Genomic DNA, 288,358 nt, shown 5'->3' with positions numbered 1-288,358 from the left:
GAGATGAATGGGAGAACCTTATGTCTCAATATCTCAGGGACTTTGGACAAAGGGAGTATGCAGATGCGGACCTGTCCGCTCTCTTCTTCCAATTGTCCAAAGCCCTTGAGAAAAAATCAGCCAATTTTTGGCATGTAAAATCTTTTCAGGACTATCTTAAAAATAAAACAAACCCCACAGGCCTTAGAATTCAACTGTTTCCACTATTAGAGGACTTAAGCCCGGAATTTAAGACCAACTGGGAACAAGCCCTGACTGATTGCTCAGCCACCCTTATGACACTACTAATCAACGAATACACTCGTCGATCTGCGATCCTAGACAAAGAAATTAACAGTCTATGTGACAAAATGAAAAAATACAAAACACATAAACTCTTTGATGAAAAGGAAAAACAACTTAAACAACATCTAGAAATTCACAATCGCAACATTTTGATAAAAAAACAAAACAAATTAAATAGAGACACTATGGCCTTTGAACAGAAAAAGGCATATAAGTGGAACACCAACAAAATATTGTACAATGGGCCACCTAAAAAACAATATCAGACGAATATATCTCACCCTTCATCCAAAAATACATCACATGTTCCAAAAAATTAAATTAAACAAAAAGTTAAGGAAGGAGTAAAACGAGCATTCCAAGATGAAACAGTAATTGGACAGACAATGAAAAAATCTAATATCCAACAAGAACGAACCCCCAACCTTTCACTATTCAAGCCACACACTTCCCATTCAGATAATATCACTCAACCACCACCAGATGTCACCTCTCCTCTCACTAACACACCTACACCCAATATATCCCAAATACCTCTCTCACTTGTATCCACTACTAATCTCCAAGATGCCACTTTTTTAGAACTGGTTCATCAGAGAGCCCCGACTTTTACACCAATGACACAATAAAAACCCCTACACCTCACCTTTCTATGGGCCCCACCACCAATCCGGCACAAATGGACTTGTCAGTCATTAATTTGTCTGACTATGAGCTATCCTCAGATGAAATCGAGGTTTTATCCAAAGGTCTCAGCTTTTGTCCAAATACCTCCCTTAAAAAATTTGACTTTATTAAAGATCTTCACCTTTTCGCTCGTAAGTTGAATTTCAAGGCCGCATATGACAAAACTAACATATCCAATGTACCCAAGACCAAAAAGGACTCCATTTTAGATACACTGATATCTTTACTGGAAGAGAACGACGATTTGATCGACAAAATTGATTTGCCATCACTCCTTGAGGGTGCAGACCCCAAGCAACCAAATCCGATTCATAAGACCGAATCTTTGAGGAAAAAATCCGACAAATTTCCCATTTCCACTAATGCCAACGTTTCCGCCTTTGTTAAGCTTGTAACAAAAGAGGTCGAAAAAATAAATATTCGGCCATCCAAAACATCAAACATCACGACTAGCCAAAGATTGGCCATCAATAAATTATCACAAAATCATTTAATCACAATTAAACAGGCTGACAAAGGCGGAAACGTTGTCATCATGAACAATTCACAATATACAGCCATGTGTTACAAAATTCTTAGAAATCAGAATTGGTATCGCAAAATTACATCAAACATAGTGATCAAGTATCAACAAGAATTTTATCAATTAATTGACACAGCATATTTGAATAACGTGATTCCGAAGCATACATGGGAATTTATACGTATACCATTCCCTGTCACTCCAACGTTTTATTCACTCCCTAAAATTCATAAAAATGCTACTGATCCACCCGGACGGCCAATTATATCAGGTCGGGGCTCCATCTCCGACAGTGCCAGTAAACTGGTAGATGCTTTCCTCAAACCCTTGGTAACGGCCTTACCCTCACACATCCGTGACACGATACACTTTTTGCAACAAATTGAGGACATACAAATCCCACAAGATAGTCTACTCGTCACCGTTGACGTCGAGGCCTTGTACAGCTCTATCCCCCATGAACGGGGGATGGCAGCTGTACAACACGCCATAACATCTAACTATACCCTCGACGCCTACGGAGAATTCATCCTGTCTATCTTACAATATATTTTACATCATAATGTATTCACCTTCAATGGCTCCCACTACCTCCAGATACAGGGCGTAGCGATGGGCACTTGTTGTGCCCCATCCTACGCCAACCTGTATCTGGGGGAGTGGGAGCAATCCTTTCTTACAAATGAGACTACCTCTATGTATACGGACCACATCAGTATGTGGTTACGATACATAGACGACATCTTTATGATTTGGCAGGGTTCATCTGAACTTCTTGATAATTGTATAGACAGGATGAATCGAAATGACTTTAACCTAACCTTTACCATGAATGCAAGCAAGGACTTGGTCACATTCTTGGATGTGGAAGTAACGAGGGGGGAGGATGGTGCTCTCCACAGTGACCTTTTTCGGAAGCCCACTGCGGGGAACACCATCCTCCATGCATCTAGTTTTCATCCTCGGTCTCTGGTACACTCCATACCATATGGGGAGTATCTGAGAGCCAGACGTAATTGCAAAGATCTAGAAGGCTTCCGCAAAGTAGCGGACGATCTTAGAACTAGACTCCTGGCCAGGGGGTACACAAAAACAATCCTGAAAAAAGCTTATAAAAAAGCAATTTCCAGTGAAAGGAGTAAACTATTGTCCCCCAAAGAGAAGAAAGAGGATGACCCAGTTTTAAGAATAATAACAACATATTCGGAACAACATTTAACAATTAAAAAAATAGTATCCAAATACTGGCATGTGCTTGCTTTGGACCCCATTGTGGGCAAATACGTCCCAGAACAACCCCATTTTACCTATCGTAAGGTACCAGCACTCAAAGACAAACTTGTTCAGAGCGAATTTAAAGATCAAGAAAAACATGACCAGTGCAAATATAAGGGCACTTATATTTGTGGCAGTTGCAGATACTGTGGTTTTATGCTGACATCTAAAAACCCCACCCTGCCGAATGGCCAGGTATTTAGGCCCAAACATTTCGCTAACTGCCGCACTCACGGAGTGGTATATTTACTGCTCTGTGAGTGCGGCTGTTTCTACGTCGGCAAGACCAAGTTAGATTTCTTTAAACGTGCCAACAGACACATAAAAAGTATTAAGACCTGTGACCCTGATCTCCCCCTCGGGCGACATGCGGCACTTGTTCATCCAGGGAAATGTCCCAAAATCAAATTTTTGATTTTGGACAGGATCCACCCTAGTTCCAGAGGAGGAGACTGGAACAAGGTCCTCCTGCAAATGGAACTACGGTGGATCTATCTCCTCAAAGCCACTGAACCCCCAGGATTAAACGAGATGGTATCCTTTAAACCTTTCTTAGAAGGTTTCAGTTCGGGAGGAATGGAGAAATAAGCCCTCCTTCCCCTCTGCCGACAAATTCCCATATTATTTCTAAATGTGAACCATCCTGTCATCCTAATTTGTCATCAATAGGGATCAGTATTGGCAATACCATTATTTTTTCAAATGCATTTTATGTTCAATGCTTGCATATAATTCCATTTCTGGTTTCTGTTCTCTCAACAGATGCTCCTGCGCTCATCCAGAACCTTTAAGGGTTGAAGTCAAAATGATAAGAAAAATCTTTGCATTTTTGTCTCTTTATTTATGCCTTTCGTTCTTCCCTTGCATTTTTACAAGGACAGTAAAAGATCGGCGATAATAGCCTCAATGGGGCTATAATATACAATTTTCCTTCAAAACATACTTCTTCGTTACAATGAGACAATTTTTTATTTAATGCCTGTCATTCTCTGTCCGCCTAGGACAGAAGAATGTGGTATTTGTCGCCAGTGAATCTCTATCAAGCAGACAACCCGGCACGGAAAGCGGCCGCCACCTAGTGGCGAGCCGCATTTTGCGTCTTCTGTCATGTTAAGGTCTCGCATCGCGAGACCTACAGACGGTGACGCATACCATACCCCGCCTGCGTTCCACGCCCCTCCGCACCAGGGACCCCATCAGGCAATCAGCACAGGGAGTAGTGAACCAAGCCAGTTAAGTATACACAGCTGTGAAGTCCAATTGACTCCACACATATACCCTCTTCTCAGCAGTGAATTCATTGTTCGCTTGCTGAGAACACTGTGAGGACCTGATCTAATCCAGTCTGTTTAAACACCGTGCAAAAGGTAACTTTTTTATTGATACCTCACCAAATCTTTTTATAGATGATGGGGGTAACTGTGCTTTATCTGGCCCTTATTTCGCTGATTAGGGGAAACTAACTTATAATTGTTTTTAAGGGATAATTATGGGTATTCACCAATCCCTTATTGGCTTTCTTTCCTCCCCACCTATATAGGAATGGGATTGTTAGCTTTCTATTCAAAAATACATGTTGTCACTCTGGCACTGAGATGGAACTCCTCATTCCATCTCCGAGCCTTTCCTATTGTCCCCTTTTCAAAAAATATGGCCAGCTTATATTATGGGACCAACATGCTTTTATGATCCTATATTTCTCCTCTGTAGCTGATCGGCCAATCATTGGGATCCAGTTGCTCTGACTTGATGTCTTCCTGGGATTATCCACATATATGGGCATAATCTTTCCCTACAACACAAGTCTATGAGGGCTTCATTTGTTGGATTTCATCAACCACACAATCAACCCGTGTTTTTGGCAGAGCGCAGAGAGCACCTGTTTTTAACATATACCGGCAGGTATATAGTTTTATCCATCACCGCACAGAATGTAAGTTGTGATTAATACTTCAAATCTTTTTATACAAACTTATGTACTGTATGAATATCTGTATCATTATTCGCATTTGATTGACTTTTGTTTGATCAATTACCTACAGACCACCATTCAGGGTCTCCTATTTTGTCCCCTTGAAGAAGGAGTAGTTGTATAACTCCGAAACTAGTCGGGTCTGGAGTCCTCACCCTGCAATTGGTGCCTTATTCAAGTGCATATGTGATGTATCTCTACTTATTTACTTGCCTTGTATTACTTTGTTAATTTTGTTATTTCAATAAAATATTAAACATTTTTGAATTAAACTTGTGTAGACATGAGTGCCTAAAAAATCCCACCAACAAGGGGAAAATCTTTCTTTTTTGAGACTATATTGGGATGTGGCACCACCCTTAGCACCCAACACAGGTCATCCCCCATTTTACTTTCATAATAGTGTATTTGGGTACTGCAGAAATTTTGCCTCTTTCACTGCGTTAACTCTGGTACACACAGTGACAAAAGATACTCGAAAAAAAGTATTATAACTGGTGTGATATACCAGTGGCCCCCCAAAACGTCAGATTGAAGCGGGGTGTTATATACCTTTTTCCACATATACTGCGCTTCTCTAGAGACTTTTGTCACAGGGTCATTTAAAAAATGACAGGCAGAGGAAGAGGCAGGCCCTTCCGCAGGGGTGGTAGGGGTAGGGCAGAAGCACCAGGCCGGAGCCAAAGTGGGAAGTTGCAGAAGGTGCGTTCGATTACGTCAAAGGACGCACCAGACTTGGTTGGGTGGCTCACTCAGCCTTACTCTTCTGCACCCTCCTCATCCTCTCTATCTGCACTCTCTTCACTCCCTGCTGTGTGCACCCCCAAAGACACCACCACCAACACCACCACCACCACCATATACCCTCCGCTTGAGTCACAGGAATTATTTTCGGATCCATCACAAGACATTTACCATGCGCAGCCATTCTTGGCATCGGATCAGGAAGAGGAGGTAGCAACAGCCGCCACTCAGCAGTCTGACGACAGTACCCAGATCAGCCGAAGGAGGTTGGTCCCCGCTGTTGCTGCCTACTCCGAGAACTCTAATTTTACTGGTGGGGAAAGTGACGTCGATGATGCAGAGGCAAAATTTCTGCAGTACCCAAATACATTATTATAAAAGTATATTGTTATATAACACCCCCGCTTCAATCTGTCGTTTTGGGGGGCCACTGGTCTATCACACCAGTTATAATACTTTTTTCTAATTGCGTTTGTCACTCTTTGTAGTTGTAGTATTGCTGCAGAACCGCTCACCAGTCACAATGCTGCACAATACAAATCCACTATAATATGCTTTCTATATATATCCAGCATTGCGACTTCCTCATCTTACTGCTCCTGCTCCTCAACGGCTTGATCAAAGACACAACGTAATGCACGCTCCAGAAAGAAGGCTTAAGGTACGATGTCACTGACCAGTTTGGTGATCAGTCACATCAAATGCCTGCAGAAGTATGCATGCGTCGCGCATGAGCAGCAACTGGCGCCATGAAAAAAAACCAAGCTCCCCAGAACCTGTCCTGCCGCAGAGTTCGTACAGGTAGTCGTTAACTGTACATTTCTGCTGGAGCAGCCTATCAAGCATATACAAGTTTGAGTTCCATCATGTCGGGCAGTCACAAATAGGACGTCTGACGGGCAGGTTGTGTCACCGCTGAATGTCAGCAAGGCGAGCCATAGCTGTGTAAGATCTTCTGAAATGGCCCGAGATTTTCCTGGCGTTCCGCAAGACATCCTAGACCCCACGGTATTTGACAACAAATCGCTGCACGACCAAGTGCAGGACGTGTGCCATGCATGGAACGTGTGTAATTTTTCCCTGTTTCAGTGCGCTCAGCAGATTGGCACCGTTGTCGCACACCACTTTACCAACTGTCAAATTGAGCGGTGTTAGAAACTAATCTGCCTGTGAACGCAAAGCTGAAAGGAGTGCAGGACCAGTGTGGCTCTTGGTTTCCAGGCACAAATGATGCAGCACAGCATAGCATAGCAACGTCTCACCTGGCATGCTGAATAGGTTCTGGGGATCTTGGGCGGTGCTGCGGAAGAGACGGTATCAGCAGAAAAGGAGGATTCAGCCGAGGAGGAGAGGGAGGATCGGCATGATGGAAGGTGGAGTGGAGGACAATTGTGAGGAGAGAGGAGAAGGAGAAGAGCCTGGACGGTGAGAGCCTGGAGTGTGGCTTTGTGGGTTCTGACGGCGTTGCTCCCACTGGGCTGGGTAATGGGAGTCCAGGGGCCTTCTTAGGCCCCTTTCACACAGGTGAACCTTTCAGATCTGCCTGTCTGTTTTTTTGGCGGATCTGAATGGTCCCTCCATGCATGTCTATAGGGCATCGGATGTCAGCGGAGACATGTCCGCTGACATCCGATCCAATCCGATCTGTCAAATCTGGACGGATGGAAACCCTATTTTCCATCCGTCCAGTGGATCGTCCCTTTGTGAGTGTTGGGCTTACCGCGACTTATGCGTTGACTGCAAAGGCTCCAGCATCAGGGAACGCATAGACTGACAGACTACATCGGGATAACAGCCGATGTGGACGCTCTGAGAAGTGATGAACCCCTGGACTACTGGGTGGGCAGGCTTGACCTCTGGCCAGAGCTTGTACAATTTGCAATGGAACTGTTGGCTTGCCCCTCGTCCAGTGTCCTGTCCGAAAGGACGTTCAGCGCAGCAGGGGGATCATGACCGATAAGCTCACTCGCCTAGCTCACGACAGTGTTGACTACCTCACATTTCTAAAAATGAATGAGGCATGGATCACGGAGGAATTCAACACATGTGACCAATAGACCATGTTTGATTCAAATTCCTCATGACAGGCCACAAATATCCGCCACCACCCATAACAATTCATGGTCCCTGTCTTAGGTAAATACAGCGGCATAAACGGCCTTTTATGTCCGTTGAATGCCTAATTGCTACAGTCTATCCCAGCTCCACACAGCAACCTCTCCCTACACTGACAAAAGACTTTTGTGGACCTATTAGCTAGCGACTTGTGTCACTGTACAGTCTGTCCCTGCTCCACACAGCAACCTCCAGCCACAGAATACAAAGTTCTTTGCTGTCAGGTGAACGCCTGTGGGCTAATTTTTGGGGCCTGTACTGGCCGACACTTACTTCTGTATCCTGTGTATGCCTAATGTACCTCCAGCCACAGAAAACCAAGTTCTTTGCTGTCAGGTGAATGCCTGTGGGCTAATTTTTGGGGCCTGTACTGGCCAACACTTACTTCTTTATCGTGTATGCCTAATGTACCTCCAGCCACAGAATACAAAGTGCTTTACTGTCAGGTGAACGCCTGTTGGCTAATTTTTGGTCCTGTACTTGCCAACACTTACTTCTGTATTCTGTGTATGCCTAATGTACCTCCAGCCACAGAAAACCAAGTTCTTTGCTGTCAGGTGGACGCCTGTGGGCTAATTTTTGGGGCCTGTACTGACCGACACTTACTTCTGTATCCTTTGTATGCCTAATGTACCTCCAGTCACAGAATACAAAGTTCTTTGCTGTCAGGTGAACGCCTGTGGGCTTATTTTTGGGGCCTGTACTGGCCGACACTTACTTCTGTATCCTGTGTATGCCTAATGTACCTCCAGCCACAGAATACAAAGTTCTTTGCTGTCAGGTGACGGTCTGTTGGCTTATTTTTGGGGCCTGTACTGGCCGACACTTACTTCTTTATCCTGTGAATGCCTAATTTTTCAGACTGGCATTGAAAATCAGTGGGTCTGTAAACATTCCACTAAGTTGTGGAAAGGGATGCGGACCCATTTTACAGACCTGTGAATGGACCCTATATGTATTTGACATGCATTTACTGGCTGCTGTCGGTTCTGGCTGATTTAGAAAAAAAATACAATTTTGGCTGAAAAAAAAAAAAAAGATTTTTATGACAAATTTTCCAATAGCAATACTCTTGGTATGTCAGTGTCCATGTTGTGGGACTATTTGTGCACAGCTAGTAAGTATTTTGTGGCTCCAAATATGACCTGGAGGTTTTTAATGTTCGCCTGCCATTAAAGTGAATGGGGACCGCCGCAAACTTGCGGTTCCCGAACATTTGAGAAAGTTTGCGGATGGCGTTCGCGAACCGCCCCATCCGATGTTCATGTATCACTACTCCTGAGTTATTGCAGTGTGTGGTAAACCGGAAGGTTGCAAGTATTTGTAAAGTGGTTGATACTGAACATATCTTAAGCAGAACTTGGATTTACAAACACCCCTTTCCCTGTGGATTACAAATTTTATTTATGTGAATGACTAGAGCTCTAGCTGCCGGCGAAGATTTGCAAGGCCTTGCTAGGAAAAGACTCAAGTAATTCATAAAACAAAGGGGGCCCCCTATAGGTGATAGAGTGCACTCTTTCAGTTTATTATATTGAAGGTTGAAAGGTATTCTATTGAGATACACATATATACACATATTCAGCCGAGTTAGTTAAATTTATCTGCTATATATATAGCCAATATAGATTTGAATGTCTGATTGTCACTCTCACAGTGTTCTTAAAAGAAGTTTCATAACATTTATATATGCATCCTTAATTAGATATTGTTATAACTATTCACAATCTATCATGTTGTTGAATTCGATTCTGAGTCTTGGGCCTCACATTTGTTTCTGGGTCCCAGAGATTCAAAATATCATTGTGCCTTTTTAATAACATTTTCAGTTGTGTTGAAAATATACTTGTCTATTCTCTTTACATCAGTAAAGTAATATATTAATATTCAAGTGTCTTTGGTGTTTTTGAGCTAATATGTCAGAACCAATAGTGTTAAGCGGGTTGGAGGTGCCTCAGGGTCAAGGGAGTGCGGAGGAAGGGAACATATTCAGCAGCCCCGTGGGGGTTGTGCTACATTTTGGGGCTCGTCCAGGATCCTCTGTGCCGCTCCAGCCCTGAGTGTACCTACCCACAAGCCAGTCATGGGGGGAGCCATGAACCTGACCCTCGCCCAAGCATGGGCCCATTCCCAAGGAGCCCACCTAGACTGAAGCATTGTTCTTAAAGTCACAGGGAGTGAATGCACTGAAGCAGAAATTAGACGGTGAGCGAGAGCTTGGGCTCCAGACCAGAGAGCTTACTTACTTGACGCACGAGCTGATTATATATTGGATGCTGTCCAAGTGCTTGTAGAATGGTGGGAAAGCATGCCTAAATGCTTTCAGGTGAATGACCTGGTACTGGATGAGAAGATTCCAGCTAAAGTGTTCTTCCCGCTAGAAAAAAAGAAGTGGTAGAAGGAAGATCTCCCTCACCTCCAGCTAGCCCCAGTCCTGTGAAGGACACTGATGGAACTGGAGTCCCCCTGCTTTCTTTTATGTGGACATGAGTAGGCTAGTGGATAGTTTAGTCCTAAATGGGTCCAACCGGGCTGGGCAGAGCTATCGGATACTTAGTTTCTTCACATAGTTACATAGTAGGTGAGGTTGAATAAAGACAATAGTCCATCCAGTTCAACCTGTGTAGGTGTGTGTGGCTGTAATCATCTCACATAGCCCTTAATGTCCTGATCCTTGAGATGTAAGTCTAAGAGTCTTTTGAAAGCCACCATACTTCCCGCAGAAACCACCTCTTGTGGTAGAGAATTCCACAATCTTGTAGCCCTAACAGTAAAGAACCCCGCTCGTTGCCTGAGGTTAAAACGCTTCTCCTCTAATCTCATTGTATGTCCTCGAGTCCTCATGCAATCCCTTCTAAGCTGAGATTCCCATTAAGATATTTATAAATTGCTATCATGTCCCCCCTCAGACATCTCTTCTCCAGGGAGAATAAATCGAGCAATTGCAGACGCTCTTCATAGTTAAGGTCCTCCAATCCCCTAATCAGTTTAGTTGCCCTTCTCTGGACTCTCTCCAGCTCCAACACATCCCTCCTGAGGACTGGCGACCAGAACTGGACAGAATACTCCAGATGCGGTCGGACCAGAGTTTTATAAAGTAGAAGGATTATAGTGGAATACATCCCTTTTTTTATGCATGCTAATATTCTGCTGGCTTTGGCAGCTGCCGCTTTACATTGCATGCTGTTGCCTAATCTATCATCAACCAAGACTCCCAGATCCTTCTCCATTTTTGATTCCCCCAAGGGTTCCCCTCCTAACGTGTATTGTGTTTTTATGTTTTTAGTCCCCAAGTGCAAAACCTTACTCTTCTCCACGTTAAACCTCATTTGCCATGTTGTTGCCCACTCTGTTATTTTGTCCAGGTCATCCTGTAGGATATCTGTTTCATGCTGTGCAGTTATTGCCCTGGCCAATTTTGTGTCATCTGCAAAAACTGATAACGAACTACTGATCCCGTCCTCAATGTTGTTTATGAATAAATTGAACAAGGTTGGTCCCAGGACTGAGCCCTGGGGCACCCCGCTTACTACCTCAGACCAGTCTGAGTATGCGCTGTTTATTACCACCCTTTGGACACGGCCTTTTAGACAGTTTCGTATCCAAGAGCAAACCCTGCTGTCGATACCAGCAGACCTTATTTTATAAATTAAGCGCTTGTGGGGAACTGTATCAAACGCCTTAGCGAAATCCAAGTACACCACATCCACTGGTCTGCCCCTATCTAGCTCACAGCTCACCTCCTCGTAGAATGTTAAGAGATTGGTTTGACAAGAACGCCCATTTGTAAACCCGTGCTGATTATCGCTGATGATGTTGTTGTCTTTAGCAAACCCTACGATATAGTCCCTTATCATCCCCTCCAGAAGTTTACATACTATCGATGTCAAACTGACAGGCCTATAATTTCCCGGGATATGCCTCTGGCCCTTTTTGAATATCGGAATCACGTTAGCCTTCCTCCAATCCCCTGGTACATCTCCTGTCCTAATACTGTCAGCAAAGATCAGGAACAGTGGTCTAGATATAACTTTACTGAGTTCCTTGAGTACTCTCGGATGTACGCCATCCAGGCCTGGTGATTTGTTTGTGTTAAGTTTATCCAGCCTTTCCCTGATTTCACCCTCTGTTAGCAATAGTGGCAAGTCCTGTGTATTACTACTAACCATACAGTCATGGTCAGTGTACCCCTCCTTTTCCTGTGTAAAGGCTGACGAGAAAAAAGCATTCAACACGGTTGCTTTTTCAGTGTCCTCTGTAACCATCCTCCCATCATTGTTAATTATGTGTGCAATATGCTCTGCCTTAGTTTTTTTGCTGTTGATATATTTAAAGAATTTCTTTGGGTTTTTTTTACTATCCTCCACTATTTGTCTCTCAAAGTTGATTTTAGCCATCTTGATTTCGTGTTTACTTTTCTTATTTGCCTCCTTGTATTGCTCGAAAGCCGATACTGTGCCCTCTGATTCATATTTCTTGAAGGCCAATTTTTTCCCCTAATAAGTTTTTTGACGCTACGGTTTAGCCAGCCAGGTTTGGCTTTGTCTCTTCTAAATTTATTTCCCATAGGAATGCACTGCAAGATGCATTTGCTTAATATGTTCCTAAAGCATTCCATTTATCCTCTGCTTTCAGTGATCCCAGGGTTTGGTCCTAGTTTACCCTTTCCATCAAGGCGTATAATTTTGGAAAGTTTGCCCTTCTGAAATTTAGGGTTCTTATGTTCCCCACTTGCCTTGTTATATTGTTATTTATACTAAATGTGATCATCCTGTGATCGCTAGAGCCCAGGTTGTCCTGGACTCCTACCTGCGAGATTATGTCTGGGTCATTAGTGATCAATAGATCCAGGACTGCGTTTTCTCTGGTAGGGGAATCAACCAACTGTGACATGTAATTATCCAGTAAGGTTTCCGTGAATAGACGGCCTTCTGTGAGTGTGTAATCCCCTCATCCCAGTCAATGTCGGGATAATTGAAGTCCCCCAATATGATGACTGATCCCAATTTTGCCACTTTACCCATTAGTGCTAAAAATTCCAGCTCTACCTCCTCCCCTTGGTTAGGTGGCCTATAGCAAACCCCCACAATTACTTTTCCCTTTTCTCCTTCCCTATGGAATTCTACCCACACCGATTCTAAATCCATGTAGGAGTGAAAGATTTCCGCGCTTATGGTTAAAGTATTATAGAACTGGCTGCAGCCTACCTCAAAATATAGCAAAGCTATATCCAATATATGAGAGTAAGTATGGAGGTAATTGGCGCTGCCAAAAATCGAATAATAAAAAATGGGTAAGGGATGCAAATATATCTAAATCAATCTGGGGCCAATAAATAGATCTGGTGCAATGTATATAAGGTTAAAGGTATCTAGTGGTCTTAAAAGCAATAATCTCTCTATAGGTGTGGTTCAAGGATAAATAAATAATTCAATAGTTACGTGATCATAAAAATGATGACTGTGTGTATATAATCAATAAAAATAGTGATAGATATACGTGGGTTTGTGATGACAAATACATATAAAAAATGTTCTAAATCCAAATGTTAAATTGCTCAGTGGGGAAGTGATCAAACAATTAAATACTAGATCCAAGTGGCTATAAATAATCATATAAAGTGCATATATCAAAGATAGTGATCATATAAAGCGCATTTACAGTGCTCCAAATAAATAAACCAGCTTGAAAGAATATATATAAATCGAATAGCCTCAGGCAAAAGTCTCATAAAATTCCAAAAAAATGTCAGCAGCAATAAATATATAAAAATATTATCACAATTGAGTCCATAAACCAGATGTGAATAAAATCCAGAGAGGGTGAGGAAAAAGTGGATCCCGGGTGATATGTAGAAATGGGGGTGCTCAATGAAGGAATAGGTGCTCCCCTCCTATTGATCCCGCACTCACCAGAGGGTAGTACCCCTACAGGGGTAACCAGCGTGATACGTATCTCCTATGGATCCCTCCAATAGTTAACCAGATATCCACTTAATCCAGGGTAGACCGTTCACACTCTCTCCACCATTAGAATTAATAGGCAGTAAATCCTCATTGGTATACAGATTCAATAGTGTAAGGGAACAGTATCCAGAAAATGCAAAGAAGAGAGAAGCTCCAATAGTGAAGTATTGCAAGTAACTTTCCACTTTATTGGTTAAAAAGATACATGGTACTCACATTTAGGATAAGGTAGCATGTTACCTTAAGTGCAGCAGAAATCTTTTTGTAACCTTGGCCAGATCTGTGCCTTGCCACAATTCTGTCTCTGAGCTCTTCAGGCAGTTCCTTTGACCTCATGATTCTCATTTGCTCTGACATGCATTGTGATCCGGAAGGTCTTATATAGACAGGTGTGTGGCTTTCCTAATCAAGTCCAATCAGTATAATCAAACACAGCTGGACTCAAATGAAGGCGTAGAACCATCTCAGGGATGATCAGAAGAAATGGAAAGCACCTGAGCTAAATATATGAGTGTCACAGCAAAGGGTCTGAATACTTAGGACCATGTGATATTTCAGTTTTTCTTTTTTAATAAATCTGCAACAATGTCAACAATTCTGTGTTTTTCTGTCAGTATGGGGTGCTATGTGTACATTCATGAGGAAGAAGAATGAACCTAAATGATTTTAGCAAATGGCTGCAATATAACAAAGAGTGAAAAATTTAAGGGGGTCTGAATACTTTCCGTACCCACTGTATATATATATATATATATATATATATATATATTGTGACAGGAAGTCAGGTAAATCTGTGGATGTTGTCACAGACAGGAGATACACTTCTGCTTGGGTTAGACAATTCACCAATTACTATAGGGTGTCGGCTTCAAAGGCAGCAGGAAGGTGTAAAGAAGTTGAAAACCATTCAGCTGTTCGGAATGAGGAAGTTAAGGCCTCTATAATTTGTCCAAAGGAAGTCTATTGATTGCTGCCTCCTGACGCTGTGTGAGCTGGGGAGAGGAGGACAGTCAGATGTGTGCCTCCCGATGCTGTGTGAGCATGGGAGAAGGATTGCTGCCTCCTGACGCTGTGTGAGTGTAACGCTCCTGCGTTTTATGTATGATGTGGATTTTCAGCTGCAGAAATATTCCACTTCAGTAGTCATGTAGAGAAACGCTGAGACACCATTCCCAACTCTCAATGACTCATCATGTGTGGATGATCTCAATTCAGCAAGTAAATACACACACTCAATAAGATGTTTCCTAGAGTGACTTATGTATATAGTAACACAGTGATGATAGGCTGAAGAGACAGGTTGGGTAGAGATGGTAGATGACAGACACTTGAAAGGAAATGTTCTTGAAAGTAAGATAGTAGCAGATGGGATGCAGATAGGTTTAGCAATCATGTATGGTAGTAGATGACAGAGTAGCAGGTGGACATACAAGAGAGATCAACCCAGTGCAAGAACAGGTGGTAGTAGGCTCAAGAGCTAGCAATCTTAGATAATGCAGATGTAGTAATAGTCCTTAGTATGCAGAGCTAGATAGTGTAAGCTTTAGTATAAAGGTTATAGAGGTTTCCCCTGTGGGGTACTTATCACTAATAGCAATGTAGCAGAGGAGAGGTTCGGCAAGAGCGGATGATCCGGTAGCGGGATACAGGGATCAGCGCAGCGTGGTTCCGACAGCGAGGTATGCTTGCAAGCATGTGAGCTTCAACACAGGTTAGCATCAAGGCACAAAGCAGTTTGAACGAACACATGTGAGTGAGAGCCGGCGATCTAAATAGCCATCCAGTCCGGCGCTCAGTGATGACAGCATCAGTCTTAACGGTGTATGCGCACCTTACCAAAAGAGAATGGTGGGGCGCATACACTTATGAAAGAGTAATTAGGGTACCCAAAGGTACCAGAACATTACAGTACCCCCCCCTTAAGGCCGGCTCCTGAAGGCCTCTGGAGCTGGTTTGTCTGGGTACTTCGCATGAAAATTGCAGATTAATCTAGGGGCATGTATGTCAGAGGTGTTTAGCCAGGTGTCGTCTTGGGGCCCATAGTTCTTCCATGGAACCAAGTACTGAAGTCTTCCTCTGTGGATACGAGAATCCAGAATCTCTTTTATCTCGTATTCTTCTCCACCTTCAACTTGTACAGGAGGAGGAGGTGGGATAGTAGGCCTTATTCCTTGGTCAGGAACATGGGGCTTCAGTAGCGACACATGGAAAATGGGATGTATTTTGAGGTCTATTGGCAATGTAAGCTGTACTGCAGCTTTTCCAATAAGTTTCTTGATTGGGAAAGGTCCCAAGAACAGAGGTCCAAGCTTTTTGCTAGGGATTTTCAGTCTTAAATTTTTTGTTGAGAACCAAACGAGGTCCCCGATAGCGTACTGAGGAGAAGGTCTTCTGCGAAGATCATAGTACTTCTTTTGTTGACTATGAGCGTGTGCAATGGTAGTATTAAGCAAACCCAGAGAGTCCTTTATTTGGGTAAGATAGTCTGAAGCTACTGGGTTATTTGAAGGAAGGATGCGTGGTGGAAGAATAGAGGGATGAAACCCATAGTTCAAGTAGAATGGACTCTGCTTGGTCGTACTGTGGGTTGCGTTGTTGTAGGCAAATTCTGCCAGAGGGAGAAGATCCACCCAATCATCCTGTTGGTAAGAAGTGTAACAACGTAAATATTGCTCGATGCATTGGTTGACTCTTTCAGTCTGTCCGTTGGTCTGCGGATGGTAAGGAGAAGTGAGCTTCCGCTCGATCCGTAGTATGTGACATAGTTCTTGCCAGAACTTGGAAATAAATTGTGATCCACGGTCAGACAGAAGAGTTTTTGGGATACCATGTAACTTAAAGACATGTTTCATCAGGAGTTCTGCCGTTTGTTTGGACGAAGGTAGTCTGCGAATAGCAATGAAATGTGCCATTTTTGTCAGATGGTCCACTGACACTAAGATGGTATTAAATCCTTTGGAAGGAGGCAATTCCACTATAAAGTCCAAGGACACAACTTCCCATGGAGTTTGGGGTATTGGTAGACTGCATAGTAGACCGGATGGTCTCGTAGTGTCAATTTTGGACCTGGCACAGACATTGCATGAAGAGACAAATTTTTGTATAGATGTTTTCATGTCAGGCCACCAGAATTGCCTGGTAATCAGATTAAGAGTCTTTGTCATACCCATATGTCCTGCCATAGGCACATCATGCGATAATTCCAAGATCTTGGTGCGTATGGTAGGTGGTATGTAAAGTTTGTCGTTGTAGTAGAGGAAGCCTTCTGCATCAGTATTTAGTTGTGGTGGGGGTGAATCCAAACTTATACCATGCAAAACCTCTTCCTTCAAGGAACGGACAACTCCAATAATGCGTTTGTGAGGTATTATAGGAACGGAAGGGATTTCGAAGTAGTTTTCTTCAGTTAGTCGTGATAGTGCATCCGCCTTTTTGTTCTTATCTGCAGGTGTGTAGGTCACTAGGAAGTTAAACCTTAAAAAGAATAGTGACCATCGTACCTGTCGGTGCGAGAGAGTTTTGTTAGTCTGAAGATATTGGAGATTTTTATGGTCCGTGTATATAAGTATTGGTAATTGGGTGCCTTCGAGTAGATGTCGCCAATTCTCCAGAGCCAATTTTATAGCAAGCAGTTCCTTTTCACCCACGGGGTAATTTATCTCGGGACTGCTTAGGGATTTAGAAAAAAAGGCGACTGGATGAAGTGGTGAAGTGTGAGTTGGTCGTTGGGAGAGTATTGCTCCTACTGCCATGTTTGACGCATCTACTTCCAGAATGTATTGGAGGGATGGGTCTGGATGGCGTAATATGGGAGCAGAAGTAAACCTTGTCTTTGACAGGTGAAAAGCTGTATTTGCTTCATCTGACCATTTGAATGGTTTTTTAATGCTAGTGAGCTGTGTGAGGGGTCTCACAATGGCAGAGAAGTTTCTAATGAACTTCCTGTAGAAATTCGAAAATCCAAGGAATCGCTGTAGCGCCTTTCGTGTGGTTGGTGTAGGCCAATCCTGAATGCAGGATATCTTACTCATGTCCATCTCGATTCCTGTTTTGGATATGATGTAGCCTAGAAAGAGTACCTCTTCTTTATGAAACAAGCATTTTTTCAGTTTCACATAAAGGTTGTGTGCAAGCAATCTCGATAATACTAGTCTTACATGTCTTATGTGTTCAGACAGGGATCGTGAATATATAAGTATATCGTCCAGATATACCACAACACAGACATCTAGTAAGTCTCTGAAAATATAGTTTATAAATCGTTGAAAAACTGCAGGGGCGTTGCATAGCCCGAATGGCATTACAAGATATTCGAACAATCCGTATCTGGTTCTGAATGCAGTCTTCCACTCGTGTCCATCACGGATTCGAATGAGATTGTATGCTCCTTTCAGGTCCAATTTTGAAAAATAGGTAGCTCCACGCACCTGCTCAATGAGCTCAGGGATAAGCGGTAGAGGATAGCGATCTTTTATTGTAATAGCATTCAATTGCCTATAGTCGATGATAGGCCTGAGACTTGAGTCCTTATTGCGGACAAAAAAGAGTCCTGCTGCTGTGGAAGAAGTGGAAGGTCTAATAAAACCTTTTTCCAAATTCTCATCCAAATAGTCTTTGAGATGGGAAAGTTCATCCTGTGAAAGAGGATAAACATGACCGAACGGCAATTTGCTATTTGGGAGTAGATCAATGCTACAATCATAGTCTCGATGGGGAGGTAGTGCTTGAGCATTTTTCTCAAGAAAAACCTCAGAGAGATCCTGATAACATAGTGGTGCAATCTCATCTGTCACCACAGACAGGATCTTCCCGAAAGACGGGAGGTTACACGTACCCTCGCAATAGCAAGAGAGGAAGGCCAGGGTCCGTTCCTTCCAATCTATGGTTGGTTGATGTGTGTGCAACCAGGGAAGTCCCAACACAATGGGAAAGTGGGGTGAAGGTATTAGATCGAAGGTAGTGGTCTCCATATGAGACCCGTTAGTAGTGACTAGGAGTGCCTGTGTCTGATCAGTGATCGGACCAGAGGATAAAGGAACACCGTTAATAAGACTTACTGAGACAGGTTTAAGTTTAGAAATAATAGGAACTTTATTTAAAGCAGCAAAACGTATGTCAATATAATTTCCACAAGATCCTGTGTCAATCATGGCCTTAGTAGTAATCCTGTTCTGGTCCCACTGTAATGTTAAGCAAACAGAAAGGTAAGGGTTAGTGATTGAAGTTGTCAATCCCCCTAGGAGGACATGTGAACACTCACCCTTCTTTTTGTAGACTAGGGGACAGACGTTTATCTTGTGATCCGGGGATGCACAGTACAAGCAGAGATTACCAGATCGTCTTTTGGCTCTTTCCATAGTTGATAGAGGTGGGCGTATGGTTCCTACCTCCATAGGAACGGGGTCAACGGCCGAAATCCGAGAAGAACTGGATAGTGGCATTCCCATTTTCTCAGCCTTTCTTTCTCGTAGTCTTCTATCTATGGTGATACTGAGTTGTATCAATGCATCCAGGGTTTTTGGCAGATCCGCTCGGGCGAGCTCGTCTTTAACGGCCTCTGATAGGCCAAGCCTAAATTGGGTTTTCAGAGATGCATCATTCCATTCTGAATCAAGGGTCCATCTCTTGAATTCTGCGACAAAGTCTTCTACAGGTCTCCTACCTTGTTTCAAGGATCTTAATTGAAGATCGGCAGTACTCTGCCTATTGGGATCATCATATAGGCTAGTGAGTTCTGCTAGGAACAAGGCATAGGAGTTGAGAAGCTGGTCGTTTTTCTCAAAAAGAGAGTCTGCCCAGGCCCAAGGATCGCCTGTTAGGTAAGAAATAATAGTACAAACCTTAATGTGATCAGTAAGGTAGGTACGGGTTTTAGCAAGAAAAGTAACTCACATGCGTTTTTAAATTCGCGAAATTTTTTGTGATCGCCTGTAAATACCAAAGGAGGATTTATTTTGGGTTCAGGGGACTGAGCAGAGGTAAGTTGTGTCAGTCTAATTACCTGCTGCGACAGAGCCTGATTGTCTTCTTTTAATTCAGCAAGTGCGTGTATTAACGCAGTTACTTGCTGTTTTAATTGTGTCATCTGAGTGGTTATTTCTGCTGAATCCATTTGTGGTTCGTTCAATCTGTAACGCTCCTGCGTTTTACGTATGATGTGGATTTTCAGCTGCAGAAATATTCCACTTCAGTAGTCATGTAGAGAAACGCTGAGACACCATTCCCAACTCTCAATGACTCATCATGTGTGGATGATCTCAATTCAGCAAGTAAATACACACACTCAATAAGATGTTTCCTAGAGTGACTTATGTATATAGTAACACAGTGATGATAGGCTGAAGAGACAGGTTGGGTAGAGATGGTAGATGAAAAACACTTGAAAGGAAATGTTCTTGAAAGTAAGATAGTAGCAGATGGGATGCAGATAGGTTTAGCAATCATGTATGGTAGTAGATGACAGAGTAGCAGGTGGACATACAAGAGAGCTCAACCCAGTGCAAGAACAGGTGGTAGTAGGCTCAAGAGCTAGCAATCTTAGATAATGCAGATGTAGTAATAGTCCTTAGTATGCAGAGCTAGATAGTGTAAGCTTTAGTATAAAGGTTATAGAGGTTTCCCCTGTGGGGTACTTATCACTAATAGCAATGTAGCAGAGGAGAGGTTCGGCAAGAGCGGATGATCCGGTAGCGGGATACAGGGATCAGCGCAGCGTGGTTCCGACAGCGAGGTATGCTTGCAAGCATGTGAGCTTCAAGACAGGTTAGCATCAAGGCACAAAGCAGTTTGAACGAACACATGTGAGTGAGAGCCGGCGATCTAAATAGCCATCCAGTCCGGCGCTCAGTGATGTCAGCATCAGTCTTAAAGGTGTATGCGCACCTTACCAAAAGAGAATGGTGGGGCGCATACACTTATGAAAGAGTAATTAGGGTACCCAAAGGTACCAGAACATTACAGTGAGTAGAGGAGGACAGTCAGAAGGAATGCCCCCTGAAGCTGTGTGAGCATGGGGAAGACCTCCTGGAGCGATGTGCGCTGAGGAGGGTAAAAAGGGTGAAGACTTGTCAAGGTGAGAAAATGAACTATTTCTATGTGAAGAGTGTGAAGAGAAAAACCAATGGATGTTTTCTATGTGAAAGGAAAGTCCAATGAACATGTGCTGTGTGAAGAGAAAAGGGACATTCTCTATGTGAAGAGATAATAAATGGACTATTGATAGTCTGCTGTATGATCAGCCAAGTCTGCCCAACAGTAGGTTGGGGACAGACTTCCGTAGGTAGGTTCCTGTGTGTGAGAAGGTAGCCGCCCACAGTGGCAAGGATTTATTTTGTGTTTTATTTTATTTTGGATGTTTTTGACGCTTGCAGTCTGGTGAAGAAAATTGCATGAATAAACCAAACTGTTGTTTGCAACCACTTCTCGGCTATCTCCCTGTGTAACTAACCCCCTCAAGGGGTCATCCACACCCGCCACCGAGCTAATCCCTCACAATATATATATTGTGGAGGTCATAGAGGTTGGGTCCTGGATGGGTGTTACATTTCACCAATATTTGGGCTGTGGTCCCTTTAAGGGAAGTATGGGATCACAGGAAGGCAAGGGTTAAGCCCTCTCCCAGAGAGACCAGCTCTTAAAAAGACAGAAAGTAGTGTCAGTGGGTGTGGGAGAGTAGGAGCTGGACATACACCTGGGAGACTGAGCTGCTAAAAACAAGTGTGTTTGTGTGCTGCATGGTGGCTGGAGACAGGTGGCTGCTTGGGACTGCATACCTGGGGTAAAATCCCCTGCCAAAAGCCGGTATCGTATTATAATTTACCATTTATGCTGGAGTTAAGTGGACTTTTAAGTTATACCTGTTTTCTGTTGTGGAAGAAAATAAACCACGTCTTGTTTAAGTTTACCTGGCTTGTGCACGTGATCCCTTGGAGCTATCATCCCAAATATCACAACTGGTGTTTCGGATGCGGGCAGTGCAGTTAAACCGAAAAAGCCGATTAAAAGTGACATTAAAGAGACAGTGTACCCATTTGCATGTCTTGGGTGAAGTCTTTGCATACAGCAGGAAAAGACATGGAGGAGGTTGTCAAGGCGCTAATGCAAGCCACTGTGTCCCAGCAGTAAGCCACTGTGTCCCAGCAGCAAGCCTCCATAGAAGCGAACCGTCGCCATGAGGAGGCTATAGCAGCTCAGCAGGAGACTACCCGCTTGCTGGTCACCCATCTTACAGCCCAGCAGGAGGCTACACAAATGCAGGTGGCGACCTTAAAGGAGGCAGTACAGCAGCTAGCTCAAGGACGAGAGCAAGTAGCTGTTGGCCCTGGCAACCAAATAGCCGTGAGAGCCAGCCATGTGTTACAGAAACTGACTCCAAATGATGATGTAGAAGCCTTTCTGTTTACCATTGAAAGTATAGCGGATGGCCTCGTGACCAATGGGCTGGCATCATCGCCCCCTTCCTTACCGGTGACCCACAAAAGGCTTACTTTGATCTGCCGACGGAACACTTTAAAGACTATGAGCAGCTGAAGGCTGAGATCCTGGCCCGCCTAGGGGTGACTACAGCCGTTAGGGCTCAAAGGGTGCACTGCTGGAGGTACCAACCTGACCGCCCACCGAGGTCTCAGATGCATGAACTGGAGCAGCTGGTCAAAAAATTGGTTCAGCCAGAAACGTTGTCTGGCCCACAAATGCTGGAGCGGGTGGTGATGGACAGGTACCTGCGGTCACTGCCGGATGACCTTCAACGCTGGGTAAGCCATGGAGACCCTGCAACAGTTGACCGGTTGGTGGAGTTAGTCGAAAGGTATACCGTGGTGGAGGATCTGCTCGGACCTGCCAAGCGACGGGAACCCACATCAAAGGCAGGACGGCCAGCTGCAGCATCCAGGAGGGAAGCCCCACCAGACCCGGGAACCTGCACCCCTGCCTCAGTTTCACCAGATCCACGGAGATCAGCCCCTGGCAACCCAATGGGAGACATACAATGTTGGCGTTGTCGATCCTGGGGCCATACCCGGACGCAGTGCCCGCTTCAGGAGGAGCCCATGGAATGTGGGGTGGGCAGGAGAGTCTCCTTCTATGCCCAACTAGCATGTACCACCCATCTCGATTTAACAGCAGGACAGTTTGAATGCGAGATTTGGGTGAACCACCTTCCTGCCAAGGCATTACTGGACTCCAGGAGTATGGTGACATTGGTCCACGCTAGAGTGATCGGGAGACTCGGCCCTGTGAGTAAGACTCTTCGTGTAGTATGTATCCATGGAGACACCAGGGAGTACTCCTTGGTACCTGTGACTGTTTCTTATGGCTACACCTCAGTGACACAGGAAGTAGGGGTGGTAAACAGCTTAATCCATGATATCATAGTGGGGCGGGATTGTCCACTATTCTTTGAACTATGGAACCAGGTGCAGAGTGGACTACCTGGACGGCCAAGAGAATTAGAGACAGTGGGGCCTGAAGGGCTAAAGTCTAAGAGGTCTGGTCCAGAACTGCCCACAACACACCCTGTTAGCTTTGAAACACCTAGGGGTGGTAGTGGTATACTAGAGAATGTTGATATGATTGATGACGTTCATGTTTCAGGTCTCAAGCCCGAGTTGACCCCTGAGGGGGGGGAAGACTCTCTGTTACAGGTCATGTTGGGGGAAGATGAGGAGGAACTCTCCCCACTGCAGATTCCCCTTGGGGAGGCTGACGGCGAGGTTTCCCCCAGACCAGTGCACCCAGACCTGGACATATCAAAGGGGGCATTTAGCTCCGCCCAGATACAGGATCCCTCTTTAGTCAATGCCCGAGAACAGATTTCAGTGGTGAATGGAGTCCCACAAATACCAGGGGCAGAACAAAAGTTTCCGCACTTTGCGTTCATTGGGGATTTGCTCTATTGAGTGACTGAAAGCCGAGGGGAAATTATTGAACAGTTGCTGGTTCCCCAGTCATATCGGCGAAGGCTCCTCGATTTAGCTCACAATGATGCATTAGGTGGACACTCGGGGGCGGAGAAAACAGAGGCCAGAATAACTGACTGGTTTTACTGGCCAGGCGTGAAGGCGGAGGTAAAGAGGTACTGTGCTTCCTGCCCCACGTGTCAGTTAACAGCCCCAGTGTCACACTATAGAAACCCCTTAGTTCCCTTGCCTATAATTGAGGTGCCGTTTGAGCGGATTGCTATGGACCTGGTGGGGCCTTTAGTAAAATCCGCGAGGGGACACCAATATATATTAGTAGTATTAGACTACGCAACCAGGTATCCAGAGGGAATCCCATTACGGAAAACAACCTCTAAGGCTATTGCCCGAGAGATGTTTCATATGTTTTCATGCACTGGGCTGCCCAAAGTGATCCTGACGGATCAGGGCACCCCGTTTGTGTCAAAAGTGATGACGGACCTCTGCAAACTTTTCCAGATCAAACAGTTGCGAACGTCCGTCTATCACCCGCAGACAGATGGCCTTGTTGAGAGGTTTAATAAGACCTTAAAATCCATGCTAAAAAGAGTGGTCCAGAGGGATGGCAAAGATTGGGACATGTTGCTCCCAGCCTTGTTATTTGCCATCCGGGAGGTTCCGCAGACCTCCACGGGTTTTTCGCCCTTTGAACTAATGTATGGGCGAAGACCCCGCGGATTGCTGGATATGGTGAAGGAAACGTGGGAAAGTGAGTCCTCACCACACAAAACTGTGGTGGAGCATATTTCCCAAATGAGAGAGAGGGTGGCAAAAGTAATGCCGTTGGTAAGGGAACACCTCCAAAAGGCACAGGATGCCCAGAGGAGGGTGTATAACCGGTCCGCCAGGATAAGACAGTTCCAGGTAGGAGACCGGGTAGCGGTGTTAATACCCACAGTAGAGAGCAAATTCTTGGCCAGGTGGCAGGGTCCATTTGAGGTGGTGGAAAAAGTTGGTGATGTGAATTACAGGGTACATCAACCTGGGAAGAGGAAACCCTACCAAATCTACCACGTGAATTTGCTAAAACCCTGGAGAGACCGAGATCAGGTATCCGCTGTGGTAGGGGTCACTGTAGAGGACCCTGCAGGAGTTGACCTAGTGCATGTTGCTGCCACTCTGACTAAGTCCCAAAGCCAACAAGTGAGAGAATTCCTGCAGAGAAATAAAGAGATGTTTTCAGGATTGCCAGGTTTAACCAACATAACTGAGCATGACATTGTTACAGAGCCCAATGTAAAAATCCGCTTAAAGCCCTATCACATCCCAGAAGCATATAGGAAAGCGGTGTCTGAAGAGGTAAAAAGAATGTTGGAACTTGACATCATTGAAGAATCGCAGAGTGAATGGTCAAGTCCTATCATTCCGGTACCAAAACCTAACAGCACTCTGCGATTTTGCAATGACTTCAGAAAACTGAAGTCTACTTCCAGTCTCCGATCCCCACTCGCATTCAGTCTCCTCAATGGATCCCCGGTCATCCATACCTTCTTCCACAGAACCATGTTTGAGATAGAAGGATGGGGAGTCCATTCGAACAGGGCAATTCTCACCCTCACTGCTGACGGGGGAGGAAGACACCTGGGCAACTTCTGTCTGGAGAGGCTGGGCAATACTTATAGGGGCGGACTCCGTGATGGCCCTGACCGACCGTGCTTCAGTCCCGGACCCTACTGTTTGAGGGGCCACGGATCCCCTCCCTAGGGGGCTCTGCGAACGAACCCCCCTCCCGCAGACTGGAAGCCCACCAACTGCAGGCAGGGCCTCCATCTGCATCATCAGCCTAAAGATGCCTCTCCCTTCTCCACAGAGGAACTTTGATTCGCTCCCCGTCAGTGAGGCCTGTCTTCCATATAACTGCAAGCTTCTTGGGACGGCCCTCGCTCATCTCTGCCCTGAGCAGCAAATCTCTGCATTGCCCACACTGAACCCACGCCTACACCCTCAGAATAAAAGCAGCACATTGAGGACATACCACTCCCAGGAACTCCCGACCTCCTCTGGTGCATAACGTGAGTCCACCGTCCGGCACCATCCGGATACCGGTATCCCAAACTAGCGGGGGATCGGGCGGGTAGATCTGCTCTCGGCTCTCTGCAGGGTCTTCAGCCACGATGGTAGCAATAGCGGGAACACTCTTCGCTCCTCTGGTGAATGACATATCTCCTTCTCCTACACGTGTCTCCCGCACGGCCGTGCCCGGAGGAGGGGGTATTAATAGAGTCCCCTGGATCACTCCGGATTGGCCAGAAGTTCCCGCTATCTTCACCCATTCTCCATGTTGGGCGGTGACTCCTCCCTTTGGGCAGATCTGTTTGTGGCGCGCTTTCCTGCGCGGCACTGTAACTCTTCCCCTGCCATGCTGCTGCGCTGCAAACACTTGGGAAGTAACTGCAAAGCGGAGTATGTCACTTGCTAGACATACATGTGCACCAGCCATAGAGAATAAATATCCCGCTATCAAATGCACGGTCAAAACTCTTCCACATAGCTTGCACCACCACCCGGCCCCCGGCACCTCTCTTCCCATGCCCCTGTCCTCCATTTTCACTGTCCACACTGGGACCTCCGGCGTCCACTTCTCTCTCCTTCCCTGGACCCTTGACGCCATCTGCACCGTCCACACTAGGACTCCTTGCTATCAGACAGTTACTGCATTCATGCATCCTGACATACTTGTCTCCAGCTTTCCACTTTCTGACAGCAGAGTACATCTCATAATCCATATGAAGAGTCCTGGTCACTTTACAGTCGTTTCTGGAGCATTTGCGTTGCCACAAGCATCCCTCTCTGTGGGCCTCTAGTCCCAATCCACTCTCCCTGCCTCCCGCAGTCACAGTCTCACACCTGGCCTGATGCTGTTGTAGCAGTTCCAGACACAAAAATTGATTTTTTGGACTTTTCCTTGTGCCGTTGCCAAGGGCAACCGGCCCAGTAGCTAATGGCAAAATCCCGGATGAGCCCCCAAATGTAGCAAGGTTTCCAGGCCTGTGGCCTGATGTGGGTCTGCCATTAGTACCGGAATCCTCTCCAGCCTATGTGAGCTGAGTCCCCAGGTGTGACAATTGAAACAGTGACAACTCTGGCATCTTTATTATAAATTAAGGGGATGGGAGAAGGGAATGAGTGGGATACTCCTCTCGGCTTGAACTAATTACAATTGGGACTTTGATCCTGGAAAAATGCCGTTGGCGCTTCCTTGACACTAGCCAGCGCCAGCCAAAGCTCACTGACTCTGAGAACACTCTCTACAATAGAGGAAGTGTTGAATCCTCGACCTATAGTACAGTAGATCCAAGACTGAGAACTGTAGAAATTCTGACACTGCTTCACTGTGTAAGTCGTTGAATACTTTTCCCCCGCCTGGCACAGCTTGAGGTAGTATTTTGTAGAACTCCAAATGGCTAACACTGTAACTGGCACACGCAATACAATTCAGGGCCCAGACTGCAGGTGCCCCCTTTGCTCCTTGAACTCTTCAGGGTCCACTGATTATGTACCCCCTTTACACTTCAGGGTCCACAACCTAGGAACTCCCTTTGCAGCTAGCTGACCTTGGATCCCCCGAACCTCTTCCGGAGTGGTCCCCTCTGACACTAGGCAGACCCCCAGGGGCAATCCTCAGTACTCACGACCTGTGTAGGCTTTCCTGGGACTGGACTCCTCTCTCTCTCTCTCCGCAGGCTCTCGGCACACCAGATCCCCCTCAGCTCAACTCAGCACTCTCTGGACACAGGCGACACCCCAAGACATCCACCTTCCTCAGACAGGAGGAGAGACAGCCGCACTCTCCCTACTGGGACTCTGCTCCCACCAAAGACACCATGCCACGCACTTCCCCCCAAACTTATACCCACTCCCAGAAACCCTTGCAGCGGAATCTGCCTTCTGGGGTAGTTACAAGCTGGGATGTGTCCCCTGATTGGGCTTCCCACACTGCCCTATGAGAATCCTCTCACAGGAGCCAGTGGGGATACTTCTCCCTTCAGCAGGCATATCTGGAAGCCCTGACACCCTGACTAGATAAATCACAGCCCTGCTGTTAGGCAGACAAGGCACACTATAGTTTTACCTAGTACCTATCCGTAGGGTGCTACACCACGTTGATCACTGGACAAGTGCACCTACGTGTAAGATCCTGGTACCTGCGGTACCCTTCCAGCCTATTATTTGTACATTACGTTCCACCATATAGATAGGTGGAACGCATCTAGTACCTGTCCCTTTAAATTCCATGACCTCATCAGTGAGTGCCGCTCTGAGCGGCTATTTCAACCGCCGGCATTCACTCACATGTGTTCGTGCAAACCGCTTGCTACAGCATTACCTAACGCTGCCGAATCCTCCAGCTATTCCCTAATACCTGGATTGACCGAAGACTTGCTACAACATCTTGTATCTCGCTACAAGATCATTACCTCACCGCCGGAACCCTCTCCTTACAAACCTACCAGTGATAAGTACCCCACAGGGGAATACCTTCCTAATCTACTTTCACTACTACTCTGCTTACTAAAGACTATTGCTACTCTAAGAACTATACTATTACATCTAACATCTGCACCGCTACTTAGATTGCAAGCTCTTGAGCCTATTACCATCTTGTCACTGCACTAGCCTAGCATCTCCTGTACACTTCATCTGCTCTTCACTACCACCTGTTACCTGTACATGATTGCTATCCTAAGTGCTTACTATCACCATCTGTTACCTCTTACCATTGCTATCACTATCCACGCCTGTCCCCTCAGTATCACCTCTATACTTTCACATATAAACATATCACTCCAGGAACATCTTTAATGAGTGTCTGTGTTTGTGTATGTGCTTGCTGAGACAGGCTGATGCACAATGATGAGTCTTGAGAGTTGGATATGGTAGTTCAACACATCTCTACATGACTACTGAGTGTAACTTCCTGCAGCTGCAAATCCACACCACACAAATAAACGCCGGAGTGTTACAGATTGCACGAACCAGAAAAATGGATTCAGCGGAAATAGCTACACATTTGATACAACTATCACAAAAGGTAGATTCATTAATTCTTTCACTTACTGAAGTGAAAAATGAAAACCAGACCTTGAGACAGCAGATAGCCCGTGTTTCACAGCTCACTGCTGCCCATCCCCGTGAGCCCAAAATAAACCCTCCACAAGTGTTTACGGGTGATCGGAAAAAATTCAGTGAGTTTAAAAACGCATGTCAATTGCTTTTTAATCTAAAACCTCGTACTTACACTACAGAACAATTAAAAGTCTGCACCACTATATCATATATGTCAGGTGATCCACGGGCTTGGGCAGACTCTCTTATTGAGAAAAATGACCCTCTTCTCAACTCCTGTCCTACGTTTTTAGCAGAGCTCTCTAGCCTATATGAAGACTCTAATAGGCAGAGTACTGCTGACAGCCAATTGAGGGCTTTAAAACAAGGAAGGAGACCTGTTGAAGATTTCGTAGCAGAGTTCAAGAGATGGACCCTTGATTCAGGGTGGAATGATGCATCTCTGCGAACCCGGTTCAGGCTTGGGTTATCTGAAGCCATAAAAGACGAGCTCGCCCGAGCGGATTTACCTGGCACCTTGGATGCCTTGATACAACTTAGTATCAAAATAGACAGACGATTGCGAGAGAGGAAGGCTGAGAAAATGGGAATCCCATTACCCAACCCTTCTCGGGAGTCGTCCTTCGATCCTACTCCTATGGAGGTAGGAACCATCCGCCCACCAATATCGTCTACTGAAAAGGCCAGGAGAAGAACAGAAAATCTCTGTATGTACTGCGCCTCCGCCGAACATTTGATAAGTGTTTGTCCCCTTGTCCACAAGAAAGAGGGTGAGTGTTCACAGGTCTTGCTGGGGGGATTAACGACTTCTTTTACTAATCCCTATCTCTTTATTCGTTTGATCCTACAGTGGGACCAAATTAGGATCACCACCAAGGCCATGATCGACACAGGATCTTGTGGGAACTACATTGACACTAGTTTTGTTGCTTTAAATAAAATACCTATTATTTCAAAACCCAAACCTGTCTCTGTTAGTTTGATTAACGGTATTCCGTTATCTTCTGGTCCAATTACCACTCAGACACAAGCACTCCTTGCTACTGCTAACGAGTCTCATGTTGAGACCACCACGTTTGATGTGTTACCCTCACCACATTTTCCCATTATTTTGGGACTTCCCTGGTTACATATACATCAACCAACTATTGATTGGAAGACACGGTCCCTAACCTTCCCTTCTCACTATTGCGAGACCACGTGTAACCTCCAATCTCAAAAGAAAATCCTGTCCATGGTGTCAGAGGAAATTACACCACCACCATGCTATCAGGATTTATCAGAAGTCTTCCTTGAGAAAAATGCTCAAGTGTTGCCTCCCCATAGGGACTACGATTGTTCTATTGACCTACTCCCTAATAGTAAGCTACCTTTCGGTCATGTTTATCCTCTTTCTCAGGATGAACTTTCTCATCTCAAGGAATACTTGGATGAGAACTTAGCGAAAGGGTTCATTAGACCCTCTACTTCCTCTACAGCTGCAGGACTTTTCTTTGTCCGCAATAAGGATTTAAGCTTGGCCTATTATTGACTATAGGCAATTAAATATTATTACGATAAAGGATCGCTATCCCTTACCTCTCATCCCGGAACTGATTGAACAAGTGCGTGGAGCCACTTACTTCTCAAAGTTAGACCTTAAAGGGGCTTACAATCTCATCCGCATCCGTAGTGGGGATGAGTGGAAGACAGCATTCAGAACTAGATACGGACTATTCGAATACCTAGTGATGCCGTTTGGGTTGTGTAATGCTCCCGCAGCATTTCAGCGGTTCATAAACGACATCTTCCGAGATCTACTCGATGTCTGTGTCGTAGTATATCTGGACGATATACTCATTTACTCTCAATCCTTGTCTGAACATAAAAGACATGTAAGACTTGTGTTGTCCAGATTGCTCGCACACAACTTGTACGTAAAACTGAAGAAATGCCTATTCCATAAGGAAGAGGTGTTATTCTTAGGATACATCATATCCAAGAACAGCATCAAGATGGATATGAGCAAGATATCCTGTATTCTGGATTGGCCTGTACCAACAACTCGTAAGGCCTTACAACGATTTCTTGGATTCTCAAACTTCTATAGGAAGTTCATCAAGAACTTCTCGTCTATTGTGAGACCACTCACACAACTTACAAGTGTTAAGCAAACATTTAAATGGTCTGAAGAAGCAAATAAAGCGTTCAGCTTGTTGAAATCAAGCTTCATTACCGCTCCCATACTACGCCATCCAGACCCATCCCTCCAATACATCCTGGAGGTAGATGCGTCAAAAATGGCTGTAGGAGCAGTTCTTTCCCAACGACCTACGAATACTTCACCACTTCATCCAGTTGCCTTCTTCTCTAAATCACTAAGTAACCCAGAGGTGAACTACCCAGTGGGTGAAAAAGAGTTACTTGCCATGAAGTTGGCACTGGAGAATTGGCGACATCTACTTGAGGGCACCCGGTTGCCAATACTCATATATACAGACCATAAAAACCTCCAATATCTCCAGACCAACAAGACCCTTTCCCACCGACAGGTACGTTGGTCGCTATTCTTCCTAAGATTCAATTTCTTAGTGACCTATACACCTGCAGACAAAAACAAGAAGGCAGATGCGTTATCACGGTTAACCGAAGATAACTATGCCGAAATTCCTTCATTACCTATAATACCCCATGACCGTATTATTGGTGTTGTTCGTCCCTTAAAGGAAGAGATTCTGCACAGTCTAAGACTGGATTCACCACCACCTCAACTAAGTACTGATGCAGAAGGCTTCCGCTACTTTAACGACAAACTCTACATACCTCCCGGTATGCGTACCAAAATCTTGGAGTTATCCCATGACGTACCTATGGCAGGACATATGGGTATGACTAAGACATTTAATTTTCTCACTAGGCAATTTTGGTGGCCTGGGATGAAGACGTCTGTACAAAAATTCATTTCTGTGCAAGGTCCAAAATTTACACTACAAAACCTTCTGGTTTACTTTGCAGTCTGCCAATACCCAAAGTTCCATGGGAAGTTGTTTCTTTAGACTTCATAGTGGAATTACCACCGTCCAAGGGATTCACTACCATCCTAGTGTCAGTGGACCATCTGACAAAAATGGCACATTTCATTCCCATTCGCAGACTACCTTCATCTAAGGAAACAGCGGAATTGCTAGTAAAATATGTGTTCAAACCAGGCCCGGACTGGGACAAAAAATATGCCAGGGCATTTTGGACTGAGCAGCCCGCGAGGGGGGCGTGATGGGGCGTGGCGTTCGTCGGGATGGTTGATGACAGGATTTAATGTTCCAGGATGTGTGGATTCGATTACGGTACCTTTTTTAGTTTAATCTGACAGACTGGGTCCAATTTAGATCAGAGCTGCCATATGATGCTGTTTTTTTTTGTCTTACTTTAAATCCTGTTTTGATGGTTGAGTCCTAAAAATAGTATGAAGCAGCACAAGATGAGGGTTACTCTAATCAAGGGGTAGACAACCTTTTGGGCACAGTGTGCCGAAAAATGTTTTAAAAAAAAATTGGGAGTGCCAGATACATAAAAAACAACTGTCAGCTTCATATAAAGTAACTGCTGTAAACCACTTGAATAATAGTAAGAAATCAAGTGAGCTTTGCACCTTCACAAATCAGATCACCCCAATTCCTGCACTATGACACCTCAGATCACCCCAATTCCTGCACCTTCACACCTCAGATCACCCCCCCCCCCCAATTCCTGCACCTTCCCACCTCAGATCACCCCCCAATTCCTGCACCTTCGCAAATCAGATCACCCCAATTCCTGCACCTTCCCACCTCAGATCATCCCAATTCCTGGACCTTCACACCTCAGATAACCCCCCAATTCCTGCACCTTCCCACCTCAGATCACCCCCCAATTCCTGCACCTTCCCACCTCAGATCACCCCCCAATTCCTGCACCTTCCCACCTCAGATCACCCCAATTCCTGCACCTTCCCACCTCAGATAACCCCCCAATTCCTGCACCTTCCCACCTCAGATAACCCCCCAATTCCTGCACCTTCCCACCTCAGATCAGCCCCCAATTCCTGCACCTTCCCACCTCAGATCACCCCCCAATTCCTGCACCTTCCCACCTCAGATAACCCCCCAATTCCTGCACCTTCCCACCTCAGATCAGCCCCCAATTCCTGCACCTTCCCACCTCAGATCACCCCCCAATTCCTGCACCTTCCCACCTCAGATCACCCCCCAATTCCTGCACCTTCCCACCTCAGATCACCCCAATTCCTGCACTATCACACCTCAGATCAGCCCAATTCTTGCACTATCACACCTCAGTTCAGCCCCAATTCCTGCACTATCACACCTCAGATCAGCCCAATTCTTGCACTATCACACCTCAGATCACCCCAATTCCTGCACTATCACACCTCAGATCAGCCCAATTCTTGCACTATCACACCTCAGTTCAGCCCCAATTCCTGCACCTTCACACCTCAGATCACCCCAATTCCTGCACTATCACACCTCAGATCACCCCAATTCCTGCACTATCACACCTCAGATCACCCCAATTCCTGCACTATCACACCTCAGATCACCTGGCAGGCTGGCACTGGCAGCAAATATTTTATTCAAATCAGACAATTACCAAAACCAATCTCAGACACATGACATGACCAATTCAAATCAGGATTTCTTCTGCAAATAGGCTGACCTGGCACTGGCAGGCATAGTACTATGCCTGGCTGCCAGTGCCAGGCCAGCCTATTTGCTAAAGAAATCCTGATTTGAATTAAATTGTTGCTGCCAGTGCCAGCCTATTTGCAGAAGAAATCCTGATTTCTTTGAATAAAATTGTTGCTGCCAGTGCCAGCCCAGCCTATCTGCAAAAGAAATCCCTAAGTAGAAGTCACTCCTCTCTCCAGTCCTCCACTTACCTTGGGTGTGCTGTGCTGTGAGGTGTGGCCGCAGAGTGTTCCCGCTGGACATAGTACAGGAGATGGTCAGAGACTGCAAACATGATACACGAGATGGTCAGAAACTACGGACCTGATACAAGAGATGGTCAGAAACTACAGACATGATACAGAAGATAGTCAGAGACTGAGGACATGATACAGGAGATGGTCAGAGACTGAGGACATGATACAGGAGATGGTCAGAGACTGAGGACATGATACAGGAGATGGTCAGAGACTGAGGACATGATACAGGAGATGGTCAGAGACTGAGGACATGATACAGGAGATGGTCAGAGACTGAGGACATGATACAGGAGATGGTCAGAGACTGAGGACATGATACAGAAGATGGTCAGAGACTGAGGACATGATACAGAAGATGGTCAGAGACTGAGGACATGATACAGGAGATGGTCAGAGACTGAGGACATGATACAGGAGATGGTCAGAGACTGCAGACATGATACAGGAGATGGTCAAGAGACTGCAGACATGATGCAGGAGATGGTCAAGAGACTGCAGACATGATGCAGGAGATGGTCAAGAGACTGCAGACATGATAGAAGGACACTAGGGGGGCCGGAGAGCACAGGGAAAGCAGATAGCACTGGAGGAGCTGAAGGGCAGGGGGGGGACTGGGGAGAATTAAGGGGGGGGGACTGGAGAGCATTGCAGGGGGGTTGGAAGGCACGGGGTGTGGATAGCACGGGGGGGGGCGGGCAGGGAAATCACTTAGGGGGAAGCCATGGAGCACAGGGGGGTGGAGAGAACTGAGGGAGCCAGAGAGCATAGGGGGAGATGAAAAGCAATGTGGGCTGGGGACTTGAAGAGCACGGGGGGGCTAAGGAGCACAGGGGGGAGGCTAAAGAGCACTGGGGGAGGCGGGGGTCAAGAGCACTGGGGGGTAAGATCACTGGGGGGGGTAAGATCACTGGGGGGGGGGTAAGATCACTGGGGGAGGGTGGCCAAGATCACTGGGGGGGGGGGGAGTAAAAGAAGTTGTATAGGAGGGGGATGGGACAGTCACAGCTGCATATAGAGAAATTGATATTTCCATATTTCTCCTGCAGCTGCAGAATACCTGCAGAGAGGAGAATCAGGCATCCATCCAGCAGCAGGAGGAATAGGTAAACATCAAAAATCCTCTATATGCAGGCTGCAGCCGTCCCATCCATCCCCCTTCTATTGAGCAGTCATACACACACGGCCGGTGTAATCTCAGTACACAGTGCACAGCAGCACTGTCTGCAGACAGGCACTTACCTTCTCTTCTCTCCCCGAGTCCCCGCGGCGCCCCCCCCCCGAGCAGCCCTCACTGAAGGAGCCCCCCCCGCGAGCAGCCCTCACTGAAGGAGCCCCCCCGCGAGCAGCCCGAGCAGCCCTCACTGAAGGAGCCCCCCCGCGAGCAGCCCGGAGTCGGACTTAACTGAAGGAGCTGCAGCTGCTTGAGAGCGATGCCGTGACCGTCCGATGCTGGCCGCGCCGGGCAGGACACCGGCGGCCGGCAGGAAGTACACTGGTGTTGACTTTTAGACTACTTGACTTCCGTCTCCGCGGCCAATCAGCCTTCTGCTCAGGGGGGTGTGACTCACACCCCCCTGAGCAGAAGGCTGATTGGCCGTGGAGCCGGTGTAGCTGGCAACGGCCGGCGGCCGCAGTGAGGGAACTTACTTCTACCGTGATCGTGATGACTCGCGGGGCCGCGGCCCACCGGGAAAGTGCCCGGTCTGCCCTATGGTCAGTCCGGCCCTGGTTCAAACTACATGGAATTCCAAAGACTCTTTTATCTGACCGGGGCTCGCAGTTCATCTCTAAGTTTTGGCAAGCTCTATGTCACATACTGCGCATTGAGCAAAAACTTACTTCCCCCTATCACCTGCAGACCAACGGACAAACTGAAAGAGTCAACCAGTGTATTGAACAATATTTGCGTTGCTACACCTCATACCTACAGGATGATTGGGTGGACCTCCTCCCTCTGGCAGAATTTGCTTATAACAATGCAACCCACAGTACTACTAAGCAAAGTCTGTTCTACCTGAACTATGGGTTCCATCCCACAATTCTTCCACCACGAATCCTACCATCAAGTAACCCAGTAGCCTCTGACTATCTCACCCAAATAAAAGACTCTTTGGGCTTACTTAACACCACCATCTCACATGCTCATAGCCAACAAAAGAGGTACTATGACCTCCGCAGAAGACCTTCACCTCAATATGCTATTGGGGATCTTGTTTGGCTATCTACGAGGAACTTGAGGTTGAAAATTCCTAGTAAAAAGCTTGGACCTCTATTCCTGGGACCTTTCCCAATTGAGAAGCTCATTGGGGAATCTGCAGTTCGACTCACTTTACCGGCAGATCTTAAAATACACCCCACGTTCCATGTATCTCTATTGAAGCCACATACACCCAACCAAGGGATTAGACCTACCATCGCGCCTCCACCTCCAATACAAGTTGAAGGTGGAGAAGAATTTGAGATTAAAGAAATTTGGGATTCTCGTATCCACAGAGGAAAGCTCCAATATTTCATAAGATGGAAAAATTATGGTCCCCAAGATGACATCTGGTTGGATGCTTCTGACGTCCACGCACCCAGGCTTATACGAAGGTTCCACTCCAAATACCCGGAGAGACCAGTGTTATAGGCCTTCCGGAGCCGGCCTTGGGGGGGGGGGGGGGTACTGTAAGATCCTGGTACCTGCGGTACCCTTCCAGCCTATTATTTGTACATTACGTTCCACCATATAGATAGGTGGAACGCATCTAGTACCTGTCCCTTTAAATTCCAGGACCTCATCAGTGAGTGCCGCTCTGAGCGGCTATTTCAACCGAAGGCATTCACTCACATGTGTTCGTGCAAACCGCTTGTTACAGCATTACCTAACGCTGCCGAATCCTCCAGCTATTCCCTAATACCTGGATTGACCGAAGACTTGCTACAACATCTTGTATCTCGCTACAAGATCATTACCTCACCGCCGGAACCCTCTCCTTACAAACCTACCAGTGATAAGTACCCCACAGGGGAATACCTTCCTAATCTACTTTCACTACTACTCTGCTTACTAAAGACTATTGCTACTCTAAGAACTATACTGTTACATCTAACATCTGCACCACTACTTAGATTGCAAGCTCTTGAGCCTATTACCATCTTGTCACTGCACTAGCCTAGCATCTCCTGTACACTTCATCTGCTCTTCACTACCACCTGTTACCTGTACATGATTGCTATCCTAAGTGCTTACTATCACCATCTGTTACCTCTTACCATTGCTATCACTATCCACGCCTGTCCCCTCAGTATCACCTCTATACTTTCACATATAAACATATCACTCCAGGAACATCTTTAATGAGTGCCTGTGTTTGTGTATGTGCTTGCTGAGGCAGGCTGATGCACAATGATGAGTCTTGAGAGTTGGATATGGTAGTTCAACACATCTCTACATGACTACTGAGTGTAACTTCCGCAGCTGCAAATCCACACCACACAAATAAACGCCGGAGCGTTACACTACGTCCATGGGCTCTTCTACAGAAGAAACGTGAAGAGGAATGGAGGGAACAAGCACAGGCTGTGGAGCGGGATGGGGATCCACTATGTGGGGATCATACTGTCTATTGAGGTCCCTCTCTGGTTGACGTTTAGAGAAGCAAGCGTCTACCCGGATACAAAGATTGGTAAAATCCTCCAGAGGCTTAGGGATCTCTCGATAGGTCAATTTGTCCTTAATGCATTCAGCAAGACCCCTGCGGAAGGAAGCCCCAAGAGGTCTCTGCCACCAACGTGCGGAATTTAATAGAATATGACGCAACTGTGCGTCTACCCCGATATAAGTCCAGGATCCAAGACTCCGCCACAGACTTCCTGCCAGGCGCATCAAAGATGCTTTCAAAAGTCTTAGAAAAGGCAGAGAAATCATAGGAGTATAGGAGAAAGTATAGGAGACTCTTTCTCCAGAAGAGGTGATACCCAGGTCCAAGCTTTGCCTTTAAGCAAGGAAATTATGAATGTCACCTTAGCCTGAGCAGAGGCAAAAACAGAGGGCTGGTTCCTAAAGTGCAACCGGCAATTTTTGAGAAAATCACTCCAGTCAGAAGGGTTACCATCGTACTTTTCAGGAAGAGGTATCCTAGGAGCCTGCGGCCCTGCAGCGTCCAACAGGGCAAACAATTCCCCAGCCACAGCCCCTTCAAAGGATAGGAGCAGCAGGACTGGGAACATGCGCAGTAGACATGGAGTACAACATAGTTGTGATGGCCACTTGTTTCTCCTCCAATGACTTTACCTAGTTAGCCTACACGCCTAGTAGTTGTCCCTGAAGAGAGACTGCCTGCACCAACTCGTTGAGGTCCATCCACACTCAATCCGAACAAACAAGATTGATAACTAAGTTTTCTATACAAAATTCACAGATACATACCACACTGGCATTTCCTTACAGAGGATGCCATTGTGGCCAAGGATGTGGGCAAAAAACTAACAGTCACTTTTAAAAAGGTGACATTTCTTAGAGATTGTTTAACAAGGAGCCATCTTCCAAAAAGCGTCACACTGTCATATACTAAGCCAAAAATACGAGGTACCTTTCCGTGTGGGAAATGTGAGTTCTGTGAATGGGAGAAATCAGATAGATATATAATTTTATCTAATGGCTCAACTTGGACCCCCCCCCCAGTACTGCAAAGACTGTGAACCAATAGGGGTGGCATACATCATGACATGTAAATGCAATGCAATGCATCCTATGTCGGAAAAACCCAGAGACCCTTCTGGAAACTAATACAGCATCATGTATATCTGATTAGGAAAGGCAAAATGGAGTCAGCTATTAGTAGACATGTAGGACTGTATAATAATTTCGATCTATCAGCAATTAGATTTTTTGCACTCTAACATGTTCCTGCATCCGACAGAGGGGGGGAACATTGACCCCCAACTCCTTAGATTAGAAACCAAATGGATAGTTACTTTACAAGCCACAAGGTCTGCAGGTTTGAATGAATGTGTTAGCTATAAACCATTCCTATAATAACACTGTTCACATTAGAATGAGAGGATTCTTGTTTTCAGTTACCTTTATAGAATCCTTGTGCCAGGATTTTGTCGCCTTGACATCCTTGGATTCAAAAAGAAGAAAAGGAAAGTAAAAAATAACTATTGTCTTGCTGTATCTGGTCTTTGTTTGTTGTTTTGTATTGATGTATTTAATTATTTGGATATACAAAAATAAGATGCGCTAGACCTGTGTTGTGTAAGCAGCACCTGGGGTTCCTTGAACCTTGGGAAAAATAATTAATAAAGAGTGTGTGCAGGTGCACTAATGTGATAGGTACAACATGAAAATGTTAGATGAAACAAACAAAAAATTGCAAATAAATCTAGAGCATTGAAAAATGCTCAGGAGGTGAATATAAAATAATCTATAGAGCAATAACATGTGGTTAGTGACAAAAACAAAGTGCTCAAAAAGTTCATAAGTGAATGAAATTAATATTCTAAAGAAAAGTTCAAGATGAATCCGGCTACAATTAAATAGCGACCAGTGGATCAACAAAGTTGACGAACTCAGGTGTAGCATGCAACCCCGTGGTGATCACACAGATGGATGGCTGCTTACCAGATTCTAACCAAATCAGTGCAGATATAAATTTCGGGATGGAATGAGCTGAGCTTCAATGCAGAGGCGTAACTAGAACCTTCAGGGCCCCGGTGCAAGAAACCATGAAGGGCCCCCCAGACCCCTGGCCGGGGCCCTTCCCTTTAAGTCTCGGGCTCTTCCTACTGATCCTGGGGCCCTTTACTCTTGTTGCCAAGCCCTTTATTAGGGTCCCACAGCGGGACCCTTTCAAAAGTTCTGCAGTGGACCCCCTTCCTGCCATCTTGGGGCCTCCCAACGGTGGTGGAATGCAAGGGCCCTGTCGCAAGTGTGACCTTTGCAATCCTGGAAGTTCACCCGCTGGTGTCAGTAGTTTTTATTTTTTGGTATTTTAATTGTATTATTTTTTATCATTTTATTTTATTTACAATGTCACTGACTAGGACTCTGTCCATTCAGAAAAGGAAGGAGCTGGTAAAATTTACCGACTCCTATTGTGACACATCCCCTGCAGCAGCAGGCAGGAGAGGGGAGGGAGCACAGTGGGGGGGGGCAGCACAGTAGGGGGGGGGAGACCAGGGGTGCACATAGGGGCCAAGAGACAGCAGAACTGTATAGGAGGAGTGGCGGGGGCAGCATACAGAAGAACCAATCTCCTTCATTTTACTCCTGCAGCTACAGGAGGAAAAAGGAGGACAGTGATTTCTCTACATGCTGCCCCCACAGCCCCTCCTATCCAGGTGTACAGGGGAGCCACACAGGCCCCCTTGAAGCATGGGGCCTGGTTGCAATTGCAACCCCTGTGGTTACGCCCCTGCATCTGCTGATAGAACAGAGCCTTGGGGGCACTCAGCTCATACTCAGTTTTTGTGTGTATTGCTAGAGAGTTTTTTTTTTGTTTTGTTTTGGCCAATCAACACTGTCCAGACAGAAGGTCAGGGAACCTGCAGCCTCATGGGACAGTCCGAGGAGAATGAAAATGCCTACAAGCTTTAACCAGACACATAAAAGTCACAAGACTGCTATATACTGCTAATGAGAAAATATATTTAGCTGTTTATTTTTACTAAAATATTTCCAATTTCATATTCTGTGTACTGTGAGAGACCAGATATAGTGAACGCATGGTCCTGGGTTTAGTAAAACTTGAATCTTCCTTGAAGGGAAAGTTAATGTGTTTTCAGTTCTACTGTATTTATTAAAGCATGATTTTACCCTAAAGCAACTTTCACATTTTGAATGCTTGTTCTGGCATACTTTGTATACAGCGCAGAGTTTTATAGATTGGCCACTGCAGTGACTCTGCCCAAGGCTGCAATACACGCAAAATTTATTTCATTCACGCCTGCAGGCTAAATAAGAGAAATCTCTAGATTCCCTCATCCACGCCAAACAGCATGGCTGGAGAAATCCCCTTTGTCAGCTATTCTGACAGCTGGCACCTGTGGCTGTCAGAATACGGAAAAGTCACTGTTCTGCCTAGAATTTTCCACCCAACTTCGATGGATTGTCAAGCTATGTTGTGCCTACAGGGCCACATTCAGCTCAGAATTTTAGGTGATTCCTGCTGAGTATGCTGACAGACATTCCAGCTGTATATGGCCAGCATAATTGCTTAACTACTGTCCAGATAAGATATTACGCTACAGAGGGAGTGCATAATTCATAAATGTGTGTTTTTCTGTAATAAATCTAGCCCCTCTGGAGAGAAATGAGTGCTGTCATTGCTGACATCCTTTTGAAAATGCCAGTCTAATAGTTGTATCTGGCATCAATATTTGCATTTTTGACCTGGTACAAGTATGCTGTAGGGGAAGTAATAACACAGATTTCCATTCTTTTTCCAGCTCGGTGACTCGCAGTGAAAACACTGTAGCTAGTGAATCTATATGACAGCCAGGCAACTTGAATTTTCTGGAAGAGGTCCCCAATGGCAGCCCTTATAATTTATCACAATACAGGTTTCCTTAGACGGCTCACTGACACTTACATAGCTGCTGGTCAGTTCATTCCCCTCAGTGGTCACAAAAAGGGCCTCCAGTCCAGGGATTCCTGTGAGTCACAGGCCAGAGTCTCCTCGCAGAGGGGAGAGCTCCACCCCCTTCTGGTCAGCTGACTCTCCATCAGTGTCTGTCTCTGCCTCTCTGCTCCCTGCATGGATTGGCTGGCTGGATCTCTCATTTATCATAGTAAGAGCTCAGCTCAGCCTCCTCTTAGCAGCTGGCCACAACATCCCCCCCGCGCGGCGTAACTATCTCACTGACTCTGACCGGAGGGAGGCACTCACTCACACAGCAGAGTAGCACATCCAGAACTGGCAGGCGCCGGCGGGCCCCCCATGGTAGGAGAACGGAGGTCGGTGGGCCCCCCCACAGTGGCAGAACTCCAGGGCCCGGTCGCCAGCGCGTCTGTTGAGACTCTGATAGTTGCCACTGCCTCAATGGATACCCAGCAACCCCGGACAATAGCTCTGAACTTCTCACAGATGGAACTGCACAGATTCTGACCAAGTCAGTGCAGATATATCTCTCAGGATGGGATGAGCTGAACCTCAGGGGAAACACAAGACATTTCCAGCAGCCCCAGGCAGTAGCACTAAACTTCTCACAGATGGAACCGGACTTGCAATGTGTAGTGTGTAAGCAAATAAAGTGGCCAAAAGTGCATTATCCTTAGGTATATTTATTAATATTAAAAAGATGTACACTTACACGTTAGCAGAAGGTCACAGCTAGAGAATCGTGCGGTGAACAGAAGAGCCCGGCCGCCTGCAGTGTGGACCGAGTGCGGTGACGGCGCAGCTGCTCCACCCGGCGCGTTTCCCCTCAGAAGGCGTCACCTGAGATTGAGGTACTCCAATCCTTGAGGTTTTTTACTGGGATTGAGGTAATCCTTTTTCCTTTATGGGATTATTGGTGGCAACCTTTAAAGTCCTATACGTTTTCGTTCTAATTTTTTGAATCATTTTTGGATGTGGTGCCACACATGACCATGAGTCACGTCTCTATATTTACTATATTTATAAATAAAGCTGCTGAACCCATGTAGAAAAGTGACTGATTTACATAGTCTCCTGGAAGCAACCCTGTCAACGCTTTTTTTTTTTTAAAACAGAGAGTTTATTGAGAAAAAAAAAAAACCTTTTTTAACATAGTACAAAAACAGTAACCGAGATGAAAGAAACAAGTAGCAGGTACAGGCAGGACAAATTAAAGTGCATTACGTAAGACAACATAGGTGAGGCAGTATGTCAAATCAAGGGGAACAGACCCTGGGGGGAGCATACTCTTCATCAATTGCAGGTAGCAAAGCACTACAACCACCTGTCCCAGATCTTATTATACTTATCCGGGCAGCCCCGATGTTGGTACATGATTTTATCATATGGGAGAACATCATTAACCTCCTTCAGCCAAACAGCGAATGCAGGAGGATGCTCCCGCATTCACTGCCTAGCTACCAATTTCCTGGCAAGGAAGAGTGTGACTTGTAGAAAAGTAGTCAAGAATTCATATCTTCGTCTGGGTATATACCCAGAATACATTGGTTAGAGTCCACTCCTACAGGGGTAAGATAGGAGTGGTGGACAATAAACAACTGGGTGAGACGGTCCGATAACCTAGGGGATACCTGCCGGCACATCTCAAGGGCCTCGTCCCAGTCCTCCTCTTCAATAGCTCCCACATCAGACTCCCAATGGGTTTTTAACAGCGTAAGCAAGGACAGTAGAGGAGGGTGTATGTAGTTCTGTGTATAATACAGAAATAAGGTGCTGGGGGTCAGTGCCCCGAAGAAATTCCAGTATAGGTATGGACTCAATCTGGGAGAGGGCAGAAGGGAACTGAGACCGAAAGGCATGGCGTACCTGATAGAAGTGGAAGAACATATGGTCAGGTAGCGAGAAGACTGCGCTCAGAGCCTCATACGTGCACAGATCGGTCCCCTGCAGGAGATGTGTAAGGTAAAAAATTCCCCTACTACTCCACACCGTGGAGTCCGGAAGCATACGGAATTCCGCTAGGGTTCTAATATGCCACAGGGGAGTGTATGTGTGTATGGGGGGGTAGTGCATTCTGTCCATCACCACCTCCCACACCCTACTATAGTGGTAGAGCATAGAATTAGGATCCCCCCTGGTCTCCGAACCCCGTATTCCCCGCAAAATGACAGACAGTGGGTTGGCAGTTGGGAGGGACCACCGGGGGCATACTAACGCAAGGAAAAGAGCACTGTCAGTCTTGCCCAGGTGAAACAGATGGGACAGCTGTGCAGCCAGATAATAAAGATTAAAATCCGGCAGCGCAACCCCTCCCAAATTGGATGGGTTTTTTAGTTTTCAACAAGAACGTTTGTGCCTACTCTGACCCCATACAAATCTCTTAAGAAGGGACACCATTTGTTTGAAAAATTTCAGCGGTAGGTTAATTGGTGAATCCCAGAGGACATATAGGATATTTGGCAAGAGGACCATTTTGATAAGGTTCACCCTACCCATGACTCCCAAGGGTAACCTAGACCACACCTGAGTTTTGGATTTAATTAAACCGTAGAGGGACTGGATGTTATCCGCAATGTATTCCCGGGGATTTGCCATGACATGGACACCAAGGTATTTTATACGAGTCATACGTTGTAAGGGTGTATTTGCAAGGGACGCCGAGGCCGAGGGGATGTCGAGAGGGAGCATCTGGGACTTGTCCCAATTAAGTTGTAGTCCAAAATATCTACCATACTGCCCAATAAGAGAAAGGGCTGTGGTCAAGGGTTCTCCGGAGTCAGCTAGATATAGCAGCGTGTCATCTGCATACATGCTAATCTTTTCGGTCAAGGATCCAACACAAAGACCGTGTATGCTGTCAGCACTTTTTAAAGAAAACATCTGTATACTTACCTGTCCAGTGGCTGGTCTACCGAACCTTCACTCTAGCAGAGTTGCTTACTCCAATCCTATTTCACACTTACAGGTGGGTGGAGAAGAGTGTCCCTCACTGGCCATTGTGGTCACTACTGTTGATGCGTATGTCACAACCGTGTCCTGTAGTGAGTAGGAGTCAGCAGAAGGAATAAGAGTGCCCAGTGGGGGACCCACCATTTGACACACCAGAGGGTCTAATAGGCTATGCATTGGGAGCTATGCACGACAGCGGAATTTGTTTAAAATGGATGTATACTTACCTGTCCAGTGGCTGGTCTACCGAACCTTCACTCTAGCAGAGTTGCTTACTCCAATCCTATTTCACACTTACAGGTGGGTGGAGAAGAGTGTCCCTCACTGGCCATTGTGGTCAATACTGTTGATGCGTATGTCACAACCGTGTCCTGTAGTGAGTAGGAGTCAGCAGAAGGAATAAGAGTGCCCAGTGGGGGACCCACCATTTGACACACCAGAGGGTCTAATAGGCTATGCATTGGGAGCTATGCACGAGAGTGGAATTTGTTTAAAATGGATGCTGGATAGGTAAATATAAATATGTTTTCTTGAGAGGGTATTCCTGGTGTTTTTTATTAACCCTTGACAGGGTAAACCTAAAGTGGCTCTCTCACTAAGAAAAAAATGGTGTCAAGTATAAAGTGCATGTAAAAAGGTGTTAAAAAGAATGCAATAGGATGTAAAATGGTCTATTCCTTAAGTGAGATTGTATGTAGTTTTCACTTCTGCTACTAGATGTCCTTATATGTCCTCAATTTATCCATGCAGGAAATTTTCTAAAGGTAATCCATCCAGCACAGGACTAATGTGTCCTCTGCTGTGGACTCTGGGCAGTGCACTATCTAGGAGAGGTCTGTGCTTCAAATGAACACCAATTTCTTGCAAGATTTTGACGGTCATTTTGGCTTGGACATGGTATATAAACACCATGTACTGGGTCATGGCAGAGAGTTCTGAATGGGAAAGCATAGAGGGCAGCAACCATTAGGTGAAGCTGAGTTTGGTCCAAATGGCTACCACTTTCATGTCTGCTTCCCAACAAAATATAAAAGAATGTAAGGTGCTATATTGCAGTATCACAATGTAGATCCATATGAGCAGCTAGAAAAAGGTGCAGAGCCTGGTATGTGGACTTGTCTGGGCGGCCTCAGAGTAACCAACGGGAGAGTGGTAAAAACCATATACAAAAAAAACACACAGTCAAGGTGCTCCAAGTAGGTCCTATGAAAACAGTCTGTGGAATGGACTGTGTGGGATAGATGCACTATGCTACACAGGTTTCTGGTTAGTGCATCTAAGGTGCTGGGACCATCATGGGCTCTTGTTTAGAATGGAGTAGTAGACCTGCTACTGAGTTGCACCCGTTGGGGTTTGAGGTGTCTGGGTTTTCCTTTGCTGAAATGTTCCATAAACCTTGTGTGCTGCTATCTTAAGGGCCTCAGTGTTGAAGTGTTTAGCACTTCCGGACCTCCTGCCGCATATATACTGTGGCAGGGTGGCCCGGCTGAGTAAAATCACGTACATGTACGTGATTTTGTGCATGAGAGGTCTGAGGTGCACGCGCGCCACTCCCACTGTGATTGGACACAGCAGGAGCCAAACAGCGGGTCCAGGGGCCACGATCGTTTGGCAGAATGACAGAACGGCGGTCTGTCTATGTAAACAAGGCAGACCGCTGTTCTGTCAGGGAGGAAAAGAGAGATCTTGTGTTTCAGGTAAGCTGAAACACAGATCTCTCTTTTCCTCTAGTGCATCCACTCCCTCCCCCCTCCCACTGTTAGAAAGCATTCCCTAGTAGCACACTTAACCCCTTGATCACTCCTGGTGTTAACCCCTTCCCTGCCAGTGTCATTTATACAGTAAGAGTGCATTTGTTTTTTGCACTGATCACTGTATTGGTGTCACTGGTCCCCAAAAAGTGTCACAATGTCAGATTTGTCCCCCGCAGTGTCCCAGTCCCACTAAAAATTGTTGATCGCCGCCATTACTAGTAAAAGCAAAAAAAATAATAAAAAGCCCATAAATGTATCCCATAGTTTGTAGATGCTATAACTTTTTCACAAACCAATCAATATACACTGATTAGGATTTTTTTTACCAAAAATATAAAGCAGAATACACATTGTCCGAAATTGATGAAAACATTTTTTTATTGGGTATGTTTTATAGCAGAAAGTAAAAAATTTTGCTTTTTTTTGTGTGTGTTTTTTTTTGTTTATAGCACAAAAAATAAAACACAGAGGTGATCAAATACCACCAAAAGAAAGCTCTATTTGTGGGAAATAAAAGGCATCAATTTTATTTGAATATAGCATCGCATGACCGCGCAATTGTCAGTTAAAGCAACACAGTGCGGTATCACAAAAATTGGCCTGGTCATAAAGGGGGTAAAACCTTCCGGGGCTGAAGTGGTTAAGCAGGGCTCCAATTCAATGCCAGCAATGACCATGCTGACCAAGGCTCCCTACCACCATCTTCCTGCACAGGAACAAGATATGGTACTCACACCTGTAATATGGAGGAACTCAACCATCTTTGGTCACTCCAGAAATAAGGAATGTCCACACAGCCTTTTAACATTTTTATTGTAGCAGACACATAATGTACCATTCTTGGCCAAAGCAACCTAATGCTTAGTCCCAACATCAAAACTCTGCACAGTGCAAGTTAACCTGTAACATAGGATGGCTGCCCAATGCTTCCAGTATCCTCACTGTAGGTTCCTGGGTTCTCCCACAGAGCCCGTACTGGGCCTAACCTGAAGGGTTCACTTCCTAAGGCTTCAAGCTTACATGGTAGTATACTAGGAGTGGCCTTTTCCCATTACCCTCTACCCCAGGCTCTTTCAGCTCTAAAATATAAGGGGCTAGGCTAGCCCTAACCACCAGGAGGAAGGGTTTCCCTAGAAGAGATACTAAATCCAACTTACAAGGGGGACACTGGAGGCAGATACCAAACATTACCAGTGTAAAGCCCCTCAAAATAAATGTTTCCCTGATAGCACTAAAGCTGCTTAGAAGGGAGCTGTCAGTTAAGTAGCTTAGTTTCTGACTTCCTTTATTGCCTGGAATTGACGGTAGCCCTCCAACAAGCTACTGGCTATTCCTATGGGAAGGGGTATTAGATGAATCCTAGCCACTAACGGGAGCTGCCTTAAAGCAGTATTTCACCCAAAAACAAACCTTTATTATACAGTATTTGCAGATTACTAATGTTTTTATGTGATGGCTGTATTCATTTCCTTTTTAGACTTTCTTTTCTCTTTATCTGGTGATCTGGAAGGAAGGTCTGTTATTTTTCACAAGCTCTCCAGCAAAATGTATCAGTTTACATGGATGAGAGCAACCACGTAACACTGGCGGGGTGATTAAAATTACCAGCTTTTATTTATTCTGTTAGAAACTCTGTATATGGCCCCACAGAACCAACAGTGCACAGTCCACATGGGCTTTGCTGCTGCTTAACTGCAGACAGGAAAAGGAACTTTATTATACAGAGAAAATGCATTGTTTTACTACACACAGAAATCAGATACAAACCTATTAACACTGCCATCTGTTGGCTAATTTAGTTGTTGTATTCCAACACCCACACTCAACAACTACTCCTTATTTTAGTCTAGTGTAAATCGGTTTCTTGTAAGTGGTTTTGTCAAAGCATCTGTAATCGTGTTATTAGTTTCACAATGCGTAAGCACAATTACATTTTGTTCAACCAGATCATGAATGTAATGATGTCTGACGTCAATATGCTTTGTTATTGCTTTGATCTTCTCATTGGTGGCAAGTTTGATACATCCTTGATTGTCCTCATAAGTTTGTAGGCTTGTACATTGGCTCTCCAAGACGTTCAAGCAATTGACATAACCACACAAGCTTCTTGACTGGCATAGGCAGCAGCAATGTATTCTGCATCCGTAGAAGACAACGCTACTGAGGTTTGCTTCTTGCTGGACCGAGATATAGTACTGTTTCCTAATCTAATATAAAAACAATAAACAAGTAACCCCTTCTGGATTTGTGAGTGCTTGGGTCACCTGCCCAATCAGAGTCCACATACCCTACAAGGTTCAAATCACCAACTACAGACAGCTTTAGACTCAAGTCTTTTGTTTGAGATATCTCAAGACTCTCTTGATTGATGCCCAGAGTTGACATGGTTCACTCACGTGTCTACCAAGAAGTAGCATGGCAGCTGCAATGTCTGGGTGTGTAGTGATTGCAACATATTAGCAACGCCTCCACTGCTTGTCTGTACTGATCATTAGTAGGAAGAACATCCTCATCCCCTTCCGTTTTTAGGTATGCTGTCCATGGGAGAACTTGCTTCTTTGACTTTAGTCAAGCCAAACTGCTGAAGCACTGCTTAATTTTAGATTTCTGATTCAACAAGAAGCTGCCATCTTCTTTACACTGTACGTTAAGCCCTAGGTAATATGTCACATCTCCAAGATCTTTAGTCTCAAAATGCTGGTTAAGCACTGCAATCAACTTTTGCAACAGTTCAGCCTTTTTGTGATTAAAAATCACGTCACCCACATGAAGTAAAATATACATATATTCAGAGTCCACACATTTTGAGTATAGACATGGGTCAGTTCTGCTCTGTATGAGTCCTTTGTCTAGCAAGATGTTGCTAATTGTTAGGCCCCTTTTACACTTCTGCAACTTGTCCTGCAATTTGAGACTGCATAATCACATGACAAGTCATTCTCCATTATTTCCAATGAGTACCATTCATATCTGTGCGACTTGAAGTCACACTGACTTCAAAGTAGTCCCTGCACTAATTTGACCCAATTTGAATGCGTTATGAGGTCCAAAGACATAGGCATTGCTTCAAGCCCAGTCAAAATCACAAATTAAAATCACTGTAAAATCGCTGCAATAAAATTGCGGTAAAATCGTGCGACTTTTTAGTCGCACAAGTGTGAAAGTGACCTTAAATGCCATGCTCAAGCTGATTGCTTTAAACTTAGTACACACTACTATTTATTTTTTATTTTTTCCTTTAACCCAGCAGGGCTGAATGAAAAAAACTGACAGCTGAGGAGGATCCACTGTACTAACAATCCAATGTTAGTACAGCGATCTTCCCTGCTGTGCTATTGTGTTCTGACAAGGGGTACGGCCCCTCTGCCAGAACAATTTGGTCAGCGCTCTCAGTCATTGGCTGAGCATGTGGATTGGGAGCCAATCTGCAGACCTTTTTTAGGTCATGCCCCTTTGACTGGCTTCTGCCGGGCCAGCTGAAGTAAACATGGGCTGAATGTTGACCAATTTCTATTGAAGCAGCCGATGCTGCCCAACATTCGGACATATGTATTCGATTTGTGTCCATAAAGAGATTTCTGCAACTTGCAAACAAGATGCTCTTCTCCATTTTTCACATATCCTTCGGGCTGTGTCATACTGTATATATTTCCTCTTCAATGTCACCATTAATAAAGGCTGTTTGATATCATGGTGCTGCAACTGGTGCAAAAATAAAAACCCTTGTGCCACTAATTGGGCTTTGTACCTATAGACCTTGCCTTCAGAGTAACATTTGTCCTTAAAAACCCATTTGCGGCTGACTACACATTTACCATGAGGTAGCTCTGAAAGTGTCCATGTCTGCAGTTTACTAAAAGATGTCATCTCTGCTTCAGCAGCTCTGATCCACTTTTGCCTCTCATGAGTTGGGAGTCTTTGCATCTCATCTCATGAATCTGGCTCTGGTTTTAATGCCATTTTTCACAGGTATCTTTCTGGTGGTCTCCTATTCTTTCTGATTCCATTATTTGCCCACTAGCTGTGGTGATTTTTTTCTGTTTTACTCTAGTCAAGGTGTATGAAGTATTTTTTGTCATTTGTCATGTGACTTGTATCTCTGGAATCAAGGCAATATGCCTGCAAAGATGAGGTGCAACTTTTGGATTAAAAAACATTCGATATTTGAAGTAAAATACGTTTTATCCCTCACACTTTTGGCCTTTTGTAGTTAGTTTGTGTTTGCATTCTAGCTTTCCAGATTTTGCAAACTGCATTTAAATTACCTTGTTTCTTGCACACACTGACAAGGCTGAAATTTGACCCTTAATAGTGCTCAAGGCTAATTTCATATCTACCCCTACTTGCAAGAAGGTTAGAATTCTCCCAATAATATACTTCCCACTAGGTAATGTAAGATTTCCAGACTCTGTAATAAATGCTTCTAGCATTTATCAGGGTAGAAACTGCAGGGCCAGATATACCCCGCTCCTTCAAAATTAAGGCTTCAATAGCCACAGTGTCACATTTAGAGACTGTAAAGCAGGGTGGAATATCGGACCTTGAAAGAGTAGGTCCGGACGCAGTGGAAGAACCCAAGGCCTTGTCACTGCCAAGTTTTAAATCTGTGCATACCAAACCCTCCTTGGCCATGCTGGAGCTACCAGGATTACTGGTTTCCCCTCTAGCTGGATTCTGCGTAACAGACATAGCTGAACCGGAGGAAAGGCATAGATCAGGGAAAACTCCTCCCAAGGAGTCATCAAAGCATCCACTCTGACTGCGATTGGATCCCTGGTCCTGAACACAAATCTTTTCAACTTATTGTTGAACCTGGATGCCAACAGATCTACATCTGGGACCCCCCAGCATTGGCAGATCGATGCAAAGATCTTGGGGTGTAAGGACCATTCCCCTGGAAACATCTGTTGACGACTCAGAAAGTCTGCCTGCTAGCTTTCTAATCCTGGAATGAAAACCTCTGACAGGTATGGAACAAGCTTCTCTTCCCAGGATAGAATGATATCCACCTCTTTCTGGGCTGACTGACTTTTGGTGCCTCCCTGATGGTTGATATTAGCCACAGCTGTAGCATTCTCAGATTGTACCCTGACAGGGCGACCCTGAAGTCTGGGCGTCCAGTACTTTAAAGCCCGACAGACTGCTCTGATTTCCAAGATATTGATGGGAAGACATTTCTCTTCCCAAGTTAGTGGCTTCCTCTAGAACCGCTCCCCAACCAGAGAGATACTGGAAGAAAGGATTTCCCTTTTTCCAAACTTATGGTTAACAATCACCAACTTAGACTCTGACGTACTCTTGGTACCAGAGACATGCACCAGTCTAGGGACTAGACCTTTCTGGTCCATGCTGACAGAATGTTGTTCCGTAAGGGTCTGGCATGGACTTAAGCATAGGAAATTGCTCTGAATGTGGACACCATCTTCCCTAATAACTTCATGCAAAGGTGTACAGAAGGATACTTTTGCCTTCTTACGGATCGAACCAAATGCTTCAGGTCTGTGACCTTTCTTGATGGCAAGAATATCTTTGCCTGCATTGTGTCCACAAGGAATCCCAAATATTCCAGATGCTGGACTGGCTGTAATGCTAACTTTGCCAAGTTCAGGATCCAATCCAGACTTTCTAAGAACTGTACTGTTTGGAAAACATTTGGGCTTAGAGCTGAAGCCGATCGATCTAGAAGTAATAGATTGACTAGATAACCTATCACTGATATCCCTTGAGACCTTTGAGAGTCCAATACTGGAGCTAGGATCTTTGTGAAGACTCTTGGAGGTGTGGCCAACCCGAAGAGCAGGGCCACAAACTGAAAATGACGGTTTTCTACTGCAAAGCGTAAAAACCTTTGATGGGCCTGAAATATAGGCACGTGAAGATATGCATCCTTAAAGTGTTTATGGATGCTAGAAATTCTTCTCCCTGTATGGAGGCCACGACTGAACAGATTGATTCCATATGGAAAGTATGAATGTTCAGAAACTGGTTCAGAGCTTTGAGATCCAGAATAGGTCTCACATCTTCAATTGGCTTGGGGACTATGAAAAGGTTTGAGTAAAAACCCCTGAATTTTTCATCCCCAGGAACCTCTCTAATCACTCTCTGGGACCTTAACTGTCCAGAGCCAGAAAGAGAGATCTTCTTTTTAGAGGATCTGCGGGTATTTTCGACTTTACAGAGGATGCAGGAACACCCGAAATTCCAATTTGTATCCCTGTGAGATGCTGGAAATAACCCAGTTGTTCTGAATTATTTCTACCCTGACCTTTGAGAATCGTAGCAGCCCGACTGAGTGGGGGCGTCTCTTCACAAGGTAGGCTTGAAGGTAGACTTGGTAGATCTCTGGCCCCAGAGTTTCTCTTGCCGCTGCCCTGAAGCTTGGTTCTATCAGACGGCTGGGGCTGTCGCAACTGCCTGGGATTAGTAGCACCAGGAGTGTGAGTGCTGGGAATCTTAAAATAAAGACGTTTGCTTTTACTCTTAACAGGTAGCAACGCACTCTTCGCCGCCCCCCCCCCCCCCCCCCATCACATGTAGCACTGATTATCCCAAAGATACAGAACCTGTCTGTGCCAGTAAACATACATCACAGTGACTCGCAACCCAGCTGCTGCTTCTCTGCGATCCCTGCAGTCTCTGACAAAGGCTTGCGCGCTGAAACTCCTGTTTAAGTATCGCACCACTTGTGGTTGTACTGCGCATGCACGGCATGCTAAGTGGCATCCACGTGCACGGCAATCGCCTCCACACACGCCACTCTTGCTCCAAGTGTACATTTGTGGATAAATGGCGAAGATTTGTATAAACGAACGATCCCTCGCTACAAACACGCCACTGAAGGCGTTGCTTGACCAGAGCACTTTGAGGAGACGAATGTGCGGGCACTTGCCCGCCAAGGCAAAAACAACATGCCAACAACATGGTATGAGAGCAGCTTAGGCAGGCAGGTGCTTTGTGACAGCTGATACCTTTCAGGTGATCAGCACAGGGTGAAAACAGAGTGTTTAAACAAACAAGATATGCTTTAACATAGCTGATACCCTTGCTGTTTTGCATAGACAAAGAGAAATGTTTAAACCACAAGGTGCTTTAACATAGCTGATGCACCTACTGTTTTGCACATGGAGAGCAAACATATGTTTAGACAAACAAGGTGCAGTATGACACTGCTGATACACTCACTGCTTTGCACATAAAAAGCAAACTATGTTTAAACAAACAAGGTGTGCTTTAACATAGCTAATACACCCATTGTTTCTTGCAGAGACCACATGGCACCCGGGATCTGTTATCATTTAAGGGAACAGTATATAAAAATATTTTTACAATTATTTTTTAAAGTGGACAGTCTCACCGCAGGTCTTGTAACAAAAATTGAATCTTCACCCTTCACGGTGAGCTTTGTCACTTGCCAACCTTCAAGAACTGGGTCCCCTTGTTTTTTAGGGGCCACTCCCTTGGACCTGTAGAGCCCCCTGCCGGAGCGCCTTTGGGATTGGTTTCACCCGGGGTCCAGTGCCTAAGAAGGAGCCAGGACAATGTTACAGGCAAAACCTCATACTGTATCTGCTTTCCCGAGGCTTCCAAGATTTTTGATCGGGGTAAGTAGCATAATTTTCTTTCTTCTTTGAGAAAACATAAAAAGTATGGACAGTCTCTCCACCTTGATCATCACCTTTTAGACACTGGTGAAAAAAACTGAGGTTCTTCCTGTGTAGGAGGGGTTATATAGGGGGACTTCCTGTCTGATTGATTGCCAGTGTCCATTCACCTGAAGGTGGCGTATAACCCATATGGTAATGAATATGGCTCTGTGTCCCGTGATGTACGAAAAAGAAAAGGTTACTTATGGCCTCTAGATGAAGAGATAACCGTTTTGCCAAAATTATTGGTTGTCAAAAATGACAGATCTATAGTTACATAGTTATCTTAATTGAAAAAAGATACAAGTCTAGTTCAACCAATAAAAGGGAAAAACAGTGGACCACTTATGTATTTATACATATTGTTCCTTAAATAAGGTAATTCTAAGCATATCTCCAGCAGAAAGGCGTGCTCGCTTGATTTAATTTCGATTGTAGCCTCAATCGTAAAACATTTTTTCCATGAGTGTAGCTCCTTTATCAAAATCGGTGAGTGCAGAATAATTGTTTTTGAGCCTAATAAATTTAGGCATAAAATTGTTCATCCTGCTCTATGCTTCTACCCTATGATCAAGACCCAGTGGGCAGGGCAAAATGCATCAGGGTATGTGGTTTGGTGCAGATATATAGGCTGAGACTGCCCTTCATCATTTATTTACCTGGGCTGGTCAGGAATAGTGGCAGTCTTTTCCTCTTTACATTCACTAACCCCCTGGACTCCGTTGGGTGACCTAGAGGACTTTCAAGAACAACTGGCATAGTTGAAGTAAACAGGCTTCATTCAAGAGTCAAAAAGCACTTATGCTTCTCCCATAGCGGTAGTGAGGAAGAATAATTGCTCCCTAAGAATGTGTATTGACTACTGGACACTCAACCAGAGAACTATCCTCAATCAGTACATTAACCTACCAACACAAGATTCTTTTCAATGTCTCCCTGGTAAGAATTGGTTCAGCGTACAAGATTTAAAGAGTGTTTATTACCAAACTCGCATGAACCCAGAGGACAAGGAAAAGGCTGCCTTTATCTGCCTGCTGGGATTCTATGAGTTTGACAGAATGCCTCATGGCCTATTGGGAGCTCCAGCAAATTTCAAACATCTGATGGAATGTACAGTGGGAGACATGGATTTCATTAAAGTGTTAGTGTACCCAGACAACATCATCATCTTTAGGAGGACCCTTGAAAAGTATGAAGATCGTCTAGAGAAAGTGCTACAAAGACTTCATGATGAGGGGCTGAAGTTATCTTTAGAGAAGTGCAGTCTGTCAACTACCTCGGACACACTGTCTCGACTGAAAAAGTGACGATTGACCCCAAATTGGAAGCGGTTACCTCCTGTCCAAGACCAAGTAATGTTACTGAAATGAGGTCACTCCTGGGCAGGGGCGGCGCTACCCATAGGCGAACTAGTCAGCTGCCTAGAGCGCACTGCCACCTAGGGCGCAGCCAATGCCCCCAAACCCCTCCCCTGCACTTAAAAGCATTCAAAACGCCAAGTTTGGCTGTTTTGAATGCTGTAAGTTTTTTGAATTTCGGCACCGCCAGTACCCGGAAGTGATGTCATGTCACTTCTGGGTACCCGGTGCTGAATTTTAAAAAATGGAGACCCGGTCAGAGCTGAATGTGGCTTTGATCATGTCTTCTCTTCGGCGGCCCTGCAGGTAGGGTGCTCGGGTCTCCTGGTGGGACGGGAGACCGGGGCGAGCCGCAGAAGGCGGCGGGAGGGGGGGGTCCCGCTCCTTGGAATGACAGCCGAGCGACTTCTCAGCCGCATCGGTTGTCATTACAAGACAGCCAACCGTCGGCTATGGACGCCAGTACCGGGGTGATGCCTCTAGCTGCATGCATCACTCCGGTACAGCACTTTGCCAAAATATCGAGAAAATCGGTAAATCCAAAGGCCGATTTCGATATATCGGGGAAAGTGCATATCGGCCACAGATATATCGGTGTTGCCGATAATCGATCAAACACTACCTGGGGGCCATGACCTGGTTCAAGCTAGCTGCAAGTTCACCCCCACCATGGAGGCCCTTGTGAAGTAGCAGGCTGGGGCTTAGACTTCACACCCTGGGAAAACCCTGGTTGGTGTTCTACAAGAGCTCACTACCACAAGAACTTGGCAGAGTGAGAGGGAGGAAGATGGCACTGACACTCCAAAACAAAAGGGCCCAGAAAGCCTCGAGCATCAACCCAAAACAAGTATGAGGCCTTCCATCAGCTAAAGAGGAGCTTAACTGATGCCCCTGTCCTAGCCTATGCTGACCCAACCAAACCATATGAACTACACATCAATGTTAGTTGAGAGGGATTAAGTGGGGCGTTGCATCAAGACGGATACCTGCAACCAATTGCAGATGTTAGGAGAAGTCGTACCCCTGCGAGAAGACTTATCCCACAGTTGGAGTTCTTGGCCTTGAAGTGTGCAGTGGTGGATAAATTAAAAGATTTTCTGACCTCACGGTCAAAGCTGACAATAACCCTATCACATATGTGCTCACTACAGTCAAGTTAGATGCCACTGAGCATAGATGGTTGGCTGCTCTGTCTGCATTCCGCTTCATCCCGAAGTATCACCCAGGGGGTGGGAACTGATGCCCTGTCAGAAAGATCTTACAACCCTGAGATTCATCTTGAAGACTGAACACAAATAATACCAGAAGGGATGCAAGTCAGGCCAGAGGAGTGGCAGGGGGTGAAGCCATTATAGTCAACATTCCAGGTGTCCCCAAGTGCTACTTTGACCTTTCCCAAAATCTGCCCAAGCTCTCAAAGAAAAGCTTGAAGGAGGATCAACTGGATGCCCCCCTCTGCAGTTTAAAATGAAAGGCTTTGGAGGGCCATAGTCCAGATTTGCTGCTGACAAACTCTCCAAAAGAGGCACATTTGTTTCACAAGAAAAGTAATAGTTTGCAGCTACGTGACTGGGTGTTCCACTGAAAGGGCCCCTCAAATGATGCATACAGAGGAAGACTTTAGCCAACAGATCCACCCCAATGTGTCATCTCTAAAGTCAAGGACTGATGGAGTTGGTGTGCATTGTCTTTCTATGCCTGATTCCTGATTCAAGTGGATGGGGAATGTCCTGGTAAACAACCATTTCACCTGGCACCATGGCAGACTTGACATGGGTACAACTGAAATTAAACTACTGAAATCTATTTCCTTCTTTTCATTAAGATAATACTTTTCACGTGATTTTTACGCTGTTGCCATGACAACAAACCATTACTAATGCTTTTTGCTTACCTTCCAGATAATGTTCTATGTCTTTTCTAATATTCTTTTTAAAAGCATTTTTAAAATGACTCTCAATGGAATATTTAATTTGTACATACAGTGTTTGGTCTCCTGTTGTGTAAAAAAAAAAAAAAAAAAAAAAAAAAAACCTAATGCTCTTTAAAGCAAAACTAGTTTTGCGCAATCAAGTATGATTTTCGAAATCACTGGAAGCTGGACAACTAAACTAAGTGATTTATAATCTCAGGGCAACTGCTTTAAAGTAGTACAAATCTATTCTTTTGTGACTTTTGTATGGCTAATAATTATTATTATTAATATTAAACATGGTTTAGGGAAGTTAGCATTTAAAAAAAAATGTTTTTGCCCTTTTACACCTTTGCATATGCAATAACACATATATTTGCTGCATAAATTGTCATCTTTTGAGCAGGGACTTTCTTACAAAAAAAAGCTACACTGCTGTTTTAACCACTTCTGGACTGGAAGGATTTACCCCCCTTAATGACCAGGACATTTTTTGTGATACGTCCCTGTAATACTTTAACTGACAATTGTGTGGTCGACAATTCTGAAAAAAAAAAAAAACAATATTTTTCACTTTCTGCTATATACCATTCCCAATTAAAAAACAAATTAAAAATCTATTTTTTTCATCATTTCAGGCCAATTGTTATTTTGCTAAATATTTTTGGTAAAAAAAAAATCCCAATAAGTGTATATTAATTGGTTTACACTAAAGTTATCGCGTCCTCAAACTAGGGGAAAGATTTATGTCATTTTTAATCATTTATTTTTTTTACTAGTAATGGCGGTGCACAGCGATTTTTATCGGCGGACAGATCGGACACCTTACTGACATTTTTGACACTTTTGGGGGGACCAGTGACATTGCTTTAGTAATCAGTGCTGAAAATATACACTGTTACTGTACTAATGACATTGGCAGGGAAGGGGTTAGCACCAAGGGTGATCAAAGAGTTAAAAGTGTCCCTAGGGGGTGCTTTGTAACTGTGGGGGGATGGACTTGCTGCATGAGCACAAAGACCTGTGTTCCTAAATAGAAGGAACACAGGAACCCTGTTTTCATAACTGACAGAACAGCAGTCTGCTGTGTTTACAACGGCAGACTGCCGTTCTCTCTCCACAGGGAGCATTCGTGGGTGCCCTGCGGCAATCACGGGCGCTGGACCCGCTGATCAGCTTCCCCTGTGGTGAATGGGCGTGCGTGTGCGCCCCTGCTAGCGGTCCCGCGAAGTGACGTACAGGTATGTCGTTTCATGGGAACTACGGTGCCTGGTCCGAAAGTGGTTAATATGTTCAAAGTTTCTTGTGCCAATCTGCCACATATTTAGTGTGCTAATTCACTAGGTTTTCCTTCCAATACCCATGCACCTTGTTTTTTTTTTTAAATGAGATAGATAGATAGATAGATAGATAGATAGATAGATAGATAGATAGATAGATAGATAGATAGATAGATAGATAGATAGATAGATAGATAGATAGATAGATAGATAGATAGATAGATAGATAGATAGATAGATAGATAGATAGATAGATAGAACACTTAGAAAAATATAGACTTTTTCACACCATCACTTCATATTAGGATGAATTTTTCTTGAGATATATTTGCAGACTGCTTCATCACTGGGATCATCTTTAAGTTACAGACATTTTTTCATCTGATCATGTCCTAGTGCACAGTAGGAAGTACCTCCATATGGTTCCATTTACCTTTTTTCTATCTTTTCCCAGCCTCACCAGTTTGAGCCCCCAGGGATCCACACAGAGAACCTGGCGTCCAGACGATGATATATTTTTGCTATATTCATGTGTGCCTATGTTTGTGGTCCTTTACTGTCTATTGCGAGTCTATACTCGCTTTCATGTGGACTTGGTTTACCTTGTCCGGGTATTCTTTGTGGTTTACATTTTCTTAATCTAATATGTTTCCATTGTGAAAAAAAGCAACAATTAAACTATATTTTCATAAATAATACCCTTCCGCCACTTCTTTGTCAACATAATAGCCTTCTTTTTTTCTGCGCCTACACAGGATACATTTTTTGCTATATGGTTTTCAGGCTATGTTGACAAACACTATATCAGTGTAGGCAGGATTAGGTATATTTAATATATTACAGAGCCATTTTTTGAAATTATAATTACCTTCCAACATGACAATGATCCAAAGCACCCCGAAAAAATGGGCACACAGTGGTTGAAGGAGAAAAGGGTGAATGTCCTTGCATGACTAAGTCAGAGCCCTGACTTAAACCCCATTGAAAATCTGTGTAATGACCTGAAGACTGCAGTCCACAAATGGTCACCATCAAATTTAACTGAACTTGAGCAGTTCTGCAAAGAAGAGAGGGCAAATATTGCAAAGTCTAGACGTGCAAATTTAGTAGAGTTAGAGAATTAAAAGTTCAAGATTTGACCTTAGCAGATAGAGTGGCTATGTTAAAAATGATTATACTTCCTAAACGACTCTACCTGCTCTGTACGTTGACAATTTCCCTTCCAACCCAATATTGCACTTCTGTTCAAAAGTATTTTAGTCAAATTATATGGGAAGGGAAACCCCCACGATGCTCATCCCTCATTATGAGACATAGGAGGCACGGAGGGATGGGAGTTCCTTCGGTCCTTGCATATTATAAAGCATCTGTATTAGACCAACTGAAGTATTGGTGGTCTTCAGAGCAGCATAAAAGTTGGGTGGGATTAGAGATGAATGATTGTAAACAGGAGAATCTTAGGACTGTAATGATTGCTGTAACGTTGGGAGCTGGTGTGCCCAATGCTCAATCTGTAACAGTCCAAACAGCCCTTACAATGTGGGCAGAAACTTTTCGAATGCCCTTTGAATATGGGACGATATCTGAATTCCCTACTCCTCTCTCAGTTCTCTCGTGTTGTATCCCTAATGTTGATATAAAACTGTGGTTGAGAAGGGGTGTTGACAGTTTGAAAGATTTGTATAATGAAACAGGGATCTGTTCTTTTGAGCATTTGGCCCACCGGTATAGAATACCATCATCAGCACTTTTGAGCTATTATCAAATACGTTCATTCTTACAGAAAAATAATCTTCCCTTACATGTCAAACTACCAATTTCTATATATAAGTTGTATCAGGAACCGTTGATTACCACTAATGGTATTTCAATTATCTATGATATATTGAACAAGCATAATACCTATTTCAAATCTACTACCGTCTTAAAATGGGAGAAAGTACTAGGGAAATCTTTTCCAGAAATGAGTTGGCTGAAAGCCTTTAATGTCACATATGCTTCATCAAAATGTATTAACCATTGGGAATTATATAAAAAAATCCTAAAGTTTTGGTATTTGACTCCCATTAAACTGTCTAAATTCTATCCTTTAACGCCAGCATTGTGTTGGAGAGAATGTGGTGAACAAGGTTCGTTATTCCATATAATTTGGGAGTGTAAATCAATTAGAGCATTCTGGAACAAAATATTCTCTATGGTTTCAGAAGTTGTGGAAAAAACCACAATACCAAGCCCAGAGATAGCGATTCTTCATTTAAATATACATGAGATTCTCCCTAAGTACCGAGTAGTTATTATACATCTTTTATTAGCGGTAAAACTTTTAATTACAAGAAGATGGAACTCCCAGGAAGTACAAACTCCATCTCATGAGGTTGAATTACTTAATCAACAATGTGAGATGGAAAAAATGATGGCTATTATAAGTTCGACATAGAAAATATTCAAAGTCAGATGGAAGCCATGGTTAAATAATTTAAGATGTATAGTAACAATGGATTAGAGATACTGCATCAACATAGGAACTGTCTGTCTGTAAAAGGAACTTCCCATTTTAAAATGGATGTCGAGTGACGAGAAGATAAAGGGTATTCTAAATATGCAAATCTCTTGGTTGGTGATTAAACTAGACTGGAAGGAAGGCTCTTCTTCTTTTCCTGTTTCTTCTTTTCTCTTTTTCTCCCTTTCTTTCTTCTTCTCTCCCCCCCCCCTGTTTTTTGTTTGTTTGTTTTTTCTATTTTTTGAAGGTATAATGTTATGACTGTTAAGCTCTAGTGCAATATTGATTGTTTATATGATGCTGTTGTTTCCCCCCCCCCCCCTTGTAAGTTATTTGTTTTGTGGAAAAAATATAATAAAAGAGATATTGAAACATAAAAGAAAGCTCTATTTGTGTGAAAAAAATGACACAAATTTTTTATGGGTACAGTGTTGCATGAGTAATTGTCATTCAAAGTGTGAGAGCGCTGAAAGCTGAAAATCGGTCTGGGCAGAAAGGGGGTGAAAGTGCACTATAGGCGAGTGGTTAAACTAATAACACACAAAGAATGAAAAGTTGCCATGTTTTTATTGAACACACCATGTAAACATTCACAGTGCAGGTGGAAAAAGTATGTGAACCCTTGGATTTAGTAACTGGTTGAACCTCCTTTGGCAGAAATAACTTCAACCAAACGTTTCCTGTAGTTGCAGATCAGACATGCACAACGGTCAGGAGTAATTCTTGACCATTCCTCTTTACAGAACTGTTTCAGTTCAGCAATATTCTTGGGATGTCTGGTGTGAATCACTTTCTTGAGGTCATGCCACAGCATCTCAATCGGGTTGAAGTCAGGACTCTGACTGGGCCCCTTTAGAAGGTGTATTTTCTTCTGTTTAAGCCATTCTGTTGTTGATTTACTTCTATGCTTTTGGTCATTGTCCTGTTGCAACACCCATCTTCTGCTGACCTTCAGCTGGTAGACAGATGGCCTTAAGTTCTCCTGCAAAATGTCTTGATAAACTTGGGAATTAATTTTTCCTTCGATGATAGCAATCCATCTAGGCCCTGACGCAGCAAAACAGCCCTAAACCATGATGCCCCCACCACCATACTTCACAGTTGGAATGAGGTTTTGATGTTGGTGTGCTGTGCCTCTTTTTTTCGCCACACGCAGTGTTGTGTGTTTCTTCCAAACAACTCAACTTTGGTTTCATCTGTCCACAGAATATTTTGCCAGTACTGCTGGGGAACATCCAGGTGCTCTTGTGCAAACTGTAAACGTGCAGCAATGTTTTGTTTGTACAGCAGTGGCTTCCTCTGTGGTATCCTCCCATGAAATCCATTCTTGTTTAGTGTTTTACATATTGTAGATTCGCTAACAGGGATGTTAGCATTTGCCAGTGACTTTTGTAAGTCTTTAGCTGACACTCTAGGATTCTTCTTCACCTCATTGAGCAGTCTGCGCTGTGCTCTTGCAGTCATCTTTACATGACAGCCACTCCTAGGGAGAGTAGCAGCAGTGTTGAACTTTCTCTATTTATAGACAATTTGTCTCACCGTGGACTGATGAACAGCAAGGCTTTTAGAGATACTTTTATAACCCTTTCCAGCTTTATGCAAGTCAACAATTCTTAATCGTAGGTCTTCTGAGAGCAATTTTGTGCGAGGCATCATTCACATCAGGCAATGCTTCTTGTGAAAAGCAAACCCAGAACTGGTGTGTGTTTTTTATAGGGCAGGGCAGCTGTAACCAACACCTCCAATCTCATCTCATTGATTGGACTCCAGTTGACTGACATCTCACTCCAATTAGCTCTTGGAGATGTCATTAGTCTAGGGGTTCACATACTTTTTCCACCTGCACTGTGAATGTTTACATGGTCTGTTTAATAAAAACATGGCAACACCCTGGCCCCGATGGCTTTACAGACAAATTCTACAAGACCTTTAGCCCTCTCTTGGCCCCTTTTCTACCTCGGGTCTTCAACACAATCTGTGACAGCTGTGCCTTACCTCCTCAGACGTTGGAAGCGCATATATCCATCATCCCGAAACCAGGGAAGGACCCATCGTTGTGTTCCAACTACAGGCCTATATCCCTGATTGGTGTGGACCTCAAACTCTATGCAAAGATCTTGGCGATCTGTCTGAAGCCGCTCCTGCCAGGACTCATCCATAATGATCACGTGGGTTTTGTCCAGGGCTGAGAGGCCAGGGACAACACCCTGAAGACCCTTCTTCTCACTGACTATGCCCGCACACATGACGTCCCCTTATGTTATTGACGGTGGATGCCGAAAAGGCCTTTGACCGTGTAGACTAGGATTTCCTACCCTTAACCCTGGAGCAGATCGGTCTTGGCCCGTTCATGCTGACTAGGATCATGACCCTCTATGACTCTCCCTCCGCCAGAATCCGGATCGACGGCTCCCTGTCTTCTGCCTTCGGCATCCATAACGGCACGCGCCAGGGGTGCCCCCTATCTCCACTCCTGTATGTTCTTGTGATGGAACACTTGGCCATTGCTCTCCAGACCAACCCTGACGTTTGCGGGATGTCCATTGGCCCCATACACTCCAAACTTGCAAAATAGGATGTTTATAGGGTATGGGCGCTACTTCCCATGTGATATACTAAAGTGCTGAAAATATGTTTAGGATGGTGTTAAAAGTATGGGGTCATCAAAAATATCATATATATACTTTTACACTGTTAAGGATATACAATATAAATATGTAAATATAATAGAAATATAAAGTGCTCAGTGACAAGATAAATATTCTGTGTAATAAATAAAAATAAAATATATCATATGCTCAGCTTAATTAAAGTGCCATAGTGCTCAATGTGCCAGAGAAGTGAAATACAGTATGTGAGTCAATATATAAAAATTCATATAAAAGCTGAACCAGTGGATTTAGGGATAAGTATAAAGTGCTACAGTGTCAATATGGAGAACAAATATCTCCTAACAAGCCTGATATAATAAATAATGTGCAATTATAAATAGATAAGTAAACAGGTATAGCACAAAACAGATCAAAATATATAGCAGATCAAAATATATTGCAAAGTCCCAATGTTCTAATGACAGCTGTAAAATATAATGAGAAGTCTAAATAATAGTCTAGGTGCAGCTAGTGTCCCAAATATAAAGAAGCCAGAAGGATAAGTGATGTGATATTCTTGTGCTCTTAATCCTTACTTAGCTGTGCACAGTGCGGTGGTCCAGTGCCCCTATAAGAAATGCACTCACCACAACACTTTCCTCTGTGAAGGGGTAGTAGGCTCTGCACAGCAGTATAGGTGGTCCTGCGGGTCCTACGGTGTCCCTCTATGGGTCTTTCCTTGCCTATGGTCTGGTCCAGGTTAAATGGATGCCTTCACGCTAACCCCTCGTTTACTTCCTGGTATCCCGTATTTCACTCAGATGGTGCCCCACATAGAGGAAAATAGACCGACCATAGCGTAGTATTTTCAGGTAAAATTTAATGAAAAAAATATCAACTTACAATATAGTTTGTGAATAACTGCAATCCCGCTCGGTGAGCATACAGCCCGGATGTCCGGATTACTTTGCGTTCCAAGCTTAGGAACCACACTAGCGGAAGTGACAGAGTGACGCACGGTCCAGCCCAACGCGTTTCGTCAGCATTGACGTCACCAGGAGCTGCGTCACTACGTCTCACTGCCGCTTATATATCGTTCGGTAAGTAGGCAACCCCATTGATCCTTTGCGCCGCGGCCATTTTGTTGAAGCCGTTATCATCGCTAATTGATCTTATTCTTACGGAGCCGTGATCAAACTACTACGGACCCCATATATTTGATTCATATAACATTAATAACGATCATGGGTTTGCTGGTGTTACATCGCGAAATGTGGTCCGCCATATTACAAATATACAATTAGCAGTAAATTTTAATAAAACAAGTAAATGAAAATGCTGGATACATTTATAAATGTGGTTAAAAATATGTGTATGTGATCAAAATAAAAATTAATCTGTGATCAACTTGACTGATAATGTACAATAATAAGGGGAATTATGAGACAAGTGTACTTTAATGTTAAAAACGTTAAAAAACAGGGGAAGGTGTAATATCTTGCATCATAAGAGTGTATGTGTATATATTGAGAGAAATCATAGCAGGTTAATTTAAAATTGATAATAGACAATCATCAATATGAAAAATTAAGGAGATGGTAGTGCGACTAATATAGAAATAATTAATAAATGGTACATCTATAGGATGCTATACATGGTGATAAATTACATAATAAAATGTTCATCTTATATAAAGAGTGACACGTTATGGTATAATAAAAAAAAAAGGGGAAATGGTAGTGAGACTAATATAGAATAAATAATAAATGGTGCATTTATAGGATGCTGTACATTGTGATTCTTGGCATAATAAAAATTTTTATCTCATATAGAGAGTGACACGTTATGTCACATAGCACAATGAAAAACATTTTTTCATATAGAGGGTGACATGTATTGTCATAGTGGTGATATTAAAAAAGTTGATGTTAAAAAATGAGGAGATAGTGATAAGACTAAATGGAAATTAATAATAGTTAATGTTTTTGTAGGATGCACTACATGATGGTACATGGCTTAATAAATAAAAATTACATAATAAGTTACAATGGTGATGTTATTATTTTTATATAAAAATTAAATAGTTATTAAAAGTATTTAAATATTATGGGGGATTTCAAAATTAATAAAGGTAGGTGCCCCAATTTTATATTGTAAGAGAATTATAGCTAGGTCACAATGAATTCATAAGGGGTAGAGATTTTTATATCATTAAGAGATGATAGATAATATAAAAATAGTTAAATAGATAAAAGGATAAGATGGTAAAAAGATAATAAAATTGGATCAATTTGGAAGGAAGGGGAACTAAAATGGAACATTAATAAAACAATTAAGGATCACTGATTAAACAATTAAGATCTATATCAATATTGAGGCCTTCAGGCTGGAATGTATTGAGCAAGAAAATCCACTTGGTTTCATTTTGGGAATCCCGGATTCTCTTGTTAGGTAGTAGGCTCTGCACAGCAGTATAGGTGGTCCTGCGGGTCCTACGGTGTCCCTCTATGGGTCTTTCCTTGCCTATGGTCTGGTCCAGGTTAAATGGATGCCTCCACACTAACCCCTCGGTTACTTCCTGGTATCCCGGATTTCACTCAGATGGTGCCCCACATAGAGGAAAATAGACTGACCATAGCATAGTATTTCAGGTAAAATTTAATTAAAAAAATATCCACTTACAATATAGTTTGTGAATAGCCGCAATCCTGCTCGGTGAGCGTACAGCCCGGATGTCCGGATTACTTTGCGTTCCAAGCCTCGGAAACACACTAGCGGAAGTGACGGAGTGACGCACGATCCAGCCCAATAACTGTTTATTAAATTTTTATATAAAAATAATAACATCACCATTGTAACTTATTATGTAATTTTTATTTATTAAGCCATGTACCATCATGTAGTGCATTCTACAAAAACATTAACTATTATTAATTTCCATTTAGTCTTATCACTATCTCCTCCTTTTTTAACATCAACTTTTTTAATATCACCACTATGACACTACATGTCACCCTCTATATGAAAAAAATGTTTCATTGTGCTATGTGACATAACGTGTCACACTCTATATGAGATAAAAATTTTTATTATGCCATCCATCACAATGTACAGCTAGATGCACCATTTATTATTTATTCTATATTAGTCTCACTACCATCTCCTCATTTTTTATTATACTATAACGTGTCACTCTTTATATAAGATGAAAAATTTATTATGTAATTTATCACCATGTATAGCATCCTATAGATGCACCATTTATTAATTATTTCTATATTAGTCGCACTACAATCTCCTTAATTTTTCATATTGATGATTGTCTATTATCAATTTTAAATTAACCTGCTATGATTTCTCTCAATATATACACATACACTCTCATGATGCAAGATATTACACCTTCCCCCGTTTTTTAACATTAAAGTACACTCGTCTCATAATTCCCCTTATTATTGTACATTATCAGTCAAGTTGATCACAGATTAATTTTTATTTTGATCACATACACATATTTTTAACCACATTTATAAATGTAACCAGCATTTTCATTTACTTTTTTTATTAAAATTTACTGCTAATTGTATATTTGTAATATGGCGGACCACATTTCGCGATGTAACACCAGCAAACCCACGATCGTTATTAATGTTATATGAATCAAATATATGGGGTCCGTAGTAGTTTGATCACGGCTCCGTAAGAATAAAATCAATTAGCGATGATAATGGCTTCAACAAAATGGCCGCGATGCAAAGGATCAATGGGGTTGCCTAGTTACCGAACAATATATAAGCGGGAGTGAGACGTAGTGACGTAGCTTCTGATGACGTCAATGCTGACGAAACGCATTGGGCTGAACCGTGCGTCACTCCATCACTTCCGCTAGTGTGGTTCCGAGGCTTGGAACGCACAGTAATCCGGACATCCGGGCTGTACGCTCACCGAGTGGGATTGCGGTTATTCACAAACTAAATTGTAAGTGGATATATTTTTCATTAAATTTTACCTGAAAATACTACGCTATGGTCGGTCTATTTTCCTCTATGTGGGGCACCATCTGAGTGAAATCCGGGATACCAGGAAGTAACCGAGGGGTTAGCGCGGAGGCATCCATTTAACCTGGACCAGACCATGGGCAAGGAAAGACCCATAGAGGGACACCGTAGGACCCGCAGGACCACCTATACTGCTGTGCAGGGCCTAGTACCCCTTCACAGAGGAAAGTGTTGTGGTGAGTGCATTTCTTATAGGGGCACTGGACCACCGCACTGTGCACAGCTAAGTAAGGATTAAGAGCACAAGAATATCACATCACTTATCCTTCTAGCTTCTTTATATTTGGGATAGTAGCTGCACCTAGACTATTATTTAGACTCCTCATTATATTTTACGGCTGCCATTAGAACATTGGGACTTTGCAATATATTTTGATCTGCTATATATTTTGATCCGTTTTGTGCTATATCTGTTCACTTATCTATTTATAATTGCACATTATTTATTATATCAGGCTTGTTAGGAGATATGTGTTCTCCATATTGACACTGTAGCACTTTAAACTTATCCCTAAATCCACTGGTTCAGCTTTTATATGAATTTTTATATATTGACTCACATACTGTATTTCACTTATCTGGCACATTGAGCACTATGGCACTTTAATTAAGCTGAGCATATGATATATTTTATTTTTTAATTTTTTTTTTTTATTTAAAATTTTCAAGTATAACAAAATATAAAACTTGTATAGACAGATACATTGAACCAGTAAAAACACAAGTACATTGGAGGGGAAGGGGGTAGAGGGCGTGCCCGTGGCGAGCAAGAGAAGGAGGGGCGGGATGAAGGAATGGTGAGAACTCAATGACCTAGTCGTGGGCGGGATCGGGGAATGTAGAGGTTGCATGGATAAGGGGGTCTCGTACTCGAAACGTGAGATCATCAAGGGGAGAGTCCGAGTCCTTAGATAGATGATTGAGGAAAATGTTCCATTTGGCGTGGAAGGACTGGGCCGCCGAGGGGGCCGTAAAGTCTGTGTTGAGGCGGTCAATAGACAGGAGTGTGGTTAGCTCTGACATTATCATACAGATAGGGGGAGGTGTGGTAGAGATCCAATGCTTCAAGATCATTCGTCTGGCAACAAGTAGGCTGGTAAGGATCCAGAGACCAGGAGAGTCAGCCGAGGTGCTCGACCATTTCTGTAGACGCTTGTCCCAGTAGCCGAACAACAGTAGGAGAGGGTCTTTTGGGGCAGAAAAAGTAGTGACACTTTTGATGAAGGCAAGGACTTGATCCCAGAATAGCGAAATGTACTTACAGTCCCAAAATTTGTAGAAGAGGGAGGGCCTCTTGGCAGAGCATAGAGGACACCTATGGGCATCCGGGATTGTCTTGTCAGAGAGGAAAGGAATGTGAGCTCTGTGAAAGATTTTAAGCTGGGCTTCCTTCCAGGTAGAGTTAGGGGTAAGTCCGAGAGTGGACCGCTGATCATGTTAGGTAAGGTATCTTCTCCAGGAAAATCTTGCAGCCAGTTCGAGGCGGAGGACGTGAAGGAGGCAGGTGGACACGACTTCAATAGGGGTTTATAGATATCCGAAATGGTGAATTTGCCAGAGTCCAGGAGGTTGTCAATGAGCGATAGCCGGAATCTGTTCTCAGACTTGCTTGAGATAGTGTGTACAAAATTAAGACATTGGTTTAGGTAAAAAGAGTCTGATGCCCGCAAGTTGAATTTAGCCACAATTTCAGAGTTAGAGAGCAGTGACCCCGTGTGGGGGTCGCATAGTTGAGCAAAAGTGATCAGTCCTTTCATTTCCCATACCTTATATACCGCATGATCTATGCCCGGGGGGAAGGTGGGGTTACCCCTGATCGGGAGGTACTTGGAAAAGTAGAGAGGCAATTTCAAAAGTTTACGTACTTCCCTCCAGGCAATAACCGTGTCCCTAAAGAGCAGGTTATGGCAGAGAGCAGGTTGCATTTGGGCCCATTTGACATGCAGGAGAGCCGGTAAGGAGTAGGGACTGGACATCTGAGACTCCAACTCATGATTAGAAAACTGCGAGGTATGAGATATCCAGTCCAGGGCCACCCTTAAGAGGCATGATAGGTTGTACATTCGTAGATCAGGAAAATGAATGCCAGCGTCACGCCTGGGGAGGCTCAGTTTTTTTGAAGGAAATACAAGGTCTCCTACCTCTCCACAGAAAACGGGAGAAAGCCAGAGAAAGCTCATGAACATCTTTATGCTTAATCAATAGAGGTAGAGTTTGAAGAAAATACAGGAGGCGGGCAAAGCTGACCATTTTTATCAGGTGGCATCTCCCCAAGAGAGACAACGGCAGTTCCATCCAATTCTCCAGTTCCCCTTTAATTGTTGAAAACAACAGGGGATAATTGAGAGCATAGATAGAGGAGGGGGTCCTCCCAATTTTGATACCGAGGTACGTGCGTAGATGCGATTTTAAACGGGGAGTGTGTTTCCCATGCGCGGGACGTAGCTAACCCCAGGGGGAGAATTTCACTGTTGGAATAATTAATTTTGAGGCCCGAGCATTTCTGAAATGCATCGAAGGTGGAGACGATCATGGGTATATCGGCGGAAGGGTGGGAGGTAAAGAGAAGAATGTCATCCGCAAACAGGGAAATCCGCAGGTCCTGGGATCCCAATCGTATACCATGCAGGGGAGCTTTGCAAAAGAGATATCGTGACAGGGGCTCCATCGCCAAATTGAATAGTAGTGGGGACAGGGGGCCCTGGCGCGTACCTTTGTACAGTCTGAAGTCATCGGTCATGGAGCCACCCACGCACAGTCTAGCAGTCGGGGAGGAATACATGGAGGTTATGACATTGACAAATGGGCCGTGGAACCCCATGGTCGTCACGACCTTGCGCAACCAGACAAAGTTGACATTATTAAAAGCCTTTTTGGCATCCAAGGTAACTATGGCCAGGTCTTGTTTAGGGTGTATCCATGCGTGGTCCAAAACTAGTAATACCTTTCTGATGTTGGCAGTGGCCGATCGGCCTTTGGTAAAACCCGATTGGGCCGGGTGTATCAGATGGGGCATAATGAGTGCCAGGTGATAGGCAATGATTTTGGATAAGATTTTCACATCGAGATTGAGCAAGGAGATAGGGTGATACGATCCCGGTTCTAGTGGGCCTTTTTTAGCAAGGAGTTTTATTATAGCTTGATTACCCGTCGACAAGTAGGGCCCACCTTCCCAGATGTACGAGTAGACCGCGACGAGTGTGGGGACTAGGTGTGATGGATTTGTAGAACTCGCCAGAGAGACCGTCAGGCCCTGGAGATTTATTAGATGTGAGGTGCCTAATCGTTCGCGTGACTTCTTCTGCCGAAATTGGGGCATTCAACGTAGCTAGGTGGTCAGTGCTAATGACAGGGAGTCCCGTGCCCGATAAGAACAAACCGTCCGCCGAGCTGTCCACCTCGTCGGGGCCATACAGAGACGAGTAAAAACCCTGCATAATGCGCTGCACGCCGTGTGGTGTGGAATCGACAGCACCCGTGGGATCTCGCAGAGAACCGATATGAGAAGGAGATGCCTGGCCCTTGCACATTTTCGCCAACAGCTTGCCAGCTTTATTACCGAACATGTGCAAAGTAGCAGAAAGGTGCGCTTTGTGGATGCGTTCCACTTTGTCAGCCCAGTCATCAAAATTTTTCTTGGCTAGGAGCCAATCTTTACTATCCGCCGGGGAATCGGTCAGTACCAAGTTCCGCTGAGCCAGTCGTAAACGCTCGCTAGCCGATTTGTATCCGCCGTTCGCATGTCGTTTGTAAGCCGCCACGTAAGAGATGATACGACCTCTCAGGAAAGCCTTGCCCGCTTCCCAAAACAGGTGGGGGGAGGTGGAGTGCGCCGCATTGGAATTCGAGTATTCTGTCCATGCACGTTCCAGGAAAGCCTGGAAATCAGCATTGTTGGCAAGGTATGAGGGGAACTGCCAGATAAGGGGGGCAGTCGGAACACCGGCCAGGTTTAGGGATATGGAGAGTGATCTGAGATTGCCATGTCATGAATAGTAGCGTCCTGCGTCAACGGGAGAAGGGAGTCCGAACAAAAAAAAATAGTCGATTCTCATGAAAGTCTTATGAGGGTGAGAGTAGAAGGTATACTCGCGATCCGCCGAGTGGAGATGCCGCCACATGTCAGTTAGTGCGAGAGAGTCAACGAGCGTGGCTAAAGGGGTGGGATTCCCCCCGATCGCACCGGCCAACAACGCCAGGGGAGAGGAAGATTTGTCAAGGACTAGGTCCATAACAGCGTTAAAGTCGCCCCCAAGCAGGCGGGGGACATTTGGTAGGGTCAGTACTCGGGCAGATAGTGCAGTATAAAAGGACTGATCGAGGACATTGGGGGCATACACATTGGACACGACAAATTCCTTGCAGTGAAGTCGGACATGTGCCGAAACGTAGCGGCCTTCTGAATCCGCATCCACCAAAAGAATTTCCACTGGCAGGAGTTTATGAAACAATATAAGAACCCCAGCTTTACGGCCTAACGCTGCCGAACCCACTACCTTACCTACCCAGAGCTTTTCCATACGTGCCATATCCTCAGCCGGAAGGTGAGATTCCTGGATAAGAGCTATGTCAGCTCGGAGGCGTTTGAGGTGCCTTAAGACTTTCATTCTCTTAGCCGGGGATCTGAGACCCTTAACATTCCAGGACACTATCGTCATGATAAACGAAAAAGGGATGGGTGTGTGTAAAAACGTAGGTAGAGCTTACCCATAGTCAAAAGAAGAGTGTGATATGGATGACAGAAGTGGAACCGCCGAGAAGTCACACAAGCACGTCGAGTAGGAAGCATGGCCGCCGGGTGATTGACCTCTGCAGGAGGGGAACCGGGAAGGAACGAACCGGAAAACTGGATGGAAAAAAAAACAGGCAAAATAAACAAAACAACACAGTCTCAAGGACTTCACTTTTTTCCGCATGTGTATGCGATGGAGCACAGCTCCCCAAGTGTGACTCCAGGGACGAGAAGGGACAAATTAGGCCCTACCAAAGTTCGTCTCTGCAGAAAGCTGGGTCGCGACCTAGGACAGAGCATGGAGCAGCCATGGCATAAGAGTCAGCCAAGGGAAAAGGAGCATGTAAATATCAATACAGTAACAAATGAAAAACAAGCAATAAATATATGAATGAACTCTACATGTAGAGGACGAGCTTACAAATCATGCCGTCCTAGACGGCAGGGACCACCTGGGTGCTGTGCCCAGAGGAAATCGTTCCGGTCTGGAGAAAGAAAGGGCTTTGGCAGATGTGGAGTGACCAGGGTCGCCGTGGTGGAGAGAGTGGACAAAATTTTCTGCCTCTTCCGGGTCTTGAAAGGAGAATTGGTTGCTGTTTGGGGCACGAAGGCGTAGCGTCGCCAGATAGGCCAAGGTGAATTTTAAACGTTCCTGATGCAGTTTGGAACAAACGGTCTGGAAGGCTTTACGTCTTTTTGCAACATCAACCGAATAGTCAGCAAATATAAGAACTTTCAAACCTTCGATCTGGAAGTGGGGGGTTTGGCGGAATTTCTGCAAGATGGCAGACTTGTCCGCATAGTTCAAGTATTTTGTGATAATGGGGCGAGGGGTCTTGCGTTCTTCCGAGTAGAGACCCATTCTGTGATCCTGTTCCATTACGCAGGTACCCTGAAGGCCCAAAGCGGCAGGAATCTTCCGCGCGCACAATTCAGGAATGGCTGAGGGCGCAACGCTTTGAGGGATCCCAATAAATCTCAGGTTGCTCCGGCGTGATCTATTTTCAAGTCTTCTAACTTGTCCATGATACCACGGTTCAGTTTGTCTTGAGATTGTTCCGTGCCCTGGAGCTGGTAAAGTTCATCCTCCACATTAGAGATGCGACTTTCTGCCTCTTTGAGGCGCTGGGAGTGGGAATCCAGCTCCTTTTTGATGCATGCCATGCCAACAGCCACGACCCGCTCCACAGAGGCCGCAATGGTGGGGGTCAGCAAGGCTACCACAGCCTGAGCGATCTTGTCGGTGGAGGGGTCCTCTGCAGAGGGGGATGCAGTGTGAGGCAGCCGGGGATCATCCCCAGGCATCCTGGAAGTGTCCATCTCCGCAGCGTCCGGCGGGGTGCCGATGTAGGCCGAGACCGCGGCCTCGATTTGCACCGGGCCCGGCGGCGCCGCCGCTTTTTCCAGGTACCAGTCCATCGTGCGGAAAAGAAAGATCACCGCCGGGTCCGGGGGGCTTCACAAGCTGGATGCAGTGGTCGGAGGCAGGAAAGAGGCTTCGGGCAGGATTTAATGCCGATTTAGAGTATCACACCGCGGGAGCAGCTGAGAACCCTGCTACTCCATGCGGCGCCGGAACCGGAAGGCCGATATATTTTATTTTTATTTATTACACAGAATATTTATCTTGTCACTGAGCACTTTATATTTCTATTATATTTACATATTTATATTGTATATTCTTAACAGTGTTAAAGTATATATATGATATTTTTGATGACACCATAATTTTAACACCATCACAAACATATTTTCAGCACTTTAGTATATCACATCGGAAATAGCGCCCATACCCTATAAACATCCTATCTTACTTTGCACTCTGGTGTGAAGTATTTTAGGGAGGTTGCAAACTTCAGGTATATTCAATATATAATATAAAACTTGTGTGGGAATTTTTCCATATCAGCGCGGGATTAACACATTTCCTTACTCCAAACTTGCGCTGTTCTATGTCACCTCCCCTCATCGTTCCTTCCCTGCGATACTGGCTGAGTTCAATGACTTCAGCCTGATGAGCAACTTCAAGGTGAACCATTCCAAATCGGAAATACTAAATATCTCCCTGCCGGCGCCGACCCTTGGCCGAATATCAAGCAAGTACCCCTTTAAGACTGGATCACCTTCCATTCGTTACCTGGGTGTTACTCTCCCTTCAGACCCTTCCCGTCTTTTTCAGGAAAATCCTCTCCTGACCAAAAAATACTCTCTGATCTCTCCACCTACTCTGCTAAATGATTGACTTGGTTTGGATGGATTAATGTGTTGAAGATGGACGTTCTCCCTCGCTTCCTATATTTGTTTCAAGCACTACCTGTTCCTATACCGACCCCTTTCTTTGATAAATTACGCAAGGCCCTTTCCCGTTTCGTGTGGCTCCATAATCGACCTCGCCTGCGGTACACAACGCTTACTCTTCTGAAGTCCAGAGGTGGCAACGGTATTCCGGACTTCGCCCTTTACTACCATGCGGCAATCCTCATGCGCCTGGTGGATTGGTTCCATAACGGCCCCAATAAATTGTGGGTACAAATTGAGCAGCTTCTCACCCCCGTTGACCTTAGGGCGCTTCCATGGACCCCCTTACATCTTTGTTGATTGGTTCCCACCCAGGGTAGCCTGACTTCCCAGACCCTGCGGGTTTGGGATCGTTTCAACGGGACAGGCCGACTCTTGAGCACCCAGGGTCCCATGACACCATTTTTTGGTACTCCGGCGGTCTCCTCTTCTACGTTTGGGCCTTGGAATGTGACAAATCATCGCTGTGTGTCCCAACTCTTGCGAACAGACCCTTCCTTGTTGCACCACCTCAACTCCACCGCAAGGGCTGGCGATTCTGCTGGCTGGTTGCAGCGGCAATAGGCCTTCTCCTATGTACGTTCCTTGCCTTCGCTGGATGAGTTGCAAGGGGATCTGTCGGCATTTGACACCCTCCTGCTCCAAGACGATCCTCCCACGCACACGGTGTCCCTACTGTACTCCCTGCTTCTAAATACTCTCCGTCCTGATCTTCCGACCTGCACCGCCGCTTGGGACAAAGACTTGGGTCGAGTTCTCTCGGTTATTGATTGGCGTAAATGCTTTGCTATGACTCACTCGCTGTCCCCCGATACCCGCGTCCAGGAGAAGGGTTACAAGCTCCTGACACGATGGTACCGGTGCCCTTCTTCTGCTAAATACGTTGACCCCCTCCACGTTGGAGGTGTATGTCGTCTAGGGGCACGATTTTGCATATTTGATGGGACTGTCCTCGGATCCATCGGCTATGGGCCGATGTCATTGCTCTGTACTGCCAGCTACGGACGACCACGATCTCTGCCACACCGGAACTTGCCTTGTTGTCTCTGGTGCCTGGTTCCTTCCGCTCCATTAAGAGGGATGTTCTCAGGTTCTTCTTGGCAGCTGTCAGGGCTGTGATCCCCAGACATTGGAAAACCACCCATATACCCACTAGGCTGGAGTGGACCCTGGAATTGGATGCAATTAGGGACATGGAAAATGTATTAGCACGGGAGGGGGGAGGAGAAGAGCATTTCTCCGCCACATGGATGTCCTGGGACATGTTCCGGTGTTCGGATGCTTTCAAGTCCTGGATGGATGCCACAGTGTTACCTGGAGCCAGTGGAATGTAGTGGGATGTGCGCAGCACCCCTACCCCTCTCTGATCTCTCCTCTTTACCTGTACTTGCTGGTCCTTCCTCGCCTCTCTTTCTGCTTCTGCTGCCCCTCGCTCTCGTTTTTCTCTGTCCTTACAGATATGTCATTGACCACTATTGTGGTCTTTCCTCTGTTCTCGCCTATTACTCTTCCACATTACCCGACATAGTGCCTTGTCATGGCTCTCTGACCTCAACACTTGATAGCCTCTCTAGTTTAGATATCTGCTGCACTGAGTTATACCACTGTTTTTTTATTACTTGTCTGCTATAGCCGCCAGGTACCCTCCTGGGATATGACAGGTATTTTCATGTGCCGCTTCACTCCGCTTGGATCTCTATGGGCCTGGAGGTTTTCTCAGAAGACACGCTATTGTTGATGACTACTGATGTATGCTGTGATTGCCGTATCTGTTTGTATTCTTTATTCATGTTCTCTGCCCTGTACTACAAAGATGTGTACTTTCTTTCTTTTCTAATAAACAAAGATTGAACTAAAAACATGGCAACATTTCATTCTGTGTGTTATTAGTTTAAGCAGACTGTGATTGTCTATTGTTGTGACTTAGATGATGATCAGATCACATTTTATGACAAATTTGTGCAGAAATCCATATCATTCCAAAGGGTTCACATACTTTTTCTTGCAGCTGTATATATATATATATATATATATATATATATATATAATCATTATAAACTCATTCTCCCATATAAGATACAATAAAAAAGGCTACTTAAAGCCCATTTCAAGGCAAAATATGAACCCCTTCCCAGCCCCATTCAACCTATCCTTCACAATGTTTATCTTTGGGGGGCCAAGTCAGATATCCAGGTCCTTCATGGGCACTGTTTCCACTTGTGAGGGACAACTAATCAAGCGATGCATATGTATCCATGCCAGTTGATTGACGACAGTCCCCTAGTGCTAAAGTCACCTGTGTCCTCTTCAGGATTCTGGGAGGACCCCTCCCCTGGACAGCCAATAGGCCGCATCTACGTCGCACAGACAGTGGTGGTAACACCTAAAGAATGACCCTGCCTTCTGTAAACAGGCTGTACTAGTGTGAATGTGGCTTTAGTTGAGTAAAAAGGACATTTAAAAGTTGTTTTGAGGGTTGGGGGCATGGGAAGGGAAAGTGGGAGCCTAGAAATAGACCATTAAAATGATCTGCAGCTGTAAATAATTTCCTGAGACAAGCAACGGAAAGAGAAATGCAGAGGCTGACCGATCCCTCCTTTCCGCCTGCATGATTCTTGCTATTGCTGCTCCCTCGAAAGGGTTCACAGCCAAGACAAACTACAACTATGAATCAACTGGTCTCCTACTAGCTGCTGCTGAATCAGCCACAACAGATGGGGAGGGGAGCAGGTTGGTTCGAGAGTAAAGCCTCGTACACACGCAACGATTATCGGCCGACCGATCGTCCGACTTTTGTCCAAGTTGTGTTTTGTTGGTTGGAATGTGCCTAGACTGCACACGAATTTTCTCGGCCAACAAAATTCTACTTCAGAAGTGATGTCATGTGTTGGTTTGTTTTCTTTGTATTTTTTCTTCACTGAGCATGCCCAGACTTGCTCATCAGATTTTTCCCTGTCGAAATCTGTACTGACTGCACGAAAATCGGCCGTTGTGTTGACGGCCAACAAAAATTTTATAGTCTGCACACCAGATTTTTTTCGGCCAAAAAGTCGGAGTTGGTTGTCGGAAGCATCATACTAACAAGCCGAAAATCGGCAGATCGGACGTTGGCCAAAAATTCCCTGCCAATTTTAGACGCGTGTATTAGAAAGCACTTAGAAACATGGGACTATGTACATGTGACAAAGTACAACATGTAAAATACAAATTATGATATATCCTTCTAAAGTTTTTAAAATACTTTATACATCACTTAAGAATATAGATAAGGTGTGCTGACCTTGCACATGTAGCTGTTGATATGCGTTTGCATAATTTTCTTGATAAATTGTTTTAGACATACAGTATGTCAGTGACTAAACCAAATGAATACAGAAACCCAATATTTGGCACATATGAGCAAACAAATGTATATCTTTTTGAAGGATGGGAATAGACTGTGTATGAGTACCAAGTACTGTAGGTGTATATCAAATTAACTTTACTTTCCTAATGTATAATACTAGAACAGTTCTTCCCAATTCCTTTATGTGACAGTATTTGACTCATAACAATTTATTAGGAGACATCCTGACAATACAAGGATTCATCATACACCATGAGTATGCATCATCTCTGATTTCACATGATGAATTAAAACAGAACTGAAAGTGGTTGTTAAGTTAGTGATTACAATTGCTGGCAGCCCCTCTGTAATAACAAGATATACTGTGCAGTGTCTTCGATTTTTTCAAAATCGTGCAGCTCAATACCTTCTTTCACATAGCTGGCCACTCTCTTTCCCTGATCTGAGGACTACAGCAGAAGGGGTGGAGATTCCCTTCTGGCATCAGCTAGAATGTCACATGACCATACACTAGAGATGTGAAAACTGAAAAGTTCCTTTCAAATACTTACAGTAATCTTCCTTTCCTGATGGACTCCATGGCAGCATATGTTTGGGTAGCCCCGCCCTCGCTCCTACCCAGTGGTGTATTTTGGTTTTGTGCTGTCCTAGGCAAGACTAAAATTGGGCGCCCCCTCCTATGTAAATTTGCCCCACTCCTTCCTTTTTAACAGATGTGACTCCCTCCAAAATTGAAGGACTCCAAGTGCCAGCATGAACCCCTGAGATCTCACGAGAGGGGGGTGAGAGGGGGTGGGAGAGAGAGAGGGGGGGTGGGTGAGGTAGAGCTTGGTATGGGGGCACCTGAGTTGAGGCGCAGCTCTGTGTGTCTATTCAGACACGGAGCCGCAGTTCAGCCCCACTCCCTCTCTCTCCTCATTGGCTGACAGCAGCAGGAGCCAATGATGCCGCTGCTGTGTCTCAACCAATCAGGAGGGAGCGTCCAAGATGGCCGAGGCACTCGTGCACATCGCTGGATCGTGATAGGGCTCAGGTGTTAACTCCAGGTAGTTTTGACAGATGTACCTCTAGTCCTACTGTCAAATCATCTACTTGTAAAATATTTAATAGATGCTTTTCCACCCCGATTTTCTGTTTCTGCATTACCCATGTGCTTAAATGTTTTAATTGGCCCGCCAGGTAATATAACAATAGATCCAGTAATGCCATTCCTGCTGCAATTTTAGGTCATAAGTTTTATTTTGCATCTACCTTTAGCTCATGTGAACTTTGAGAATTGGGAGTTCAGTTTTAAATATCTGCTTAGGTTTTCACACCGGTGAATGCGAGAAGACATAAAAGCACTTAGGTAAATTTATTGTTTTGATTAAGTTTAACCTGACAGTGGCAATTTATTCCAGACTCTCAGCTTGCTGTTAACATTCTTTCATCGGATATACATAAGCTCCTTCTGCACAGCGCAGCCATCCAGACTGTGGGCATGTGAAGCCGCTGTGTCTCTCTTTCGGAATAGTGCTCATCTCCACCTTGCATCGTGTCATTTCTTGTTTGGAAATAACGCAATGCTACCAGCTAGCGATGCCCATTGACTCCTAAGATTGATGACACTCCACTCCCTGGAGCCAATAGGCGGCCAGAAATGACGTACCTCGCTACGGCGAGGTACACGGGAAGAGGATCAATATGCCATTTAAATAGGGTAAATCGATCGAAAAAAGAATATTGCTAATGCGTTTTTAACATGCAACAATAACCTGGAAGGCGCAAAGTTTTAAAAGTGGGTGGAACTCTGCTTTAAGGGCTGAGAATGTCCCAAATGTATCTATCATTTTCATGGCTTCTACCAACAATGTTTGTGTGTCTCTCATGAATAATATGATGTAGACCTATACAGTACGTTCAGTCCTTTTCGCTGTCTTAATTCCATTAACCCTTTCAGACTGTCTGAACCTTACAGCCAATGCTTCTATTGCATTTGTGAACAAATGAGGGGATAGTGGACATGCCTGTCTTGTTCCCCTGTATAATCCTATTTTAGGGGATAATAATTGATTTACCAATAGGTTTGAACATGGTTGTTTATATAATATCCTTACCCATTTCATGAATTTATCCCCAAATCGTCTCAGCGTTACTTGAAGAAACTCCAACTCTATGGAGTCCAATGCCTTGGCAGTGTCTCTGGGATAAATTCCTCAACTGCGCTAATAATTATGCTCTCATTATATTAGCCAATATATATCTACCTGGCATCAAGCCTGTTTGGTCACTATTTATAATTTAAAGGTTCACCCTATTTAACCTCCTGGCCAAGATTTTGTAATCTATATTTAGAAGCAAAGTTGGTCTATACAATGCACATTCACTCTTGTCCTCATCTGACTTTGTAATTAAAACTACTGTTGCTTCATACATTGAAGGGGGCAACTCCCCAAAAGATCTCTTTATACATCCTAGTCAAAACTGGTACCATAATATCTATAAAATGCGCATATACTTCTAATATACTTAGTTTTCCATTAGCAGTACCTGCTCTTCTGTAAGCTTAAAGAACTTCAAATCTTCCAAATACTTCTTTATCTCTTCCATTGCACATGTCAATGTAGAAGTACACATAGAGGTATAATATTTATGGAAACAGTTAAGTATTTCTTCTGTTGTATTTACCAGGTCCCCTTGCTCATTTGTAAGCTTTGAAATTGTCAAAGACAATGGTTGTTGCTTATTTTAAAAGGCCAGCATCTTGCTAGATTGATTTCCTTGCTCATATTTTTGCGATTTGAGAATAGTATTTTGCGCTTAGCATTAGCTGATGATTAGTGCCTATATTGATGCATTAACCCTTTGTCTATTATTTGAGGCACTGGCTATAAAATCTGTCTCCGCTTGGGCACATAATCTAGCCAATGTCAAAAACCATTCCATCCATATTATCTCCATGCGCGTCTAAAATTATTTTTATCTGTTTATCTGCCACTCGGTCATTAGTTCCAGTCTGTCTAAACCAGTAGGGATGTATCCTCCATACCGAGAGTCTTCCCCTGAGCCCTATTTTAAGTTTGAACATCAGTGGGGAGTGATCTGACACCCCCCTGAGTATATATGTTAATGAATGTATCCAGGGTTGTACCTTCTCAATCGCCAACACCAAGTCTATTTGTGACAGACTCCCTCCTCCTGGTGCTGACTACGAATATAATCTCATATCAGGGTTCTCTAACCTCCATAGGTCTACCCACCCAACCTCATTTATAAGTTTCCCAAAAGTGTCATATCCTGCTGTTCTCTTTTGGAGGGATTTTCCATCTAATTTTGGGTCCAGCCACGTGTTAAAGTCCCCTATACAAACAACATGGGCATCTGGGTATTGTCATAAATTATATTGCATCCTTCAATACCCCCAATGTCGCTGGTGATGGATTATAAATCCCCATAATTACATATCATAGGGAGTATAATATGGCATAACTGCATACATATATTCCATCTGGATCTCTTCTGAGCCTGATACACTCCCATGTCACTGTCCTGTGCACCATAATTGAGACTCCTCTTGAATAGGATGTGTGGTAAGAATAAGAAACCCACTAAATCCATTTTTTTTTAAAGATAATAAAGCCTATCTTTAGTCATGTGTTTCTTGCAAACATATTTTTGCCTACATTTTCTGAGCAGCTGGGAGTACCTGGGCACACTACTTTGGTGCACAGGCCTCTTATATTCCAGGAAAAAAAAAATGTTCATCCTAAAGGCCCGTACACACGTACCGATTGTCGGCCGTAAAGATTCGGCCGACGACCGATTGTAGGCTTGTTAGTATGATGCTTCCGACAGCGGACAGCGCACTTTCGGCCGAAAAGAACCTGTCGTGCAAGCATTAAAATTTTTGTTGGCCAACACCAGAACGGCCGATTGTTCGCCAGTCAGTACAGAATTCAGCCGACAGACAGCAGATTTGCAAGACTGGGCATGCTCAGAAAAGAAAAAAGACCAGGAAAGTTAACCATCACATGACATCACTTCTGCAGTCGGCTGTTGTTGGCCGACAAAATTCGTGTGCAGTCTTTTGCAGTTTTCAACAGACACGACAGCCCTGGACAAAAGACGGCCGATCGTTTGGCCGACGATCGGTACGTTTGTACGGGGCTTTAGCCTTTCAGTAGGAGTCACTTTTACCCATACATAATCGACAGTGACATGGTCCATTTCTAACAGTAACTACTCTTTCACTCACTTGCTCATCTTCTCTTTGAAGCTGGGTATTCTCTCCCCTCTGCCAAACACTCCACTTCCATACTAAAAAAAAAAAAAAAAACGAGGCATTACCAACAGATGGCATCTGCTGATATGTAAGCAATCCATACCGATTCCAACCTTCCCAGCTTTCCAACCTTCATACTTCATGGCTCACAAAAAAAAAAAAAAAGGCTCCTCCATTTTAGAGTATTTACATATCCTTTTCATTTCCATGTGCAAATAATTTCCCACTCTATTTATCACATGATGCTTTCAATATATTCACACCCTTTTTTAATAAATCTGCAACAATGTCAACAATTCTGTGTTTTTCTGTCAGTATGGGGTGCTATGTGTACATTCATGAGGAAGAAGAATGAACCTAAATGATTTTAGCAAATGGCTGCAATATAACAAAGAGTGAAAAATTTAAGGGGGTCTGAATACTTTCCGTACCCACTGTATATAACTTAACTTTTCTTGGCAATCTCCTTCAAAGAAAGGAGAGACCTGTCAATGTCACTTGTCTCTCTAGCTTATCAGGAGTAGCCAAACATTTTCATTTAATAAGTCAGGTGTGAGTCCATTATTCATTTCTCAGCATTAGCATTGTCCTTATCAAATTTCTTCTCCTTTCTACTGGCCATATTAAACAATTTACTTAATTGGTGTACACGGCCCTATCTCTATCCATTCTTGGACTTGTTCAGGGGTATTAAAAAACATGACTTTCCCTCCTACCACCCTTAGGCAAGCTGGATATGCCATGGAATATTCTACCCCTTCCTCTCGTAATTTTTTTTTCTTTTTATCTCATTATTTTTGCAGCTCCAGTGAGAAATCTGGAAAAATTAGCAATTTGCTATTCTAATGCTGTATTGTTCCTTTTTGTCTCTCCGGAGGAATAAATCTGTCTCAACAGTTCAAAACCACGCCAACAGTAGTCTAGGGAGTGCACCAGGTTTTGGTGGTGTTGCAGGAATTTCTGAACGTATACTCAAATGAGATGATCTGGAGTTTCTACTCCACCCAGATCAGTTATCTCTACCTCTTCTCAGTGGACTGACCCTGCCGGTTCTGACCTGCCCCCTGATGTAGGAGATCACTATGATATTATTCAGCCTTGTCGGAGACTAATAAGCCTGCTGCCAGGTGACGAAAGACAAAAGGGACGCAGACGCAGCCAATCCCTTATGAGGTCCATCAGAAAAGGACAAAAAAAGTCTGATTTTTAAAAAGATTTGGTTGCCTCCAAATAATCCTTGATCGCCCAAACCAAATCCAAAAGATTGCAAAGCAAGTTCTTTAGGATGCGTGGGCTTAGGACAGAGTGAAGGCAACACAATGTCTTCTTTCAAATGAAAATCAGAAACCACCTTAGGGAGAAACGACTGATTACGACGAGGTACCACTTTATCTCTGTGTAACACCAGATAGGGTGAGTGGCAGAGCAATGCCGCCAATTCAGATACTCTGCGAGCAGAAGTGATAGCAAGGCAACCTTCTGACACAACAAAGGCAGAGAAATCTCTCAAATTTTTTCAAAGGGAGGCTTTTTAAGAACAGATAATACCAGATTGAGATCCCACGGAGCCAGTGGAGATCATCTCGGAGGAGCCATATGGCGCACACCCTGGATGAAAAGTAGGAATCAATGCACGCGTAGCTAATGGGCGTTTGTGCCCAAAGCCAACCGCTGTCCAACTCCTTTCTGCAGACAGGCCAAAATCCTAGCAATAGAAAACAAGTGAGGATGCACCTTCAGTGATTCGCACCATTAGAGGTACAACTTCCACGTACGATGATAAATCTTCCTGGAAGTCAACTTCCTAGCCTTCAATAGCGTAGGATACACAGAGTCAGAAAGACCCCTCAACACCTGGCTTTCAACAGCCATGTCGTAATGCCAGTGACTGTAAAGCAGGATGGAAGATTGGACCTTGAGACAGCAGATCTTCCCTAAAAGGAATTCTCCAAGGAGTATCGGCAACCAGCCTTATGAGGTCCGCATACAAAGACCAGTGAGGCCAGTCCGGAGCCACCGGAATGCTTTTCACCTCTATCCTGCGCAGAAGCCGTGGCAGAAGTTTTAATGGGAGAATTGCATAAATCAGCCGATACAGACATCAAGGACCAGTGCGTCTGTGGTGTCGACCAAAGGATCTCAAGACCTGGCTATGAACCTCTGAACCTTCTTGTTGAGGGGGGAATCAAACAGATCGACCTCGGGAGTCCCCCAGCGAACACACAGGAGATGAAACGCCGCCTGGTGCAGGGATAACCCCCCCCCCCCCGTCGATCCAACACTTGACTCCTCAGGTAATCTGCCTGCCAGTTTTCCACACCTGGAAAGTATACAGCTGAGAGGGCTGGAACAAAGCTCCTTGGCTGCCGAGACACTCTTGGTGCCCCAAGGGGATTGATGTAATCAACAGCCGTGGCATTGTCTGATTAAATCTGAACCAGACAATCTTGCAGATGAGTCGTCCAATGATGCAGACCTAGCTTTATTGCTCTGAGCTCCAAACCATTTATCTGAGTCTTGACTCTTCCATTGTCCAGGTACCCTGGGCACAGAACTTCCCCAGCGCCCTGCGCCAGCCCGACAGGCTGGCATCCATGGTTACTTCTGTCCAAAACAATGGAAGGAAGAACTTTCTCCTGCACAGAGCTGGAGACTGAATCCACCACAACAGAGCAGACTTTGTGTTGTGGCTCAACCAAATCATAGAATCCAAGGACTTTGGATCATTGTTCCATTTGACCAGAATCTCCCTTTGCAACAGTCTTGTGTGGAACTGAGCAAAGGAGACCGCCTCAAAAGGTCGATACCATCAGAGCCAAGGTCCACATGCAAACTCACAGAGAGGACAGATTGTTGTCCAGCAATAACGGAATCGCCCCTGCAACTTTTGTAGCTTGTCCGGGGGGGGGGGGGGGGGAGAAGAGAAAAACCTTCGCCAGGGCTGAATCCAGAGTCAAGCCCAGATACTCCAGTCTGAGGACAGGAGTCAGCGTGGATTTCTTGAAATTGACGTTCCAACCGAACTCTTGTAGAGTCCTGACAGTGATCTCCAAACCCCCAACATGGCTAAATGAAAGTCCGCTCTCAACCGGAAATCATCTAGGCACCCTAGTAACGCAATCCCCCGCTGGTGTAACAACTCCAATACCCGAGCTAGAAACTTGGTAAACACTCTGGGAGCGGAGGCGAGACCATAGGGTAACGCCGCCAATAGATAATGTTCCTCTGCTACTGCAAAGCAAAGAAACCACCGGAGTCCAGCATAAATAGGGATGTGTAGATATGCGTCCTTGATATCTATGAAGGCTAAAAACTCTCCCTGCTGAAGAGACGCCACTACTGTGCGGATGGAATCCATCCGAAACCTCTGTACTCGCCCAAAGCAATTCAGATCCTTGAGATCTAGAATGGGACACACCTTGCCCTCCTGTCTGGGCACTGTGAATAGGTTTGAATAAAACCCTTGAAACCGTTGCGGAGATGGAACCAGTACAATCACTCCTTGCGACAGCCCCCACGCAGGTCCCATAACCGGACTGGGGAGAATTGTAGATTGGACGGTAAGAACCTGTCCAATGGATGAAATCGGAATTTAATCTTGTACCCTGATCGGATCAGTTTGTGAACCCACTTGTCCAGAATCAAGAAAGGCCAGGGTCCCTGAAAGAAACAAATACGTCCCCCCACCCCAGAACCGGGTGAGGGCATCCCTTCATGCAGCTGAGGACTTGTCGGCAGGCCCAGATTTTCCAGACTTAGTCTTTCCCAACCATGGCTTGTTAGGACCCCTAGACGACCTGAACGATTTTTCTTTCTCTTGCTACCCAGAATCACGAAAAAAAAAAAAACACGTTCCTGAAGATTAAAGGAAGGCCACCGCCTAGGATGTGGCACCTTACTTTTTGAAGATTGGGTCAGATTAGTATTCTTACCCCCTGTGATACCTTTGATCAACTCGTCCAGAGAGGATCCAAACAGCCTCTCCTGTAAACGGAAGATCAGCCACAGCCCTTTTTGAGGCATGGTCAGCCGACCAGCATTTCAGCCATACCAAGCACCTTATCGCAATCCTCACTGCTGATGTCCTGGCCACTAACGGAGTTGAAGCCAGGGAGGTATCACACATGAATACCAGAGCTTGAGCCAACTGCTCTAGTAATTCCAGCACTGCAGGGGGGACCTGTGCAGTTTCCAAATTACTTTTAAGTAACGTCACCCATTCAGCAGCAGTCTACGCTACCAGAACATTTACAAAAGGTAGTCTTTAACCTGTGACCTGCCACCACGTGTAAATGGCGGAATAACGGTTCCAACCGTCTATCCGCAGGATCCGGAAAAGTTGCCAATTCTTCCACCGGTACCAGAGTCGCCTTATTCAACCTGGTCACTGGAGAACCTACTTTTGGTGGAACAGTCCACCTATTATACACCGCCTCCGCAAAGGTGTAACGGCGTGTAAAAGGCTTAGGCACCACCAACATGTGCTTAATGCATCTCCATTGTCCATCTACAATGGAGTGAAAAAATACTGGGCAAGGAAACACTTTCCCTGACTTAGGGATTTCCGGGAGCCAAAAGACACCTGCGCACCCGACGCTGTAGCTTCCACCAATGCGCGTTCCTGCGCTGCGGTTGAGGAGGACAGGCCCTCTTTACTGTCAGAATGCGACGACACCGACCCCTCAAGGTGGTCTGCGTCCGTGATGACCATATCCATCTCAAGAGTCCAAAGAAAAAAAACTGCAATCAATGGCTGAGACTAGGAAACAGAAGGTCCCGCAATCGCTCCTAGGGGGGTCTGCATGTGAAATTTTTATCCTGGGACTCCAAGTTATAAAAATCTTTAGGGTACTATCCCTTTCAGACCGCGAAAACTACAGTCCCATCACTAACACTGCGGGCTCTCGATCCCTGATAATTATATAATAATAGCAGAGCAGATGAGGGAAAACCCAGGAAAAACTTTGCCAGACCACAAGAAGCTGCCAGCACGATCAGTGTATGATACTGACAGAACAGTAAGAGAAAGAGGAAACTCTGCCTCTATCTGTAAAAAGCCATGCCGCAAACCTGTCCAGCCCATGGACCTCAAAAACATGGCCGTTCATACATTCTCATTGGGGCATTATATAAAATGGCTGCCCATGCAATCCTAATGGGAACATAGAATCATGAAGCACAGCAAAATGGCGGCCCCCACAGCACGCCATGCAGTCTCCAGGACCCACACAGGACCATGCACCCCCCTCAAATAAGTGCTATAATGGACGCATTACCACCCCCCCAGGTAAAAACCTGCTAGGGGTAGGGGAATGCCAAGGGGAATACCAGACCAGTCCTCCGAGATGCCAGGGAACCGAGGGAGCCCCTAAGGTCAGACTATTCCAGGGAGGGGCCTGCGACCACTCCGAGACCGCCAGGGGTTTTGGGGGGCAAAATTTACTCACCAAACCATGGTACCAGGTGGGCGAGACTGTCCACTTGCAGGCTCGTCCCCATCCATTGGGGCACTGTTGTGGTGAGACCTAGTTCTGGACTATAACCTACTCAATGGCCAGCCTGGGAGACCTTAACCACTTCAATACCGGGCGATTTCTGGCACTCCGCTCCTACATGTAAAAATCATAATTTTTTTGCTAGAAAATTACTCGGAACCCCAAAACATTAGATATTTTTTTTTAGCAGAGACCCTAGGGAATAAAATGGCGGTCATTGCAACTTTTTATGTCACACGGTATTTGCGCAGAAATTTTTCAAACGCGTTTTTTTTTTGGGGGAAAAAAAATGTTTTGGTAATTAAAAAAAAAAAACAAAACACTAAAGTTAGCCCGTTTTTTTTTTGAATAATGTGAAAGATGATGTTATGCTGAGTAAAAAGATACCCAATAGGTCAAGCTTTAAAATTGCGCACACTCGTGGAATAACACCAAACTTTCAGACTTAATTATCTCTATAGGCGACGCTTCAAATTTTTTTTACAGGTTACCAGTTTAGAATTACAGTGGAGGTCTTGGGCTAGAATTGTTGCTCTTGCTCCAACGTTCACGGCAATACCTCACATGTATGGATCGAACGTCGTTTACATATGTGGCTGGGACGTTCGCTTCTACGTGCGAGCACATGGGGACAGGTGCACTTTAAATTATTATTTTTTTTTTATTATGGTTTTTTTTATTTTTACACTTTCCCTTTAATTTTTTTTTTTTGGTCACTTTTATTCCTATTAAAAGGAGTGTAAACATCCCTTGTAATAGGATTAGTGAATGACCGGTCCTCTTTATAGGGAGATCTGGGGTAAATAAGACCTCAGATCTCGCCTACAGGCTAGAAAGCCTGAAGGAAAAAAAAAAAACGATCTCGGCAGTATTAAAACTGCCAGGCCGGGCGTGACGTCATCACGTCGCGCCCGGCCTCCGAGAGTCATAGAGACTCCCGGGGACCATCTGGTCCTCACAGTCTCTATGGTCCACTTCCGCCTGGCAGCCGATTCCTTCTCCTGCTTGCCGATCGTACGCTGCCTATAAGAACGATCAAGCGGAGATTCAGCCAATAGGATTGTTCTTATGGTGTAGGGAATTGCCTGAGGAAAAATATGATATCTGAATGATACCTGCAGCTGCAGGCATCATTCAGATATCCCCACTTAAACCGCAGGACGTCATATGACGTCCACCTAAGGGGAAGTGGTTAAGGATCTATTCTAGATTATCCAGTGTGAAAAATCACAGCCGGCTGTTTCTTGTCGTTCCTCTGGAACTAGTGAAAAAAAAAAAAAAAAAAAAATCACAAACTTTCCCTGTTACAGCTAAGACCGAAGTCCCAGCAGGGCTAGGTCCTATTCTTAACACTGGGCAGAACAAACTGTTTGATGATAGCAGAGTCGGAGGAGTTATGCCTGCAGGGACAGCCCCCATAGGTGTGGTTAAGCATAACCCTACTAGTAATGAAGATGGAGCTGCGTCTGTCGATGAACGATAGAGAAAGAAGGTATTTAGCTTCATGATTTGAAAAGAAAAAAAAAGACACTGCACAGTATATTTTGTTATTAGAGGGGCTGCCAGTAACTGTAATCACTAACTTTACAGACACATGTAATAGCAACGGGAGGGGAGGGGAGTGGCAGGGAGGAGATGGCTCACACACTAGGAAATGACAGGCAGGCAGGTAGGTAGGGAGGGAGGCAGGGAGAGACTCTGAACACAGTGGGATGACAGAGGTACATAAACTGACCATGGTATCATGGGTCAGCAGCCATAATTACAGTGGTCAGCACACACAGGGGGACACAGGAACAGGCAGGATCAACCAGGCATTTTACAGCATAGAAAAATACAAATAATCCTGCACAAGCACTATGCTGTTTAACATTCTTTAAAAGGAACAGGCTCTTTTTTTGGGGGGGGGGGGGGGGGGTGGAGAATCGGTGTACCACTAAAAACGTTATTTAATTTGGTTTTAATATTCCAAACAAACTCACCCATGCATCAATGTCTCAATGCTTTATTTTTAATCAATCATTTTGAAAAACATTGTCCAAACATGCTGTGCCTTCTGCCTTCCAACTGCTGTGTAAGGTAGGGTTGGAAATGTGATGTAAGAGGGAGGGGGCTTTCATGTAAAGGGGACTGGGGGATGTAAGGAGGGGGGCTGTGAAAGGTACTGGGAAACAAGAACGGGGGTCTGTGAAGGGGACTGGTATACAAGAAAGGGGGAGGGGGGCTGTGAAAGAGGCTGGTATACAAGAAATGGGGAGGGAGGCTGTGAAGGTGACTGGAATACAAGAAAGGGGAGGGGGCTATAAGGGGGACTGGGATACAAGAAAGGAGGGGGGGCTATAAAGGGGACTGGGATACAAGAAAGGAGAGGTTGTGAAAGGGACTGAGAAACAAGAAAGGGGGCTGTGAAGAGGACTAGTATAGAAGAAAGGGGAAGGGGGGCTGTGAAGAGGGACTGGAATACAAGAAGGGGGGAGGGGTGGAATAGTGAAGGTAAATGAGATACAAGAAAAGGGGGACTATAAAGGAGACTTAGACACAAGAAGGGGGGGTTATAAAGGAGACAGAGATACAATAAAGGAGGGGTTGTGAAGGGGAGTTTAATATAAGAAAGGGGAGGGGGTTGTGAAAGGGACTGGAATACAAGAAAGGAAGAGGGGCGGGGGGTTGTGAAGGGGACCTGGGATGCAAGGAAAGGAGGGGAGCTGTGAAGGAGACCTGGGATGCAAGGAAAGGAGGGGAGCTGTGAAGGGGACTTGGATGCATTGAAAAGTGGGGAAGCTGTGAAGGGGACTGGGATGCAAGGAAAGGGGGCTGTGATGTAAGGTGGGGGCTGTTATGTGAGGGGAACTGGAATGTAAAGAGGGGGCTGCGGTGTGAAGGGGTGACAGAGGATTCTAAAGTGAAGTTGAGGAGGGACTGTGGTGCGAGTTAGGGGCTTAGAACATTTATGTAGAGGGGAGGTCTGTGATGTGAAGATGGAATGAGGACACAGAAGGATATGCTCTGATGTAAAGGGGGCCTGTATTAGAAAGGAGGCAGGTTTAGCAAAGAGGGGCTGTGATGTAAAGAGGGGCACTGTAATGTAAAGTGGGAGCTGTATTGTTGATTAAGGTAGCACAAGTGTCACTAAATAGCTGACCATGGTCCAGACCTGGACCAAATTACTCTGCCACTTAGCAGTCCTCTCCTGGTTGATAACCTCCTTTCGCAGTAATCGCCTCAGCTTTCATTCTTATACAGAAGTTGATAGGCAGAAGGCGTGGCATTTCTGGACAGATGGTGGGACTGGACAACTTTTCAAGTTTACAAGCCAGTGATCTGGAGCTAGGACGCAGGGCAGTCCAAGCAACCAATTACCTGCCTGTTAATAGGAGAAGATGGGCAGTCCTGCCCTTTGTCCAAGGCTTTCTGCCTACCAACTGATGTGTAAGGTAGGTTTAGAAAGGTTGCAGAAGGACTAGGATTGGAAGGGAGAAATGTGATGCAAGAGGGAGGGGACTTTCAGCTAAAGAGGACTGGGGGATGTAAGGAAAGGGGGGGGGGCTGTGAAGGGGACTGGTATACAAGAAAGGGGGGCTGTGAAGGGTAATAGCATACAAGAAAGAAAGGGAAGTGGGGGCTATAAAGGGAACTGAGATACAAGAAAGGAGGGGTTGTGAAGGGGACTAGGATACAAGATGTAAAGAGGGGCTGTATTGTAAAGGAGGTGCCATAATGTAAAAGGCATGTTTTAATGTAAAAGGGGGCTGTATTGTAGAGGGGGGGGTACTGTAATGTAAAAGAGATGCTGTAATGTAAAGGGAGGCTATATTTGAAAGGGTGGGGGCTGTATTGTAAAAGGGATTGCTGTGATGTAAAGAGGGTGCATTGTTGTAAAGGGGGGCACTGTAATGCAAAGTGGGGCTGTGATGTGAAGGGGGTAGTGTAATGTAAAACGGGGCTGTATTGTAACGGTGGGGAGTGCTGTGATATAAAGAGGAGGGTTTTGTGATGTAAAAGGGGGCACTTTGGAGTAAAGGGGAGACTGATGTGAAGAGGGCTGTGAGGTAGAGAACTAGTGACACTGATGTAAAAGGGGAAACTGCAATGTGCGGAGGAGTGAAAGATCTAGGTCATAGTACAAATATGAGACTCCGACTCCTGCTGGAAGAAAATTTTACCAACTGGACCTCTGAAATTTTTAATTTCTATACCCCATTTAATTCCTGGAATCCATTTGCCCTTGGATCAGGCATGCAGGCAGGAGGGTGTGATTAGCTGAGAAAGCCCCTCCTCCCGATGAAAGATAAAAATGCCCATGAAGACTCCTGGGATATATGACATCATTTTGGCCTATGCCAGAAACCAAGAAGCAGCTGAAGAAATAAAAAAAGGTAAAAACAAAAAGATTATATATACCTTCCTATTTTTAATAATACTAGCAGCATAACGATTAAAAATGAAATAATACTGATTGACAGAGTTTGGCTCTGCTTTAATTAGGCTTCTGGCTTATAATTACCTAAATTGATCAATCTTATGTCCACTACTGAGGTCTCAGGATACTTGTTATAATAGTTTATGCTGCAGTACATAAATTGCAATGTCCTATTATACCATGCCAGGGCAAAAAAATTAATAACAGGCACATTTTTAAATGCATCACATCTATATGTTCCACCGTAAAGAGGTTGTTAATATTTTAAGAAAATGGCGCCTGTTTACCACACTGTGAACTCATCAGTAAACCAAATAAGTGTATATGGCTTCAACTCCCATTCTCTATCCATAGAGAGATCCCCTAAAATATTTTTCCCATGTAGGGCTTTGTTGTAGAGCCCTCTCACACTTATTTGGTTTACTGATGAGTTCACAGTGTGCCGGTACTGAGTGCAGACGGGCACCATTTTCCTATAGTCCAATTTGAGTTCGACAACCTAGTGTCTTTCCCGACCAGCCATCAATGTAGCCAGTTCGGTGGAGATACTATTCACCGAGGCATCTGAGTGGTACCGTTTTTTTTAGGTTTTGGCTGCTTGTTAATAGATGTTGGTAAGCTATGTGCAAGTCTGTATGGGGGGCAGGTGACCTTTAAAGTGATTTTTTTGTACATCAAATATTTTATTTAGTCATAATTATTTCTTATTACAGCACAGGAAACACAAGTATACAAATAGTCTACTTAAGGAAAAAACACAGGTTCTGTTTTATATACAATAATTAAATGTTGCAATAAAATACAAATATTTTGGTAGAGAAAAAAAAAAAAAAAAAAAAAGAAATAGGTCAGAGGTTTTTATGTAAAAAAAAAAAAAAAAAAATGGAATGACAGGAGTACATAAAAAGCTGAAGTGTAAATGGTGAAAATGAACCGCCTCCATACATCAATCTTTGTGGACATTGGATCTTTAGATTTACAAAAGCCTAGTAAAAGGTAATATCCATGTTCTTATTGCTCGGCAGTTGCACTGTCCTGCTCATTGTCACCATTTTTCGGGGAAGTTTTGCCAGGTATTAGACACTGCACTTCCTCTGCATTTAGAGCCACTTTCTCTGGCTGAATCCATCGCTTCAAATGTTCTAGCGTGCTGGAAATGTGAGAATTGAAAAGAGAAGAAATCAATAGGCGTAGGAAGCTAAAAATAAAGTCAAGGCAGTTTGGTTTAAGTAAGGATAATGAGCTGTGATTTAATATGTTAAAGCTGAACTCTGGAAATGAGACAAAAGTCTTTCTTGCAGTGGGCCTTGCATAGGTTAAATGCTCATTTTTTATACTACTTAGCTTATTCCTGGCTCCAGCAGGCTTCCTTCATTCATGTGACCAATCCAAAGCGGTCACCTCTCGAAGTTGCTCCCGGATGTATGCTCACCTCCTACACACACAAAGATGCTGAGGGTCCATGCTCAGTTTGGAATCTTGTGTAGAAGGAGTCTTTACGTCCCCAGTTTTTAAGCTTTTTCCTCAATAAATTTGATATTTTGTTTACTTATTCTTGAGTTTTTTTCTTTTTTTAAATTGCTTGTATTTATATGCTTGACAATCTCATTCTGTGAATTAGGAATGAGCTTTGTATACACTGCTTAAAAAATTAAAGGAACGCTTTGAAACACATCAGATGTCAATGGAGAAAAATATCATGCTGGATATCTATACTGATATAAACTGGGTAATGTGTTAGAAACAAAAGAATGCCATATAATTTGGTGGAAATAAAAATGATCAACCTACAAAAAGCTTAATTCAAAGACATCCCAAAAATCAAAGTGAAAAAATAATGCAGCAGGCTAATCCATTTTTCTGAAATTTCATTGCTGCAACTCAAAATGGTACTCAGTAGTTTGTATGGCCCCTATGTGCTTGTATGCATGCCTGACAACATTGGGGCATGCTCCTTTTTGAGACACCGGATGATGTCCTGGGATATTTCATCCCAGATCTGGACCAGGGCATCACTGAGCTCCTGAAGATACTGAGGTGCAACCTGGTGGCGTCAGATGGACCAAAACATAATGTCCCAGAAGTGTTCTATTGGATTTAGGTCAGGCGAGCGTGGGGGCCATTCAATGGTATCAATTCCTTTATCCTCCAGGAACTGGCTGCATACTCTCGCCACATGAGGCCGGGCATTATCATGCACCAGGAGGAACCCAGGACCCACTGCACCAGCGTAGGGTCTGAAAATGGGTTCAAAGATTTTTTCCCAATACCTAATGGCAGTCAGGGTGCCATTGTCTAGCCTGTAGAGGTCTGTGCATCCCTCCATGGATATGCCTCCCCAGACCATCACTGACCCACCACCAAAACCGGTCATGCTGAACAATGTTACAGGCAGCATAACATTCTCCACGACTTCTCCAGACCCTTTCACATCTGTCACATGTGCTCAGGGTGAACCTGCTCCCATCTGTGAGAAGCACAGTGGTGGACCTGTTAATTCCTGGTGTTCAATGGCAAATGCCAATTGAGCTCCATGGTGCCGGGGGGGGGGCAGTGAGAACAGGGCCCACTAAAGGACGTTGGGCCCTTAGGCCACCCTCATGAAGTCTGTTTCTGATTGTTTGGCCAGAGACATTTACACCAGGGACCTGCTGGAGGTCATTTTGTAGGGCTCTGGCAGTGCTCATCCTGTTCTTGGTGTTCCTCCTTGTACATACCTGCTGATGTGTTAAGGACCTTCTTTGGCCCTGCCCAGCTCTCCTAGAGTAAGTGCCTGTCTCCTGGAATCTCCACCATGCTCTTGAGACTGTGGTGGGAGACACAGCAAACCTTCTGTCAATGGCACGTATTGATATGCCATCCTGGAGGAGTTGGAATGCCTGGCAACCTCTATAGGGTCAAGGCATCTCCTCATGCTACCAGTAGTGGCACTGACCCTAGCCAAATGCAAAACTAGTGAAAAAAACAGTCAGAAAAAAGGAGTAGAAAAACAATTTCAGTGACCTCCACCTGTAAAACCATTCTGTTTTGGAGCTCGTATCATTTTTGCCCATCTAGTGCCCCTGTTAGTTTTATTAACACCAAAGCAGCTGAAACGGATTTCCAACCCCCTTTGCTACTTAACTGACCAGATCAATATCCTAGGAGTTTAATTAACTTGATGCTATACTCTAATTAAAAAGTGTTCCTTTAATTTTTTTGAGCAGTGTATGATCATTCATTGCTGATAATGCAGGAGTATTAAAGGCTAAGTTCACCTTCTAAACGCATTACATGTTACACCTGTATTAAGGATGTAACATGTTTAGCAACCTTCCCCCCCCCCCCCCCATTAACCCCTCCCTGTGACAACAGGCATAGGATCCTCTGCCTGCACCCACTGTCTCCTTTTAAAAACAGCACAGTTATGCGGGGCTCTGCCCACACAGTCATGTCATTAGTTCACAGGGATCTGTGAGCAAGAAAACTACAAGTACTATAACCCACTGCAGCAGACAAGTTTGGACATTGAATGGGCCACAAGCATACGGATTGACATGCTCGTAGTCCATTCACACTCCCTCCCTGCAAGCTGACAGCCCAGAGGTACAGGTAGAAAGCTGGAAGGAGCCTAAAATATCACCCACGATCTGTTGACTATTTTTTTACCCAACCTATTTTTTTAACCAATGAATGTGCATTTATATATTTTTTTTAAAAAAGTTGAACTTATCCTTTAAAGGTACAGTATATGTAAACACAATCCCTAAAATCTCATAAAACACTGACATTTTAGAATAATTTCAAAAGTAATCGTGTTCCTGTCAATTTTTCATAAAAAAAAAAAAAAAAACCTGGTAATCCTGCTCAGGCACTGCTTATCTCTTAATTGTTCTCTTGCATGGTCACCCTTTAACACAGTTTTCCTACGGAGACTACAAGCAACAGAGCCTATGCTGATTATGCTGACATGGTCCACTGCTGTCATCATCAAGAAATCCACCCTGAGCAATAACACTTTAACACTAATAACACAATTTTATGGAGATCATGTAAATGGTTGCAGGAAATAAAAAAGGTGAAAAGTGTATTTTATATTAAAAAAGAATAAAATAAAAATGCCAATTGCTCAACACACAGGGTTTTAGCAAATTGATGGCCATTCAATCAGGGTTATACCTACTTTAAAGTAAATCTGTCACAATCACATGGTGCTCAAACTGATCAATTGATAAAAAAAAAAAAAAAAAAAAAAGGGCTGTGGCAGATTTGCTTTAAATAAGCCTCATAGGTAGCTCCCACTTTCGCAAAAAAACAAAACAAAGACACACACTCATGACTATATACCAGGAAGGGATCATGTGTCTGCAAGGAACATGGTAATAGGAGTAGATAGAGTAACAGACAGTGTTAAATTTAGTCGACTAAATTTAACACTATTTAGTCTACAAAAGTACGACTAAAAAAATCAGATGACTAAAACTAAAATGGCATTTTAGTAAGAAGACTAAAATATCACTAAAAAACTAAAAGGACATTTTAGTCAAAAGACTAAATCTAAATTGAAAATTGACATAAAAATTAACACTACTCTGCTGGCCATTTCTAAATCGGCAATACAATTCCATCCAGAGCCTGTAATAATAGCACATTAAACTTTAAACATGTATTGCACTACCCGCATAAGCATAAGTAAGCTGCTAAAAAAAATGAATTTTTGTAAAATCTTACCGTAAAATCCTTTTCTCTTAGCTCATTGACAGACGTAGTCCTCGGTGATACAGCACCTTCGGGTTATGTCGCCTCCACAGTAGTAGGACTAGACAGGAAATAAAAATGCTCTGGCCACACCCTAGGGGCAGTCCCCGAGGGTATATCCTCTCTCTCTCTGCCACAGCAAATCAGTTATGTCACAAAAGCAGTGTTTAGAGAATTTAACCCAACCCAACTCAAAAAACAGAGGGGCGGGTACTACGTCTGTCAATGAGCTAAGAGAAAAGGATTTTACGGTAAGATTTTACAAAAATCAATTTTTCTCTATCGCTCATTGACAGACGTAGTCCTCGGTGATACAGCACCTTCGGGACGTCCCAGAGCAGTATCACAAATGAGGGGTGGGAAAATGGAAATCAAATCCAAATCTAGAAGGCCCAACCGGTGCCAACTAGAAGTTTACAATGCTCATCCTTAATGATGAGACTCAACAAAAAAATTTTCAAACAGAAAAAAAAAACCCTCGAGGTAGACCACCGGTCTCCTCAAATTGCGGCCTGCAAACCTTGCGGCCGAATGAGGCATCCGCCGATGCCATCACATCAATTTTATAAAATTTTGTAAAGGTATGTACCGACGACCAGGTGGCCGCCTTACATACCTGGACCACTGACGCCTGATGGCGAAAGGCCCAGGAAGTACTGAGCGCTCGAGTGGAGTGCGCCCTAACAGGGAACGGAGGACTCCGACCCTTAATAGAATAAGCCTGTACCACCGTCTGTCTAATCCATTTGGCAATAGTCGCGGCAGATGCAGGCAACCCCTTTCTGGGGCCATCCGTGATCACAAAAAGTGAATCCGTCTTACGGAACGATTCCGTAGCCTTCAGGTATACCCTGATTGCCCGAACCACATCCAGGGAATGCAACGCATGTTCCCGATGATGATTGGGCTGAGGACACAAGGAAGGTAGTACAATATCTTCATTCAGATGAAAATCTGAAACCACCTTTGGAAGAAAGGATGGCTTAGGATGAAGTACTACCTTATCCCTATGAATCACCAAGTATGGGGACTGGCATGATAAAGCAGCCAGTTCTGACACCCTGCGTGCAGAAGTGATAGCCACCAAGAAGGCCACCTTCTGGGATAAAGTAAGCAAGGGAATCTCCCTGATGTTTTCAAAAGGAGGTTTCTGTAGAACCGACAAAACCAAATTAAGATCCCAGGGCGGTAAGGGCGCGCGGACTGGTGGAGCCAGGTGCCGCACCCCCTGGATGAAATTCCGCACCAAGGACTTGGTAGCTAAAGGTTTCTGAAAGAAGATTGCTAATGCTGAAACTTGACCCTTGATGGTGCTCAAGGCTAGTTTCTGCTCAACCCCTTTTTGCAAAAAGGCCAATATTCGAGTCACCGAATAGGTACGTGGAGGAAATCCTAAAGATTCGCACCACGCGATATAAGTCTTCCATGTGTGATAATAGACTCTGCTGGAAGTCGCTTTTCTTGCTTTAATAAGGGTAGGAATGACTGAAGCTGACAACCCTCTGTCCTTCAGTACTTGGGTCTCAATGGCCAGGCCATTAAAACCAGCGACTGTAAAGCACAATGGTAGATTGGTCCTCGAGACCGCAGATACTCCCTGAGACGCAGTTCCCACGGAACGTCCGCGACTAGCAAGTCCAAGTCGGCCAGGCCGGCTTGATGAGGCCAGCCTAGAATTTCTAGGACCACTGGCACTGACGGGATTTGAACCAGGCGTCCCTAGAGCTATCTGGCCCCGACCATCCGAGAAAGTCTGGTCGTTTTCTGTTCCCACACATTTATCCGACACCTGATTCCTATCAGGAACGGTGATCTCTCCTGGTTGAATCTCAGGGACTGAAGTCACCCGGCTAGAGGCTCCTTGGTCTGTCTGGTCAACCAGATCCGATTCCTGTGGGGAATTGAGACTAATCTTAGGAAAAGGTAAAGAAAAAGATCTGTTCAGGGAACGGGGACTACCGCTCCCTGTAGTACTTAAATGTTGGAAGGGAAGAATCGCACCGGTAGTAGTAGTCGATGCTCGATCTAATGTCCTGAATACCGGTGAAAACATCCCCCCACCCTCAACCCGGGTGGGGGCGCACCTTCAGGCGGTGTAATCCTTTGCTTCGGGGTTTGGCTGAGTCGGTCCTCTGTTTGTCCGACCAGCCTTTCTTGAACCCTCCTGGAGGAGTCTTGCCTTTCCCGCTTGTTCCAGCCGGGCGTGCGAACCCTTTGCGAACGCGGTAAAGAAAGGTCCTCGCTTGTTGCGAGGTCCCTTAGCTTTAGCAGCCTGTGGCAAGAAAGTGCTCTTGCCCCCAGTGGCATCCTTAATGATTTCATCTAGGGTGGCCCCAAATAGGCGATTCCCCTGAAAAGGGAGATTCGTCAAGGTCTTTTTGGAACCTAGGTCAGCTGACCAGCATTTTAACCACAGCACACGTCTGAGGATTACCGCTGACATAGATGCATGCCCTATTAGGGGGGGTAGCATCCAAGGCAGACAAACTGTAGCCCTTGTATAATCTGTTCCATCAAATCAGATGTTCCCTGGGGAATATCTTTTCCCCTAAGGTCTTGGCGTAGCAATCTCGCCCATTCCGTTAGTGTCTGGGAAACTAGACCAATAACAATTACTGGTCTAAATGCTGACCCTATCAGGGAGAAGATAGTGCGGGACTCCGCTTCCATCTTTCGATCCACCGGATCCTTAAAGGACGAAGTGTCCTCCACTGGGATAACCGTGGCTTTATTCAGCCTGGAAATAGGTGGATCCACCACTGGTGGTACTGTCCATTTCTTAATGAGGGATTCCTCAAACGGATAGCGTCTAGCAATACGCTTGGAAATAGTAAAGGTACGCTTAGAATGCTCCCATTCTCCTTTAATTTTATTACCAAAACACTTGGGTACAGGAAAAACCTTCACCGTTTTGATGGGCTTGTTAGTACCAAAGGGAATCTCTGTTTCAGTTGCCTCTGCCGGTAAAACCTCAAGTCTTAAGGTTTCCCGCACCGCCACAACTAGTGCATCCACCAATGCTTCTTCTTGAATTATGGCGGAAGAATGAACGTCCTCCTCACTGTCTGAGGGAACTTTACCTGAGATAACAGCCCTTGCAGAGGGACCTGCAGCTGCAGTGACCATCTCTGAATCTGAGTCAGAGGTGTCAGATGATATAGGGGTAGGCGGGGGTCGCTTTCTTGACCCTCGTCCCTGACAGGCCGCCTCCACCCGAGCCACCATAGACTCCAAAACTGCTGTAAATGCATCCATACTCTGTGCACCGGCGGGTCCCGTGGCCCCCTCGAGGGAAACAGGTGGGGGTACTTGTGTGGCAGGGTCCATGATTATTCCAGTAACTACCCGGAAAATTCAATCCAAACTTAAATAAAAAACTTTTTTTTTTTCCAGACCCCCAGCGCCACAAAAGCCCCTCAGTGTTACCTGCTAGGGATCCCTATCGATCGAGAGAGAGAGAGAGATAGACCCCCAGGCTCACCACTTGATGCTCAGAGTTCACTGCAACAGGTTACAGCGCTGTGTCCACAAACAGGAAGTCTTTTGGCTGGCTGCCCGGGAAGAAAGGAGGCGGCTCCGCCCCTCTGCACGCCTTCCGGCGCCTCCCCTAGCTCCACGAGGTGTTTGAATCACCTCAAACATGGCCGCCCCCATGCTGCAGACACGAGGCTACGCCATAATGGCGGCCTCGTGCGATCTACGGCGGTCTGTTACAGCATAGCGGCGTCCTGCAGAGTAACTAGGCATCGCAAAATCTTTCTCTCATGGAGATCAGCTTGACCGGCGGTACCGAACCCTGGCGGAACCGCGTGGCCGTCGGGAGACCTGCTTCAGCTGGAGGAATGACCTGGCAAGCCGCATACCTGTCCTGTGGCTTCTGACAGGTAGGATACTTCTAGTAACACAGTAAGATTTCAGTGCTGCCACATATTACAATCATTTAAACATACTTTGTAATTCGATTGTCAGCTCCCAAACCAAGCCTGCTGGCTTTTTGTACACACAAATCACACTCAATATAGGGGGATCTGTGCTATGTTATAGGATAGAGGGGAACCCATCCTTACCATTACAGAGAGGGGCCCGCGTTCACCACAAGACCCGTCAGGGGGAAAAGGGGAACATACTACTCACCATACCGGAACCAGGCGGGCGCCAACTCCTGACAGTACCCCTCTCCACCGAAGTTGGAGGGCTGTCGACCAATACGGACGCCGTGACTCATGGTCCTTGGCGTTTCAGCGAGACGTTTAACTCGCAGGGTCAGTCCCCTCCAGTGGGACTATGTCGCGGCCGACCCAGCGCGGAGCTATGGCCTGCACGCGCTCGTAGGCTGAACTGGGGTGACCACTGGATCTCAACATCCCGCCCGTCGCCCAGTTCAGCTTTCTTGCTTGAAGATCTCACAGGAACACTGGAGAAAAAAAGCTGTCTAAAAAAATCTTTTCTAAGAACAAATTCCTGCCAGGACCGAAGATCCCAACAAGGTATCTAGGTCCTTACTCCTGACTAGACAGAAAAAAACTGATTTGCTGTGGCAGAGAGAGAGAGGATATACCCTCGGGGACTGCCCCTAGGGTGTGACCAGAGCATTTTTATTTCCTGTCTAGTCCTACTCCTGTGGAGGCGACATAACCCGAAGGTGCTGTATCACCGAGGACTACGTCTGTCAATGAGCGATAGAGAAATAAAAATAAAGGCCTTTCTTATTTTTTTTCCTAATAATGTTGGTAGTATATTCAGATAATATGTGCAATGACATTACAGCCAAAAGGGTCTACAGTTTCTTTTTTTGTATTTTAGAGTTGCACTTCTGTTTGTCAAAAAGCAATCTTTGTGTTTATGAAACATAGCTTTATTTATAAAGACGTTATAAATCACAATGGGTAAATCTGTGTCTGTAGTGCATGTTTAAACATTAATACCATGAATAATTATTAGATTTTTACACCAGGAGTATATAATTACCATATACCGTATATACTCGAGCATAAGCCGACCCGAGTATAAGCCGAGGCTCCTACTTTTACCACAAAAAGATGGGAAAAATCATTGACTCGAGTATAAGCCTAGGGTGAGAATGCAGGGCGGCGGGCATGGTACAGGAGAATGCAGGGTGACTGGCATGGTGCAGGAGAATGCAGGGTGACTGGCATGGTGCAGGAGAATGCAGGGTGACTGGCATGGTGCAGGAGAATGCAGGGTGACTGGCATGGTGCAGGAGAATGCAGGGTGACTGGCATGGTGCAGGAGAATGCAGGGTGACTGGCATGGTGCAGGAGAATGCAGGGTGACTGGCATGGTGCAGGAGAATGCAGGGTACTGGCATGGTGCAGGAGAATGCAGGGTGACTGGCATGGTGCAGGAGAATGCAGGTTACTGGCATGGTGCAGGAGAATGCAGGGTGACTGGCATGGTGCAGGAGAATGCAGGGTACTGGCATGGTGCAGGCGAATGCAGGGTACTGGCATAGTGCAGGAGAATGCAGGGTACTGGCATGGTGAAAGAGGATCCGGGGTTGTGGGCATACTACAGGAGATGCAGTGCTGTGGGCATGGTACAGGTGGACCATGCCCGCAGCACTGCATCCCTTGTAGTGTGCCCGCAGCCCTGCATAATGGCAGGTAGTGAAGCTGTTTCACTTACCTGTTCCAGAGGCGCCTTCATTTTAAAAATGGCGCACGCGCCGCCATTGCGCACGCGCCGCCGCCGCTCGTATACTTTCGGCTATTCCCGGCCGCTCGGGAGAGGCCGGGAATAGCCGAAATTACACGAGCGGCGGCGCGTGCGCGGTGACATGTATGCGACGGGCGGCGCCATTTTTAAAGCTTAAGCCCGTCGGAGCGGACAGGGAATTTTTTTTTTTCCTTGACTCGAGTATAAGCCGAGGGGGACGTTTTCAGCACAAAAAAATGTGCTGAAAAACTCGGCTTATACTCGAGTATATACGGTAGTTTGGAAATTCTAGAGAAATGTTTAAAAAATGCATTACAAATTTACCTAAACCCATTTGATTTGTAGTTGACTAAAATGTACTGTAGAATTTAGCCAACTAAAATATGACTAAAACGAAAATAATTTAGATGACTAAAATAGGACTAAAACTAAAATGGCATTTTAATCAAAAGATGGACTAAAACTAAATCCAAAATTGCTGCCAAAAATTAACACTGATGACAGATAGAAACGAATCAGTGTGCAGTTTCTCCACCAGCTGGGGGCTGTGATGAGGCCTAGACTTAAATGCAGCAGAGAAAAAAAAAGATCTCCAGACTGACTAGTGATCCTGCCAGTAACACTTTAGTGTGACAACGCATGCTGTAATGTTGGTATGGAGGAGCAGCGTTGTCACTTTAGAACAGGAGTACTCTCCCCTTCTCCATATAGTTGGAAGTGTTTTGTAGTGTCAGAAATAAATGAGACCACTGCTAAATAAAAACAGGCAGCAGAGGCAAAGAACACAAGGAGATATCAGTTCACAAGGTTTTTGGTAAGACCAATAGGGTATTTTATGCACATATTGAACAGATAACAAAATAACAAAATGCATTTAAATGTATTTACAAGAACAAAATAGATTATAGTGATTGTAAAGACTTGTTTTTTTAAAAATAACAATATCGAACACGTTATACTTACCTGCTCTGTGCAGTTGGTTTTGCACAGTAGCCCTGATCCTCCTCTTCTCTGGTCTCTCCTCTGCTCTCCTGGCCCCTCCCTCCTGGTGAGTGCCCCCACAACAAGCCACTTGCTATGGGGGCACCCGAGCCAAGTCACAGCTCCGTGTGTCCATTCAGACACAGAACTGTGGCCCGACCCCACCCCCTTTCTCTCCTCATTGGCTGACTGACTTTGATTGACAGCAGTGGGAGCTAATGGCGCCACTGCTGTGTCTCAGCCAATCAGGAGGGAGAATCCTGGGGGCAGCCGAGGCATTCGTGGACATTGCGGGATTGAGATGGGCTAAGGTAAGTATTAAGGGGGGGGCGAGAGGGAGGCTGCTGCACACAGAAGGCTTTTTATCTTAATGCACATAATTAAGCCACTTATAAAATCATTGAATCCCCTCTGTAATACAATAAGTGTCCCTGTACCTGTTTGATATAGGTACAGATCGGCATATTTTTTCTATAAGAGCGCCTTCTGGCCCTCAGCTGACTCCCCAGCTTTCTCCTCTGCCCGGATGACAGCTCCAGCCAAGCACTACTGCCGCTGATGTCAGCCGGGGAGGAGGGGAAGAGAGGAGAGCAGAGTGGTCATGCGATCGCCGGGAGCCACTCTGATTTAGGTACAGATCAGCATATTTTTTCTATAACACAGGCACACTTGTTATATTACAGAGGGGAATGGGATGATTTTAAATTAAAAATATAAGAGCAGGAGGAGGGGAGGGGGCAGGCACTGACAGGTAGGGAGAGGGGGAAAGGAGGACAGAGAGGACAGTGCAGGGCTTAGCAGTCATAGAAGTGATCAAATCCCACCAAAAGAAAGCTCTATTTTGGGGGGGGGGGGGGGGAAGAGAGGACATCTGTTTATTTTGGGTACAGCATCGAATGACTGCGCAGTTGTCAGTTAGAGCAACACAGTGTCATATCGAAAAAATGGCCTGGTTAGAAAAGGGGTAAAACCTTCCGGAGCTGAAGTGGTTAATCAAGTGCTTCCTTGTTACCAGTTAGCTGTAAGGCCTCATAGGCGTTTACAAGCGTTTAGAGCAGTGGTTCTCAACTCCGGTCCTCGGGGCCCACTAACAAGCCAGATTTTAAGTATTAGGCCCCTTTCACACATGCTGTCCGTTTTTCATCCATCCGTTGACGGATGAAAAACGGACATCAATGTATCTATGTAAAAACGGATGACAACGGATGATCATCAGTTAACATCCATTTTCATCCGCTTCCATCAATGTCCGTTTTTTTTGAACGGATGAATGCCCTATTTTTCATCCATCAAAAAAACGGATCGGACGGAAAACGCATGACAACGAATGAAAAACAGATGACAACGGCTGAAAAACAGATGACAACGGCTGAAAAACCGATGACAACGGATGACAATGGATGAAAAACAGATGACAACGGACGAAAAACGGATAACAACTGATGAAAAACGGACAACAACTGACGAAAAACGGATGACAACTGACGAAAAACGGATGACAACTGATACATTTTGACGTGACTGAACTGATGAACTGAACGGACCGTATGTGTGAAATGGGCCTTACCTTGGGGAGATGCAGACTAGGATACTGCAATCACTGAGCAGCAAATGAGATCACCTGTGATGTAATTTAGTTATCTTGCATATCTGGCCCGTTGGTGGGTCACGAGTACCGGAGTTGAGAACCACTGATTTAGAGACAAGGGTGTTTACAGGCAGAAAAAAAAAAAACATCACTCGTACATTCAGGAGAGGAGAATTTTGGCAAACAAACAAAAAACATTAGATGCACCTAAAGATGCCTAAACGCAAAGCACGCTTAGCGCTTGAGAGCTCATTCACTCCAATGGCCAGCATAAATTAATATTCTGGCCAATGGAATCAATGAACGCCCAAATCTATGACGCACCTAAAACACGTTTGCAAAATGCGGATTTGGCCACGTTTTTTCCACAGCTTTTTCCTTCCCTGGAGCAAAGGTGTCCAGTGGAGGAAAAAAAAAAAAAAAAGTCCTGTGTGCATGAGGCCTAATTGTTCTAGATCATGATAAACATTGGTGTATTCACACCTACCTGCTATCAATATCACTAGTTCCAACATAAGCTTCAGGTTCATATGTCTCTTGGAGAAATCGATCCCAACATTCCTTCTTTGCCTGGCCTAAAGAATGTAACATTTCTTTGGAAGTCACTTCATGGGTCTGACCTTTAATTTTCTGTAACCTACGTTCTGAAGACAGAGAAACAGGTTTACCACAGTGAAATGACTAGAAAACACCTACATGCGTTGAACAGTTTTTCTTAAAGTGGAACTAAAGGCAGGAATACTCACCTATTCTCCAATGGTCAGCATCCATGGAGGCCCCGCTCTGCCATCTTCTAGGTACCTGTCCTTGGCCATCTTAATAAATTGTGCAGTAGGACATCACTCCAGCGCATGTGTAGGAGTCATTCATCCCAGCACACTGTTCCAGAAATGTAAACGGAATGGTGCATGTGCAGCTCCATGTACATTCTTCAGGGGATTGCGAGCAGGCAGGTAAGTGTGTTTTACACTTAAAGAGCCTACCTGCAATTTTTTATTTTTTGAATGTAGCATCTGCTTTAGCCAGGAGTTTATCTAAAGGTTCCTTAAAGTTGTATTAAGCCCAAAGACAAAAAACAGTAAGGGCTCTTTCACACGGAGCGGACCGTATTGCGATCCGCTCCGGCACTTTTTTTTTTCCACGGACACGGATGACACTTGTGTCATCCGCTCCGTATGTCTGCATATCATCCCATCTGTTTGCGGATGATATACGGACATAATGTATGTCTATGGGATTGCGGATCTCAGCGGATGACACCGCTGACATCCGATTTTGCATCCGTTCAGTTTTTTAAAAACGGAACAAAAATAGGGTTCTGTTCCGTTCCAAAAAACGGAACAGAACTGAAAGGATGAAAATCGGATGTCAGCGGATGGTCATTCGCAATCCCATAGACATTCATTATGTCCGTATATCACCCGCAAACGGATAAGGTGATATACGGTGTGGGGATTTGCTCTTGTAGGATTTGCGGGTGCAGTATAGAGGCAAACAGATGATTCTTCAAATAAATCAGGAGTGTTTTATTTACACTTCAGGAACACAAAAGTAACAGTCTTTTTTGGTGTTAACTTACACCCAACAAAAAGGAAAACTACAGTCTTTTAAGGCAGGTTTAAACACAGCAACAAGTCCATTCACCTGTGTCTTTTTGTTGCTGTTCACACACAGCAACGGATCAGTTAACCTGCTTGTAACTTTTCCAGCCTCAGCACTCACTTCCACAGCCTTCTGGTGCATGGAGATAATTCTCAATCACCTGTTAGGCTGTCTGCCTTATAAACCCCAGGCAAGACCTGGCCTGGAGCGTGGGGAGCAGCCACCCACCCATACCTTAACTGCTCCCAATAAGAGCCGGCCCGGATTCGGCTTTGCAGCCACACTAAAATAGAAAAATGTCAAACAGCACTAGCTGCTACTGACACAGAATTACCGGCTCTTATCTCACCGAGGCCAGGAATCTCGGTGACACGTATCTTCCGTCGACCACGGATCCATGTGCCCTGCCACAACGGACATATGGAACGTCAGTGTGAAAGAGCCCTAACACATTACAGCATAACAATTCCTAAATGCTGTGGCTGCTTTCGTTTTCTTAAGTTCTTTATTTTCACCTTTTGATGCAGCTAGTGAGTCTGTTATTTTGTTACTTCCTTTAGCAAACCAAGCTGCCAAGCAAAAGTGTCAATTAAGGGTCCTTTAGACTTGCAGTCGGGTTGCGTTAAAAACATGCGAAGGAAGCAGACGGGGGTGTTCACATGCTGTCATCACTCAGGTCACATTCAAACAAATTAGGACACAGCACAAACACCCCACAACTGCATGCACTTTGGTGTGACATTTACAGATTTAAACAAGCGGTGAGGCGGCATCATATTGCCTCCTCACCACCTCTCAAATGCCTCTGAAAAGCAATCCAAACACTTTTCAGAGCAATCCAAACACTTTTCAGTGGGACACAAGTCTGAACTTAAGGCCCGTACACACGTACCGATCGTCGGCATACAAACGTCGGCGGACGAAAGATCTGCCGATTGTACGCGTGTTAGTATGGTGCCTCCGACAGCTGTCTGCGCACAATCCGCGGACAAAAGTCTTTCTTGCAAACATGAAAATTTTTGTCTGCGGACACCAGAACGGACGATTGTTCGCCTGTCAGTACAGAATTCGGCCGACAGACCGCAGATTTGCAAGACTGGGCATGCTCAGAAAATAAAAAACACAGGGAAAGTTAACCATTACATGACATCACTTCTGCAGTCAGCTGAAGTCTGCAGACAAAATTCTTGTGCTGTCCTTGTGCTGTCTTTGCACTTTTCAACAGACACCGACATCCCGGGGAGAAAAGACGAACATTTGTATGACGACGATCTGCGTGTGTGTACGGGGCTTTAGTCTTAGAGGGCTGAGACAAACCATTTACCACTAACAGGGTGTTTTACAGTAGTTTTTTTTTTTTTTTTTTAAATTCCTTTATTCAAAAGGAAAAAAAAAAAAAAAAAAATTTGGCAGGTACAGCAAACAAAGTGTTAGTTGGAGTTCAGCTTTAATTTGTTAGTAAAGATCTGCTAATCCAAGGCAGCCCATAAGCGAGTCCATTTTTCCTTCAACCAGTGGGTTGAAACTTTTTGACACTTAAATGGGAGCGCATAAAATCACATTATTTAGGCGCTCCCATTATGGTCTCCGCCCCAAAGAAGCTCATTATAGAAGGATGGAACAGAATGCTGCAGTATATTTACATTCAGTTTCCAGAATATTTCAGAAGTCAACCAGTGACTCCTAATGTTTAGGAGTTGAGTTGAAGTCTTAGAGAAACACATTCAATTTCAATCAGTTGCTATGGAGAGATTTAGCCGCTTGTTGGCAGTGACCTCATTTACGCAAAAGACTTGAGGGGGGGAAGAAAACTTTTTTCAAATCTTATTTGCTCTGGATGTTACTGGCTCAAAGCACGGAAGCAAAAAGCTCAGTAAGGCAACTAGCGTTTCCAGCACATTAAAGGTGATCTATAGTTACAGCATACATTTTCATTTTATAACTGGCATTGTAATATCAATACAAACCATAGTAAAGTTTCACAATCCAATAAAGTCTCCTTTCATGTTGAGAGTTTTGCCTGTCTGCTACCATCTCTTTCCACAACTTCCTGGATTCCCTATATGTTTTGCAGCTTTTCCTCTGTTGTTTTCTTTCAATTTCTAAGGGTTACATACCCATAGCTGCCAACCGTCATGGATTTCCCGGGACAATCCCGAAAATCCGACTGATGTCCCGGGAAAAGCTCATCCTGGCCAGAATCCCAATAATTCGCTGTGTCACGCACACCCAGTGAGATCCCTCCCCCTACCTCCCCAATTCCGTCGTGAGTGAGCAGGTGTGCCCACAGGAGGGCAAGGAGTCCGGCTGTGTGTTGTGGTAAGAGGTGGAACCATTACGGTTTCTGTCTGGAGCTGAATCAGTGCTGCACTCACTGGAAGCAGAGCTTGAAGCTGGGAACTTCAAAGTTTTGACAAGAGGAGAGCTGCCAGCATGGTTTGTACACAGACCTGTCTACCAACCCCCACTCACCTTTCCTCCACTCAGTTTTCCCAGCCCAAACCACTTGTACAGGTCTGGTGCAAACAGGGGAGGGAGACCCAGGAGGGAGAAGGGAGAGACATCTATCCCTGGAGCTATGAAACTGAAGGGCTCCTTCTTATGCATGATGTGTGAGGATGCATCATTCACTTGCATTTTTATATTTTGCCAGGCACTGTGATCATATGGGCTATGCTTGTATATTTATTTATCCTTTGCTGATTGTTGCCATGCTCTTCCTCCCTTGACCAGAGGTCTGCCTTTCATCATGTTGATTTATTGGGGAGGGAAGATAGATAGGAGGCACTCATCTCCACCTTCGGAGCCTGTTCCTCCTCTTAGTGAAATGTCAGCTCTCCCATGGTTGGGAGGAATGTCCGATGTTACATGGGGTAGCAATAATAATCTAGGATTGTGTGATGGGAGAATGTGTGTGATGGGGGTGCTGGCACAGGCTGAAGTGTGCAGGGAAGTTTGGAGGACTGAAGTGTTCAGGAGTATCTGGGCTTTCAGCGTTCTAGCATGAAGCTGCTCTGCAAGCTGCAAGAGACGAGGAAGAAGAAACTCAATTATGCCTGAACAGTAATTGAAAGTGTCTCCCTCTCTCTCTCTCTCTCCATCCCAATTTCCCTATTTATTGCCAGATTCTCCACCATGTAAGGCATCTCAGACTATTTAACCAAACCTCCTTTAAGCCACGCCCAATATTTAGCATAACTAAACCACGCCCTTTTTTTTCATGCTGCGCTTCGCACGCCACATTTTTGCCACTTCAGCTAGGTCCCTACAATTTTTTGAGAATGTTGGCAATTATGCATACTCCATGGTAGCTTGCTGCCGGCAAACTGATTCCTGTATCAACTCCACCTTCTAAAACTCCTATTCTGTATTTCTGTAGCTCAGAAGGCAGGCTCTGTGAAATGTGTGACACAGCAGTGCCTGCCCATGGGGCATAGTGAATATATTTCAAGAAAGTAAATGTGTGGGGGTCTTCAGAGAGTAAGTTTACAAACCTAAAAGATCATATTAATAGAAGTAGGCTAGAAATAATTTAATCACACGTGGAAATTAATATACAATATTCTATTTTGACCATATATAACACTTTAAATGTCAGCAATCGCAGATAACAAGTTTAGGAAAGGTCTCTTCTAAAGTAAATCTGTACTCACTACAGGTTAATTACAATAACTTGCTTGTTAGCAGACGCCCCAATACAGTGGGTATAGAAAAGAATTAAACAATGTTACTGTCTCTTTAATACCACCTTATCTTCGCATTATAAAAGATAGGATGCGTGATATAAATATATGAACAGTCTTTCAATGTCCTTTAGTTCTTCCAATTTCAGCAAACATATAAGACAAGTTACCAATATTTTCCATAAGTGCAGATATATCAATAGTGTCCACCACTGTTTAATTCAACACTCTTCATGTAATGGCGATTATCCCCTAACCCGATGTGCCCTCACCTTTTTTCCTCACTGTGGGGATCTTTAAGACGTTCCACTCCTATGGTCCTTAGCGTCAGACTTCCACTCATGCAAATCACCAGAAAAGAAAAACTATACATAGTGCTTATCTTTTTTAAAAATTAACTGGTCTTTGTTAAAATAACTTATGTCCAAAACACTTACATTTCATTGGTGCTGTAAGTGTACCAAACTATAAATAGCATAAAATCAAGGGTTTAAACCGTGGGTATTCATCCACCTTAATATGTTTACCGCAATCCTGGAGTATCGTGTGCGCCTTGGGGTGACATTACAATGACCCCTTCCCAACGCATTGCGCCACAGGGTCATGTAGCTTCCTCAGGGGGATGTAGACTGACCTCACGCTGCTCTCCCTTATATATAGCTCTCTCATGTGCCATTTTCCTGTAGCCTCCATTTAGTATATTGCATAAGGTGCCATATTGCTATGGTTCGTAGACCTCTAGTGTGAGGAGACTGTCTTCCCGACCAAAAAACTCCCACAGCCAAGGATTGTGCCAAAGGGAGGCATTGGGGGAACACAGCCCCAAGGGTCAGTGTCGTCCAGGGTTGCAGCCGCAAAAATTCATATGGCAACAGAAATAATAGCAGCATTCGGTCTGCTCATGGTGGACCTACGATGTATTAAATATTGCAGAGATTCGAAGGAGGTAAGAATGGCCGCTTCTAAAGCCGCCACAGCATGATTGTCCTCTGGGTGGAACCACCAATGTGCATGGGCCAACTGAGAGGCAAAATAATAAAGGCGTAGGTTGGGCGCCGCAAGCCCCCTTGTGACAACTGGCAACTGCAGGGCGTCTCTGGCCACACGCGCCGTCCGGCCCACCCAGATTAAGGAGGTCAGGAGCGAGTCAATGGCCTGGAAGCGACGTTTGGGGACATAGATCGGGGAATGACTCAACACGTATAAAAATCGGGGGAGGAAAATCATTTTAAATATATTAATCCTACCTAAGACTGTAAGTGGAAGCTTAGACCAAAGTTTCAAAGAGGACTTGAGACGGGCAACCAGGGGGGTCCAAATTGTTCGGAAAGAAACGAGACAGGGGGAGTTGAATCTCAATCCTCATGTATCAAAACCTATCCACCACCTGCAGAGGACAAGATGGGAGAGAGGGGGGCATAGCCTGGGGGTCCAGGGGAAACAGAGTAGACTTACTCCAGTTCCCCCAGAAGCCAGAAAAGTGACCAAAGCGTTCAATAAGTGTCAATAGAGTGGGGAGAGATTGATAGCGATCCACTAGATAGATCAACATATCATCCACGTATAGGGAGACTTTCTTCCAAACCATTGATCACAAGGACCGCAATGCCCGTACACAGGTGGATCTGCGCAGCCAAGGGCTCAATGGCCAGGGCGAACAATAACGGGGATAGCGGGCATCCCTGCCTGGTGCCCCGGAAGATAGGAAAGGAGTCCGACACTAAATTATTTACTCTGATACGAGCGCAAGGGAGATAGTACAGAAGTCTCACCCAATTTATGAACCCCGGCCCAAAACCAAATTTCGCTAACACTTCCAATAGGTAAGGCCATTCTACGGAATCAAAAGCCTTGTGGGTGTCCAGGGCCACAACAACCCTGGACCCCACAGAAGCATGAGTCATCTGAAGGTTAGTAAAGAGTCTACGCAAGTTGATCGAGGTGGAACGGCCAGGAATAAAGCCCAACTGGTCCACCCCTACCAAGTCCGTGACGACCGCATTCAGACGCCTCGCAAGGACCTTGGCCAAAATCTTCACATCAGTATTAATAAGCGATATCGGGCGATATGATTCACAGAGAAGAGGATCTTTGCGTGGCTTAGGGATGAGCACAATAAGAGCCTCCGTCATAGAGGGCGGCAGACGTCCTTCCTTAAGGGCACAAGTAAACACAGACAATAAATGAGGGACCAACAACTCTCTATAATCAAGGTACCATTCGATGGGGAAACCATCCAGGCCAGGCGTCTTATTGTGAGCAAACGTAGCCAGGGCTGCGTCAATCTCATCCGTTGTCAGGGGCGAATCTAAAAAGCGAGATTGATCGACCGACAATGCGGGTAAGGTAATATCGTATAGAAAATCATCAAGTTGAAACAATAGTATAATGGGCTTTGGTTTGGTATAAAGATGAGTAAAAAGCAACAAAAAACTGAAAAAAAAAAGAATATCAGGAGTTTGTTCCACAATGACACCGGCCTGAGTGGTAACCCGAGGAATGACACAAGGCTGAAAGTCCGGTCTAGCTAAGTAGGCCAGAAGGCTACTGTTTTTATCCTCTAGTTCAAAAATTCTTTGATTCTGATACAAGAGCTTTTTTTGGGTACGCTCAACAATAATTAGATCTAAATCACGGGCTCTCGACCTCCAAGAGGCGTGGTTTTGTTGGGTGGGGTCGTCGGTGTATGGTCGCTCAGTCGTATGCAATGCCCGTTCGGTGTCGACCAACTTGGTCTGTCGGGCCGCCCACGGCAGACGAAAAGGTGCCCGCATAGTAGCCTTGAAGGCATCCCAAGTCAGCAAGTCCGAACCCCCCTGCCCATTGAGTGCCCAGTAGGAATTCAACTCCGTCAGTCCCTGATCGGTCACCGCGGGGTCCGCCTAGCCACAAGGGGCTCAGCCTCCAAAGTTTATAGTTAGAAGGGGACCCCAAAGCGAGGTCCACCAACAGAGGGGAATGGTCAGACACCGCCCGAGGGAGATACCTGATCCCCTAAAGTAGACCCAGCAGTTCCAGAGAGAGCAAACAGAGGTCAATCCGAGACAAAGTATTGTGTGTGCTCGAGTAACAAGAGTATTCAGTAATCCCCCATGCTTCCACCTCCAGGCGTCCAAGAGGTCCAAATAAGAGCGTAAGGGGGTGTGTTGGGAAGATACAGCGCCAGACCGGTCAAGGGCATTGTCGAGGACCGTATTAAAGTCACCCGCCATAATAAGAGGTCCCTCAGCCATTTCCAAAACCAAACCCAAGACTCGGTCAAAGAATGACTTAGTAAACGGCGGAGGGACATAGACATTCACCAAAGTATAAGGTTTGCTCATAAATTAAAAAATCAGAATAATAAAGCACCCCAAACGGTCTGTTTTGAGTTGCTTGATAGTAACAGGGGCTGATTTAGCGATCAAAAAGGGACGTGCCACGAGCATAGGAGGAGTACGTGGAATGCAGCGCATATGCTACATGTGCCCTTTTAAGGGCCATAACCCTGGAGGTGCGTTTCCTGCAACAGGACAATGTGAGGACTATGTAATTTCAAATATTCAAACACCAAAGAGCGCTTCACCCCAGAGTTAAGCCCCCTGACGTTCCATGAGATTATACGAAGAGTAGACATAAGAGTGCAGGGAAAATCAGCGTTGGCATCCGAAAGGTCAGCCAAAAGGAAGGCAACTCTCCGAGCGCCAAAGCAGTACAAGCATCCAAGAAAAACCAAGGAGAGGTAATATGCATGAGATAAAATGATAACCACAGTAGCAAGATAAATGACAAGAACAGCATGACAAATGAAAAACATGACATCAAGAATCAAAAAAAGACATAATGTGCGATTCCCGAAAGACACAGGAGTGCCAAAAAACAAAAGAAAAAGAAAAACCCCCAAGTCCCTCAGGCTGAGGAAGGTAACAGCAACAAACCCCCCCCCCCCCCCCCCCCAACTCTAACCAACCCGGCCCTCAGGCCCCAACAGTGGAGAACTTCACATCCCATAACAACGAAAAATTCTAATTCAGGGAAACGTGGATCTGCTCGTCCTGCAGCAGACAAAACAAGACAATAAAGAAAGGGGATAATGGGGGGAGCCCCCATCCCAAAAATGCCCATCTATCAGGAGGGAATACGGAAAAAGGTACCCGATCCCAATGCAAAAGGATATTCATCTGTCCAAAAAGGTTGGCAAAAGGGGATCCGAAGAACGCCCTGAGACAAGCCCAGGGCCTAGCATCACGGTCACCAATCAGAGAGCCATTCATCTAGGAGGAGATCGACGATCCTGGCGGGAAGGTGATCCATGGCCCAAGGAGTCCACCCACTGCGCAGCCTCGAGGATCCTGAAAGAAGTGAGCCTTGTCTTGAAAAATGACCTGCAGGTGGGCAGGATAGAGCATACTGTACGGCAATTGTAGATCCCACAGCCGCCTTTTAACTGCCATAAAGGAGACCCCTGCTTCTGAGTAGCTGCAGAAAAGTCAGGGAAGATGGAGAAAACATCATTATTATAGAGGACACGACCTTTATCCCTGGAGGCCCGAAGCACAGCCTCCCTCTCACAAAAGGGCAAAAGCTAAATGAGAACAAAAGCTTAATGAGAAGAGGACGAAGTGGCACCCCTGGTGGCAAGGGGCGTAGTGGCACCCTGTGTGCCCGTTCAATGGCAAATAAAGGAGAAAAAACCTCTTTCATAAAGGGGTCAATAAGCAATTTCTCCATGAAGGATTCCAGGGCCTTACCCGATCCATCAGGGAACCCCAGAAAGCGCAGGTTATTGCGCCGGAGGCGATCCTCCATATCAGTGATCTTGCCAGTCGTGGCCGCCTGACCCCTCTGCAAATCGGTCACAGTGGCTTGTAAGGGGCGGTGGGCATCCTCCAGGTCACTAATGCGTTGTTAAGCGTTGCCCACTCTATGGCGGAGATTATGGACATCCTGTTTCAGGAACGACAAGTCCATCCTCAGATTCTATCTGGGTAGTGATGGATAACTGACAATGATGAATGGCATCCATAATAGCTGTCAGGGTGGGCTCCGGCCTGTCCACAGCCACGTCTGGCTCTGAAGCAGCAGGGGAGCCCAGGGAAGGAAGAATAAGGGTACTCCCAGCTTCCTGCAGCTTGGAAGACGAGGATCCACGAGAGACAGCATCCCCCGCAGCACCGTTCTGGGTGATGGATACAGCCAGCGTCGAGGATTGTGCAGCCGCAGGACGGATGGCTTGAGCTCCGTGGCGGGCCAGCGCCATCTTGGGACACTGCGAGCGGGAAGGCCGGCGGATGGAATCCAGGTGCCTCCGGACAGGGATGACCAATCTTCACCATGTCCGCCGATGCACCGAGGGATCAGGATGTCAAAGATGACCTTGTGAGGTGAGTATGGGATCGGAGTCCACTAGGATCTAGTAAGGATCAGGGCAAGCAAGAGAGAGAGCTCCGGAGCCGCGCTGCCCTCACATCGGTAGCCGGCCACGCCCCTCCCACTATGCCTTTTACTAAATACCCTGAAATGTCCACTTTCCAAAAAGGGGTAATTTGGGGTGTATTTGTTCTGTCCTGACATTCAGGGCCTCATGAAATGAGATAGGCCGTCAGTACATCAGGTGTGATCAATTTTCAATAATTGTATACTCTATAAAACTTTCACACAAACTAAATAATAACCACTAATTTGGGTTATTTTTACCAAAGATATGTAGAAGTATCAGTAAACTATGCTTGAAATTATACCATAATAACCAGTTGGATAAATATGGCAATAAACAATAAATAATGTCCATAAATAAAGAACAGTTGAAGTCCAAAAATGGGTACCAAGTGCGGGAAAAGAATCCTCCACCAAATGTTGTGACTTCTTCCACAATCAGTGCTGCATGCTAAGGGCACGCTAAACGCTTACCAGAAGAAAGATAAAGACAGACATCCAACATATACTGGGAACTCCAACAGAATCCTGTAGGAGTTCTAATGAGCAAGTCTGGGCATGTTCAGTGAAGAAAGAACACAAAGAAAGCAAACCAACACATTACATCACTTCTGAAGTAGAATTTTGTCGGGCGAGAAAATTCGTGTGCAGTCTAGGCACATTCCAACCAACAAAACCCCAAAACAATCGGTAATCTTTCTGGATAATGAGTGCAGGTGATTGCAGCACGGCTGGAAGCGAGCACGGCTCAGTCCTCCAACCGGACTGCGGGTGACTCCTCCTTCCCTCCGCACGCGTTACATCCCTGGGGGCAGGACTTCTTCAGCTGCACTCATTATCCAGAAAGATTACCGATTGTTTTATGCTCCTGGTCTGCTGACATCAAGTAAGAGGCTTTTTACCTGTTATAAATAAAGTTTTGAGACTTTATTACGCTATGGTGCTGCCTTCTTTTTACTATATATGGTGGATCATATACTGCTAAGTATCGAGAGGATAAGGAATCCATGCATTGCTTAGTGGAGTCTTGGTGGCCGTACCTGGTCAGAGTGCATGTCTTCAGATGCCAGTGTGTGGTTACAACCTATGCTGTTTGTATTGCAGCTTTCAGGTGAGAGGCTAGCAATACCGGTGGAGGATTTTCACAGTGTGTGAGCACTCTTTGGATTAGGACATTGCACCGTGCACGTTCTCTTGGCTTTTTACATGAATGAACTGATCAACTCTTACATATTGTGACTTTCTGTGCATATTTTATCCCATTTCCATGGATTTTTTTTAATAGTTCTATGGATTGTATTCAATTTTAATTAATTTATTGTTGATCCTTATTGCATATCTAGCGCTGCACCATATTCTCTATTGTTTCCATTTTGGTGTTGTTTATTGTACCAAGGTGTTCAGCAGCTTTGATTTTACCTATTTATGCTTGTGCCGATATATTTTTCTGGTCACTTCATCCCCTAGTTGATCAGGGCAGGATGTTGTGTGGAGATTTTCACCCATTGAATCAAGTTTGTGCGGAGTTGGCTTAATGGCTTTGTCCAGTATTCCTAAAGGCAGTGATGACTTTTCTCCCCCCTTCAGTATGGCTCAGGTAGAATCACTGGTATGGGTATTGGAGGATGATTCAGCTATTTTCTTTGAGCACCATTCAGCATGTTGCCAACAGGTACTAGTGGAGTGTATTAAAGCAGTGCAGTCTCCTATCAGACAGGCAGAGTGTAAACTGAATCTTGTTAAACCATTACTACAAACATGGTCAGATATATTGCACTCAGCCTCAGTCAGCTTGCACCAACCCATTCCTGCTGCTACAGACACCTGCCTGCTCAAGTATCTCTCTCTACATCACCCACAGCAACCACATTTCCAGAACAGTATACCCTACTACCAACCATATGTCAGTACCCTTTTTCCACTTGCTGCCCCTACTCGTCCTTTAACTCCTTGAAGAAAACCTCTTCTCCGCTGCCTGCATCAATCCTTCAGAAATCCTCCTTAGCAACTGCTCCCTCTTTTTCACCATCCCCCAGCTTTTCTTTTCCATCAGCTGCTCCCCCTACTCAAAGCCCTGCGTTCACATGCAGAACCTCAGTGGCCAAACCCAAAAAGAAATGAAAGTTTTTCCCAACTCGCACAATCCTGCCACTATCCATTCTGCCTCCACTCCAGCCATTCTACTCCAGTCTACTTTTAGGATTGCTAATAGGGTTAGGCCGGCTACAACTCCAGGTGCATTAGGGCGGGCTTGTCAAATTTGCTTGTAATCTAGGAGCCAGCTAAAAAAGTTAGGAGCCAGTTTTTTTCACCCATGCCGAATAGCCGGCTTTTGTCGGACCGGCTGCCATACACACAGGCCGCATGGCGGCAAGTTTTATTGAACCAGCTGATGTTGCCCGGATTTTGGTCCGTGTGTACTTGGCTTGATGGTGTGATTGGCAGTGGCTCACTAGGGAAGGACAGTGCAGCAAGGTGGGGGAAATAGGTAATCCAGTAACTCATGCCACCTTAAGCCCCTTTCATACAGGCACCAACGCTAAGCAGAATCCGCTTGCTTAGCGAGGATTTCTCTGCTAATCCCAGCTGAGTAGGCGGATGACAGGTCCTGTCCACTCCGCTACGCAGATCGAACACTGACCTACGCAGATCGAACACTGACACAGTCCCGCTCTCCTCTATAGGGCAATTGGATGGAATTGGACTACCTGTCCATTTCCATCCAATGCCATCTGATTAGATCCCCCGGACAGATGGAAAATGGGACCACCATCCGTCTGTTTTTGGCAGACAGGATCGGATGGCGGCAGTTGTCAGTGGACATCCGCCACTCCATAGTGGAGACTGAAGGGTTTGATCAGGTCTGCCTGATAAACTGACAGGCGGACCTGATCAGACAGCCTGTGTGAAAGGGGCCTTTTGATGTGTGACTGTGGCTTGGAAGGGAGATGATGAAAAATAATAAAAAAAAAATATATATATATTTGAATAAAAAAAAAATGAATAAACTGTTTTCATCTTTTGTGAGGGTGCGATTAGAACGGAGGCTGTTCCAACCAACCGCCCCACACTCCCTGTCCACTTACCATTAAGCAAAGGGCGCCAGATGAAGCAGTGAGAACAGGCAGGGGAAACACTCAGCGCCGTTAGTGACTACTTGTCACACCCACGGCCACCACAAGAGGGCACCAGTTCCCCAATAAAAGCATCTCACTCAAGAAGGCCGCAAAGCAGGGCAACCAAAGCGCCAATGTGACATGGCGCCTGGAGTTGGTCGAGCCCTGCATTAGGAAACCCATGTCGGGTAACCAGTGCTTTGAGGAAACCTAGATGGCTTTTGATGTGGAGAAAAAGTCCTGGAAACCAGGCAAGCTACACGGTTGTAACCAGACATTCCTGTGTCAGAGTTCCGGTGTCGTCACATGACCCCAGGGCTAAGTTTGTGGATGACCCATGGTACCCCAGCATTGGGATGCCTACTGTCTTGAGGGATAAAAAGTCATAGGTCTCTAAGTTTCTGGCCAACAGGATACCTAGCCAACTGTCTAACCCCAGCGGTGGGGTATTTAGCCAGTCACCAGATGTAACGCTCCTGCGTTTTTGTTATAGGCTGGATTTGCAGCTGCAATATCTCCACTCAGTAGTCATGTAGAGATGTGTTGAATACCAGATCCAACTCTCCAGGACTCATCACCGTGGGCCTGTCAGCTTCAACATACAGATATATACACACTCAATGAGATGTTCCTGGAGTGATAGGATGTATATGATAGTATGAAGGTGATGTGCTGAAGGGACAGGTGTGAACAGTGACAAGGATGGTAAGCACTTGATAGGTTTGTACAGGAGAGTTCAAGATGGTATTTAGGAATGCAGATAGGTTAGTATCGAGTATGCTAACAGGTGGTGAGGACAGCAGATGACAAATACAGGATAGACTAACCCAGTGCAAGGATAGATAGTAGTAGACGTGAGAGCTAGCAATCTATGCAGCAGTGCAGATGATAGATGGTAGTAGACAGGAAAGCTAGCAATCTATGCAGCAGTGCAGATGATAGATGGTAGTAGTCTCAAGAGCTAGCAATCTATGTAACAGTGCAGATGATAGGATAGTATGGATAGGTAGTAACAGTCCTTAATGCAATAGTAGTAGTGTAAGTTATGGAGGTTTCCCCTGCGGGGTACTTATCACTATAGTATAGTAGTAGAAGGGTCCGGTGATGAGGAAGTGATCCAGTAGCGAGATACAGGGATCAGTAGCGAGGTTCGGGTCTGAGGAAGTGATCCTGGTAGCGAGATACAGGGATCTGTAGCGAGGTTCCACAGCGAGACACGCTTGTAAGCATAGATGCAAGGCAGGATTGAACGAACATGTGAGTGAGAACTCCGGCGGTTGAAATAGCCGCTCTGCGGCGCTCAGTGATGACAGCATCGGTCTTAAAGGTGTATGCGCACCTACCAGAAGAGAATGGTGGGACGAATACATGGAATGGAAAGTGGAATAAGGGTACCAGAGGTACCAGAACATTACAGTACCCCCCCCCCTTAAGGCCGGCTCCGGAAGGCCTCTAGAACTGGTTTTTTCGGGTATTTCGAGTGAAAATTGCGAATCAGTCTAGGGGCATGTATATCAGAGGTATCCAGCCAGGTGTCGTCTTGGGGCCCATAGTTCTTCCATCGTACTAGATATTGGAGTCTTCTTCTGTGGATACGAGAATCCAGAATCTCCTTTATCTCATATTCTTCTCCGCCTTCAACTTGTACAGGAGGTGGAGGTGGGATGGTAGGCCTTATTCCTTGGTTAGGAACATGTGGCTTCAATAGCGACACATGGAAGATGGGATGGATCTCTGCCGGTAAGGTGAGCTGTACTGCAGCTTTTCCAATTAGTTTCCTGATTGGGAAGGGTCCCAAGAATAAAGGCCCAAGCTTTTTGCTAGGGATCTTTAATCTTAAATTTTTTGTTGATAGCCAAACGAGGTCCCCAATAACATACTGAGGAGAAGGTCTTCTACGAAGGTCGTAGTACCTTTTTTGTTGACTATGAGCATGTGATATGGTAGTATTGAGTAAACCCAAAGAGTCTTTTATTTGGGTAAGGTAATCCGAGGCTACTGGGTTACTCGATGGCAGGATGCGTGGTGGAAGAAGAGTGGGATGAAACCCATAGTTCAAGTAGAACAGACTTAGCTTCGTAGTACTGTGGGTTGCGTTGTTGTAAGCAAATTCCGCTAGAGGAAGGAGATCCACCCAATCATCCTGCAGGTATGATGTGTAGCAGCGTAGATATTGCTCAATGCACTGGTTGACTCTTTCAGTCTGTCCGTTGGTCTGAGGATGGTAGGGAGAAGTGAGCTTTCGCTCAATGCGTAAAATTTGACAAAGTGCTTGCCAAAATTTAGAGATAAATTGTGAACCACGGTCGGACAAAAGAGTCTTTGGAATTCCAATGCAACTTGAACACATGTTTCATCAGTAGTTCCGCTGTTTGTTTGGATGAAGGTAGTCTACGGATAGCGATGAAATGTGCCATCTTTGTCAAGTGGTCCACTGACACTAGGATGGTATTAAATCCTTTGGAAGGTGGTAGTTCTACTATGAAATCTAAGGACACAACTTCCCATGGAACCTGGGGTATTGGTAGACTACAAAGTAGTCCAGATGGTTTTGTAGTGTCAATTTTGGACCTTGCACAGATGTCACATGAAGAAACAAATTTTTGTACAGACGTCTTCATATCAGGCCACCAAAACTGCCTGGTGAGCAAATTAAAGGTTTTCGTCATACCCATATGTCCTGCCATGGGTACATCATGCGATAACTCCAAGATCTTGGTGCGCATAGTAGGAGGTATGTAAAGTTTGTCATTGTAATAGAGGAAGCCTTCTGCATCAGTACTTAGTTGTGGTGGAGGTGAATCCATTCCTATACTGTGCAAAATCTCTTCCTTCAAGGATCGGACAACACCAATAATGCGTTCGTAGGGTATTATGGGAATGGAAGGGATTTCGGCGCAGTTATCTTCGGTTAGTCGTGATAGCGCATCCGCTTTTTTATTTTTGTCTGCAGGCGTATAGGTCACTAAGAAATTAAATCTTAAAAAGAATAATGACCATCGTACCTGCCGGTGGGAAAGAGTCTTGTTAGTCTGGAGGTATTGAAGGTTTTTATGATCTGTATATATGAGTATTGGTAACTGGGTACCTTATAGCAGATGTCGCCAATTCTCCAGTGCCAATTTTATGGCAAGCAACTCCTTTTCACCCACTGGGTAATTCACCTCTGGGCTGCTTAGTGATTTTGAAAAGAAAGCAACTCGGTGGAGCGATGAAGTGTTTGTTGGTCGTTGGGAGAGAACTGCTCCTACTGCCATATTTGACGCATCTACCTCTAGAATATATTGGAGGGATGGGTCTGGATGGCGTAGTATGGGAGCAGAAGTGAAGCTTGATTTTAACAAGCAGAAAGCTTGATTTGCTTCTTCTGATCATTTGAATGTTTTTTTTATACTTGTCAGTTGTGTGAGAGGTCTCACAATGGCGGAAAAGTTCTTGATGAACTTCCTATAGAAGTTCGAGAATCCTAGGAATCGCTGTAGGGCCTTACGAGTTGTTGGTATAGGCCAGTCTAGAATACAGGATATCTTACTCATATCCATCTTAATTCCAGTTTTGGATATGAAGTATCCTAGAAATAATATTTCTTCTTTATGAAATAGGCATTTTTTTAATTTCACGTATAGACTGTGTGAGAGCAGTCTGGACAACACAAGTCTTACATGTTTTATGTGTTCAGGCATAGATCGAGAATAGATAAGTATATCGTCTAGGTATACTACAACACAGACATCAAGTAAGTCTCTAAAGATGTCGTTTATGAATCTTTGGAAAGCTGCGGGAGCATTACATAGCCCGAATGGCATCACAAGGTATTCGAATAGTCCGTATCTGGTTCTGAATGCTGTTTTCCACTCATCCCCGTCACGGATTCGGATTAGGTTGTATGCCCCTTTCAGGTCTAATTTGGTGAAATAAGTAGCCCCACGCACTTGTTCAATAAGTTCAGGGATAAGCGGCAAAGGATAGCGATCCTTTATCGTAATCGTGTTTAATTGCCTATAATCGATAATAGGCCTGAGACTGGAATCCTTATTGCGGACAAAGAAAAGTCCTGCAGCAGTGGAAGAAGTAGAGGGTCTAATGAACCCTTTTGTCAAATTCTCATCCAAGTATTCCTTGAGGTGAGAAAGTTCATCCTGTGAAAGGGGATAAACATGACCGAAAGGCAATTTGCTGTTAGGGAGTAGATCGATAGTGCAATCGTAATCCCTATGGGGAGGCAACACTTGAGCATTTTTCTCAAGGAACACTTCGGACAGATCCTGATAGCATAGTGGTGCAATTTCATCTGACACCACAGACAGAATCTTCCCATAAGATGGGAGGTTACACGTATTCTCACAATAGTGAGAAGGGAAAACCAAAGTCTGTTTTTTCCAATCTATGATTGGTTGGTGTGTGTGTAACCAGGGAAGTCCCAAAATAATAGGGAAATGGGGTGAGGATAGTATATCAAAAGTGATGGTCTCCACATGTGACTCGTTGGTAGTGGCAAGGAGTACCTGTGTCTGGTTGGTGATTGGACCAGAAGACAGTGGAATACCATTAATGAAACTAACAGAAACAGGCTTAGATTTTGAAATAATAGGTATTTTATTTAAGGTAACAAAGCGTGTATCAATATAGTTTCCACAAGATCCAGTGTCGACCATAGCCTTGGTGGTGATCCTAGTTTGGTCCCACTGTAATATTAAATGAACAAAAAGATAGGGGTTAGAAAAGGAAGTCGTTAATCCTCCCAGCAAGACATGTGAACACTCACCCTCTTTTTTGCGAACAAGGGGACAGGTGCTTATCAAATGATCCGGGGATGCGCAATACATGCAGAGATTTCTGGATGTTCTTCTAGCTCGTTCAGTAGTCGTTAAAGGTGGGCGTATGGTTCCTACATCCATGGGAGTAGGGTCAACGGCCGAAATCCGAGAAGGACTAGACAATGGCATTCCCATCTTTTCAGCCCTTCTTTCTCGCAGTCGTCTGTCGATGTTGATACGAAGTTGTATCAAGGCCTCCAAGGTGCCAGGTAAATCCGCTCGGGCGAGCTCGTCTTTAACAGCTTCCGATAACCCGAGTCTGAAATGAGTTCGCAAAGATGTGTCATTCCACCCTGAATCAAGGGTCCATCTTTTGAACTCAGATACAAAGTCTTCTACAGGTCTCCTTCCTTGTTTCAAGGCCCTCAACTGCATATCAGCAGTACTCTGCCTATTGGGGTCATCGTATAAGCTGGTGAGTTCCGCTAGGAATAAAGAATAGGTGTTGAGAATCTGATCATTATTCTCAAAGAGAGAGTCTGCCCAGGCCTGTGGATCACCCGTCAAGTATGAAATAACGGTACAGACTTTTATTTGATCAGTGGGGTATGTACGAAGCTTTAACAAAAAAAGCAATTGACATGCGTTTTTGAATTCCCGAAATTTTTTCCGTCGCCTGTAAGCACTAGAGGGGGGTTTATTTTAGGTTCAGGAGACTGAACAGCAGTAAGCCGTGAGAGCTGGGTTACCTGCTGTGTTAAAGTCTGATTCTCTTCTTGTACTTCAGTCAGAGCAAGTATTAACGCTTTTACTTGTTGTGTTAATTGTGTCACTTGAGTGGGTAATTCTGCTGAATCCATTTTTAAGGTTCGTTCAATCTGTAACGCTCCTGCGTTTTTGTTATAGGCTGGATTTGCAGCTGCAAAATCTCCACTCAGTAGTCATGTAGAGATGTGTTGAATACCAGATCCAACTCTCCAGGACTCATCACCATGGGCCTGTCAGCTTCAACATACAGATATATACACACTCAATGAGATGTTCCTGGAGTGATAGGATGTATATAATAGTATAAAGGTGAAGTGCTGAAGGGACAGGTGTGAACAGTGACAAGGATGGTAAGCACTTGATAGGTTTGTACAGGAGAGTTCAAGATGGTATTTAGGAATGCAGATAGGTTAGTATAGAGTATGCTAACAGGTGGTGAGGACAGCAGATGACAAATACAGGATAGACTAACCCAGTGCAAGGATAGATAGTAGTAGACAGGAGAGCTAGCAATCTATGCAGCAGTGCAGATGATAGATGGTAGTAGACAGGAAAGCTAGCAATCTATGCATCAGTGCAGATGATAGATGGTAGTAGTCTCAAGAGCTAGCAATCTATGTAACAGTGCAGATGATAGGATAGTATGGATAGGTAGTAACAGTCCTTAATGCAATAGTAGTAGTGTAAGTTATGGAGGTTTCCCCTGCGGGGTACTTATCACTATAGTATAGTAGTAGAAGGGTCCGGTGATGAGGAAGTGATCCAGTAGCGAGATACAGGGATCAGTAGCGAGGTTCGGGTCTGAGGAAGTGATCCTGGTAGCGAGATACAGGGATCTGTAGCGAGGTTCCACAGCGAGACACGCTTGTAAGCATAGATGCAAGGCAGGATTGAACGAACATGTGAGTGAGAACGCCGGCGGTTGAAATAGCCGCTCTGCGGCGCTCAGTGATGACAGCATCGGTCTTAAAGGTGTATGCGCACCTACCAGAAGAGAATGGTGGGACGCATACACGGAATGGAAAGTGGAATAAGGGTACCAGAGGTACCAGAACATTACACCAGAGCCCCAGGTGGTGGGACGCCTAGCTTATTGTTGAATCCCGGCACTCCTTTGGTCTAGAAGACATTTTCCCTCTTGACATATGCAGCAACTTGGTATCTTTTATGGACTCCACCAGCTATGGCTGGTTGGAGCGCCCGGAGGTTGCTCTTTAGAGGAGGGGTACACTGTCGGGAAAGGGTTCACCTGCTGGTGGCACTGTGGCACCCAGAACTTTTGGCTGCAGTTCTAGTGTCCGCCAGCGGGTGTCCCTCAGCAGCGAGAAGCTTTCATGCAATCATTCATCACCTGATGCTGGTTGCAGGAAGTGTATTTAAACCCGATGCATGCTCTTCCTCATGGCCTTGGTGTGGTCCCCATGTGCACCCGACCTGCGTTTTGATCCAAACCCTGCAGCCTGATCCCTTCCTACCTGCCTACTCCATCTCCTGTTACCCTCTCCCTGTCCTGTCTTGTTCCCAGCTCCCTCTGCTTGATCTCCCCTGTATGACCATGGCTCTGTTATGATTACAATTAGTTTATCCTGTTTCCTGTATATACTTGGTTTGGGCAGTTGTTCATTGTGTGTCACTATTGTTTAGTTATCTGGTTTGATTTACACAGTTTTAGTTTACTGGAGGTGCATTTACATTCGTGTTATTCACTTATTTTTAAATAAATTATATTTTTTTACAATTTACTTGTGCCTGATGCTCTGTGGAAGTCCACACATTTCTGATCACACCTGATACTGACAACCTTCCACTTCTTAATATTTTTTTATTAATCTTAATCTAATTTCTTCACTGGGCTTCTAGGTATTGTATTTACATTTTTTTTTTTTTTTGCTTCAGTGGCACTTCCGGGTGCTCAAATGCTCAAGGAAAGCTTTTCATGCTGAAAAATGTAAAAATGACCAAAGCTGATCACAGTTGAAAGTCATATGGCTTTCTGTGCCATTGAGAAGGTGATTAGCTACACTTGATTGAGTTTATAAGTCATTTTTAGTAGGGGTGATCCTTTTTCCAACGCAGTGATTTTTTTTCTTTTTCTGACATGTTGGTGTAATAGCTTTCACCTGGCTGTTATAAGTTGAAATGAGTAAATACAGCTGGATAAAAACAAAAAAACTGCGACTAGCTTCATTTCAGGCTGCAAAGCAACAAACTGATTATTTTAAAAAAGGGGATGATTATTTTCTCTACCCATTGTATGCCGTCAACTTTACCATGTTCCCCACAAATCCCAGATCTGCTGCTGTATTGCTCTATTTACTACTCAAATAATGCAGACTTTTTGCATTAGGCTCAGTTAAAGCCAAAAAACCAAGCTAAAAACAATTTAAAGCTAAACTAAACTCACCACTCTTTGCTTCCTCACCGGCACAAGCATCTTTAGTGTCTCATTCGGGGTTGAGGATCTTTGGCCATTTTGATTGGCCGGGCTGGAATGGCATAACTCTCACACATGCATACAGGAGTTCTTTCAATCCAGCACCAAGGTATGCATTGTATACAAAAGTTACCTGACAAGGCATCTCATTACTGAAAGCTGAGAAATTTTGGAATAAAAACTCTTAGAGTGGTTGTAATGCCTAAACAAAGGATTTAAAGCGGAGCTCCACCTAAAAGGGGAAGCTCCGCTTGTTTGCTTCCTCTCCTCCTCCGCTGCCACACTTGGCACCTTTTGGGGGGGAGCAGGTACCGGTAACTACGCCGTGGCAAGGCTTCACTGCCAGTTTCCCTTACAAGAAATGGCGACAGCAGCACCCGAAAGCCGATTGAAAAATCGACTGAGGTGAAGACACCGCTGCATTCCAATCAGGTAAGTGTCCAAATATTTAAAGTCAGCAGCTACAGTATTTGTAGCTGCTGAGTTAATTTTTTCTGAAGGCGCTTGGAGCTCCGCTTTAGGGTAAAAACTTTAGATGTCAGCATCCCCCCTCACCCCCCCCCCTCCCCTTTTACCTACCAGAGCCCTCATTCGATCCAGCCCTGTGCAGGTCTGCAGCTCTTCTCTTCCCTCACTTTTGTGTCTTTGGCTTTGCTGGGAAACCAGGAGCCACTGGCTCCCAGTGCTGTCAATCAAAGCCAGGGACGAGGGAATGGGGGGCGGGGCCGAGTCCCAATGTCTGTGTGAATGGACGCAGCTATTCTGGTGTCCTCCCTCCAGTGCTCCTGGCTCCTCCTCTGCTCTGTGTGCACCCCCATAGAAAGCTGCTTGTGCCCGCTCCCGAGCTGTATGTATCCATGGAGCCATGCTCCATAGGCACAAGTGCAGCTTGGCCCCACACCTGCTTCCTCCTCACAGTATTTCATCTACACCTGCTGCACGGTTGCCTGTGTGAAGAGGAACAGAGGAGAGAAGAGATTCAGTTTTGCACAGCCCTGGATCGATTGAGGACTCAGGTAAATAAATACAGTATTTACATAAGTGGAGGGAGGACACCAAACCGTAAAAGGTTTGTACCTTAATGCAGGGAATGCATTCGGTTAAAAAAAAAACTTTTTGGCTTAAGAACCACTTTAAAATCAAGGCTTTCAGGGTGATTGTGGATAGAACCTCAACCTAGCCTGACTCCTCCTGCACTAAAATGTCTTTCTGATGGACCGCAGCCTTTGTAGTTATAATGGGACATTACTGTGGCATGTACAATTGTGGCTTTTTTTTTCCGGAAGGCTCAAATGGGTGGAGTTGGGGGAATGCACTGGACGGAGAATCACAACACCCAAACCAATTAAGATTTCACCAATCAAAGAATTTCCATTGATGAGTGACTAGATGAACTAAAATAATACAAAAGGTGAAAATAATATTTAATAAGGGGGCTGAAAATCCTCAATTTATGAGAAATGACTAAATACTTTAACCTTTTTTTGAGGAGCTTAAGATTAAGATTGCCACATACAAATCTTTTAATGGAGATTATAGCATCAGGAGAGAACTGTTCAATCTAAGGTCTCTGAAGAAGATATGTGGTAACACTGTTAAGTTAGATGGGAAGAAGCTCAATCTTAAATTGCATATGGGTTTCTCTACTTTTAGAAATGTGAAACACCCTTCCACAGTTAGTGGTGTCAGTGGAGAGCGACAATTTAAAAAAACTATTAGACGATTAGATGGGTTTCGCATAGGGTTGCACAGATACAGAAATTGGTCCCAATACGAAGTATATGCATATGCACTGATACCAGAAACTTATACTTTCAGGCTCTGTTATTTCAGCTGACTTATTCAGCGGTCAGTGGGGTTCCCCTGTTGACAGTTGTAGTATTAAAGTCTGGCAATTGGAGCAGTCAAAAAAAAAAAAGCAGCAGCCGGGCAATGGTTATCAACAACATTGCTTAGCCCCTGAAACACTAAGATAAAAATAAACCTTGTTTATTTTGTATCTTTCTGTTTCTTCATCTACAGGTCAAAAGGGATGAACTTCGATCTGCAGATAAAGCCAGGTTAAAGCAACCTGTTACGTAATTAAACATTTTTTTTTGGGCTTTATTATATGTTCTTCTTTTTAACACTTTATTATCCCCTAAATGCTCTAATCTGCCTGAACTCCTCTTTGTCCATTTAATCATTAATTTTCCTGCCAATTTTTTTTTCTTTGTTCGCTTCTATTTTCCAAGCTATTAATAATTAAAACTTTTTTTTTTCTTTTTCGTTAATTTTTACACCTTTAACATATATTTACACGTTTGACATTGGAAAAAAAAAAAAAAGTATCAGTACTCGTAAACAAAAATGGTATTGTGCATCCCTAGTTTCTCAGGTAAACACAATATACAGGGATTTGGGAATTCATAGCAACTTATGCACACACAAATTTAACTGGATGGATGTGTCTTCATTCAACATTATCAACTATGTAACTATGAAAAGAAAACAACCAGAAGATAGGATATGTTTCTATGCTAAATGTTTAAGCTTGAATGAAGTACATACACTATATTACCAAATGTACTGGGACGCCTGCCTTTACATGCACATGACTTTTAATGACATCCCATGCATAGTCCGTAGGGTTCAATATTGAATTGGCCCACCCTTTGCAGCTATAAAAGCTTCAACTTATCTGGGAAGGCTGTCCACAAGGTTTAGGAGTGTGTCTATTGGAATGTTTGACCATTCTTCCAGAAGCGCATTTGTGAGGTCAGGCACTGATGTTGGAGAGAAGGCCTGGCTCACAGTCTGCGCTCCAATTCATCCCAAATGTGTTCTATCGGGTTAAGGTAAAAAAAAATGTCCAAAATGTATTGGCATGCTGAGGCCTTAAGAGTTACCTACATTGGAACTAAGACTATAATCCCCCCCTCCACCAAGTGATGGAGTGCACAAAGCAAGGTCCATAAAGACATGGATGAGCAAGTTTGGGGTGGAGGAACTTGACTGGCCTGCACAGAGTCCTGACCTCAACCCAATAGAACACCTTTAGGGTGAATTAGCGGGGAGACTGCGAGCCAGGTCTTCTCATCCACATCAGTGCCTGACCTCACAAACGCACTTCTGGAGGAATGGTCAAACACTCCCATAGACACACTCCTAAACCTTGTGGTCAGCCTTCCCAGAAGAGTTGAAGCGGTTATAACTGCAAAGGGTGGGCGAAACTCAATATTGAACCCTACAGAGTAAGACTGGGATGCCATTAAATTTCATGTGCGTGTAAAGGCAGGTGTCCCAATACTTTTGGTAATATAGTGTATTTGAATCCATGGTCAGAGTCTTTCTAGGCTGGTCTGGCGTTGCAACCCTGAGAAACACAGTGGCTCAGCTTGTGGCATAGGGGGTCTGAGAGGCCACCTAGGCACATTAAGCGGTACATCGTGGTACTTATCAGTGATTTGCCCGGATTGTCATTGGGACCTTGAAGTTACCTCTCCATTGGGAAAATATACCAAGTGTTATCGAGCATTTTTCTTGTGGTCTGGTAAGAGGCTTTATGCGCTCTTGGGTGGCTTGCTGATATTGGTGCATGTGGATTCAATGTTCTGCTGGCTTTTCATTTCCATCTGGTAAGAGGCCTTATGTCTGGTGGTGGTTCACCTTTTCTATACTTGGATAGAACACATCTATAAAGATCTATCTGGTAAGAGGCTCTACATCTGGTGGCGGTCCTTTCTTTTGATTTGATTACATGCCCTTTCACTAGTCATTTTGGTAAACGGCTGCACAATTGGTGAAGGATTCACAGTATTTGTAGTCCTACACAGTTATATTATTGACTATTTTGTACGGTATCACGCTATGGATTATTATTTTTCCTTCACATGATACACGACCACAATATTGGGAGTTCCTTGCGCTAGAATTCCATTGGATCACCTGGGCTCGTGAACTCATCTCATCACATGAATTCTGCAATTTAAAATTGCCGTTCTGGTAAGCACAATTCCTACGGGATCTTTTGGAAGCAGCACAAGATTTCATACATCACCAGTCACTTTATGTTATTTGGGACTTTAAACAGTTGGACATTCATTTGTTTATTTTTCAATTTAGCGCGACTTATACAATATATAATATAGTGTATGTACCGTTTTTCTGTATGCTGATATGAAATTTATGTGCTACCAATTTATTTAGGACTGCTGGAAATTCTAAAATGATACCAAAGTACAGATTAGCTAAATCAGTAGACAATTTCATATCTACTAACCTAGAGATGCCAAGTATACTTCAGAGTCTTGTAATGGAGCCCATGGTTTTTGACTGCAATTGTAAGAGTTAAGTTCAGATTCACTTCGGTCATGGTTGAGTTCATCAGTAATAGGGCCCAGAAAGGAGTCTGAAAAGGTTTCTTCAGGACTTAGTTCCTGTGTGTCTGGAGCACATGGACAAATCTCAGCCCACATATTCTGGCTAGACACAGTAGCACTGCAATCTAGGCTCTCCAACATCCTCATGGAAACAAAATAATCTGCAAGAAGAAAACATTAAACATGTTCACAATTATATGAAATACTGTACATATTTATGAAGAAAAAATATAAAGAAACATTCCACTCCATTACTCTCTCCTAGAACCTAAAACTATCTGGAGCCCTTTTGTTTTTTTCAGAGGTCAATAAGAAGGGACAAAGTCAGTGGCGGCTGGTGCTCAAAATTTGTTTGGGGGGGGGGGCGCAAACAGAAAAATGTAATAGGCATTGCTTTGCGGCAAAAAACGATGTCAAAAAAATTGCGTGACTTTGAGGTCGCAAAAGTGTGAAAGGGGCCTTCAGTAATTAAGGTATAGTGTGCCCCCTTTCAATGCACAGAGACCAGCGTGCCTCCTTTCAATGCACAGAGACCAGCGTGCCCCCTTTCAATGCACAGAGACCAGCGTACGTGCTCCCTTCAATGCAGAGACCAGCGTACGTGCTCCCTTCAATGCAGAGACCAGCGTGCGTGCCCCCTTCAATGCAGAGACCAGCGTGCGTGCCCCCTTCAATGCAGAGACCAGCGTGCGTGCCCCCTTCAATGCAGAGACCAGCGTGCGTGCCCCCTTCAATGCAGAGACCAGCGTGCGTGCCCCCTTCAATGCAGAGACCAGCGTGCGTGCCCCCTTCAATGCAGAGACCAGCGTGCGTGCCCTCTTCAATGCAGAGACCAGCGTGCGTGCCCCCTTCAATGCAGAGACCAGCGTGCGTGCCCCCTTCAATGCAGAGACCAGCGTGCGTGCCCCCTTCAATGCAGAGACCAGCGTGCGTGCCCCCTTCAATGCAGAGACCAGCGTGCGTGCCCCCTTCAATGCAGAGACCAGCGTGCGTGCCCCCTTCAATGCAGAGACCAGCGTGCGTGCCCCCTTCAATGCAGAGACCAGCGTGCATGCCCCCTTCAATGCAGAGACCAGCGTGCATGCCCCCTTCAATGCAGTGTGGCCCCGAGACCAGTGCACTTACCTGGATCAGCAGCAGCTTCTCAGTCCCCGGCGTGTCTCCTCGAGTCCTCCCGCTCCCACCTCCTCCTCGGCCAATGGCATGGGGTTTGCCTTGCGGACGATCAGGAATCAGGTATTAGACCCGCTCCCCAAATGGCCAGGAGGAGGATCCGTGTGACAATAGCAAATTTTTATTCGATATTGTCACACAATGGGTGGGCTCGGGGCGCACTGCTCTGCGCCCCGGGTCCACCCTTTGCTGCAGCCTATTAGAGCCTCTGGCTCTAATCAGGTGATGCAAAAAAAAAAAGCCCCATTGAACTCCATGTGTCCGGCGCCCCGCATGCAGATTAGGGGGCAGGACGCATGGATAGGGGGTGGCGGGCCCCCAACACACCGGCCGCCACTGGACAAAGTACTAAAAGTTCCTACAAATGCCATTTACATTCTCCACACACGATTATTCTATGCAAGGAAGTCCAATTATCCTGTCTTTGAAAAAGACTTCTGCGCCATCATTTGTTGCCTGGAAATCGGTGAACAAGGCTCTTCCCCTCTGTAAGGCAACCTATTCTAAGACAACCTATTCTAACAGGGTTGCACCTCCCAAATTTGATTTTTAAAAAATTAGACAATTTATTTTTGAATAGCTATATGTAGTGGTAAATATAACTAGCTATATCGTTAGGGAACAAAATAATTAATCTGCTCTAAGAACAAGAGATATATATACACCATTAGAGGCTGAATCGGGTATATATCATCAGACTCAAAAGAAGATCAAAAAAATCGGATTTCTGTCTTACTGAAAAATCCTTTTCTCTGATGTTGATTGATGGACACAGCTCCAGAATCCTCTTGACCATTTGGTTATGCTGCCCCCTTCAGGAGTAGGACACTAGGCAGGAAAAAGCTTCACCATGCCTATGGGGCAGTCCCAGGATGTATACTCCCACTTCCTGCTATAGGCATTCAGTTTTGTTGCAAGCAGTGTCAGAAGAAAAATAACCCAAATCATTAGAGGTGTGGGTGCTCTGTCCGTCAATGAACATCAGAGAAAAGGGGTTTTACGGTAGGATAAAAATACAATTTTATCTTTTGTTCATTGACGAACACAGCTCCAGAATCTTCTTGACCATTGGGACGTCCCAAAGCAGTGTCAACATGAGGGGTGGGAAAAAACACAGGAGAAAAAAATCCCAAAGGCTAAACCTAGTCAACTAGGTAATATGGAGCCCAACCAGGAACAACTGGAGCTCACCTGCAAAAAAACAAAAAAAAAAAAACCATACACCCTCATAGAGGACTACAGTAGTCCTCAAACAGCAGCCTGCAAAACTTTGCGGCCAAAAGCAGCATCCGTAGATGCCAACACATCTACTTGGTAACATTTTGTGAAAATGTGCACAGGCGACCATATGGTCGCCTTGCAAACCTGCATTACCGACGCCTGATGGCGGAAGGCCCAGGAGGCACTAAGCACCCACGTGGAATGCCCCTTAACCGCTTCCATACAGAGCAGTTAGACACCCTTCCTGCCCAGACCAATTTTCAGCTCTCAGCACTCTCACACTTTGAATGACAATTGCTCAGTCATGCTACACTGTAACCAAACAAAATTTTTATCATTTTTTTCACACAAATAGAGCTTTCTTTTGGTGGTATTTGATCACAACTGGGGTTTTTTTTTTTTTCGTGATATATGCAAAAAAAGAACAAAAATTTTGAAAAAAAAAAAAAAAAAAAAAAAAAACTTTTTTAGATTCAATTATAAAATTTTGCAAAACATAAATTTTTCTTCATACATTTGGGCCAAAATGTATACTGCTACATCTCTGGTAAAATTAACACAAATTAGTGTATATTATTTAGTCTTTGTGAAAGTTATTGAGTCTAGAAGCTATGGTACCAATTACTGAAAATTGATCACACCAGATGTACTGACTGCCTATCTCCTTTCTTGAGGCCCTGAAATGTCAGGACAGTACAAATACCACCCAAATGACCCCTTTTTGTAAAGTAGACAGTCCAAGGTATTTAGTAAGAGGCATGGTGTGTTTTTTGAAGTTGTAATTTTTTCCCACAATTCTTGGGAAAATGAAGAAAAAATTTTTTTTCTTTTTTTTCCCCACAAAGTTGTCAATTTATAAGCTATTTCTAACAAATAGCATGTACACAGCAAAAATTACACCCAAAAATACATTCTGCTACTCCTTCCGAGTATGGCGATACCACATGTGTGAGACTTTTACACAGCCTGGCCACAAAAAGAGACTCCACGTCCAAGAAGCACCTTCAGGCGTTCTAGGAGCATAAATACACATAAAACTTTCTTACTACCTATCACACTTTTCAAGGCCCTAGAGCACCAATACAATGGAAAAGTCCACAAAATGACCCCATTTTGGAAAGCAAAACACTCCAACGTATATTCTATGAGGCATTATGGGTCGTTTGAACATATTTTTTTCCACAGGTTTTTGGAAAATGTGGGAAAAAAAATTAAAACTTTTTTTTTTTTTTACACAAAGTTGTCAATTTATAGGATATTCCTAACACATAGCATGTACACAGCAAAAATGACACCCCAAAATACATTCTGCCACTCCTCCTGAGTATGGCAATACCACGTGTGAGACTTTTTCACAGCCTAGCCATATAGAGGGGCCTAACATCCAAGGAGCATCATCATGCATCCTAGCCACTTGCCTAGGCCTATTTTTGACATTTGGTGTTTACAAGCTAAAATCAGTTGTTTTGCTAGAAAACTGCTTAGAACCCCCAAACATTATATATTTATTTTTTAGCAGAGACCCTAGAGAATAAAATTGAGATTATTGCAATATTTTTTATCACACCGTATTTGCGCAGCGGTCTTCCAAACGCAATTTTTTTTGAAAAAATTCACTTTTTTTAATTAAAAAATAAGAAACCAGTAAAGTTAGCCCAATTTTTTTCCATAATGTGAAAGATAATGTTACGCCGAGTAAATAGATACCCAACATGTCATGTTTCAAAATTGCGCACGCTCACGGAATGGCGACAAACTTTGGTACTTAAAAATCCCCATAGGCGACAATTTAAAAATTTCTACAGGTTGCCATCTTTGAGTTACAGAGGAGGTCTAGGGCTCAAATTATTCCCCTTGCTCTAACGATCGCGGCGATGCCTCACATGTGTGGTTTGAACACCGTTTACATATGTGGTGGGGTTTCTGTATGCGTTCACTTCTGAGCGCGAGCTCACGGGGACTTTTTTTTACTATTTATTTTATTTATTATTTTTTATTTTTATACCGTTTAAAAAAAAAAAAAAAAAATTGATCATTTTTATTTCTATTAAAAGGAAAGTAAACATTCCTCATAATAGAAATAGGCACGACAGGACCTCTTTTTTGTGAGATCTGGGATCAAAAAGTCCTCAGATCTCACAAGTACACTAAAAGATAGAAAAAAAAAAAAATTATTATATAAAAAATGAGAAAAAAAAAAAAAAAAAAAAAAAAGAAAGGACCTTTAAACCGGTTGCTAGGCAACAACATTTTCCGTAGCTCCGATCCTCCAAGACCATAGAGTCAAGTGAGGGCAAGCTTGCCCTCACTCGACATCCTGTCTGTGAGGATCTGGGACCGGATCGTTTTCCCCGCTGCCAGCGGGTCCGGTAAGCGGGGAAAAGGACCGGAACGCAGCGGGAGGGGGGGGGCGCCTCTTCCGCCATCCCGGAAGGGTGATCCCATGGCGAATCCGCCGCTGGGACCACCCTTATCGGAAAGCCAACCGTCCACCGTTTAAAAAAATACCAGGGTTATGGCAGCTATCTGCTGCCATAACACCGGTATTTAGGCTTAAACGGAGGACGTATATAAACGGAATTTTTGTAAAATCTTACCTGTAAAATTCCTCTCTCTGAGTCCTCCAACAGTCGCCGCCATCTTCATATTCGTCACAATGGGTATTAGACTTTGCTCCGAAGGAGTAGCTAGGCAACAGAATATGTCAATATAAAGGCTTTTAACATATCCCACCCCCAGGGGGTGGTCCCCTCAGTCAATACCCTCCTACTTCCTGTATCCATACTTCAGTTTCAGTGGAATAGCAGTAGAGTATACAACCAAACCCCAAAAGAGGGGCGGGGGCGGCGACTGTCGGAGGACTCAGAGAAAGGAATTTTACAGGTAAGATTTTACAAAAATTCCGTTTTCTCTTACGTCCTCCGACAGTCGCCGCCATCTTCATATTCGTCACAATGGGGACGTCCCAAAGCAGTGCAAACATGAGGGGTGGGAAACGCAGCCACGCCTAAAGGCAACGCAGTCTCCACATCAGAGAAAGGAACCTTACCAAAGGAAGGAAACCAGCTGGGCAACAGGAGAAAAAACTTGCTCAACAGAAGCAATAACCCAGGAAAACAAATAACCTAGGGACAACAACATGTATCCCAAACAGCCAAGGAGCCCATACAAGGAGCTCTAAGGAACTGCCGCACTAAGAACCTTGCGGCCAAAGGAAGCATCTGCCGATGCCTGAACATCCACTCTGTAGAATTTCGTGAAAGTGTGCACGGTCGACCAAGTCGCCGCCTTACACACCTGGGCCACAGAAGCCCCATGCCGACAGGCCCAAGACGTACTCCGAGATCTCGTAGAGTGCGCCTTCACAGGCACAGGGGGAACTTTCCCCTTCAAAGCATAGGCCTGTTCAACAGTCTGTCTGATCCATTTGGCGATGGTAGAGGCCGACGCAGCCATGCCCTTCCGAGGTCCCTCAGGAAGGACAAACAAGGAATCCGACTTGCGGAAAGATTCAGTCGATTTTAGGTAAACCCTAATCGCCCGAACAACATCCAAGGAATGCAGCTCCACCTCCTTCGGATGTTTGGGCTTCGCGCAGAGCGAAGGCAGGACAATGTCCTCATTGATGTGAAACTCCAAAACTCTCTTCGGAAGAAAAGAAGGGTTAGGTCGCAAGACCACCTTATCCAGATGAATGACCAGATACAGAGACTTGCAGGACAAAGCTGCCAGCTCCGAAACCCTGCGAGCCGAAGTGATCGCCACCAAAAAAGCGACTTTTTTGGACAACATGGACAACGAGATCTTCCTGATCTGTTCAAAGGGAGCATGTTGTAGCACGGACAGAACAAGATTAAAGTCCCAAGGAGGTAACGGTTCCCTCTAGGAGGGACCAGATGTCGCACCCCTTGAACAAAGGTACTAACCAAAGAGTTAGACGCCACAGGACGTTGAAAGAGAACGGCCAGCGCAGACACCTGACCCTTGACCGTAGCCAGCGCCAGACGCTGGTCGACACCCGTCTGAAGGAAGGACAACACCCTAGACACAGAGTATGTGCGAGGTGAAAACCCCCTGGACTCACACCTGGCAAAATAGGCCTTCCAAGTACGGTGATATACCTTCCCCGAGGAAGACTTCCTCGCGTTAATCAAAGTGTGAATGACCTCCGGAGAAAGACCCCTATCTTTCAGGACCTCAGTTTCAACAGCCAGGCCGTCAAAGCCAGCGACTGTAAAGCAGGATGGAATATCGGCCCTTGAGACAGGAGATCTTCTCGAAGAGGCAGACGCCAAGGAGCGTCGACCGCCAGGTTCACGAGGTCCGCGTACCAGGACCGGCGAGGCCAGTCCGGTGCCACAAGAATCACTGTGTGTGGTTCCGAGTTCAACCTGCGAAGGAACCTGGGCAACAATTGAATCGGCGGAAACGCATACAGCAGCCGATACTGATGCCACGGGGCTACTAACGCGTCTGACGCGTCTGCCTGAGGATCGCGCGTCCTTGCCACGAACCTTTTCACCTTGTTGTTCAGACGAGACGCGAACAGGTCCACATCCGGAAGACCCCACTTCGCGCACAACATCTGGAAGACAGCCGGGTGGAGAGACCATTCCCCCTGATCCAGGGTCTGGCGGCTCAGATAATCCGCCTGCCAGTTCACCCCCGGAATGTGTACCGCCGATATCGCCGGGACATGAGTCTCGGCCCAAGAAAGAATGTCGGCCACTTCCCGAGCCGCTCGGGCACTCCTGGTGCCCCCTTAGTGATTGACGTAAGCCACCGCCGTGGCATTGTCCGTCTGCACCCGAAACCGGACAGCCGCGCAGCCTGTCCGTCCAACGTTGAAGGTGTAAGGTTCTGGCACTCTCAGTGCCTCCTATCACATTTATTCCGGCCGATTTTCATCTACCTAGACAGAAGAAACACATATAGGTGTGTTTCCCTTTAAGGCTGAAGCTGTCATCACCCAGCGCCGGACTAGATGGCTATTTAGGGCGTCGGTTCTCACTCACATGTGTTCGTTCAAACACCAGTACCTGGATACTAATCTTGCTTGAAGCTTCCATGCTTGCAAGCTCTCCTCGCTGACGAACCTCGCTGCGCTGATCCCTGCATCCTGCTACTGGATCATCCGCATCTCCTGAGCGATCCTTCGGCTATCGCTATTAGTGCTAAGTACCCCACAGGGGAAATCTCTATAGACTTGTACTAGGCTTACACTATTTAGCTCTGCATATCAAGGACTGTCTTTTACATCTGCATAACTAGATTGCTAGCTCTTGAGGCTACTGCTACTATTTCCTGCACTGGGTTGATCTCTCCTGTATGCACCTGCTACTCTGTCATCTGTTATCATACATGATCGCTAACCCTTCCTGCATCCATCTGCACTGTCTCACCTCAAGTGTCTGTCACCTACCACTTCCACTCAAACCTATCCCTAAGACCTTTATCATTGTCTCACCACATGTATATAAAGTCACACTAGGAACCAGCTTAATTACTGTGTGTATTTACTGGCTGAAATAAGACCTTCCATACATGATGAGTCATTGAGGTTGGGATTGGTATCTCAGCATATCTCCTACATGACTACTGACGTGGAACTACTTCTGCAGCTGAAAATCCACACCTTATAAGAAACGCAAGGAGCGTTACAGAAGGCAGAGATTTATCGCACGCAACTCCAGAATGTTGATCGGAAGGGAGGATTCCTCCTCCGACCAAGTCCCCTGGGCGGACAGAACGCCCAGAACACAACCCCAGCCCGACAGGCTGGCATCCGTGGTGATCACCGTCCATGAAAGAGGACGAAAAGACTTTACCCCCGACACCACCGGGGACTGGAGCCACCACAGAAGATCCCTTCTGCTGCGATGGCTCAACAAAATCTGGATATCCAGAGATTGCGGACGCCCGTCCCAACTGGACAGGATCTCCGCTTGGAGACCCCTCGTGTGAAACTGGGCAAAGGGAATCGCCTCGAAAGCCGAGACCATCAGTCCCAGACACCGCATGCACTTCCGCAGGGATGAGCACGGAACGTCCCTGAGGGACTGGACTTCTCCCTGAAGAATCTTGAGTTTGTCGTCCGGTAGGAAGACCTTCGCCTGGACCGAGTCCAGGATCATTCCCAAATAGGGAAGACGAACCGACGGACACAGCGTCGATTTTGGATAATTTATCGTCCAATCAAACTCCTGTAGAGTCTGCACCGTGACGGACAGATCCGTCTCCAGACCCTGGCTGGTCGCAGACCGAACCAGAATATCGTCCAGATACCCCAGGACAGAGATGCCCTGGGTCCTTAACAAGGCCAGCAGTGGTGCAAGCACCTTGGTAAAAACCCGCGGAGCCGAAGCGAGGCCAAAAGGTAACGCCACAAATTGGTAGTGATCCTCTGCAATGGCGAACCGAAGGTACCTCTGGTGACCCTCGAAAATGGGGATGTGTAGGTACGCATCCTTCAAGTCGATGGAGGCCATGAATTCCCCCGGAACCAGGGCAGCCACCACCAACCGCAGAGATTCCATGCGGAACTTGCAAACCCACACAAAGCGGTTCAGAGCCTTTAAGTCCAGAATTGGACGTACCTTGCCCTCCTTCCTGGGCACGGTGAACAGATTGGAATAGAACCCCCGAAATCTGTCCCGATGAGGCACCGGGACCACCACTCCCTGAGCCCTCAGGTCCCGCACCGCAAGGTGCAGATCCCGCAAACGCTCCGGAGACAGTTGAAGATTTGAGGGAAAAAATCTGCTCTCCGGCCGAGAGAGAAACTCGATCTTGTAACCAGATCGAACGATTTCCTGAACCCACCTGTCCCGAACACGGGTCAGCCATGGTTGTGGAAAACCGAGCAAGCGTCCCCCCACCCCAGAACCGGGTGAGGGCACCCCTTCAGGCCGCACTGTTGTGGGCAGCGGATCCGGACTGGCCGGACTTCTGCTTACCTGTCCACGGCTTCTTTTGGGAGCCCTGACCTTTGAACGGCTTGCCCTTATAGTGCGGCCGAAAGGCACGAAAGGACCCCTGAGAGGGCCGAAAGGAAGCATGCTTCTTACCAGGAGCCACCTTAGCCTTTTGGGATTGGGGCAAGAGCGTGCCCTTACCCCCTGTGATCCCCTTTATCAGAGTATCCAAGGATTCGCCAAAAAGGCGAGAACCGTCATAAGGTAGATTGGCTAAGGTCTTGCGCGAAGATTGGTCCACCGACCAACACTTTAACCAAACCAAACGGCGAGACAACACCGCCACACCGTGTACACGTGCGGCCAACGGGACCATATCCAAGTCCGCATCGCACAAATACATGACACCCTGATGGATTTGATCCACCATGTCCAATGTCGCCTGTGGGGCGGAATCAGCCACCAAAACGCGTCTAAGCACCTGCGTCCAACTCGCGACCGCCTGGGCCGCCATAAGGGAAGCAAACAGAGCTTTCAGCATAGAACCCATAATAGAATAGGTATGACGGGCAAGAGACTCCAGCCTCTTGTCTGTGGCATCCCGGAACACCGGGGTATCCTCAGCAGGAATCGCAGTGGACTTATTCAGAACCGCGATCGCGTGATCCACTGGAGGTGGTACACACCAACGCTCGTCAGTAGCGGGCGTGAAAGGATAACGCAGTTTGAACCTACTGGGTACAGCAAAAAGCTTGCGGATATTACGCCATTGTTCCTTAACAGCGCTCTGAAAATCATCAGTGCAGGGAAAAACCTGCGATGTTTTGCGTCTTCTCTTTGTCCCATAAGCTGCCAAGGCAGCAGGCGGACACGGTTCATCCTGCAAGCGCAGCGTTTGCTTGATGGAAGCAACCATTTAATCCATGAGTGCAAGCTCTTCAGACGAGCCAGGGGGAGAATCATCCACCCCTTCAACCTCAGCCTCCACCTCGGACCCCACAAGATCCAGGGAGGAACGGGACTCTGATAAGGAGACCCCGGCCATATCAGCCCCCGCACCATCATCCTCTGAACCAGAGGAAATTGAAGCTCTGGACCTTTTTGTGGATTGAGCAGCCACCAACATTTGCACCTGGGCAGCAAGATTAGCCACAATCGCAGCCAAATCCCCCCCTGGGGGGAAAAAGCAGTCCCCTGGCTACCCACCAATGTGGCAGGAAATTTGCCCTCCTGAGAATCCATTGCCCCAAAAAAATACGCTGGCAAAGAAAGGGTTAACTGCCCCTTTAACAAGCGCGGCGAGCGCAGCCCACCGCCACACACACAAGCACAATAAGACCCACACAGAACACAGGCAATGGATATAGGAAGACAGAAAGGTTAAAACCTGAGGAGACCCCTGCTGTAGCTGCCGCCTCGATCGGTGCACATCAGGAAAGAGGAAGTGATGCAATCAGGACGCTCTGTTAAAGCCTATGGAAGGCTACAAGAAAATGGCCGCCCGCAGTGAAAACATGCGGCTGGGGCGAGTGCAGGCAAAATGGCGCCGATTGGCGCTGAAAACGCCGCTCCCCCGCTCTGTGATGTACTACAAAACACCACCCATGTAAAAAACATGGCGGATCGCCGCAGCGATCGCTGTATAGTGCCCCAACATGACCAAAAGCATGCCCCACAGCACACAGCCCTTCACACAGTACACAGGCAGACACACAGTGCCACACAGCCCCCCCCCCCCCCTGCAGCCCACAGCGTGCAGGCAGAATGACAGGGAGCCAAACAGTGTGAACAGAGGCAGGTTACACAGTCCCAGACTGACACCCCCCCCGACAGACAGGTCCCCACATAAATACACTTACCTCCTAATGGCGTGGGGAACCCGCACAGGCGAACAAACCGCAGCACATGAGGCAGGGAGAGTCGCATCCAGGACGCACTAAACCGGGGTTAAGAAACCGCACAGCGTCCAGTGAGGTAGCCACCTCACCAAGCATCCCTGCACCGAACAGGGATGGGTCGTTCACTGTGCCAGGAGCGATACCTGGCTGAACGCTCGATGGCAGGCCGGGAAGCCACTGACCCACAACCTGCGACCAGGGGGATCAGGCCGAGACCCAGCCCGCACGAATCCTCTTCATCAGAAGAACTAACTAACGCTGAAAAAATAACAGCTAAGTAAAGCAAGAGAAAAAACTCAAAGAAAATCAAAAGAGAAAAGAAAAGCTGAGACAAAAAATGCCCCAGCATAGAGACATCCAGCTACTCCTGACAAGCTAGACATTGAAAACTGAAGTATGGATACAGGAAGTAGGAGGGTATTGACTGAGGGGACCACCCCCTGGGGGTGGGATATGTTAAAAGCCTTTATATTGACATATTCTGTTGCCTAGCTACTCCTTCGGAGCAAAGTCTACTGATGAGTAGTACTGATACTGATAGGTGATACTGTACTGATGGGTACTGATGATCAGTACTGATACGTGATAGGTACTGATGAGTACTAAAGGTACCCGAGTACCTGTCATCAGAGTACCCGAGTACCTGTCATCAGAGTACCCGAGTACCCGTCGTCAGAGTACCCGAGTACCTGTCACCAGCCCATCAGTGTACCCGAGTACCTGATGGGCTGGTGACAGGTACTCGGGTACTTTGATGGGCTAGTGACAGGTGCTCTTTATTGGGGGGGGGGGGGGGCAATCAGTGTGTTTAGCGTGCACTGTAATCGGTAACTAGCTGTTACTACAATCTCCTCCTCACACAGGATCAGTGTGTGAGGAGGAGAACACGGTGACAGCTAGTTACCGTGTTCTCTGTTCACATTTGTGACCGGCTGTGACTGGACACAGCCGGTCACGTGGTAAAGAGCCAATTTCATTGGCTCTTTACCTAGATCTGGGATCGACTCTGTCCGAGGGACGAGCCTCGTCCCCGATCGCTGCTCTGCGCGCCCCCGGGGGCGCGCATTGCAGAGAGAACGAGCGGCTCGTGCTGGAGCCGATCATGTGATCGGCTGTGATTGACACAGCCGATCACGTGGTAAACAGCCAATTTCTATTGGCTGTTTACCTTGATCAGGGATGGGCTATGTCCGAGGGACGAGCCTCATCCCTGATCGCGCCGCTACGCGCCGCCGGGGGCGCGCACTGGCTGCTAGAACGGGCCGACGTCATATGACGGCGGCCCGGATCTGTACAACCACTTTGCCGACGTCATATTACATGACTCGGTATGGAAGTGGTTAACAGGGAAGGGAGGAACCTGACCCTTGATTGATTAGGCCTGCACTACTGCCTGTCTGATTCATCTGGAAAGGTTTGCTGCAGACGCAGCCAACCCCTTGCGATGACCATCCTGGTACACCCTGATTGCCCGAACCACATCCAGAGAGTGCAAGGGAATCTCCTTAGGATGCCTAGGCTTAGGACACAGGGAAGGCAACACAATGTCTTCATTCAGATGGAAACCAGAGACAATCTTAGGAAGGAACGACTGACAAGGTGCACCACTTTATCTCTGTGAACCACCAAATAAGTTGATTAACAAGACAAAGCAGCCAGCTACGACACTCTGCGTGCAGATGTAATTGCCACCAAGAAGGCTACCTTCTGGGACATTGTAAGCAGAGGGTTCTCGCAAATATTTCGAAAGGCAGGTTCTGAAGAACCGACAGTACCAAATTAAGATCCCACGGAGGCAACAGAGATCGTACAGGTGGAGCCAAGTGGCGAACCCCCTAAACAAAAAGGTGCAAACCAAGGAATGCATAGCCAAAGGACATTGAAAGAAAATCGCCAAAGGCCAAAACCTGCACCTTGATGGTACCCAAGGCCAGGAGCTGTTCCACACCTCTTTGGAGGAATGCCAAAATTCGAGTCACCAAAAAGGAACGGGGAGAAACCCCCTGAGACTCATACCACGCAATGTACGACTTCGAGACACAATGGTAAATCTTCCTAGGAGGTAGATTTCCTAGCTTTTAACAGCGTGGAAATCACAGAGCCAGACAACCCCCTATCCTTCAGAAGCTGGCTTTCAACAGCTAAGCTGGATGCGACTAAAGCAGGATGAAAGATCGGCCCTTGGGCCAATAGGTCTTCTCTGAGAGCAAGTCGCCAAGGGACATCGGTGACAAGCTGATCTGGATCCGCATACCAAAACCGGTGAGGCCAGTCTGGGGCCATTAGGATGACCAGAATTCCTTCTGCATTGATCCTTTGCAGCAAAAGTTTTAGAGGAAGAAAAGGCATATATATATATATATATATATATATATATATATATATATATATATATATATATATATATATCTATATATCAGACGGTACCGGCCACCAGTGCGTCTGTAGCATTGGCCAGAGGATCCCTAGACCTCGCCACAAATTTCTGCACCTTCCCATTGAGGCGAAAGGACAACAGGTTCACCTCAGGAGTTTCCCACCAGAGACACAGCTAATGAAACACCTCCGGATGAAGTGACCATTCTCCCTGGTCCAAGGTCTGTCGACTGAGGTAATCTGCCTGCCAATTTTTCATCAACTGTGCAAAATGGAACCACCTCGAAGGTAGACACCATCAGGCCCAGCACCCACATGCAAGTCCTGAGAGACGACCACCTGCTGGACAACAGAAGTCGAATGGCACCCTGCAGCTTCTGGAGCTTGTCCAGCGAAAGAAACATCCTGGCTGAGGCCAGAGTCAGACCCCAATAGTCAAACTTGGTGGACAGAACCAGAGCAGACTTCTGGAAATTCAATGTCCAACCAAACTCCTGCAGAGTCCGCACAGTGATGTCCAGGCTGTTCTTTAGAGCAGTCGGAGACTCTGCTTGCAAAAGAAGATCGTCCAGATATCCCAGTACCGCAATACCCCGCTGTTGCAACAATGCTAACACGAGGGCAAACACTTTAGTGAATACCCGAGGAGCTGAGGCCAGACCAAAGGGCAACGTCAAGAAATGATAATGTTCCTCGCTCACGGCAAAGCGGAGGAAGCACTGATGCCCGACATATATTGGGATATGAAGGTAAGCGTCCTTGATATCGATAGAGGTCAGAAGATCCCCTTGAACAAGGGATGCTACCACTGTATGGATGGACTCCATCCGGAACTTTTGTACCTGCACAAAGCAGTTCAGGGCTTTGAGGTCCAGGATTGGATGAATTTTTTCTTCCTTCCTGGGAAGGGAACTGTAAACAGGTTTGAATAAACCCTCAAAACATTCTCAGATTGGAATCGGTACAATCCCCCTTTGCAGTAGCAAGTCTTGTACTGCCCCGAATAGACCATGCAGAGGGTCTGATCACAAAAACCAGGTTGGAAGGAAAAACCGCTCTGGAGGAGAAGACAGAAAATTGATCTTGTAGCAGGACCGAATCAGCTTGTGGACCCACCTGTCTTGAATCAGAGAGAAAAAAAAAAAAAAAAAATGAAGACCCCCCCCCCCCACCCCAGACATGGGTGAGGGTGCCCCTTCAGGCAAAAGAGGGCTTGTCTGCATATCTGGAATGACCTGCTCTTGGCTTACCAGGCCAGGGCCTCTTGGAACCTCTGGAGACGTTCCTGATGGATTTGGATCCTTTGTCTTAAGACCCTGAGGGACGAAAAAGCTGCCTATAAGCCGAGAAAAAAGGACCATGTCTGCGACGAGACTCCTTGCCCCTGGAAGCCTGTGGGAGGAGAGTGCTCTTCCCACCTGTAACTCCCTTAATGATTTCATACACGGAAGACCCAAACAGGCGATCCCCCACAAAAGGGAGATCCGATAAGGCCTTCTTGGAAGCTTGGTCCACAGACCAGCATTTCAGCCATATCCTGCGCCGAAGGACCATTGCTGTCACAGACATCCTATAAACTAAGGGAGCTGCATCCAGAGAGGCATCACAAATAAACTGTAGTCCCTGGACCAACTGGTCCGCCAGCTCCGTAAAAGGGAGGGGGAAGCTGTTCCCCCTCCAGATCCTGGAGCAAAAGCTTTGCCCACTCTGTCAAGGTCTGGGACACCAAGGGAATGATGAACACCGGCCTAAGGAATGAACTGGCCCTAGAAAACATGTGCTGGATCAAGGTCTCCGCCTTCCTATCAAAAGGTTCCTTAAAAGTTAGAGACTCCTCCATCGGACTTAGAGTGGATTTGTTCAGTCTGGAGACCGGAGAATCCACCACAGGAGGAACAGTCCACTTTTTTTTTTTAACAGGGACTCTTTAAAGGGGTATTGTCTAGCGAAACGCTTAGATCCCACCACATTGCGTTTTTGGCAAACCCACTGGCCCGTGACAATTTTGTCAAAATATGCAGGAAAAGGAAAAACCCTTGCCGCTTTTGAGGATTTCGGATCCTGAAGGTGACTGGTGCCTCCGAAGCAACCGCATCTTCCATTTTCAGTGCATCCACGAGCGCTTTTTCATGCGCAGCTGTAGTAGAAGAGGAAGTATCCTCTTATTAGAACGAAAGAGAAATTTTATTTTAAAAAAATAAAATAAATAAACCTAAAACGCTTTTTTGCAGATTTTCAGACAAGAGTAATGTAACAATGCATGACAGGGTCAGTGGTTATAGGCAGGTAGCTTGATACAAGCACACTGTGCCTGCTGTCACTTACATATTTAGTAGTAGCAGCAGCATGTCTTCTGCATCATCTGTCATGATGGGGTTAAAAAACAAAAAATTAGCCCTTTTTAGCACAAAAACAGCAGATGATCACTACTAAAGAGGTTTATTTATACTGTGAAACTAGAGATGCAACGAAATTTCGGCAGCCAAAAGGGTATTTTCGGCATGTTGCTGATAAAGAAAAAGGTGCTGATAATGGCGCTGAAAACGCACGTGATTTTACTGTGCTTCTGGTGTGTTTTCATAGGTCATGTGACTGTTAAAACCACAACAAAACGTAACAGGTGCATTTTTGATGCGTTCTTGCTGTGTTTGCGACGGAGAGGTACGTTTTTGGCGCTTTTTTTTTTTAACTGACCAAAAATGCAGCAAGCAAGATTTTTAACACCACAATGGAAGTGCAGCGGACCGGTGTGAAGACATATGGAATTTAAAGGGATGCCTTTTTCTTGAGTTTTTCATGCGCTAAAAAAGCCCATAGTGGCCGACAATAAATTCATATTAATTGAAATTCCTGAATTTAAAAAAAAAAAAAATACAATTACAATATATATATATATATATATATATATATATATATATATATATATATATATAATCTGTATGAAAAGGGTGTGTGTGTGTGTGTGTGTGTGGATATACAGTATCTCACAAAAGAGTACACCCCTCACATTTTTGTAAATATGGTATTATATCTTTTCATGTGACAACACTGGAGAAATGACAATGTAAAGTAGTGAGTGTACAGCTTGTATAACAGTGTAAATTTACTGTCCCCTAAAAATAGCTCAGCCTGCAGCCATTAATGTCTAAACCGCTGGCAACAAAAATGAGTACACCCCTAAGCGAAAATGCCTAAATTGGGCCCCAATTAGCCATTTTCCCTCCCCGATGTCATGTTACTTGTTAGTGTTACAAGGTCTCAGGTGTGAATTGGGAGCTGGTTCTAATTGCTCTCACTCTTTCATACTGGTCACTGGAAGTTCAACATGGCACCTCATGGCAAAGAACTCTCTGAGGATCTGACAAAAATAATTTTTGCTCTACATAAAAGGTAGCCTAGGCTATTAGAAGATTACCAAGACCCTGAAACCGAGCTGCAGCACAGAGGCCAAGACCATACAGCGGTTTAACAGGACAGGTTCCACTCAGAACAGGCCTCGCCATGGTCGACCAAAGAAGTTGAATGTACGTGCTCTGCATCATATCCAGAGGTTGTCTTTGGGAAATAGACGTGTGAGTGTTGCCAGCATTGCTGCAGAGGTTGAAGTAGTGGGGGGGGGGGCATTTGTAGGGCATCCCCAAACGAAAGAGTGCAAGGTCTCTAATATCCACCAGCTCAGTGATGTCATCATGGAGGAGTGGAAGAGGACTCCAGTGGCAACCTGTGAAGCTCTGATGAACTCCATGCCCAAGAGGGTTAAGGCAGTACTGGAAAATAATGGTGGCCACACTAAGTTTTGATACTTTGGGCGCAATTTCGACATTTTGACTTAGGGGTGTACTCACTTTTGTTGCCAGTGGTTTAGACATTAATGACTGTGTGAGTTATTTTGAGGGGACAGCAAATATTCACTGTTATACAAGCTGTACACTCACTACTTTACATTGTAGCAAAATTTCATTTCTTCAGTGTCGTCACATGAAAAGTTATAATAAAATATTTACAAAAATGTGAAGGGTGTACTCACTTTTGTGAGATACTGTAAAGCTTTTATATTAAATAAATGCTGAAACTTTTTTTGCATGGATATGATCATTTTAAATATAATGCACATAACTGGTAAACCACTTCAATAACGGACACTTTCATCCCCTTCCTGCCCAGGTCAATTTTCAGCTTTCAGTACTGTCGCACTTTGAACAATTGCGCAGTTATGCAACACTGTACCCATATGAAATGTTTGTCTTTTTTTGGGACAGATAGCGCTTTCTTTTGGTGGTATTGAAGCACCACTGGCTTTTTTGTTTTTGCGAACCAAAAAAAAAAAAAAAAAAGAAGAAGACCACAAATTTTGAAAAACCTTTTTCAGGTACAAAATTTTAGCAAATAAGTATTTTTTTTTCACTGATGTGTACTGATGAGGCTGCACTGATATACTGCACTGATGGAGCTGTGTAAATGTCCCCTTTCCTCAGACAGTAACAGCACTGAGGTAAGGAAATGCCGACAACTGCCATTTGTTTATATGCAATCAGCTGTGATTGGACACAGCTGATCACATGGTAAAGAGTCAATGTCAATGATTGGTGATGCTATGTCCGAGGGAGGATATGACATATTACCATAACAAGAGTGGTCCTGCCCAGCCGTCATTGTACAATAGGCCAGGCGGGAACCAGTTAAATGTAATTGTAATGCCTTATATTACCTCCAGTCTATCAGCCTGCAGCTTCTCTTGGTTTACATGTCGATCTTCCTTGCACAGAGCCCAAAAGTGAGTGTAAACATTTTTTTTTTCTTTTATACAACAAACATGTCATACACACCTGCTTTGTGCAACCCTGATCCTTCTGTGCTGGGGTCCCCCACTGGTGCTCCTGGCTCCTCTTGCCTTCAGAGTGCCCCTAAAGAAAGCCACAGGGCCAATGCTTAACAGTGAAACTAATGGGGAAGGTATAAAAAAATAATAAAATCATTATTTGGGTACTCAGGTCTTACAGATGACTCATTGTTTATTAGTATTTTTTGTATGCGATACGCTTGTCTATTGATGGAAAATAATAAAGATATAAAAAAAAAATACTTGCTATGGGGGTACTTGTGCAGGCTTAAACCCTAGTTGCACTGTGTGCTTCTGTAGACACACACAGTGCAGCTTGGCTCCGTCCCCTTCGCCCTCCTCACAGACTGTAAATAATACCAGCAGGTGCCAATGGCTCCCACTGCTGTATTTGAGACCTGTGAGGAGGGAAAGAGAGAGAGAGCAGTGCTGCTGCTGCTGCTCTTATGTACAGTGCTAGATCAAAATCAGGCAGGTATTCAGGGGGAACTGGGGGGGGGGGGGGGTAAGCTGGTCACAGGTTTGTTACCCTAATGCATAGAATGCATTAACCACTTAAGCCCCGGAAGATTTTACCCCCTTCCTGACCAGGGCCTATTTTGCGATTCGGCACTGCGTGACTTTAACAGACAATTGCGCGGTCGTGCGACGCTGTACCTAAACGAATTTGGCGTCCTTTTTTTCCCACAAACAGAGCTTTCTTTTGGTGGTATTTGTTCACCTGTGCGATTTTTTGATCATACGCTATAAACAACAAAAAGAGCGTCAATCTTGCAAAAATAACAATATTTTTCACATTTTTTTATATAAAATTCCCCAAAAATAAAAAAATGTAAAAATAAATATTTGTTAACATTTTAGGCCAATTTTTTACCATATGTTTGGTAAAAATCGCAAAAAGCGTATTTTGATTGGTTTGCGCAAAAGTTATTGCGTTTACTAACAAAAAGGAAAGATTTTTGTCATTTTTGTTGTTTTTTTTTTTAACGCGTAATGGCGGCGATCTGCGATTTTTTTTTGTGGGACTGCGACATTGGGGCGGACAGATCGGACCCTTGACTGACATTTTTGACACTTTTGGGGTTACCAGTGACATTACTACAGTAATCAGTGCTATACATATGCACTGTTACTGTAAAAATGACACTGGCAGTGAAGGAGTTAACTGTATTGGAGAGGGAGGGGTTAAGTGTGTCCTAGGGGCGTGTTTCTGAGTGTTTGTGATTGGCTGTGGCTTGATGTGTAAGAACAGTGATCAACGGTCCTACATAGTAGAACCGTGTGATCTCCATTCTTACACAGGGAAGAACTGACAGGCGGCTTTGTTTACACTAGCCGCCTGCCTTTCTCCCGCTGTCACGGACGATCGCGAGTGCCCGACGGACATCGGACACATCGACGTAAATAGTCATGCGGCAGTCGGCAAGTGGTTAAAATCAGTTCCTTCCCCTGCCAGGACTACATGTCCCAGAAGGCATTGCTCCCCACCCATTCACAAGCTCTCAGGCACTCACTGACATGTATGGATGGTGTACTGAGCTGTATGTGTGCTGCACTAGGGTTTTTGATATGTAAACAAATAATGCATTCTGTATGCAGGCCAACCAATCAGCTGACCAACTAATCGATAATGAAAATAGTTGACAACTATTTTATAAATGATTATGTCAATTAGTTGTTTCAGACCTACTCCTTTAATTCTGGTTATTTTGTCTGAATGCTCATTGGTCGATATAATGACCTTATATTTTGATCTTTATTCTGTCTGTACATGATGTTTGGTACTTATAATTCTGGTATCCAAATCCCTGTGGATGGCCTTGTGTTGGGTTATTAATTTTGTTTCGCCTTATAAAGGGGAGATCTTCAGTGAGGTGTAAAACCATCTGGCATTTTGACCTGTACCTTTGGATGGGGGTTGTGCTGTACAAGTCACAGAAGTTGGATTTGTGGTCTACTTTGTAGACTTTTTCTGTGCTATGCTTGTTTTCATGGGCGTCCGCAGAACTTTTTTTCAGGGGGGGGGGGGGGGGCAAGATTTTAAGGTCACCCACCCCTTTTTCAACAATGTAATAAGGGGAAGGGGCTTATTCCATATACTTATTTTGTGTATTCATTTTTAAAGAGCAAACAGGAGCATTTATTTTTAAAGCATTTGTTAACCTAAAAAAAAAAAAAAATGTATCTTGTTCCCTTAAAGCATGTTATACAACACAGTGCTTGTGCTGTGTAATTTGGCCCCTTCTATCACCTAAAATACCTGGCTGATCCTGCCTGGCTATGTCCTCCCCTCTGTAAACTGACCAGCCCTGGTCGACTGAGTGACTAAGCCCTGACACTGTGGTCAGTTTACGTGCCTCCGTCATCCATAGCTCTCCTGACCTCCTCTCTGTCCTCTCCGCTGCAGGCAGATGTCAGATGGGGAGAGGAGAGAGAGAAGGGTCACGTGAGAGGCCTCAGCCCTCTGAAAACTGGTAAAGAATGGCTTATTTTTTTAAAAACACAGACTCTGGGGCAAACAGGATTATTAAAAAGACCAGACAGGATGGTATAAAGTGGCTTAACAATCACTTGAGAGGGGGAAGTTGAGATTCCAGGGGGGGGGGCATTTGCCCCCCCCTGCCCCTACCTGTGGACGCCCATGCTTGTTTTATATGTACGATACCCCAGTGACTAAATCCTAGATCCTTGTTAACAGGGCTTTACAACCGTTACTTAAAGTAGAACTTTAGTCAGAAAGTCCTGCTAGATCACTTCAGGCTGTTCCCTTTTGCAGATATAGCTATGTAAAACATAAAAAATAATTGCCTATCCAGATTAAAATCCAGTAATACACAGGTTTACCCTACTCTGCACATGCTCAGTTGCTCTATTTTTAGACACAGTGCTGGAAAATCAGAGCTACTAGAGGCCGATCTGCCTACAGCCTAAAGATTTACTGCTGCTCAGGGGCTCTGGGCTTCAGCAAAATGGCCACCTCCGGTAAGAAGAAACAGGCACAATGCTGGAGACAATTTACAACACACACTCATTTTGGTAGCATAATTAATATTGTGGAATGTACGTTCCCTGCTAAGGAACATTATTTTTAATAAAGTTAATATGGGTAAAGTTCCACTTTAATTCATTTTTCACATCCATGTGACATACCTATAGGAGATTGCAGGACATGGTATTAAACATTTTAGCATCTCAGCACTTTTACAGTTAACACCCAGCTGTCTTGACTGACAACATACGCAAACAAAATAATTTTGAGCAATATTGGGTGAATTCTTGACTCCCAGCAGCAGGAATGTATCCCTGAGACAGCAAATATAATCTGGGAACTTTTTTTCTAAGAGCATGATGCTTAACAGAATACTGCCCTTTTACAAAAGAAAAACCTTGAAAGATAACTGGCAACAGTATATTGCAGATTCAGATTCACTAGCTTTAAAAATACCCCAGGAACCAGCGGCTAATTGGATGTTCTTTCATAGTCTACAGCTGAAGCATGCAATTCAGGCCCAGTTTTCCATGCCAATACCACTGGCATCAGAGACCATTTAAAACTTTCTAACCTTTAAAGGTTAAAGGTGGATCTTTTTGGATAAACGTGGGTGTTTATATGAAGGAAGGTTTTATTTGTACAATACCAGGTATTGATTTTGGCGTTATGGTAATGCTACACAAGCCTACAGCTTGTAACACGGGCACTTCTATTCTTTCAATGGCATATTTACATTTCAAGCAGCTACTTTGTGCTGTTGTTGAGGAGGCATTCAAGTTTGCAGTGGAGCCCTGGTGGGATTATTAGCAACATGGAGATTATTCCTTTACAGCATGCTTAAATGGAAGTTTTCTATGTGAATACAACTCCTTGGGAGGCAATACAGGCGGTGGTTTTATTCTGCTCAATATATGTGGCAGTTGGTGGTATATGTACAGTATTAGGAGTCTAAGTTATATATTGCATAAGAAATTAGATTCATGTTTTGGACATTTATTTTCATGAACTGTGGACTCATGGGGGTTTAATTACTGAAGCTAGAGGGGGCAAAATTAGTGACAACTCCAAGGGCTCTTTCACACGGCCGCTCCGATTTCTTCTTCCGCTGCGGCACTTTTTTTTCTTCATGGACACGGATGACACTTGTGTCATCCGCTCCGTATGTCCGCATATCACCCCATCTGTTTGCGGATGATATACGGACATAATGTATGTCTATGGGATTGCGGATGTCAGCGGATGACACCGCTGACATCTGATTTTGCGTCCTTTCCTTTTTTTTAACGGAAGAAAAATAGGGTTCTGTTCCGTTCCAAAGAATGGAACAGAACTGAAAGGACACAAATCGGATGTCAGCGGATTGTCATCCGCAATCCCATTGACATGCATTATGTCCGTATATCACCCGCAAACGGATGGGGTGATATACGGACATACGGAACGCCCGTGTGAAAGAGCCCTTATGCGGACAAACCAATCAGCTTCTAACCTCAGCTTGTTTAATTAAAGCGGAGTTCCACCCTAAAATTACACTTCTGTCCATAGTCTTGTGCCAGGTCACCTTAAAAAGAAATGGATAATCACATTTTTTTTTATTTTTACTTACCTTGGATTAGAAGAAAATATACTTACGTTACTTCCTCTTCCTCCCCTCGGCGGCCACGGCCCGTCGTCACTTCCTGGCTTGCAATGATGAATGCAAGGGATGACGCTGCGGCACCGGAAGTGACGGCGGGCCGGTGCAGTGCACGTAATATTCTCTCCAAACCTGAATTGTATATATTACCTTCCATGTAATATACTCTCCAAACCTGAATTGTATATATTACCTTCCATGTAATATACTCTCCAAACCTGAATTGTATATATTACCTTCCATGTAATATACTCACTGATCCTGCATTGTATATATTACCTTCCATGTAATATACTCTCCAAACCTGAATTGTATATATTACCTTCCATGTAATATACTCACTGATCCTGCATTGTATATATTACCTTCCATGTAATATACTCTCCAAACCTGAATTGTATATATTACCTTCCATGTAATATACTCACTGAGCCTGCATTGTATATATACTACCCTCCATGTAATATACTCACCGATCCTGCATTGTATATACTACCTTCCATGTAATATACTCACTGATCCTGCATTGTATATATTCTACCCTCCATGTAATATACTCTCCAAACCTGCATTGTATATATTACCTTCCATGTAATATACTCACTGAGCCTGCATTGTATATATACTACCTTCCATGTAATATACTCACTGAGCCTGCATTGTATATACTACCTTCCATGTAATATACTCACTGATCCTGCATTGTATATATACTACCTTCCATGTAATATACTCACCGATCCTGCATTGTATATGCTACCTTCCATGTAATATACTCACTGATCCTGCATTGTATATGCTACCTTCCATGTAATATACTCACTGAGCCTGCATTGCCGTTTCTATCTTCAAGTTGAACTCTGTACCTACAACACAACCAGCACTACACCATACACACTAAACTCACCTCTTTTCTCTTGCTGTGTGACTATGACACTTCCGCCCTTCTATGGGCGTGTCCAATCTGCGCCTGAAGCCCACATTATGCTTAGCGCTAATAGGTCCATTTTCGTGACAGTCATCGCTGCACAGGCCAATTATGACTTTAGAAGCTGAGAGGGGCCGTGCTCAAAACGTTTGTCATAGCAACTTGCTTACTGCGCTGCTTACTTGATATACGGCTGTCGCGAAGACCAATGTGGGTGTGCAGGTGAGTGTCAGATGGAGAGAGATGGTAGGCCGGAAGTGAGGAGGTCTTGTATACATACGGACCACATTGAAGTGTGATAGTAAAGGCTCAGGGTTATTTTATGGCTGCTGGCAGAAATACTAAAAACTGAGGGGAGGAGGGCATAAGTATTATAAGTGGAGTAAATAATTTGGGCGCCAAATTGGAGTTGGTAAACAGCAAGCCCTCATGTTTTACCTTTCATTTTAGGAGAATATTAAAGTATAACTGAACCTTCTATATAACACTTGCCTCATACCTACATTATTTATCTTATTTGGATGTTTTTATTCTTTAAAGCTGATGTTTAGCCATTTTGTATGGGGGGGGGGAGGGGAAGGGAGGGTTGCCACCTCTTTCCTTTAACCACTTAAGCCCCGGAAGATTTTACCCCCTTCCTGACCAGGGGGTATTTTGCAATTCGGACAATTGCGCGCTCGTGCGACGCTGTACCTAAATGAAATTGATGTCCTTTTTTTGCCCACAAACAGAGCTTTCTTTTGGTGGTATTTGATCACCTGTGCGATTTTTTTTTTTTTTTTTTTTTTTTTGCGCTATAAACAAAAAAAGAGCGACAATTTTGCAAAAATAACAATATTTTTCACATTTTTTTTATATAAAATTCCCCAAAAAAAAAATGTAAAAATCAAAATTTTTTAACATTTTAGGCCAATTTGTTTTATGCTACATATTTTTGGTAAAAAAAATCACAATAAGCGTATTTTGATTGGTTTGCGCAAAAGTTATTGCGTTTACTAACTAAGGGAAAGATTTTTGTCATTTTTATTGTGTTTTTTTTTTTAACGAGTAATGGCGACGATCTGCGTTTTTTTTTTTTTTTTTTTCTTTTTCTTTTTTTTTTTGCGGGACTGCGTCATTGTGGAGGACAGATCGGACCCTTGACTGACATTTTTGACACTTTTGGGGTTACCAGTGACATTACTACAGTAATCAGTGCTATAAATATTCACTGTTACTGTAAAAATGACACTGGCAGGGAAGGGGTTAACTTTATTGGAGAAGGAGGGGTTAAGTGTGTCCCTAGGGGCGTGATTATTACTGTGCAGGGATGTGGCTTTTCATGTAACAGCAGAGATCTACGATCCTACATAGCAGGACCGTATGATTTCTGCTGTTACACAAGGGAGAATGACAGGCGGCTTTGTTTACATTTGCCGCCTGCCTTTCTCCCTCTGTAACTGACGATTGCGAGTGACCGGCGGACATCGGGTCCGCCGGTCACACGCGCGGGGAACTCAGTAAGCGTGCGGGGGCGGGAGCGCGCCGGCGGCGCGCGCTCGCCCCCTATTGGCTCGCAGGCGAGTGACGTACGGGTACGTCACTTTGCCTGCACGGGGCTGACCGCCGCAGTATATGTACTTGCGGCGGTGGGCAAGTGATTAAACCAGGACACATGAATTACACAGGTTCTGAGGCTGATATAATGCAGACAAGGCACCAAGTGAGTTTAATTCCACCTCAATCAGCCACAGAACCTGTGTAATTAATATGTGTCCTGGTTTAAGAGATGAGGTGGCAACCCCAAGAGGGAGGGGGGGGGGTTACATCACCAAACACCTGAGTTCCTGGTGATGGCGTGTATCTCATGCCCTGCAGGTAAATATCCTTCATGCCCAAAGTGGTGATCTTCCGGTGCTGCTGGGAGATAACAGAGGTGAGTGTGAGGAGGTTGTACCCGTCGCCCGCTCCTTCCTGCCTCCGCCATTTACAGAACTTTGACTATTATCGTCCTACAATACACTGCATTCTGTGAACGGAGGAGTGGATGAATGACAGGATCTCCCCATTCACATAACTCAGACTATCATTGTCCCACAATGCAATGCATTTTGTGAATGGAGGAGTAGCTGATGAATTAGAGAATCTCCCCTGCCCGTTCACAGAACTCCGACTATCATTGTGCGACAATGGAATAAATGAGCAGGAGAGATTCCTATCAGTCATCCATTCCTCTTCCATTCACACAAAGCGTTGTATTGTGGGACAATGATAGTCTGTGTTCTGTGAATGGCAAGCAGAAAAAGTCCTGCACAGTCAATGCTGTTAACCCCTGTAGCCTGGAATATTGCTTTCCTAGGCAGTTTGCAGCAGCATGAAGAAAGGATTTTAACAAGAAGCAGCAGCCTGCGGGACATGGGATACTCACCATTACAGGGAAAAAGTCTGTTTGGTGATACGCCTCTCCAAAAATGTCCTGAACTTTGGCTTTAAACTGACTTTCTCTTTTATTCATTGACAGACACAGCTCTCCAGCATTTTGAACCATTGGGTTATGTATTGCCCCCTACAGGAGTAGGACACTAGGAAGAAAATGAACTTAACTACGCCTATGGGCAGTCCTAGGTGGTATAATCCCCCTCTCTGCTCTAGGTCTTCTTTTTTTTTCCCGCCTAGTCAGGAGTAAGGACCTAGTTCCCTGCTGGATTCTCTGGTCCTGGTAATGGCTTTTCTCCTGGTTTTTTTTCTTGGGAGATCTACAATCAACTGCCAGACTGGGCAACTGGCTGGATAATCTAGATCTAGTGGTCACCCCAGTCTGGTCACAGCTCCACGCTTGGTTGGCCGTGACATAGCTCCACTGGACAGGGGCTGGCCTGCGATTTGCATACCACCAGGTCTCAGCCTGGGTTGCAGCGTTTCGCCTGGCCAACAGCCCCCCATTTCAATGGCGAGGAGGTTCTGTCTTGAGCGGTGCCCACTTGGTTTCTGGTATGGTGAGTAACTGTTCCCCCCTCTCCCCCTGGAGGGTTTTGGGGTAGATGCAGGCCCCTCCCTGGGATGTATATTAAAAAAGAATAGCGCGCAAATGCAAAAGAAATTACTACCAAATCTGAAGAGAGTCCATAAATAAAAATGGGGGTTTGGTCCCACCATATGGCCATATCGTGCTCAAGCCCACTACTGCGTCAAAGTACCCCATTATCAGTGGGTCCTACACTATCCATGAAAAAGAGATGAATCCAGCCCTTCTAACCCTTGGAGATAACACTCCTTGCTGGGAAAAATGTGCAAATGCACTACAGGGGACTCCTCCCATATCCACTTGATGGTGGACACTGATTGAGTACAGGTGTATGTGGGGGGTGGGGAGGGCTGCTCAACCTCGATAGTCTGGTCAGACCTAATACATAAACAGGCAAAAAATTTGGGGGAGCATACCCATGTATTTCCAAAGCTGCTGCAGCTATGAACCAAAAGACATGTATATTAAAAAAGAATAGCGCGCAAATGCAAAAGAAATTACTACCAAATCTGAAGAGAGTCAGATTTGGTAGTACCTCCCTGGGATGGTCAGACCCGTGGGTTCCCATCTGATGCCCCTGAATATTCACGGTCCCTGTGGCTCATCTAGCCCTGGTGGGGTTCCTCCCTCTCTCTGCTGCAGGTTGTGGGGTGCCCTGTTTGCTGGCGTTCTTGCTACCAACGCGGTGGGGGTGGCATTTTGCAGTGCTACACACTTTTTGTGGGGGTCCCCCTCTTTAATAATGGAGTCTCTGGATCATGTTTCCCCACCTGACTCTTTCTGAGGCTGCAGGTCCCTCAGCATGAAGGTGTGCCCTCACCTGTGCCTGGGTTGGGGGGGCATCTTTGTTGGTTTCCGGGCCCGTGGACCTCGAGGCCGTGAACTGCTTTGTGCGGGTACAGAAGTTCAGAATGGAGTCCATTCGCACAGTGGTGGCGTCCCTACATCAGGGGGATTTTCTTGCCTCTATCAGCATCAAGGATGCTTACTTGCATTACCCGACACCAGCGATTCCTTCAGTTTGCTGTAGGAGAGGAGCATTATCAATTTGTGGCATTACCCTTTTGGTCTCGCCTCCGCTCCTCGGGTCTTCACAAAAGTGTTGGCCTTGGTTCTGGTGTTGTTACGTCAGCGGGGGATTGCGGGATTGGGCTATCTGGACGACCTTCTCTTGTGAGCGCAGTCCTCTGCCTTGATGGAAGACATGGAGATCAGCGCGGTGTGGGTGGCCTTTTGCAGACCCTGGGGGAGTTTGGTTGGCTTCTAAATTACCAGAAGTCTGCTCTGATTCCATACAGGAAATTGGATTATCTATGTCTGACTCTGGATTCAGCTCTAGCCAGAGTGTTCTTTCCTATGAACTAACTCCAGAAGTTTCATGCTGCGATTCATCTCCTGCTGTCTAGCAGATGGTTATCCCTGGACTTGTATGCGGGTGCTGGGCCTGATGGTATATTTACCGTTGAGGCAGTTCCATTCGTACAGTTCCATACAAGGTCCTTTCAAAGGGAGATTCTGGTGAAATAGGACAAGTGTCCAAAGTCTCTGGACAATCAGATCCAGCTGAGTGGGGAAATCAAGGGGTCCCTGGTCTGGTGGTTTTGCTTTCCGGCTCTTCAGCAGGGCAAATCCTTTCTCCCCTTGTATTGGACAGTGGTCACCACGGATGCCTGTCTGGGTGGGGAGGTGTCCTGGATCTGAGCTTTGCTCAGGGTGTTTGGACACGGGAAGAGTCCAGACTGCTGATATCTTGGAACTCCGGCCCATCAGGCTGTGCCTGGATCGCTGGACAAATCGACTCCGGGGGCTTCTGGTGCGGATTCAGTCATGCAATGCCACTGCAGGTGCTTATGTCAATTGCCAGGGCAGAACAATAGTGTATTGGCAGCCCTGGAAGTAGCCGGCATTCTCTGGTGGGCGGAAGGCTTCGTTCCGGCATTCTCAGCCGTACACATTCCAAGAGTGGAAAACTGGCAGGCGGACTACCTCAGTCGGCAGGTGTTGGACCAAGGGAAGTGATCCCTTCATCTGGACGTGATTCATCGGATATGTCTACATTAGGGAACCCTCGAGGTGGATCTGTTGGTGTCCCAGGTCAACAAAAAGGTACCAAGGTTTTTGACAGGGTCACGGGATCCTCTGGCGGATGCCACAGATTCTCTGGTGGGGCCAGTATTGTCTGATCTACGCCTTCCCTCCTCTCAAGCTTCTGCCGTGGCTTATAAGCAGAATCGAGGCTGAGGGGATTCCAGTTATTCTAGTGGCCCCGGACTGGTCTAGCCGGTCCCGGTATGGTCGCCGATGCCCCTTGGAGACTGCCTCTCAGGGAGGATCTCTTGTCCCAAGAGCCAATCTTCCATCCTGCTGTACAGTCTCTGGTTTTTACGGCCTGGCTGTTGAAAGCCAGGTGCTGAAAGATAGCGGTTTGCCTGGGTCAGTGATTCCGACAATGCTAATGGCTAGGAAGTCTACCTCCCAGGAAGATCTACCATCGTACGTGGAAAGCATACATTTCATGGTGTGAGTCGATTGGTGTTTACTCTCGTTCTTTTTTGGTGGCTCGGATTTTGACCTTCCTTCAACGGGTTGTTGAGCAGAAATAGGCCTTGAGTACTATCAAGGGCCAGGTGTCGGCCTTGGCAGTCTTCTTTCAGTGACCCCCGGCCATGCACTTGCTGGTGCGTACCTTTGTGCAAGGGGCACGAAATCTAACTCCATTGGTGAGGTCTCCCTTACCACCGTGGGATCTGAACTCAGTGCTTTCATTTCTTCAGAAGCCTCCCTTTGAGAATATTTGGGAGATTCCCCTGCTTTATATTTGGTTGTATCTGGCAGCTACAGAGTCTTTTTTGGAGGTCAGACTCACTATTTGTGATCATGGACAGGCCAAGAAAAGAGCTGTCTGCTCCTCCTGTGACCATTTCCAGATGGATCAGACAGATGGTGACTCAGGCCTATTTGATCAGGGGTCAGGTTCCTCCTTTCCCTGTCACAGCGCACTCTACTTGGGCGCTTAGTGCTTCTTGGGCCTTCCATCATCAGGCGTCAGTGGTGCAGATTTTTAAAGCGGCCGATTGGTCTTCAGTGCACACTAAATTCTATAACGTGGATGTGTTGGCATCTGTGGATGCTTCCTTTGACAGCAAGGTTTTGCAGGCTGCTGTTTCGAGGGTCTATTCCCTATTTGGGGGTGTAGTGTTCAGGTTGGGCTCCAGATTTTTTTTTGTTGAGCTCCTGTTTATCTGGTTGGCTCCCTCCCCCCTCCCTTGCCCTCCTTCCCATTTCATCCTTTCCATTTTCCCTTTCCCCTCCCCCTCCCTTTTTCCATCCTCCCACCTCTCCTGCCCCACTCTTGGGATTGGGGCGGAGCAGGAAGAGGTGGGGCAAGCTCCCATTTATTCTTTGGCTGTCCGGAGTGTGACTCAGCAGCATTTTTCTGGCTCTGAGGAAGGGGGTTCGCCCTAGAAACGCGTCAGCCTAGCCACAGCCCCATGCGACCATCTGCATGCTTATTCGCTACATTTGGGACCTTGGCTACCTTGGAGATTGTACATGATATGTTGATGTGTGGGTTATCACACCAGTTTTGTGAGTATTCTGTACACTTTTTTTAACATTTTAATAAATGGTTTTAATGGTAATGCACTAGGTCGGTGTGCCCTCTTTTCTTTTTTTCTTTTCTCCCAGTTGGTTTTGGATACCCTTGATCCTGAAGGGGGCAGCAAGACCGGTAGCTCTTTTAACATCTGAGTTTGAAGTGTACCTCTCTCTACTCCGTCAGACTCTACTTAAGCGCAGGAGATTTTGCTTTACTACTTGGCTATTGTGTTTAGTCTTGGGATTTTTTTGTTGTCTCACCCCTTATGTTTGGCACTGCTTGGACGTCCCAATGGTTCAGAATCCTGGAGAGCTGTGTCCGTCAATGAACGTAAGATAAAAATAGACTTTTGACTTACCGTAAAATCCATTTCTCTGAGTTATTTGCTGGACAGAGCACTCACCCCTCTATGGAGTTTTATTCCTTCTGACACTGCTTGTTAATAAACAGAAGACCAAGATCAGAGAGGGGGGAGTATACCACCTAGGACTGCACATAGGAGCAGCCAAGTCCTTTTTTTTCTGCCTAGTGTCCTACTCCTGCAGGGGGCAATATAACCCAATGGTTCAGAATCCTGGAGAGCTGTGTTTGTCAATGAACACAGAGAAATATATATTTTTTACTTTATGCTATAAAACATACCTAATAAAAAATCAAAGTTCTTCATTAATTTAGGCCAATATCTATTCTGCTACATGTTTTTTGGTAAAACAAAATCCCAGTAAGCGTATATTGATTAAAAATTATAATGTCTACAAACTATGGGATATTTTTATGGTATTTATTTATTTATTTATTTATTTGTTTGTTTTTTTTTTACTAGTAATGGCAGGGATCAGCGATTTTTTTTTTTTTTTTTTTTTTTTTTTTTTTCCCCCGGAACTGCGACGTTGCAGCAAACAGATTGGACACTAACTGAAATAGTCCTTTTGACACTTGGGGACCAGTGACACTAATACAGTGATCAGTGCTAAAAATATGCATTAACTGTACAAATTACACTGGCGTGGAAGGGGTTAACATTAGGGGCGATTAAAGGGTTAAATGTTCTCCTGGGTAGTGCTTTCTAACTGTGGGGGCGGGGGGTGCTTTGACTAGCAGGAAGACAGATCCCTGTTCCTGCTTAGCAGAAACACAAGATCTTCCCCTCTCACAGAACGGTGGTCTGCCTTGCTTACATAGGCAGACCGCCGTTCTGCCTCTCCTTAGAATGATCGTGGGGGGCCAGCAAACTTCAGGTCTGCCGGACCCGATGATTCGCTCCCGCTGTGTCCAATCACAGCGGGAGTCGGTCGCCAGCAGCACGTGTGTTTTCCCCAGACCCATGCATGAAATCACATACAGACAAGAATATCATGAATTTCAATGAATATGAATTTATTTTCAGACATTATTGGCACCTTTTCAGCTTATAGGCTGCTTTCATACTGCGCTTTTGTTTTGAAGTGCAAGAAAATCTCAAGCAAAATGCATCTCATTAAATTGCACGTATGTCTTATCACTGGTCCATTGTGCTTCCGTTGCAGTGTTAAAAATCCTGCTTGCCACGTTTTTGGTCCAGATTTGGTCAGTTGAAAAAATGCACCAAAAACGCACCTCCCCTTTGAAATGCATTGAAAACATGGCAAGAACGCTTTAAAAACATACTCGTGTTGCATTTTTGTTATGCTGTTTTTGAGTCACATGACCTAGGGCAAACACTGTAAAATCGCAGGTTTTTCAGTGCCCATTATTGCCATTGATTTTCAGCGGCCAATATATTGATGTATCCCTGATAAATAAAACCATCCATACTTGGAATTCCTCTGAAAGCTCTGAAATCTTAAGGCTAGCTTCACATGTATGTGTTTTGGTAATTCGCAATCTGCATTCCGTTGAGATTCAGTGCCATTCATTTTGAATAGTACCTAAACTTACTAAGGAAACACACCTGCATTGTAGCACACCCCAAGACATAGCAGTGCTCTGCCTTAGAAAAAAAAGGTGCATTTTTATACATGCTAAGGCACATTGGCAGACCATTCATTTTGAATAGGTTGCCCTAACACAACACAAATTAATACACCCCAGAGATATAAATGTGTCCTGTAAGTATTTGCCTGCAATGATGTGTGTTGGCTGGTCATTTAGAATGAATGGGTTTACGTAATGCACTGCAGCACAGTGCAAAAAAAAATAGTTTTTAACACCCTTTGACTCCTGATGTCACCCTCTTGTGCTGGAGGAATAAACTAAGGTCATAGAGTCTTCTGTTCTGGCACCCAGCACTGCACTGGGGCTGCAGGGAAGTTACTAGTAAAGGGTTTTTTACCCTAAAGAATATGAAAACCCAACATTTCATATTCCTGATTTTGTGTCTGCTGTACCATGTACTTGTATGAAAAATTATCCTGTTCTCTTTTTGTATTGTTTCCTTTGTGTAAAATCCCTGGTGATCATGCCAGCCCTCCTGATTCGGTGTACTGCTGTTTCTCCTCCCCCAATTCTCTATGCAGAGAACAGAGGGAATGTGATCACCTTTTAAAAAAGGGAAAAAAGGCGTGTATATATATATAATGTTTTTTATATGTACTGTATACACAAATGTTTTACCTTTCATTTATTTTCAAACTGAATTGGTTGTTTTATAAGCTAAGGGTTCACATATACCAAACACTCTAGCTCAGAAGAACCACCTTGGTTCCCTCTGTTACACCAGGAGGAATAGGCAGATAGAAAATGATGTAACATGGTATACTGCCAAAGAAACACCATATATTGGGAAAATTGCTGAATCCGGAGGACCTGCTCAGGTAAAATGGGCTGGTGGTGAAATTCCACCCCAACGTAGACAAGGATCCTGTAAGGTCATTATAGGTTAGAAGGAGAACAGGAAGGAGTAAATTCAGTGCCTTGAAAAAATATTCATACCCCTTGAGATTTTCACATTTTGTCATGTTAGAACCAAAAACGCAAATGTATTTTATTGGGATTTTATGTAACGCGTAATTGTGAAGTGGAAGGAAAATGATAAATGGTTTGCAAAATGTTTTACAAATAAATATTTGAAAAGTGTGGCGTGCATTTGTATTCAGCTCCCTTTATTCTGATGCCCCTAACTAAAATCTAGTGGAACCCATTGTCTTCAGAAGTCACCTAATTAGTAAATAGTGTGTCATTTAATCTCTGTATAAATACAGTTGTTCTTTGTAGCCCTCAGAGGTTTGAGAACCTTGGTGAACAAACCGTATCATGAAGGCCAAGGAACACACCAGACAGGTCAGGGATAAAGCAATAAAGTTCTGGAGAAGTTTAAAGCAGGGTTAGGTTATAAAGAAAAAAGTAGCCCAAGCTTTGAACATCTCACGGAGCACTGTTCAATCCATCATCCGAAAATGGATAGAGTATGGCACAACTACAAATCTACCAAGACATGACTGTCTCTCACGTACCTGATCCAAAGCCAAGGTGCTGAGAGGGCTCCCCTTATGGCTAAGTGCTGTACACCCCTAAAGGTGGTACAGGAGGTGTAGCGCCCAAAGAAGCACAGGTTGCCAACAGGGTACTGTAGAGCTGGGCAGGTGATTACCTGGTGGATGCTGGAGATGACAGGATACACAGCAAGACGGATGTCTCTAGGGAACTTCCAGATATACTTGGTAAACTTTTGCACATTGGAAACAGTAGTAAACACCAGGCTGAGGATCAAACATGGGTAATCAGTCTGGGGACATGGCAGGTAACAGAAACAGCAACTTGGCTGAGGTCACAACAGGAAAGCAGGCAGGTAGTAATAGTAAAGTCCGTAATGTGAGTCGGGGTCATATACAGGAAGGCAGGCAGGTAAGTAATAGCGAAGTCCGTAAGGCAAGCCAGGGTCATACACAGGTGATCAAACAGGAGCAAGGTTGGTAGAGCAAGACAGAGGGTCAACGCCAGGAGAAGAGATCAAACAGGTCAGGAACAAGCCGGGTCACAACAGGAAATCCAAGGAAAGTACTTTTATACCTGAAGGGTTCCACATGTACTGTCACTTTAAGGCTGGCTCCAACCAGGAGTGATGACAAGGGGTAGAGCAGCCATCTCAGAGCACATGTAATAGAAGCACAAGAGATATATGCCATTCATGAGATGCCTGTTGGAGTGTACAGTGAGTACTGAATAAACATCCCTTGTTCCAGAGAGTCTTGTGACAAGTAAAAAGAGGTTCAGGAACACAGGAAGGCTGACGACAATCCAGCAATTTGGTGGAATAAGTAGCAGTCCTATTTAGGCCAGCAAGTGGCCACATCTGTCACGGTATGCGCCCCATTGCGTACGCGCATATGCCAATTGGCCGTTCTTCTGCGCATGCGCACGGGAGTGCTCCAGGTGCGCGTATCTCTAGTACTGGCAGTATTGCCAGTTCTTCCACTGCCATTTCCCTGACACCGTCCACCTAAACTGACAGGCCGGGCAAGGAGAGCATTAATCAGAGAAGCAGACAGAGGCCCATGGTAACTCTGGAGGAGCTGCAGAGATCCACAGCTCAGGTGGGAGAATCTGTCCACAGGACAACTATTAGTCGTGCAGTCCACAAATCTGGCTTTTATGGAAGAGTGGCAGGAAGAAAGCCATTGTTGAAAGAACGCCATAAAAAGTCCCTTTTGCAGTTGCAAGAAGCCATGTGGGGGACACAGCAAACATGTGGAAGAAGGTGCTCTGGTCATATGAGACCTAAAATGAACTTTTTCGCCTAAAAGCAAAACACTTTGTGTGGCGGAAAACTAACATTGCACATCACCCTGAACACACCATCCCCACTGTGAAAACATCGTGGTGGCAGCATCATGTTGTGGAAATGCTTTTCTTTAGCAGAGATCAGGAAAGATGGTCAGAGTTGATAAGAAGATGGATGGAGCCAAATACGGGGCAATCTTAGAAGAAAACCTGTTAGCATCTGCAAAAGACCTGGGGCAACGACCCTAAACATACAGCTAAAGCTACAATGAAATGGTTTAGATCAAAGCATATTCCTATGTTAGAATGTCCTAGTCAAAGTCCAGACCTAAATCCAACTGGCAATCTGTGGCAAGATTTGAAAATTGCTGTTTACAGATGTTCTACATCCAATCTGGCAGAGCTAGAGCTATTTTTCAAAGAAGAATGGGCAAAAATTTCACTCTCTAGCTGTGCAAAGCTGGTAGAGACATACCCGAAAAGACATGCAGCTGTAATTAATTGCAGAGAAATACCCCTTGAAAAAAAATAATGGAAATCAATTGCTTCCTGTGACCATCAATGAGTTTCTCTACTGGAATTTAGGGTCACTCTTCTTTCGCCAACTACTCCAGGTCTCTCAGATTGGAAGGGTTCCTTTTCCTAACCGCTGTTTTGAGACCTCGCCATAGGTGCTATACGAGGTTTAGATCTGGACTCGCTGCTGGCCAGTTCAGTACTCCTTCAGTGCTTTCTCTTAAATAATTTCTGGGTGCTTTTTGACGTCATTGTCCTGCTGTAACCCTACGACCTCTAACGGAGACCCAACTTTCTGACACTGGGCTCTACATTACACCTCAAATTTCTGTGGTAGTTTTCTTATTTTATAATGCCATGCACACGATCAAGACATTCTGTACCTAAAGCAGCAAAGCAACCCCAAAACATTAGTAAACCTCCACTATGTTTGACTAGGGACTGTATTCTTTTCTTCAAAGGCCTCATTTCTTTTTCTGAAAACAGTAGAATGGTGGGCTTTACCAAAGAGCTTTAATTTTGTTTCGTCAGGTTGCGGGTGTGATTTCAATATTGTCAAAACCTGTTAATTGATACAGGTGAGTTTTTATTTACAAATTACAGGAGCATCAAAAACTTGGAATGCAATTATTTCCTATAATTTTGAGAACAGGGGCATACACCAAAAACAGGCAGGCGTACACCTGTAGCTGCCACCCTGTCGCAGTATAGTGGTTAATTTAATTACCAATGGTATTTGTATTATGCAGCATGAGGTGGTTAATGTATTGCCACTGCTGGTCACTGATGAATTAGTGACCGACCAGTGGCAGTTAATTAATTAACACTGGTTGCACTGCTACTGGTTGCACTAATGCAGCACAAAGGGGTTAATTAACTGCCACTGGTCAGTCACTAATTCATCAGTGACCAGCAGTGGCAATACATTAACCCCCTCATGCTGCATAATACTAATACCATTGGTAAGCTCGCCTCAGCGTCCCTCCCCACCCCTGCCTCAGTGTCCCCCCCCCCCTGCCTCAGCGTCCGTCCCTCCAACCCCCCCCCCCCTGCCTCTGCGTCCCTCCCCCTGCCTCAGCGTCCCTCACAATCCCAATGCAATCTTCTTACTCTCAGCTCAAGTCCTCCGGTGTCCTTCCTTTCAAAAGACCTGCCTCTGGTCGGCGGCCCGCCTCCCGGTGATGTCACTACTACTACGATCTGTGCATGAATGAACTAACACACTGGGCGAACGGCCGCTAATGGCTATAACTATGTGAGCGCTTCACTTCCCTGTCAGCGGAGATACCTGCCTGATAGGGAAGTGAAGCGCTCACATAGTTACAGCTATTAGCGGCCGCTCGCCTGCCCGGTGTGTTAATTCATTCATGCACAGATCGCAGTAGTAGTGACATCACCGGGAGGTGGGCCGCCGGCCAGAGGCGGGTTTTTTTAAACCTGCGCTGCGCCCGCGGCGGCCATCTTTAGTATCGGCATATTTAACCCATTTTCGGCCGAAATGGAATAAGCCCATTTTCGGACGAAAATTTTGGTGGCTGAAATTTCGGTGCATCACTAGTAAAAATGATAATCTTTTACCTTTACAACCACTTTAACAGTGTCCCTTTTTGTGCATTCAGTTGTGATTTTTATAAACGTCAACTTTTCAAGCCCGGAAGAAGGGGGAGGCTTTTCCCCAACATGTGTTGCTGTATCTGATGCTCTGAAAGCAAAGTCCTTTGAGATGAACTTCCAGAGAGGAATATCAAATGTGGTGTGAGTAGTGAATTATAAGGGGATTTAAACAGCAGTGAGCTGTAGCTGTTTCTTGTAACATGTCCCTAATTTCTGAGAATCTCTTCCAGGTTACCCCTGGACCATGTCTACGGTCCCTGACCATCTTCTGTAAAATGCCTGTACTCTGCAACTGTTCACTCTAGCATTACATAGACATAGGTGTCTGTTAACGAAAGGGAGAAAAGCTGCGAGCCTCAGGTTTATGGCTGATCTCTGTAATGTGTCACCCTTTGGTAAGGTCAGGGACTTAACTTGAGACCCCTATATCAAGTGAGCTGGCCAGAATTGCTCTGCATGATTCCTGTGGCAGCTATAATATGATTCTTATACTTGTTTAGACTGTGCAATATATTTATCTGTGCAGTAAAAGAAGTATCCTCTTTCTCTCAAACTTCTATTTTCATAGTCTATCTTAAAATGCTAGCTACAAAATGGTGTCCCATAAAAAGAAAAACACTTGAATTGTTTCCATATTGAGTGAAAATGTCATTTTATGTGGATAATGAAGCACTGTGTGGAAACATGGTACATGTTGTAGTATGCACACCGGGGGACATACAATTTGTGTGGTCTGTGCACACATTGGTTTGAGACTTAAGCCTCGTACACACGCAACGATTGTTGGCCGACCGATCGGCCGTCTTTTGTCCAGTATTGTGTTGGTTGAAATGTGCTCTAGACTGCACATGAATTTTATCGTCCAACAAAAACCAACTTCAGAAGTGATGTCATGTGTTGGTTTGCTTTCTTTGTGTTCTTTCTTCTCTGAGCATGCCCAGTCTTGCTCATCACATTTTTGTCTGCCAAAATCTGTACTGACTGAAGAACAATCGGCCGTTCTGTTGACGGCCAACAAAAATTTTAAAGCATGCACACCAGATTTTGTTCGGCCGAAAAGTCGCAGTCGGTTGTCGGAAGCATCATACTAACAAGTCGACAATCGGACGTTGGCCGAAAATTCACGGCCAACAATCTGTACGTGTGTACGAGGCTTAAGGAGCCCATTTATATTAGGAGTGGATGGATGTTGGGACCCCTCCTGGTGTCACTTTGACACAGCTCACATCTAGCTTGTCAGTTGATACACCGTGAAAGGGTATGTTTTTGGCCACTAATTGATTGGGGTGCCCAAACATTGGCATCACACAGGGGTTCTTTGGTGACACCACATTGCCTTTCTTTCTGTGTAAGGAGAGCATGCAATAATCAGGCGTTGACTTGGCTTGAAGCTGTAGTTTAACTTAAGTGCCGGTTCACACTAGGTTGCTCCGACTTAGGGGGCGACCTGTGAAATCGCGTGCAGCGCGACTTCGGCGTGACTTGCATGGATTATATAAAATTAATGTCTATTCAAGTCGCTTCCAGGTCGCCCCGAAGTAGTACAGGACCCTTTTTCTAAGTCGGAGTGACTTGTGTCGCTCCTATTAGAACGGCTCCTGTACTACACGATAGGAGCGTGACGGACCACGACTTGTCAGGCTGAAAAGTCGCGGTCCAAGTCGGATCAATGTGAATGCGGTCTTAGACAAATCTGTCTTTCCATAATGCCTCATACTAGCTCAATCTTTTCACTAACTTCTATATCAGTATTATCAAAAAATAAAAAAAAGGCTTAGAAAATAACACACCGACCGTACATGTTGAAAGGCAGTGAAAATATTCAGTAAATGCATGTGTTTATTCTAGGTTTTTGCTAATAGACTTTACCATGGGTAAGCCATTAGCTAGGGTTGGTGGCTCTACTTGAGTTCCATTATAAAGGATCTTTGTGCACTAATATTTCCTTTCCATTCTTCTGTTAGAGAGGTTGGTTGTATGAACAGGATTCTGCTTTGCAGCCAGAGAACGCTGTTGCTGCTGCTACTGCTCAAGGGAGAGTTAACCGTAAAACATGCCACCATAACGGCAGCAATCATCTTAAACATAAGTAGGGCATTTAATGGATCTTTCATAACACCCGTTAACATTTAAAACTACCAATTGTAAACAACCCCATGGGTCGTAATGAAATGCAAGCATTTGCAGATTTACTGTAATATACTTAGAACTCCTCCTAATACCAGAAATCTGTTCCACTCAAAAAAATGACATTTGTTTCCCTCTTTATTAATCTTGAAGTAAAGGTCACATAGTATAAGTTTGAGCATGCTGTGGAAATGATAATAAGAGAGCCTACTGAGTGTCAGGACCCAAGAGAATGTTGGGAGGTTGTTTATGTGCATGTGTCTCATGAGCCATTGCTGAATGTTTCTTGGTGTGAAGTGAGCCTTCAGAGGACATTGCAGCCATTTCCTTGCCTGTCATAAGGTAAACTGCCATCTAATCTTATAATTGTGTCTCCAGCATGAGAGAGGATCGGATAAAATGTGTGCATTTTCTCTATTGATATCTCCTGGTATTTCAGTGTCCTTTATAAAAGTAACCTTTTGTCAAGGATGCTAGCCCTCTTGGAATGCACTAAAATATAAAAACAATAGAAGGCCGTTGTTTCTATTGTGCTAAAAAAATAGTATACTTAAATATTTTCCTACCATAGGTTTTCCTATCCAGGTGGCTTTTAGTCTCTTGATATTTGAAACACAAAGGTTGCAAGTGGTCCTGATTGCACCTTTTTGTATTATTTCTTCCTGTAGCTAGGCTTAAAATGGAAGTTCACCTTTTCACAAAAAATGAAAATGTAACCTAACCCCCTACAACCTAACCCCCCATCTCCCCCATTCCCCACTGCGCCTACTTCTGTAGGTGATTAGCTGTTACTACCCATGGAGCCGGTGCTCTGATCCGTCCCAGAAGAAAGAAGAGAAAGAGCGCAGTTTTCAAATCCCCTGACCGCTGCACCAGCTAACCATGGAAGAGGGGACCAAGGGGTGGGCAGGGCAGGGTATAGCATGTTAGTTAATCCTTTCTTTATTTATGAAAGGTGAACTTACACTTTAAAGCTGAACTCTGAAATAAGCAAATATTTTTTTAAAGACAAGAAGCGTGTGCTTTACTTGAAACGTAGGGGTTTATTTTAAAAACCATTGCATAGCAATTCACCCAGTGAAAGTGCATGTACATTTGTTCTGTGTTAGTGGGGCAAAAAATACTTCAACCACTTGCTACCCGCCCACCATCAAATGAAGGCCAGTGCCCCAGAATGGTGTCTATCATGTGCAGTGTGGCGATTTGGGCAGCGCCTGTGTTGCTAGGACAGGACGCGACCCCGATCTTGGTAAAGAGCCAATGACGTGGCTCTTTACCCATGTGATCGGCTGTGTCCAATCACATCCGGTCACATGTAAATGAGGAAGTGACGTTTATCGGCTCTCCTCGCCTCACACTGTCAAAGTGTGTGGCGAGGAGAGCCGATCAGCGGCTCCTCCTCAAAGGGGAGTCTAGGACAGGTAATCAGGGAACTGATCATCACTGCCCTGATTACAGAAAAGTAAAAAAACACAGTGCCCACCATCAGTACACACAATCAGTGCCCATAGTGCTGCCAGTCAGTATCAATCAGTGCCTGCTCATCTGTGGTGTCCATCAGTGCTGCCCATCTGCCCATCAGTGCCACCTCTCAGTGCCCATTAGTGCCGCCTCATCAGCGCACATCAGTGAAGGATAAAAATGAGTTATTTTCAAAATTTACAGACTGAAAATAGGAAAACTTTTTTTTTTTTTCCCAAATTTTTATGTAATTCTTTTTTTTTAGTAAGAAATAAAAAACCCAGCGGTGATTTATTAACACCAAAAGAAAGCTCTATTTGTGTGAAAATGATAAAAATTTCATATGGGTACAGTGTTGCATGACTGCGCAATTGTCATTCAAAGTGTGACAGCGCTGAAAACTGGCCTGGGCAGGATGGAGGTGAAAGGGCACTGTATTGAAATGGTTAAAGAGAATTGTGGGAATAGTAAAAAAAAAAAAGATAAACATACTCACCTGCCTGCTGGAGCAGCGGTGTGATGACTGCTCTGTGCTCGGCCCCTTCAGTGCTCACTGGAGCACCAGGCAAGAGATGAGGCAGGAGTGGATGGCTCAGGCTCTGAGCGCTGTGCTGAGAGGCTGAGCCAGCTGCCGGTCAGGCATGTGGTTGGATCCCGACAGTGGCTCTGTAACACAAGCCGACAACATGCTTTAGCACGCTATCGACTGATTCTGGATCACAGGAGAGCACAAGGGCACTTCTGGGATCCACAAGACAACTACGGGCAAAAAGCTTTGGCCATACTTCTCTATAGAATGAAAAAATAGAGCTTGATCACTAGATGAGAAATTTCTTCAATTCTAAGTGCCACCTAGTGGCCAAATGCAGTATAAGTTACATATAGCTAAATGAAACGAGATCTTATTGTTATAGGCAACTGTTCTACTGTCTTCCCTTTCACACAAGCGGACAGGTCAAGTCTGCCTGTCAGTTTTTTAGGCAGAGCTGATAAGACTCTCCATTCTCCTCTATGGAGCAGGGGATGTAATTGGACATTTGTCCGTTTACATCTGCTGATATCTGATCTGATCCTATCTGCTAAAAACAGACTGGTCTGTCTAGCGCAGTGATGGCGAACCTTGGCACCCAAGAGGTTTTGGAACTACAGTTCCCATGATGCTCATGCACTCTGCATTGTAGGTAAGCATCATGGCAAATGTAGTTCCAAAACATCTGGGGTGCCAAGGTTCACCATCACTGGGGCTCTGGTGGATCGAATGGCAATCAAGTGTATACTGACAGGCGGTCCGTTTGCATCCCACCACCCATAGAGGAGAGCGGTCTGTGTCTGTGTCTGGACCAGCCATACTCCTGCTCACCAGGGATCAGCAGACAGATTCCCCGCTGAGCAGAATGATTACTAACGGAGTCTGGAAGGGGCTTTTATGCCCCGTACACACGTGCAGATTATCTGCAGACTTACCAAAACCATATAATATGAGGTCAAACCTAAACACTTTAAATTTGTATGCAATCCGGCTGGCCCTTGCACTACATAGAAAAGGTAAATCTGCAGACAAAAGTCTGCAGATAATCTGCACGTGTGTACGGGGCATTAGTTTGCAAAATAAGCTTATTTATGCTACTCTGTCTGACCAATATGCATCAGGGCAACTGCTTGACCACTGTAGCACTGACTAGTACCGTAATTTCCAGCTTACACAATATTCCCTCAGGCATGAGATATGCATCCTCACATAGGTCCAAGTGGGACTGTTTGAACTTTGGAAATAGGATCAAAGCTGGGGTTCTGCTTTAAATGTGTTTATTGCTGGTTACTACAGTATGTATGTGTGTGTGTGTGTATATATATATATATATATATATATATATATATATATATATATATATATATTAGAGGTGCACCGAAATTTCGGCCACCGATAATTTCGGCCGAAAATGTGAGTATCCAATTTCAGCCGATAAGGGGTTAAGGATGCCGAAAATGTATGGCCGCTGATATTGGCCGGCCAGGTCCACTATCACTGCAATCCCCGGATTCAGGGGCGGTGTGCTGACAGTGTATCACTACATTCTGCAGTGTGACTCCTTCCAGCACAGTGAGAGTCAGTGAGAGAGCAGAGCTGTCAGATTGGAGCTCTGATGTCGGGGATGGGTGGGCTGAAATGTGGAGCTCCTCCTCCCTTCCATCCACAGCCAGTCAGCATGCAGTAAAACACTCCTCCCCCGCCCCTCTCCAGCCCGCCACATTTGACTGAGAGCACCAGCAGATAGCTGCACGGCAAGAAGAAGGTATGACTAGAATTAGAGCAATGTCACATTGGAATGCTGGTGGACTGCAGTGTGTTCCATATAGCTGTGTATTCAGGCATTGTGCAGGTTACCAATCCTCTCCCCTCACTGCTTATGTTTTATCTCCCTGAGCTGTACATTGCCTGATAACACTGATAAGAAGAAGACACTGCAGGAACACATGGCTGTTAACCATTTCAGCTTCCATTCAGCTAGTTTGAGCTCTGTGTGTGCTGCATGGGTTTTTTATTTTCTCGGCCTTTTGGCTAAGATCAAGTGTAGTATCTGTTCTTATCAGTGTTGGAATGGAACCTGAAGGTTAGTATCGGTGGTGGCCGAAGTATACCGGGGCGCTCTGGGCGTAACTGGAGGACCGGAGTAGGCCAGACCAGAGAAAGCCGGACGGTTCCAATGCCTTCCTGATTTGAATGGGTCCGCCCCTGTCAGTTTGAAGGGAGTGGGAAAGCCGGGCGACCACGGTTAGTACTGCTCCTGGATGTAATTGGTGGGAGTGCGGATGGTGAGGGGAAGGGCCTTTCCTCTTGGGTGAATTTGGCTAGAAGGGGGCCATTTTCTATACCCTCGAGGTTGGGCTCTCCCCGAGCTGTCTGCATTCCTGGCCTCCTGACAGGAAGGGCTACACTGGGTCTGGCCAGGGGCTGAGACCGAAGAAGCCCGTGGTGTACGTGCCCCTGGGGTGGCAGCCCAGGGGTGCCTCAATTTCACTGGTGAGGGGCAGCTCACCTGAGTTTTTGTGGCACCTTGGTCACTGCACCATCACACTTTTTCAAGCACCTGCCTCTTGGGGTGGGCCTTTTGGCCAACACCAGAGGAATTTTTTTATTCCTGGCCGGGGGGCCTGCCAAGGTTTTTGCACTTTGGCACTACCCTGCACTTCTCCACTTCCCTTTTCCCCACTCTGTTTTTTCTTTGTTGTGTGTCACGTTTGTCCCTTTTGGTTGAGCACTTGCACGACTTGGATGGCGTAGGTCCTCAGGCCTGCCCTGAAAGTCTTGGGAGGGGGTGGATATGGCCTTTTGGCTTAGTTCGCCCTCTCCCATGGGGTCTCCCTTCGGGGGAGCCCTACCTAGTACTCGGGGTGGGCTGTTTCGGCAGTCCCCCTGAAGAATGGGGTCTGCCTGGCTTCGGCTGGGTGGACCTAAGTGAGTACCTCAGTCCCTGTCAGGAGCTTCGCGCCCCGGGGGATCAGGGTCAGGGCCCTTCCTCTTCGGAGGAGGGCCATGTGTGTGCGCCTTGTGCACTTTTTGTGTGTCCACGTTTGCGTGTGTGCACTTTTTTATGCACCGGGTGTTAAGTCTTTTGAGTGTGTTTCACACACCACGGGCTTTAAAAAAAAAAAAAAAAAAAAAATGGGTTTTTTATTTTATTTTTGGAGGATTTACTGTTATTTCGGGTAGAAGCTTCACAAACCCATTACCTGTTTACTGATCTCCACTAATCTTGAGCAGTTAACTGTTTGTAAGACAATTTTTATTTTGGAAATTGGATGTGCTGCTGTCTTCTGTCACTTTTACTGACTTGATCTTGCACAGCTGTTTTAAATAGAGTGGAGCAGCCCTGCGATACTATACTGATGAATGATACTCTACCAATGGTATTAGTATTATGCAGCATGAGGGGTTAATGTATTGTCACTGATGCATTAGTGACTGACCAGTGGCAGTTAATTAACCCCTTTGTGCTGCATTAGTGCAACCAGTATCAGTGCAACCAGTGTTAATTAACACTGATACTGGTTGCACTAATGCAGCACAAAGGGGTTAATTAACTGCCACTGGTCAGTCACTAATGCATCAGTGACCAGCAGTGGCAATACATTAACCCCCTCATGCTGCATAATACAAATACCATTGGTAATTAAATTAACCTCTTGCCAACCCGTCACAGTACATATACTACATACTAGCTACAAGTGTACATTGCTGCCTGTTTCTGTCGTATGCCCCTGTTCTATCTATTTTAAAATCATTTGGGGGAAAAAAAGTCATTTTCTGGGCATCCTGCATTTTCGGTTTCGGCCCAGAATTTACATTTCGGTGCATCCCTAATATATATATATATATATATATATATATATATATATATATATATATATATAATTTTTATTTATTTTCTTGTTCCTGGATTTAAAAAGGTTTTTAAGTAAATGTAAATGTTAATGGTGGCCACTGGTGTCCTATTAATATACTGACGTATATCCTATGGCTTATTGGAACTATAAGTCATTTGGATAGAGCTTTTGAGCCTTTCAGCGGGCTTCACTTGTATAACTGAACTTTTCTCTGTAGCCTCAGTAATCTGACACTGCTCATGCGTTCTTTCTGACTGACAGAGCAAGCTGCGGATCATCTCGCTGGTCCTGTGACATGAGCAGTTTCATACGGCTGGCCACAATATCCTTACCGTTTGGACTCCTGTTCTCAAGAGCCATGGCTTGGACATCAAGTGGGAAAACACACAGCGATCTTGTTAACAATCTTAGAAGTAAGTGGTAGTCTGTTTATTTGGATAATAAAGTCTAATTAGGAACAAACGTATCACATGTATGAAATGATTAAAGAATAGAATGTGCTGCACTGTGATCCTTAACTGCTCTGATAAAAATACATCTCCAGAGTTTGATGGATGAATTGTATAAACTTGTGTCTGAGAATCTCCATGTGAAATGATTAGTTATTTGGTAGTATTGCTTTCTGTTTTTACTTTCTTTTTTTTTTATATCAACCTTTTGTATTTAAGGACGTAGAACACACTTGGCTGTATGTGAAATCAGACAATAAACTGATAATGCTATCCAGAAAGGAATCCAACTAAGTTCAGTTTTTCAGGCGGACCTGATTGGACCCTCCAGTCTCCCCTATGGAGCGGTAGATGTCGGCAGACATATGGTCGCTGACACCCGCCGCTATCCGATCCGATCCTGCCTGCAAAATCCAGACAAATGGTGGTCCTATTTTCCATCCATCGATCGAATAGGATTTCGATGAAAACGGACAGGCGGTTCCTTTCCATCTGATTTCCCCATAGAGGAAAGTGGGACTGTGTCCATCTCTGCTCTGCACAGCGGAGCAGACAGGCCCTGTCATCCACCTGCTCAGCGGGGATCAACGGAGCGATCCTCCGCTAAGGAAGCAAAATCCACATTCAGGAGGCGCCCGTGTGAAACGGGCCTAAGTCCGAAACTCCCCACTGTCTAATCAAAGCTGAACTCCAGGTTTACCTTCAGTTGCACAGGCCCCTCGCCTGTACTGAAATAGCTTACTCTAATTTCACTGTACACTGTGAGCATTTAACAGTGTGCATTAAAGGCTGCACAGGCCAATTAGAGCCTGCCTCATTTCCTGGCTTTGGAACATCCAGCATCATCTAGCTCTTTCCTCCCAAGCTGAAGATTTCCTAGCCCTCACATTTTATTAATTGGATTCAAATGTTTTCATTGGTGCATCACATAGGGATGTTACCTAGGGCAGTCTGCATGCAAATGCGGTCTGCCAAGGAACACCTACTCCTCCAGACTGACACCTACCCATCAAGGCATTTTGATATTTGCCTAACTCCTCCCAACAGCCAGACGACTGCTTGCATCAGAGCTGAGGGCTCTGGAGAGTGGTACTTCTGCAGGGTGCTGGGATGTTTTCAGGAAGCTATGTACAGCACCCTGCCAGGCACTTCCACCAGCCATGATCTTTCCAGAATATAGGCAGATTAAACTTTGGCCTTAAAATACAAATAAAGGATCCTATATGACATTCTAAAAAATACCAAATCCAGATACTAGGTGTGACCAGGTGATTGGCAAGCTACAGGCTTAACAATGTTGACAATCACACCCCCTGCAACATTTAGCCTAGGACTAGGTTCACACTTTTGCAGTGTGGGGAATGACGTGATTCGGACAGGAATCGCACTGCATTCCTGTTAAAATCACATGTGGTTCTTTGCAGTGCAACTTTTGTATGGCTCAAATTGCAACCCGCATGTTTTTTTTTTTTTTTGCCGCACTGGAATTAGATCACATGGGTGATCACACCTATGTTATCCAATTCTACCAATCGCACTGTGTTTTGTGAAATGTTTTTGGGTTGATGTTGAGTTAACCTTGACACCCGCAGCAGTTAACATGAACAGAGTGCGATTTTTGATGTGGTGCGGGAGAACCACAGGAATTGCTGCGCCGCATCAATGTGAATCAGGGCTCATTCTTCCCACTGTAGTGCAAGCAGGCACAGACTACATGCTCTGAATAAGGCCCCTTTCACACTATCTGTCCATCGGACAGATTCCGTTTTTCTCAGCGGGGGATCGAGCCGCCGATCCCCCGCTGAGCAGCAGGAGGACAGCTGTGTCTCTGCGCTGTGTGCGGAGATACAGCTGTCAGTTCCCCATGCATCTCTATGGGGGAAATCGGATGGAAACGGACCGTCGGTCCGTTCTCATCCGATCCGATCCGCTGGACGGATGGAAAATGGGGTTTCCACCCGTCCAGATTTGACGGATCGGGTCGGATGTCAGCGGACATGTCTCCGCTGCCATCCAATGCCCCATAGGAATGCATGGGGGGACCGTTCAGATCCGCCAAAAAAACAGACAGGCGGATCTGAACAGTCCGCCTGTGTGAAAGGGGCCTTAATCAGCAGTGCAGCATGGGTTTGGACCCTCACAGGAAGCTGAATTAGGTGGGCTCCAGTGGCAGGATAAACAGGTGTTTTTGGGACTTTGCAAAGGAAACCTGGTGAAAAGGGAAAACCGTAAGTGAAGAGGCACTTATAAATTGCAGCAGCAAATATTCGGTAGGAGGGTATGGGTAAAAATATAAGGGGTATATTTATAAAGCGTTCTCCAAACATACACTGCAAGTGAATCTTCCAGGTGCACATGATTTATTCACCATCAGTGAATGTTTGGTGACAGTAATATTTACTGCTTTTTATATATACCCTTAAAGAGTAACTCCACTTTGGTTGAGAAAAAAAACACACTCAAACACAAACTTTGTTGCAGATTCCTACCTTTTGTTATTCTGAGGCAAGAGCTGTTTGTGTCTATGTGCACAGTGAATCTGTATGGAAGTGGTTTTATAATTATCAATCAGCTGCTGCACCTGCAGGGCTCTAATGAGGAAACTTGCAGGGTCTGCATCCTTTTAGATGTGATTTCCCTTTTAGCGTATCTCACCAAAAATGACATTTATGTTGCAGGGAATGCTCGAAATTGGATTTGTATCTTAGTGCAGACTTCTGGGAAAATCAGTAAGCCAATCACAAAAGCAGGCATTGACATATCTGGGCGGCGTTCTGTACACATTCTGTGTATAGAACTCCTATAGGTAGCCATATTGCAATGGCTACCTATAGGAGTAGGTAGCCATTGCAATATGGCAGAAAATTACAGTGCTGCAGAATGAAAAGGAAAGGTAATTTTTAATAACATTTAATCACAACATGACTTGTTTCACAATTGTTATATATTTTTTTATTTGCTCATTTTTTTTCTTACAAAAATGGAGTTGCCCTCCTAAAAAGAAGCATACAACATATTGCTGCTTACCAGTCCTTAGCTATAGTGTACATTGGTGTGCTTTCTAGACTTTTCCTGTATTGTCACCTGGTGATCTTGCCAGCAACACTTCCTATTTTACTGTGATTACACTTACCCCCTGTACTTTTATCTGAGGAGGAGCAGCATTGTCAAAGTAAACTTCAAATGTTCTGCTTTACTCAATATATGCAGTCCTAAAATCATTAATTCAGACATGTATTCAAAGTGAATAGATCTTGCAGCTCCTGTAAAAGCACAGAAGCTTGCCAGAAACCAGAAAGCAAGCTACTCACTAGGAGGGGAACCTCTGGGTGAGTCTAGGATGGAAAAGGACTTGGGGGTACTGGTAGACAACAGGCTTGGCAGTGACATGCAATGCCAAGCCGCCGCAAGCAAAGCCAACAGAATACTGGGTTGTATAAAAAAGGGGATTCACTCCAGAAATAAAGAGATTATTCTCCCACTCTACAAGACTCTGGTCCGGCCACATCTAGAGTATGCTGTCCAGTTCTGGGCACCGGTCCTCAGGAAGGATGTGCTGGAACTGGAGAAAGTCCAGAGAAGGGCAACAAAAATAATTAGGGGAATGGAGGACATCAGCTATGAGGAAAGACTACAAGTACTGAACCTATTTTCTCTGGAGAAGAGACGATTGAGGGGGGATATGATATCAATGTACAAATACTGGCAACCCTAGCATATGGAAAAACCTATTCAGAGAAAGGGAATACAATAAGACACGTGGCCACTCACTAAAACGAGAGAAAAGGCGGTTTAACCTTAAAATACGTAGGGGGTTCTTCACTGTCAGAGCAGTAAGGATGTGGAATTCTCTTCTGCAAACAGTCGTATCAGCAGGGAGCATTGATAGTTTCAAAAAAACTATTAGATGGGCACCTTAAAGACCTCAACATACAGGGGAATACAATGTACGGTTAACAGCAAACACACACATCATAGGTTGAACTGGATGGACGGATGTCTTTTTTTCAACCTCACTAACTATGTAACTATGTAAGGAAGGATTGCTCCTAGGAACCTTAAAGTGCATTTCAAATTTTGCAGCAAAATTGGGATAATACCTTCTTTATATATATTACAGGTTTCCATTTACATAGCATAATAATAAAAAAACTTTGAAACTTGCTGCTTGTATTTTAAGTGCTCAACTATGCCTGCCCTCTCCACTTAGCCGCTCCATTTATAGAAGCTGTATTACAGCTTCTATGAATAAAACTGCATCTATGAATGGACGGGATGTATATTTCAACCATCTGCCCATCCTTCATTCATTTAACTGTAGTACAGCTTCTATGATTTAAACATCTGGGCAGCTGGTGGGATAATACCTTATTTATATATATATTACGGGTTTCCATTTACCTAGCATAATAATAATGAAAACTTTGAAAATTGCTGCTTGTATTTTAAGTGCTTGAACTATCTACCTAGCTTCCCCCTATGTAATGTTAAGGAGTAGGCTGTGGAGTACAATTTACCATAATTACCCCTGTCCAGGCAGATCGCATTATCGGTTGTAAACTAGATTGGTGGAACATTTGACGGCCCCCTTTGTTCTATTTAACCCCTGCCGCTCTGGAAGATTACAGGGGGGGGGGGGATGGGCATGGAGGGAGTAGAAGTTGACCTAATAGAGGGGACATCAGCACAAGAAATACATCTGGCTACTGAGTTTAAGTTATGTTCCTTGTGGTGAGTTTTCAGTTTTTAATTTTGGCTGCACTTAGACTTTAAAAAATACAGTGTTTATAAGGAAATAGGAAATATAGTTTTATAAAGTGTTCTATTAATCTTAATTGGTTTATTCAAAATGTCCCTAATGTTGGTTTTCCATTCTTCCTTCTTCTGAAGAGCCGTAATACATTTATGAGTATGAGGTTATAATGGCAGCACCTGCCACCATTCATAAACTCTGCACACTGATGAGCCTCGTCTCCTGCACAACCTGCATACTAGCACAATGCACCTTAGATTGTAAGCTCCTTGAGGGCAGGGACTGATGTGAATGTACAATGTATATGTAAAGCGCTGCGTAAATTGACAGCGCTATACAAGTACCTGAAATAAAATAATGCAGACATCCTCAGAACTCATCTATCACATTGCACAGCAGATCCAGTCCTTAATACAGTAATGACAACATATACACTATATAGTATAGCTGCCATCGCTATAGTGGTGGCCTGCCACTCTGGCAGCATAACAGAAGAGTTTGAAAGTTCATATAATCTCAACATTTTAAAAGGTACATTTGACACAGAGAAAAAAAGTAGGGAAGGTGGAATGAAAGGAGTGGAGTGAGAAGGCAACTCTGACCCCTGATGCTGACACCTGGTAAGGTTGATTGTGGTTTAATGGATTATCCGTTGGATCAACCATGGTTTGCTGGATTAAAAATTCTAAAATTTGGACTCATTCATACAGGTGCTCAGCCCCACTGTTAGTACAAAAAGTAAACAGACAGCCCATGTAACATGAATGGATATGCACAGGCTCTGTACCCAGGTTCATTGATCTGTCTTTATGTACCTGTTGTACTAGGCTGTGTAGGTTAGTCTGTACAGCCAATATAGAACTATTCAATTTATATAGACTGGCTGCATGCAGCTTAGCACTAGTACAAAAAAGTTTTTGGAAAAAAAAAGAACAAAAATTAAACAAACGGCTCTTCACGCTGCACGAGGCTGAGCGCCTGTGTGAATGAAAGGGAAATGTTGGAGTTTTGTATGACAAATAACTATGGTGTGTCCTAAAATGGACACTGTACATACAGAGAAACTGCAATGACAGGTGAATCTCACCCTCTGCATCTGCTATATCAAGGAACTGTGAGCAGCCAGCAAATGTATGGAGCAATGAATTCTTTCTGCAGCAGCTGAGCTGGTCAGAAAATCTGATCATATTTATACGTTAGCCAAACACAGTACAACATGTTGTAAATTCCAGGCCGTTCTCTGATTTCTACCTTGCTGACATGGCTTTTTCTTTTCATTTTAGAGAATGGAGTTATCCGCACTCAGCGTGTGTTTGATGCTCTAATGGAGACAGACCGAGCACATTATATCCAAAACTTCCCATATATGGACTCCCCACAGAGTATAGGTAGGACACCTGATTATCAGACACTGGGGAGGAACTTCAATAAAGTTGCATCTCCGCTTATCTGGCCTTCTCTGCTGTTGTAAACCGTGTTATGCCTAATTAAAAAAACATTTGCGATAGTTTTGGTTTTGACAGTGACTCATGCACCAAATTCAGGTAGTTCTGATTTGCTCCACTTCTTCTACATTGTGGCGCAACACCTGCAGAAATTGCAAAATAAAATGCAGGCAGTTCACACTAATTAAAGCCTCGTACACACGCACCAATTGTTGGCCGACCGATCGGCCGTCTTTTGTCCAGTGTTGTTGTGTTGGTTGAAATGTGCTCTAGACTGCACACAAATTTTGTCGGCCAACAACAACCAACTGCAGAAGTGATGTCATGTGATGGTTTACTTTCCGTGTGTTTTTTCTTCTCTGAGCATGCCCAGACTTGCTCATCTGACTTTTATCGGCCGAAATCTGTACTGACTGACGAACAATCGGCCGTTCTGGTGACGGCCAACAAAAATTTTATAGCCTGCACACCAGATTTTGTTCGGCCAAAAAGTCGCAGTCGGTTGTCGGAAGCATCATACTAACAAGCCAAAAATTGGCCGATCGGACGTTGGCCGAAAATTTACGGCCAACAATCGGTGCGTGTGTATGGGGCTTAAGACCAGGGACAGATTTCGCATGTGTTTCAGAAGTGATGCCGCATGCGCCTAATTCTAGTACAAGTTTTAGACAAGCACATGAATTTGGGGCTTGCTGCTCCACTTTTCAGATGCATGCGAGACACTTTTGCGAAATCTGTCTGTGGCAGTCTTTATGAATTCCAGGAACTGTGTCTAATGTTGTCAGTTCAGAATTGTATTTTATGTTGTGTTGTGTTTTTATGAATTATTGAATATTAAAACAGCTCATGTTTCTCCAATTGTACATATTATAGACTAGTTCTACAGTAGAATGTATGTAAAGGCAACATTAAAAAAAAAAAATATTTAGTACATCTCTGCAGTATATGCACATTTGCCCATGTTTTATCCTTTTACACATTGTGCAAGTACATAAAAAAATAACTTCTTTAATCAGAAATACTGTATATCATGCTCCTACCTTTTTTTTCATTTGCCCATGTTTTATCCTTTTACACATTGTGCAAGTACAGAAAAAAATAACTTCTTTAATCAGAAATACTGTATATCATGCTCCTACCTTTTTTTTCATATGACAAAAAAAGATCTAAATTCCTAAGCATGTGATGTCAGCCCTGCCTACTTAATTTTCTGTTGGATAACAGAGCACAGACCTCTCCCCTTTCCCACTCCTTCATCATTTCCATAGCCCTTCGTTGTGCAGAGGTAGAGAATACAGAAATGTATAAGCTCAAGATTTCTGGCAAAAGCAAAAATGTTTGCATTTATTGAACAGATAAAACAAGGCAGTGAAATTTCACTGACCAAAATGGAGCTAATAAGAGCAGTTCATTGTTCTAAGATTTACATACACTTTAATTATATGATCCTGTGCTCATACTGTGTCTTCACCCATTTAATTAAACCAGTAATCAAAATGAAAGAGCAACAGCCAGAAAAGATTTATTAAACATGTAGAAATGTCATTCCTATTTTATCAGATAAAATGTAAGCATCAATACAGTAATTTTTATCTTCTGTTATACCTTATTAAAAACAAACCTTTTAATTTTGCTTCGATAAGTTCTTGGGTTTGAACAAATATGAAGGACAAAGTGTCAGTTACAGTGCGGGTTCTCACATCGCATCTCTCTCAGGCAGTTCACACTGTTCTCTGCAAACCGCTGCGTGTGTCAATATAAAGTTAATGACTCCAAATGGGTTTGTAGATTGCAGTGCAAACTGAAATCGGACAGGAATCGGATTCCAGTGCAGACCAAAAAAGGCTCCTGCACCATTTTGGTGCGAATGCGATACGATTTCAGCCATACAGTTTGTGTTTGACTAAATTTGCGTCGCACAAGCATCGCATGGGATGTGCACAGCAATGCGGGGGAAATCACATGCGATGTCTGGCATCGCAGTAGTGTGAACCCAGCCTAAATGTACAAAGTTGATAGAAATATCTGTTAAGTATGGGTAACGTTTTGATGGTTACTTGGACGCTGACATTTCTTGCTCTCCCTGTGAAAGCAGTGTTCTCTTTGCAGAGGTCTGACATGCTTTCCACTAAGTCAGAGCTAGAAATTTATGGTTTGCAGATCTATGGGTCTGACTCAGTATGTGGTTGTCTGACCTCTACAAAGATGACACTGCTTCCGCACAAATAGCAAGGGTCCTTCTCTGCAATGTCGGGGTTATTGGGGGTTGATTAAAATAATAGGTAAAAAGAAAAATGATTTTTAAAAGCCATGTATATTTCATATTATGCATAAGAGATTCTGAATGGTGCTGCATGGCGTCCATCTTGTTTTTAAGGTGAAATAGAGTTCATATATACTTGTTAAACAAAATGTCTCTCACAGGCTTACAAGGGGTCTATGGTTTCAACAGAGATCTTTGTATTTCTATGTAATCGTAAATAAGATCCCTTTTGACATCTCGATCAGATAAAACTTAGTCAGTCTGACGCTATGTTAAAGGGGGTGATATCTCAGTCTGTCTATAGGTATTTAACAATAGACAATGGCTCAGTGTTTTTCAGCATACATTTAAAGATGAACCATATAAGTTTTCATAGATACATTATTATATGTGAGAAGATATTAGCTATAATTATATCATTATATTATGTAAGGCATATACATATATATTTAGGAACATTGTGTCACGTTTTAGGTTTATATTCTCATAGTAGTATCTTACTTAGACTTAAAACTAAAGTGAAAACGAATTACTTCATGTTAAGGCATGTGGTAGGAGTGTTTATATAAGAATTGCTTTGGACTGGTTTAGTGCTCAAGGTGTCGTAAATATTCCCAAACCTAGACTATATCTGACAGCCCTTTGGCATGGTCAAATAAGTAATTGCTTTTCACTAGCCGACAGGTCAGAGGTCATGAGATAAGAAGGATGGGTAATTGTTTCAAATTATGTTAAATACAAAATCTAATGAACGGTACGATACTGCCCTCTGGAGGCGAAATACCAGGTGCAGTCTTGAGATAATTTTAGATATTCCAATATAAAAATATTATATTGTGTTAAATAATATAATTATTGGAATGGCATTACTTGCCCAGGTGAATTATGGAGATACAGGTGGACATTTATGTATGTACTGGAAGTCTGGACAAAGTTTTATGTTGTGTTATATGATTAATCTCACATTTAGAGAAATCATTTAACTTTATTATCCAAGTATGGGGTTAATTATCAAAAGAGGTGTGTCTCTGACTTCACTAGTTTAGGTATAGAATATCCCGACCAATAGGGATAATGTTTCATCCCTCTGGGTTTAACTTATGGTAATTTTTATAGCTCTTTGTTCTTACCATATAAAAGACCAACCCAGATGAGAGAGAGGACACATCACTTTACACTACTGACAACACACCTCACACTTACACCACACACGTTATTACATTTTTCAATAGACTCATCCAGACATCCACATCATTCATCTGAAACTTGAAGGGAATCCACCATCTTAAGAAAGGCGTCCATCTTAGGACTCTGGTAAATGGTAAATATGCCTTGTTATGTTATTTGATTTTATTCAACAATTGTTTATTCCTTCCTTATATGTTTTATATTGCATATTTAAGGGTAGTGAGATTACAATCCCAGCCGTATAAACCATGGTAGATTTTTCTCTAAAAAGCTGATTTTTGTTTTTATACATTTTATCAATATCAGATTTAGTGCATTATTTGCAATTTTAAGTCTTCTGTTTTGCATGGCTTATTCTCACTCATCTGCAGTGAAGTGACTTTTGGGCTATGCATTACGCAGACCATTGTAGTCTGTTTATATAGAACATTAATTTATGGCTTATACTATTCCTGGGAAGAAATGGTAATCTTGCTTTCGTTTTACTTTCGTTTTACTTTCACTTTGTTTTAGTTTCACCTTCATTATTGAGCTAAACATCACATTGCATTGATTATTTGAAGTTAGTATTTTTCTGAAGAGTTATCTTTTTGTGTCACTTCTTGTTTGATCATACATTGTGTTTGCATGTCTTGAGAGTAAATATTTTTATATATATTCCACGTTGTAGACTGTACTCACTAAGATTGGTATATGCTTTTAAAAAGAAATTAATCAATTAAAAAGAATTCACGACATTGATTTATGGCAATAGGTGAAGACTCTCCTTTTTCACAGATCTTTGCTTATTAACCATAAATAAATACACTGCTATATTCAGAGCAGTATAAATATTCTGACATAAGTACGAGCGCGAGATATTTATTATTAAATATTCTTACAGCAACATTCTGGCTGGGGGGCAGGCAGTGGCTGCTTTCCAAAGAAATCATAGTGTAAGGCCTCATACACATAAGACTTAAAAAACGCAGCTTTTACCGGCATTTTACTTTTTTCAGCCTCCAAACGCCCCTCTGTTAGCTTATGTGGCCATGCACACGTGGATGTTTGCAGGCAAATTAGAGAAGGAGCATTTAAAGCACGTGTCAAACACAAGGTAATTTTATGTGGCCCTCACACCTCTCCTGCAGCTGCGCACCCCCTCGTCTTTGCCTCAACCCTGTCTCAGCAGCTTTTAGCAGAGAGGAGGACAGAACTCCTCCACCAGATCATGCACTTCTCTGTTCAGCTGCGGAGAGCTTCCTCTCTCTCTGTGTCCCTCCATCTCAACAGTCGGCAGCAGAGAGGACAGAACTCCTACAGATCCTGCGCCTCTCTGTGTAGCTGCATCACCCTTCATCTCCACCTCCCCTGGTCTCAGTATTCAGCAGACTCCGGGCACCTAACTCCAGCACTCCTCTGGTCCTCTTTCAGACCCTGCGCTTTCTGCTCCCCAGCTCTATCCCCAGCTTCTTCCTGGCAGCAGAAGAAGGTAAGGAAGGTGCACTGTGATTTTAAGGGGGGTGGAAGACTCTTGACTTCTGTTGGTGGAGGGGGGCTCTTGACACAGGGCCGGGACAAGGGGTGGGCAGGAGGGACGGCTGCCCTGGGCGCAATACTTTATTACAGGGATGTGGGCGCCCTTACCCTAGCCTTTAGGAAAGGGGGGGCGCAGTTTGGCATCTTTGCCCTGGGCGCTGGATGGCCTTGTCCCGGCACTGTCTTGACATCTGCCAATAATTATTAAGAATAATACAATTCTATGCCAGTTGAATAGATGCATCTCATACAGCTTGTATCATTCACAAGAAACATGATTGGAGACTGCTCAGACAGAACATTGCATAACCATGTTCTGTTTGAGCAGTCTCCTATAAAGTTTCTTGTGGGAGATACCTGATACCAGCAGTTTGCGACCCTCCTTTTTAGGTTTGCATCATCTGCTACAGGAGTGTGAGTGGGCTGTGTGACAATCTGCACCTGCCCTTTGCAGCTTAAGTCTTCAGTTATTACTAAAACCAGTAATAATCAAATGCAGAGGGAATTTTTTTTTAATAATCAAAGTTTTTATTACATTTTCGAGCAGTACAAAAGTGAAAAGGGGAGTAGAAGATGTTAGTTACTAAAAATAACAGTTATCATTCAACATACCACTTTAAATGCTTGAATATACTGAACTAAAAATTTAGTGAGAAGTATGTCTTAGCGTCTCCATGACTGCTTATGTCAAGTAGAGCATTACAACAGTTTAGTGCAATATACATAACAATACGGAGATCCATGGGACAATCGTTATGCAAATTAAATCAATACAGGTTACAAATATGACCTTAAACAGGATATCGTACATCAATCTCTGCCATTTCCCGTATCAAACAGAAGTCAGAAAAGTTTGATGTAGTCTTTTTAAAAAAAAAAAAAAACTGTGGTAAAGCAACGGGGACTGTATGTAGTAGATACACTATTCTCGATAGGATTATCATTTTGAGTACATTCACCCTCCTGAACCAAGTCAGAGGGTAGGCCTGCCAAACTTTCAACAAGTCCTCCGTCACTGTGTCCAATAGCCTACCAAAGTTTGGGTGCTCTAGAAGTTTTGGGTCTGGTGATCTATGGGTTGCTAAATATAGAAGTGATCCCTTTCACCACAAAAATGAAAGAAATGTTGTAGGGAGGCAGCCATGGCAGAAGGGACATGGAATGGCAACAGCTCAAAGTTATTATAGTTGATTCTGAAGTTGGACAGTTAGCCAAATCTACAAAATTCCTCCATGAGGACCAGAAGGGAAAGGAGAGGTTGGAAAATGTATAAAAGTAGGTCATTGGCATAAGGAGATAGCTTATGCGCAGTAGAGCCTATATGGATCCCCACAATGTCCCTATTGTTCCTAACCATCCTAAGGAAGGGCTCCCGGACAAGGGCAAGCCGTAAAGGGGATAAAGGACATCCCTGCCTAATCCTGTTACCAAAACTGAAGTCATCTTACAACATCCCATTTACCTTCACTCGGGCTCTAGTTGCAATGATCTAACGCCGAAATCCAGCCCAACATCTCCTCGCCCATACCTATCCCTCAAAGTAATTCCACCATGTACGTCCAATGCACCTTGTCGAAGGCCTTCTCAACATCCATCGACAAAACTACAGAAGGCATATACGCTCAGGGCTGTGTTGGATAAAACAGAAGATGTAATGCCCGAATAGTATTGTCCTGGGCTTCGCGGCCCACCATGAAACCTGTCTTGTCTGGATGAACAAGGGGTGCAACATGTTGCTGAAGGTGAACAGCCAACAATTTAGCCAATATCTTAGTATTCCGAATTCAATAATGAAATGGGCCTATAATTGGAACAGTTTTGGGGATCTTTGCCTGGCTTTGATAACACTGTGATGTGGGCCAAAAGCGCCTCCGGGGGCAAAGGATTATTAACCACTTAACGCAAGTCGACGTACCTGTGGTTGTACCATTGCAGGAATCAACCCGTTACTATTTTTAGAGCTGGCGGTTGGCTTTCTGGTGATAACAACCAATGCGGTTGGACTGCACTTCATGAGAGTCTTTCGGGACAGGTCTCGGAAGAGGGAGACAGCACCATCAAAATCTATGTACGGTTTACAGTAGCACATGCTGCTCTAAAAACAGCTTGCTTCACTCATTATTTATGTAATTTGCATATAATATCTTTTGAGGCTTAGTAGCGTCCTGGGGGACAGGGAGCAGGGCTCTGTGGACCCTGTCGATCTTAATGGTGACAGGTGCGGAGTCATCTAGGATCTGTCGAATTTAGCCTTGGACATTAGGCATCAAGTGGGGAGCACGGGTCACTTCAGGCAGGCCATAAATACGAATGTTCTGCCTTCTGTCCCTGTTTTCATAGTCAAGTTGATCTAGCAGGGAATTTAACACATCCTCATGGTGTGTGGCCATCTCTTGTAAGGCAGTAATAGTCTGCATAAGATTGCCCTGCCCTGTCTCCAGGTTCTCTACTCTGTGCCCCAGAGCAGCTGTGTCCTTGTGAATCCCATCTATGGCTTGCTTACGTGAGAGTTCCACAGCAGCTATAAGCTGCTGAAAATCAGCTTTAGTGGGGAGAGCCCAGAGGTGTTCTCTAAGATCCCAGTCCCTGTCAGCATATCCATGTCATATGAGAAGGATAGTCTGCCCACAGAATGGGTAGAGGATGAATGGCTCGAGCACATTGCCTGGGAAACAGCTGGGTGTGTAGGTAAGCTGCTGCTGTGCTGTGGAGAGGATTGTTGGGCTGCCGCCGCATGACCTGGCGCCATCTTGTCTGCAGCACTGAGGCAGTCAGTGTGAGGAGCAAATAAAGAATGCAGCCCTCCCGCTCGAGACCCGCTGCCGGGTGGTTGAGAAGACGGCCGGCACTTAGGAGGCATGCCCGAATGGGTTGTAGGAGGCTGTGTGTTGCCGTTAGATTGCTGGAAATCCCAGAGGATGCAGGAGCTCACAGCCCTGATGTCCTCACTCCATTCTGTTCAAGCCATGCCCCCAGAGGCAATTATTTAATATGATAAAGTGTAGGTACATTTATATAGTCTTACAGATACAACCGGCCCTTTCTGGGCCACCATAATGCTGATGTGGTCCGCAGTTATATTGAATTTAACATCCCTGGTTTAGAGGCTGAAAAAAAACATCACTTGCTTTTTCAGAAGAGGAATGTTTGAGCAGAAAAAATGTTTGCAGTACCTAAACACCTGTAAATGCACCCAAACCCTAGGTGCGTTTGGTACTTGAGCATTCATTCTTTACAGTGGATGGAATAAATTAATATTCTGGCCAGTGGAATAAATGAATGCCTAAACATGTTTGCAAAATAGGGCTTTAGGTGCAGTTTTTTAGACTGCTTTTCTCCCAGGAGAAAAGGCATTCAGAAAAGTTGGGTAAGGCCCCTTTCACACGCTCCGTCCGTCGGACGGAGTCTTTTTCTCAGCGGGGGATCGATCCGCCGATCCCCCGCTGAGCAGCAGGGTGACAGCTGTGTCTCCGTGCTGTGTGCAGAGACACACCTGTCAGTTCCCCATGCATCTCTATGGTGGAAATCGGATGGGAACGGACCGTCGGTCCGTTCTCATCCAATCCCATCCGAACCGACCTGCTGGACGGATGGAAAATAGGGTTTCCATCCGTCCAGATTTGACAGATCGGATCGGATGTCAGCGGACATGTCTCCACTGACATCCGTTGCCCCATAGGGATGCATGGGGGACCGTTCAGATCCGCCAAAAAAACGAACAGGCGGATCTGAACGGTCCGCCTGTGTGAAAGAGGCCTAAGTGCCCAGTATGCATGAGGCCTATACGTTTTCACATGTTTTAGAGCACCTGGATTGCATTTACCTAATTTAAACTGAAATCTCAATTAGGCATTTTGAGACATATCTAACTGTACTTTAAGGATACACTTTTGACCACTGAACTCTACAAGTCCAGTTAATATTAGAAATCAGAAATGTATTATAGTAGACTTTTGCTATATTTATCATTGAGTTAACATTAAAATTAATTTTCTAAACATTTGTCCTGGTTAGACTACTGATTTAATTGATTTTAACAGTACCCATCTTTTCTTGCCAACAGGATACAAGGCTACAATTAGTGCACCCCATATGGTGAGTGCTCAATCCATTATTATATTTCTAAATGTACTGTTAAAAATAAGTAATTTTAGTAAAGGTTAAGGATTTTTTCTGGTACGTGTATGTATGTATGTATGTATGTATGTATATAATATATATATAATATAATATATATACACACGCATACACACTCTAATATATATATATATATATAATTTGATCCCCTGCAGATTTTGTTAGTTTGCCCACTTACAAAAAAATGAAGGGTCTATAATTTTTATCATAGGTATATTTTAAATTATAAACACAGAATATCAACCAAAAATCCAGGAAAAGCACATGATACAAATGTTATAAATTGAGTTGCAGTTCAGTAAGTAATATAAGTATTTGATCCCCAAGCAAAACATGACTTGGTACTTGGTGAGAAAGTCGGTCTGTACCTTTAGCAGAGAAACCACTCCAAAGCATAATGTTTCCACCTTCATGCCTGACTGTAGGTGTGCAAACCTGGTCACCGACTACAAGAAATGTCTTACCGCTGTGCTTGCCAAAAAGGGTTTCTCCAACAAGTACTAAGTCATGTTTTGCATGGGGATCAGATTCTTGTTTTACTCCCTAAACTGCAACCTAATTTATAGCATTTGTTTTATGTGTTTTAATTTTGGTTGCTATTCTGTTGCTATAATTTAAAATACACCTATGATAAAAATTATAGACCCTTTATTTCTTTGTAGGTGGGCAAACTTACAAAATCTGCATGGGATCAAATAATTATTTTCCCCACTGTAGAACCGACAATTCACATAGCACTTATAGTTAGTGAGGCTGAAAAAAAGACACAAGTCCATCCAGTTCAACCTATGATGTGTGTGTGTGTTTGCTTTTAACCGTACATTGTATACCCCTGTATGTTGTGGTCTTTAAGGTGTCCATCCAATCGTTTTTTGAAACTATCAATGCTCCCCGCTGATACGACTGCTTGCGGAAGAGAATTCCACATCCTTACCGCTCTTACAGTGAAGAACCCCTTACGCACTTTAAGGTTAAACCGCCTTTCCTCAAGTTTTAGTGAGTGGCCACGTGTCTTATTGTATCTCCTTTCTCTGAATAGTTTGTTCCTTATGCTAGGGTCGCCAGTACAGTATTTGTACATTGATATCATATCCCCCCTCAATCGTCTCTTCTCCAGAGAGAATAAGTTCAGTGCTTGTAGTCTTTCCTCATAGCTGATGTCCTCCATTCCCCTAATTATTTTTGTTGCCCTTCTCTGGACTTTCTCCAGTTCCAGCACATCCTTCCTGAGGACTTTACACAGATCTAGTGCACAGGAGGATATTTAGGTTTCCTTAAGCTTTAGGAATGCTTTTAGGAACTTAAATACACAGTACAGTGGTAATTTCAGGATACGGTTAAACAAATATTGTCCAGCGTGTCCCTATAAGCCTTGATTGGACCTCCTTGCAGTGATTTAAGACAACCAAAAAAAGAAAAAGCAAAAAGTGCATCGGCATAGTGTATTATCATTGTATTTATTATTGATTACAGAATTCAAATACGTTGACAATGACTGTAGTAATTACCTGAAAACAGGTGATATTTTGGGGGAGGGGGGGGGTTATAGAGCTTTAAACAGGGGCCTGCCAATATCTACATATAATTTTAAGAACATACTAAACGGCATATAAAAAGTATGGCAAAAAGTTAGGTCTCCCCAGATCCCCCAAAAGGGAGGTATGGAGAGGAAGGGGATTTTAGCGTGCCAAAACAAATAAGAAAAAATGTATAATCATTTTTGCGTAGCAAAAATTGGTAAAATTGGCACTATTTATTATCCATCTGTAAATAAAAAGGTACTGTATTTTCTGGCGTATAAGACTACTTTTGAACCCCAAAATAATCCCCCAAAAATGGGGGGTCGTCTTATACGCCGAGTATAATATCTGCAAGGTAACCTAAGTATAAGTATTACCGGTAGATGAAAATTAGGGAAAATTAGGGGAGGGTCGTCTTATACGCCGGAAAATACGGTACTAATATCTGATAAACACTAACAGGACTATTGTACAGCCAGCATAAGACTTAAGGGTAAACATAGAATGGTAGGATCAACGTGTTTCTCCCACAACGGGCTTCTTGAGGATCCACTTCGTGTTTACTGCTTTAACACCCAATAAAGATATAAAGGAGAGTACTAATTGATGGAAAGATCCATCAGTGAATCTCCTTATGGTGATGATATATATATTTTTTTAATCAAGAAAAAAGGTTTATTGATCGCATAAAGGGTTACAATATTAATCAAGCATGTTACATGTCATACAATGAAGAATATACATCAGAGCTAATAATCCTCATTTCAAGTTGTAAAAAAATTAAGAAAAAATAAAAAACTAATGAAAACCAGCTAACCTACTATAGAGCAATCTTTTTCAACCTTTTCAACACAGAGGAACCCTTGAAATAAATTCCTAGTTTCAGGGAACCCCTACTAAAAATTCTATATCTGCTATATCTGCACCTCATGATACATTAGTGTGATGGTCAGTGGGGAAGAATGCTCCTTACACTTGTGGTTATTGTAAGAATTACCCCCTACAGATAGCAAAAAGATCAACGGTGTCAGTGGGAACTTATCTGAGAGGCAGAAATTGCTCATTTCTCAAGGAACCCCCAGCAACCTCTGAAAGAACCCTTGAGTTCCATTGAATCCTGGTTGGGAAACCCTGCTTTAGAGCAACAACCGGTTGGAGTGTGAAATATAGGTGCAAGAACGCACTCAAAAAGCTAGAATTTGGCTGGAATGGAGTAAGCCTTTGGTGCATATTCAACTTAACAGGAAAAAGTATAATCGTAATCAGTTAGAACCATAAGACATCGGTAGAGCTTAAATTTGCAAAAGTCTATCTAAAATAAGCTGTTTAGGGACTAAGCCAGGGACTTCAAGCCAACATTTCCATATGGGCTAGAATTTCTTGGGTGAACGTCTATGCTGATATGTGTTCTTTTCCCTAATAAGGATGTGGTTTACTTGCTGAATCCATTGTGTATGGCTCGGTGTAGAGGTGGAGAGCCTAAAACGTGCAACAAGCTTCCTTGCCAAATACTAGAGACGGGTGATGGCTATATAGGTACCTTGGGTGTATTGTTCTACATTAAGTGCCCCTAAAAGGCAGATCAGTGGATCCATAGAGAGGCGTACATCATATGTCTGGTTAATTACAGTAAGTATTTTTCCCCAATGACGTACAAGTTTTGGACATTTCTAGATCATATGTATAAAGTCTCCAGTATGAGCTCTACACTAGGCAGATAGGAGATTCTCTTCTTCCGTAAGTGAACAACTGTTTCGACGTACAGTAAGTGCAGCCAGCTTTTGTGCAGCTGACACCGACACCAATGGCACAGCCGCCAACGCTGCTTCCCAACTTTCTCCATCTATGGAACCTATATCTACTTCCCACTTTCTTATACTTGGTAGCAAAGCCGAGTCCTGAGTCTGCATCAGGAGATGTGCGTGGATTCTAGATATGGCTCCCCTTTAATCAGTTTCCGACATGAGAGAATCCAAAAAGGGGGACTCAGACGGAAAACGAATCTACAGCCTGCGTTTGGAACACATGCCGTAATTGTAGGTACTGGTAAAAGGAGCAAAGGTGATGATATTTCTTGCAACAGATATTCATCCCAATTAGACCAAGGTAGTTGGAGTGTACAGAGGGGAAAGGGAATATCAACCCTGAAGCAAAGGTCACCCCAAAAAGTAGGGGGGGGCAGTATCCTTATACCAATTCACTAGCTGGATATGCATAAAAAAGGGGATGGCCCATATATGAAGTCAAATAAGGGAAGCGCCCAATGTGCTGGTGGTCCGGTGAGGTGTGTGAAAGTGGCAGCATCCTTTTTTTTTTTTTTTTTTTTTTTTTAACTTCATAAATGGGCCATCCCCTTTTTTATGCATATCCAGCACCTGAGGGTTGATTTTCCCTTTCCCCTCTGTACATTCCAACTACCTTGGTCTAATTGGGACTAACCTCTCTTGCAAGAAGTATCCTCGCCATAGGGATCATTCACTAGACTTTGAAGAGTAGCTTCGGATTCAGGTGGACAGATAGAGCACTACAGTATCTAGGTACATATATACCCCGGATCTAACCCAGGTATACGCTCTCAATTTTTCTCCCCTGCTGTCCCATACCAAATTACTCTTGTATAAGTGACAAAAGGGTACCCACTCTTGGTTCGGTAGGTGTATCCTACTCAAGATGAGTATTCTTCCCAAATATCTGTACCTTTTCCAAATACTGCCGGTGAGAATTCCCTCAACATTTTTTAAACAAGTACACTATTTATAAAATTTGTTTGGGCCCATAAAAAACCTTGTTTGCAGCATACACTCCTTACACTACCGAAACGCTTTGGAGGCTTAGCCCTCCCAGACGTCCACAAATATCAACAAGCTACTCACCTTGGCAGGGTTTTAGAATGGTGTAGACATGCAGATACTAAGTTGTGGACACAGCTTGAGCAGACTCAGGCCGACATCCCCTTGAGTAGAGCACTTTGGTGCTACAAATCTCTTCCTGGTGTGTTAAACCATCACCCCTTGATAGGTGTTACTCTCTGCACTGCTGACACGGCACACAACTCAAGCTCGCTCCTTCACCCTCACCTCTATGCCCGATCCTGGGCCACCCGCTATTTACACCGGGTACCACGAAGTGGGTACTTCTGGAGCTTCGTAGCGCCGGAGTATTCCAAGCCTCTCATATCTTGTTCGGGTACACCACATTTTGAGCTCTCTCCACAAACCCTGCAGACTGTACTAGACCCCTGTCAAGCTTTGAGGAATACTGTACTGGGGAGGGTTGGATGACTAGGACCCTCTGTATGAATTATAACCTGTTGACAATGCCCCCAGACTTGCCCAATTTGCCCTGGATAGGGAAATGGGAGAGAGGTTAAATTAATTCTAGGATTGTTCAAGGAGCAGGTGATTCCAGATGACCTGGCCTTCTTCCTATTGCACGTGTGTCGACCATCTCGGTCAGTACCTTCAAGAAGTCACGTATTTGCCCTATGCTGAATGCAGCTAGAGCTTGCATACCTCTTCAGTGGAAGCAAACATCCCCCCCCCCCCCAAAAAAAATGGCTCTCTGGCTCCAGAAAATCGAGGAGTTCAACAAAATGGAGAATCTTATCGCAAAGGCACAACACAAAAGTGATAAACACGCTGAAAAATGGAGGCTATAGGATTTATTCATTGCCTCTGAGGAGGGAATCAACCTGTTGGGAATGTAGCTTCACACTCGGAGGTCTGGGATCCTGTAGATGCGGTGATATTGTCGGTTGGCAACCCTTTAGTCGGAGGTTCGCGGCTTAATAGCCCCTCATCCTTTCTATCCCCCCTTTTTTATTTTTTTATTTATTTATTTATTTTTCTCTTTCTCTCTTTTCTTCTCTCTTTTCCCTCCATCCCTCTGATATTTTATTCTTTCTACTTTCTTACTCTTACCCTTCCCTTCCCTTCATGCTCATTTCTTGCCAAAAAAGAAACACTCTAGACTGGGCATCCTTTGTTGCATATATTTGAGGAGTTTGTTTACCTCCATCCTTTACACCTGCAGATTTGTTACTGTTGTAAAATTACCTGTACGTTGGAAGATGTTTATCTCTGCTGTTGGTTTTACCTGCTATCTTTTATTGTTACTGCTGTGCCCATTATCCAGATGTTAATGCTCTTTGATATTTTAGTTCTCTCACTTGTGTTCAGCAATCTTCCATCTCAGGCATCCCCCGTCACCTGACCACAATGGTTTTGGGTATATTTTAACTGTTTAGAAAAATTGTACAATACTAATCCTCTTTTTGTTTTTCGAACTGTTAAAAAACTTTCAAGAAATTTTTAGTGTGAAATGAATTGAATTTGGGAACATTAGGTCAAGAATTTAGAACACAGTAAAGATATCTATAAACATTATATGATATCAAATTGGTCACAGCTTGCTCAATAGAGGTCAAGGCTAAGTAGGCAGTTTAAGCTGTGCAACCACAATGCTTGCATGAAGTCTCTAAACTTAGAACATGGGGCAGACGTTGCTTTTAATTAACAAATTGGTACTCATTCAGTGTGATCACTGCATGAGCAGAGAAAGGTCACACCTGACTGGAAAATGCTGCAGTTTTCTAGATGGGAAACTGGCGCATTCCCTCTGTAAATCAGATGCAAACCTGTAGAAACTGGCACAGGCGGCGCAGATAGACCACCACTTCTGCCAATTTACTGACCCATTATAATTGCACTGGAAGCTTAGTTAATACCCCATTTTCTGTTTACCCAATGGTGACTCTGCTATGGAAGGTTCATGCTTTATTATTCTGTTATGTTTAGCAAGTGTATAACATTTTTAGATTGACATAATGAATCATAAGCCAAATATTAATCTGAGTTTCTTTGGTGTTCCGTGTCTTACAGCATGCACATGCCCTGGAGGTATTAGAAGATAAATTGGTCGAGGGTGCAAAGGCCTTGGACGTTGGCTCTGGGAGTGGATATCTCACTGCCTGCTTTGCTAGAATGGTTAGAGTTTTCATAAATAATGTTTTATAAAAATTTAAATCAGTTGTAAATAAGAGATTGTTTAATACATTGATAATTTAGTCTGACTGTAGGTAAGTAGATGTCTGAGATTGAATGACAGTGATTTATTTACATATTCTTGAAGTTATTAATAAGTGATCCGCCCCATCACTGAATATTTACAGCAAGGTTTTGTTATATGCAGTCCTCCATTATTGTTCAATAGTTTTTATTGAAAATTTTTCAATACAACATACAAGAATGCAAGAAACATTGCAAAGAAATATTGTTCCAAGTAAAGAATAACATAGAACAGCCAACCGCAACGAATCTGCGTCAATAACAACCAGACAGAAATAGCAAAACATGGGGTCATCATAATAACAGCAGTAGGTGTCAATTAGTCATCGACTAGATCTAGGTTCAAATTCAGGGTAGAGCAGGCGTAGGTAAAGGGTGGTACCATTGTGACCAGGGTTGCCACAAGGAGAGGGACCTTTGATAGTTCCCTCCGCTCGAGGCAAACATCAGTTCATACATACTGTGGGTGTGTACCATGTCCAGGACTTCGTGTAATGAGGGGGGTTGCGTCCGTTTCCAATTTCTTGTAATGGACAATCTAGCTGCCAAAAGAACATGGGTGACTATGTGTCTAAGAGCAGGGGAAAACGTTTCTATGGTGATATTAAGTAAGGCGAGAGCCGCGGTAGGTGTGACCACGGATTTCGTGATTTCAGAGATCGTATGAAAGACATCTTGCCAGTATGTACGGAGAGACGGGCAGTCCCATAGAATGTGGTAAATGTCGCCCAGGTGCCCGCAGTTCCTCCAACATAGTGGAGAAGAGTGCCTATAGAATTTCGCCAATTTGGTAGGTGTTAGGTGCCAGCGAAGTGTGATTTTAATTGTTTGCTCCCATAAAGCCGAGCATTTGGTGTGTTTATATGCATGTCTCAGTGCCGTTTGCCATTGAGCTGTAGTGAACGATTGGTGGAGATCCGCCTCCCATTGAAGAAGAGGACGCGATTTGGTAAATGTGGATTTGTCTTGTAAGGTCTGGTATATCAGTGATATGCCTCTAGAGGCAGCAGATGGGTTGAGTAGGAAATGCCATACAGTGCTTGGTAGTCTGTAACATGGTGTCGGTAAGGTAGAGAGAAGATGCTTAAGTCTGATATAGGAAAAGAGTTCAGATGCAGGAAGATGGTATGCGTGTTGAAGGGACGAAAAGGATTTCAGCTTCGTATCGTGGAACAGATGTTGTATTGTCAGTATGCCTCGTGCTTTCCAAGCTGTGAGGGAAATATCAGGAATCAGTAGGGTGAGTGTTTCCAAAGGTAACGGTGGAGACATCAAGTTAGGGTTTTTCTCTGTCATGATCAGCAATTTACGCCATACTACCAATGATGCTACCATCGGGGGAGAAAAGGAAGTTGGGATTTTTGGACCATATGGGGCGCAGAGAAGCCAGATCCGCAGGGGCACGTGAGGAGTTTGAGAGGATTCGATCTGCCCCCAGCTAGTGCTGAGTGTAGAGCGGAACCATTCTTTAAGTTGAGTTGTCAGCGTGGCGTGGTAATAGTCGCGAAAGTCTACATACCCAGCTCCACCCGCGAATCTATGTTTGGCTACGATCGAATGGGCGCAACGTGATTTCTTATGCTGCCACATATATGCTCGTAAAGTGGATTGTAGGGACACGAAGTACGAGTTGGGAAGAGGGATAGGTAACGTGCGGAATAAATATAGCAATTGGGGGAGAATCATCATTTTAAACGCCGCAAGTCTACCCGACCAGGAGAATTCATGGTTTTGGAGTTTTTGAAGGTCAGAGTGCATTTTGGACAGGAATGGGGCATAGTTCGTTTTGAAAAGGAGTTTCACCGATTTGGTTAGCTGGATACCCAGATACGGGATGGAGTGATCAGCCCATGAAAATGGAAATTGTTGTTGTAAAATAGTTTTAGTCGTCAAGTCAAGATGCAGGTCAAGTATTACAGATTTGGTCACGTTCATTTTGTAGTATATGTCGCTGAACCACTTCAATATTCGATAAGTTTCAGGTAGGGAAGATGTGGGATTTGTAAGCATCACTATCACATCGTCAGCGAATAAACTGATTTTGTGTGTTACCGATCCTAGTCGAAATCCAGATATAAGGGGGTTGGAGCGTATATGGGCTGCCAGAGGTTCCATGAGAAGATTAAAGATCAAGGGGGAGAGTGGGCAACCCTGACGAGTGCCATTTGTAATATTAAATGGTTTCGATAACATGCTAGCCGTGTATACTTTAGCTGAGGGAGTAGAATATAGTGCAAGAACTGCCGACAATATGTTGCCCTGGAACCCGAACTTGAGTAAAACAGCTCTTAAGTAATCCCAATGGATCCTGTCAAACGCCTTCTCTGCATCTAAGGAAAGAAGCAGAGAAGGCGTTCGAGAGATCTCAGCATGGTGGATGATGTCTATCAGTCTTCTGGTAGCATCTGATGCCTGGCGGAATGGAGTGAAACCAGATTGGTCCAAGTGGACAATGGAGGGGAGAATTTGCTTGAGTCTGTTAGCAACCAACTTGGCGTAAATTTTGGTGTCAAGATTTAGGAGGGATATTGGCCTAAAATTTTGTGGAAGGGTGGGCGATTTCCCTGGTTTAGGAAGTGTAATGATCAAAGCTTGTAGCATTTCTGCTGGGAATTTAGAGGAAGAAGCGGCTTGGAGGAAGACAGGTAGCATATGAGGTGTCAGAATTGTTTGGAAGCACTTGAAGTACTCGCCTGACAGGCCGTCCGGCCCAGGCGACTTATTCGAGGGCAAAGTGGAGATGGTGTCCACAATTTCCTGTTCCGTAAACGGAGCATTTAAAGTATCTAATTGGTCCTTGGATAGGGAGGGGAGAGAGACATCAGCCAGGAATTTATCTATTTCCTCCCGAGAGGGTTGGTGCGTCCCCTGGTCGCATTTTATGTTATATAGAGTCTCATAATAGACACTAAACGCGTCTGCAATGGCTTGTGGGTTGTATTCCTTCCTAGAGGTGGAAGGGTTTTGCAAATATTCGATTCTAGATTTCACTCTTTGTCCCTTAATTTTTTGTGCCATGCTCTTCCCGGCTCTATTGGAGGTGGCGTAAGACACTGCTTTACACCGGCGGTGGAACCGTTCAAAGTCCACCAACAATAAAGACCGTAGCTCCTGTCTCATCGCAGTAAGTGTCACCCTATTGCCATGATCAGGATTAGCTTTATTCTTCAAATCTAGGTCAGTTATAGAAGAAAGGAGAGAATCTATGCGATTAGATCTTTTCCTCTTTTCTCTAGAGCCCGCCTGAATCAACAATCCTCTCACAAACGCCTTGTGGGCGTTCCACACCACAGCCGGGTCGGACACTGAGCCCTGATTAGTGACAAAAAATTGTCGAAGGTGACCAGAAATATGTTCAATGATTTGGGGTTGTTGTAATAGGAAATTGTTAGTGCGCCACACAAAGTGAGATTGCTGGGGTGACTTGTCTGACAGGGTGAGTGTCAGTGGGGCATGGTCCGACCAGGCTATCGTATGGATTTCAGAAGCTAGCACACGTTGCAGTAACCATTTATCCAGTAGGAAGAGGTCGATTCTCGAGTAAGTATTATGGCTCGGCGAATAGTATGTGAAATCACGTTCTTCCGCGTGTTGACATCTCCACGCATCGTGAAGGTCATAGGAGTGGATCAGCGACTTTAAGCGGGAGCCATGGCGTTTGGAAGGGGCAGTAGAGTCCAAAGAAGCGTCAGGGATGGTGTTAAAGTCCCCGCATACAATAAGATGTCCTTTTTGAATCTTGGTGGCAAGTTTGAGGACTTTGGAGATGAAAGGCATCTGTCGCTGATTGGGCGCATATAAATTAAGAATTGTATATTGCTCATTGTTTATGGAACAAACAAGGACAAGGTAACGGCCTTCTGCATCTGTAAGTAAGTCAATTTGCTGAAAGGAGACCGAGTCCCTAACGGCTATCATCACACCTCGTTTCTTGGCTGTGTAGCAGGCATGCACCACATAGGGAAAGTTTTTATGTTTGCAGTAAGGCAGTGGAGTCTGAGAGAAATGAGTCTCTTGCACGCATAGTACATCACTTTTATGGAGGTTGGCAGTAGTCCATAGCGATTTTCGCTTGACCGGGTGGTTTAACCCCCTTGCATTAATAGATAGTACTGTGAGTGGCATGTCTTATATAGGACGGGCTAGAAGTGTTGGCAAGGGTACTCACACTTTAGACGATTGACACCAAACGAACAAGAAGTGTACGGATGACTGCTGGTCCCACAAGGGCCTGAGTGGCTGGGAAACGTCTTCACTGAAGGATCTGGAACAATAAAGCGAACACCAGTATCCACAAATACAAACAAACAACAAAAAGAAAATTTGGCTGCAAAGCAAACTTAGAAGAAAAAATGTGGTACAGAGCAGGCGGTCGTATAGCCGCTATTAGTAGGTGGAAAAGCGTTTGAGGTGCTGCGAGGGATGAGAGTCCACCTGAAAAATGGAAGGCACCGGTAGGGGACACAGACGTGGTGTGCTACCAGTGTATTGGGGGAAAGAGTCTTACATCAGAGCTCTGAGAGGAGAACAGAGGAGGGAGTTGATGCTGTGTAGGGTCCACTGCACCCGGCACTCACGGACGCTGATGTGAGTTTCCAGTGTGGTGGTACCTGGACTGCCTGGTTCCCGAGGCCATGGTCTGCATTGGCTCATCCCTGGGTGGAGTAGGTACAATTCCCCATGAGTTAAGTAACCGCATGCCATTTTGCAAAGTGGAAATGGTATGGGGAACCCCATTTTTGGTGACTAAAATAGTAGCCGGATGCCGCCATTTATACGGGATATTGTGGTTCATCAAGGCTTTTGTGATGGAGCTGAGTTGTCTCCTCAGTTGGAGCGTGTATTTGGAGAGATCCGCAAATAACTGTATCCCCTCATAAGGAGCAGGGAGTGTGCGTTGAAGTCGTGAGGCAGCCAGGAGATGGTCCTTAGTTTGGTAAAAATGGACCCTCATAAGGGTGTCCCGTGGTACTGAGTCAGCGAGATGAGAAGCCTTAGGCAGCCTGTGAATACGATCTATAGTGAGATCCATAGCAGAGCAGTCAGGGAGCATGGCCGCCATGAGGGAGCTGGCATAGTTATGAAGTTCACTTTGAGGGACAGACTCAGGGATGCCACGCAGCTTAACATTGTTGCGCCTAGATCTGTCCTCCAAGTCAGCCAGCTTAGCTTTGATCCACAGTTGTTCATCCCTAGTTTCATCGCAGGTGTCTATGATATCATTGATGGTGTCAGTACAGTCAGCCATCTGCGATTCTACAGAGGTGAGTCTGCGATCCATCCCCTGCACATCAGATGCAATTTTGCCAAACAGGGAGGTCAGATTTTGAAATAGGGACGATTGGAAGGATAGTAACATGTCCTTCAAGGTAGTATCTACCACAGGCTGACCAGTAGTTGGAAAGTCTGCAAAGGAGGCCTGCAAGGAGGGGGCTGAAAGGATGTCAGTGTCCTGGCTTTCATGAGGGAGACATGTGGGCTGCAGCTCCAGCCTCATGCGGGCTTTTGCAGGGCTGGAAGAGGCTGGGGAGTATGCTCCTGGTCCAGAGGGGGAAGATGGGGAAGTCTGGGGCGGTATTACCTCCGACGGATCCCCGATGTCCCCCGATCCATGAGGAGAGATGAAGGCCGCGGGAGCGCCGGCGCCATCTTGGCGGGAAGCGGCGCGCTGCGGGGGCCTGGAGAAGAAGGCAGTGAGCTTCTGCGGCCGATGATTGTCCTTCCTCTTTCGGGACATTGTGGGCAGACCGTCCACGGGAAGCTCCGGAGCCGGTGTGAGCGGTGGAACGAGTGCCGGTGGGTCCGTCGTCGCTGGGAAGCCTCCGTTGTCCTCACAGAGAAAAGGCTTAAGCGGCCATCTCTGGTGCCGGCAAGCCACGCCCCCCCCTGCAGTCCTCATTATTGCTCCCAGGTTGTCTTACACTATCTCTCACCTGATCTGTTAGTTGGGCTGTTCAATCAGTGCGCAGTTGAGGTACATATGACTAAACCTTGGCTGGCAACAAAATGCCCCACCGAGTATGACTAGTAGTAAGCCACCAGCCTAGCTATGGCAGGCTAAATTTGGCCATGTTTAACCAGATTCCTGTAGTACAGTAGACCAAAAACTAAATAAAACTGAAACCTCTCAAATACCACCAAAATGTTATCCCAGTCGAATGGCCACAATGTTTACAGGTGCTAGGCGGGTTGAAAACTGGCATGTTAAGGACTACAACAAAAAGGCACCTGTCTGCACACTGCTTTGGCATGTAGTAAACTGCTGTTAATAAAAAAAAAAAAAAATGCTTCAGCTTGGTCTCCTACCCATGGGAGAACTTCTCTAACATGTTTCGCCCAATGGGGGCTTAATCATGGAGGCCATTCTACCATGGGTGAAAGACTAAGCTAAAGCTTTTTTTTTACTAATAGGAATTCACAAAATGTGAGGCAGTGTGCGGATGGATGCCATTTTGCTGTAGCCAGATTCCTTGCTACATCATCAAACATATTTTGCACTACTGGAACCCACCGCACATTTTCTCTCAGGCTGCATTTACATCCTTGAAATCTGTGTTAAATAATCAAAAAAATGTTGACAAAAAAACAAATATATGAAAAGCAATAAAGTGCTAGTGTAAAAAAATGTGTAACAGTCCTTTAAATCCAATGTATATGACGTACATCTGTAATGGGTCCAAAAATAACACAATATCATATGCAAAACCAATAAAGTGCAAGTGCTAAAAGTGCAAATATTTAGAAATTCAAAACCTACATATAATAAAAATAAAGTCCATTAACCACTTTACCACCGGAGGATTTTGCTGTCTTCCGTCCAGGCCACTTTTTGCGATTCGGCGCTGTGCGACTTCAACTGACAATTGCGCGGTCGTGCGACGCCGTACCCAAACGAAATTTACGTCCTTTTTTTCCCACAAACAGAGCTTTCTTTTGGTGGTATTTGATCACCTGTGCGATTTTTACTTTTTGCGCTATAAACAAAAAAAGAGCGTTTATTTTGAAAAAATAACAATATTTTTAACATTTTTTTATATGAAATTCCCCCCAAAAAAGATGTAAAAACCAATTTTTTTAAAAATTTTTGGCCAATTTGTTTTCTGCTACCTATGTTTGTTAAAAAAAATCGCAATAAGCGTATTTTGATTGGTTTGCGCAAAAGTTATTGCGTTTACTAACAAAGGGAAAGATTTCTGTCATTTTTGGTTTTTTTTTTTTTAACGCGTAATGGCAGCGATCTGCGATTTTTTTTTTTTGCGGGACTGCGACATTGCGGCGGACAGATCGGACCCTTGACTGACATTTTTGACACTTTTGGGGGTACCAGTGACATTACTGCAGTAATCAGTGCTATATATATGCACTGTTACTGTAAAAATGACACTGGCAGGGAAGGGGTTAATTTTATTGGAGAGGGAGGGGTTAATGTATGCCTGGTGCTTACTGACGTGTGGGGGGGGAGGTGACTGAGTGAGTCATGGACAGATCGGATGTCCAGCTATGCTGAACAGTCCGATCTGTCACTCCCTGTCACTATGGAGATCCGCCCGCTGTGTTTACACACAGCGGGCGGATCTCCAGACTCGATCCCCGACGATCGGGTAAGAGCAGCGGCGATCGCCGCTGCTCCTCCCCTGGCCCGACTCCCGCTGTGAATGAAAACAGCGGGAGCGAGCCTCCGGCGGCGCGCAAGCGCCGCCCAGAAGGGGGAGTGTCTGACGACGTAGTACTATGTCGTCAGACAATAACGAGCCACTCTGCCGCAGTAATATTACTGTGAGCAGAGGTAAAGTGGTTAAAGAGGTACCAATTTCACAAAGTGCCCAGTGCTTCATAACACAAAATCACTCCACACGTGCTTCAGTGAGGCAAAGGTGCTCCTAAATGTAAACCGATGGCTTCTTACCAGAACGCGTGGATCTCGGTTACAGAGATCCAAAACAGCCCATGTTGAATCTCCACAGCGGAAGTGTTACAGAAAGCATGTCTGCTTACGAAATTCACTCTCAGGGACAGAATCGCTTAGAACGGCAACCAGGGATGGGTGACACCGTGGCCGACTTGTTTAACTGCTCGATTTGTCTGCCTCATTGTAAGTGCATCCTTTATTGTTTTAATAAACTTACTTTACTGGTTCACACTATGAGGCTTGTTCCTATGTTTCATATGTTGCCATTCCAAACGATTCTCTTCCCGAGAGTGAATTTCGTAAGGAGACATGCTTTTATTATGTTATTTTTGGACCCATTCCAGGTGTATGTCATATATGTTGGATTTAAAGAAACGGTACACATTTTTTTACACTAGCACTTTATTGCTTTCCATATGATATTTGTTTTTTTCATATGATTTTCAGATTAATTGTAGAAGCATGTTATATATATTTGAATAGTACACTCTTTTTTTGTACTAGCACTTCATTGCTTTTCTTATGACATTTGTTCATTTGCCAACATTTTTTTGGTTAACCCAGATTTCTAGCAACAGCACACCTTCTTTTTACAATTACCATTCCCACAATCCACATTTAAATCCAGGATTTAAACCCACCTTTATAACTTGTACCTATAGGTAAGCCTATAATAAGTCTTACCTATAGGTACTGTAAATATCTCCTAAACTTGCACTGTTTAGGAGATATTTACATTGCATGCGCAGGAGTGACGTCATGCGGCTCCGGCCAGTAATACAGCCGGAGTCCACAGACCGGGAAGGAAGACGGGAGATGATGGATGCCGCCGCATTTTCAGGTAAGTGTCACATAATGTGATAGTATGCTATGCATACTACCACATTATGCATTTACTTTGCAGGGAAGAAAAAAAATAAAAAACGGAAGACTTTACTTCCTCTTTAACGTTCACATTTTATAGTGGTCCAGCGCAAAATATATTTTTTTATTGTTGCATTCACATCCTCGCATAGTGAGAATTCATGTTCTGGCTCTTGTTTTGTGTGTTTGTGTTTTGGTATGTTTCTGATTGTTGCGCATAGGGCAGCCTATTCACTTGAATGCATCAAAGAAGCTCCAGAACCTTTTTGGGAGTGGAGTATTGGCATTTTTTATTGCGTGTTTTGGCATATTTGTAGCGTGGCAAAACGTGCATCTGCTGCCCACGCTTTGGGTTCCATTAACAATCAATGGCACCGCAAGCACGATGTGTGTTTGCAATGTGTTCTTAAACACTCAGCAAAACGCATGTTTTTCGTGCATGTTTCAAAAATTGATTGAGAAAGAATAGTATTTGTAAAAAGGTGCGCTGTTCCTAGAAAAGTGTTAACCCCCAAAAAAAAAATGTTGGCAAATGAACAAACGTCATATGAAAATCAAATGTCATAAAAAAATGCAATAAAGTGCTAGTACAAAAAAAGAGTGTACTGTTACTTTAAATCAAATGTATATAACATGCTCCTACAATGAATCTGAAAATCATATGAAAAAAACAAATATATGGAAAGCAATAAAGTGCTAGTATATAAACATGTGTACTGTTCCTTTTAAATCTATGTTAAAGGGGCATTATGTTTTTTTTTTTTTTTTTTTTTTTTTTTTTTACTGAATTATTTATTTATTTTTCAAGGGAAGGAAGGGGATTTGGAGAGATATCAGGGGTCTGAACAGTGTTCTCTTCTTTGAGACAGTCCCTTTCTCTATAGCCTGAGCTGCACTGTAGTGAATTAGACAGGAGTCTGCATAGCGACTCCTGTTCATTCACAAACTGAAATATAGTAAACAGTGTTTACTATATTTCAGTAATGAATGGACAGAAGCTATCAACCGATCGCTCTGTTCATTAGAAAGAAAGAGGGCTGGTAAACACATGTTTACAGTGATCGGTGAGGAGTGGGGTGGGGGGGGGGAGACGCTGCAGGGAGGGGGGGTTCACAGTGGAGGGGCTCTTATTTGAATTAGGAAAGGGGGCTGGTAAACACATTACCAGCACACCCCCCCCCCCTCCAGACTGTCACTGATCACCCAGGCAGAAGCTGCCCCCCGGTGGGAGGAGATGGAGGGATGGACGGGGTGCCGGTGATCAGGGTGGGGGGGGGGGGACATTTCAGGGGGGGGTCATAGTGGGGGGGGTTGGTATACACCTTTTTTCTTTTTGAACTGTGGCTAGAATTAATGCAATTGTCGGCAGGAGAGGCAGAGGGGGGAAAGCCGACAATTTCATCCAGCCACAAAGATCGGTGCTTGCGGATGATGGGGTGGGGGGGAGTAGCTCCTGTTAGGGGTGAAAGATGTGCTGGGGAAGAGGTGACCGTGGCAGAGGAATTGGGGGGAGGCATTTTAGCAGCCAGGGCAGCAGATTGATTGGAGGGGCCAAGAGCATTAGGAGATAGTCAGGCAGTGGTAGGGGGGGGGGGGGGGCGTGTCACATTTTAGGTTAATAACTCTGATCAACGGATTGTAATCCGCTGATCAGAGTTATAGAATTGTTCAGCAATTCTCCTGAACAATTTTGCTATAAGTTCATGGTCAATAAAGTGACCATGAGCTTATAGCAGAAGGAGAAATGAGGTCCGTATGGCATATGGACCTGACCAGCTGCAAGCAGTGCTGTAGGTCCTGGCAGTAAAAGGGAGGCAGCAGGTCCCTCTGGGTCCCAGCCCTCTATTGATGCACTAATTGCGGTCCTGGAGTCTTTGTTTCCCGGTCAAATCTGGCTCTTCCCTGTGGGGCTTGTAGCCACGCTGTCAGGGACCGCACTGGCGTCACCTATGCGCATGCGCTGAGGCTACCTCAGTGTAGTTCGAGGCTACCAAATTGGCGCCAAAACTGCCTATTTAAACACAGCTGTCATTCTAGGTGATTGCTGTGTTGTCTTCAGCTCTCCTGTATCCTGTGCCTGTTATATCCGCTATTCCTGTTTACCTGACCCGGCTTGTCTTTGGATTCTGATTACCTGCTGCCCGCCCTGACCTTGGCTTGTCCTGACTATCATCCTGTCTCGTCCTGATCTGTTTACCTGCTACAGGCTATTGGTCCTGGACCTGTTTCTGGCTCTCCCAGGGAATCCGGGGGGCCGCGACCTGGTGTTAGCAAGCAGCCAAGTCCATCCCCGCCATCTGGGGCCCTGGTGAAAACCGGCTAACACTTAGACTCTGCGCCTCTGGTGAACCTGTGCCACGCCAGTTACCCAGTATGCCACTCCTCTTATGTCAGGCTCTGCCACGCTACCCCGTGACACATGCTCCCTAATCTATCAGATAGTGAGGATGATTCTTACACAGCTGTAGTGGCACATGAGAAGGCACTGGTTGATGCACTGATTACTTCCATGTGGGAGACTTTAAAGATCGAGGATGCAGGTCAGGCGGCTGCGGAGGTGGCTGTCCCTTTTGGCACTCCCAAGCCGTCTTGCATGGCAAAAGTGTTCCCTTATCCCTCCTATTTTGACAAGCTTGTCTACAAAAATTGTGAGCATCCAAAGCGTCCCATTGTGATTCTTAAACGCTTTGCGGTGAGGTACCCCTTTTGAAGAGTCACTCAAGAAGTGGACTTTCCCACCAGTGGTGGACCCTCCTGTCTCCAGGATAAACAAGGTAACCATGATTCCGGTAGAGGAACCCCCAGCCTTTAAGGATCTGGCTGACAGGCTGAGTCATAGTGGCCCACACTATGTTCACTATTGCTGGTTCGGAGCTAAGGCTGCTCCTGGCCATTGCCCTGGTGTCACAAACACTAACTAAGTGGGCTAAACTTTTGCACCATGATCTGGGGGGAGGAGCAGATTCCCCCTGCCTTTGTTAAGTAGGTGGACCAGTTGGTCCAGGGACTGCAATTTGTCTGTGATCTCTCTCTGGATACGGTTACGTTGATTTCTAAGCTATCTGTTTCAGAAGTGGTGCTTAGGCGTGTGTTGTGGATTAAGTGTTGGTCTACAGACCAAACCTCTAAAAAGGCTCTGACTGATTTGCCCTTTCAAGGCAATCGCCTGTTTGGGGCTACCCTGGATGACATCATTAAGAGTCTCACGGGAGGGAAGAGCACCTTTCTTCCGCAGTCTGGGAAGAGAAAAGAGCCTCGTTGCAGACGTGGCCCTTCTTTCTTGGCACACAAAAAGTTTTTCGTTCCTCAGGGTCCACTGACAAGGGTTTAAAACCTTTCAACCTCTCAGGAGGTTCCAAGCGGCCCTGGTCTGGTAAGCCGAGAGTGGGACTCTTTAGACCTGCGGACAAGGTCCTTCAGCATGAAGGTGCTTCCTCAGCCGTATCTGGGGTGGGGGGACGTCTTAGTCGGTTTCCGTGCCTACATTCCTGGTGAATGACAATCTCCCAAGCTCTCTTCGGGGCGGTGCAGGACCTGTTGCTTCAGAGAGGAATTTCTCCCGGTATTGGAACGGTTTTCAAGGTGTTTATTCAAACCTGTTTATGGTGCCCAAGAAGGAGGGCAAGGTTCGTCCGATTCTGGACCTCAAGGCCCTGAATAGTTTTGTTCGGGTAAAGAAATTCAGAATGGGGGGCGTGGCTTGGATGTAGAGCGGAGCGGACGTGTGCCTCGAGAGCTCCCGCCATCCTGAACTCAATCTTTACCATCCTGCCGAAGTTATTGCCTCTATCTACCCAGGTTTCCGTCCTACCTGCTGCACTACTATCCCCTGCCGCCTATGCCATCCAAGGGGAAGAAATCTGCAGCTCCGCGCGCGTCTGTCCAGCGCCAGGCCCTGCCCGCCGCATGTCCGGACGCCATCTTGACCGAACGACTCCAGGCCTTGCTGAGGGACATAGAAGAAGCTCGGGTGTCCGGCTCCCCTCCGGCTGCCCCGGACCAGGGGGTGGGAGCGGATACGGCGGTGATCCTGCAGGCTATAGAGCAGAGCAAGACCTCCCTTCTGGTCCGCATAGACCACCTTGCGGAGGAATGTAATCTCATCCGCAATGACCTGGATAAGATCCGCGGCCGGCTCACGGAGGTGGAGGGCAGGGTCTCCACGACAGAGGACACTGCGACCCGCCATTCCGGATTGCTGGATGCCCTCCAGTCCAAGGTGGACTCCCTTATGGCGAAAGCTGACGACGCTGAGAACAGGATGAGAAGGAACAACGTCCGGGTGCTTGGCCTGCCCGAAGGATCGGAGGGTGACTCCCCTGCTGAGTTCACGGAGGGCTTCTTCAGACGCCTCCTGGAGTTGGGAGAGGTCTCACCCACCTATGTGGTGGAACGAGCTCACCGGGTTCCCTCCGGTAAGATGATCCCTGGCGCCCCTCCGAGACCTTTCCTGGTTCGTTTCTTGAACTACAGGGACCGGGACCGGATCTTGGGCGAAGCGCGCAAGCACCCGAAGTTGCGCTTTGAAAACACCTGTGTTCAACTGTATGCTGACTTTTCGTCAGAGCTTCAAAGGAAAAGGAAATCTTTCACTGATGTCAGACGCCGGATGAGAGAGAAGGGGGTCCAGTATGGCATGCTGTACCCCAGTCGTCTCCGTGTCACTCATGATGGATCAGTGCGCTTCTTCAACACTCCGGACGAAGCTGATGCCTGGCTGCAGGCCCTGCGCTGAGATGTGTGAGTACCGGCCCCTGGGGACTGTCTACCTGTGAAGATGCCTCGGATCTCCTTTCCTTGGCCCCCGGTTGCTGTGTTCCCATTTTCCTTTTGCCCTTCCCTAAGGGGCTGGTGGATCCTTCCCTGCCGTGGTGTTCGGTCCCCCTTGTCCTGTCCCCCCCCCCCTTTTTTTTTTTTTTTTGCCTGTGCCATGATTTTCTCCCCTAACTTTTTTCTCCTCTCCTCATGACCCTCCTGTACACCTCTGTTTTATTTTGCCCCTTTTGGAACCTGGATGGGGTTGCTTTTTCCATCCATTGTTAACTGTTCGATATCCTGTTGAGTCCACTTGCTATTGGGAGCTCTCGGAGCTCTCCTGTACTGCTGAACTCAGTGGCGATTATTCTCCTGCTTGCACTGTGGACTTTGATTGCTCCATACCCTCTACATCAGAACTGATCGTGCGGGGGGGTCGTTCCCCACCCACCTGTCGCCGGGTGGAGCCCCCCCCGGGCCCTATGTCCGCGGACTAAGGTGACTGTTCCCTGTTCCACCGCGGACGTTGTTATTTTTTTTACGGGATGAAGCTGTACCAGGCTGTTTTTGTTTTCCTGGTCAGCAGGGAGGGTTTTTTTGGGAACTGGTTGATTTTTTTTTTTATGGATTTTTGCTGCTCCTTTTTTATTTTTACTTTTGTCTTGGCTGCTGGTTCGATGTATAATGTCCTATGTATGGGTTTGACAGTAAGTGCTTTATGTTGGTGCCGAGTTCTGATGTCTGTGTGGTCCAGTGTGGTCGTCCTGGGCGGGAGGGAGTGTGTGGTGCGGAGGTCCTCCTGCCCCTTGGGTGCTCTCCTGTTGTCAATTCTGATCTGGTTCCATGGCGGGACGCATTAGACTGCTGTCGTGGAATGTGCGAGGCCTTAACAAATTCAAGCGGGCTTTGCTGTTCAAATTTTTACAATCGCACAAACCACATATCTTATTTCTGCAGGAGACGCATTTAATGGGCAGCTCAGTACTGGCATTGCGTCGGTGCTGGGTGGGGCACTCCTTCCATGCCACGTACTCCTCGTATGCAAGGGGGGTTTCCATCCTCATCAACAAATCCCTGCCTTGCCATGTTGAACAGGTCATTACGGACCCGAAAGGTCGTTATATTATCCTTGCTTTACGAATTGAAGATAAGCTGTACGTTTTTGTCAATGTATATGTGCCTCCTCCCTTTTCCGGCTCTGTGTTGTACCAAATTTATGACCACCTGGCTGGGTTCTCTGCTCCGGGGGTCTTTTGGGCTGGTGACTTCAATGGCATCCTGGATGGGGCGCTCGACACATCTAACCCGACCAGGCATGAGTGCACGGACCTGGTCGGTTGGGTTTCCGCGCTGCAGCTCACTGAGCTGTAGCGATGGAAAAACCCACTGTCTCGCCACTTCTCACATGTGTCGGCGCCTCACCATTCAGGATCACGCATTGATCTTGCGTTCTGCCCGCCTCTGGTGCTCCCATTTGTGGTTTCGGCGGTGTACCTACCTTCCGGCATCTCGGACCACTCCCCACTGGAGTTGTTGCTGGAGCTGGGGAGCCGGAGGGGGGGTGAGTGCTGGAGACTGGGGACCAGGTGGCTGCGGGACCCTGGAGTGGAGGAGACGGTGCGGGGCGAAATTTCCCAATACTGGGAACACAACGTTGGTACTGCTACGCCCTCGATGTGTTGGGACGCCTTTAAGGCCACCATACGTGGTGACTACATTAGTGCTGTTAAAGCGGCCAGGGTGGAGGGCGCTGCGGAGTTGCAGGCGTTGGAGGAGGGAGTGGCGCTGGCTGAGTCGGAGTTTGCCTTAGACCCGTCTCCCGAGGCGCACTCCTCCCTGGCCCAGGCCCAGAGGGCACTTCATTCACATGTGTCTGCGGCAGCTTTGACGGACGTGGGCACACTTAAAGCTAAGATTTTCGAAAGTGGGGACAAGAACGGGAGACTTTTGGCTAACCTGGTGGCTGATTCTAGAATGCAGACTGTTGTCCCCCTTATCCAGTTGGAGGCGGGTGGCACTTCCTCTGACCCAGCTGTCATTTTGGACGAGTTCAGGAAGTACTATCACAATTTGTATTCGGTACCTCCCTCTATGCGGCCTGCGGTGGACCTTGGGTACTTGGGAGATTTCTCCCTTCCATCCCTGTCGGTGGAGGAAGCTGCGGCTTTGGAAGCAGACTTCTCCCTGGAGGAGGTGGAGACAGCTATTCGCTCTCTCCCCCCTGAAAAAACCCCGGGCCCAGATGGTTTGCCGGGGGATTGGTATAAGATGTATATAGCTGACCTGGCCCCGCGGCTCCGCAGCCTCTTCTGACGAAGCTAACTCCGCTGTGGTTCTAGAGGCGGCCCTGCTAGGATCATATGAGGCGTTGCGTAACGCCCTATATCGGGGACCCAGGGCTCCGTACCCCCTTACGACCTCCATGAGGGAAGTCATCAGGGCCTGGACTTTGATCTCCCCCTATTCCAAAACTGACCCTGGTCGGCGGTCTCCGAACCTTCCCTTATGGCGCAACCCGGAACTGCCTGAATTCCTCTCTGTCCCTGATCCATCTATCTGGGCTACTAAGGGAATCTGATGTCTTTCTCACATTTGTCCGGAGGGTGTCCTTCTTAGCTTCGACCAATTGAAAAGCAGGTTTGATCTCCCCAACTCTTACTTTTTCCGGTTCCTGCAGCTCCGCCATGCCTTTCGAAATCAGTTTGGGGAACTCCCCCTGAACTTGACTCCGGCAGACCTGGAACTGGTCCTCCGGGATGAGGACCTTCAAAAACCACTCTCCTCTATATACAGGTCCCTAACGCCCAACGTGCATGTGGGTCTGGGGAGATTGAAGGCATTCTGGGTGGCGGAGATGCCGGAATTGGATTCAGAGGATTGGGAGGATGTCTGGGATTATCCCTTTAAACATTTGGTGTCCTCCAGAGATCGCCTGATACAGTTCAAGATTCTGCATAAGTTTCATCTTACCCCCTCCAGGTTGCATAGAGTGTCTCCTGGCATTCCAGATGTTTGCTGGAGGTGTGGTTCTGCCACTCCCTCCTACGCCAATATGGTCTGGCACTGTCCGTCCCTCCAGGGTTTTTGGTCTGAGGTCCTGGGCTTCATCACACGTCTAACCACTATTGCTGTCCCTTCCGGGATTGCGACCTGTATCCTTGGTCTTTTATTATATTTTTGTTTTTTTTTTTTTGTTTTTTTGTTGCTCGAGTGTGGGTTGTGTTAGCGGGATCTGTGTTGTCGAGCCTGGGTATGCCCATAAGCCTCTGTTCTGTATGTTGTGTTTTGAAAATTAATAAAAAGAATTAAAAAAAAAAAAATTGAAATTCAGAATAGAATCCATTCGCACGGTGGTGGCATCCCTACATCAGGGGGATTTCCTGGCCTCTATTCACATCAAAGATGCTTACTTGCTCATTCCAATATGTCCCCGAAACCAGCATTTGGTCCGATTTGCTCTGGGAGGGAGAACTATCAGTTTGTGGCGTTACCCTTTGGTCTCGCCTCTGCTCCTCGGGTTTTCACGAAGGTGCTGGCCACGGTTCTGGCCTTGCTACGTCAGCGGTGGATTGCTGTGCTGGGCTACTTGGATGACCTCCTCTTGCAAGCAGAGTCCTCATCGGCATTGATGGACGACGTGGAGATTACTCTCCAGACCTTGAAGGAATTTGGTTGGCTTCTAAACTACCAGAAGTCTGCCCTGATTCCTTTTAGAAAATCAGATTATCTGGATCTGACTCTGGATTCAGCTCTGGCCAGAGTGTTTCTTGCTCTGGACAAACTCCAGAAGTTTCATGCTGCAATTCATCTGTTACTCTCCTGTAGAAGGTCTTCCCTCCAGACTTGCATGCGAGTGCTGGGCCTGATGGTGTCTACCTTTTTTGGGGCGGTCCAGTTTGCACAGTTCCATACGAGGTCCCTCCAGAGAGATATTTTTGTGCAGTGGGAAAAGTGTCCCTGGACAATCAGATTCGGCTAAGCCAGGAAATCAGGGGTTCCCTGGTCTTATGACTTTGCTTTTTGACTCTTTGGCAGGGCAAGTTTTTTCTCCCTTTGTATTGGGACATCTGTCACGACTGATGCCAGTTTGTCCGGATGGGGAGGTGTTCTGGGGCTGAGCCCCCCTCAGAGTTTTTGGACGCTGGAAGAATCCAGACTACTGATCAATGTTTTGGAACTTCGGTCGATCAGGCTGTGCCTGGATCACTGGACGGATCGGCTCCAGGGGCTCCTGGTACGGATCCAGTCAGACAGTGCCACGGTGGTGGCTTATGTCAATCATCAGGGCGGAACAAAAAGTGTACTGGCTGCTATGGAGGTCTCCAGCATTCTCCAGTGGGCAGAATGCTTTGTTACGGCCCTCTCTACTGTACACGTACCAGGTGTGGGAAATTGGCAGGTGGACTATATCAGTTGGCAGGCGTTGGTCCATCGGGAGTGGTCCCTTCATCGGGACGTGTTTCATCTGATATTTCTGCGGTGGGGCACCTCTGGGGTGGATCTATTGGCGTCTCGGCTCAATAGAAAGGTACCAAGGTTTGTGGCTCGGTCACGGGATCCTCTGGCGGACGCCACAGATGCTCTGGTGGCCCCGTGGGGCCAGTATCATTTGATCTACGCCGTCCCTCCTCTCAGGCTTCTTCTGCGGCTTCTGCGCAGGATCGAAGCCAAAGGGATTTTGGTCATTCTGGTGGCCCCGTACTGTCCTCGCCAGTCTTGGTACGCCAACCTAGTGCATTTGGTCGCTGACCTCCCTTGAAGTCTGCCTCTCAGGAAGGACCTGCTGTCCCAAGATCTTCTTCCTTTCTGCTTTACAATGACTGGCTTTGATGGCCTGGCTGTTGAAAGCCAGGTGCTAAAGGATAGAAGTCTACCTGGGTCGGTGATTCTGACACTGCTGAAGGCGAGAAAGTCCTACCTCCTAGGAAGGTTTACCATTGTACGTGAAAAGTGTATAGTAAATTTCGTGGTGTGAGTTGATCAGTGTTTATCATCCTCGTTCCTGTTCGGTGGCATTGAGGTGTTGAGCAGAAGTTGGCCTTGAGTACCATCAAGGGCTAGGTGTCTGCCTTGGCAGTCTTCTTTTAGACATAGTCTAAGCGGTGTACCTCCTAAATGCAACATTTATCAAGCAAGGGTGTGCAGTGACATGGGACAGGATGGTTTGCAAAGGAGCTCTGTATGTTACACAGCTGCACACATCTCTCTTTGCTTCTTCCTTCTTTCATCGTATTTCCTTTTGGCACAAGTTTTCTCTCCACACGCCTGATTGACTCCAAGTGCTGCCACTCCGTTTTCTAAGTGCTGTTGTTCGAGGAATAATAGGGGGCTGATGTCAAGACAAATTTAGTTATTTGTTGTAGTTTATTTTTAATTAAAACAATACCGCATCAAAGTTAATGTAAACTTGATTAACATATAATTACACAATATATAAAAAATATAAGCTTTAACATGCCATCATTTCTAAAGCATTTTTTAAAATGTTTATATCTGCAGCATTCAGTGTAAAATAATACCTGGTGATCCTGCCATGATGGTCTATGTTCACTCATTTCCTCTTAGAGGGTAACAGTTCTCTGTTCCTGTCTCCCTATTGTGCTCTCATGTAGTCACCCTGTCACACAGGCTTCTGATAGAAACCGCAAGTGACTCGTTTAACACACATTACACATTCACCATGAGGAAACCAGCCCTGAGAAAGGCCATGCATTATAAGCCAAACCATAGATGGTGAGAATTTATTTACTGCAACCACGGGTTGCAGGAAAGGAATTTACACGATTGCCCCATTAACACAGACAGGGGAATCCCTCCTGGCGAGTAATTGTCTTCTCCTGGTGGGGTAAGTTGTCCCTTCCTGGAGAAGACAGTGATTATTTCTAGCAGCTATAGCAGCCGCTAGCGATAATTGCAAGTAAATACGCAGGCTGGTTGTACCCAAGTTGATTGATTGATCAACTTGTTACATTCAGCCTGCCCAAACAGGGTTTAAATCTCAGCAGGTTCCGGCTGAGAATCGAACAGTCTATGGCTTACCTTGGAGTGCATGGATGTAGCCTGGAAGTGGCTTCAAACCTGCAGCAAATCAGCAGCCCTTAGTTGCAGAAAATAATGACCGCATTGATCAGCGCTTACAGCCATTACCTGTGATCACATGCTGATCGGCAGATGTTTTTATCTGACATGCCCGTTATGCAGAAGCCAGACTTTCGACCGGCTTCTGTCGGACATGCTGCTAAACAAACGAGCCGAATGTCAGCCAGTTTCTGTTGAACTGGCCAATATTCGGCCTGTGTGTACAAAGCATTTTATTTATGATTATTATTATTATTTCAGGTACTTATATATAGAGCTGTCAATTTACGCAGCGCTTTACATATACATTGCACATTCACATCAGTCCCTGCCCTCAAGGAGCGTACAATCTAAGGTCCCTAACTCACATTCATACATACACATAGTAAGGCCAATTTTATACAGGATCCAATTAACCTACCAGCATGTCTTTGGAGTGTGGGAGGAAACCGGAGTAAACCCACGCAGGCACAGGGAGAACATGCAAACTCCAGGCAGATAGTGTTGTGATTATTTATTTCCTTTAATAATGTAAATTTGATATGTTGTATATGAAGGGTTCATTTATACCAGGGGTACTCAAATGTAAACTTGAAAGGTCCACTTACAAATTTTCCATTCAGTCCGAGGTCCGGAAAAGTGACCGTCAAATTCCAAATACAGAACGCCAACAACAAAAAAAGGCATTCCCCAAAACTTGCCCCCATCCAATGCAGAGCGACCATTGTGCGTGCCCCCATTAATGAAAAGCAACCAGTGTGCATGCCCCCATTAATGCAGAGTGACCATGTGCGTGCCCCCATTAATGCAGAGCGACCATGTGCGTGCCCCCATTAATGCAGAGTGACCGTGTGTGCCCCCATTAATGCAGAGCGACCATGTGTGTGCCCCCATTAATGCAGAGCGTGTCCCCATTAATGCAGAGCGACCATGTGCGTGCCCCCATTAATGCAGAGCGACCATGTGTGTGCCCCCATTAATGCAGAGGGTGTCCCCATTAATGCAGAGCGACCATGTGTGTGCCCCCATTAATGCAGAGCGACCATGTGTGTGCCCCTATTAATGCAGAGCGTGTCCCCATTAATGCAGAGCGACCATGTGCGTGCCCCCATTAATGCAGAGTGACCATGTGCGTGCCCCCATTAATGCAGAGTGACCATGTGCGTGCCCCCATTAATGCAGAGCAACCGTGTGTGTGCCCCCATTAATGCAGAGTGACCAGTGTGTGTGCCCCAAATAATGCAGAGTGACCAGTGTGTGTGCCCTCAATAATGCAGAGTGACCAGTGTGTGTACCCCCAATAATGCAGAGTGACCAGTGTGTGTGCCCTCAATAATGCAGAGTGACCAGTGTGTGTGCCCCCAATAATGCAGTGACCAGTGTGTGTGCCCCCAATAATGCAGTGACCAGTGTGTGTGCCCCCAATAATGCAGTGACCAGTGTGTGTGCCCCCAATAATGCAGATTGACCAGTGTGCGTGCCCCCAATAATGCAGAGTGACCAGTGTTTGTGCCCCCAATAATGCAGAGTGACCAGTGTTTGTGCCCCCAATAATGCAGAGTGACCAGTGTGCTTGCCCCCAATAATGCAGAGTGACCAGTGTGCTTGCCCCCAATAATGCAGTGACCAGTGTTTGTGCCCCCAATAATGCAGTGACCAGTGTGCGTGCCCCCAATAATGCAGAGTGACCAGTGTTTGTGCCCCCAATAATGCAGTGACCAGTGTTTGTGCCCCCAATAATGCAGTGACCAGTGTGCGTGCCCCCAATAATGCAGAGTGAAAAGTGTTTGTGCCCCCAATAATGCAGTGACCAGTGTGCGTGCCCCCATTAATCTGGACCGCCGAGGTCTGCTTCCTTCTGTCATCAGCGGGGGGGGGGTTAGAATTGAGAGGATCGGAGTGGCTGTGTTTAGCGCTGCATGATTACAAAAAGCCGAGTACAAGTTCTTCTTACCCGACGGAGAGGATGTCCTACAAAGTCCCGCCTCCTGGACACCGGCTCCTATGATAGACGTCACCAGTGTTCTGTCTATCATAGGTAACAGCCGGCCCAGGAGGCGGGACTTTGTAGGACATCCTCTCCGCCGCAGAAGAACTTGTACTCGGCTTTTTGTAATCATGCAGCGCTAAACACAGCCAGTCCGATCCTCCCGATCCTCTCCATTCTGTCCCCCGCTGAGACAGAAGGAAGCAGACCGCTTCGGCGGTCCAGATTTTAATCCGTGTGGGTCCGGAGGCGGCCCGGAGTCCGCCTATTGAGGACCCCGGATTTATACCAATTGCATCTAGCAGGTGGAGCTGTGTGTAATAGCAGGAAAGCCGTAAGAGATCTTTCTGCTGCTATGTTAGAAATAGACAAGAATACCAAACTTCATGTTCAGCTGTCATTGTTAGCATGCTTTGCAGTCTGAGTGTCATGATGTACTCCGTGTTAAAAAAAAAATTTTTAGTAAAAAAAAATATTATACAAATTAACAACAAGATAAACCCATATATTTGTAAACTTGTAAATGTTATTAAAAATAAAATAAAATTACTGAAAAAAATAATAGCTTCCCTTTTAAGGTCAAGTAACCTACTACTACTTTGTTTTTAATTTGTGAATTTTACAGCGATGTACATACCACACAAGACAAATAGCAAAAGGTTTTAGAAATGTCTCAATACACTTATAAGATGAACAAAACTAAGGTACCAGAACAATCTCGTTTTTAGACTGACAGCCAATTGATAAATGTTCTTTCTTCTTAGGTAGGCCCCACAGGAAAAGTTGTTGGCATTGACCATATTGATCAACTTGTCCAAGATGCAACTGAGAATGTAAAAAAAGATGATCCAACATTACTGAGCTCTGGACGCATTAAATTTATAGGTGAGTTTATGTTTACAATTATCTTAAAGTAGATCTATAGTCACGGCATACACTCTCATTTTATAACATCAGCATTTTATTAGCAGTACAGACAATAGTTATTTTTGACAATTTGAAGTAAACTTGAAAAATCTCCTGTTACGTGGTGAGTGCTGCCTGTCACCTGGCCATCTCTTTCCACTAGTTTCTGGATTCTATTCTCATTCCTTTTGGTTTACTCTAAATTTCTAAGGACTACATATCCCATGGTACCTTGCTGCCTGCCTTCCTGTACTGACTCCACCTCCTGAAATTCCTCTTCTCAGCACCTCTGTAGTTAAGGCTCTGTGAAATGTGGGCACAGCAGTGCCTACCCACAGGGCATAGTGAATACATGTCACAGAATTCCAGGAAATAAATGTGTGGGTCTCTTTAAAAAGTAGATTTACAAACTTTGAGACTGTTCAGATTTTGAGCAGGCTACAAATAATTGAAATATAATGTAGAAATGGATAAAGGATTTAAAATTTTGACAATAGATACACTTTAACCACTTGCCGACAGCTCATGGTGCTGCTACTGCAGCAGAGCGGCCTCGCTGGGTCCAGCGACGTAGGATTCCTCCCTCTTTCGGCGGTGCGTGCGCGCCGCCGGAGGCTCGCTCCCGCTGTATTCAGACACAGCGGGAGTCGGGCCAGGGGAGGAGAGGCAGTGGTGATCACCTACGCTCTTCCCCGATCGCCAGGAAAAGGGTGAGGAAATCCGCCCGCTTGTGTAGACAAAGCAGGCGGATCTCCTCTGTGACAGGCAGGGACAGATCACAAGATTCAGCATAGCTGAACCTGCGATCTGTGTCTGTGTCACACAATACCCTCCCCCCCACACACGTCAGTAAGCATGAGGCACACATTTAACCCCTTGATTACCAACAGAGTTAACCCCTTCCCTGCCAGTGTCATGATTACAGTAACAGTGCATATTTATAGCACTGATTACTGTAGTAATGTCACTGGTCCCCCCAAAAGTGTCAAAAATGTCAGTTAGGGGTCCGATTTGTCCGCCGCAATCTCGCAGTCCCGCAAAAAAAAATCGCAGATCGCCGCCATTACGAGTAAAAAAAAAAAATAAACAATAAAAATGACAAATCTTTCCCGTAGTTAGTAAATGCAATAACTTTTGCACAAACCAATGAAAATACGCTTATTGTGATTTTTTTTTTTTTTTTACCAAAAATATGTAGCATAAAACAAATTGGCATAAAATGTTAAAAAAATTTGATTTATACATTTTTTTGGGAGAATGTTATACAGTGGGGATCGAAAGTTTGGGCACCCCAGGTAAAAATTTGTATTAATGTGCATAAAGAAGCCAAGGAAAGATGGAAAAATCTCCAAAAGGCATCAAATTACAGATTAGACATTCTTATAATATGTCAACAAAAGTTAGATTTTATTTCCATCATTTACACTTTCAAAATAACAGAAAACCAAAAAATGGCGTCTGCAACAGTTTGGGCACCCTGCAGAGTTAATATCTTGTACTGCCCCCTTTGGCAAGTATCACCGCTTGTAAACACTTTTTGTAGCCAGCCAAGAGTCTTTCAATTCTTGTTTGAGGTATCTTTGCCCATTCTGATTTACAAAAGTCTTCCAGTTTTTTGAGATTTCTGGGCTGCCTGTCTCGCACTGCTCTTTTAAGATCTATCCATAGATTTTAAATTATGTTGAGGTCAGGAGATTGTGAAGGCCATGGCAAAACCTTCAGTTTACGCCTCTTGATGTAATACCCCGTGAATTTTGAGGTGTGTTTAGGATCATTATCCATATGTAGAAGCCATCCTCTCTTTAACTTCAGCTTTTTCACAGATGGCATCAAGTTACCATCCAAAATTTGCTGAAATTTTACTAAATCCATTTTTCCTTCTACTCGTGAGATGTTCCCTGTGCCACTGGCTGCAATACAACCCCAAAGCATGATTGATCCACCCCCATGCTTAACAGTTGGACAGAGGTTCTTTTCATTAAATTCTGTGCCCCTTCTCCAAACGTACCTTTGCTTATTCCGGCCAAAAAGTTCAATTTACATAGTTACATAGTTTGTGAGGTTGAAAAAAAGACATCAGTCCATCCAGTTCAACCTATGATGTGTGTGTGTGTGTGTGTGTGTGTGTTTGCTGTTAACCGTACATTGTATACTCCTGTATGTTGTGGTCTTTAAGGTGCCCATCTAATAGTTTTTTGAAACTATCAATGCTCCCTGCTGACACAACTGCTTGTGGAAGAGAATTCCACATCCTTACTGCTCTTACAGTGAAGATCCCCCTGCGTATTTTAAGGTTAAACCGCCTTTCCTCTAGTTTTAGTGAGTGGCCATGTGTCTTATTGTATTCTCTTTCTCTGAATAGGTTTTTCCATATGCTAGGGTTGCCAGTACAGTATTTGTACATTGATATCATATCCCCCCTCAATCGTCTCTTCTCCAGAGAGAATAGGTTCAGTGCTTGTAGTCTTTCCTCAAAGCTGATGTCCTCTATTCCCCTAATTATTTTTTTTTGCCCTTCTCTGGACTTTCTCCAGTTCCAGCACATCCTTCCTGAGGACCGGTGCCCAGAACTGGACAGCATACTCCAGATGTGGCCGGACCAGAGTTTTGTAGAGTGGGAGAATAATCTCTTTATTTCTGGAGTGAATCCCCTTTTTTATACATCCCAGTATTCTGTTGGCTTTGCTTGCAGCGGCTTGGCATTGCATGCCACTGCCAAGCCTGTTGTCTACCAGTACCCCCAGGTCCTTTTCCATCCTAGACTCACCCAGAGGTTCCCCCCTAATGAATAGCTTGCTTTCTGGTTTCTGGCACCCAAGTGCATTACTTTACATTTTTCAACATTAAACCTCATCTGTAGTTGCCCACCCAATTATTTTGTTCAGGTCTGCTTGTAAGGTTTCCACATCCTGCCCAGAAGATAATGGCATGCTTAGTTTAGTATCATCGGCAAATTCCGAGATTTTACTTGATATCCCCTCCTCTAGATTTATGAATAAATTAAACAGGATTGGCCCCAGGACAGAACTCCCCATTAATCACCACCCTTTGCAACCTCCCCTGGAGCCAGTTCTCTATCCAGGTACTCACCTTATGGTCCATACCTACCTTCCTTAGTTTGAACAGTAAGCGTTTGTGGGGAACGGTGTCAAAGGCCTTTGCAAAGTCCAGATACACCACATCCACAGGCTTACCTTTATCTAGGTGGCAGCTCACTTCATCATAGAAGGTTAATAGATTGGTCTGGCAAGAACGATTTTTCATGAATCCATGCTGATTACTACTAATAATACTGTTTTCATTACTAAAGTCTTGTATGTGGTCCCTTAACATCTCCTCAAATCTTGCAGACTACTGATGTTAGGCTGACCGGCCTATAGTTACTCGGGATATATCTCGGACCCTTTTTTAAATATTGGTACCACGTTGGCTTTTTTCCAATCAGCTGGCACCATACCCGTCTGTAAACTATCCTTAAAGATCAAGAATAATGGTCTGGCAATCACCTGGCTGAGCTCCTTAAGAACCCTCGGGTGCAAGCCATCCGGTCCCGGTGATTTATTTATGTTAAGTTTTTCTAGTTTAGTTCTAAGTCTATCTTCTGTGAGCCATGGCGGTATTTCCTGAGGTGTGTTGTTTAGTTTGGCCTTACAAGCTGGGTTAGTGTAGCCCCCCAATTCTTTTGTGAAGACTGAAGAGAAGAAATTATTTAACACTACCGCCTTTTCCCTGTCCTCTGTGGCCAAAACTCCCTTATCGTCTTTTATGGGGCCAATGTGTTCTGGCCTCGCTTTCTTACTGTTTATATACTTAAAGAGTTTTTTGGGGTTCTTTTTACTCTCTTCCGCTATATGTCTCCCATGTTCCATTTTAGCCGCCCTGATTTCGTCTTTACATTTCTTATTACACTCTTTGTAATGCTTGAATGCTGCCAATGACCCCTCAGCCTTGTATTTTTTGAAGGCCTTTCCTTTAGCATTAATATGCATTTTTATGTTGGAGTTAAGCCACCCAGGGTTTAGTTTTGCTCTTTTACATTTATTTCCCTTTGGAATGCACTGGTCAATCCCTTTTGTTAAGTATGCTCTTGAAGCACTCCCATTTTTCCTCCGTGTTCTTTGTTCCCAGGGTTCTATCCCATTTGCTATTTTCTAGCAGAGAGCGCAGTTTTGGGAAATTGGCTCTTTTTGAAATTCAGTGTTCTTATATTGCCCTTGTGTTTCCTATTACTATAATTAATTTTGAAACAAATTGACCTATGGTCACTGTTTACTAAGTTCTCCCGTATTTCTATATCCGTGAGCAGGTCTGTATTGTTGGTAATCAGTAGGTCAAGTACCGCATTGTTTCTTGACGGTGCGTTCACCATCTGACCCATGAAATTGTCCTGCAAAACATTTAGGAACTGCCGAGCCTTGGCTGAATGCGCGGATCCTTCTGCCCAGTCTATATCTGGATAATTAAAGTCCCCCATTATAATGACATTTCCCATCCTTGCTGCCAATCCTATCTGTAAAAGGAGGCCCGCCTCCACCTCCTCCCTCTGGTTGGGGGGCCTATAGCATACGCCCAATATTACCTTCCCCACAGTGCCTTCCCTTTGAAGTTCTACCCATAGGGATTCTGCCTCGTCCATAGCTCCATTATTAATATCATCCCTCATATTTACCTGTACACTGTTCTTAATATACAGACATACCCCTCCCCCTTTTTTACCTTCTTTATCTCTGCGATAAAGGGAATACCCCTGAATGGTCGCCATCCAGTCATGAGAGCTGTCAAGCCAAGTGTCTGTTATCCCCACAAAATCTAAGTCCTCCTCAAACATCAGTAGCTCCAGCTCTCCCATCTTGTTGGCCAGGCTTCTGGCATTGGTATACAAGCCTCGTAATTTTGACCGGTTACATATATCCTCATTTGATGTTTTTAGGCTGCTCTTGTGATTTTTTCCCCATACCCACCCTGGGTTTAGGAGGTCCGAACACCCTACCGCTAATGCCCCCATTTCTGCCCTCTGAATCTTGCTTTCCAGTGGCTAATTCTACATCTGTACCCTCCCCCCCCCCCCATCACCTAGTTTAAAAGCCCCTCTAACTTTGTGGCCATCCTCTCACCCAGTACGGCTGCACCCTCCCCATTTAGGTGCAATCCGTCCCTACCAAAGAGCCGGTGGCCAACTGAGAAGTCGGCCCAGTTCTCCAGGAACCCGAAACCCTCCTTACTACACCAGCTCCTCAGCCACTTGTTAACTTCCCTAATCTCCCGCTGCCTCTCTGGTGTGGCTCGAGGTACAGGTAGTATTTCTGAAAATACTACCTTGGAGGTCCTACTCCTCAACTTAGCGCCTAAGTCCCTGAAATCGTTTAGGACTCTCCATCTTCCTCTGCCTATGTCATTGGTACCCACGTGTACCATGACAGCTGGGTCTTCCCCAGCCACACCGAGTAATCTGTCCACCCGATCCGCGATGTGCCGAACCCGAGCGCCCGGTAAACAACAGACTGTTCGGCGCCCACGGTCTTTGTGACAGATTGCCCTCTCTGTCCTTCTAATGATTCATCACCTGTCTTTCCTTTCCCTTTCTCCCGGCCTCAATGGAGGAGTTCTTCCCCTGGCAGCTAGGGGTCACTCTGCTCCAGCAATGCTGGTCCCTGACTGGTTTCCCCATTATCACGCAACGGGCGTATCTATTGGGGTGCTCCAGGACAGCCTCCTTGCCTTGTCCCCTTCTACCCCTCCTAACTGTCACCCCTCTACTCTGCTCTGATGCCTGCACCTCCAATACTCCACTCACCTCTGTACAGGCCCCTGCCTGCGCCTGACGGGTACGATCCCTGCTCTCCTTTGGTATGGACATTCGGCTCAGTGTTGCCAGCTGCCTCCCTAGATTCAGGACCTGAGCTTCCAGGGAAGCAACGTTCTTACATTGTGTGCATTTGTATCCGCCCTCAATCGCATGATCGAGGAACGCATACATACCACAAGATGTACATCGCATCTCCACACCCGCCGGGCATTGTACCTACTAATCTAATCTAATGGGGATTTAGTAATTAAAGTCTTTCCTGTGTGGCTGTTTCCTAGCTTCCTGACTCTACCTTCTCACCCTCTGGTACTCCGCTACACTTACTTGACACTCAGTCGCACAACACTCACAATCGCACAGCCTGGTCAGTCGCACAACACTCACATTCACACAACACTCAGTTGCACAACGCTCACAGTCGCCCAACGCTCACAGTCGCCCAACGCTCACAGTCGCCCAACACTCTCAGTCGCACAGTCCGGTCAGACGCACAGCCCGGTCAGTCGCACTACACTCTGTCGCACAACACTCTCAGTCGCACAGCCTGGTCAGTCGCGCACAATACTCAGTCGCACAGCCCGATCAGTCGCAGAGCCGATCATTCGCACAGCCTGGTCAGTCGCAGAGCCCGGTCAGTCGCAGAGCCCGGTCAGTCGCAGAGTAGTCGGTCGCAGAGCTGTCAGTCACAGAGCACAAGCAGTTGCCTAATAGTCCCTAGCTATTCCCCTCTGGTTCCCCCCCCCACCAGCTGCCAAACATCTGATCGGTCACCTACTCGCGTGCTGCTGTTCCGGGTCACCAGCTCACTCCCAGTCCTTCAGCCCCCCTGGCCGTCCTCTGCCGCCGCCGCCGTTTGGTGGTCACAGATGGTCCCCGTACGTATCCCCCCGCAGCTCCTAATCACTCACGCACACTCACAGCGCTGCACACGCTGCCACACAAACACGGCTTCCGGCTTCTGGTCCTTCTCTCAGTGCCTTCCCCGCACATCTGGCTCACAGCGCGCCTCCTCGCTCACCTCACAGCACGCCTCCTCGCTCACCTCAACCAATTTTAACCTCATCGGTCCACAGAACTGGTTTCCAAAATGCATCAGGCTTGTCTAATAGTTCATTTGCAAAGTTCAAACGCTGATTTTTGTGGTGAGGACATAGAGGTTTTCTTCTGATGACTCTTCCATGAAGACCATATTTGTACAAGTATCTCTTTATAGTGGAATAGTGTACCACAACTCCAGTGTCTGCCAGATCTTTCTGGAGGGATCGTGCAGTCAAACATGGGTTTTGAATTGTTTTTCTCACAATCCTGCGAGCTGTTCTGTCTATTTTTCTTGGTCTTCCAGATCTTGCTTTAACTTCCACTGTCCCTGATGATTGCCATTTTTTAATTACATTCCGAACAGAGGATATTGACATCTGAAAATGCTTTGCTACCTTTTTATAGCCTTTCTTCAGCTTTGTGAGCGTCAACTATTTTCATTTTCAGTTTTCTAGACAACTGCTTAGAATATCTCATGATGCTGATTGTTGGGGCAAGGTCAGATGATTCTGGGCATTTTAAACCTATGAGATTGACATCACCTGGTCTTCCCAGACGATGATTGAGAACAATCCATGACACTGGCAGGTCTCAGCCTTGCAAAGGGGGCAGTGCATGCTATAAATTCTGCAGGGTGCCCAAACTTTTGCAGACGCCATTTTTTTGTTTTCTGTAATTTTGAAAGTGTCAATGATGGAAATAAAATCTAACTTTTGTTGACATATTATAAGAATGTCTAATCTGTAATTTGATGCCTTTTGGATATTTTTCCATCTTTCCTTGGCTTCTTTATGCACATTAATACAAATTTTTACCTGGGGTGCCCAAACTTTCGATCCCCACTGTATATCAGAATGTGAAAAATATTGTTTATTTTTTTCAAAATTGTCGCTCTTTTTGTGTTTTCCGAAAATTAAAAATCGCACATGTGACCAAATACCACCAAAAGATAGCTCTATTTGTGGGGAAAAAAGGACATAAATTTAATTTGGGCACAGTGTCGCACGAACGCGCAATTGTACGTTAAAGTAACGCAGTGCCGAATAGCAAAATATAGCCTGGTCAGGAATGGGAAAAAATCTTCCGGTCTTAAAGTGGTTAAAAATATGCTCATTGAGAATTTTTTTGTCAAAGACATGTAGCTAAATACATTTTGGCCTAAATATATGACAAAAATTGAATATATTGGATATTTTTTGACTGTCAAAGTAGAAAATGTCAATTTTTTTGCAAAATTTTTGCTCTTTTTTTTATTAATATCGCAAAAAAATGAAAAGCGCAGAGGTGATCAAATACCACCAAAAGAAAGCTCTGTTTGTGGGAAAAAAGGACGCAAATTATGTTTGGGTACGGCGTTGCATGACCGCGCAATTGTCAGTTAAAGTTGCGCAGTGCCAAGTTTAAAAAAGTGGCCTGGGTGTTAAGCAGGAAAATCCTCCGGTCCTAAAGTGGTTAAGAAACTATTTCCAAAAAAAAACGTGTTGTCTAACTGCCAAAGTACCAAAAGGTTTTGCTTCCTCCAATAACATTACTTAAATATTTACTTTTACTTTACTTAAACATGTTATAACTACTTTTCCCTGTTCATGAAAACTGTTTATTAACAGATTCTGTAACATAAGCTCAAAATCGGAATAATAAATGTGTGCTTGATACATTGCATCACAAATACAGGGATCTGTAGTGGAGTTTTACCATTTTATCTTTAGCTGCCTCATCTACAGCTCTGTCCAGGGGTATTCGGATTGCTAGTGCAGAAATTTTAAGTCTATTGGTTGAAAATACTTTTAGGAGAACTATGGTGGGATTTACTTTGATCAGCATTCACTCGTCATGTGTAGCAGAGAGATAGGAAACATTCACTTATATTCTTATAACATAGTTATTACCTATCAACCAGTATAATATTTCTTTAATGGGTAAATATTGACTTTCACTGTTTTATTATACCAAAGGATGCTATTTATCAGGTGCGCTACTGTATCTGTTACTGCTGAAGGAAAAGAGCATATAGAACACAAAGTGAATTTTTACCTACAGTTGTGCTCATATGTTTACATACCCTGGCAGAATTTATGATTTCTTGACCATTTTTCCAAGAATATGAATAACACAAAAACATTTCTTTCACTCATGGTTAGTGTTTGGCTGAAGCCATTTATTATCAGTCAACTGTGTTTACTCTTTTTAAATCATAATGACAACAGAAACTACCCAAATAACCCTGGTCAAAAGTTTACATACCCCAGGTCTTAATACCGTGTATTCCCCCCTTTAACATCAATGACAGCTTGAAGTCTTTTGCAGTATTTGTGGATGAGGCTCTTTTTCTTCTCAGATGGTAAAGCTGCCCATTCTTCCACGTAAAAAGCCTCCAGTTCCTGTAAATTCTTGGGCTGTCTTGCAGTCTTGCATGAACTGCACGTTTGAGATCTCCCCAGAGTGGCTCAATGATATTGACTGAAATGGCCAGTCCAGAACCTTCACTTTATTCTGCTCTAGCCAATGACAGGTTTACTTGGCCTTGTGTTAAGGATCATTGTCATGTTGGAATGTCCAAGTACGTCCCATGCGCAGCTTCCGGGCTGATGAATGCAAATTTTCCTAGAGTATTTTTTGAAAACATACTGCATTCATCTTGCCATCAATTCTGACCAAATTTCCTGTGCCTTTTGTAGCTTATGATTTCATTATGATTTAAAAAGACTAAAACACAGTTGATTGATAATAAATAGCCTCAGCCAAACACTAACCATGAGTGAAAAAAGTTTGTGTTATCATTCATATTATCTAAAAAATGCATAAGAAATCATAAATTCTGCCAGGGTATGTAAACTTATGAGCACAACTGTAGCTTTGTGATGATTTCAGGCCTTAAGTAGTAGTAGAACTATAGGCACATTTTTTTTTTTTTCATTTTGGATAAAGCAAGAAAGGATTATAACCCCTGTAAGAGTTTTTTTTCTGCCATCTGTGTCCCATTGCGGAGATTTCTCTTTACTTTACAACCCATTTCCAAACAAGAAGTAAGATCCTGCAAATTAAGGGAATTATTTTGGGGCCCCCAGGTCACTAGAACTAGTGTCCCTATTGGAAGATTTCTCCTCCTATTACTTTTCTGGGGACAACCCAAAACTTGGGATTTTCTTTTACTTTCTATTTGTCCTGTTTACCATTATCATTGATAGTGAGAGGGTGAATCTTCTTAACTGGGGGGTGTTCATATGACGTCCCCGGGGGCGCGCAGCACGGCAGTCGGGGCCAATCCCTCGGACAGAGCCCACCCCCAATCAAGGTAAATAGCCAATGAAATAGGTTTTCATTTTTTCCCACATTTTTCGCACATTTTTTCCCACATTTTCCAAAAACTTGTGGAAAAAAATGACATGTTAAAAAGAATCATAATATAATATACGTTGGAGTGTTTGCTTTCAAAAATGGGGTAATTTTGTGGGCATTTAGATTGTCTTGTTGCTCTAGGGCCTTCAAAAGTATGATAGGTAGTCAGAAAGTTATAGTTATTTATGCTCCTAGAACGCCTGAAGGTGCTACTTGGATGTTGAGTCTCTTTTTGTGGCCAGGCTGTGTAAAAGTCTCACACATGTGGTATCACCATACTCAGGAAGAGCAGCATAATGTATTTTGGGGTGTCATTTTTGCTGTGTACATGCTATGTGTTAGAAATATCTTATAAATTGACAACTTTTTTTTTCTTCATTTTCCCAAGAATTGCGGGAAAAAATTACAACTTCAAAAAACTCACCATGCCTTTTACTAAATACCTTGGACTGTCTACTTTCCAAAAGGGGGTCATTTGGGGGGTATTTGTACTGTCCTGACATTTCAGGGCCTCAAGAAAGAAGCTAGGCAGTCAGTACATCAGGTGTGATCAATTTTCAGTAATTGGTACCATGGCTTCTAGACTCAATACCTTTCACACAGACTAAATAATATACACTAATTTTGGTTATTTTTACCAGAGATATGTAGCAGTGTAAATTTTGGCCCAAATGTATGAAGAAAAAATAATTTTTTTGCAAAATTTTATAATGGAAACTAAAAAAAAATGTTTTTGCTTTTTTTTTTTGCTTTAATCACAAAAAAAACCCAGTTGTGATCAAATACCACCACAAGAAAGATCTATTTGTGTGAAAAAAATATAAAATTTTTGTTTGGTTACAGTGTAGCATGACTGAGCAATTGTCATTCAAAGTGTGAGAGTGCTGAAAGCTGAAAATTGGTCTGGGCAGGAAGGGGGTGTAACTGCCTTGTATGGAAGTGGTTAAATCATGAATCCTGTTGCTTTTTTTAGGCATGCACAGAAGTTTGCATCAGTGCATTGGTCATTGAAGTGGGAATATGTGGAAAAGGGATGAGTGATATCACTGTGGTGAGATTTGAGGTTCGTTTGCAGGTATGGTGTGGGGGCTTCCCCTGCACTGCAAGGGTTAAAAGGTTGTTTTAATCTAGGAGGAAAACCAAAAAGGCAGTTATACTTTACCTTGTGCCTCACTCCCACAGTCCTTCTCACAACTGTTCATCCAGCCCCCTTGAAGCCACTTTTTATCAATCGCAGGCATTATGGCATCATTGCTTACAATGCAGAGTCAGCAAAGGCCTACCCACAATCTGCAACACTGAAGAACATTTGCTGCCAAGGGAGCAAGGGATAAGGGTAAGTATGACTTTCCCCATAGACAGAAACTAGCATATAACCCTTGCAGTGAGAAAGGCGCTCATTGTAAGGGTCAATTTTTTTTTTTTTTTCACCCAGGGTTGAGCTTAATGCCCCATACACATGATCTAAAAAGCGGACAACAGATTATCCGACTTTTTTCGCTTGCTAGTCAAAGGTAGGAATTGAATAGGTTACTAAAGTTACAAAAATTCTCGTACGACAGAATAAAAATTCGGAATTGATGTAATGTGTTGTAGTGTATTTGTATTGTATTTTCGGATAACAACTCTGATTAAACAAGAATCGTATAATCTGGTATCCTACGAGGAAAATTTTCATGCTTGCACCATCAGATAATATCGGATAAACTGTTGAGATCGGGAATCAGAATGTACTCACTTAGAAACCATTGTGCTTTCCCTTTAATTGTGGGAGTATGCGTCATGCTTACATGTGTGATTTCCAGTATGAATTGGCTGTTTTTTGTTTGCTTTCCAAAGAAACCTAAAAAGAATCACAGTTGACGTCACAGCACTTCTGTGTTAATCACAATGCAGGAGCATTGTGGAGTACTCAGCTATGGAGTGCTCCTATTTATAAGGAACAGCTGTGGTCCAGGACTAAGCCTGGAAAATAAGTTGATCAGTTTCTGGGCTTTGTGCTGCACTGTGGTTGTTACTGATAGCTGATGGTGCCAACACTGATTGAAGCTCGGCCCTGCGGAGAGCAGGTGCCATTTTAAAAACGCACTAGTACAAAAAACGTTTAAACCTGCATCATTCTAAAACAGTACCTGGGACTTAAACATTTTAAAATAGAAAAATCGACTTTGTTAAACTAAATAAATATACAGTATCTATATACTATATAATTGCTGTACAAGCTGTTGTTATTCAGTTCTGTTTAAAATCATCACTGTAACCATCTATGGTGTCAAAATTGTAAATGTTGCTTCCTTGCATCTTTATCTTTGGTAATGAGAGACACTCTCCTACCTACCACTCAGTGTAGGAAACATTCACTTTAACCTAAGGCCACCCCACCCCCCTGGGAAAAAAAAGTATAAAGATTTAGCAACACAAAAGACAGCTTCTTGATGATACAGTTATTTATATAAAACCATATTTTTTTTAATTCTTTATTTAAAAAATGTTACCCCAGAATTTTATATTTATGATACAGTATGTGTCTGTTGTACCATATACCTGTATGAAAAAAGTATCCTGTTCTTTTCACTGTTTCCTTTGTGTGAAATCCCTGGTGTTTTTGCCAGTTCTTCTACTTTTCCATAAAAAAAATTGAACACACTAGGCATGAGAGCACAGCGTAGTCAGTTTTCTGGCTGTGCTAGGAACTCTGCCTGCTCTCCTCCAATGATTAGACTTCTGCTGGCATGCTCCAACCCCCTCCCTCACAGCCTTTCACTGGGAAGACCAGTGTTTTGCTGTTTCTCCTCCCCTAGCTCTCTGAGCTCCTTTTGCAGCTGAGAACAGAGGGTATGTGATAATTTATAAAACAGGGGAAAAATATACTTCTAATGTTGTTTTTTTATGGGTATGCAAAAGTGTTTTGCCTTTCATTTCTATTTTAAACTGAATGGGTTGTTTTACAAGGTGAAGGTTCACATATACTTTAGGTTGTCGCATTGCCAGTGCAAGCATACAAATAGTACTCATACATAGAACATGACACATCTCAAAAACTTTACAATAAGGTATACAGAACCGCACAAACAATATCAGAACTTAAACATAGAAACCTCAAGACTGTGCCAACCATGATAAAAAGTGCAACCTATCAATAACCGCAGCCCCTTTAAATGTTATCAACACAACAAACAATAAGATACTAGTAAAGTGAGGCGCTGTTATATAAATATATTGAATACAATATCCTATTCAATCCTCCCCCACTAAAAATATCCACATGATTAGTGAAATATTACTAATGCATTATCAAATACACAGATCCTGGCAAACATAACATCTGGTGCTTGTGGCCTCTGTGATGAGGTCACTATCACAACCAATGTGTAAAGAAGTGCAAAATTTGCATAAATGAATCATTTTTAATACATCAAACAAAAGGAAAAACAAACAGGGACTCCCCCAAAAGAAACTATCAATAAAGGTCCACTGTATATTTTGACAGTGAACTGAAAATAATTGTGATGATTTCTGTGACCATATAGCCATCCTAGTGCAATATAGGTGCTCTTCTCCAAAAAAAAAAAACAGGTGCTCCACCACGTGCAGATATACAACGGGCTCACCAGAGCCCCCAGGTCCCAGGGACCATGATGCATCGTATGGTAAATGAAACCTAATGCAAGATTAATGAACTCCTCTGAAGTTACAGCCAATCCACAGGAAGAGCTTCCTCAGATACTCGATGGTAATTGGTATAAAAAACAAATGACTAGGTGATTGCGGAACACCATTTAATAAAACCCCAAAAAGTTTAAAAACGACATTTAAAAGTGCCCTGACCGGCACCAGCTCCATAGACTCGTACAGTGCCCCTAGGCAACTATGACCAGGTAAATTAGGAACTCGCTCTCCCTCGCCGATAACAGCAGCTCCCCCAGGTGGCGTGTGTTCCACCACTCCCGGAAATGATGTCCAATGGTTAACCACAGGCTTTAGGCAGAGATCGGGTTGCTGCCTAAAATTATCACGGACGGAAATCATCACAATTATTTTCAGTAGACTGTCACAATATACGGTGACTTTTATTGATCGTTCTTTTTTTATAGTTTTTTGGGGGGAGTCACTGTTTTTCCTTTTTGTTTTGTTCGATGTATAAATATTTTTTGCACTTATGTACAGATTGGTTGTTATATGGCGCTTTTCCACTACATGGAACCGTACCGGTACGGCACCCTTTTGTGCTTTTCCACTGCTGGTACCGTATGGTATAGGGTCGGAACGGTTCGGTACGGTACGGTATAGGTTTGCTTTTCCACTGCATGGAACCGAACGGTACGGTACGGTACGGCTCTGAAAAAACGTGACCTCATCACAGAGGCCACAAGCACCAGATGTTATGTTTGCCAGGATCTGTGTTTTTGATAATGCATTAGTGATATTTATTTTTTTAGCACATCTCATTAGGTTGTGTGCAGCATATACATAGTAGAGATCAACCCATTATCGGCAACACCGATATATCAAGGGCCGATATTCACTTTCCCCGATATATCGGAATTGGCCTTTGGATTTACCGTTATTGCCGATATTTTCGTGACGTCATTGCGTATGTTGCGCGCACATGTTCTGCCTTCTAACACCGCCTCCCTCGCCTGCGCAACCCATACGCGACATTATTTCACCGCACGCTGCACACGTTCTCTGCCTTAAGACAGCCTCCCATGCCTCGGACAGGCTCGTGTGCAGCCAGCTACAGTCCGGTCCGGTCATGGTGCCAGCCATCCACCCACAGGCCCTGGCCCCAGCCACTCACCACAGGGTGCCAGCCGCCAGCCATCTGACCCACAACAGAACAGGGTGCCAGCTGGCCAGCATCCAGCCACAGGCCAGCCACCCACCACCATGACCAGTGACCACACAGTGTTCAAGCAAGCCAGCAGCCACCCACAACAGGCCAGGGTGAGTGAGTGACACCAAGCCAGCCACCCACACAACAGGGTGACCCCAAGCCAGCCACCCACAACAGGGTGACACCAAGCCAGCCACCCACCACAGTGTTCCTGCAAGCCAGCCACCCATAACAGGGTGACACCAAGCCAGCCACCCACCACAGTGTTCCTGCAAGCCAGCCAGCCACCCACCACAGGGTGGCACCAAGCCAGCCAGCCACCCACCCACCCACCCCAGTGTTCCTGCAGGCCAGCCACCCACCACAGGGTGACACCAAACCAGCCACCCACCACAGTGTTCCTGCAAGCCAGACAGCCACCACAGGGTGACACCAAGTCAGCCACCCAACACAGTGTTGCACCAAGCCAGCCACCCACCAAAGTGTTCCTGCAAGCCAGCCACCCATAACAGGGTGGCAACAAGCCAGCCACACACCACAGTGTTCCTGCAAGCCAGCCACACACCACAGTGTTCCTGCAAACCAGCCACCCACAACAGGGTGACAGCAAGCAAGCCACCCACACTGCCAGGCGTCAGCCACAAACCCATAACAGGGTGCCAGCAAGCAACCCACACTGCCAGGCGTCAGCCATCAACCCACAACAGGGTGCCAGCAAGCAACACACACTGCCAGGCATCAGCCACCAACCCACAACAGGGTGCCAGCAAGCAACCCACACTGCCAAGCATCAGCCATCAACCCACAACAGGGTGCCAGCAAGCAACCCACACTGCCAGGCGTCAACCACCAACCCACAACAGGGTGCCAGCCAGCCACCCAAACTGCCAGGTGTCAGCCACTGACCCACAAGGGTGCCAGCAACTCAGCAAGCCACCCGCACTGCCAGGCATCAGCCACCAACCCTCAACAGTGTGCCAGCAGCCAGCCACCCCACAACAGGGTGCCAGCAAGCAAGCCACCCAGGCTTTCGGCTTTTGGAGTCTTTCGAAGCACCTGAGCTTGATATCGGTTGACCTACTGGTTTACTACTAGCTGGAAGAGGCTGTCTCATTAAATTGAGCAGCCACTGAATTTCGGTAAGCTGCTTGTTATACCTGAGCACAAGGGTGTCCCCTTCCTACACTTTTCCCTGGTGTCACTGGAAGAAAGTTATTTTGCACGTGGATTCACATCTCTGCACTTAATATTGGGACTATTCATTTGGACATTATCCCCTCTCCTTTTTTGTTTTCTTTATATGAGCTTTTCAGCTATATAATTGTATACTGATTTCAGCGCTGCACTTTTTGGTTTTTATTGTATTTTTTGAATCACTGTTAGTTGATTTTGTGCCAGCTGCTCACTATTGTTCTTAATCATTTGGTTTTCTGTCACATCTAGCGCGGAAATTTTTCTTCTATTTATATTACAAGCAAGCCACCCACACTGCCAGGCGTCAGCCACCAACCCACAACAGGGTGCCAGCAAGAAAGCCACCCACACTGCCAGGCGTCAGCCACAGACCCACAACAGAGTGACAGCAAGCAAGCCACCCACACTGCCAGGCGTCAGCCACCAACCCACAACAGGGTGCCAGCAAGCAACCCACACTGCCAGGTGTCAGCCACCAACCCACAACAGGGTGCCAGCAAGCAACCTACACTGTCAGGCGTCAGCCACCAACCCCCAACAGGGTGCCAGCAAGCAACACACACCGCTAGGCGTCGGCCACCAACACACAACAGGGTGCCAGCATTGCCAGCAACTTCAGCAAGCCATTTTTTAAATCTTTTTTGTGTCTTTCAAATTGAAATGGAGATGGATGAGGAGAGAAATAGTGTGGTCTGGGACTATTTCTCATCTCAACCTTCTCCAGGAAAAGCAGCAGTGTGAAACACATGTACAAAAAACATAAGCATGGGATTAGTAACTGCAAAAAACAAAAATACGTCAAATCTTTGGGCCCATCTAAGAGTTCATCATATTTACCGTAATTCTATCATGCAGCACAGAAAAAACCAAAATGAATATCAATGTGATTTTGAAATACCTCCTCCACTTTCCCAGGCAACAATAACAGATATGTTTCAGAAAAAAAACATGTGTCACTGTCTAGATTCAGATGAAATCCCAACTGCTGGACAGAGTAATCCCAGAGATGATTGTCACTGATAACCAGCCATTTACAATGGTGTCTTACTCAGGATTTAAGCGGTTGATGTCCATACTTGAGCCAAGCTACACACTGAAGAGTGAGAAGTATTATCGTACAGAAATGCTGGGAAGGATTCACCAAAAGGTCTTTGACCAAGTAAAGGCTATCCTGCAACCAGAGAATGCTGGCAACTCACTCTCATTCACGACTGACTGCTGGTCAGGACAAACAGAGTCAGAGTCACTAATGTTTCTTACATGCCACTTCATTGACAGCGGGTGGACAAAAAGGCAATTGGTGTTGGATACAAAAGTGATGCAAGGATCCCACACTGAGTACAGTAGAGAAATGTTTCTAGGCATGCTTGAAGACTGGGGAATCAACAAAGACAGAGTGATGCTTGGGCTACTTCGAGACAGTGGAGCAAACCTGTGGAAAGGAATGAGGCTTGATGATATGTCATACCTCAGTGTCATGGCACACAACACCCTGCAACTTTGAAATGATGGTCTGTCAAGCCAAAGAGCTTTGATTGATACATGTTTTGAGAAGCATGAACAGATTAAAAATGGTGTGCTTGCAAGTCTTTTGAATCCTCAATACAAGAACAATGCTTTCTCTTCTGATGATGTATTGGCAAAGGCAAAACAATGAAGATATTCAACAGGAGGTGCAGGAGGTTCCTGCCGAAAAGACAAGTCCAGATCGCTATATAGATAATATATAAGAGCAGCATGCTGCAAAAACAGAAAAATGTCCAAAAATATGTCAACTAACAAGAGAATTTTCTTCATCGTGGTCGAATTGATCAGGACATTTTCAGTGTTTTATTGGGGCCCCATGCAGAGGATTCAATTTCTTCTGAATCTGCAATAATGAGCCTGGATGATGAACTCCATCTCTATTTGAAGGAACCAGAAATTGACAGAAGTGATCCTCTTCAGTGGTGGAAAGAAAATGAGGCACGCTACAAAAGACTTGCTTCCCATGCTAGAAGATACCTCTCTCTCTCTCTGTCCTCCTCTCCTCCTGAGCATGTTCATGAAGTAGTGGCATTATATGAACAAAGCAGAAGCCCTTTAACAGATGACCATGGACATGCTGAAATGTTCTGCTTTCTGCAGTATAATATTGTTCTACTTAACTGGGAGTATTGAAAAGAGTAGTGTCCACTCAAATCCACTGTGTAGCTGTTGCCTAGCTTTTTTTCTAGCAGTTTTGCACTGACTGCAGTAAATCATTGGATCACGGACTCCAATCCAATATACTGTCTAGCAGTTTTGCACTGACTGCAGTAGTTGCAGGGAGTGCCCTACTGCAGAGGTAGTCCACTGACTCCAGTCCAAACCACTGTGTAGGTGTTGCCTAGCTTTTTTTTCTAGCAGTTTTGCACTGACTGCAGTAGTTACAATGAGAGCCATACTGCAGAGGTAGTCCACTGACTTCAGTCCAATCTAATGTGTAGCTGTTGTGTTGCCTAGCTTTTTTTCTAGCAGTTTTGCACTGACTGCAGTAGTTGCAGTGAGTGCCATACTGCAGAGGAAGTCCACTGACTCCAGTCCAATCCACTGTGTAGCTGTTGTGTTGCCTATCTTTTTTCTAGCAGTTTTGCACTGACTGCAGGAGTTGCAGTGAGTGCCCTACTGCAGAGGTATTCCACTGACTCCAATCCACTGTCTAGCTGTTGCCTTGTTTTTTTTCTAGCAGTTTTGCACTGACTGCACTGCAGTAGTTTAAAAAATAAGAATAGCGCGCAAATGCAAAAGAAATAACTACCAAATCTGAAGACAATCCATAAATAAAAATGGGGGTTTGGTCCCACCATATGGCCATATCGTGCTCAAGCCCACTACTGCGTCAAAATACCCCATTATCAGTGGGTCCTACACTATCCATGAAAAAGAGATGAATCCAGCCTTTCTTACCCTTGGAGATAATACTCCTTGCTGGGAAGGATGTGCAAATGCACTACAGGGGACTCCTCCTATATCCACTTGATGGTGGACACTGATTGAGTACAGGTGTGTGTGGGGGGTGGGGAGGGTTGCTCAACCTCAATAGTCTGGTCAGACCGAATACATAATAAACAGGCAAAAAATTTGGGGGAGCATACCCATGTATTTCTAAAGCTGCTGCAGCTATGAACCAAGAGACATGTATATTAAAAAAGAAGAATAGCGCGCAAATGCAAAAGAAATAACTACCAAATCTGAAGACAATCCATAAATAAAAATGGGGGTTTGGTCCCACCATATGGCCATATCGTGCTCAAGCCCACTACTGCGTCAAAATACCCCATTATCAGTGGGTCCTACACTATCCATGAAAAAGAGATGAATCCAGCCTTTCTTACCCTTGGAGATAATACTCCTTGCTGGGAAGGATGTGCAAATGCACTACAGGGGACTCCTCCTATATCCACTTGATGGTGGACACTGATTGAGTACAGGTGTGTGTGGGGGGTGGGGAGGGTTGCTCAACCTCAATAGTCTGGTCAGACCGAATACATAATAAACAGGCAAAAAATTTGGGGGAGCATACCCATGTATTTCTAAAGCTGCTGCAGCTATGAACCAAGAGACATGTATATTAAAAAAGAAGAATAGCGCGCAAATGCAAAAGAAATAACTACCAAATCTGAAGACAATCCATAAATAAAAATGGGGGTTTGGTCCCACCATATGGCCATATCGTGCTCAAGCCCACTACTGCGTCAAAGTACCCCATTATCAGTGGGTCCTACACTATCCATGAAAAAGAGATGAATCCAGCCTTTCTTACCCTTGGAGATAATACTCCTTGCTGGGAAGGATGTGCAAATGCACTACAGGGGACTCCTCCTATATCCACTTGATGGTGGACACTGATTGAGTACAGGTGTGTGTGGGGGGTGGGGAGGGTTGCTCAACCTCGATAGTCTGGTCAGACCGAATACATAATAAACAGGCAAAAAATTTGGGGGAGCATACCCATGTATTTCTATGTTTTTCCATGTATTTCTGCAGTAGTGATTTAAAATTATTGCAGTGATTGAGTGCACTACTGCAGCAGTTTATTATGCAGCAGCATTAACCACTTTACCACCGGAGGATTTTGCTGTCTTGCGTCCAGGCCACTTTTTGCGATTCGGCGCTGTGCGAATTTAACTGACAATTGCGCGGTCGTGCGACACTGTACCCAAACGAAATTTACGTCCTTTTTTTCCCATAAACAGAGCTTTCTTTTGGTGGTATTTGATCACCTGTGCGATTTTTACTTTTTGCGCTATAAACAAAAAAAGAGCGTTTATTTTGAAAAAATAACAATATTTTTAACATTTTTTTATATGAAATTCCCCCCCCAAAAAAATGTAAAAATCTAAATTTTTTAAAATTTTTGGCAAATTTGTTTTCTGCTACCTATGTTTGGTAAAAAAAATCACAATAAACGTATTTTGATTGGTTTGCGCAAAAGTTATTGCGTTTACTAACTAAGGGAAAGATTTCTGTCATTTTTGGTGTTTTTTTTTTTTAACACGTAATGGCGGCGATCTGCGATTTTTTTTTTTTTTTTTGCGGGACTGCGACATTGCGGCGGACAGATCGGACCCTTGACTGACATTTTTGACACTTTTGGGGGTACCAGTGACATTTATATAGTAATCAGTGCTATAAATATGCACTGTTACTGTAAAAATGACACTGGCAGGGAAGGGGTTAATTTTATTGGAGAGGGAGGGGTTAATGTATGCCTGGTGCTTACTAACGTGTGTGGGGGGAGGTGACTGAGTGACACAAGGACAGATCGCATGTTCAGCTATGCTGAACACTGCAATCTGTCACTCCTTGTCACTTAGGAGATCCGTCCGCTCTGTTTACACAAGTGGGCAGATCTCCAAACTTGATTCCCCGACGATCGGGGAAGAGCAGAGGCGATCGCCGCCGCTCCTCTCCTGGCCCGACTCCCGCTGTGACTGAAAACAAAAGAAAAAAAGTTCGGAATTTGGCAACCAGAACCGACCAAAATGCAATGGGACAGGAAATGGGCTTTAAAAGCCCATGATTGGACCAGAACCATTAGCAAAAGCCAATTGAGGGGGCAGGAGAATGCTAGGAATGTGATTGGAGTGACTAGGGGGTCCATAGACCAATCATTAGTGAATACGTCCCCCAGTATATAAGATAGCCCCCGCCAAATTCCTAGCATTGTTATACAGGGACATGGAAGAGAGTGGAAGCAGTTCGTGGACTTCTGCTACAAAGTGTCATTTAGCATTTATTAGTGTGAGGAAAGGGATATCTAGTGTAGTTAGGGTGCTCTTTTACACTTTAGTTCGCTTTAATTTATTCATAGTTACATAGTTAGTGAGGTTAAAAAAAAAGACATCAGTCCATCCAGTTCAACCTATGATATGTGTGTGTTTGCTTTTAATCGTACATTGTGTACCCCTGTATGTTGTGGTCTCCAAGGTGCCCATCTAATAGTTTTTTGAAACTATCAATGCTCCCAGCTGATACGACTGCTTGTGGAAGAGAATTCCACATCCTTACCGCTCTTACAGTGAAGAACCCCTTACGCATTTTAAGGTTAAACCGCCTTTCCTCTAGTTTTAGTGAATGGCCACGTGTCTTATTGTATCTCCTTTCTCTGAATAGTTTGTTCCTTATGCTCGGGTCGCCAGTACAGTATTTGTACATTGATATCATATCCCCCCTCAATCGTCTCTTCTCCAGAGAGAATAAGTTCAGTGCTTGTAGTCTTTCCTCATAGCTGATGTCCTCCATTCCCCTAATTATTTTTGTTGCCTTTCTCTGGACTCTTTCCAATTCCAGCACATCCTTCCTGAGGACCGGTGCCCAGAACTGGACAGCATACTCCAAATGTGGCCGGACCAGAGTCTTGTAGAGCGGGAGAATAATCTCTTTATTTCTGGAGTGAATCCCCTTTTTTATACATCCCAGTATTCTGTTGGCTTTGCTTGCAGTGGCTTGGCATTGCATGCCACTGCCAAGCCTGTTGTCTACCAGTATACCACTATACACCACTATATACCACTGTGTATAGTGGTATACACAAGTTCAGATGTTTTTCCTGCCTCCAAAGAACCCAAAAAATGCCCAAAAAAATGCTTGCTACTAAACCGGCAAGGTGTGAAAAGCGAGAAGCCACTAACCTGTTCTATAAGTGACGAAATACAAACAATCTTTTTTTTTTATGGTTCTGGACATGCTACAGAGCTGAAACTTCACAGGTACACTTTTTAGACCCCCCCAGATACTAAATCCAAAGAAATTTTTATTTTTTTTAATTTTTATTTATTTTTTTTTTCAATAATTGGCTCTCTATCAAAAATGACACTTTTTAAGAACTTTTTTTTGTGTGATTAATAGTCCCTGGGGTATGACCCAGAACCCTAGGCACTTTTTAGGGGCATTATTGGGTTTTAGGGCTTCAAAATGGTGTTTTTTGATTACCGAAGTTCGGGTCCCATTGATTTCAATGGGGTTCTGAAATCCGGGCCGAAGTTCGGATGTTCTGGCCAAACCGAACTTTTGAAAAGTTCGATCATCCCTTAGGTCTATGTCGCTGGACGGAATCGAGCCACTTTGCTGCAGTACGGTCAACGTGACCGGTCAGCAAGTGGTTAATGCACAATCGGAATGATGTGAAACTAAATGTCCCTGCAATTGAAGTTTTCCTATCAGTTCTCATGCAGTTAAGGTGTGAAGAATGAGCCCTTAATGTTAAAATTGTTAATAAATAAAGTTTGATATGCTCAGTAACAGATTTGTGTCGAAATTTGTGTTTATTTTGCAAAATTTAAAATGTTCAAAAATATCGGCCAGTATCAGCCGATACCGATATGTGATGGCCAAAATATTGTTTTTTCGTTGCTGATATCAGTCGATCACTAATACATACAGTCAGGTCAATAGATATTGGGACATCGACACAATTCTAATCTTTTTGGCTCTATACTCCACCACAATGGATTTGAAATGAAACAAACAAGAGTCCAACAGGATATTACGCTGCAGAGCTCTGGAGTTAAACCCTGCTTACGTGGCCACATCAAAAAGGTGGCTACCATCTTCCCTAGCACTTCCATGCAGACCCGAATAAAGGCATTTTTCAAGAACTTTAGGGGCTCCACTTGGGCCCGAAAAGACTACATTTCTCCTGTGGAAAAAGTACCCTCATCTGTGCCATGAACAAAGCCTAAATTCTCCATACATTGTGTCAGAACCAATGCAGACTTATGAAGATTCAGCACCCAGCCAAACCTCGCCAAGACTTGTACAGACTGCTGGACATTTACAGTCAGGTCCATAAATATTGTGACATCGACACAATTCTAATCTTTTTAACTCTATACACCACCACAATGAATTTGAAATAAAACAAACAAGATGTGCTTTAATTTGAGGGTATTTACATCCAAATCAGGTGAACGGTGTAGGAATTACAACAAAGAAAAGAAAAGGAGGCGCAAACACCTAGTCAGAGCTCTGAGGAAGGGAGCTTGACTCCCGAAACGCGTTAGCGGTCGCAATTTCCAGGACATGGTCCAACACATGGGTGACGGGAATTTGCAATACGATTTTTATTCTTCATGTTTGTGAGTATGCATTCAGCATTTTTATTAAACCAATTTTAACAGTACCACGGGTAATGCACTAGGTGTTTGCGCCTCCTTTTCTTTTATGCATCCGTTTGGAGTTCCCTGCCTGAGGAGAGCAGCACGCCAGTCTTCCCCTTCGGAGTGAGCGCTTGGCTGATTATTTGTTAGGAATTACAACAGTTTGTATATGTGCCTCCCACTTTTTAAGGGACCAAAAGTAATAGGACAGAATAACAATCATAAATCAAACTTTCACTTTTTAATACTTGGTTGCAAATACTTTGCAGTCAATTACAGCCTGAAGTCTGGAACACATAGACATCACAAGGCGCTGGGTTTCATCCCTGGTGATGCTCTGCCAGGCCTCTTCTGCAACTGTCTTCAGTTCCTGCTTGTTCTTGGGGCATTTTGCCTTCAGTTTTGTCTTTAGCAAGTGAAATGCATGCTCAGATTCAGGTCAGGTGATTGACTTGGCCATTGCATAACATTCCACTTCTTTACCTTAAAAAACTCTTTGGTTGCTTTCGCAGTATGTTTCGGGTCATTGTCCATCTGCACCGTCCAATGACTTCTGAAGCATTTGGCTGAATATGAGCAGATAATATTGCCCGAAACACTTCAGAATTCATCCTGCTGCTTTTTTCAGCAGTCACATCATCAATAAATACAAGAGAACAACGTTCCATTGGCAGCCATACATGCCTACGCCATGACACTACCACCACTATGCTTCACTGATGAGGTGGTATGCTTTGGATCATGAGCAGTTCCTTTTCTTCTCCATACTCCTCTCTTCCCATCACTCTGGTACAAGTTGGTCTTTGTCTCATCTGTCCATAGGATGTTGTTCCAGAACTGTGAAGGCTTTTTTAGATGTTGTTTGGCAAACTCTAATCTGGCCTTCCTGTTTTTGAGGCTCACCAATGGTTTACATCTTGTGGGGAACCCTCTGTATTCACTCTAGTGAAGTCTTCTCTTGATTCTTGACTTTGATACTCTTACACCTACCTCCTGGAGAGTGTTCTTGATCTGGCCAACTGTTGTGAAGGGTGTTTTCTTCACCAGGGAAAGAATTCTTCGGTCATCCACCACATGTTTTCCGTGGTCTTCTGGATCTTTTGGTGTTGCTGAGCTCACGGGTGCGTTCTTTCTTTTTAAGGATGTTCCAAACAGTTGATTTGGCCACACCTAATGTTTTTGCTATCTCTCTGATGGGTTTGTTTTGTTTTTTCAGCCTAATGAGGGCTTGCTTCACTAATAGTGACAGCTCTTTGGATCTCATATTTAGAGTTGACAGCAACAGATTCCAAATGCAAATAGCACACTTGAAATTAACTCTGGACCTTTTATCTGCTCCTTTATAAATGGAATAATGAGGGAATAACACACACCTGTCCATGGAACAGCTGAGCAGCCAATTGTCCCATTACTTTTGGTCCCTTTTTAAAAAGTGGGAGGCACATATACAAACTGTTGTAATTCCTACACCTTTCACCTGATTTGGATGTAATTAAAGCTGAAAGTCTGCAGTTAAAGCACATCTTGTTTACTTCATTTCAAATTCATTGTGTTAGGAATGCTTCCTGAGCACACTGATGTGCTGTCATGATTCTGCAATCCAAAGGGTTAACCTAGAGCAGACTGATTGCAGTAATTGGCAAACAGGCTGCCTTATTTAAACAGCTCAGAAGCACTGTGTCTTCGCTGTCTTGTCTGCAGCTCTTCCTGTGTTCCTGAAGCCTGCTTCCTGTTACCTGTTTGATATCCATTTGACCTTTGGCTTGTTCCTGACCTTGTTGACCTGCTGCCCGTCCTGACCCCCGGCTTGTTTGACCATTCTCTCGGATCTCCCTTGTCTGCTTATCTGCCTTCGGATCTTGACCGGTTTCTCCCTTGGTGGGGCGACCCTGAGGACTGCGACCTGGTATCCACACGCAGCAAAGTCCATCCTCACCACTAGAGGCCCTGGCGAAAACCGGTGGATACTTAGATTCCGCACCTCAGGTTAGCCTGTGTCACTTACCTTGGGGGGTCCCGTCTAAGCTCCGCCCTCCAGCACCAGTGGGGCCTTCCTCTGCCATCAGGCTACCACTTGTATCCCTAACAGTACAAGACAGCCATGACGGAGCCTGCAAGAGAAGCCTCACCGTTGGAAGAGATCTGCCAACACCTCGCAACCCTGTCTCAAGCCGTAAAGTCGCTTCAAAACGGCTACACACAGCTAGAGGAACGGTTGCGCTCTACGACACTTCAGGGGGGTCCTCCTGTATTATCTGCTTCCTCTCCTGCTGCAGCACCCTCTGGACCTGCTTCTGGCCCTACCGTAGTGATGCTGCCACCAGAACCTCGAGTTCCTGCTCCAGAAAAATATTCCGGGGATCGCGGTAAATTCCGCGCATTTCGCAACGCCTGCCAGCTGTATTTCTCCCTGCAACCTCAAACCTTTTCTTTGGAGACCACCAAGGTGGGGTTTGTTATCTCCCTGCTCCTAGGCGAACCCCAGTCCTGGGCTCATCGACTCCTTGAAGAGGGCAGCCCCCATTTAAACTCCTTACGGTCATTTTTTGAGGCCATGGCACAGCTCTATGATGACCCGCAGCGATCCTCCACCGCAGAAACTGCGCTTCATGTTCTTCAGCAGGGTCGCAGGCCCGTAGAAGACTACGTCACTGACTTCCGCCGCCTCAGTTCCGATACGTCCTGGAACGAAGCAGCACTCCGGTATCAGTTCCGTCTCGGTTTGTCGGAAGGACTGAAGGACGAGCTGGCGCGGGTAGGTGTCCCCGACGCCTTGGAAGATTTGATTTCCCAGTCCATTCGAATCGACCGGCGGCTACGGGAACGCAGAGCAGAACGATCTCCGCAGCAGTTCAGACCAGCCTGGACGCTACCAGTTGCTCCTCCTGCATACTTTTCTTCCGCTGGGTCAGCTCCTACCAACCCCGCTCCTGCTGGAGTCGCCTCAGATACGCCCGAACCTATACAACTTGGGATCATACGGCCTGCTTTGTCCCCGGAGGAGAGACGCCGTCGCCAGTTGGGTAACCTGTGCCTGTATTGCGGTGAAGCTGGCCACTATGTGCGCTCCTGCCCGGCAAAATATAATAAGTTCCTGCAGGCCTTACCATCCAGTTCTGTGGCAACTGTTACCAGTTCCTCCCACCTAGCCTTTCCTGTGTCATTACAGCTTCAGGAAGGACCCGTCCCAGTTACAGCAATCATTGACTCGGGAGCCTGCCGTTGTTTCATTGATCGCTCGTTCGCCCTGCAACATGGCGTACCTCTCCGGCTCAAGACCCAGGACCTCACCATCTTCCTGGCTGATGGCTCCCACATCAAATCCGGGCCCGTGACCCAAGAAACTTTTCCCCTTCCTATGGTCTCCTCCTCCGGCCATAAGGAACTGATTATCTTGGATGTTATCAAATCCCCCTTATTTCCCATTATCCTGGGATTACCGTGGTTGCAAGCACATAACCCACAAGTCAATTGGATCACAGGCACCATCCAGTTCCCATCTCTGTACTGCAAGAATTCCTGTCTACCCACTCCTCCTGAATTCCCCAAGACTCTGTTCTGTCTTGAATCTGAACCTGATGTATGTTCTGTGGTGCCCAAAGCATACCATGATTTCCTGGATGTATTCAGCAAACGGGGAGCAGAGACCTTGCCCCCCCACCGTCCATATGACTGCCCCATCAACTTGCTCCCAGGAGCCGAAATCCCGTTCGGCCGGATCTACCCACTTTCTGAACGTGAGCTGGACGTCTTAAAAAACTATGTAGACGAAAGTCTGAAGAAGGGGTTCATCCGTCCCTCTACCTCTCCAGCAGGGGCAGGTATCTTCTTCGTAGAGAAGAAGGATCACACTCTCCGACCATGCATTGATTATAGGGATTTAAATAAAGTTACTATTAAAAACCGTTATCCCCTTCCTCTAGTCCCCGAACTCTTTCAGAGACTCAGATCTGCCGTCTTGTTTACTAAGCTGGATCTTCGTGGGGCGTAAAACTTGGTGCGCATCCGGGAGGGCGACGAATGGAAGACTGCTTTCCGCACTAGATTCGGACATTTTGAATACCTGGTAATGCCATTTGGCCTTTGTAATGCTCCTGCCACGTTCCAACACTTTGTGAACGACATCTTCAGGGATTGGTTGGATATCTTCGTCATCGTATACTTGGATGACATCCTAATCTTCTCAACATCCCTAGAGCAGCATCGCGAGCACGTTCGAAATGTCCTCGGTCGCCTTCGCCAGCATGGTCTCTACGCCAAGGCCGAGAAGTGCGTTTTTGAGCAGAACAGTATCCCGTTTCTGGGGTTAATAATTTCCACAGATGGAATAGAGATGGATCCTCAGAAGGTCTCTGCCATTCTGGACTGGCCACCTCCATCAGACAAAAAGGGAGTACAGCGCTTCGTTGGCTTCGCCAATTTTTATAGGAGGTTCATTAAGGGGTTCTCCAACATCATAGCCCCTATTACTCACCTTACTAAGAAGAATGTCCGCTTCCAGTGGACCCCAGAGGCTCAGTCCGCCTTCTCGGTTCTTAAAAAACATTTTACCTCTGCCCCTATCCTGAGTCACCCGGATCCTGCCTTACCCTATCTCCTGGAGGTAGACGCATCGGAAGTTGCGGTCGGGGCAGTCATCTCCCAAAGACAGGGAACTAAAGACTTAACTCACCCAATAGCCTTCTTTTCCCGGAAACTCTCTCCTGCAGAGAAAAATTATGATGTCGGGGACCGGGAACTCCTGGCTATCAAAGCCGCTCTCGAAGAGTGGAGATATCTACTGGAAGGAGCATCACACCCGATTCTTATATTTACCGATCATAAGAACCTTGAATACTTAAGATCTGCAAAACGACTTAGACCCCGCCAGGCCCGATGGGCACTCTTCTTCTCCAGATTCTCGTTCCATATTACCTATCGGCCCGGGTCGAAAAATGTCAAACCGGATGCCCTGTCCCGGATGTTTGATAATCCTAAAGAAGATTTGGTACCTGACACTATCCTGTCAGAGAAAAACTTCCTGCTCCTGCTCACTAGCCTGAAATCCCATCTTGAACAAGCCTCTGCCAACATTTCCGGTCCTCCTGGGATACCCCTGTCACGCAAGGATGGTTTGTTGTGGGCTAAGGACAAAATCTTTGTCCCAGAGGGAGTCAGAGTTTCGGTTCTAGCTGCCTGCCATGACCACCCTCTGGCTGGCCATTTTGGCGTTCATAGGACCCTTGACCTCATGCAACGCACCTTCTGGTGGCCTGAAATGGAAAAAGACTGCAGAAGTTATGTGTCTTCCTGTGTTTCTTGCTCCAGGAGTAAAACCACCAGAAGTAAGGCGTGGGGTCTCCTCAGACCACTCCCCATCCCTGACCGGCCCTGGCAAACTATCGCCATGGACTTTATCGTGGAACTTCCACCTTCGGCCGGGTGCTCCGCCATTTTTGTGGTTGTAGACCGGCTTACTAAGATGGCCCACTTTCTACCCCTCAAAGGTACCCCCTCTGCGAAAGAAACTGCAGAAGTCTTTATTAGGGAGATCGTGCGACTCCACGGGGTACCCAAGAACATTATCTCGGACAGAGGGGTACAGTTCACGTCACGCTTTTGGAGGGCCTTGTGTAAGCTACTAAAAATTGAATTATCTATGTCTTCAGCTTACCACCCGCAGACGAACGGGCAAACAGAGAGAACGAACCAGACCCTGGAACAATATCTCCGGTGCTTTACCACCTTCGTCCAGGACGACTGGGTAGCATTACTACCATTTGCGGAATTTGCCTTTAATAATTCACGACATTCTGTCACCGGCCAATCTCCCTTCTTTGCCAATTATGGGTTTCATCCTTCCTTTCTGCCCGACTTCCCATCTGATTCCGGAGTGCCCGCAGTTCAGGTCACCATTGGCTTCTTCACGAGTAACAACAAACTTCTGCAGGACACCTTGGCCAAGGCTCAGATAGCATCCAAAAGAATCTTTGATGGGAAAAAGAGGGGAGAACTGATTCTCCAACCAGGTGACCAGGTCTTTTTATCCACAGCTAACCTCCGCTTGGCATGCCCATCCAAGAAGTTGGCTCCCAGGTTTATCGGCCCATTCCCCGTTAAAAGAAGACTCAATGCCGTGTCCTATGAGTTATCCTTACCTGATACCCTACGGATCCATCCTGTGTTCCATGTCACTCTTTTAAAACCCGTAGTTCCCGACGCCTTCCCCGGCAGAAGCCCTGGACCTCCGGAACCAGTGATGGTGGATGGCGACATGGAGTACGAAGTTGAGGCTGTACTTGATTGCCGGAAAAGAGGTAACCAGCTTCAGTTCCTTATTAAATGGAAGGGTTATGGGCCGGAAGAGAATTCATGGGAACCTGAGAGTAACATTCATGCCGGAGACCTGATCCAGGCGTTTTTTCTTGCCCATCCTCAGAAAAGCAGTTTGTTGGGCACCCGGAGGTTGCCTTTAAGGGGGGGGCAATGTTAGGAATGCTTCCTGAGCACACTGATGTGCTGTCATGATTCTGCAATCCAAAGGGTTAACCTAGAGCAGACTGATTGCAGTAATTGGCAAACAGGCTGCCTTATTTAAACAGCTCAGAAGCACTGTGTCTTCGCTGTCTTGTCTGCAGCTCTTCCTGTGTTCCTGAAGCCTGCTTCCTGTTACCGGTTTGATATCCATTTGACCTTTGGCTTGTTCCTGACCTTGTTGACCTGCTGCCCGTCCTGACCCCCGGCTTGTTTGACCATTCTCTCGGATCTCCCTTGTCTGCTTATCTGCCTTCGGATCTTGACCGGTTTCTCCCTTGGTGGGGCGACCCTGAGGACTGCGACCTGGTATCCACACGCAGCAAAGTCCATCCTCACCACTAGAGGCCCTGGCGAAAACCGGTGGATACTTAGATTCCGCACCTCAGGTTAGCCTGTGTCACTTACCTTGGGGGGTCCCGTCTAAGCTCCGCCCTCCAGCACCAGTGGGGCCTTCCTCTGCCATCAGGCTACCACTTGTATCCCTAACACATTGTTTTGGTGTATAGAGCCAAAAAGATTAGAATTGTGTCGATGTCCCAATATTTATGCACCTGACTGTAGTATAATATTTCACTAATCCCGTGGATATTTTTACTGGGGGAGGATTGAAAAGGATATTGTATTGAACAAACAATTATCCGGTATGGGCTTAACTTAGACTAAATATACACGATTCCCAAGAGTGTCAAAACCCCAAGTGCTCTAAGTGTAAGACCTACAACATGTGTAAAGTATTAACAAACTAGACATTAAGCCCGTTAAATTAACGGGCACTAGAACATATGTGGTCAAACATTTGTAAATACAGACTTGTTCCAGTAAGGCATACTTTGCTACTAAAGTCAGTTTGCTTATAAATGTCCTTTTAATAGCCTGTCTATGTTTTGTGTTTTTTACAGTAATGCACTTACAGTGGTAGATTTCAATCAGGCCATGTCCCTTTAACAGCATTCCTACAGTCGCAGATTTGCTTTGCTGAGTGTGACAGGTTTTTTCCTCTGTTTAAATGATCCTTTTCCTGACAGCAACAGCTTTTTTCCTTTAAAAATTAATCATGGCTCTATTCGCTTCTTTCACCACAATAATTACAGTCAAAGGGTTTGCCAAGTATAAGTTTTCTCATACAATGTCCTTTTAATATCTTTAAGTGTCTCCCTCATCTCCTTGTCTGACCTGTCACGCACTGTGCACTGCGTCCCTAGTGTCCTCATCGGAGTGCCTCCTTACATTAGTGTCCCCATCGGAGTGCCTCCTTACATCAGTGTCCCCATCGGAGTGCCTCCTTACATCAGTGTCCCCATCGGAGTGCTCCCTTACATTAGTGTCCCCATCGGAGTGCCTCCTTACATCAGTGTCCCCATCGGAGTGCCTCCTTACATCAGTGTCCCTATTGGAGTGCCTCCTTACATCAGTGTCCCCACTGGAGAGTGCTCCCTTACATCAGTGTCCCAACTGGAGAGTGCTCCCTTACATCAGTGTCCCCATCGGAATGCTCCCTTACATCAGTGTCCCCATCGGAGTGCTCCCTTACATCAGTGTCCCCATCGGAGTGCCTCTTTACATCAGTGTCCCCATCGTAGTGCCTCCTTACATCAGTGTCCCCATCGTAGTGCCTCCTTACATCAGTGTCCCCATCGGAGTGCCTCCTTACATCAGTGTCCCCATCGGAGTGCCTCCCTACATCAGTGTCCCCATCGGAGTGCCTCCTTACATCAGTGTCCTTACTGGAGAGTGCTCCCTTACATCAGTGTCCCCATCGGAGTGCTCCCTTACATTAGTGTCCCCATCGGAGACGCCTCCTACTCTCTCTCTCTCTCTCTCTACTTATCTGCTATGTAACCCCGATGGTGTACACAGAGCCTATGTGTGCTGCTGAGCAAATAACTTCTACAGTCTGATTGGTAGGTGGGAGTGGTTTATGCAAATTACCCACAGAACTGCAGAGCTGATCACATGCTGAAGTGCTATGCTGTATTTATTCGTTTCTAATATATATATATATATATATATATATATATATATATATATATATATTGTGCAGAATGAAATGTAAAGTCTTTAATATATATGTGCATTATGAAGTACATTGAATACAACATTTAAATGGCTTTTATTATTCATGACAGAATTCATCACCGTAAAGTAAAAAGGCAGTTGTTATGGGCTGGCAGCAGTGACTGCTGGCTCTTTACTCAGATATGGCTGTGGGTTGCCACCCACAGTTTGGGAAGTCCTGCTCTGGTTCCGGCCTTTTGGCTAAGATCAAGTGTAGTATCTGTTCTTATCAGTTGGTATGGGCCTTAGCTAGTACCAGTATGACCGAAACCCGGAGCGCTCTGAGTATTGAGGTATGGGAAGTAGGTCATCTGGGAAAGCATGTGGGGCCCGCCGCCTTCTGATTCGAATGGGTTGAACTGTCCTAACCAGTTTGAAGGGAGCGGGAAGCCGGTTCGGGGGGGCCGGTGGAACTGCTCCTGGATGTAATGGGCTGAGGAACAGGATGGCGAGGGGAGGGCTTTCTCTCCTGGGTTTTGATCTGGCTTTTGTGGCGAGCCTGTCCCCAGTTGTAGGTAAGCTCTCTCTAAGCTGTCCAGGTTCTGACGTCTGCTGGTGGGGATAGGCTACACTCGGTCTGGCCGGGGGCTGAGATTGAAGAAGCCCGTAGTGTAAGTGCCCCTGGGGTGGCAGCCCAGGGGTGCCTTAATTTCTCACTGGTGAGGGGCAGCTCGCTGTGAGTTCTTTTGGCACCTTGGTCACTGCACTATGCATACCTTTTTCACACCTGCCTCTTGGGATAGGCCTTTTGGCTTGCACCAGAGGAATTTTTTATTCCGGCTGGAAGGCCTGCCTTGGTTCTTCACATGGCACCAAAGCACTTTCCCCACTCCCCTTGTTTGTCTGTCTTTTTATTTGGAGTCCGTCACCTTCACTTTCACCTTTTTTCTTTATTTGCACGACGAGAGTGTGTGGGTCTTCGGGCCCAGCCTTAAGTCTTGGGAGGGGGTGGATATGGCCTTTTGGCTTAGTTCGCCCTCTCCTATGGGGTCTCCCTTCGGGGGAGCCCTACTTAGTACTCGGTGGGGGCTGTTTCGGCAGTCCCCCTGAAGAACGGGGTCTGTCTGGTTTCGGCCAGATAGACCATGAGTACCTTGTGTCCCTGTCAGGAGTCTTGCGCCCCGGGGGACTGAGGTTTCGGGTCCTACCTCTTCGGAGGGAAGACCATTCGATTTCGCACACCCTGTGCTTTTTTGTGTCCTCACTTTGTGTGTGTGCACTTTTTTATGCACCGGGTGGAGTCTTTTGAGTGTGTTGCACACGCTACGGGCTTTAAAAAAAAAAAAAAAAATCTATTAGTGATGGGAAGTTCGACTCTTTGAAGTGAATTGCTTCATTTCGACTCACTCACTGAAATGAACCGATTCATTGAATCGAATCTTCGGTTCATTTGCTGAGTCTACTGACAAGCAGTGAACCGAAGCTCTGACTCAACTCTACAAATGAGCTGAATCAGAGGAGTGACTCATAGGTTCGGCAGCTCTCTGGGGATGTTTTTTTTTTTTTTATTTAACTCCTTCTTGGCTCCTCAGAGCTCTCTCAAGCCTACGGTATGTGTCAGACACAATACACATTATCAGATTAGCCAGCATTATCATGTTCAGGACTTCAGGTGACAGCTGTATAAATCAAAAGCAGGTTTCTGTGCATGTGAACTGCATTCTGATGGGCCAACTTCACAGTTAACATTGCCAGCTATCAGATTTTATTACTGTGTGTGGGTACTTCGGCCACAGTAATAAAATTAGATTTTTATTCCTGTGCATAATCTGTAAAAACTGTGCAAATCTGATAGCTGGCAATGTTAACTGTGAAGTTGGCCCATCAGAATGCAGTTCACATGCACAGAAACCTGCTTTTGATTTATACAGCTGTATGTGCTGCTGGTGATGAACGGTTCTTCTAGTGTACTGAGTGCTAACAGAGACCGACTCGTAGGTTTAGATTCTTTAGACTCAGTAACCGCTGCACTGAACCAATCAGGGAAATGATTCGACTCTTCTCCCTGATCGGTTCATTACAAGCTTTGTTTCTGGCCAGCTATTCAGTGTGCTGGCCTGGGAGACGCTGATTGGTTAGAGGGAGGAGCTGAGCTCCTCCCTCTAGGATCAGATTACCATCAGCCCAGAGCAGCTCTCAGCTCTCCTTCACTGAATACTGAACCGTTTCCTGCCGATTCATTCAGTAAGAATAACCGAGTCATCCGGCTCACTGAAAAGAATCGATTCAAAAGAACGATTCGTTCATGAACCGGACATCACTAGTATCTGTTCTTATCAGTGTTGGAATGGAACCTGAAGGTTAGTATCGGTGGTGGCCGAAGTTAACCGGGGCGCTCTGGGCGTAACTGGAGGACCGGAGTAGGCCAAACCAGAGAAAGCCGGAGGGTTCCAATGCCTTCCTGATTTGAATGGGTCCGCCCCTACCAGTTTGAAGGGAGCGAGAAAACTGGATCTGCGGCCAGTTAGTACTGCTCCTGGATGTGATTGGTAAGGAACGGCGGTGGCGGTGGGGGAGCCTTTCCTCCTGGGTTGAATCTGGCCTTGCAAAAGGCTTGTCCCCAGTTGAAGGCAGGTTCTCCCTAAGCTGTCCAAAGTTCTGATGCCTCCTGGTAGGATAGGGCTACACTCGGTCTGGCCTTTGGGCCGGGGTAGAGAAAGCCCGTAGTGTAGTGTATGTGCCCCTGGGGTGGCAGCCCAGGGGCGCCTTAATTCTCACTGGTGAGGGGCAGCTCGCCTTGAGTTTTTCGGCACCATGGTCACTGCACCTACGCACACTTTTTTAAGCACCTGCCTCTTGGGCAAGGCCTTTTGGCTTCGACCAGAGGAATTTTTATTCCGTCCGGAAGGCCTGCCTTTGTTTTTCACTTAGGCACTAATTCACTTCTCCACTTCCCCTCCCCCACCTTTTTGTTTGTGTGTGCCTTTTCTTTGTAGTTCGTCACTTTTCTATCACCTTTTTTCACTTGCACGACTTGTAGGGTGTGGGTCCTCGGGCCCTACCTTGAGTCTTGGGAGGGGGTGGATATGGCCTTTTGGCTTGGTCTGCCCTCTCTCATGGGGTCTCCCTTCGGGGGAGCCCCACTTAGTACTCGGTGGGGGCTGTTTCGGCAGTCCCCCTGAAGAACGGGGTTAGTCTGGTTTCGGCCAGACAGACCATGAGTACCTTAAATCCCTGTCAGGAGTCTTGCGCCCCGGGGGATCGAGGTTCGGGTCCTACCTCTTCGGAGGGAAGACCATTTGTTTGCACACCCTGTGCACTTTTTGTGTTCCTCACGTTTGTGTGTGTGTGCACTTTTTTATGCACCGGGTGAAGTCTTTTGAGTGTGTTTCACACGCTACGGGCTAAAGAAAGAAAAAAAAAAAAAAAAGTCCTGCCCTGGTTCCTCACATGGCACCGGCTGGAAGGCCTGCCTTGGTTCCTCACATGGCACCATTGCACTTTCCCTACTTCCCTTTCCCCTTCCCCCACTTCTTTGTTTGTTTGTCCTTTTCTTTGGAGTTTGTCACTGCACTTTCACCTTTTTTCTTTATTTGCACGACTGGAGTGTGTGGGTCATGGGGACCAGCCTTGAGTCTTGGGAGGGGGTGGATATGGCCTTTTTGCTTAGTTCGCCCTCTCTCATGGGGTCTCCCTTCGGGGGAGCTCCACTTAGTACTTGGGGTGGGCTGTTTCGGCAGTCCCCCTGAAGAACGGGGTCAGTTTGGTTTCGGCCGACTGACCACAAGTACCTTAAATCCCTGTCAGGAGTCTTGCGCCCCGGGGGATCGAGGTTTCGGGTCCTACCTCTTCGGAGGGAAGACCATACGATTTCGCACACCCTGTGCTTTTGTGTTCTCACCTTGTGTGTGTGCACTTTTTTATGCACAGGGTGGAGTCTTTTGAGTGTGTTGCACACGCTACGGGCTTTAAAATAAAAAAAAAAAAAGTCCTGCCCTAACTGTCTGAAGTAGGGCGGGGTGAAGTCTCTGCACTGCCAGCGGCTGTCTGTGGGGCACACGCGCAGTAGCGTAATCCCACGGACACAGGGACAGGACACAGAGACGCTTGGATTTTATTATTACAGACTAGACATTAAGCCCGTTAAATTAACGGGTGCTAGAACATATGTGGTCAAACATTTGTAAAAACAGACTTAGCAGTAAGTCCATGCGAGCACGCACACGCCGCTTTAACAGTTTTGCCCAGCCGCCCGAAGTCTCTGCGCTCCAAGTCCCAACGGCTGTCTGTGGGGCACATGCGCAGTAGCGCAATCCCACGGACACAGGGACTGGACGCAGAGACACTTGGACTTTATATGTTTAGATAGATATATATATATACACACACACACATCTCTGACAGAAGTTCTAATTCTCCCACACTTTATTGAAAAACATATATATATACAGTGGGTACGGAAAGTATTCAGACCCCCTTAAATTTTTCACTCTTTGTTATATTGCAGCCATTTGCTAAAATCATTTAAGTTCATTCTTCTTCCTCATGAATGTACACATAGCACCCCATACTGACAGAAATACACAGAATTGTTGACATTGTTGCAGATTTATTAAAAAGGAAAAACTGAAATATCACATGGTCCTAAGTATTCAGACCCTTTGCTGTGACACTCATATATTTAACTCAGGTGCTTTCCATTTCTTCTGATCATCCTTGAGATGGTTCAACACCTTCATTTGAGTCCAGCTGTGTTTGATTATACTGATTGGACTTGATTAGGAAAGCCACACACCTGTCTATATAAGACCTTCCAGAGCACAATGCATGTCAGAGCAAATGAGAATCATGAGGTCAAAGGAACTGCCTGAAGAGCTCAGAGACAGAATTGTGGCAAGGCACAGATCTGGCCAAGGTTACAAAAAGATTTCTGCTGCACTTAAGGTTCCTAAGAGCACAGTGGCCTCCATAATCCTCAAATGGAAGACGTTTGGGATGACCAGAACCCTTCCTAGAGCTGGCCGTCCGGCCAAACTGAGCTATCGGGAGAGAAGAGCCTTGGTGAGAGAGGTAAAGAAGAACCCAAAGATCACTGTGGCTGAGCTCCAGAGATGCAGTCAGGAGATGGGAGAAAGTTGTAGAAAGTCAACCATCACTGCAGCCCTCCACCAGTCGGGGCTTTATGGCAGAGTGGCCCGACGGAAGCCTCTCCTCAGTGTAAGACACATGAAAGCCCGCATGGAGTTTGCTAAAAAACACCTGAAGGACTCCAAGATGGTGAGAAATAAGATTCTCTGGTCTGATGAGACCAAAATAGAACTTTTTGGCCTTCTAAGCGGTATGTGTGGAGAAAACCAGGCACTGCTCATCACCTGTCCAATACAGTCCCAACAGTGAAGCATGGTGGTGGCAGCATCATGCTGTGGGGGTGTTTTTCAGCTGCAGGGACAGGACGACTGGTTGCAATCGAGAGAAAGATGAATGCGGCCAAGTACAGGGATATCCTGGACAAAAACCTTCTCCAGAGTGCTCTGGACCTCAGACTGGGCCGAAGGTTTACCTTCCAACAAGACAATGACCCTAAGCACACAGCTAAAATAACGAAGGAGTGGGTTCACAACAACTCCGTGACTGTTCTTGAATGTCCCAGCCAGAGCCCTGACTTAAACCCAATTGAGCATCTCTGGAGAGACCTAAAAATGGCTGTCCACCAACGTTTACCATCCAACCTGACAGAACTGGAGAGGATCTGCAAGGAGGAATGGCAGAGGATCCCCAAATCCAGGTGTGAAAGACTTGTTGCATCTTTCCCAAAAAGATTCCTGGCTGTATTAGATCAAAAGGGGGCTTCTACTAAATACTGAGCAAAGGGTCTGAATACTTAGGACCATGTGATATTTCAGTTTTTCTTTTTTAATAAATCTGCAACAATGTCAACAATTCTGTGTTTTTCTGTCAGTATGGGATGCTATGTGTACATTCATGAGGAAGAAGAATAAACTTAAGAGATTTTAGCAAATGGCTGCAATATAACAAAGAGTGAAACATTTAAGGGGGTCTGAATACTTTCCGTACCCACTGTATATATATAATAATGTAGCAACAGTGGATCAGACGGGATACAATCTGATTGTACAAACTCTGCTCCATCTCCTGACATGGATGTTGAACCCATTGTACAGTGTATGGGGGACGGAGGGGATTGTAGTGTATGGGGGGGGAGAGGAAGGGAATTGTAGTGTATGGGTGAGGGAGGGAATTGTAGTGTATGGGGGAGGGAGGGAATTGTAGTGTATGGGGGAGGGAGGGGATTGTAGTGTATGGGGGGTGGAGATTATAGTGTATGGGGGAGGGGTTCTACAGTGTATGGGGGAGGGAGGGGATTGTAGTGTGTTGGGGAAGGGAGGGGATTGTAGTGTATGGGGAAGGGAGGGGATTGTAGTGTATGGGGGAGGGGGGATTGTAGTGTATAGGGGAGGGAGGGGATTGTAGTGTATGGGGGGACCTAGGGGATTGTAGTGTATGGGGGAGGGGTTCTACAGTGTATGGGGAAGGGAGGGGATTGTTGTGAATGGGGAGGGGATTGTTGTGTATGGGGAAGGGAGGGGATTGTAGTGTGGGGGGGGGGGGTTGTAGTGTATGGGGGGAGGGAGGGGATTGTAGTGTATGGGGGAGGGGATTGTAGTGTATGGGGGAGGGAGGGGATTGTAGTGTATGGGGGAGGGAGGGGATTGTAGTAAGGGGGAGGGAGGGGATTGTAGTGTATGGGGGAGGGAGGGGATTGTAGTGTATGGGGGGGATTGAACGATAAATGTCGGGTTGCAGATTGGTGTGGGGGAGGGGAGATGTGAGGGTGGGAAATCAGAGAGGAGGGGGGAGGGGAGCTCCTCACACACACAGAACAGTGGATCATCCAATAGGAAAAGACCCCCAAATCCACCACCACCTCCCCATCCCCCACCCCGGGTGAGGGTCTAACCCCCCCTCCCCCTCACACAGAGGGGCGACCTGCGACTCACCCTGGGGAAGTCGGTGACCCGGCACACACCGTACGGTAAGACAGCGGAGACGGACGGTGGAGTTCCGGGGTTCAGTCACCTCAGAGCATTACATTTTCAAGGTCCGATGAAATTCTAAGACTTAGCGAACGGCTGATTGAGAGGAGGAGGGGCTGAGGTGGGACGCACACACCGCCGCAGGAAAATTGCTGTCACGGGCGAACCATATGTGCTGGAGACCCCAAAATTGTATCACAGGTGGCCAAGACGCTCCCCTACAGCTGATAAAAATTTGGAAAGGGCGCAGAGCAATGACCCCGAGAACCGAGCCGTGACCTAACCGCGAGGTGACCAGGTTTAACGTTGGAGTCTATGGCGGGGGGAGGCCCAGTTCTCGGGGTCACTGCTCCGCGCCCTTTCATCCCCGAAACCCCAAATTTCTTAGCTGTAGGGGAGCGTCTTGGCCACCTGCGATACAATTTTAGGGTCTCCAGCACCTTTGGTTCGCCCGTGACAGCAATTTTCCTGCGGCGGTGTGTGCGCCCCAACGGCTGTCCGTGGGGCACATGCGCTGTAGCGCAATCCCACGGACACAGGGAATCTGGACGCAGGGACACTTGCATTTTATTAATATAGATAAGGTAGGACCGCTTATTGAACAACATAACAATAGGGGGTAGAGATGGTCTATATACAGCCCGCTCTGAAGTGGGACTGAGGCGTTTATAGAGGTAGTGGGGTGCATTGAGGATAAACCATAAAGGAATATGGGCCAATTGGTTAAAGAGATGGCAAAGAGGGGGTAAGGGGGGTGGAGAGGGAGGGAAGGGTTAAGAGATAGGAGATATTGCTGCTTCCCAGGAGGACCCCAGATGAAAAAAAAAAACGTTATCGCTGCCTGAGAGTGTGATGACCATGTATGGATGGTTGCAAACTTTACAATCATGCTCCCATTACTTTTATGTCGAGGGGATTGAGGAAGATGCATCTCTTATAAGTATGTATCCATACATGTGAAGTAGTTCCAAGGTAAAGGCAAACTTCTTTAACCTCAGAGTGAAACCTGAGCTCATATTATCTGTGTAAAGATGGTGGTTTAGGGTTCTGGCATGCTGGCTCCAGAGTTTTAAGTGCAATAAATTTAGCCCTGGTTATTCCAAAAAAAAAATAAAATAAAACTTCATGTAGCTTTTATTTTTCCAATCTTATAGTTGGCGATGGTAGATCTGGCTATCCCCAGGAAGGCCCATATGATGCAATTCATGTAGGTGCAGCAGCTGCTAAGATGCCCCAGGCGGTAAGTATAAAAACATCATCATGTATAATTGTTATTGAATTGTATCTGTAGAATGTAATGCCCTATAATTGTCTTTTTAACCTTGAGCATCAAAATATTTCCTCCTGGAACTTACGGATCCAGAGAACAGCATTGCACTGTCTGTAGATATCAGAAGAAATAGTACATATGGGCAAGGCTTTATAAGTGTGGAGTTGAACATATCCCTTCATAAATACCCTAAAACACCTAAAAGCATACCAATACCGTACCAATATTTCTTACTCTATATTTTTGCAGGATATTGGTTTCCTCAACATTGCTGGTGCAGAGCCGATCCTGGCCAGGTGCACAGGGTGCACCGCGCCCAGGCGCCGGGAGCTGAGGCAGGGGCAGCCGGTGGCTTGCTGTAGTGCCACTGTTTATTATGTGGTGGACTGGGCAGGGACTGGTGCCAGTTAGGGGCATAGTTGGCCGGGGGGGCGCTGGCATACCCATGAAGTGGCTGGTGACTGGCCACATTCAGTAAAAGTTCATGTACTACATAGTTCATATACACTAATAAACTGTGACATTATGAAACTGATAAGGCTGCATTTGATGGGCACTAATAAGCTGCATTTGATGGGCACTGGTGAGGCTTCATTTGATACATTGATCTCTTCTATCGTGTCTGCAGTCTCTGACTATCTCTTGTATCATGTGCGCAGTCTCTGACCATCTCATGTATCATGTCTATGGAGTCAGGCTGCACAGTTTGGTGTGTAGTGCTAGAGAGTTTTTATTTTTGTTCCTTTGGAGGGTGCATGTTATCAGCACATGGTCAATCAGTATTATCCAGGCAGAGGATCAGGGGTCTTAAAGCCTGATAGGACATACTGGTACAAGGCACAAGACTGTGATAACTGCTATATACAGCTGATCAAAAAGGGTATTTATCAGGTTATATTTACTAAAACTATTGCATTTCCATGTTCTGTGTACTGTGGGAGACCAGATATAGTGAATGCAGGTTCTGGGTTTAGTAACACTGTAATGGGTTTGGTTTCCCTCACATGAGCATTAAGTAAAGTTGCCAACGTTGGCCCTAGTTTATTGGCGCAAGCATAACATTTTCGCCTACACCATTTCAACTGTTTCCCGGCCCTATCGTTAAAACTGAACTCCAACTTTCTTTTCACTACAACTGAATGGAAGGATTTGGGGATAATTTCGGTGTAAGAATTCAGGTTGGGAGGATACAGAAAACTGGTTTCCTGTAAGCCTACAATGTTAGTGTGTCTGGAAGAGTAGTAAGTAAATGCACACCTACGTTTTTCCAAGGGGAGTTAAAGCCCTGTACATTGTGTGAGATAATGGTGGTTGAAAGTGAAAGCGTAATGCCAGAAGGCCTGTTGTCCAGCTCACAAGATAGGTCAGGAACTTGGGCATCCAACACCCACTAAAATTTAAGGGGGAGGAATGGACGAAAGGATGAACAAAACAAGAGGCATGCATGTTAAAAAACAACTATACAAAAGAGAAGGGAATAGAAATTTGTCTGAGCAAGAAATGGTGGAGTATACATGCACAATCATTACATGGGGGGTTAATCGTAACCATCTGGGCGTGCAAATTATATAAGGAATGCCAAAAGTAAAAAAAGGGGGGTATTAATGGAAAAAAGAGAGCAATAGAGAGAAGGAAAGGAGGGGAGGGAATGTGATATTAAGTAGTATGCAAAATAGGTTAGTAGGAAGAATCGCAATACCAGGAAAAGAGATATTTAGGCATATAGTAGGACATCATGTGTATGAAAATCAAGAATTGACAACAATTAGGAGCTGCCACCAGTCCAGGGAAGTCACGAGGTAGGCGATCGGAATAAATAGTTTTAACCACTTAAGCCCCGGGCCTGTTTTTCACACTCGGCGTTTACAAGTTAAAATCTGTTTTTTTTGCTAGAAAACTACTTGGAATCCCCAAATATTTATATTTTTTTTTAGCAGAGACCCTAGAGAATAAAATGGAGATTATTCCAATATTTTTTATCACACCGTATTTGCGCAGCGGTCTTCCAAACGCAATTTTTTTGGGAAAAAAAAATCACTTTTTTTAATTAAAAAATAAGAAATCAGTAAAGTTAGCCCAGTTTTTTTCCATAATGTGAAAGATAATGTTACGCCGAGTAAATAGATACCCAACATGTCATGCTTCAAAATTGCGCACGCTCACGGAATGGCAACAAACTTTGGTACTTAAAAATCCCCATAGTCGACATTTTAAAAATTTCTACAGGTTGCGATCTTAGAGGAGGTCTAGGTCGCAAATTATTGCTCTCGCTCTAACGATCGCGGTGATACCTCACATGTGGGGTTTGAACACCGTTTACCTATGTGGGCGGGGTTTCCGTATGCATTCGCTTCTGCGCTCGAGCTAACGGGGACAGGGCACTTTAATTTTTTTTTTTTTTTACTATTTATTTAATTTATCATTTTTATTTTTACACCGTTTAAAAAAAAAAAAAAATTATAATTGATATTCCTATTACAAGGAATGTAAACATTCCTTGTAATAGAAATAGGCACGACAGGACCTCCCTTTTTTTGTGAGATCTGGGGTCAAAAAGTCCTCAGATCTCACAAGTACACTAAAAGATGAAAAAAAAAAAATAAAATAAAATGAAAAAAATAAATGAAATAAAATGAAAAAAAAAAGGGGGACCTTTAAACCGGTTGCTAGGCAATGACGTTTGCCTTCGCTCTGGTCCTCCAAGACCATAGTCAGACATCCTGTCTGTGAGGATCTGGGACCGGATCGTTTTCCCCGCTGCCGGCGGGTCCAGTAAGCGGGGAAAAGTACCGGGACGCGGCGGGAGGGGGCACCTCTTCCGCAGCCCCAGAAGGGTGATCCCACGGCGAATCCGCCGCTGGGACCACCCTTATCGGAAAGCCGACCGCCCGCCGTTTAAAAAAATACCAGGGTTATGGCAGCTATCTGCTGCCATAACACCGGTATTTAGGTTTAAACGGCCGACGTTAATAGTCCTTGGGTGGTCGTTAAGTGGTTAAGGGGCTTAGAGTTGTGTGGTAATATTGTCCTGTGAAGGAAAGGAGTATTCAAGTATACTGTAAGTTTAAAGAGGAGACCAGATGGTCCCCGGTAGAGGGCTGTATTAGGTTTGGGCTCCTGCGGGACCTAATTCAAATCTTGCGGGAGCGGGCGGTTTTACCTCTGCTGCGGGCGGGAGTGGGCAGTCAAAAAATTTTGCGGGTACCCGCGGGGAACGGAGCAATTTGGTGTAACATATTTTCCGGCGTATAAGACGACTTTTTATATAATAAAAAAATATACCCCAAAAATCGGGGGTCGTCTTATACGCCAGGCACTGTAGATTCAGCTAGTTACAGAACATCCCTATTAAAAATGTTAGCCCGCTGGATGTGTATACAGTACCTTTGGCAACTTACAGAACGTCCCTGTGCTGTAATACGCTATGTACCGTGCTGAGCCAATCACGGCAAGCGGTGTATTCTATTAATGCATACAAAGCCTGCTCGGATTGGAGTCAGAGAGGTGGGCTTATACAACCTTTGATGTAAACCCCTAAGTGGAAATGTCAAAATTGGGCCCAAATGTCAATATTTTGTGTAGCCACCATTATTTTCCAGCACTGCCTTAACCCTCTTGGGCATGGAGTTCACCAGAGCTTTAGGTTGCCACTGGATTCCTCTTCCACTCCTCCATGACGACATCATGGAGCTGGTGGATGTAAGAGACCTTGCGCTCCTCCACCTTCCATTTGAGGATGCCCCACAGATGCTTAGTAGGGTTTAGGTTTGGAGACATGCTTGGCCAGTCCATCACCTTTACCCTCAGCTTCTTTAGCAAGGCAGTGGTCGTCTTGAAGGTGTGTTTGGAGTCATTATCGTGTTGGAATACTGCCCTGTGGCCCAGTCTCCGAAGGGAAGGGATCATGCTCTGCTTCAGTATGTCACAGTACATGTTGGCATTCATGGTTCCCTAAATGAACTGTAGCTCCCCAGTACCGGCAGCACTCATGCAGCCCCAGACCATGACATTCCCACCACCATGCTTGACTGTAGGCAAGACATACTTGTCTTTGTACTCCTCAACTGGTTCTTGCCACACATGCTTGACACCGTCTGAACTAAATAAGTTTATCTTGGTCTCATCAGACCACAGGACATGGTTCCTGTAATCTATGTCCTTAGTCTGCTTATCTTCAGCAAACTGTTTGCAGGCTTTCTTGTGCATCATCTTTAGAAGAGGCTTCCTTCTGGGACGACAGTCATGCAGATGAATTTGATGCAGTGTGTGGCATAGGGTCTGAGCACTGACAGTCTGACCCCTTCAACCTCTGCAGCAATGCTGGCAGCACTCATACGTCTATTTTCCAAAGACAACCTATGGATTTGATGCTGAGCACATGCACTCAACTTCTTTGGCCGAGCATGTCAAGGCCTGTTCTGAGTGGAACCTGTCCTGTTAACCCGCTGTATGGTCTTGGCCACCGTGCTGCAGCTCAGTTTCAGGGTCTTGGCAGTCTTCTTATAGCCTAGGTCACCTTTATGTAGAGCAACAATTCTTTTTTTCAGATCCTCAGAGAGTTCTTTGCCATGAGGTGCCATGTTGAACTTCCAGTGACCAGTATAAGAGAGTGAGAGCAATAACACCAAATTTTACACACCTGCTCCCCATTCACACCTGAGACCTTGCAACACTAACGAGTCACATGACTCCGGGGAGGGAAAATGGTTTATTGTTCCCAATTTGAACATTTTGACTAAGGGGTGTACTAACTTTTGTTGCCAGCGGTTTAGACATTAATGGCTGTGTGTAGAGTTATTTTCAGGGGGCAGCAAATTTACAATGTTATACAAGCTGTACACTCACTACTTTACATTGTGGCAGTGTCATTTCTTCAGTGTTGTCACATGAAAAAATATCATAAAATATATATATATATATATATATATATATATATATATATACAGTGCATTGCGAAAGTATTCGGCCCCCTTGAACTTTTTGACCTTTTGCCACATTTCAGGCTTCAAACATAAAGATATAAAACTGTAATTTTTTGTGAAGAATCAACAAGTGGGAAACAATCATGAAGTGGAACCAAATTTATTGAATATTTCAAACTTTTTTAACAAATAAAAAACTGAAAAATTGGGCTTGCAAAATTATTCAGCCCCTTTAAGTTAATATTTTGTAGCGCCACCTTTTGCTGCGATTACAGCTGTAAGTCGCTTGGGGTATGTCTCTATCAGTTTTGCACATCGAGAGACTGAAATTTTTGCCCATTCCTCCTTGCAAAACAGCTCAAGCTCAGTGAGGTTGGATGGAGAGCGTTTGTGAACAGCAGTTTTCAGTTCTTTCCACAGATTCTCGATTTTGATTCAGGTCTGGACTTTGACTTGGCCATTCTAACACCAGGAAATGTTTATTTGTGAACCATTCCATTGTAGATGTTGCTTTATGTTTTGGATCATTGTCTTGTTGGAAGACAAATCTTCGTCCCAGTCTCAGGTCTTTTGCAGACTCCATCAGGTTTTCTTCCAGAATGGTCCTGTATTTGGCTCCATCCATCTTCCCATCAATTTTAACCATCTTCCCTGTCCCTGCTGAAGAAAAGCAGGCCCAAACCATGATGCTGCCACCACCATGTTTGACAGTGGGGATGGTGTGTTCAGGGTGATGAGCTGTTTTGCTTTTACGCCAAACATAACGTTTTGCATTGTTGCCAAAAAAGTTTGATTTTGGTTTCATCTGACCAGAGCACCTTCTTCCACATGTTTGGTGTGTCTCCCAGGTGGCTTATGGCAAACTTTAAACGACACTTTTTCTGGATATCTTTAAGAAATGGCTTTCTTCTTGCCACTCTTCCATAAAGGCCAGATTTGTGCAGTATACGACTGATTGTTGTCCTATGGACAGAGTCTCCCACCTCAGCTGTAGATCTCTGCAGTTCATCCAGAGTGATCATGGGCCTCTTGGCTGCATCTCTGATCAGTCTTCTCCTTGTATGAGCTGAAAGTTTAGAGGGAAGGCCAGGTCTTCGTAGATTTGCAGTGGTCTGATACTCCTTCCATTTCAATATTATCGCCTGCACAGTGCTCCTTGTGATGTTTAAAGCTTGGGAAATCTTTTTTTTTCATCCAACCTCACTGAGCTTGAGCTGTTTTGCAAGGAGGAATGGGCAAAAATTTCAGTCTCTCGATGTGCAAAACTGATAGAGACATACGTCTATTCAGGGGGCTGAATAATTTTCGTTCCACTTCATGATTGTGTCCCACTTGTTAATTCTTCAAATTACAGTTTTATATCTTTATGTTTGAAGCCTGAAATGTGGCAACAGGTCGCAAAGTTCAAGGGGGCTGAATACTTTCGCAAGGCACTGTAAGTGTCAAAGTAGAAAATGTCAATTTTTGGCAAAATCTTCGCTAATTTTTTTATTAATATCGCAAAAAATAACAAGCGCAGAGGTGATCAAATACCACCAAAAGAAAGCTCTGTTTCTGGGAAAAAAAGGACGTAAATTTTGTTTGGGTACAGCATTGCATGACCGCGCAATTGTCAGTTAAATTCGCGCAGTGCCAAGTTGAAAAAAGTGGCCTGGACGTTAAGCAGGAAAATCCTCCGGTCTTAAAGTGGTTAAGGCTTTTTTCAAAAGGTAACAAATCTGCAGAATTTGTACAGCCGTCTATTATGATTTCTAAAGTCTATTTAATATTATCAATGTTTAACTCTGGTGCAGCTGGTATCATATTAAAGTTCTCTGCGTTTTCAAAGTTTTAGGGCACATTCACAGTATGCACAGCGACTTCCATTTTTTTCTGCACTGGATACATGGTAATCCACACAAAAAGAAAATAAAGACACAACTCTAGTTATATGTGTAGTGCAGTTCAGAAAAATGCAGCATGTAGCGTAAGGCATTGCTCTGCTGTGACACTTCAAATGTAATTATAATGGGGGACTTTAATTATCCAGATATAGACTGGGCAGAAGGAACCACGCATTCAGCCAAGGCTCGGCAGTTCCTAAATGTTTTGCAGGACAAATTCATGAGTCAGATGGTGAATGCACTGACAAGAAACAATGCGGTACTTGACCTAGTGATTACCAACAATACAGACCTGCTCACGGATATAGAGATACGGGGCAACTTAGAAAACAGTGACCATAGGTCAATTAGTTTCAGTATTAATCATAGTAATAGGAAACACAAGGGTAATATAAGGACACTGAATTTCAAAAGAGCCAATTTCCCAAAACTGCGCTCTCTGCTAGAAAATATCAAATGGGATAGAACCCTGGGAACAAAGAACACGGGGTTGTTAAGGGACCACATACAAGACTTTAGTAATGAAAACGGTATTATTAGTAGTAATCGGCATGGATTCATGAAAAATTTTTCTTGCCAACCCAATCTATTAACCTTCTACAATGAAGTAAGCTGCCACCTAGATAAAGGTAAGCCTGTGGATGTGGTGTATCTGGACTTTGCAAAGGCCTTTGACACCGTTCCCCACAAACGCTTACTGTACAAACTAAGGAAGGTAGGTATGGACCATAGGGGGTGAGTACCTGGATAGAGAACTGGCTCCAGGGGAGAGTCCAGAACGCAGTGATTAATAGGGAGTACTCGGATTGGGTGGGTGTCGAAAGTGGGGTCCCCCAAGGATCTGTCCTGGGGCCAATCCTGTTTAATTTATTCATAAATGATCTAGAGGAGGGGATATCGAGTACAATCTCAGTATTTGCAGATGATACTAAACTAAGCATGCCAATATCTTCTATGCGGGATGTGGAAACCTTACAAGCGGATCTGAACATAATAATGGGGTGGGCAACTACATGGCAGATGAGGTTTAATGTTGAAAAATGTAAAGTAATGTACTTGGGCGTCAGAAACATGAAAGCAAGCTACTCACTGGGGGGGAACCTCTGGGTGAGTCTAGGATGGAAAAGGACCTGGGGGTACTGGTAGACAACAGGTTTGGCAGTGGCATGCAATGCCAAGCCGCTGCAAGCAAAGCCAACAGAATACTAGCATGTATAAAAAAGGGGATTCACTCCAGAAATAAAGAGATTTTTCTCCCACTCTACAAGACTCTGATCCGGCCACATCTGGAGTATGCTGTCCAGTTCTGGGCACTGGTCCTCAGGAAGGACGTGCTGGAACTGGAAAGAGTCCAGAGAAGGGCAACAAAAATAATTAGGGGAATGGAGGACATCAGCTATGAGGAAAGACTACAAGCACTGAACTTATTCTCTCTGGAGAAGAGACGCTTGAGGGGGGATATATCAATGTACAAATACTGTACTGGCGACCCTAGCATAAGGAACAAACTATTCCGAGAAAGGGAATACAATAAGACACGTGGCCACTCACTAAAACTAGAGGAAAAACTGTTTAACCTTAAAATACGTAAGGGGTTCTTCACTGTCAGAGCAGTAAGGATGTGGAATTCTCTTCCACAAGCAGTCGTATCAGCAGGGAGCATCGATAGTGTCAAAAAACTATTACATGGGCACCTTAAAGACCACAACATACAGGGGTATACAATGTACGGTTAACAGCAAACACAAGCACATCATAGGTTGAACTGGATGGGCTGATGCATTTTTTCAACCTCACAAACTATGTAAAAAAAAAAAAAAGTAAAAAAAAAAGAAAAGTAATCAGTGTGATGCACATTGCACCACTCCCTGTTGGCCCTCACACTGACAGCTGCACGCATGGTAAAACACTGCTCTTTTGTGTAGGCTGGTGTAAACCAACCCTTACAAAACACATAGTTTACACTAAACTGAATAAATTAAACACTCTATCTAAAACACATAACTAATGGTGCTTTATACTTCACTAGAAAATGCTGCATACCAAACTATACTATCAAGGAAAGACTAGTGATAATACATTTGTTAACATGACACTTAGGGATCCACCTGTGGATTGCTTTTCAGAGGGCAGTTGACAGGTGGCTGGGGGGCAACATGTCCTCTCCCCACACCTGTTTTAACCATTTAAAAAAAAAAAAGCTGAACCACTATGCTGCAACCACATGCATTGCCCTCGGTTGCAGGGCAGTTTTCATCCTGGCTGTATTACCATGAATGGATCGTGTTCAGTGGTGGTACTGCCTGCCCAATGTAATGGGGATTCATTTTTGCAGTGGCCATGAAGCAAAACATTGTAGTCTTGGCATATGTACAGCCCCAAATAGCTGCATGTCCATCTTAAGGTGGGTGGTTTAAGGACAGAAAAACTGCACCAACTGCCTGTTTTTACCACCACCATGGCCACCTGTGTGAATGAGCCCCTAGGAATGTGTATGTCCTGGTTAATATAAAACAAAAAAGGATTGCTGTCACGCTTGTTCAAAATTATTTATCTAAATTAGACTATTCCATAGTAATATTTTTCACTTGCAGTACTTAACTGTGTTGTTTTTATGTTTGGCAGCTGCTAAATGAGCTGAAGCCAGGAGGAAGACTGGTCTTACCTGTGGGTCCAGAAGGTGGAAGTCAGTTTCTGGAACAGTTTGACAAGGATAGTGATGGGAACATAACAAGGGTTCGCTTAATGGGTGTCATGTATGTTCCTCTAACAGACAAAAAGAGACAATGGCCACTGTAAGAAAAATTATTTACATTTCTACAAACATAAAGTGCAGTAGAAATCATCATCATTGTTCTGATAGATCCTAACTAGCAAAAGCTAACATTTTGTTGCCATTGTTAATTCTATATTATTGCTTTTTTGCAATTATTAAATAAAAGTGAAAAAAAAAATATATATATATTTTTATTTATAATATAAATATATATCATCATATTTATGTTCAGTATTTGAAAAGAAATATTATGCTTGCTTGATTTCTGGAGAAATATCTTCAACTTCTCTGAATTTAGAATTAAAAGAGTTTACTTTTGTTTATCTTGCTGAGTTTTCATTAAAGCTTTTGTTACCCTATAAAAAAAAAAAAAACAGACCCTATTCCCTGCTTAAAGCATGTTATACAGCACAGTGCTTGTGCTGCGTCATTTGGCCTCCGTCATCCGCAGCCCTGCTCTGTCCTCTCTGTCATCCTCTACCCCCCCGCCTGTCTATTCGTGTCAGTGCCTGCCCCCTCCCCTCCTGCTGCTCTCATATCTAATATAAGATCATACCATCCCTTCTGTAATATAACAATAATTATCCCTGTGTCTGTGTTTTATAAAAAATATGCCGATAAGTTCCTATATCAGAGCGGCTCCCGGCGATCACGTGACCGCTCGGCTCTCTCTCTCTTCCCTTTCCCCCCCGACATCAGCGGCAGTGCTCAGCCCCCTCGCTGGAGCTGTCAGCCGGGCAGAGGTGAAAGCCAAGGAGTCAGCTGAGCGCCGGGAGCCGCTCTGATATAGGTACAGATCGGCATATTTCTCTTTCGTTCCTTGACATACACAGCTCCTGATATTCATGACCATTGGGTTATACTTCCCCCTACAGGAGTAGGAAACTAGGCAGAAAATAATTCTGGCTACACCCATGTGCAGTCCCAGAGGGTATACTCCCTCTCTCTGCTATAGCCACTTTTTCTGCCTAGTCAGGAGTAAGGACCTAGTTCCTTGCTGGGATCTCTGGTCCCTGCATTTTCTTTCTTTTTAGATCAAAAATTGTTTCTCCTGGATTTTTTCTGTGAGATCTACAATCAACTGCCGGAATGAGCGATGGGCTGGATAATTCAGATCCAGTGGGCACCCCAGTCTGGCCAGCGAGTGTGTGCAGACCTTAGCTCCGTGCTAGGTCGACCGTGCCCACTGGATCTGAATTATCCAGCCCATCGCTCATTCCGGCAGTTGATTGTAGATCTCACAGAAAAAATCCAGGAGAAACAATTTTTGATCCAGGGCTGGCCTGCGAGTTAAATGCCTCGCGAGGTTGCATATGACCGGGTCTCGGCCCGAGTCGCAGTGTTCCTCCTGGCTAACAGCCCCCCATTTCGATGGAGAGATTCTGTCTGGAGCGGTGCCTGCCTGGTTCCTGGTATAGTGTGTAGCTGCCCCCCCCTCTTCCCCCTGGAGAGTTTTGGGCACCCCCCCTTGCCAAGTCCCTCATACTGACCCCCCCTCTACGCTGGGGCTGTTTGGGTGGTCTGGCCACTTTCCTGGGATGGGGGCAGGGCGCTAACTGGCGATGGGGACGCGCCACCGGTGACTGGACAATCGACTGTGCGGGGTTGTACCTGGTGGGGGCTCCTGCCAGGGCCCCCCATTTTGCCTGGATCTGTCCTCGAGGCCTGGTCTCCCACCTGGGTCCCTGTAAAGCCTCGCGGGGCCACTATTTTGTTGTAGCCTGTGTTTCTATACACAGCTGCCATGTTTGTGTAGTCCGGTGGCCATTTTGTTGTGGTTTGCCTCTGGAAATAGCGGTAGCCATGACAGTGGAGCCCTGTGGGCAGCGATTTTGGCGGTGGGAGCCCCTCATCCCCTGGTGCTGACTCCTGGATCATTTTACTTCCTGATCGCCACACGTGTAGTGCATATTCTCCTGGTGGCTGCAGGTGCCTGTTTCTGTGAGTGGTGAGTCTAGTGGGGTCCTCTCCCTCTCTGCTGAGGATTGCTTGGTGCTTTGTCCCTAGCGACCAGGTGGTGCTGGCAGCGCGGAGTGGGGGTTGTTCCTTAGCAGTATTTTACACTTCGTGGGGTCCCCCTGGTTACTCATGGAGTCTTTGGAGCATGTTTCCACACCTGATCCCCTCTCTGGGGCTGTGGGGCCCTCCGGGTCCCAACCATCCATCCATGCACTGATGGCGGTCCTGGAGTCCCTTGTCTCCCGGGTGGAGATGGTTTGTGGGTGACAAGCTCACAAAAAGCGCCCCCCGCCTTCCCCTGCTTCATCTGTCTCATCAGATCCTGAATCTGATTCGGCTGCTGTGGACGTGGGTCACCCTGCTGGGTCTGCAAGCACGTGCCTGGAATCCTCTGATGGTGAGGATGATTCCTCCACGTCTGCGACAGTGCATGAAAAGACGCTGCTGAATGCACTGATTGTATCTGTGCGTGAGACCCTGAAGATGGAGGGCGCAGCTGCCCTTTGGCACTCACTAGCCATCCAAAGCGGCAAAGGGGTTTCCTTTCCCTGCCTATTTTGACAGAATTGTCGCTAAAGAGTGGGGACGACCAAAGCATCCCCGTAGGGTCCCTAAGCGCTTTACTAGGCGTTACCCCTATGAGGAGTCTCTTCTTAAGAAGTGGACTGTGCTACCAGTGGTGGACCCTCCGGTTTCCAGATTAAACAAGGCAACCATGATTGCGGTTGAAGAGTCCCCACCCTTTAAGGATCCGGCTGACCAGAAGTCAGAGGCTGTGGCCCGCACTATGTACACTCTGGCTGGCTCTGCAATGAGGTATTCACCATTGCCCTAGTGTCACAAACTCTGACCGAGTGGGCTAAGCTCCTACACCGTGACCTGGAGGGGGAACAGCTCTCCCCTGCCTTAGCTGAGCTGGCGGACCAGCTAGGCCAGGGGCTGCAGTTTATCTGTGATGCCTCTTTGGATGCAGCTCCCGTGAGGGCTCCCCTCTCTGTTTTGGCAGTGGTCCTTCAGTGTGTCTTTTGGCTCAAGTGCTGGTCTTCAGATCAGACTTCAAAAAGGGCCCTGACCGATCTTCCTTTTCAAGGAGATCACCTATTTGGAGCTACCCTGGATGACATCATTAAAGGTCTCAGAGGGGGTTAGAGTACTTTACTTTTCTTTCACAGGCTACCTCATCATAGATGTAGGCCTTCCTTCTCGGCCCATAAGAAGTTTTTTCATCCCTCAGGGTCGACTAACAAAGGCTCGAAGCCTTTCAGGGCCTCTTCTGGAGGATCCAAACGAACCTGGTCTGGCAAGCCAGGATCGGGCTTATCTAGACCCGTGGACAAGGCTCCTTCTGCCTGAAGGTGCGCTCTCACCCGTATCGGTGGTGGGGGGACATTGTCGCTTGTTTCCGGGTCTGTGGACTTCCCAGGTGCAAGACAAGTGGGTCCACAAAGTCATTCGGTCTGGCTTCAAGATACATTTTTGCTCTTGTCCCCTGGCAAGGTTTTTTTCCTTCCAACTTGCGCCTGTCCCCAGACAGCTTACAGGGCCTTTTTAGGGCGGTACAAGACCTGTTCCTTTAAGGGGTGATTGTCACAGTTCCGACCTGAGAACATTTTCAGGTTTTGTACTCAAACCTGTTCACAGTTCCCAGGAAGGAAGGCAAAGTGTGTCCAGTCCTGGACCTCAAGGCGCTAAACTGCTTTGTGCGGGTACAGAAGTTCGGAATGGAGTCCATTAGAACGGTGGGAGCATTCCTGCGTCAGGGGGATTTCCTCGCCTCTATCGATATCAAGGATGCTTACCTTCACATTCCAATATGTGCCAGTCACCAGCATTTTCTCTGCTTTGCTGTGGGAGAGGAGCATTATCAGTTTGTGGTGTTACCCTTTGGTCTCGCATCTGCTCCTTAGGTCTTCATAAAAGCGTTAGCCCTGGTGCTAGCTTTGCTACCCCAATGGGGGATCGTGGTACTGGGCTACTTGGACGATCTCCTTTCGCGAGTGGAGTCTTCCTCTGTTCTGATGGAGAGCCTGGAGATCACAATATGAACTCTGCGGGAGTTCAGCTTGTAACCTGGGGTAGCTCTGGAATGACCGCCAGCCAGTTTGGTAAAAGCAAAACAGTTCATTTATTTTAGCAACAAAATAAGGGATAGAGGAAAGATGGGGCTTTACGGGCCAGTGGGAGTAGAAGGATCAGAGACAAAACTAATTGTAAAACCAAAAATACATTTTATTGATATAAAGAATAATAAAAGCCAGCATGGATAACCATGCATATGTGGAAGACAACAACCTGACATACAATAGTAAAATCAAACAAATAACGTCACTGTTGAAATAGAAACATATCCCATAAAGGGATTATAGCCAAAACAAAGCCTGTATAGGATGGAAGATGGGTCTCAAGCTGGATTCGGTCAGGATAGGTCCCCAGCAAGCCGACGCGTTTCGCTCAAGGCTTCCTCAGGGCCTGAGAGACCATAACAGACCGATGTTTCCTTTTTGGTAGTGACTTGTGCTAGGCGGCAGGGTTGTAGCAATACAGAGGCTGTCCGGAAGATATTGCTTCCGTATTCACGATACAAGCTCTATATAGACATCAGGGATATATTTTTTTGCACTGGATCCAATGTATTAAGTCCCAACTGTGTCATCAGAGGCAGGGCTTATAGGAATAGCCCCCTTGTGATCTTTTGGGGTAAATCACACCCCGAAAGGTAGATGTCCTCTCCCTGGTTTATTCGTCCTTATATATATAGTCTTCCCTAGATATAATAAATCTAGTATTATATGACAATAGCTTGAGCCGGACAAAAAAGGCACCTTTCTCTGTGCAGTATTACAAGAGGGTATATCCCCAGCCTCAGGGTCTTTGATGGAGACAGAATTGACCTCTCCTTAATCTAGGAAATGCTCCAGGCAGGAAAGGGGGACATATATAAATATATATCTCATAGTTATATGGACCGACGGTCCTGGGCTACCCAGGCCCTCTGTGTCTAGTTCACTCACAGCCTGTCTACCTTCATTTATTTTAATCGCAGCAAAACAAAAGACAGCTTACTTCAGCCAAAGTAAATAAACAGTCCAAATCCTGGTATTGGTAATAAAGCAGCAAGCTCACCGCTAGTCTTTGGTCCCAAACATGGGTCGGGCTCCTCCAAAATAAGGGTGCCAGGCAGGTCACACGAGGGGGTAGCAGCCTGTGTCTCAGCTTATCTGGGAGCTTCCACTTGCTACACAGCTTGTGAGTCTCTCTCTCTCTCTCACTCTCTCCCACTCACTTCCTTGACACGGGTGCTGATTTCCCTCTACTGCCTTTCAAGCCTCCCTCACTTGGGACTAAACCCCTTTGGGACCAAAGTCCTGGTAGTCAGGGTTTGAAGGCTCTTCCCCCCCCCCCCCCCCAAGTCTCTTTTTACCTTCGAAATCCCGAGTCCCTGATATAAACTTAGACATCCAGAGAGTCCTGGAAATCAGTCCTCTACAGCCAAACTTAATCCGGGACACCCTGCATGGGTGAGAACCCCTGAGTACCACAAAAGCTGTGCAACTGTCCCCATTAAAGGGACCACAACTAAAATATCGGGGGAATGTACCTGTCATCCAGGACACATTCCCGGTGTCCTGTACAGGCTGAATTCTGAATTCTCAGAAGTCTGCTCTGATTCCATCCACAAAGCTGGACTATCTGGGCCTGACTCTGATTCGGCCTTAGCCAGAGTGCTCCTTCCTCTGGACAGACTCCAGAAAAGGCAGGCTGCAATTCGCCTCCTACTGTCCAACAAATGGTCATCCCTCCGGACTTGCATGCAGGTGCTGGGCCTGATGGTGTTTCCCTTTTGAGGTGGTTCTGTTTGCACAGTTCAATACGAGGTCCCTGCAAAGGGAAATTCTGACCAAATAGGACTCCGCAGTCTCTGGACAATCAGATCCAGCTGAGTCGGGGCACGAAGGAGTCCCTGATATGCTGGCTTTGTTCTCTGGCACTTCGGCTGGGAAAATCCTTCCTCCCTTTGTATTGGACAGTGGTCACCACGGATGCCAGCCTGTCCGGCTGGGTAGGCATCCTCGGCAAGCATTCTGCCTAGGGGATCTGGACGCTGGAAGAGTCTAGACTCCCGATCAATGTCTTAGAACTCCGAGCGATCAGACTGTGTCTGGATAATTGGACAGATCATCTTCAGGGTTGTCCAGTGTGAATTCATCGGACAAGCCACAGCCGTGGCTTATGTCAATCACCAAGGGGGCACAAGAAGTATCCTGGCAGCTCTGGAGGTAGCTGTCATTCTAAGGTAGGCAGAACAGATCGTTCCAGCCCTCTCTGCCGTACACATTCCAGGGGTGGAAAATTGACAGGCGGATTACCTCAGTCGGCAGGCATTGGACCACGGGGAGTGGTCCCTTCACCCGGAAGTGTTTCATCAGTTGTGTCTCCGGTGGGGCACCCCTGAGGTGGATCTGTTGGTGTCTTGGCTTAACAGAAAGATGCAGAGATTTATGGCTTGATCAAGGGATCCTCTGGCAGACACCACAGACTCGTTGGTGGCCCCTTGCGGTCAGTATCGTCTGATTTACGCCTTCCCTCCACTGAAGCTTCTGCCCAGACTTCTACGCAGGATCGAGGCAGAAGGGATTGCAGTCATCTTCGTGGCCCTGGACTGGCCTCGCCGGGCTTGGTACGCCGATCTGGTGCAGCTGGTCGCCGATGTTCCTTAGCAGCTTCTTCTCAGGGAGGATCTGCTGTCCCAAGGACTAATCTTCCATCCTGCTTTGCAGACGCTGGCTTTGATGGCTATCCAAGCACAGATAAGAATGCTCAATATGCTGTGTGAAAGCCGCTAGGTCTTCCTGCCGACAGAAACGTTTTTAGGGCTTCACAACAACCAGTGATGTAGCAGTGGTCGGCGTGCGTTCCACCGATAACCTGATGTGACGTGGTAGGGTCAGGAAATGAAACTTAGACCACAATGCATTTTGCAATCAGATGTGCGTCATCAGGAAGTCTGCCTGATTTCCTGATGATGCACATCTGATTGCGAAATGCATTGTGGTCTAAGTTTCATTTCCTGATCCTACGACGTCACATCCGGGTATCGGTGGAACGCACGCAGACCGCCGCTACATCATCGGTTATTGTGAAGCCCTAAAAACGTTTCTGTCAGCAGGCAGACCTAGCGGCTTTCACACAGCATATCGAGCCTTCTTATCTGTGCTTGGATAGCACCACCAAATGTAAAGATCCATTTTTAAACTTTGTTTTTTTTAATACTTAAATAAAACGGTATTATACTATCTCTGGCTTCCTGTCTCTTATACCTCCAAACTGAGACACCGGTATAGATCCCCCTTTTTGGAGATACTGACCCAGGAGGAATTAAGTGAAGCATTAACCCCCTAAAGCCCTAAGGGATTTCCAAGTATAAGATCCAGATACTCCAATTGAGGAAGGAGGAGAAGGAGTGGCCATACCTCTATATACCAAAAGCCCATTGGGTCTGTGTGACCCACCAACCTCTGGTGAGCATTTAATATTGTCACCTAGCTCACAAAGGATCACGCACTGGAAACACCCGGATATTCTGTATCCCCACTTGGATATTCTGTTTATCCATTTCAGATATTTCTGAAATGTCACTTGAGTGACCCCTTGCACGCTAGAAAGTCACTGTAATATTGATCAACTGCACTAGCCACCTATAGGCACTAGCAAATGATCTCAAGTGTCACTAGCATTGGGTATTTTGCACTAATACTTTTTAACCAGTCCATTTTTTTAGCATCATAATTTTACTCCACTTGAATTTTGCACCTAGCACTTTATATTGCTTATTTGCCATGCATTAATCTGTTTAAGCACTGGTACTGCACAGTCACTTCACTATACTATTTCACATATTTTGCTATGTTTATTGTGATTATATTTTAATGGTTTTATTGTTATCAAATTTATTGCACAAGGCTGTATTTTATTAGCAATTTATTGAATATATGGTTCTTTTCACACTATTATTTGATACACATTGGTTTTAGTTATTTAATAGTCAACATTTATCAGCACCCTTAAACCCTTCACATTCACATTTTTAAATTGTTTTCACATTTAAAACTCAAGAGGCAGCAGATAAAAAGATATAAATATTTAATATCACCTATAACTAAACGCCTTCACACCTTTTTCACTTTTATACGGTATTTACTATTGCCCTAGTGTCACAAGCTAGGACTGATTAGGCCAAAATTCTACACAGGACCTGGAGGAGAAACAGCTCCCCCCTGCCTTTTGGGGAGCTGGCAGATCAGTTGGTCCAAGGGCTACAGTTTGTCTTTGACGACTCTTTGGATGCTGCTCCCCTGCTTTCTAGAATGTCTCAGCGGCGCATTATCTGGCTGAAAGGCTGCTCTGTGGACCAGGCTTCTAAAAAGGCCTTGTCCAATCTTCCATTTGTGGGGGATCGCCTGTTTGGAGCTTCCTTGGAAAAGGCCTCACAGGGGGAAAACCTAACCTTCTTCCTTAGGCTTCCAAGGGTAAGGAAGTCTTGGTCGGGCAAACCACAAACATGTTCTGCCAGACCTACGGACAAACATTCCTGCGAAAGAAGGGGCGCCCTCACCAGTATCTGAGGTGTGGAGGAACTTTGTTTCTGTTTCCCAGATCTGTGGACCTCCCTAATCCAGGACAAGTGGGTCCACAAAGTCATTTACTCCGGCAAGGAGGGCAAGGTGCGTCCAATACTGGACCTCCAGGTGCTAAACTGCTTTGTGCGGGTATAGAAGTTCCGAATATAGTCCATTCGCACGGTGGTGGCGTCCTTACATCAGGGAGTTTTTCTCGCCTCCATCAAGGATGCCTACCTTCACATCCCAATATGTGTCGTCCATCAGAGCTTCCTCCGCTTTGCTGTGGGAGAGGAGCATTATCAATTTGTGGCATTACCCTTTGGCTCCTCGGGTCTTCGGGAAAGTGTTGGCCGCGGTTCTAGCATTAATGTGTCAGCGGTGGATCGCGGTATTGGGGTACCTGGACAATCTGCTCTTATGACCAGAGTCTTCCACTGCCTTGTTGGACAACTTGGAGATTACTCTGCAAACGCTGAGGGAGTTCGATTGGGTTCTGAACATTCAGAAGTCTGCTCTGGTTATGTCCCCAAGCCTGAACTACCTGGGCCTGACTCTGGATTCGTCCTCAGCCAAAGTGTTTCTTCCTCTGGAGAAACTTCAAATGTTGCAGGAGGCAGTTCGGCTTCTGCTATCCAGCAGACGGTCGGCTCTTCAGACTTGCATGCGGGTGCTGGGCCTGATGGTATCTACCTTTGAGGCAGTTCCGTTTGCACAGTTCCACACAAGATCTCTGCAAAAGGATATTCTGGTAAAATGGAATGTCAGGAAAAATTATTTCTTCCCCTGTACTGGACGGTTGTCACACGGATGTCATCCTACCCGGGTGGGGACGCGTCCTCGGCACCGAGTGTTCCCAGGGAGTCTGATCTCGGGCAGGCTACCAATTAATGTACTGGAGCTCCGTAACTATCAGACTGTGCCTAGTTTATTGGACATGTCGTCTCCAGGGGTGTCCTGTACGGATTAAATCGGACAATGTCAATCACCAAGGGAGCGCAAGAAGGTCCTGGCAGCTCGGGAAGTAGCCAGTATTCTAAGGTGGGCAAAACCATTCGTTCCAGCCCTCTCTGCTGTTCACATTCCAGGGGTGGAAAATTGGCAAGTGGATTATCTCAGTTGACAGGCGTTAGTCCAGGGAGAATGGTCACTTCATCTGGAGGTGTTCCATCAGTTGTGTCTCCAGTGGGGTACTCCTGAGGTGGATCTGTTGGCCTCTCGCCTCAACAGGAAAAGTTCAGAGGTTTGTGGCACGGTCTCGGGATCCTCTAGCCAACACTACAGACGTGCTAATGACTCCTCGGAGTCCGTATCGTCTGATTTACGCCTTTCCTCCTCTTCAGCTTCTGCCTAGACTCCTACACAGGATCGAGGCAAAAGGAATTTCAGTCATCCTAGTGGCTCTAGACTGGTCTCAACATCCATTGGCCACACACTCCTTGGTGCGTACATTTGTACAGGGGGTGAGACGCTTGGTTCCCCCAGTGCGGTCTCCATTGCTGCCGTGGGACCTCAATTTGGTGTCAGACTCACTATTTGTTCTCACGGATGGACCTTGCAAAGGGCTGGCTGCCTCTGCTGCGACCATTTCCAGATGGATCAGACAAACTGTAGTTCAGGCTTATTCTATTAATCACTTAAGCCCCGGAAGATTTTACCCCCTTCCTGACCAGGGGTTTTTTTGCGATTTTTTTACTGCGTGACTTTAACAGACAATTGCACGGTCGTGCGACGCTGTACCTAAACGAATTTCACGTCCAAATAGCACACTTGAAATTAACTCTGGACCTTTTTATCTGCTTCTTGTAAATGGGATAATGAGGGTATAACACACACCTGGCCATGGAACAACTGAGCAGCCAATTGTCCCATTACTTTTGGTCCCTTAAAAAGTGGGAGGCACATATACAAACTGTTGTAATTCCTATACCTTTCACCTGATTTGGATGTAAATACCTTTAAATTAAAGCTGAAAGTCTGCAGTTAAAGCACATCTTGTTTGTTTCATTTCAAATCCATTGTGGTGGTGTATAGAGCCAAAAAGATTAGAATTGTTTCAATGTCCCAATATTTATGGACCTGACTGTATATCAGTGGCTTAACAACCACTTTAATTATCAAGGGTCACATTTCCAAAGCCCGACCTATGTTTTGACTGTAATATTATTATATGTTCTCCTTCTTTTGCAGAATATAATGGATTCATAGACCATATTTTAGGAGAAACATGGAAAAAAAAGCACATTTTTGTTTCTGCAAAAAAAGTGCATTTATTTTTTTAATTTTTTTAAAGTGAACTTGGCCCTTAGGGCCAATTCACACCAGAGCGTTAATCTACGTTTTAGCGCATATCAACGGAAGAACATCTGAAAAACAATATTGAATGTGTCCTATTCACACCATAAGGCTGTATTCACACCATAACGCTGCACATGCATGTCAATGGATGTCAAAATGTATGCAAACAGAGGTCAGCGTGTGTTAACACGCAACTAAAATGGATGGAAATGTACATGCATTTTCCATAAATTTTAGCACAAGTCAGTGTGAATTGGCCGTTAATATACTGGATCCTATGACCAATTTGACCAATACTTTAGCCCATTTTTCTATCAATTAAAAAAATTATGACATAACTACAGTAAGTTAAACTGAAGAAATATGATTTTAGCTGCTTCTGTTTATTTCAACAGCAATCATTAACCCATTACAGAATCATTAACCCATTACAGAATTGTGTACAGCAAAGTGTCCAAATGTTTAGAACTATTCCCTTACAATGGTGGTCCTTGGTTTGTTTCCCCCCTAGGGACAGTACACCAAATGAAATTTGGCTGGTCCAACAGGCAACAGCCGAATTTTGACCAGTTTGTGGGCTCCCCCGCTAGACTGAAGTTGAATAAACAATCTGGTTAGGTTGGAAAAGTTTCCATCAATCAGCGACTGCAGCCAATCCCAGCCGACAGCTGTTGGTGCCGCTGTCAAAATATAATATCCCAGCACAGGGGATTGCTTCATACACCTTGTTTATGTTGATGGAGGAGTCTGTATGGCCAATTTTAGGTGAAAGGAGTTTGTATTTAGCTAGTCGCAGTTAGTCCCATTCAACTGTACTTGTTTGTGATGTTGTTTTGTAACTTTTCTAAGCCATAGGCTTGGAGAACCTATAAAACATCTTCAACATTACCAAACAAATCCAGCTGAATGTGACTAACTGGCACCAGATATACCATGACCTGGGTAAATTAGTTTGTATATAATTTCTATGCGTTTATGGGTCTCTTCCCAAAAACATATTGTGGAGCTCGGTATTTAATTCAGTGTGTGAATTGCATTGATGAGTTTGATGGGGATTTTAAGCTCTTTCTGAGCAGGACATGGGTTTAGTTCTATTGTAATATGTTGTCACAAGAGCAATGCAGGAAATATCCAATCCATTGTGTAAAGTTACCTATTTAAGTTGTTAGTCATCTTAAATATGTTTTTTCCTTCTTCTATAGGGATGAGCTTTGAAAATTGATTGGTGACCTTCAGGATAACAAGTTGGCGAAAAGAGTAGTTTTCACATGTGGTTTCAAGATGGTACAAAGTTATTTCTCAGGAGGCAACACTAAAGCCCTTGCTAAGAAACATAGCAGGGTCAAAGATTATGCAGGGCTGCACAATTTCCACATCTATAAATCTGTCTATACAACCCAATAAACTGAAAAGTGTAAGAAATAAATAATTCAGCAATTTGAAAACCTAAATAAAAATAGAAATTACCCTTTTGTTTATAAATCTTAAATCAATTTCTCAAGCCAAAGATGGTCTCCTTGAGTAAACTGAACATTTGTTTAAATTTATAGCATGGGTAACTTACATGCAAAATATACATTTATCATAAATATACTCCAGATTTATACAACTTTTATGTCCATGTGACAGCAAGGTATCTTCCATTTTCAGAATGTCGGTAATGGTGGTCTTTCTCTCAGTTCATATTTTCTTAAAATAATGTTGATATCTAGTTAATAATGAAACCTGTAAATGCAACATTTTCTAGCTTAATTAAGGCTTTCTGACAGATTAATTAGATTAGTTAAACAATGCAGATAACTGAGGTATTAAAGGCAGATGTCTACAGACTATATGTGTATATGACTTCTGATCTCAGATGGGGTCTTAGGGATTTTTAGGGTCTATAGAAAACTATATATAAGCACCTATGTATTAATAACAACATGTTTTGGTGTGTATTAAGAAAATCATATTTTGCAAAATTATTGGTGTCCTATATTTGCACTGATTAAGAAACACCATGCCACCTTGCATGTAAAGTTATGTATAGTATGCCAAAGAACTTTCAATATGAAATTCTTCTGCTTATTTAGTTCTATTCTGCTGGTCACTTCATCAAATCATTTATCCATTAAAAGCAGTAGGCCTAACATAAACGGTAGAGAGACAGTTTGGACATGTACTGAGCTCCTGAGTGCATTGTTCAGATGCAAGTAAGGGTATTGAAACCTTTCTCACACAATCAGCTCTATTCAATAAAATGTCTTTAGTAATCACTGCATTTCTAATCTGTATAGCAATTAAAATTGTTTTTCATTCATTCTCTTACCTAGCAACCATCCTTTTTTTTAAGTGACAGTCAAGTCTAAACTTGACTACTGGGTTATGGGTATGTCGGGTTCTAAACTGAAGCAAACTTCATTGCAGAATCTTTCAATGCCTCTAGAATAATGCTGGTCACACACATTACGGTCTATTTCTACAGTTCCTTTTAGATATAACTCCATCTTTCCTATTCAGTGCCAGTCTTAGACATTCTGATCTATCTGAATAATTTTGTAAATGTACGCATAACTATGTAGTGTGAGGGCCAACCTGATTGGATATAAGGTCCTCGCACTACATAGTTTTGGTAAATCTAAATGGGATGATACAGGGGGTGTTGAATTTGTAGAGTGCAAAATGTGGTGTAGCTGTGCATGGTAGCCAATTAGTTTCTAACTTAAGCTTGTTCACTTAAAGTGTTACTGAACTCGGGACCCTACTTTCACTATATCTGGTCTCCCACAGTACACAGAACATGGAAATGCAATCGTTTTAGTAAATATAAACTGCTGAATACCTTTTCTCATCAACAGTATATAGCAGTTTTGGAACTACTGTGAGTGTCTGGTTAAAGCTTGTAGGGGTTTTTATTCTCCCCTGATTGCCCTATGAGGCTACAGAACCCCTGACCCTGTCTGGACAGTGCTGATTGGCCCTGAGCTGATTAATGCACTCGTCCAAGATAAAAAAAAAAAATGAATGTGCATTATGCTGCATGTTAAGTTGCATAGCATTAAAGGGATTGTAAAGGTTTAAGGTTTTTTTATCTTAATGCATTCTTTGCATTAGGATAAAAAAAAACCTTCTGTGTGCAGCGGCCTCCTAATACTTACCTAAGCCCACCTTTATCCAGCTATGTTGTAGGAGTTTCTCAGCTACCCGGGACTCCCCTCCTCATTGGCTGAAACAGCAGTGCTGTGCGTTTGCCTACCGCTGCTGTCAATCAAAGTCAGTCAGCCAATCAGGAGATAGGGGGCAGGGCCGGGACAAGGCTTGGTGTCTGAATGGACACAGTGCGGGGGCGGACGTACAGGGGTCGCAGGGGTCACCATGGCGACCGGGCCCCATGCTGCAGGGGGCCTGAGAGGGCCCCCTGTATGTATAGAGAGGAGGAGCAGCAAGAGCAGCTGAGAACGAGCTCCCCGTTCCTCAGCGAGTTACACAAACACACACGGCAGCTGGTCTCTCTCCCTAGCTGCCTGTGTGTGAGTGCAGAGAGCAGAGACGAGAACTGAACCCGCCCCTCCCCCTTCCTGTGTGTTTCCTGTACAGTACACGGAGGAGAGGAGGTGGGACCAGCTCTCTCCACTCTGCAACAGCGCCGCTCTGATCTGAGGTCTGTGATGTTTATAACTAATATAATACTGACTTGCAGGGGGGGATGGAGGGGTGTGTAAAGCTGGGGGGGTGTGTATGGAGATGGAGGGGTGTGTGAAGCTGGGGGGGTGTGTAAAGCTGGGGGGTGTGTATGGAGATGGAGGGGTGTGTGAAGCTGGGGGGGTGTGTATGGAGATGGAGGGGTGTGTGGGGGGGTGTATGTAAAATTCCTACCACCCCACCCCCTGTCATCTTCATTCCCCCTGTCATCTTCCTACCATCCCACCCCTGTCATCTTCATCCCCACTGTCTTCTTCCTACCATCCCACCCCCTGTCATCTTCATCCCCACTGTCATCTTCCTACCATCCCACCCCTGTCATCTTCATCCCCACTGTCTTCTTCCTACCATCCCACCCCCTGTCATCTTCATCCCCCTGTCATCTTCCTACCATCCCACCCCCTGTCATTTTCATCCCCCTGTCATCTTCCTACCATCTCACCCCTGTCTTCTTCATCCCCACTATCTTCTTCCTACCATCCCACCCCCTGTCATCTTCATCCCCACTGTCATCTTCCTACCATCCCACCCCTGTCATCTTCCTACCATCCCATGCCCTGTCATCTTCATCCCCCCTGTCATCTTCCTACCATCCCACCCCCTGTCATCTTCATCCCCCTGTCATCTTCCTACCATCCCACCCCCTGTCATCTTCATCCCCCTGTCATCTTCCTACCATCTCACCCCTGTCATCTTCATCCCCACTGTCATCTTCCTACCATCCCACCCCGTCATCTTCATCCCCCCTGTCATCTTCGTCCCCCCTGTCATCTTCCTACCATCCCACCCCTGTCATCTTCATCCCCCCTGTCATCTTCCTACCATCCCACCCCTGTCATCTTCATCCCCCCTGTCATCTTCCTACCAACCCACCCCTGTCATCTTCATCCCCACTGTCATCTTCCTACCACCCCACCCCCTGTCATCTTCATCCTCACTGTCATCTTCCTACCATCCCACCCCTGTCATCTTCATCCCCACTGTCATCTTCCTACCATCCCACCCCTGTCATCTTCATCCCCACTGTCATCTTCCTACCATCCCACCCCTGTCATCTTCATCCCCCTTGTTATCTTCCCACCATCCCACCCCCTGTCATCTTCGTCCCCCCCTGTCATCTTCCTACCATCCCACCCCTGTCATCTTCATCCCCCCTGTCATCTTCCTACCAACCCACCCCTGTCATCTTCATCCCCAATGTCATCTTCCTACCATCCCACCCCTGTCATCTTCATCCCCCCCTGTCATCTTCCTACCATCCCACCCCCTGTCATCTTCATCCCCACTGTCATCTTCCTACCATCCCACCCCTGTCATCTTCATCCCCCCTGTCATCTTCCTACCATCCCACCCCCTGTCATCTTCATCCCCAATGTCATCTTCCTACCATCCCACCCCTGTCATCTTCATCCCCACTACCATCTTCCTACCATACCACCCCTGTCATCTTCATCCCCACTGTCATCTTCCTACCATCCCCCCCTGTCATCTTCATCCCCACTGTCATCTTCCTACCATCCCACCCCTGTCATCTTCATCCCCCTTGTTATCTTCCTACCATCCCACCCCCTGTCATCTTCGTCCCCCCTGTCATCTTCCTACCATCCCACCCCTGTCATCTTCATCCCCCTTGTTATCTTCCCACCATCCCACCCCCTGTCATCTTCATCCCCCTTGTTATCTTCCCACCATCCCACCCCCTGTCATCTTCGTTCCCCCCTGTCATCTTCCTACCATCCCACCCCTGTCATCTTCATCCCCCCTGTCATCTTCCTACCATCCCACCCCCTGTCATCTTCATCCCCACTGTCATCTTCCTACCATCCCACCCCTGTCATCTTCATCCCCCCTGTCATCTTCCTACCATCCCACCCCTGTCATCTTCATCCCCACTGTCATCTTCCTACCATACCACCCCTGTCATCTTCATCCCCACTGTCATCTTCCTACCATCCCCCCGCCCTGTCATCTTCATCCCCAATGTCATCTTCCTACCATCCCACCCCCTGTCATCTTCATCCCTCCTCTCATCTTCATCCCCCATCATCTTCCTACCATCCCACCCCCTTTCATCTTCCTACCATCCCACCCCTGTCATCTTCATCCCCCCTGTCATCTTCCTACCATCCCACCCCTGTCATCTTCATCCCCCCTGTCATCTTCCTACCATCCCACCCCCTGTCATCTTCTTCCCCACTGTCATCTTCCTACCATCCCACCCCTGTCATCTTCTTCCCCCCTGTCATCTTCCTACCATCCCGCCCCCTGTCATCTTCATCCCCAATGTCATCTTCCTACCATCCCACCCCCTGTCATCTTCATCCCCACTGTCATCTTCCTACCATCCCACCCCTGTCATCTTCATCCCCCCTGTCATCTTCCTACCATCCCACCCCTGTCATCTTCATCCCCACTGTCATCTTCCTACCATACCACCCCTGTCATCTTCATCCCCACTGTCATCTTCCTACCA

General features: G+C 45.1%; 2 protein-coding genes across 3 annotated transcripts; one reads left to right on the top strand and one right to left on the bottom strand.

Annotated features, from left to right (window-relative positions):
- Positions 1-92,581: 92,581 nt before the first annotated feature.
- On the bottom strand, positions 92,582-131,010 carry CCDC32 (coiled-coil domain containing 32). The gene is made up of 3 exons (XM_082242853.1): positions 130,755-131,010; positions 105,206-105,362; positions 92,582-92,886 (listed from the first exon to the last, which is right to left on the bottom strand). The coding sequence occupies exons 1-3, from the start codon at positions 130,999-131,001 to the stop codon at positions 92,748-92,750; spliced, it is 543 nt and encodes a 180-aa protein (XP_082098979.1). The 5' UTR covers positions 131,002-131,010; the 3' UTR covers positions 92,582-92,747.
- Positions 131,011-154,990: 23,980 nt separating this feature from the next.
- On the top strand, positions 154,991-283,938 carry LOC309543350 (protein-L-isoaspartate(D-aspartate) O-methyltransferase-like). Of its 2 annotated transcripts, none has more exons than XM_082242817.1 (9): positions 154,991-155,054; positions 176,498-176,649; positions 182,722-182,826; positions 191,916-191,947; positions 198,390-198,494; positions 220,933-221,053; positions 261,631-261,716; positions 271,177-271,346; positions 283,404-283,937. In XM_082242817.1, exons 1-9 carry the CDS (start codon positions 155,041-155,043, stop codon positions 283,414-283,416), a joined length of 798 nt encoding a protein of 265 aa, XP_082098943.1. In that variant the 5' UTR covers positions 154,991-155,040; the 3' UTR covers positions 283,417-283,937. The 2 variants fall into 2 exon arrangements, with proteins under 2 accessions (XP_082098943.1, XP_082098944.1); XM_082242818.1 differs by having other exon boundaries at positions 155,024-155,054; positions 176,454-176,649; positions 283,404-283,938.
- Positions 283,939-288,358: the final 4,420 nt, after the last annotated feature.

Source organism: Pelophylax lessonae (genome assembly GCF_965119305.1).
Source record: "Pelophylax lessonae genome assembly, chromosome: 13".
Lineage (NCBI taxonomy): Eukaryota > Metazoa > Chordata > Amphibia > Anura > Ranidae > Pelophylax > Pelophylax lessonae.
This window is presented reverse-complemented; position numbering and strand designations above follow the sequence as displayed.

Bases quoted from the DNA above. Each gene is read 5' to 3' on its own strand.
- CCDC32 (XM_082242853.1), bottom strand. From the start codon at position 131,001: ATGAGGATGTTGGAGAGCCTAGATTGCAGTGCTACTGTGTCTAGCCAG. The intron at 105,363-130,754 runs GTTAGTAGATAT...CTCTGTCTTCAG, and splicing joins AGTATACTTGGCATCTCTAG to AACGTAGGTTACAGAAAATT. The intron at 92,887-105,205 runs GTAGGTGTGAAT...TCACATTTCCAG, and splicing joins ACTAGTGATATTGATAGCAG to CACGCTAGAACATTTGAAGC.
- LOC309543350 (XM_082242817.1), top strand. The intron at 191,948-198,389 runs GTGAGTGCTCAA...CGTGTCTTACAG, and splicing joins CAATTAGTGCACCCCATATG to CATGCACATGCCCTGGAGGT. The intron at 198,495-220,932 runs GTTAGAGTTTTC...CTTTCTTCTTAG, and splicing joins CTGCCTGCTTTGCTAGAATG to GTAGGCCCCACAGGAAAAGT.